At 42.2% G+C, this 288,358-nt stretch overlaps 1 protein-coding gene across 1 annotated transcript; it reads left to right on the top strand.

Annotated features, from left to right (window-relative positions):
• The first annotated feature begins 10,999 nt into the window (after nt 1-10,999).
• LOC110537733 (follistatin-related protein 4) lies at nt 11,000-236,016 on the top strand. Its single transcript, XM_021624080.3, has 16 exons — nt 11,000-11,408; nt 18,791-18,935; nt 45,799-45,832; nt 113,597-113,839; nt 175,859-176,049; nt 178,543-178,663; nt 208,243-208,409; nt 211,866-211,986; nt 213,133-213,294; nt 218,561-218,695; nt 220,072-220,098; nt 221,046-221,164; nt 222,938-223,087; nt 224,274-224,381; nt 233,150-233,259; nt 233,428-236,016. The coding sequence occupies exons 2-16, from the start codon at nt 18,792-18,794 to the stop codon at nt 234,134-234,136; spliced, it is 2,541 nt and encodes an 846-aa protein (XP_021479755.1). The 5' UTR covers nt 11,000-11,408; nt 18,791; the 3' UTR covers nt 234,137-236,016.
• The last annotated feature ends 52,342 nt before the right edge of the window (nt 236,017-288,358 follow it).

Genomic DNA, 288,358 nt, shown 5'->3' on the forward strand with positions numbered 1-288,358 from the left:
ATCCCCACAGTGAAGCATGGTGGTGGCAGCATCATGCTGTGGGGATGTTTTTCATCGGCAGGGACTGGGAAACTGGTCAGAACTGAAGGAATGCTGGATGGCGCTAAATACAGGGAAATTCTTGAGGTGTAACCTGTTTCAGTCTTCAAGAGATTTAAGACTGGAAAGGAGGTTCACCTTCCAGTAGGACAATGACCCTAAGCATACTGCTGAAGCAACACTCTAGTTGTTTAAGGGGAAACATTTAAATGTCTTGGAATGGCCTAAAAAAATATTTAGCATCTTGAAGGTGGTAGGCATGTTGTGTAAATCAAATGATAACCCCCCCCCCCCCCGAATATCAATTTTAATTCCAGGTTGTATGGCAACAAAATAGGAAAAATGCCAAGGGACTTTCCCAAGCCACTGCAGGAGCTGGCAGTGTGGTGCCAGGACCACAGCCTCTCTCTCAACGTCAGCAAGACAACGGAGTTGATCATGGAGTACAGGAAACGGAGGGCCGAGCACGCCCCCATTCATATCGACAGGGCTGTAGTAGAGAGGGTTGAGAGCCTCAAAGTCCTCCACATCACTAAGAACCTTTCATGGTAAAACACACCAACACAGTCATGAAGAGAGCACGGAAATTCCTCTTACCCCTCAGGAGGCTGAAAAGATTTGGCATGGGCCCTCAGGTCCTCACAAAGTTCGACAGCACTGGCTGCATCACCGATTGGTAGGGCAATTGTTTGGCATCCGACTGCACGGCGCTACAGAGGGTAGTGAGTACGGCCCAGTAAATCACTGGGGCCGAGCTCCCTGCCATCCAGGACCTCTATACCAGGTGGTGTTTGGAGGAAGGCCCTAAAAATTGTCAAAGACTCCAGCCACCCAAGTCATAGACTGTTCTCTCTGCTATCGCATGGCAAGAGATATCGACGTGCTAACTATGGACTCTACTCACTCACTCCAATACACATACACACTGCATACGCTCACAAACACAGAACACACACTCACACATGCATATTGACGCCGCACACACACACACAGACACACACACACGAACACACTCACACACACTTTCACATTCGTTCACACTCTTCGCATGCACTTCTGCTACTCAGTTTATTATTTATTATCCTGATTGCCCAGTCACATTTACCCCTACCTACATGTACATATTACCGCAACTGCAGTACATTGTACCCCTGCACATTCACTCGGTACTGGTGCTCCTTGTACAGTTTATGGTGTCGTTATTGTTATTTTAATGTGTTACTATGTTCTTTAAAAAACTAATTTGTCTTACTTTTGAACTCTACATTGTTGGGAAAGGACTCGTATGTAAGCGTTTCACGGTAAAGTCTACACCTGTTGTATTTGGCACTTGACAAATAAAATGAGATTTTAATGTAGTTGGTTCACAGTTGGTTTTATGTTTTAGCCTGCATGTCATGATCACCTTTTTTCTATGCTGAATTGAATGCCATTGAGAAAACAGAAAGGTGTCATAATGTATTTTTTTTGCAAACATCCTTTGTGAATTTATAATGCATTTTTCAAAATGATCAGTAATCTGATTAAAATATTTTAGTTGGGTAACGTCATCATAGTTACATTTTTTTTGTAATCAGATTACATGTAATCGGTTACTCCCCAACCATGAGGGTGACGTTTGGGCCATAAGGAAGAGCTGCAGCAGCATTACCGTGAGCATTGTGCCGCTGCTGTCATCTGTTAGCCCTATCTCATTGTCGTCATCTGGGGCCCTTGTGCCGCTGTCCGCCAACAAATTGGAGGCAGAGGCAGAAACATAGACCAATATCAAGGGGAGACTGCAGCTGTGAAACAAATCAATGCCCCGGTTTGTCCAGAAGACGTGTTGGCCGTGAGGTACAAAGGAGCGCCTCTGCACTTTGACTATACCACTCACGGGGAGGGGGTCATTTTACTGAAATATTGAAAAGGACACATGGGATGCGTCCCGAATGGCAACCTATTCCCATTTTTGGTCACTTATTTTTAACAGGGCCCATAGGTCTCTGGTCAAAAGTAGTGCACTATATAGGGATTTGGGTACCGTTTGGGACTCACACATGTTTTGCACAGCTCTTTTCAATAGACATAGGTGCGAGGGGGCAGAGCTAGAACCAGAGCAGGGTGCAGGTAGGTAAAGTAGTGGGGGAGGAGAAGGGGGGCATAAAGGAGAAATATGGTTCTATCCACTAGTGCTGCCTGCTAGATGCTTCTGTCGGTGGGAGTGTGTGAGGGACCTCTGTCAGCTATCCGTCTGAGTGCCACTAAGCCTTGAAGAAATACGTCTATATTACTTGCGTTCAAATGTAACCCGTACCAAACAAGCAATGAGGTGGGTGAAAAATAAATATGTTTGTAAAAAATAAGTGGGCCGCATCAAGTTGATATGCGAGAATACTGTCATCAACAGTCTGACCTGTATGGGCTGAGGTATTTACAGGCTCTGAGGATCGATTCCTATTTGTACCATTTAATTTGATCATTTCCCACTCACTCCAGAGTGCTGTTGGCCTTATGAGTAGATTCCATATGCGTTCGTCAATAGCTATGGATTAAATATGTGTGCATTGTAATAGCCAGGGACTGTTAAAGAGTGGCCTTAGAGGAATCGCTCTCTCTCTCTCTCTCTCTCTCTCTCTCTCTCTCTGAAAGTGCTATCAGTATAAAACACAGTAAAAGACAGATCCAATACAGAATGGATTTCTGCATTAGTTCTGAGGGCCAGTTCATAACGTGCCTGACTAAAATCTCTGTTCTAAATCTGCACCACTATCATTACTTATATAATCAAATATTATAATACTATATGAATATAAAGTGTTTCCCGCTGGTCTTACGAACCCTCTTTACTGTTAGATCAGTTGTGGTGCAGAAATATCCTATATGACATACATCACAAACCAAAATACACGATATCAGTGGCAACCAAATTGAACACTGATATCTTCTTCTGGAGGTAGTCAGTTCAGTTCGAACGCATTAGAATCTCTAGCACTACGTTTAGAGCTGACAGACCTGGGTTATCGGGGGGCAGCCGTTTAAACAGGCAAGGTCAAGATGGCAGGTCCAGCTGCAGAGTGTCAGAGGAGACAGCTGGAGCATGTAGAAAGGCTTCTGTCTCACTTGGAAACACTGTGTTAGACATGACTTTCATATCAAAGGCTTGAATCACTACTGCAGGAACAGCAGTTGACAAATAAAGCAGCCCCCCCCCCCCCCCCCGTCCTTTGGATAACAAGGCTTCTATTTTTTTTCGCTAGAAGGTAATCGCTCCTGACACCTCAGCTTTGTGAGGGTCGTCGGGGAAAAGGAGTCTATAGAGTGAGTGAAATGTGGATCTAATTGTTATGAGGCAATGCAAGTTGTGAATAACTACCAAGGTGTTTGGTGTACAGTGCCGGCCAAAAGGTTGGACACACCGACTCATTCAAGTGTTAAACAAATCAAAATACATTTTAGATTTTAGATTCCTCAAAGTAGCCACCCTTTGCCTTGATGACAGCTTTACACACTATTGGCATTCTCTCAACCAGCTTCCCTTGGATTGCTTTTCCAACAGTCTTGAAGGAGTTCCCACATATGCTGAGAACTTGTTGCTTGTTACTTGCTGCTTTTCCTTCACTCTGCGGTCCAATTCATCCCAAACCACCTCAGTTGGGTTGAGGTCGGAGGATTGTGGAGACCAGGTCATCTGATGCAGCACTCCATCACTCTCCTTCTTGGAAAAAAAGCCATTACACAGCCTGGAAGTGTGTTGGGTCATTGTCCTGTTGAAAAACAAATTATAGTCCCACTAAGCGCTAACCAGATGGGATGGCGTATTGCTGCAGAATGCTGTGGTAGCCATGCTGGTTAAGTGTGCCTTGAATTCTAAAGAAATCACCTACAGTGTCACCAGCAAAGCATCCCCACACCATCACACCTCCTCCATGCTTCATGGTGGGAACCACAGATCGGAGATCATCTGTTCACCTACTCTGTGTCTCACAAAGTGTGTGTCACTTATAAGAAGGCACACACCTGTTAATTCAAATGCATTTCAGGTTACTACCCCATGAAGCTGGTTTAGAGAATGTCAATAATGTGCAAAGCAGTCATCAAGGCAAAGGGTGGCTAGTTTGAGGAATCTCAAGTATAAAATATATAACACTTTTTTTGGTTTCTACATGATTCTGTATGTGTTATTTCATAGTTTTGATGTTTTCACTATTATTCTGCAATGTGGAAAAAAGTCAAAATAAAGAAAAACCTTGGAATGAGTAGGTGTGTGTCCAAACTTTTGACTAGTACTGAAGGTCTCTGGCCAAAACATCACACAATGTTTTTAACTCTGGATTTCTAATAAACATATTTATATAATGGAGAGTCTCGTGTCTCAACTTCTGATGCGTCATTATATAAGGTAGCATCTCCATTCCAGTTGATTGAGCTCTAAACCCCCTTTTCCCTACCAAGGGCTACAAATTATTTATATTCAATGCATCGTCAAATGATGCCGTGTAAATGAAGGATAGGTGTGATTTAATTCCACTGCCAAATGGTAGTCATCGAAATATGTCCTTTGGAACTTCCTAGATAAGAATATGGTCAACACAGACTCATTGATACTGTTTTTCCACCTTCTAGGGAAAACATTTATTCTATCATCATTGCCGTTGTACATCTGAAACAATACGTTTGTGCTTTACAGTAACTAAAAGTGTCGCTTTTGTTGAGTTGTTTCAGGCAATGGAAGGCTATAAGCACGGATTCTAATCATGAAATGCTGTCTGCAAATCCATATGAAAATCCCAAGCAAGGGGCGTTAACTCCTAGGTTGGCCTACACACAACTTGAAGATCTCATGACTTCAGAATCTGGAAAGGCTGTTTTGATGTTGTCGGCACGATGCGTCAATAATGAAGGGAGCTGTGCTTTTATTGGTTGGTTCTCCTCTGTGTGTTCCTCACTCACAGCTACATACAGCCTCCTTCCATTACAACTATTGGATTTTCAAATCCAAACAACGAGAGGTCTAAACCCCCAGGAATAAAACAACAACATTTGAGAGAACCAATCAATGTGTCAGCTCAGCGAATACTGCATTTACAACAGCCTCCTGTCCAGACCATGTGACACACTGGGCTGGACAAGAGGCTGTTGTAAATGCAGTACTCTCCCTGCGCTGTGAATCATGTCAGCCAGGCTAGCTAACTCCCCTCCAATCAGATATAACTGTGTACTGGTTCAAATATCTTCCCCGATTACCTATTTAGAAATGCAATACACTGTCCCTTTCTCTCTCCCTCCCTCCCTTTCACCAACTCTCGCCCTCCCTCCCTATCCTTTTCTCTTTCCCCCATCTCTTTTTCTCGTTCTCGCCCTCTCTCTCTCTCTCTCTCTGGATCTCTCTCCCTTGTCTCTCTGTTTCTCCCTCCCTTGTCCTTCTATTCGTCTCTGTGTCTCTCTCCTTACGGTGGCCCTCTCTTCTTATCCAGCCTGCAGCAGTCCATGGAATCAAAAGGCTTGCACTGCTAATAAAGTTCTTTCTTTTCTTGATAAATGTTACATTGAGCATAAATATTTCAGAGCTGTATGCAATTTTTATGGAGGCCCCATTCTGGTATCTTGTAAGGATAGGTAATTGCGTCATGCATTGTCTTTCCCCATTTTAAAGACAATGGTTAATTGAGGGAAAGTGAGAAGGAAAAAGAAAGTGAGTGGATAGAGATGGAGATTTAAAAAGAGATTAGCAAATGTGACGATGGTTAGCCTGAGATGGAAGTGGTCTGAGATTGCCCCTAACCACAGATCTAGGATCCGATCACCCAACCCAGGGCTGGACTGCCACTGTTGGGGCCCCGGAGTGCCTATTCCTGAGACCAAGGTCTCTTTTTCAGATGAGTCCAGTATAGCACCACATTACACAATAAAATACAATAAACACATTAAACTACAAATTAATTTACACGATAAAATACACATTATTATGCACAACAATACACAAAAAGCAACAAAAAAAAAGCATAAAAAAACAGATATTTTTTATAATAAAACATCTGAAATGCCCTAGAGGCACCAATTCCTCCTATTTGAAAGTGTATTGTAGATCATTCCACACGTAAGTTGCATGGAAATGAAAGGCTTAAATGAATGTTCTATCCTGGGCATCGATCTCATAGGCCCTTTTGAGAAGAGAACCGCGGCTGGCAACCAGTATGCCCTAAGCAAATAGGGAACAGAGATTGCTTCAATAGTCAAACTTCTTGATTTTAGACTTGTGGACAACATCATCACTGACTGTGTAGGGGAGTTTGCAAACAATGTACGTAGTCTTACTGTCACTGATGTCAAACATTGGTCATGAAAAGTCTAACACTTTCTAATCATAACCATGTATGTGCTATGTTGGTCACTTTTTCTATTTCAGCTCAGCGGATCCATATATAGTCACAAGGTTTGCCCAGCTAGAAGCAGAAACAGAGCTAGTAACTAAAATGGAGACGAAGGATGTGATTATGCAAATGCATTAGAAGTGTAGTAATTCATGTAATGTCTAACGCAAACATCTCCCCTCGTGCACCATGTATTAACACTTCCTTGACAACTTCCTTCACAAAGGTGCTGCGCTGCTTCGTGAATTGCAAGAAGTATGAACGCCCTGACTTCTGCAATCGGATTTCTGACCTGCTAAAGCTTCCCCGATCAACTGTAAGTGCTGTTATTGTGAAGTGGAAACATCTAAGAGAAACAACTGCTCAGCCGCGAAGTGTTATGCCACACAAGCTCACAGAATGGGACCACTGGGTGATGAAGTGCGTAGTACGTAAAAATCCTCTATCCTCGGTTGAAACACTCACTACCGAGTTCTAAATTGCCTCTGCACAAGAACTGTTCATCTGGAGCTTCATGAAATTGGTTTCCATGGCCGAGCAGCCTCACACAACCCTAAGATCACCATGCACAATGCCATCGACTGGAGTGTTGTAAAGCTTGCCGCCATTGGACCATGGAGCGAGCAGTGGAAACGTTCTCTGGAATGATAAATCACGATTCACCATCTGGGTTTGACGGATGCCAGGAGAACGCTACCTGCCTGAATGCGTAGTGCCAACTATAAAGTTTGGTGGAGAAGGAATACTGGTATGGGGCTGTTTTTCATGGTTCGGGCAGGGCCCCTTAGGTCCAGTGAAGGGAAATCTTAACGTTACAGCATACAATGTCATTCTAGATGATTCTGTGCTTCCAACGTTGTGGCAAAAGTTTGGTGAAGGCCCTTTCCTGTTTCAGCATGACAATGCTCCGTGCACAAAGCGAGGTCCATACAGCAATAGTTTGTTGAGATCGGTGTGGAAGAACTTGACTGGCCTGCACAGAGCCCTGACCTCAACCCCATCGAACACCTTTGGGATGAATTGGAACACCGACTGCGAGCCAGGCCTAATCGGCCAAAATCAGAGCTCGACCTCACTAATGCTCTTGTGACTGAATGGAAGCAAGTAATGTTCCAACATCCAGTAGAAAGCCTTCCCAGCAGAGTGGAGGCTGTTATAGCAGCAAAGGGGGGACCAACTCCATATTAATGCCCATGATTTTGGAATGAGATGTTCAATGAGCAGGTGTCCACATACTTTTGGTCATGTAGTGTACTTTAATGAATTAAGGTCACTAATTAGTAAGGAACTCCCCTCACCTGGTTGTCTATGTCTTAGTTGAAAGGAACAACTAAAACCTGCAGACACTAGGCCAGGGGTGTCAAACTCATTCCATGGACGGCCTAGTGTCTGCGGGTTTTTGTTTTTTCCCTTCAACTGAGACCTAGACAACCAGGTGAGGGGAGTTCCGTACTAATTAGTGAGCTTAATTCATCAAGTACAAGGGAGGAGCGAAAACCTGCAGACACTCGGCCCTTCATGGCATCAGTTTGACACCCCGGATTTAATGGAAATAATAACCTATATTTCAGCACCTTCTTCAGGGAGTGTTGAGGAAGCCACAAATGCTGAGTTTACACAGGCAGCCCAATTCTGATATTTGTTTTGCTAATTGGTATTTTGCCCAATTTATTGTTTATGCCAATAGTTCAGAATTGGCCTTCCTCATTATATTATCCAAATGGTTGGAAGTATACAGATATGTACAAGTTTAGTTTTTGTTGGTCAGCATCTCAATCATATCTACTGTCAAACACCTGTGTCAAACACCTGTGTCAAACACCTGCTTTAAGACAGCAGATCACTGAGATGTGACTTGTTTATGCAGGTTTTACATCTAATGCTTTTGGTCTGATATCTGCCAGGGGGAGGATGATAGTTGTCTTTTGGATAGCCTGTAATGTCTCTTCCCCTCATACCCTGAAATACTTGGACTGTCAATGTCTGTTATCAACCTACTAATTAAGCATATGGCCATAAATTACATCAAGGACTTTCTTTCTCCTTGGCAATATTTTGGCGACAAACTTGGAAGACACAGTCGAGTCTTCAGTTCCACATTATGACATTAGAGGCCAGTGAATTGACAAATGACAGCAAGAACAGATTATTTTTGAGAAATTGCAGTACCATGGGTGAGTTATATAAATCTTTGGTAGTGGTGTTGACTGTAGATTTGGCTTTACCACAAATTAGCATTGCATTTATTAGCAGTGTTGCCATTTACTTTCCACTCAAAGATTGCTTCAGCAGAGAGGCTACCACGGTACTGTTGGCTTTGGGTAATGTGAGAGATGGTGGGTAAGGTTATAAGCTAGCAAGTTGTGCTAGCTAGGTAGTGTACTCTATCATGTGACGCACATAATGGCAGATAACTAGCTCAATATATTTGGTAATCAAAAGTAAGTAGTGGAGATGTGAAACAGTTGTTTATACTCTGACTAAAACCTAGCTTTTATATTATTTTATTTAGTTATACAAACAAGCTAAAACTGCACAGCTCTGAGAACAAGCCATCTTGACCAACTGACAGCTAATTATGCTAGCTAGCTAAATCAAGAGCAAGGGAGGGTGTGAGAGACATTCACACGAGCTCAGACATTCACATGAAGAGATGTGCGTGCAATTATTGAAATGGGAACATTTTCACGCTCTGAGGAATTTTACAACATGACGTCACAATCACAACAAAATCAGAGCGATTGGGAGCTATTTCAGGCTGGGAAGATTTTTACATGACACCGGTACTCCTTGTATATAGCCTCATTATTGTTACAGTGCATTCTGAAAGTATTCAAACCCTTTGACTTTTTCCACATTTTGTTACGTTTACAACCTTACCCTAACATGGATTCAATTCCCCCCCTCATCATTCTACACACAAAACCCCATAATGACAAAGCAAAATTATGTTTTTAGAAATGTTTGCAAATTTTATACAAAATAAAAAGCTAAAATGTAACATCTACATAAGTATTCAGACCATTTACTCAGTACTTTATTGAAGCACCATTGGCAGCGATTACAGTCTTGAGTCTTCTTGGGTATGACGCTACAAGCTTGGCACACCTGTATTTTATGTGGTGTTTCTCCCATTCTTCTCTGCAGATCCTCTCAAGCTCTGTCAGGCTGGATGGGGACTGTCACTGTAGAGCCATTTGCAGGTCTCTTCAGAGATGTTCGATCAGGTTCAAGTCCGGAATATGGCTGGACCACTCAAGCACATTCAGAGAATTGTCCCAAAGCCACCTCAGCTATGTCTTGGCTCTGTGCTTAGGGTCGTTGTCCTGTTGGAAGGTGAACCTTCGCCCCAGTCTGAGGTCCTGAGCGCTCTGGAGCAGGTTTTCATCAAGGATCTCTCTGTACTTTGCTCCGTTCATCTTTCCCTCGATCCTGACTAGTCTCCCAGTCCCTGCCGCTGAAAAACATCCTCACAGCATGATGCTGCCACCACCATGCTTCACCGTAGGGATGGTGCCAGATTTCCTCCAGACTTGTCGCTTGGCATTCAGGCCAAAGGGTTCAATATTGGCTTCATCAGACCAGATAATCTGGTTTCTCATGGTCTGAATACTTCAGGTGCCTTTTGGCAAACTCCATGCGGGCTGTCATGTGCCTTTTACTGAGGGGGCTCCACCTGGACACTCTTCCATAAAGGCCTGATTGGTGGAGTGCTGCAGATATGGTTATCTCTCTTTCACAGAGGAACTCTGGAGCTCTGTCAGAGTGACCATTGGGTACTTGGTCACCTTCCTGACCAACGCCTTTCTCCCTCGATTTCTCAGTTTGGCCGGGTGGCCAGCTCTAGGAAGAGTCTTGGTCGTTCAAAACGTGTTCCATTTAAGAATGATGGAGGCCACTGTGGTTTTGGGGACCTTCAATGCTGCAGACATTTTTTGTTACCCTTCCCCAGATCTGTGCTCTGACTTGCACTGTCAGCTGTGGGACCTTATATAGACAGGTGTGTGTCTTTCCAAATCATGACCAATCAATTGTTGAAAAAACATCTCAAGGATGATCAATGGAAACAGGATGCAGCAGAGCTCAATTTTGAGTCTCATAGCAAAGGTTTTTTTTTTTCATACATTTGCAAACATTTATAAAAATACATTTTCCTTTGTCATCATGCGGTATTGTGTGTAGATTGATGAGGAAAAATGTATTTAATCAATTTTACAATAAGGCTGTAACATAACAAAATGTGGAAAAAGGGAAGGGATCTGAATACTTTATGAATGCACTGTATCTAATAGCTTTTCAAACTTAATACACTGATGTTGATTAGTCATTGATGCAGTAGTTCAGTAAGGATCTGTGTGTTGTGACAGATTTGGCACTGCTATGGCAAGGTGGAGGAAAAAGCATGACAGAGCATGTCTGCCAATTCAATGCCATGCCAGTACTGTTTGGCAAGCTAATAAAACAAGTTAATGTCGCCAGACTGCTGATATCGAGTAGATTAACATATTGGTAACTTTAACTTTATATATAGTTTCTTATGATGGCATCATAATTAATTGTAAGAGTTGGCATATCATCATCCCTTGGAGAATAATCCTGCCTGATTTAGGTAACAACCATGTTCAATTTCGGTGGCTACCTGCCTGGTCATGATTCACAGGTCAAACATGCCACGTAAACGTGGGCACAGGTGTCGCTCATGGCGCAGAATCTGCAGATATTTGTATGCAGCTAGTGACGTCAAAAGAAGTGTAGACTGAAGCAGTTGAAATAGGGCAAGCCAGTAGTGAGAGCCACTCAGAGCTTGGAGAATGGAGCGCCGCTGCTAGAAGTGGGAACATCCAACGCATGCTTATTCGCGAGCCTAATTCAATAAATCCCGTCGCACACGAGACGAATCTGCAACCCGGCGGAGGCTGGAACTAAGAAAGTGTTTGGACACCTAAACTGAATCATACACCTGTGGTGGTATATTTGCCGGCATATTTTTTTTTCATCACTAGTGGAATACGACTGGTAAGTAGGCAATTATGCTTGAAGGGAAGACATGGACAATACTTTTTAGGTGTTTAGTGATGCATTGTAGGTTGCATTTTATCTGGGCGTTTTGTAATATCTGCTGGTAATTGATTAAGCGTACTAATGAATGAAGACAAATGCGACTGGAAATTGAAATCAGTTTTCGGAATAATAAAAAAAAATGCATTCATTATGCAGTACAGGCTACTCCAAAATGTACTGTCGTAACATTAGGTTTAAACCATTTTAATTTAAATATCAACACATCGGTGTGATGTCAATTACAGTAATGGTAGCCTACTATACATTTATACAAGTTGAGGTGGACTATTGTTCCCTGACACCGCAGCTTTTAAGGTTAATAATACGTTAGTTTTACCGTTGACAAGGGTATATGTTACCAAGCTATATTCTTATAGTATGTCGGATATACACCTACTCCAGGGACTTTCTTAAGGATTTATTAGTTAATGTAGCCTATCGAGAAATATCTTATATACCTTGACATCTTATAACAGAAACGTATTCCGGGCGGGAAAGGTTACTAGCACCTTTTTCCTCTGTCACTGAATTCTGTTGGGATTCTCTGGATGTGCTCAGCATAGTACTAGTAAAATTATATCAGCCACATTTAGGCATTCTCGATCCCTATAGTGTGACTCCTTGGCAGGGCACGAGGGACTCTCCTGAAACAGTCTTCAGCCCTAATGTATTTGTGTTAAATGTGAGGTACCTCATGAAACATGTAGGCCTATTATAATAGTAAAATTATTGTACAGGGAAAACGTAACAAGGGACATTCGCACTTTTAAAGGTGTACCGAGGCAGCGTCAAATCCATGTGGCCATACATTCTGTACACTATCCAAAACCATAGTCATTTTACAGTTACCCAGTGTCTTGTGCGAGAAGTTGGGTAGTTGTGAGAACAGTGTGCACCAGCGTGTATGGTGTGTAGCAAGGACTTTTGCGCACTTTGTAGCGTTAACAATAGAGCTGTCCGTGGTGCTGAAATAAGTCCGTTCACGCCTATGGGCTTCTTTCAGTCAATGCATAAGCCGTGGGAAGAAAACGTGCAAGGGGGGTGATGGCTACGGTTTAGCATATATATTTTTTAACCATACTTTTATCTTTATTCTCATCATCCATAGTCTATAGAACAACTTTAACTGCACTACTAGGTGACTCGCTGACGTTTGTTTCAGCTGAAAATCTATCCCCGTCAATACCTTATTAACCCGAGAAACATTACTATTCCGTGTCCACAGATTATTGCCGTTGCAGTTCTAGGGAAAATATGATATGGTGACTCATGCACTGTCAAATTCCTCTCCTCCAACACTATGGTTGGAGTTGAAGCTAAGTTTGTTTTCAGGCATTTACTCCATAGAGATACTTTTATCTCCCTGATTTCCTCAATGGGCTTCTCCCAGTGGGGAATACGTGGGCCATTATATTTGTGTTAAAGTTCTGCAGAGGGAGTGGGGGCCTTTGATTAGAAATAGAAATAGCAATAGTAGGGTTGCTGCTCTCTCACTGACCATGGTTGGTAGCATGTTGAGAAGCTGAAATGGGGAGTGGATGTTACAGTTTAGAGTCTCAATGATTTTTAGCATTTGTTTTGACAAAGTCATTGTTTCTGTTCGCTGCTCCTGTAGTACCCTGTTTTTGCTAGCACTTTGACAGATTTACACAATTTTACACACAATTAGTGAGAGTACCTTTTGAATGCAAATGTAGCGGCACTTATCTTTGCTATTTGCAATTGCTATTCTGCTGGAGCTGAAACGGATTTACTTCACTTGATTGCCATTGTAATCAGCATGATAATATCAATATGCAATCAATGTCATTATCCAATATATTTAGGTTAATGCTACTGTCCTCAGTTGAAAAGTAAAATTATAGCAACAATAATTGACCTGAATAATTTAATTTACAAAGTGGAACACATTTAATTAAGGCTCAAGTGCTAAACATAAATATTTGCTTGATGTATAATTCAAGTCACTTTGATCCTGGCTAATGTGCAATAAATGTGTTTGTATTATGAATTCATATTACAAATATATTGACTCACGCACTGATATAGAAACCTGAGAGTAATAATGAGCATGACTCACGGGCCACCGCTGCACTAGCAGAACTACCATGACTTGTTTACTTAACTTATGAAATGCCATTATTAACAATTATTTAATACCTTAATGTCTTAGCTACTGTATGACATTGTATTGAAAGCTATAACATAATGAGACTGTAGTGTATTAACTCTTATTACTTTATGGATTTAATAAGTAAGACACTGAACAGAATAGAGACCAATATTACTCATATAGATCCCTAAGCGCACACGTCCAATGTATACTGAATGGCTGGTTATTCACTTGAAATCACTTTCGTTTAACTTTTGGAATGATATTTTATTGCTGTATCACATTTAGAGCCAATTGTTTGAGCTCAGTGCATCGCTTATACTGTTTAGAGCAAATAGAGCTCTGGCTGGCTAGTTGTCTGAATCACAGAATCAGCCTTATACTGAGGAGAGCCGAGTAAAGGAGTTGTGATGGGTTGCTTCAATATCTATGTATTAGAGAGAGGGGCATGCGTCTCCTATGCCAGTTTCGCTGGCATATCAGGATATCAGAAAGTCCTCCAACTCTCAGACGATCACTACTTGATCTGCAAGACAAGACCATCCTGTAGTATGCTATTGCTTTACTCCCGACATATATCCTTTCATCCACTTCTTTGTTTTTTCTTCTTCTCTGGCATTAACAAGTCACGGTGTGTGTCTCCCACTAGCTGACAAGGTTTATGTGAGCTTTAACACCCTTAGGCTACAGACCTGGTCACAGAATCTTGTCAAAAGGAAGGGCAATATCAGCAGAGAGGACAGGTGTCTTCTATGGTATTAAGCTCTGTCTTATTTACTGGGCCGTAGAGCTCTGAGACTCTTTTCTATAGAGATGGAGCGAGGAGAAGAGAAAGTATCAGACAATAATTATTGGTGAGGTCTCCCAGAAAGGCTATTTGCTAGATTCAGAGGATCTTAGTTCCTATTGAAACTCTCAAATTGTGTTGGAAAGCAAGTGTGCCGTTAGTCGTTATCTGTGTGCTGTTAGATGTGAAAATGGAGTTACTTGGAGAATTTTCAAACATATTCTCACCAGACTTTTAGTGTTGGGTAAGAGTTTTATCCATTCACAACTGTGATGAGTTTTTGTGTTGTTGTAAATGTTCTCTCTCAGTCAGCATATTGAGTAATAAAAGAATACAACCTTGAGAGCTGTTGTTTTAATCCTGTCGGCATACAGTCATAGGGGCTCTGGCAGAGAGAAATCTCCATTAGGGAGGCAGTCAGCCTAGCAGTAAGAGCATTGGGCCAGTAACTGAAAGGTCGCTGGTGTGAATCCCCGAGCCGACAAGGTGAAAAAATGTGTAGATGTGCCCTTGAGCGAGGAACTTAACTTTAATTGCTACAGGGCTATCGTTGATAATGGTTGACCCTGGACATAACCCCACTCTCCGAGGGTGTCTCAGGGGAAGTTGGGATATGCAAAAAACACATAGGACAAATATAAGCACCCACTAAATTATTAGTATGAACTAGGTGGTTCGAGCCCTGAATGCCTATTGGCTGACAGCCATGGTATATCAGACCGTATACCACGAGTATGACAAAATATTTAATTACGTTGGTAACTAGTTTATAATAGCAATAAGGCACCCCTGGGTTTGTGATATATGGCCAATATACCAGGCACAGCCCTTCATCTGGTTTTTGAATCTGGTTTTATTACTAGCTTGAGTTACCTGGGGTGGCAGATAGTTCCATGAAGTCATGGCTCTATTTAGCACTATGCATTTCCCAGCCTCTGTGGACTGTGAAGAGACCTCTGGTTGCATGTCTTGTGTCTTGTGTGGTACCGATGAGTGTTCGAACTATGTGCCAACTGCTTGAACAGTTCGGTACCTTCAACACCTCAACACCTTGCACAAAGAGCATTAGTGATGGGGTCAATTTCTCCTCAATTTAGAGCCCTCCGTGTGCATCTAAGCACAATATGTGCTGCTGTGTTCTGGACCAACTGCAATGTGCCTATGCCCTTACTTGTCTCACATGACCACACAACTAGGGCCTGTAGGAGATGTCAAGAAAGCAGAGCAACACCTTATGATGGACAGACCTCTTCTTATTTTAGCTCCCATTGAGTCGATATGTTTTGACCACAACAGATTGCTTTCTAGGGTTATACACAGCAGTTTAGTCTCATCAACTTGCTCAATTGCCACAGAAGTCAGTAATAGACCGAGATGAGGTTAAGTTTGAGATATTTAACACCGGCCTATTCCTAGTTCCACATTCTAAAACTGACTGGAGCTCTATGTTAAGGGTGTCAGTTCATTATTTTACTGTCATAGCCGACGTGTATACTGATGAGTTGACAGCGTAAATAGACACAGGCTTTATTTAAGGTCAGTGGAAGGTCATTCGTGAAAACAGAAAACAATAATGTCCCAAGCCGGCTGCTCTGTGGTACACCACACCCAACCGAATTTGCGTTAGAGAAGCTTCCATTAAAGAAAACCCTCTGTGTTCTATTAGATAACTCTCAATCCATGAAAAGGCAGAGGATGTATATCCATATCACCTACAAGTGATATCAAAAGCTTCTCTGAAGTCATACAAAAAAGCTCCCATAATATTCTTATTATGAATTTCTTTCAGCCAATTATCAATAATTTGTGTCAGTGCCGAGCATATTGAGCGCCCTTCCGTGTAAGCATGCTGAAAGTCCATTTCCAATTTGTTTTCTGTAAAATAACATTATATTTGTTTAAATAAAAAATGTTCAAAAGGTTTGCTAAGCACTGGTAACAGGCTGATTGGTCAGCTGTTTAAACCATTAAAGGGTGCTTTGCTATTCTTGCTTAGCGGAATGACCTTTGCCTCCCTCCAAGCCTGAGGACACACACCGTCTTCTCGGCTTAAATTTAAGATGTGGCAAACAGGAGTCGCAGTGTATTCCGCTACCAACCTCAGTAATTTACCATCCAGGTTGTCAGTATCAGGTGGCTGGTACTTATTTATAGATAGCAACATTTTTTATTTTTTATTCACCTCTTCCACACCAACTTTGCGTAACTCAAAACTACAGTGCTTGTCTGTCATTATTTGGTCCAATATGCATGACTATCAAAGCTCCGCGTTTGTTGTTTGCATGTCATGCCTAAGATTGCTAATCTTGTCAACAAAAGTTGGTTGACAATATCAATGGGTTTTGTTATGAACACAACAAACTCAGAGGCTAGTGGAGGCAGTTTGCTGTCAGTCTCTGTTTTAGGTGACTGGCATATTAAACCTTTACATTATTTTAAATAGCTCTCCATAACCTTACCTCCCTGGTGAACCACAGGTTGTATACATCCGCCTTAGATACACTTCAAAATGGTGGCGATTTATCACATTGCTTTGTCATATAAAATTCCTTTAAGAATTTATCCTGTGAAGCCGGTGTCAGTACAATAGTGGGTAAAACATTTTTTGTCCCCCCCCCCCCCGTGCCTCCTGTTGATGGGCAGTTTGATTCCCCTGCTCTCCCCATGTATCTGCTGCTGTGACCCACAGAAACACAAAGCAAATGTACAAGCCATCCGAGCATTGTAAAAACAACACAGGGAGGCAATCCCCTTGGTGGCCCTACTCTGTGCTATAAAGACATCTTTCATTAAAGGGGCTTTCTGTGGCTGCTGCACCGTCAGACTGAAAACATTTCTCCTCCGCTAGCCTCTTGGTTTATATTACAAACAAAAAGCCCTTCTCGTTTGCATTGGGGCAGCAGACATAAACTACATCTGTGACCGTAGTGGTGTTTCTCTTTGGACCTCCCCCTGTTTAAGTGCTTTGCAGGGTGGAAGGTGCTGGAAGAAGACAAACTGTTGCAACAGGCCTTTGCCATTTATAATTATGCCAGAGTGCTGCGGCACTGCTTAAGACTGCCTGATTGTCTGCATATGTTCTGTTGCTTGGTTGGTGGCTCTGACCACTGTAGCTGCACGTGAGCTAGTGAGGCGGCCGTCCGCGGGAAGAAATAGGAAGTGATGATGACAGGAGCCTATGAATGTAGCAGATGATCTGCCGCCTGTGGACAGGATCAGTTGGCATAGGAAGCCCTCTGGGGCTGCATGTCCGTACTGTTGTCAGGGGAGATATTCACCAGGACACATCAAAACAGAGCAGGCAGCAGCAGAGGTAGGTTAGTGGCTGTTTTGCATTGAGGAGGGACTCACCGACACTGAATGTACTGGAGGTACACCCTAAATACAATATGATGGCAATGCCTGTGCAAGGTTTACAGCCATGCTGCGTTTCTAACAATGAGAATTGTAGAGTAGGAAACTGGAGGTGTCAAGGACTTTGATTCTTGTTTGTATTTTACCCTAATCCAGGTCAAGCATACAAATACTTGTTGAAATGTTGTTTTGTCAAATATCAATTAAACATAAAAAAAAAAAAAAATCATTTTAAGCATTTTGAGGTATTCTTAACAATGCTGCTTGCTTAATTACTTTCACCCAAAGTTTGTTCTCGTGATGAATGACTTCTTCATTTTACAATCATCTCTGGGGGAGCTGACGTGAGTGCAGCAGCACATTAACAAACTGACAGGCAGATCTCTTTTGTTGACTCATTTCACAAGGGCAAGCTCTCCTCTCCTCTCCTCTCCCAGAACCCATCAGCACTGGAATCCGTCCACGCTCTACAGCCTCAATGTGTTTACATATTATAGGCCTATGGTTGCAGGAAACACTGTTTATACAGAAACTGCCCACACATCGAGTCACTCTACAATGCAACCCTGTATCGCACTGAATGAATACACTTTGCTCCGCAAAATCCTCAACCATCCAGCTACCACAGAGAAAAACACTCTCAAAACACTCAAAGCAACGAGATACTTTTTCACGGGAATATGACTGTTTAGAGAGTCACATTACCAGCCAATTAAGCAGAGGGCTCCTCTGAGCTCTGAGTTAGTGCCTTTTATCCAGATTAATGAGTTGATGTGATTCTAAGTTATCAGCCCGTGAAAGAGGGACCTGCTCTGCACTGTTGTACTGTGCTATACTGCTGTACTGCGCTATACTGCGCTATACTGCTGTACTGCGTTATACCGCTGTCCTGTGCTATACTGCTGTACTGTGCTATACTGCTGTACTGTGCTATGATGTACTGCACTGTACAGTGCTATACTGTCCCCTTTCTGTACTGTGCTGTGCTGTAAATTGCTGCACTGTTCTATGCTGTGTGTGAGGGGCAGTAGTCAGTCTGGTGCGGCGGTGTGACATTTGTTGTCCTGCTCTTTTTCCTGACAGGATGAAACTGATGGGTTGGCTGTGTGTTTGGGCACTTCCTGTCCTGCTTGGAACCTTTGCCTCTGTCTGCTGGCTGGCTGAAGGGAGCAGGAGCATGGACACAGCAAACACAGCCGAGAGCACCTCCCAGGGACCACAGGCAAGGGTAAACATACCGCATGCTTCTCTCTCTGTGTATCCCTGTCTCTTTCTGTCACTCTCTCTGTCACCCTCGTTCTCTGTCTGTCTCTTTCTAACCTCTCTGTCACCCTCAACCACGCTCTGTCTGCTTGTCCCTCTGAATCAATCTCTCTGCCTGTGTCTGTTACTCTTCTCTCTGCCTGTCTTTCGAAGCCCCTTTACCTTTGCATCTGTCGGACTCTCTTCCTCTTCCTTTCTCTTTCACCCCGGCTCCCCAGAAAGTATTGTATGCTTTGCATAATAAAGCGTATATCAATATATACAGGTAACTGCCTAAATATAGGAAATACCAACATCAAATGTCTTATTAGGGCGTTGGGCCACCACGAACTGCCAGAGCCGCCAGAACAGCTGCAACGCATCTTGGCATAGATTCTACAAGTGTCTGGAACTCTATTGGAGGGATGCAACGCCATTCTTCCACAATAAATTCCATGACTTGGAGTTGGGTAATGGTGGTGGAAGATGCTGTCTCAGGCACCGCTCCAGAATCTCCCATAAGTGTTCAATTGGGTTGAGATCTGGTGACTGAGACGGCCATGGCATATGATTTACATTGTTTTCATGCTAATCAAACCATTCAGTGACCACTCGAGCCCTGTGGATGGGGGCATTGTCATCCTATGTTGTGATGCATGTCATCCATAGCAATGGTAGCCAACATAATGGCCTTCCCAGCATTTTTATAAATTACGCCTAAGCATGATGGGAAGTGAATTGCTTAATTAACAGGATCCACATCTGTGTGGAAGATCCTGCTTTCAATATACTCTGTGTCCCTCATTTACTGAAGTGCTTCCATTATTTTGGCAGTTACCTGTACATAGCACAATTGTTGTGTAATTGAATTGAAATACTCTCCCTGCTCAATATGGGCATTTGAGTGTTTGTCTCCTTATGTGGTTCTGCAGGTGGTCTTGACAGAGGATTGCTTAGTTACCTTTCAATCACAGGCGTCATACATCTTACCTGTCTCTCTCTCTCCCCCGAGGAGAGGAGGCTCAGTTGGTTGCAGAGAGTGTGTTAATCAATTACCCCTGCACAAAAATTCACAAGGACTCTCTTTTGTCATGCTATCATTTGTCTCTTTCAAATTTTGTTCAGAATATTTTGCATGTACACACATTTGCCTGACAAGCCTTTCTCTGGTATGGGATTACATCATATCTATGAGCCAGCCCTAAAACCCATTAGCTTCCTCCCAGCAGTCTCCCCCAATTTTCATTTTTCATGCTGGTCTGGATTGAACCTTTAAAGGAGAAGTGACAATGTCTGGTTGTGATGCATGAACAGAGCTATTGGTAGAGATGTGTGAAGTTCTATTGGAGATTTGCACATTAATCACACAGGTGAAATCATTACAAGCCCTACCTCCCCCAAAACACAGAATCAATTGTCCCACAGAGCATCTAGGAAACATTGTGTTGTCCACCCCCACCACCCCCCGCGCCCCACCTGTCTCCCAATTCTTTGTGAAAATAAGCATTCTGCACCCTCTCCTAGTCTGTTCTTGCAGTTGGCCTGGCAGGCGTGTGGGGTGCCACCGTGCCAAGTTGGAAGCCAGCAGAGGAATGTCACCGCTCAGGCGGTTCTGTTCGGTCCTCTTATATCCCTCAATGCAAACAACACATTCCCTGGCATCCCCATCTATCCCAGGGAATGGGAACTCAAAAGCGGTCAATTGGCATAGGAGTTTAAAGTCATCCCTGGGGTGATGGTGGTGGTGGATTGGACTTCATCAATATGCAACAGAGCAGGAGCCTTCAGGAATGAAAAAGTGAATAAACTGAAGCCTCCCTGGCCAGTATACACCAGAAACGATGCTAAATGTAAGCAAACACATGACACTGAAACAACTCTGACTGGCAGTCCTGAAATGAAACGTAAAAGACTGAGATAGAGATAGATTTACAGTTTCCTTAGGGCCGTCTTTCAGGTAATTGTTGGGTAAATAATGAGCTGACAAATCCCAGGCAGAGCCTCCATTGTCCTGGTGCAGTTACAGCACCTGGGGCTACTGGAGAAAAGCCACCATGCTAGGTCATCAGGCCACCTGGCTCTGGTAAGGTCAGCCATAAGGCATCAGCTGCCCTCTCTCTCATGTGACCTCACATAACAGCCTCGCAGCTCACAAAGCTATATCTCAGAATCAAATTCAAATTTTACCTTTTGGATTATAATCATGATCCGCTCAGCAGAGAAGGGGATGAGAATAAGCAATAAGACTGAGGAGAGTATGGAAAAAGGAAATATGATTGAGATGGTATTTAGGGTACACGGGAAAGATTAGGATGGATAAGAGAGAGGGTGAATTTGGGAAACAGTTTTGTTTGAGATTAGCATGATACAGATATAGTCTACAGTGCAATTTGTTTTTAAACCCACTCAAGCTTATAGTCAAGACATCAAGCCATGAGACCTACAGGGAATTCACTAAGACACTATTTTGACATTCCCAGTGGTATCTGCATGGAGTACTTACAGATGATGATATGCACTTTGTTGCTTCTCAGACATACATACTATACAGAAGAGGCCAATATACGCTACATGACCAAAAGTATGTGGACACCAGCTCGTCGAACATCTCATTCCAAAATCATGGGGATTAATATGGAGTTGGTCACCCCTTTGCTGATATAACAGCCTCCAGGCTTTCCACTAGATGTTGGAACATTGCTGCGTAGATTTGCTTCCATTCAGCCATGAGAGCATTAGTGATGTTAAGCACTGATGTTGGGCGTTTAGGCCTGGCTCGCAGTCTGAGTTCCAATTCATCCCAAATGTGTTCGATGGGGTTGCGTCAGGGCTCTGTGCAGGTTAGTCAAGTTCATTCACACCGATCGACAAACCATTTCTATATGGACTTCATTTTGAGCACGGGGCATTGTCATGCTGAAACAGGAAAGGGCCTTCCCAAAACTGTGCCACAAAGTTGGAAGCCCAAAATTGTTTAGAATGTCATTGTATGCTGTAGCGTTAAGATTTCCCTTCACTGGAACTAAGAGGCCTAGCTCTAACCATGAAAAACATCACCAGACCATTATTCCTCCTGCACCAAACTGTACAGTTGGCACTATGGATTCTGGCAGGTAACATTCTCCTGACATCCGCCAAACCCAGATTTGTCTGTCGGACAGCCAGGTGGTGAAGCGTGATTCATCACTCCAGAGAATGCGTTTCCACTGCTCCAGAGTCCAATGGCGGCAAGTTTTACACCACTCCAGCCTACATTTGGCATTGCGCATGGTGATCTTAGGCTTGTGTGTGGCTGCTCGGCAATGAAAACCCATTTAATGAAGCTCCAGACAAACAGTTCTTGTGCTGACGTTGCTTCCAACGTCAGTTTGGAACTCAGTAGTGAGTGGTGCAACCGAGGACAGAGGATTTTTACATGCAACACACTTCAGCACTCCGTGGTCCCGTTCTGTGGGCTTGTGTGTCTTATTACTTCGCCACTGAGCCGTTGTTGCTCCTAGACGTTTCCACTTCACAATAACAGCACTTGCAGGTGACGGGGCAGCTCTAGCAGGGCAGAAATTTGACGAACTGGTAAGGTGTTATCCTATGATGGTGCTACGTTGAAAGTCACTGAGCTCTTTAGTAAGGCCCTTCTGCTGACAATGTTTGTCACAGCTGCGTGCTCGATTTTATACTCCTGTCAGTAGCTGTTGCAAGATAATCAAATTTTAATTTCTGTACCCTAAGCCGCCTCCAATGCTGTTTTATAGAATTTGGAAGTACGTCCAACCGGCCTCTCAACCGTAGACCACGTGTCACCACCCCAGTACAGGACCTCCACATCCGGCTTTTTTACCTACGGTATCGTTGAAGACCAACCAGCCAGACAGCTGATGAAACTGTGGGTTTGCACAAACAAAGAATTTCTGCGCAAACTGTCAGAAAGCGTCTCAGGGAAGCTCATCTGAGTGCTCATCGTCCTCACCAGGGTCTTGACCTGACAGCAGTTTAGCATTGTAACAGATTTCAGTGGGCAAAATCTCACCTTCGATGGGCACTGGCGTGCTGGAGAAGTGTGCTCTTCATGGATGAATCTCGGTTTCAACTGTACCTGGCAGATGGCGTTGTGTGGGCGAGCGCTTTGCAGATGTCACCGTTGTGAACAGTCTGCCCCATACTGGCGGTGGCATTATGGTATGGCTACAGACAATGAAAACAAGTGCATTTTATTGATGGCAAATTGAATTCACAGAGATACCAAGATGACATCCTGAGGCCCATTGTGGTGCCATTCATCCGCTACCATCACCTCATGTTTCAGCATGATAATGCACAGCCCCATGTTGCAAGGATCTGTAAATAATTACTGGAAGGTGAATTGGGCAAATTCTGGTCATACCAGACACTGACTGGTTTGACACACTGAAATCTGGCACACTGAACTCTATCTGAGAAGTAGTTGGTGAACCAGGTGAGGCAGTCCGTTGAAAAACCAAGGCTGTTGAGTCTGCCGATAAGAATACGGTGATTGACAGAGTCGAAAGCCTTGGCCAGGTCGATGAAGACGGCTGCACAGAAATGTCTTTTATCAATGGCGGTTATGATATCTTAGGACGGCCGGGGTGTTAAGCATATCCCAGTTTAGGTCACCGAAGAGTACAAACTCTGAAGATAAATGGGGGACAATCAGTTCACATATGGTGTCCAGGGCACAGCTGCGGGCTGAAGGGAGTCTATAACAAGTGGCAACAGTGAGAGACTTATTTCTGGAAAGGTGGATTTTGGGCACAGACCTGGATAGCATGACAGAACTCTGCAGACTATTTCTGCAGTAGATTGCAACTCCTCCCCCTTTGGCAGTTCTATCGTGGTGGAAAAGTTTGTAGATGGGGATGGAAATTTCAGAATTTTTGGTGGCCTTCCTAATCCAGGATTCAGATAGGACATCAGGGTTGGCGAAGTGTGCTGAATCAGTGAATAAATTAATAAACTAATTTAGAGAGGAGGCTTCTGATGTAACATGCATGAAACCAAGGGCACGAGCCGTGGATAACAAAGACTAGTAGCTAGTTAGCTGGCTAGCTCCTGATGGAGGTTCCAGTTAGGCAGGTTGCAGGAAAGTATATTTAGTTCGTAGATAGAAAGTGAGATTAAAATATATACGAAAAAACCTGGCTATTTACACGGGACAAGACACAGGATAAGACAAAGATAAACACACATCCGACTGCTACGCCATCTTGGATTCACATTTATATTTTTGTTAAGTGTAATAGCAAGAACAAATTGACTCAACAGATTACATACAGAACCTGAGCACTCTTGAAACGTGGTTCCATTTCTAATGCTCATTTCGAGGTGTCGCATATGGGATACACCTTAGGGTGGGTCACAAGCTCGAAGAATCCAAATCACACAGTTTCTGTTATAGACTCACAGCTCGAGTGGCGAATGAGGTGAGCCCCTCTCCTAAATAAAGGTAGCCACTCGCCCGCCAACTGGTCATTGTCGACTCTCTTCCTTGCGGAAGTAACTGCGCTCTCTAAAATCTCTCCTCAGCCTGACTAGATTCCTGTCTTCCTACTAAACGGTTCTTAGGCGAACTGTGAGGTTGACACTGCCAAACGTAGGACATCCGGTCCTGTCGATAGAGTTGAGTACTGATCTAAAGGCTTTAGCTAACTTAGCTAGATAGCTGCAAGGCTAGCTAACCACACAAAGGGCTATTTCTCACCGCAAGGCTTAGTCAACCAGTGTAACTTGCCACAAGCCTAGATACACCAAACAAACTTTTCTACACGCTAGCTTGCTTACACTTTGCTCGAGGAATACAATTTCTCTGAGCCATGGAGACTGCTACAGCTATACAGGGAGAACCTAGCACGTCTCCTGCCTCGGCACCAGCACTGACACACCCATGCCCATGCAGGGCGATGATAGGATATGTGTATTGCCTGCTTGGGTTTGAGCATTCTACGACATCACTCGCTAACTCCAAGTTCAGCCTGCATTGTAGGGCACCAACTCCCTTCATTGCAAGTGAGCAGAGCAACTCCCAAACAAGAATCATCGCCCTCATAGCCTTCTGGTGATGAGGCTAACTCACAACCCCTACCCTCCTGGGAGAAGGCTATGAAACATGGGGCCCTCAAATAGTTGTATAAAAATGAAAAAGTGGAGGAGGACGAGAAATTCGATATCGATAAGAAAGAAATATTCCAAATCGATTAAGGAAGGGGAGGAAGAGGAAACTCAAGCCCACAGCTCAAGGCCATTTTCCGCCCTCAGTGCAGCACCGGCACCCAACAAAAAAAATCTGATTTATTGATGTCTGGAATTGGGCAGAGACCAGACTTGGTATCGACTGGCCCGCACCAGTGGTCTCGCACCATCCCGGGGAAACAACTCCTCCCAGCGGTCCCAGCATGAGTGGCATAAGCCAAACATAACTGGGAACAAACCCCTGTCCAGCAAATCCCAAACCAGGCACTTTGTTGGCATGGAGGAGATGGGCCATGGCAAGCCGCCGGTGGTTGAGCCATCACTGGCTAGCCACCTCAACCCCAGTGCCTCGTCTATGACTGCCACTGCTCTCCCTGGGAACAAGGAGCGCTTCACTATATTTCGAAAGGTTTACGTGTCTGCGGCATGATCAGTACTGGCTTGAATGAAATGTCCCTACTGCTGGTGTGCCAGGCCAATTGAGCACTCTCTTAGTCAAAGGCACAGCCAGCCAATACCAATGGGACGAGATCTTCGTTATTACAGATCTTACCCTTCGAATCTCCAGAATTGCAATCCAAGGCTGTGGGTGCGCCATGAGCCTTGTGGTGGTGGGTAGAGGGCCCTGAGGCTCAACTTGTCCAGCCTCTCAGACAAGGAAAAGGCATATTTACTTAATGCTCCTGTCGTGTTGAAGGAACTGTTTGGGTAAAGTTGAGAACTTCTGAATCCACCCTTTTTAAACTGAGTTTTAGTTTCAACATGTCAGATGTAAAGTTGAAATGAGTTTGCATCCCAATACTACACTTTATATACATCACAGAAGACTGAACTATAACAAAACTGTTTGACATACACTACCGGTCAAAAGTTTTAAAACACCTACTCATTCAAGGGTTTTCTTGTTTTGTACTATATTCTTTACATTGTGGAATAATAGTGAAGACATCAAAACTATGAAATAACACATATGGAATCATGTAGTAACCAAAAGAGTGTTAAACAGATTCTTCAAATAGCCACCCTTTGCCTTGATGACAGCTTTGCACACTCTTGGCATTCTCTCAACCAGCTTCACCTGGAATGCTTTTCCAACTGTCTTGAAGGAGTTCACACACATGCTGAGCACTTGTTGGCTGCTTTTCCTTCACTCTGTGGTTCGATTCATCCCAAACCATCTCAATTTGGTTGAGGTAATTCAATTCTGAAAATATTAATAACAGTCCACACATGAGGCCAAAGAGGGTGCTTTTGGTCATTGACTGCAGAAAGGCTCTACGCAAAACCAAAAGCAGAGAGACATCAAGGCAACGGATCCTCAAAGTTTTCTGAGAACGTTCACGTTCCGAAGGTGTACACCCAACTTGCTGGCTCTAGTCGTCAAGGCATCAAGGCGACTGGTTCATCTACATTTATATTTTTCATGTCCTTGTTCAGCCACAACTCGGTGAATCATAGGATATTACAGTTCGTCAGGTCCCGTTGATAGGATAGTCTTGAACAGATCTCATCCAGTTTGTTTTCCAGTGATTGCACGTTCGCCAATAGAATGGAGGGTAATGGCAACTTATCCACTCCTATAGCACCATATTTGGCTCTTCTGAGTGATGGGGATTTGGGCCTAGTCTGGGAAAGGCATTATGTCCTTCGTCTCATTCAAATCGAGGTTAGTAATCGCTGTTTTGATGTCCAGAAAAAAGCTCTTTCCGATCATATGATCGGCCGAAACATGATGTCAAAAAAAATGTGGGATCAGCGCATAAAATAGCAAGAGCCTGTAACATGGTGGCCATCCCCTCCAGCTCCATTATACCATCAATCCACATTTCTAACACCTGCTCACCAGTAGAGCTAACTACACTGCTGAACCTGTAAGATAAAATCATGCAAATAGCCATTTTTGCTTGTTAATGCAAATAATTATTTGTAGGTCTTCCATTTAAACACAATGTGGACATACTTGCGAACATTAGAAAAAGTTTACTATTTAGTTTACAGAGTGGGTGAGGATCCAACTTTTTTCGTGATGCACTAAAGTCCACTGCACATCCTGAAGCTTATGCTCGTGTGCGGATCACGTTCTGCATGTGTATTCTCTATGTGCAGAGAACAGGCTACTCAGGCAAACAGTCATGGTGCTCATTTAATAAAGTTATATCAAAGCTGAATCAATGTCTGTGAGATCACATAATGATCACAGTATTCTACATAACAGAACAGAATATAATAGCCAAGTATAACGTTTTTGTAAGACACAAACACCACCACAGCATGCGCCACTAGAAAAATACACAGGTAGGCTATGCTACGGTATCCAGATTGTCATACTGTTCCTTCATACAGATCTTGTGCCATACTGGGATATTCTCTAATACCGGCACTGAACACAAGGGGTACTATTTTTAAACCCCACTGGGCCTCTGTAATCTGAAAGTTAGCAATGCTAGCAAATACATGTAAAATTCCTAAGAGAATGCTAACAAAAATGCTAATGAGCGGATTGCGAAAGTTTTATACGGTCTCTGATCTAAACTATTTGTAGGACAGACAAAGTTATACAAGTAAACAAAAAATTCTACTCACTGTTTGCTGCATGCACAAAACAAATATTAGACAGCATGGCTCTTGATCCAGGAGGGGATTCTCTGTTGTTTGTAAGTGAAGCTTGATTTTGGAAGAAGCTAACGCTTTAGGTAGCTAGATGGCTAACTAGCTGGATCATCTGGCGCGTGCTGCACAACAGTGAGTGACTCACAAGGCTCCGGTCTCTAATTGTTGTGTGCTTGTAAACAAACACCACGTGACGATGACTACTATTCATTTTTCATTCTGAAGCTTATATGACAGGTGAAATGAAGAACGCAATCTTTATCTCCCTAACGTATTGCACAAGTTGACTGCAAATATTTATTTAAAAAGTACCTACAAATATTCAAATGTGTAAAAACAAACCTTCAAAGAAATTGTTTCAACGATATTGACGGTATTGAAAAATTTCCCGTGGCTATTTCCAAATACCCTGGTATATGGCATACCGCCCAAGCCTAGTTGCCACCACTATTTCAATGTCATTTCCTGTCCTAGAAAGAAAATGCTCATTTAGGTTCCACCTCTGAAGAATGACGAAGGCTACTTATACATATGAATTGAGGGGAATTTGGGAATTGGGAATGTCCATGTGGAATTGATAAACATCAACAAATAGGACACTGACAGCTGTCAGTGTACCTAGTTAGTATGCTAACCTTATCTTAGCTAATGTTGTCTGTTATTGCTGGTTATTTTCTTTACTACACCGTATTCTAAATATTAACCAGCTTGCTGTTTTGCTGGTTCTGGATTTGTTATTAGCATTGATTTAGGGAAAACTAAGCCACAGATGGAAACCACTGGCCTATCTTTGACTTTGCCATCCATTGTTCTCTCCAAAGTTGTGTCATCTTCCATAAAGCTGCTGGCAGGCAGCAAAGTCAAATCAGCCTGTGCTCATGGTTCTCACAGGGGAAGTGAAATGATAGGCTACAATGACTTTGCTCATGATGCACGCCACAAATGACATGTCACTATATATTCCTTGAATTTTATATCACGGGTGCCTCTTCATTATCTGGATAGACACTTGTGGTTTCTTGCTAACGTTACACCAATCAAAGCGTGCAGTAAAGCAAAAATGTTGTGGTAAAAACCATTCATCCTGCAAAATGCTATCACATGGAGGCCAACATTGGTCCGAGGCATTCCTTTCCGCTGTATGGCGTCTGATAGAAAGGATCCTTCTTGGGTCCCTCTGTAGTTAGATCAGCTGATCTCCATTCCTATAGTCACTACATAGCCCCAGAGCATTCTTGTGTAGGTGGAGTAGTGCAGGGCTACACAGGGTCCTAACAGAGGCCATGGCCCCAGACCTGAAGGACACCACAATTCACTTCAGTATCTTAGATAAATCTGAAATCGCTACAACTATTTAAAAACACAATTTAACTTTAATATACACAGGGGTGGCCAACGTAATGTTTTGTACCATTCATAAAATGGTTAGATATTATTTTAATAGTGACTAGCTCAAGAATAAGTGAAAATGTATCAAATATCCAATGGATTATGATAATATAATTAAAAGTGGAGGTGCAAAAACAGAAGTTTGCACCCCCTATTTTGATTTTCTCCATGGCTCAGACAGTCAAGTGGACACAAGGCCACTTGGCTCATCTCAGTTACGAAGAGGAATAGCTTTGCAGCTGTTTCTCATTAATTAATAATGCCATGCTGGTGGGTGGTAACATTTGTTTTTAAAACAGCCCTGAAATGAAACGTAGGCTGAAAATAATTTGTATGTCATGTCATAGGAAAATATACTGTATTCACACTGGGCAGTTTGATTTGTCACTTCAAGCCTAAATATAACATACTTAAATCGTTGTGAAACATCTTGGGTAAGCTCTGGTCTTCGTCTTTCAGCTAAAGGAAGTGAATTTCTTCCGGTGTGGGTGTTTTAACACCATCTGCTTTAAAATTCATTCACTCCATAAATCAAAACAACACTGTAGGCTACTTCGAAACAATACTGTATGACTCAAGAAGATCTCAATACGTATCCCCATGAAACTAATTGAGTTTAAATGGTTACTATGCAGAATGATGCTGCATGGATGTCTCACCGGTAAAACTATCATGCACAATTGAATGCAGTGTTTTTAAAGTAATGTTGTACTATACTATTATAATTGGTTCGGTTATGTAGAATACTCTGATGTTGATGTAATCTTGCAGACACTGATTCATCTTTGACCTAACTTTATTAAACACCATTCGCCCGAGTAGGCTGTTGTCTGCGTGTAAAAGTAAAGAATATAATCATGTGCAGAAGCTTCGGGAAGCTCCGTATTTTTTAAGCTTCGGGAAGCTCCGTATTTTTTAAGCTTCGGGAAGCTCCGTATTTTTGAATGCTGCAGACTTAAGATCTAAAAAAAAAAAAAGAAAAAAGTGGTCGCCAAAGATTGTCTACCATGTCACATACAGTTGAAGTCGGAAGTTTACATACACCTTAGCCAAATATATTTAAACTCAGTTTTTCACAATTCCTGACATTTAATCACCACTATATTTTAAGAATGTGAAATGTCAGAATAATAGTAGAGAGAATTATTTATTTCAGCTTTGTGTAACGATTGTCGTCGGGAGAAGGAGAAGAGGGCCAAAGCGCAGCGTGATAAGTATTCATAATACTTTTAATAAATACGAATACTTGAACAAAAAACAACAACACGACAAACGAACAGTTCTGCAAGGTGCAATACACACAAAACGGAAAACAACTACCCACAACCCATAGTGGGAAAACAGGCTGCCTAAGTATGCTTCTTAATCAGAGACAACGATTGACAGCTGCCTCTGATTGGGAACCATACCAGGCCAAACACATAGAAATCTAACACAGAACAAAACATAGAATGCCCACCCCAACTCACGCCATGACCAAAATAAAATAGAGACATAAAAAAGGAACTATGGTCAGGACGTGACACTTTTATTTATTTTGTCACATTCCCAGTGGGTCAGAAGTGTACATACACTCAATTAGTATTTGGTAGCATTGCCTTTAAATGGTTTAACTTGGGTCAAACGTTTCAGGTAGCCTTCCACAAGATTCCCACAATAATTTGGGTGAAATTTGTCTCATTCCTCCTGACAGTGCTGGTGTAACTGAGTCAGGTTTGTAGGCCTCATTGTTCGCACACACTTTTTCAGTTCTGTTCTGCCCACAAATTTTCTATAGGATTGAGGTCAGGGCTTTGTGATGGCCACTCAAATACCTTGACTTTCTTGTCCTTTGCAACAACTTTGGAAGAATGCTTGGGGTCATTGTCCATTTGGAAGACCCATTTGCGATCAAGCTTTAACTTCCTGACTGATTACTTGAGATGTTGCTACAATATATCAACACAATTTTCCATCCTCATGATGCCATCTATTTTGTGAAGTGCACCAGTTTTCTCTGGCGGTTTGGAGCAGTGTCTTCTTCCTTGCTGAGCAGCCTTTCAGGTTATGTCGATAAAGGACACGTTTTACTTTGGATATAGATACTTTTGCAAGGTCCTTTTTCACAAGGTCCTTTGCTGTTGTTCTGGGATTGATTTGCACTTTTCACACCAAAGTACATTCATCTCCAGGAGACAGAACGCGTCTCCTTCCTGAGCTGTATGACAGCTGCGTGATCCTATGGTGTTTATACTTGCATACTATTGTTTGTACAGATGAATGTGGTACCTTCAGGCATTTGGAAATTGCTCCCAAAGATGAACCAGAATTGTTGAGGTCTACACATTTTTTTCTGATGTCTTGGCTGATTCTTTTGATTTTCCCATGATGTCAAGCAAAGAGGCACTGAGTTTGAAGGTAGGACTTGAAATACATCCACAGGTAGACCTCCAATTGACTCAAATTATGGCAATTAGCCTATCAGCAGCTTCTAAAGACATTACATACTTTTCTGGAATTCTTCAAGCTGTTTAAAGGCACAGTCAACATAGTGTATGTAAACTTCTGACCCACTGGAATTGTGATACAGTGAATTATAAGTGAAATAATCTGTCTGTAAACAATTGTTGGAAAAATTACTTGTGTCACGCACAAAGTAGATGTCCTAACCGACTTGCCAAACCTATAGTTTGTTAACAAGAAATTTGTGGAGTGGTTGAAAAACAAGTTTTAGTGACTCCAACCTAAGTGTATATTAACTTCCGACTTCAACTGTATGTTCCAATACATGCGCAACGTCATTGTTGTCTCTCTCTCTCTCTCTGCTGTGTGTGCATGTTGCTAGCTGTCTCTCAAATGGGGAGGGGCTGAAGCTCATTGGCTAGAACTTGAATCGTTAGGGGGCTGGTCCACGTGGGGGAATATTAAGGTAAAATTGCACAGCACAGCTTCCAGAAAAGTAACTTTCAAACTAGGGATGTCATTGCTAATTGAAGTAAGACAGTAATTCTGCTCATAGATTATGCATGTTTGAACTATACATTGACACATCCAGTCCAAAGTGGGAGGTTTAAAAAATGTTTAGTGGTCACCAAAGTTTCGGAGCATGTCATTAAGTTTAAGCATCAGCCAATAAAATATGTTGACATGGTTGCACGTGATCCAAGACTACATGTTAGCTATTCCAATGACCTAACCTGGCCCACTATGCTATCCTCACCAGGTGGCCGTGATTATGTCCGTTTCAAATTCCATATCAGCCAATTGAAATTGTTGACGTACTTAGACTGATAGAACACTTTTCCATAAGAGCGTCCTTAACATCAGTCAAACAGCACCATCTGCTAATCAAAGTTACTAAAGCACACATGAATGTTAAATTGGATGATTAACTCGCAGTATTGTGAGCCTGGCTCCTGGTGATTTTCGCCGTCTGCGGAAAGTTCAAATCCCAGCTGAGCTAAAAGAAAATATCTTTGAAATGTGGAGTTACATATATCGTTTAGAGAAGTGCAGCCAAAACCTTGTCAATGAAGATTAGGAATACATTTAATGAGGAGATTCTTGTTGGGAGTCCCTCTCGCAGACCGACACATAGACTATTGGCCGTGCTACATAAATAATTGTCGCTACTGTAGGCTACATTTCTACGTGAAGGGTACAATGTTTATATATGCATTATTATAATCATCCACTTTGTCACATGTGTCGACCGGCAGGTAACATTGTTTTCCTTCACAGAAATGCTTGAAGTGAAGGGGCCTCGAACCCACGGTTAATGAGCACATTTGTTTTTGAGTCAACCACTTTAGCAGTGTGTGCCACCAGGAAAGTAACGATGGTAAAAGTACATGACAGCTATTTCACAAGTCCACAAAATTCCTTGACTTTTTGTTATGTCGTTGGATGAACTTCAATGTTGTATAGATCTGCTTTACCTTTTGTCGGTAAAAGCACATGGATGTACAGTTCATGTCAAAGATTTGGACACACCTACTCATTCAAAGGTTTTTCTTTATTTTTGCTGTTTTTTACATTGTAGAATAATATTGAATACATCAAAACTATGAAATAACACATATGGAATCATGTAATAAACAACAAAGTGTTAAATCAAAATATATTTTAGATTTGAGATTCATCAAAGTAGCCAACCATTGCCTTGATGACAGCTTTGCACACTCTTGGCATTCTCTCAACCAGCTTCATGAGGTAGTCACCTGGAATGCATTTGAATTAACAGGTGTGCCTTGTTAAAGGTTCATTTGTGGAATTTCTTTCCTTCTTAATGCTTTTGAGCAAATCAGTTGTGTTGTGACAAGGTAGGGGTGGTATACAGACGATAGCCCTATTTGGTAAAAGATAAAGTCCATATTATGGCAAGAACAGCTCAAATAAGCAAAGAGAAACGACAGTGCATCATTACTTTAAGACATCCGGAACATTTCAAGAACTTTCAAAGGTTCTTCAAGTGCAGTCGCAAAAACCATCAAGCACTATGATGAACCTGGCTCTCATGAGGACCACCACAGGAAAGGAAGACCCAGAGTCAACTCTGCTGCAGAGGATAAGATCATTAGAGTTACCAGCCTCAGAAATTACATCCCAAATAAATCCTTCACAGAGTTCAAGTAACAGACACATTTCAACTGTTCAGAGGAGACTGCGTGAACCCGTCCTTCATGGTCGAATTGCTGCAAAGAAACCACTACTAAAGGACACCAATAATAAGAAGAGACTTGTTGGGGCCAAGAAACATAAGCAATGGACATTTGACCGGTGGAAATCTGTCCTTTGGTCTGATTAATATTTGGTTGCAACCGTAGTGTCTTTGTGAGATGCAGAGTAAGTGAACGGATGATCTCCGCATGTGTGGATCCCAACATGAAGCATGGAGGAGGTGGTGTGGAGGTGCTTTTTCTGGTGACCCTGTCTGTGATTTATTTAGAATTCAAAGCACACTTAACCAGCAAGGCTACCACAGCATTCTGCACTTATACTCCGTCCCATCTGGTTTGCGCTTAGTGGAACTATAATTTGTTTTCAACAGGACAATGACCCAAAACACACCTCCAGGCTGTGTAAGGGCTATTTTACCAAGATGAAGAAGTGATGGAGTGCTGCATCAGATGACCTGGTCTCCACAATCATCTGACCTCAACCCAATTGAGATAGTTTGGGATGATTTGGACCGCAGAGTGAAGGAAAAGCAGCCAACAAGTGCTCAGCATATGTGGGAACTCCTTCAAGACTGTTGGAAAAGCATTCCAGGTGAAGCTGGTTGAGAGAATTTCAAGATTGTGCAAAGCTGTCATCAATGCAAAGGGTGGCTACTTTGAATAATCTAAAATATTTTGATATCTTCACTATTATTCTATCGTACAAATAAAGAAAAACCCTTGAATGAGTAGGTATGTCCAAACTTTTGACTCGTACTGTATGTGATATGGATAAGCAAAAACGTGGGATTTAGTCATATATGCAAAAACAAACCTGATGAATTTTGTCTAGTGTAACGTTGGTAAGTAGCCTAGTTAAGGATGTGATATTGTCACTCTGCACTTGAGACAGACCAAGTGAAGGGGAACAAAATTAAACCTTGAAACAGGAGGTTTAAATATAATATATACCTCTGGTGGCCAAGTTGACCTATTTTAAGAAATTCCATTGGTTGGAAGATAAAACGTTTAAGATATTTGATGGGCTGGTGTGGAATTTGTTACAGGAAATAATTACGGCCACCTGGTTAGGTTAGCATAGGGCTGAATGTGCCAGGGTATCTAATGGGAGCAGCTAATATGTAGCTATTGATAACGTGCTACATTGTCAACGATTTTAATTGGCTGATGCTTAAACTTAAACTAAAACTTTAACTTATTCTAATGTTTGCAAGTATGGCCCCCAATGACTTTTTAAACCTATAGCCATATTGTACTCGAGTCAAGGACTTGTGACTCGATTTGGACTCAACCATTGGTGACTCGTATTCGCCTTCTCGTGACCAATGTTCCCTTTTTTAATCAATGAGGAAATTTCAGATCTGCTGAGCGCAAACTTGAACATAGTGAAAATTCAGTGGAACTTCCAGCGGGCATTTACTGTAAAATAAAATGCATAATTATTCCCATACCATTATTACAGAGAATCAGACAAATTATGCAGTGGTGGAAAAAGTACCCAACTGTCATACTTGAGTAAAGTAAAGATACCTTAATAGAAAATTACTCAATTAAAAGTCAAATCACAATTGAGTAAAAGTTTAAAAAAATGTGTTTAAAATATACTTAAGTATCAAAAGTAAATGTAACTGCTAAAATGTACTTAAGTATCAAAAGTAAAAGTAAAGGCATAAATCAAATCAAATTCCTTATATTAAGCAAACCAGACACCACCATTTTATTTTTTATTTTTTTATTTATGGGTTGCCAGGGGAACGCTCCAACATTCAGTCATCATTTACAAAGGAAGCATGTGTGTTTAGTGAGTCCGCCAGATCAGAGGCAGTAAAGATGACCAGGGATGTTTGGTTGACAAGTGCGTCAATTGGACTATTGTCCTAAGCACTCAAAATGTAACACGTTCCTTTGTCTGTCAAGGAAAATGTATGGAGTAAAAAGTACAATATTTTCGTAAGGAATGTAGTGAAGGAAAAGTAAAAGTTGTCAAAAATATAAATAGTAAAGTAAAGTAGCGGCACATTTTAAAATGCATTCATTAGTCCCTTTGCCCGTTGCCGTGCAAGTGTCAATTCGTCAGACGTCATGAAACGTAATCAGAAGTGTCCACTTAAATTGAGGGCTAAGGATGATCTCAAAACAAGCAAATCCACTCTTGACCGCTCGTATTGTAAAAAAAAATAAATAAAACATTTGCATGTAGGCCTACTGCAGCTCAGATTGGTTATGGCACACCGGTCTGTGTAGAGTACGGGCCTATTGTCAAAGAAATCGTGTCCTACCCTGATGCGTTCTGCCTACAACAAAATATCTTTCAGAGTTAATTTTGTTTCAGTATGTTGCACTGAAAGTGGCTAATATTGCGTTGCTTCGATCACAATTCCCACAGAAAATGGAAAACTCAATCTTGTGCTTCTCTGCTCATGCTTATATTTCATCTGCGGTAGTCCCGGGGAGCTGAGCGCAGTTTAGATGGAACATTGCTCGTGGTGTGTATTTTCATTTGGACTGGATAGGCTACTATGATAAACATAATATTATCAGCACTGGGTGCGCAGAGCAGCGAGGATTCTAGGCAGACAGGCAGGCTCTGCTCAGGTGTTGTGCCGAAAATCTCCCTCCTGCCCCCCTTCTACTTGCCGTAATTTTGTGGCTAGAGTCAAATACTTCTGTTGTATACATCAGGTTAGGCAACCGAAATTAATAACGAATGTATGTGTGTTATATTAAACATAGAGGATGGAGTAAAATGTTGGCAAGCAATAAACATTTCAGAACAGCTATGGCTGAATTATTATCCTTACACTTTCAAAAATATTAGTCAAAGAAGACATGGGAGAGATGACGATTTTTGGCAAAGAGATTTATTTATAGAGTAATACAAATCAGTAGTGGATTTAGGTACAGGTGACATGGGCAGCCGCCCCGGGCGGCATCTTGCCGGGGGTGGCACGGGGCGCCCCCGGGTGCGGGCGGGCGTGGGTGCTGAAGGGGGTGGTTCGCCCAGGGCGCCATACAAGCTAGAAACGCCACATACACTTGAAACAAATACGCAAACCAAAAAACTTTCTGCTACTAAGATCAGTGAAATGTAGGCTAAACTGACAATGGAGTGAAGAGCAGAAATCTCAACTGGCAAGCAAGTCGCAGCAATGAAGAACTCGAAGGGGGGGGGGGGGGGGGATTCTGGCAGGGGGAGATTTTCGGCTCAACACCGGCAAGCTGGCAGTAAGAGTGAAATAACTGCAGTAACAATATGTCTACAGAACCCTGAATCATAGTCTTGCTTTAAAATGTTTTTTTTTCAGCAGTGTGCAAAGAGTGTGGCCCAATGTCAAATATGTAATAGAAAAATAGAATAAAAGACCGGAACCACGTTGAACTTCAAAACTCAGATCCAGTGATTCAGACTCGTGACTCGAACATTGATGACTCGGACTTGACATGAACTTAGCCATAGGGACTCATGACTCAACTCTGACTCGAACATTGATGACTCGGACTTGACATGAACTTAGCAATAGGGACTCATGACTCAACTCTGACTCGAACATTGATGCCTCGGACTTGACATGAACTTAGCCATAGGGACTCATGACTCAACTCTGACTCGAACATTGATGACTCGGACTTGACATGAACTTAGCCATAGGGACTCATGACTCAACTCTGACTCGAGCACGGGGGACTTGTGACTAGACTCGGACTCAAGGTTTAGTGACTCGACTACAACACTGCCCAGAGCTAATATATTAAGTAGATCTCAAACTGGAGGTGTTTCCAGGTTACTACTAGGCAGGCAATGACATGGACGGGGCACGTCCGCGGCAGTCTGGGGGAAAGTTGTCCACTCCATGAGTGGAGTGGCCTGGGCACGTGGCTCCATATTAGCAGTGAGCTTGCATCCTCTCTTACCCTGACCTGTCTTGCCCTCCCATAGGAAAGCGATTAGCACTTTAATTAGGGAAATATCTGGGCATGTAAGAAGCTCTTAAAAACTCAGTGGAACTCTTTTGTCTCCCTCCATCTTCAGGAAGTATGGCACTGTAATTACAATTAATAGGAACACTTAGAGGACAAATCATGCCTGTAAATATCAGGGAAAGCATGCAGCAACGATGCCCAACTCTCCCACTAATGACACAAATGGAATGCAGGGGGAACTTAGAATTCAGGGGAAAGTAATTTGTCAGTTGAGATTTTCCAGAATTTTCTGCTGCCAGAAAGCTTGTTACTTTATTATTTGTCATAGTAAGGACTTCCTTACGGAAAGGGAAATGGCGATACCTAGTCAGTTGTACAACTGAATGCATTCAACTGAAAATTGTCTTCCGCATTTAACCCAACCCATCTGAATTAGAGAAGTGCGGAGGGCTGCCTTAATCGACATCCACGTCTTCAGCACCCGGGGAACAGTGGGTTAACTGCCTTGCTCAGTGGCAGAACAACAGATTTTTTTTATATGGCCAGCTCGGGGATTCGATCCAGCAACCTTTCGGTAACTGGCCCAATGCTCCTACTCTCCAGGCGACCAGATCAGGTCAGATTGGATGGTATATTTTTGCTTATTTCCTGTATCAACTGATGGGTACACAACACAATTAGATAGGTCTATGAATATAGAATATAGTGCTACTTGATTTTTACCATTTCTGAACAGCTTTCTCATTAACACACCAGACACATACAGTACTTGGCTTTGTGTGATAGCCTTGTGTGAATTTAATCTGATACAGTGCCTTCGGAAAGTATTCATACCCATTTTAATTGTTCCACATTTTGTTGTCTTACAGCCTGAATTCACAATTGCTTAAATATATATTTATCTCTCATTCATCTACACACAATACCCCGTAATGGCAAAGTGAAAACATGACTTTAGAAATGTTTGCACATTTATTGTAAATTAAATACAGACATCTAATTTGTATACAGTAGCAGTCAAAAGTTTGGACTCACCTATAGTGGTTCCTCCTTTAAAAGTTGCAAGCTTGTTTCGCGCCCTGGCTCTGTCAGGTTTGCGCCCAGGTTCTGTCGCAGCCGGCCGCGACCGGGAGGTCTGTGGGGCGACGCACAATTGGCCTAGCGTCGTCCGGGTTAGGGAGGGTTTGGCCGGTAGGGATATCCTTGTCTCATCGCGCACTAGTGACTCCTGTGGCGGGCCGGGCGCAGTGTACGCTAACCAGGTCGCCAGGTGCACAGTGTTTCCTCCGACACATTGGTGCGGCTGGCTTCCGGGTTGGATGCACGCTGTGTTAAGAAGCAGTGCGGCTTGGTTGGGTTGTGTTTTGGAGGACGCATGGCTTTTGACCTTCGTCTCTCTCGAGCCCGTACGGGAGTTGTAGCGATGAGACAAAATAGTAACTACTAACAATTGAATACCACGAAATTGGGGAGAAAAGGGGGTAAAATTAAAAAAAAATATATATATATTTTTTTAAGTTCCAAGCCTACGCTGCAGGACTTAGAGGTACCCAGCGTCACGGCTTCATTGCTCCAGACCACCACAAGGGGGAGATAGAGCACTCATTATGCATTTGGGTCCCAAGGTTTTTACATGACCAGTCATATCAAGTGGTTCCAATGACGAATTTGATGCGGGCCACCCGTCCCTGGTGACTTCAGCAAAGATGGCCGACAAAACATCACGGGGAAGCAAATGTATGTAGTTATAACGTCATAACGAGTCAAGCAATAAACGTACAATTGAGAGGAATATGTTAGTTAATGTAGAGACCAACGTGCATATTTTTTTGTCATAAAGTTAATTTACGAAAATTGTTATTTAGCTTGTTTTTTTTTTATCAGCCATATCCAATACCAGGTGTATCAAACTCATTCATTATAGCAAGCAGGGAGCAGGTTTCGAACCAACATTCTAGCCTAAAGTCCAGCACGCTATCGACTGTGCCCAAATGTATTAATTGGGGTTGGGGCCAATTGTGGCTAAAAACACGTATCAATTGGAATCTTTAACGTGGAAAGGGGAAAAACTATTATTATTAGTTTTTCACAGGCATAGCAGGGTGGGCTATTAGCTGAACAATAGACTATTCAACCTTTACAAAATAATTGTCCTCCCCATCTTGAGCTAGGTGTGAACCCCCCCCCAGCAGTGGCGATGCGCACAGGTTTCTCCTTTGCCTCCAACCCCTTTCGATGCGTGGAACGAATGTGGGTGTGGTCTATATAAGGGTGCTAATTAAAAAAACTCACAAAAGCTCTGACGAAGGCCGTGAGGCTGATACGTAAAGCTTATTAAAGATTATACGTGATACGATCAAGAGCAGTGTGCGGGTTCCTGCTTTTTCCTCATCTTATCCGGCTGTTGCCATGCACCTGCAAAAAAGATAGCTCAGATGTGCGATTGCCTTTTGAATATCCACAGTAAAATGAGTCCTATATTGACATAACCTCAAAAGCCACACAGCAAGGAAGAAGCCATTGCTCCAAGCCACCATAAAAAAGCCAGACTACGGTTTGTAACTGCACATTTGGACAACGTTCTTACATTTTGGAGAAATTTCCTCTGGTCTGATGAAACAAAAATAGAACTGTTTTGCCATAATGACCATCATTATGTTTGGAGGAAAAAGGGGGAGGGTTGCGAGCCGAAAAACACCATCCCAACCGTGAAGCACGGTGATGGCAGCATCATGTTGTGGGGGTGCTTGCTGCATGAGGGACTGGTGTGCTTCACAAAATGGCTGGCATCATGAGGCAGGAATATTATGTGGATATATTGAAGCAACATCTCAAGACATCAGTCAGGAAGTTAAAGCTTGGTCGCAAATGGGTCTTCCAAATGGACAATGACCCCAGCATACCATAAAGTTGTGGAAAAATGGCTTAAGGACAACAAAGTAAAGGTATTGGAGTGGCCATCACAAAGCCCTGACCTCAATCCAGTAGGACATTTGTGGGCAGAACTGAAAAAGCGTGTGCGAGCAAGGAGGCCTACAAACCTGACTCTGTTACACCAGCTCTGTCAGGAGGAATGGGCCAAAATTCACCCAACTTATTGTGGGAAGCTTGTGGAAGGCTACCCAAAACGTTTGACCTAAGTTAAACAATTTAAAGGCAATGCTACCAAATACTAATTGAGTGTATGTACTACTATTATTCTGACATTTCACATTCTTAAAATAAAGTGGTGATCCTAACTGACATAAACAGGGAATTTTTACTAGGATTACGTGTCAGGAATTGTGAAAAACTGAGTAAATGTATTTGGCTAAGGTGTATGTCAATTTCCGACTTCAACTGTATATTTATATATAACATTTCTTACCAAGCCGTGATGCCCGCAGATTACAGATTGCCTTTGCCGATCGCTCATCATCTTCATTCATCAGTTCGTCAATGGCTTGAATAGTCTTTGACTCACTCACACTTTGAAAAGGGCGAGGAACGAGATGGCGTCAGTCCATGCCAGGCACACCTGTGAGCTCTGGAACTCCACCTCCAACAGGCAGAGTCAACATATGTGGCGGGTTCGTCAGGTTTTCGGTTCCCCCTGACATTTCCGTTCCTCTTCTGACAACAGAACTTGACCAACTGCTCACCAGGCACAGCAAGGTCCGCCCGGACCATGATGTTCTGCTATTCCAAGGATGTGTAACCGAAGAGAGATACCACGAGTGGGCACAGAATACATAGCCTTCCCGCTGTGACCATCTATTTCAGCACCGTTTCACGCTTCTCTGAGACGAGCGTGGAGAAATGAAAATGTTCAAATATTCCATGATATTCTTAAGATATATGTGTTGACTGAATATAAGCAAGTGATGTCTGCTAAATAATCAAGGTTTCTCCAGAAATAAATAATTCTAAATTATTAACTGGCTTTATTTACAAATTAGTGAGAATGTCTCACCCCATGTTCAAGAATGGCCTTTTTCTCGCTCACTCTAGGTTAAATGGAAACGAAATCTCCAAACTATCATTACTTTTTAAACAAAGCAATTATTATTAATTAATTTAGAATTATATAAAAGCCCCTTAGATATTCTCACAGATCCTAACGAAAAATGCCCCTTAGATATTAATATAGAGTCCTCCAATCCTCTAAATGTGATTATTGGCGGAGAGTGACATCATTGAAAAAAATATTTTTTAGATATACTGTTAAAAATGATATACTGTTAATTATTCTACTATTTGTACATTGTAGAATAATAGTGAAGACTTCACAACTGTAGCAGGTGAAGACCATCATGCAAATGTTTTCTATTAGCAGGACAATAGACTTTTTATAACCCGGCTACTGTTGTGAAAATCCCTCAACTTGCCATGTATTCAGTGTTTAAGTACTCTAAAGTGTTACATTTCTAACTCAAAACAGCAGTACAGTATTTCGTCTTCATGCTTTCATTAATAAAATAAAATAATGAGAAAAAAGGGACATTCAAATACGGATGTAATTATTGACTTAATCTCCATTTGGGTATTGGTTAGACAAGACTTAGAAAATTAGGGTGCAGTAATGTTATGCTTTTCGTGTAACCTTTATCTGAAGTCAGTTATGAACTAATTCTTATTTACAAGGACAGCCTACTCCTTCCTCGTAACTAGACCAGTACTGTACTGTCGACCGCCATTTTCTGTTCCAGCAAGTACCAGTCAAAAGTTTGGACACACCTACTCATTCCAGGATTTTTCTATATTTTTACTATTTTACACATTGTAGAATAATAGTGAAGACATCACAAATTCCTATTTACAAGGACAGCCTACTCCTTCCTCCCCAACAGGGATTTGAAAACCGGTCTCCCACGTGCCCTGCATTCTGTTGTACAGACATGGCCTGCTCTCCCTTATGTAAGGAATTAGGCACTTTCCCATGTTTACTACAGTATGTATTGTAGATTGCACAGTAGTCTAATAAACAAGTAAACACATTTTGTTAATAAAATAATGATAAAAAATACTCTTTCAAAATGCAGATTTTGATTTAGTCATGGATCCATAACGAATTACTATGGGAATAAATATCAGTGATTTACAGAAATATTGGAACAAAGTTGTCCAATGAAAGCAAACAATTTATAATCCTCCAATCCTGTAGCCTACTCCCAACGGTCATGTTGTACATCGCCATATTTTCCATTCCATCCTAACATAACCCCTGAGGGTTTAGTTTTTAGTTTTTCTCTGAATAGAAACACCATAATATTAATACAATTAATTAAGCCAAATTTCTTAAAATCAATCCCATATACTATGTTAATTACAAAACAGGTTTTAAATTCTCTGGTAATGCCAGTACAGAATGACTGGTACATGCTTCGCAAAGATGCGAAAATGCGAAACTAGCAATAACTTGCAGTAACAGAAAAACCGGCTGAGAATGAAATAACGTGCCACAGAATGCTGCAGCAGCACGCAAGGTGTCCCGCAGTATGACACAACTTTTAAAGGAGGAACCACTTTAAGAGTGTGCAAAGCTGTCATCAATGCAACGGGTGGCTTCTTTGAAGAATCTCAAATATAAAATATATTTGGATTTGTTTAACACTTGGTTAGTACAAGTACGTTGGTTAGTACATGATTCCATATGTGTTATTTCATAGTTTTGATGTCTTCACTATTATTCTACAATGTAGAACATAGTAAAATAAAGAAAGCGCTATGTCTGGAGAAGACCAGGCACAGCTCATCGTCCGTCTAACACCATCCCTACCATGAAGCATGGTGGTGGCAGCATCATGTCATGGGTATGTTTTTCACAGGCAGGGACTGGGAGACTAGTAAAGGATGGATGGAGCCAAATACAGGCAAATCCTTGAAGAAAACCTGCTTCAGAGTGCAAATGACCTTAGACTGGGGGGAAATTACGTTCCAACAGGACAATGACCCCAAGCATACAACCAAAGCAACGCTGGAATGGCTTCAGATCAAGAATGTGAAAGTCCCTGAGTGGCCTAACCAAAGCCCAGACTTGAAGATTGCTGTTCACTGCAACTCCCCATCTAACTTAACAGCGCTTGAGAAAATATGCAAGGAAGAATGGGAGAAAATCCCCAAATCCAGGTGTGCAAAGCTGATACAGACATTCCCAAGATGACTCAAAGCTCTAATCGCCGCCAATAGGGTGTGAATACTTATGTAAATTATATATTTTTTGTATTTATTTTTTCAATAAATTTGCAAACTTTTCTAAATACATGTTTTCACTTTGTCATTATGGGGTTTTGAATTCAGGCTGTAACACAACAATAAGTCAAAAGGTATGAATACTTTCTGAAGGAAATGTATACCCTTGGCAATTGAAAGGTTATTTTCAATTTTATCTTCAGAAATTGCAGGTATTCAACTAAGGTTTATATTGTACAGTCTGCTCTTCCTTATCAGAGTCTAATTGTTGCCGGCCATCTGTCTGCTGTCGGGTGTGTGCTGTCTAGCGAGCTGATCTGGCACAGGTAGCTAAATCACACTGTTGGCTTAAATTAAAGAGAGTGGATAAGCATATGGACCTATGAATGAGATTGGCTGCACAGCACCCTTATAGGGGAGGAACAGAGGCATACGAGAGGCATATATTCTACCAGCATCCATGATGATACAGCTTGGGCTGAATTGCCCTGCTGTTACAATTGTGCCTCTCCCCAAAGAAATGTGTGCATGGGTGCTGTGTGATGTTCAATTACATCTAGCTAGGGAGTTTAAATGGAAGTTAAACTGCAGAAAATACACAGATATTGGCAAGCTGATTGAGTCTAGACCTAGAGCATATATTTGTGTCTCTCTAAGAGCGGACAGAGTTTCCTCAGTGGTTCTGAAACCAGTGACAGCCTCTAATCAACTGAATAAACAGGACCCTCTTGAAATTATGGAAAACCCTTGATCAGTGCAAACGCTTTACTCTGCGATGATGAGGATTCACGTCTGCAATTAAGACAGGCAGATGGCATGAGAGGAGGGTTTGACTTGGCCCAAGTCTCTAATCACACGGAAGCACATTCTGTTGAAAGGCAGCGGTGTCTCTTCACAGAGTCTCCAAGGACCAAGGGCTCTCTGCTTCCGCTGCCAAGAAGGCTATCAGACACATATGCTTTATCTGTCGAGCTCATTACTAGCCCGATTTAGAGTGAGGGACACATCACGTCAAATATGGTGGACAACAGCTGGCATGCAAAGATGTAAGAGGAGACATTGTTTTGGTTTTATGGGCTGCGTGTGGACATACAGTGAGTCCATGCTGTTTGCCTCCTTACTATACATAAGTTGCATATTGTATGACATGGTTTCCAAAAACAGAGGTCAAATGTATTGTGCACTGGCAACAGAGACCTGCTATTTCTACACCGATGCTAAAAACAGCATGACCATGTCAAACGCAGCAAGACGTCATTTATAAAACGCCGAAATAGTACTTGGCATTACAGTCCTATTACGCACTGATTACAGCATGCACAGGTTGTTGTGGCTTTTTGCAATGTCATCTACATAAAGCTACTGAATTGACGACGGTACAGTAGAAGATCCCAGTGTCATGCTTTACTTTCAGCTCTCTATTGTTTTAAACCCGCTCAGCCTGCAATGATTCATTTCGACTTCCTTACTGTGACCCTTCAGAGTGATTTCCATCTATTTAAATTCCCCGGCTCTTATTGTGTTTGGCACTTTAATTATGCAGATATCTTTGCCTGGCAGTGGGGGATGTACATAATCCCAACAGCTGCTCTGAGAAGCCCAAAGTGGTCTTTGTTACTTGCACTGCGGATAAATATGAACTTCACAGGCATGTTGCTTCTTGAGCTCTACATCATCCTGACAGATATCCAGGCAAACTGGGATGACACCTGTCATCTCGCAGGAGGATGAATGGATTTACCTCAGAAACAGTGTGAAATCTTTCTCAATTCGACTGGTCTTTTCTCAGAGGGGAAAACACACATTACATGTGGCACAATATTTTGCTGAGAAGCACACCAGGGTCTTGTCTGAGGCCCATAGTAACACTTTGTGTTGTGCTCTCTCTCTTTGCAGAAGAGTGGAGAAGCTGACGGAGTTGCCGATCCATGTAAGTATCCTGTAATCAACCAAACTGCACCACTTAAATACAGTATGTTTATCGATGGCATAAACCTTTTATGTTGGCGCAGGTTATGTGAAAAGCATTGATAGTACATTCTATAGAAGCCCTCTTTGGTGAAAGCACTCAAGGTTTTACATAGTATCAAACCTACTTCTACACCACTGACACATCTCTTGTGTTAAAGATGATAATTTAAAATCACATTTGGGCGATTCCACACCAGCGTGGGCCGGAAATATTTTTGGTATCGCAGATTGTTCTGGCAATTTACATAACTTCATTGGGAGGAAGAATGTTTAACATGCTTTTTACATTTGCATCACCATTTCTGGGTGGGGGGAATCCTAATGAAAGTGGCCATTCAGGTGTTTTTTGGCCCTATACAGTACATGCCTCCTGCAAGACCCAATGATCTGTGAACCGTACATGGTACAGACAACATCTGTCATTGTAGTCCTTATGGTGTGCTCTAAAATATATAGTGTGTCTATACTCTGAAGAAAGAAAATTCACATGAATGTATTCCAACATTAAAAATATAAATTATTCCTTTCTCAAAAGTACCTTTTGTGATTAGATTTTTTTGTTGTTGATATACTCTTCAAACACATGACATTTTCAGAGTAGGCTCTCTGCTAAAAGAAATTATACATTTACACATACAAATAGACATTATAGGTCATTAACCAATCACAGCCCTCCTGTAGGATTGCACATTCAGTAAATCACCAGCAGAGGGAGTTCCCTTTGAAATTATTTTCCCATTCACAATGTATCATAACTTTAAAAGTAGCAGAGAGCCCACTCTGGAAATGTGATGTATATTGTTTAAAACAATATGTCAAAAAAGGGTACTTTTATATATTAATATTGATCATTTTAATGTTGAATAAATTCATGTGTAAAATTGTATTTCAGAACCTGGCGATACTCCGTATTTTAGAGCACACTATTAGGAGTATAACGACACAAAGTTGTTACCTGTATATTGTCTGGATCACTGGGTCTTACAGGGGGGATGCATAGGTCAACAACAACAAAAAGGCCTAAATGGGCCGCTTTCATCATGATTTATACGGTATCCTGCTATAATCACATCGTTGCTGAGATGTGGTCGGTACTGCAGGGCTCTACGCCGGCGGTGGTATTCTATTACTGACTGGTAGATTCCAAGCTGTGGAATAAGGAAGATGCAGTGCTAGGTCTCCGTATTGTCATGCTCTCAATACACTAAACAAAAATATAAATGCAACATGTCAAGTGTTGGTCCCATGTTTCATGAGCTGAAATAAAGGATCACAGACATTTTCCGTACGCCCGAAAAGCTTATTTGTCTCAAATGTTGTGCACACATTTGTTTACGTCTCTGTTAGTGAGCGTTTCTCCTATGCCAAGATAATCCATTCACCTGAAAGGTGTGGCATATCAAGAAGCTGATTAAACAGCGTCATCATTACATAGGTGCACCTTGTGCCGTGGACAATAAAGGGCCACTCTAAAATGTGCAGTTTTGTCACACAACACAATGCCACAGATGTCTCAAGTTTTGAGGGAGCGCGCAATTGGCATGCTGACTGCAGGAATGTCCACCAGAGCTGTCGCCAGAGAATTTAATGTTAATTTCTCTACCATAAGCCACCTCCAATGTCATTTTAGAGAATTTGGCAGTACGTCCAACAGGCCTCACAACCGCAGACCACGTGTGTGGCGTTGTGTGGGCGAGCAGTTTGCTGATGTCAGCGTTGTGAACAGAGTGCCCCGTGGTGGTGGGGTTATGGTATGGGCAGCATAAGCTACGGACAACGAACACAATTGCATTTTAACTATGGCAATTTGAATGCACAGAGATACCGTGACAAGATTCTGAGGCCCATTGTAGTGCTATTCATCCGCTCCCATCAACTCATGTTTCAGCATGATAATGCACGCCCAGTGGTGGAAAAAAATACCCAATTGTCATACTTGAGTAAAAGCAAGGATACTTACATAGAAAATGACTCGAGGAAAAGGGACCCAGTAAAATACTACTTGAGTAAAAGTCTAAAAGTATTTGGTTTTAAATGTATCAGAAGTAAATGCATTGCTAAAATATACAAAGTAAAAGTATAAATAATTTAAAATTCCTTATATTAAGCAAACCAGGTGGCCAGATTTTCTTTTTTTAGTGTACGGATAGCCAGGGGCATGCTCCAACACTCAGACATGATTTACAAACGAAGCATTTGTGTTTTGTGAGTCCGCCAGATAAGAGGCAGCAGGGATGTTCTCTTGATTAGTGTTCGAATTGAACCACTTTCCTGTCCTGCTAAGCATTCAAAATATAACACCATACCCAAACCGGCCGGGCGTGTGCATCATCATGTGCAAATTGATTTTGTCCCCCCACACCAAACGCGATCATGACACGCAGGTTGAAATATCAAAACAAACTCTGAACCAATTATATTAATTTGGAGACAGGTCGAAAAGCTTTAAACATTTATGGCAATTTAGCTAGCTAGCTTGCAGTTGCTGGCTAATTTGTCCTATTTAGCTAGCTTGCTGTTGCTAGCTAATATGTCCTGCGATACAAACGTTGAGTTGTTTTTTTAAAACTTGAAATGCACAAGGTCCTCTACTCCCGACAGTTAATCCACACATACAACGGTCAACCGAATCGTTTCTAGTCATCTCTCCTCCTTCCAGGCTTTTTCTTCTTTGGACTTTATATGGCGATTGGCATCTAACTTTCATAGTTACCACAACGACCAACCGAACTCAGTTCATCTTTCAATCATTGATTGGGTGGGCTATTTACAGATGGACTATTCCAAGATCGCATAGCAGTTCAGACGTCTTTTGTCCTCGTCTTGTCGTGTCCTGTATATATATATATTTACAACTTTTTTCACATACATTTTATTTTTATTTTCCATCAACTCATCTTCTAAACACTCTCCTGCAACCAGCCTCACCAATTTATATTTATAAAAAAGTATTATTTACCTCAGATCTGCAATCCTTCAGGAAGCTAGCCGGAGACTCCAGGAGGCTGGCCGGAGACTAGCCAGAAGCTAGCCAGGAGCTAGCCCAGAGGCTAATCAGAAGCTAACCACGGTTTGTGGTCATCGGCTGTCCTTTGGTTCGAAAATCTATCGAAAATCTATCGCCAGTTTTGTACGGCGCAGCGCGGCTCGGAACGGAACATACCGGACCAGTTTTTCTCTCCATGTCCCTGGATTTCAACTGCTCTCTGGACATTCATACCCGGATCTCACAGCTAGCTAGCTGCTATCCGTGTGACAGTCGGCTTTCGTCGATTCCGGAGCAAACATCGGTTGTTCCGGTGCTAGCCAGCTCCGTCAATCACGCCTGAGTTCCATCATTCACTCCTGGGCTGCAGTCACCTATCCGGACCCGTTTCGCTGCCTACGCGGAGCCCCACCGGGCCTTCACAGCCGGACTGCCGACGTTATCTACCTGAGGGAGATCCGGCTGGCTCCTCTGTCGCGACGTTACCGGAACGCCCATCTGCGGCCCGCTAACCGTTAGCTGTCTTTCCGGCTGCTATTCTGAATGGACAATCGGACAATTTATTTATTTGAATTATTATGTTTTCTTCTCGGGCCTCTATAACTATATCTATTGTTCTTATTTTTGTTGTTGTGTGATTTGGATTAATCCCCTCTACCACACGGAGCCCCACTAATCTACTGGCCGAACGCAAGAGGTGGCTAACAACAGACTCCATCCTATGCTAGCTTGCTACCGGTTGGCTTGGCTAGCTGTCTAAATCGCCGTGACCCTAAACCAACCTCTCCACTCACTGGACCCTTTTGATCACTCGACTAAGCATGCCTCTCCTTAATGTCAATATGTCTTGTCCATTGCTGTTCTGGTTAGTGTTTATTGGCTTATTTCACTGTAGAGCCTCTAGTCCTGCTCACTATACCTTATCCAACCTATTAGTTCCACCACCCACACATGCAATGACATCTCCTGGTTTCAATGATGTTTCTAGAGACAATATCTCTCTCTTCATCACTCAATACCTAGGTTTACCTCCACTGTATTCACATCCTACCTTACCTTTGTCTGTACATTATACCTTGATGCTATTTTATCGCCCCCAGAAACCTCCTTTTACTCTCTGTTCCAGACGTTCTAGACGACCAATTCTTATTGCTTTTAGTCGCACCCTTATTCTACTCCTCCTATGTTCCTCTGGCGATGTAGAGGTGAATCCAGGCCCTGCAGTGCCTAGCTCCACTCCTATTCCCCAGGCGCTCTCTTTTGACGACTTCTGTAACCGTAATAGCCTTGGTTTCATGCATGTTAACATTAGAAGCCTCCTCCCTAAGTTTGTTCTATTCACTGCTTTCGCACACTCTGCCAACCCGGATGTTCTAGCTGTGTCTGAATCCTGGCTTAGGAAGACCACCAAAAATTCAGACATTTTAATTCCAAACTACAACATTTTCAGACAAGATAGAACTGCCAAAGGGGGCGGTGTTGCAATTTACTGCAAAGATAGCCTGCAGAGTTCTGTCCTACTATCCAGGTCTGTACCCAAACAATTTGAACTTCTACTTTTAAAAATCCACCTTTCTAAAAACAAGTCTCTCACCGTTGCCGCCTGCTATAAACCACCCTCTGCCCCCAGCTGTGCTCTGGACACCATATGTGAACTGATTGCCCCCCATCTATCTTCAGAGCTCGTGCTGCTAGGCGACCTAAACTGGAACATGCTTAACACCCCAGCCATCCTACAATCTAAACTTGATGCCCTCAATCTCACACAAATTATCAATGAACCTACCAGGTACCTCCCCAAAGCCTTAAACACGGGCACCCTCATAGATATCATCCTAACCAACTTCCCCTCTAAATACACCTCTGCTGTCTTCAACCAAGATCTCAGCGATCACTGCCTCATTGCCTGCATCCGTAATGGGTCAGCGGTCAAACGACCTCCTCTCATCACTGTAAAACGCTCCCTGAAACACTTCAGCGAGCAGGCCTTTCTAATCGACCTGGCCGGGGTATCCTGGAAGGATATTGACCTCATCCCGTCAGTAGAGGATGCCTGGATATTTTTTAAAAATGCCTTCCTAACCATCTTAAATAAACATGCCCCATTCAAGAAATTTAGAACCAGGAACAGATATAGCCCTTGGTTCTCCCCAGACCTGACTGCCCTTAATCAACACAAAAACGTCCTATGGCGTTCTGCATTAGCATCGAACAGCCCCCGTGATATGCAGCTGTTCAGGGAAGCTAGAAACCATTATACACAGGCAGTTAGAAAAGCCAAGGCTAGCTTTTTCAAGCAGAAATTTGCTTCTTGCAACACTAACTCAAAAAAGTTCTGGGACACTGTAAAGTCCATGGAGAATAAGAACACCTCCTCCCAGCTGCCCACTGCACTGAAGATAGGAAACACTGTCACCACTGATAAATCCACCATAATTGAAAATTTCAATAAGCATTTTTCTACTGCTGGCCATGCTTTCCACCTGGCTACTCCTACCCCTGTCAACAGCACTGCACCCCCAACAGCAACTCGCCCAAGCCTTCCCCATTTCTCCTTCTCCCAAATCCATTCAGCTGATGTTCTGAAAGAGCTACAAAATCTGGACCCCTACAAATCAGCCGGGCTAGACAATCTGGACCCTTTCTTTCTAAAATTATCTGCCGAAATTGTTGCCACCCCTATTACTAGCCTGTTCAACCTCTCTTTCGTGTCGTCTGAGATTCCCAAAGATTGGAAAGCAGCTGCGGTCATCCCCCTCTTCAAAGGGGGGGACACTCTTGACCCAAACTGCTACAGACCTATATCTATCCTACCATGCCTTTCTAAGGTCTTCGAAAGCCAAGTCAACAAACAGATTACCGACCATTTTGAATCTCACCATACCTTCTCTGCTATGCAATCTGGTTTCAGAGCTGGTCATGGGTGCACCTCAGCCACGCTCAAGGTCCTAAACGATATCTTAACCGCCATCGATAAGAAACATTACTGTGCAGCCGTATTCATTGATCTGGCCAAGGCTTTCGACTCTGTCAATCACCACATCCTCATCGGCAGACTCAACAGCCTTGGTTTCTCAAATGATTGCCTCGCCTGGTTCACCAACTACTTCTCTGATAGAGTTCAGTGTGTCAAATCTGAGGGTCTGTTGTCCGGACCTCTGGCAGTCTCTATGGGGGTGCCACAGGGTTCAATTCTTGGACCGACTCTCTTCTCTGTATACATCAATGAGGTCGCTCTTGCTGCTGGTGAGTCTCTGATCCACCTCTACGCAGACGACACCATTCTGTATACTTCCGGCCCTTCTTTGGACACTGTGTTAACAACCCTCCAGGCAAGCTTCAATGCCATACAACTCTCCTTCCGTGGCCTCCAACTGCTCTTAAATACAAGTAAAACTAAATGCATGCTCTTCAACCGATCACTACCTGCACCTACCCGCCTGTCCAACATCACTACTCTGGACGGCTCTGACTTAGAATACGTGGACAACTACAAATACTTAGGTGTCTGGTTAGACTGTAAACTCTCCTTCCAGACCCATATCAAACATCTCCAATCCAAAGTTAAATCTAGAATTGGCTTCCTATTTCGCAACAAAGCATCCTTCACTCATGCTGCCAAACATACCCTTGTAAAACTGACCATCCTACCAATCCTCGACTTTGGCGATGTAATTTACAAAATAGCCTCCAATACCCTACTCAACAAACTGGATGCAGTCTATCACAGTGCAATCCGTTTTGTCACCAAAGCCCCATACACTACCCACCATTGCGACCTGTACGCTCTCGTTGGCTGGCCCTCGCTTCATACTCGTCGCCAAACCCACTGGCTCCATGTCATCTACAAGACCCTGCTAGGTAAAGTCCCCCCTTATCTCAGCTCGCTGGTCACCATAGCATCTCCCACCTGTAGCACACGCTCCAGCAGGTATATCTCTCTAGTCACCCCCAAAACCAATTCTTTCTTTGGCCGCCTCTCTTTCCAGTTCTCTGCTGCCAATGACTGGAACGAACTACAAAAATCTCTGAAACTGGAAACACTTATCTCCCTCACTAGCTTTAAGCACCAACTGTCTGAGCAGCTCACAGATTACTGCACCTGTACATAGCCCACATATAATTTAGCCCTATCAACTACCTCTTTCCCAACTGTATTTAATTTATTTATTTATTTTGCTCCTTTGCACCCCATTATTTTTATTTCTACTTTGCACATTCTTCCATTGCAAAACTACCATTCCAGTGTTTTACTTGCTATATTGTATTTACCTTGCCACCAAGGCCTTTTTTTGCCTTTACCTCCCTTCTCACCTCATTTGCTCACATTGTATATAGACTTGTTTATACTTTATTATTGACTGTATGTTTGTTTTACTCCATGTGTAACTCTGTGTTGTTGTATCTGTCGAACTGCTTTGCTTTATCTTGGCCAGGTCGCAATTGTAAATGAGAACTTGTTCTCAACTTGCCTACCTGGTTAAATAAAGGTAAAATAAATAAAAAATAAATAAAAATCACCCACGTGGGTATAACCAATGAGGAGATGGCATATGTGTATCTGCTTCTATAAACCAATGAGGAGATGGGAGAGGCAGGACTTGCACCGCGTTCAGCATCATAAATAGAACTGACTTCTATTTTATAGCTTGGCAATGCAGACGCTCGTTGGCGCGCACGAGCAGTGTGAATGCAATAATTGAATAACATGTACTGTATGTTTAAATTTATTTTGCGACGGGAGCAGTGTGGTCAGCATGCAAGGAGTACTTTTGGGTGTCAGGGAAAATGTATGGAGTAAAAAGTTGTCAAAAATATAAATAGTAAAGTACAGATACCCGAAAAAAACAACTTAAGTAGTACTTTAAAGTATTTTTACTTAAGTACTTTACACCACTGTCCACGCCCCTACTTTTTTTTAAAGGTATCTGTGACCAACATATGCATATCTGTATTCCCTGTCATGTGAAATCCATCAATTAGGGTAAAATTAATTTATTTTAATTGGCTGGTTTCCTTGTATAAACTGTAAAACGTTTGAAATTGTTACATGTTGTTTTTATTTTTGTTCAGTATAGTTTCAAGATCATAGCCAATCTTAGTGTGCATTGGAATGTTATATTCAAAGTGTGTTTTCCTGTACAGTCGATGTATAGTTTTTTTGCCCTCACAGCAACCCTTTTGTGTATTATAGCACATAGGCTGTGTTTCTGACCTTAGAGAGAGTAGAACAAATGGCAAATGGCTTAAGTTAAGGAAACAACACCTCCCGGGTGACAACATTCTTCATTGCCATTTAAGGACATACCAACAGTGTTAGAATGTGTTGGAATTATTCACATGGTGTGGTGATCCATCCGTCTCCTGGGACTAATTATTCACTATCTATTTGTATGCTAAACTTCCCCGCCTTCAAAAAAGCATGTCTTGTCCTTTATTCCTTGTAAGGGAATAACTGCAGATCTCTCTCTCTCTCACCCTTTGGCTAACTGCTGCCTTGGTCTCTCCTCTCATTCTCTCTCTCTCTCTCTCTCTGCATGGCGAGGTTTTTATTGTCGTGTCTGTGCTACTCACTTGGAGATGACGGCATTAATCAAATTGCCCCGGGTTTTGCTTGAGAGACGACAACATTACCTGGGAAAATTGTGGTGGTGCAAACATGGCGTGGTGGTCTTCTGTCGGCTCAGACAGGAGTCATAAATAAATGACATTTCACTGGCTAGCAGCACACAACAAGCAACGGAAAAGGTCAGGCTGTGCAGAGAACAGAAGCAGAATGAAATGTAACGTGATCCCCAGACGTTTTATCTCTATTGTTTAGGTCATATGCTACATTTATATTGTCCATTTAGCTTATGAATAGGTGGTGATTCATTTGGCCTTGAGTGCTTAATTTATGAACCTTTTACTGAGGATTAATCAGGGTTCGTTACCATCACAAATTAAACAATGGGAAGAGGCAAACCAAGTTAAGCAGCCCTGTGGTTCATTTAGACGGTAATTGGGTGGGAATTAGATAGGGCAAGGGAGACAGAGGGACTCTCTAACAAGCTGGAAATGACTGGAAAGGTAGGGGCAGGAGGAGAGGAGAGTAGAGGGGAGGAGGCTATCCTCACAGGTACCAAGGTGTGAGTGTTTTGTCATTAAACCACCGAGCCAGATAACCCATCTCTGTTTCAGTTCCACAGATATTCTCCTTCGAGGTCTTAACACATTAAACTAATTCAAATTCAAAAGGAATGTGAAGTGTTATTGCTCCAAAACAGTCCTGCTGTTACAGCCCTCTTTTTACTCATGTATAGGAGTTCTCAGTGAACATTGGAAATCGGCTACATTGCCTGCAAATAACACACGTTCTCTGTGTGGCCTTCAATTAAACTCTACAAGATTTGGGAGCGATCCAGATAGACAGACTTTCAGGTTCTACTTCAGAGAGTCATCTCTAATGATTAAAACTGCTGCTATGGATCATTTCACTACTGACGGTTATGTCACTATCAGATAGTCACGTCATAAATCTCAAGAAATATGATTTCATTATGTTGAAGAACAATAAAGATTACTTAGCATAGAGTTCATAAAATACCGCACAGAAATCACACCATCAGAAACGTAATCAAAATAGTTAAATAGAATAGCCTTTTGTGAAATGCCTCCACCTTATAGATTTGGTAAATACACTTAGAAGCCAACTGAATGGCTTCTGAGTTGTGATTTTCCCCTTAAAGTTCTGATTTCCAAGTCCATTCTGATCAAGCCCAGGAATTACAAGCTTTCCCCCAGCATCCCTATACTCAAATTGAGTAGGTACAGTAACACTACTTTGATTCGACTTAAAGTATGAAAGTTAAAGACAAAGGGAGTTGTACCAAAAGCGTAAGCTCTGTACTTAGCAATGCCCTGAGATCCAGTTGAAGGGCTTATGGAGGGCACATCATACTCTCTGGGGATTTGGAGAGCCTTACATTGGCAGTGAAACTCTGAATAGCACTTTCCTCTGACTGGGGAGAACTGGAAGGAACGCTGCAGTGCCTGTTTGGGCTGGAGATATTAACACAGAACACGCTAAGATCGCAGAAAGGAACAGTGGGAAAAATGACATAAAGATGGCTGTTATTTTAAGGGGGCTAAAAACAACCTTGCAACTTGGCTTTGATCTCTAAGCAGCTTGTGAATTACAATTCTGTTCTGCTTTACAAGGCTAAAGAGACCTAACGCTGCCATTATTTGCATACTTAACATAAGGATAAGACGACAATATCTCATTCAACAGGTTAGGTTTGCAAGTAATAGTCATCATCCCGTGACATATTTTGAAATCATAACACCATCATTATGCATGTCAGTGGCGGTTGGTGCCATTTAAGATGATGGAGGATTCTTTTTTTATTTTTTATGAACATGGCCTTATTTTTATTGCAGCATATTGGATGACTGTCATTCATATTCCATTCACCCAGCTCAGTTTAACATCGTAACAACATGTAACAACATGATACTCTAATTTTCCCTGTACCCATCAAGAAGTTGCTACAACCTACCCTATGAAGGAAAGTGTGCAGTGTAGGTGCACGCGAGAGAATTTTGAGTAATCAAGGTGGCCGACAGTGACATATTCGATACCGCCTTGCACACTCCTGCCTGCATCTAGCTGTTCTAGGGTGTAATCATTAGTCCAACATTTGCAAACAGTAGTTTCTATTGGACAAATTCAGGTATGTTTATCCCCGTTTTGTTCCATTTGCTTCCGTTTAAGAAGCGTTTTCCAACAGAATTGGCGCAATGAATACACCCCTTTCACTTTCCTTCTCGCATCTATCTACGCTCTCTCCTGCTCTCACCTTTTCTCTTTGCTTGTGGACTTCAGTGCAAAAAACATCAACTGCCTTTGACCAGGAGAAGAAACCTTTCCAAGGCCAACCGTCATATCATGACCGCTAACCGCTACACAAAGCCTACATCATTGTCATGTCATAGTCATCATAGCTACTAGAACTAATGCATTAATAAACCCGCTACAATCATGCAGTATAGTCTACAGTCAACAGTAAGCAGTTACACCGGTAGGCAATAAATTAATCAAACCAAAAGCTTACCTTGACTTGGAAGAGTTAGTGTTGGATAGCCACAGTCAGCTAGCTAACATAGCATCCCTTTTTGTTTGAGGCAGGTGTTTGAGTAGGCAAACTAGCTAAGTGCATTCAATGCTAGCTAAGTAAAAAAAGATATACTACAAATTATAGCTAGCTCTCTCTCTCTCTTTCACTCCCTCTCTTTTGTTTCTCAGAACCATGAACCTCCCAAGTTTTGTTTTGTATTGAAGTCAATGTACCACAGGATGACAGGAGCTAGTTGTCCTCCGGCTACACCATGGTGCTGCTGAGGCTACTGTAGACCTACTGTATTTATTATCATATGTATCTACAAAGGATCATTTTTTATGTTTCACTATTATTTTTTAAATGAAATTCACTGAGGTGGATGGTCCCCCCCTTCCTTCTCTGAGGAGCCTCCACTGCTGTATATGTGATCTGTGATCATATGAAGTAGGTAATTGAATTAATGTGGAAGTGAATATAAACACAATAGCCTGTGTGACTTGAGCCATCTGTGAGGTGTTCACAGATGAGACAGGTTGTGATTAGATTTGCATTGACTCACACTGCCTTGTCTCCGGAGGGACAGCAACACAGTGTTTTCAGCCTGAGCAGTTAGGTGGCATTACCCCGAAGGTACACTTTTTACCTTTATCTTGAACTGTATTGCCTGGCATCAACACACACCCTGCTTTATGAGGTGGGAAAATAAATGATTGCCTTGAATTCCTACAGTGTGTGCTCTTATCTTCCCTGCTTCTCTGCCTGACGGAGTTCTGAGAATAAGTTATTGAGATGGGGATCTCATCCGGGCAGCAAGGTCCTTAGAAGCACTTTGTCACTCTGCAAAGGACAAAGCATATTTGCATACCTCAGGGGAAGTGGAAATATTAATAAGATACTGTCAAGTCGGGTTATATGACTCAGTAAACACATTCTCTGCACAATGCTTGCATATGCATTTGGTGTCAGAGACACAGTGCTATTGAAACAGTCGGAGGGAGTTTTTTTCTTTGTCAGATGTCTTCATTCACGTTTTGACTGAGACTGATGCTGCTGCTGTTTCCTAGGAAAATATATCTCAAATGGTCTTTCTGGGAAAGTTTCATAGTTCAACTAGAGCGTAAATTCCATATGTGACCAAACCTTCTACAACCCCCAGCTGTAGATTGCAGGTCGAGTCAGAGAAGATAGGCGGATAAACGGTGTTGACGAAGACGTTGTCTATGTTGCACTTTGAAGAGTGTTCAGGATTTTTTCTTTTCTTTTAAGTCATTGCACTTTGCAAAGACAAAGAGAGTGACTTTGCCGAGCACTCCCACTCAGAGATATCCACACAGAGTGCATTCTTTTGTTCACAGGGGGACAGACAGACGTGCCTCAGGCTGATGGCTTAAGGCTTAGTGATTGAAAATCACAAACTCAAAACCACTGAATTGTGCTTATGTGAGGTGAAAATGAGTTAAACGAGGCAAATAATAGAATTTGAACGGTTTTAATACAGTGTTTGTATTATCTACATCATTTTCTAAATATGACAAGCAATTACCAGTGTCTTCATTTTGGCAGTCTGGGAGGATATGAGCTTGCCAAGATGCACGCTTTGAATGTGTGCTTTTCAAATTCAATACGCAATTTGTGCGTCTCTGAAGCTCTTTAGCTACGTCCTCTCCTTTTGTGTTCTTGGCAAGTCATAGCATAAAAGCACCCTGGTGCTTCTGACAGACAGTCTGATCTTAGCAAGCGATGCAAATATTCTACTGAGATTCGTCCTAAAATAACACCATAACATAAAACAATACCGTCTGTGTTGGATCCTTGCTATGGTACTGCATTTGTATAGTGTCCATATTTACTGTTCGTAGAACCTTCGGGATGTGAATCCTGGTATGGAATAATAACCAGCTATAGAGCTATACCAGTGGATGGGTAGCTCCTTTTGAGAATATCTGTGAGTGTCTTTGGAATTAAAACACTGAATTATTTATAACTCAACAAAAGTGAAACTGGCTCAGGTAGGTAGCAGGGAGAGAGAACACCCACAGCACTAGCGACAATAACGAATAAAAAAGACTGTTTCCCTGGTTACATCCCAAATAGCAAGCTATTCCCTATATAGTGCACTACTTTTGAAAGTAGAGCACTATATAGGAAACAGGGTGCCGTTTGGGAAGCATGCCCTGTTTGTTTTGAAAACTGTGTGGGCTAACAGAGAGCATACAGAGAGTATGAATTCTGCCTGTGTTTTAGAAGAGAATTATAGAAGCATGCTGAATGAACGTAAGGAAATTCTCATTAGCCGATGATGCACTTGGAATCTCTCAGCTCATTTCCCCCCTCCTAAAACACACAGCAGTGTTCAGAGTGGTAATGCCATATTGGTGGCATATCAATGCCTTTTGCCCTCTACACTGAGTCCACAAAACATTATGAACACCTGCTCTTTCCATGGCATAGACTGACTAGGTGAATCCAAGTGAAAGCTATGATCCCTTATTGATGTCACCTGTTAAATCCACTTCAATCAGTGTAGATAAAGGGGAGGAGACAGGTTAAAGAAGGATTTTTAAGCCTTGAAACAATTGAGACATGGATTGTGTATGTGTGCCATTCAGAGGGTGACAAGACAAACGAGTTAAGTGCCTTTGAACGGGGTATGCCAGGGGCACCGGTTTGAGTGTGTCAAGAACTGCAACGCTGCTGGATTTTCACGCTCAACAGTTTTCCGTTGTATCAAGAATGGTCCACCATCCAAAGGACATCCAGCTAATTTGACACAACTGTGGGAAGTATTGAAGTCATCATGGGCCAGCATCCCTGTGGAACGCTTTCGACACCTTTTAGAGTCCACGCCCCAACGAATTGTGCCTGTTCTGAGGGCAAAAGGGGGTACTCAATATTAGGAAGGTGTTCTTAATGTTTTTTACACACAGTGTATGATATAAAATGATATAAAACATGATCTCATGTTACATGGTCCCATTATGTCATTTTGACACTGGTCCAGGTGATTTGGGGGATGACTCTCTCACACTCTCGTACTTTCGTAAACTGCAGTTGTGAATATGGATTTAGCATTTAACAATATAGGACGAGGGAAGTCATGCATGTAAATGCTTGCTACAGTATCAAATTCCCTCTATGGGAGAGCATTGAGGCTCTGAGATCCAGTGGCCTGCATGGTAAGAGTGTGACAGAATGCCAAATGTCTTAGTCTCCCTCTCTCGCTCTGACTGATTGACATGGAAGTCCTCTGTGTGAGTTATGCGTTCACATAATATTATTATAGTCTCGGAGAATGGTGTTTGGAACCAAAAATAGTCAGGAAAAGGCACATTATCAATCCGATTCTTGTCTTGGTCAGTCCGAGTGTTAGTGGCTGTAAGTGAGAGAATGCCAGTCAGCACAATCAGTGTCAAACTCTCCCTCCCATCCTCCCGCCCACACAGACTTAAGTTTCAGGGCTGGTTGTTACCATGCTCAATCCTCACTGTGGCAACACTCTAGCTACACAGCCATGCTAGCAAGGAATGCCTTTTTCTTCTGAGTCTCCTAATTGTCATTTGACAATTCTGTCTTTTGATATTTTTATACAGTCTTGTGATTATCTTTAAGCACTGAGTTTCGTATAGTGTTTTAGAGTTATTTGCGCTTTAAATAATTATTTTTGAGGACTAAATATCTTCTCAGAGGAGGGATCATATTGTCGGGGATGATGAAGAAATATGTCTGTATGATGACTTCAAATATTTCCCCTGAGGTTCTCTTCCCATCTCGACTAACTCCATATACCTACCTCTACCTACCCATCGCTCCTTTACCATTAGACCATAGTCGTAAAATAATATTGCTGGTAAGATCAGCTTTAGTGCCTTACGTGACAACCCAAGGCATTTAAAGAAAATGGGGAAACATGTATTGTCATTTCGGTGGAGTGGAGATGTTACAAAGCATCCCTTGCCAGTGGTTTGTGTCAATGTGGTCTGGTGTTTCAAATGGCACCCTTTGTTCCTTTATAGTGATGAAATGTTAATTGATTATATGTTGACTTAGCTCACAAGGTGTATGTTTGTGTCATCAATCTGGTCTTCGTTGACATTTCATTTCATTTTAGTCATTTAGCAGATACTCTTATCCAGAACAATTTACAGTTTGTGCATTCATCTCAAGATAGCTAGGTGGGACAACACCATATCACAGTCATGGTAAGTTCATTTTTCAGCAAAGTCAGAGCTAGTAAGGGGGGGGGGGGGGGAGTCAAGTGTGAGTGTTAGTTTACAAAAGGCAGGAGAGGGTGCTGTGGGATTAGTGTTTCAGATGTTTTTGGAATATGGGCAGGGACTCTGCTGCCCTAGCTTCATGTGGAAGCTGGTTCCACCATGGGGGTGCCAGGACAGAGATGAGCTTGGACTGAGCTGAGCGGGAGGGCCAAGGGAACAGAGGTGGCAGAACGGAGTGCTCGGGTTGTGGTGGAGGGTTTGAGCATAGCCTAAAGGTGGGGTGGGGCAGTTCCTCTTGCTGCTCGATAGGCAAGCTCCATGATCTTTTAGTGAATGCGAGCTTCGACTGGAAACCAGTGGACTGTGCGAAGGAGCAGGGTGACATAGGATAACTGGGGAAGGTTGAACACTAGGCTGGCTGCAATGTTCTGGATAAGTTGCAGGGGTTTGTTGGCACAAGCAGGGAGCCCAGCTAACATCAAGTTGCAGTAGTCCAGACGGGAGATAACAAGTGCCTGGATTAGGACCTGTGCTGCTTCCTGTGTAAGGTATGGTCATGCTCTATGGATGTCGTAGAGCATGAACCTGCAGGAGCAAGTTACTGCTTTGATGTTTGCAGAGAACGACAGGGTGTTCAGGGAGGGGAACACACTGTGGAGTTCTCAACCGTGATGGAGAGGTCTTGGAGCAGGCAGGCCTTGCCCGGGAGGAAGCGCAGCTCAGTCTTGTTCAGGTTGAGCTTGAAGTATCTTCCAGGCACGCAGAGATGCGTTTTGCCACCTGGGTGTCAGAAGGGGAGAATGGAGAAAAGTAGTTGAGACCATGTGAGGATACGAGGGAGCTGAGTGACTTGGTGTATAGAGAGAAGTGGCGAGGGCCTAGAACCGAGCCCTGGCAGACACCATTAGTGAGAGCACGTGGTGCAGACACAGATCCTCTCCGCGTTACCTAGTAGGAGCAGCCTGCCAGGTAGGATGCAATCCAAGAGTGTGCAGAGCCTGAGACGCCCAGCCCTGAGAGGGTGGAGGAGGATCTGATGGTTCACGGTGTTGAAGGCAGTGGATACATCTAGGAGGATAGATCTGTTACATTCCCCAGCAAGAAAAACACTTGCCCAAGAAGAGGCGAATAAAATAAAAACCCTGAAGATCAGATAAAGGATTGTTTTTCTAAAAATCAAATAGGGAAAGCCAACTAAAGGTGCCAACCTTCTACACCTCTAAAGACAACTGGAGCACTGGGCCAGCCACTCTTAAATATCACTTGTGCCAGCACAGGTGAAACACCTTCCGACTAACGAGATGGTGTCACACATACTGACTAACCAGGTGACACCAATCGGTGCGCCCCACATACTAACGTCCAACCTAGAAATATCAATGGAATAAACTAATTGGCCTTACCACGAACATGTGGATTTCAAGGAAAAAATCCTGCAATATGAGACTCCAGCAAATGAGACAGTGTTTGGTGGAGCTCAATTTCTGCAGGATATGGGTAAACGAGAGGGTTATGATCGGTATAGACAACATAGGGGTAAAGGCCGATACATAAACCTTGATGTGTTGAAGAGCCAGTACCAAATTGAGCATCTCCTTCTCGATAGTCAAAGAGTGTTTTTGATTTCAGACCAATTTCTTTAAAAAAATACCCCACAGGGTGCTCAACATTGTTATCGTCTTTCTGTAGGAGCACAGCCTCTGCTCCTACATCTCTGGCATCGGTGTACAAAGCATATGGTACGACGGAAAATCTGGAGCAGCTGGCACCGGTGCAGAGACCAAAACGGTCTTTGTATTTCTCTATTCTGTAGGAGGCTAACCCGGACGGAAGACAAAAGGTAGGAGAATAAACCATCAGGAGTGACAATAGCATACGAGTCTTTGGAACACTTAGCAGCGCCAACACGGTCCACACAATCGTCGACCCCAGGGGCAAAGGGTTTGGGTCCGACTTAGTAACGACATTGAGTTTCCGAAAATCAGAACAAAACCGCAGAGACCCATCTGAGATGCTAATATACAGTGCGAACTCCACGGACTGTTCCCATGTTGTGTAATCCCGAGCTCAAGCATTCACTCCACCTCACTGCGGAGATTCCCTTCCTTTTCAGGATTCACTCAATAGGCATATTGTTTGATTGGGGCAGAGTCCCCAATGTCAATGTCATGCTCTAGTAGATTTGCCTGAGTTGGTACATCTGAGAATAAAGCCTGATATTCTAAAAGCAGTGCAACAATGTCACCCTTTTCCTCCGGAGACAAGTATGCTAAAACAAGTTATTTTGAGTATGCTCTTGTGAGGACAGGAGTGTGGAGCACGCATAAAATATTACACTTGAGAAGCACTCGCACTCCCCCTACCTTATTACCTCATGCTGCACCCCCATTCGCTGAACCTACTTCCAGCCAGGACAATGCCAATTAGAGACTAAACAAGATATACACAAATTAAACGTTTTACTTCATAAATATCACCTATCTACATGTGAATTATAATAATCTGCCTAGCCAGCAAGTTTTACATTTAAAATATAGTCTAAAACAAATGTTGTTATCCAAGGTAGAAGGCCAATGTCAGGTATTAATTATTTGTGGGTAGCTAATGCTAGCTAGCTTTGAGTTCCTCGTCAGTTAGCCTTCGTTGGTTAGCTTTAGCTAAGTGCAGATTCATGCATTGCGCATGTTAGTATTGGTTGGGATTATGGTTAATTGTTCATGTCTAAACAAATCACTCCACTATGAAAGTAAACTTTTCACTGCACCATTTACACCTTCTGTATCCTGTGCATGTGACAATAGATTTTTATTTTATATAGTGTGTGTTTAGCTGAGACAGTAATGTGAAAAACAACATGACCTGCACGAAAGTCAGATTAGGATATGGGCCAAGGACTAGATAGTGTATTTTTACTACTACTTTTTGCTACTACTTTCAATTTTTTTTGTCTTGAAATGTTTGGTTGTTTTCTCCACTAACTTACTCACTTTGTTTAGCACATGGCCTCACATGTGAGCCCTTAAAGAGATTGGTGGAGCTAAGGATTAAGAGGGTGTCAACAATGCTGAATGGGTGTAGACAAAGAAGAGCTCTCCAGTAGGTGCACCAAAACATTCACAGGCCATTTTCTCAAAAGTGGGGTTACAAATTTATCAACTTTCAAAGCAGAATTACCTTCCCATTGTTCCTCAACTGCAGTGTATGATATACCATTTGCTAGCGCTGAGTATCTACTTTTATGCAATGTAAAAAAACACTTTCAAATTTTGCTACGTGCAACCGAATCGAGGTGGTGGGTCACATATTGTAGTCAGGCAACATACTATGAGATGTGAATGGACTACATTTCAATCCAAAGTATGAGTTCACTTTCTCTTGCTTCAGCACTGAACCAGCCGCCATTGTTTTCAATACTTTTTGTGCCGTTACTTGGTTGCGTCACATTACGCCAACAATCCTGGGAATTTCAGTTGAAGCCTGCATCGATGCATGTTTCAGAATGTATGCATCTGTATCTGAAAACTTCCCTCCATGCTCCGTTTTGCATACTTTGATTTGGACTCATACTCAGACTGTTCCGTACTCCAATTTGTGTGCCCGGAGCACGGTAGAATGCATATTGAGAAACACCCAATATGGTATTTAATCCTCAAAACAAACGCTACATAATCATTTACGGATCACATCGTATGACTCGAAAAAGTGCTTAAGATATACAGTAGCAATCGAGATTGCATTTTTTTTTCACACAATTACATGCATTATAGCCTTCCTACCCATCCAGCTAAAAATGCAGTGAAGAATAATGCCACTCCCATCTCAACCCTCTCAGAGGAGAGCCTTCATTCCTTTTGGCAAATGTATTTCATATTCAAACACAAATGGAGCAATTTGTGCAAATAGCATGCGTAACAGTGGACAGGATGCATCCCAGGTGTGAAACCGTCAGTTAAGAATCCCATCCGCAGAAATAGGCCAGAGAATGAATTAGGCGTGTCATTGGGTAAGGGCATCTGTAAGGGAAAGGAAAAAATGACATTTCTGCAGGCATGCATGCATAGGATAAGGATAGTGTGAAATCAGATATAGCACTGACAATTATATGCCACATACACAGATGTAGGATCACTCTTTCTGTTCCTAAGAATTGCAGATGAGCTTCGTGATTTACATAAATTCACTGAAAACCTGCACTAACACACTGATATATTGTAGTACTTTTCATGCAGCCTACTTTTGTCCAGCTACTGGCCTAACCACTACTAGCAGTGACATAATGGACGAAACGTGAAAATCCTGTTGCTGCAGGATTATTTCGCTACGACAATAATGGTCAAATTAAGATCCTACATGTATGTTGACTTTCACATCAACTGTCATAGTGTAAATGGCAATTGCAATAAGCTAAAGTCATTTAGCTTATCTATAGGAGCATATGCCGCAGATAAACGAATCAACTATAATGCCTTCTAAAGCCCTCCTATACTGTCTAGTATGTCACTGGGTTAGTAAACAGCACAGAGGTCAAGCTGTGCAGTTTACTATTGCTTTTCTAGCACACTATTTCATATACAATGTATCCTCATATTATATTCATTGGATTACGGTTTTATATCATAAACACAGGCATTACCATGACTTCTCTGCAACTATGCCTGTTTGTAATCATTACTGTCACTTCAGTAATTGGGATATATAGTTATACAGTACATTCCTGGTTATTGTGTGTGAGGTGTGTTTAGTGGGTAGCTGTAGAGACAGAGGTCAGGTCTCTCTCTTTCTCTCCGTGTTTGTGAGTGTGTGTGCGCGCCAGTTAAAGACCGGCCATTTCCCTCTACAGATCTGAGATCTGCCCTCATTACTCTGGCTTTATTAATCTGAGTGCACGTGGCAGGGCCTCTGTCTAATTGCAATTTACCAACATGACATTGATGACAGCATATGCATTCATAATAGTATAGAAGCAATTTCTCTCTCTCCCTCTCTCTTTCCCGCTCGCTCTTACACGTACACACACAATCCACACACAATCTCTCGCTCCCTCTTTCTCTCTTTTCCATCTCTCCCCCTTTTCTTTTCGGCTGCTGAGAGAATCTGATTTATGTACTGCTTAGCTTGCTAACAATAAAGCAGATTTAGTAGAAAATTAAATATTAATAATGCTGTCTGTGAATATTTTAACGCTGGAGTTAGCTCTGTTGCAGTCCTCTCCTCTTTCCCTTGCTCTGTGTGGGATGTTTAATTGTGGGCCATGTCATTATCCTGTGCTATATGTGTAGGAGAGGGGGGTTTAGTTGATGAAAAATACACAAGTCTCTGAAGTTGTCGCTGAAGTGTTTAAAGCAATATCAGGGATGATGTTAGCAGTCAGGTCTGTCAAGTAAAAGAGAGAGGGGGAAAAAAACCTGTGACCAAAGACATGCCTTTTGCATGTTTTAGTGTTCCTTGGTTCCTTTGTCCTTGATGTTCATTGGCCGTGTTCTGAGAATGTCAGTGACCAGGGGATGACTGAAACGTTTAGGATTGTAGTTTTTACAGGGGGAAACAAACTTGTCCATATTTACAACGAGAGGACTTGTAGCAACCTTGTTTAAAGGGGAGAAACAAACACTTTCGGGAAACTGCAAAATATGTGAATATGAATTTAGCATTTATCTGTATAGGACGAATTAAGTCATGTAAACGCTTGCTACTGTGTCTAATTCCCTCCATTGGAGAGTAGTGAGGCTCTGAGATCCAATGGCCTGCATGCTAACTGAGTGTGACAGAAAGTTAAATGTCTTAATAAAGACTATCTCTCTATCGCTCCCTCGCTTTCAGCAGAATGACACATAAAAATGACTCTGACCTCTATTAAAAAGGGAGAAAGCATTTGAAGCAATTTATTAACATGAGACTAAATTGATAGGAATTTAACTTTTCGCAATAATACGGCATAGCGAAGATCGACATGCTGCTCACATACTAATAAAAAGTCTGTTGAGTCCCACTATCCCATCACTTTGTCTTATTAGAGGGAATAATGTACAATGCGTAATTACATTCATATATAATTGATATCAAATCTCAATATTATTTAGTCAGCCAGGGACAGAGAATCGTGGATTTATATTGGGCTGTCAGACAGATAAATCACACATCATTCCAAACGCATCATTTTTCAATAAAGTTTTAAATATTTAAAATATTTGACTACAGAAAGATGGCAAGTTAATGAGGAAGAGCAGATAATTTCACACTATTTTTTCATTGTTATTTGCATTAAAGGGGAAGTGACTCAGCCTTAGCTTGGCTTGAGGAATAGGTCCATGTTGAAATAGCAACTTGATGGGATGGAAATGCTTAGTATACACATAAGGACTGTTAAGTCTATGACCCTTTCATGGATTCACCAATCATTGTCACCTCTACCTTTTATAGTTCGGCATGGAATAGGCTATCTCCCAAATGTCATCCTATTCTCGATATGGTGCACTACATTTGACCAAGGCTAATAGAGCTATACAGGGAATAGGGTGCAATTTGGGATGCACTCACAGGGGCGCAACTTTGGTTTTAGAAGAGGAGAGGACAGAACATGGCATGGGGTCTAGAGGTCGATTTCTGCATTTCTACACAATCTCATATGACCCATGGCCGTCTCTATTTAGAACAACACAAAGTAAGGGAAAATGCCCCCAGTCATCAAGCTAGGGAAGAGATCATTATTAAATATATGTTTAAGTGATTGATAAGACTGAACTAGATCAAAGATAATTCAATAATCAACATTGTGTTGCACCTTTAACCAATAACCTAAGAAATGAACAACTCTTTAATAAAAAATGAGCTTAACTTTTGATTGTCTCTATGAAGATATCCTCTATATCAAATTTCAGCCAGACCGCCCAGCAAGCCCGAGTCGCCTGCACCCCCGACCACCACCATTCAATTACTCAACTCTCTCTCCGACACAACTTCCTTCCCACCTTAAAAAAAAGAAACATTCCACAAGGGGAAGGTTTAGAAACACCTACACATATAAACAGAAACAGCACATCCTCCATATCAGTGGTTCCCAAACTTTTTATAGTCCCGTACCCCTTCAAACATTCAACCTCCAGCTGCGTACCCCCTCTAGCACCAGGGTCAGCGCACACTCAAATGTTGTTTTTTTGCCCTCATTGTAAGCCTGCCACACACACTATACAATACATTTATTAAACATAATAATTAATGTGAGTTTTTGTCACAACCCGGCTCGTGGGAAGTGACAAAGAGCTCTTATAGGACCAGGGCACAAATAATAATATAATAAAAATCAATAATTTTGCTCTTTATTTAACCATCTTACATATGAAACCATATTTGTTCATCGAAAATGGTGAATAACTCACCACAGGTTAATGAGAAGGATTCACATAACTCTGCAATGTTGGGTTGTGTTGGAGAGAGTCTCATTCTTAAATCATTTTCCACGCACAATCTGTGCCTGTATTTAGTTTTCATGCTAGTGAGGGCCAAGAATCCACTCTCACATAGGAATGTGGTTGCAAAGGGCATCAGTGTCTTAACAGCGCAATTTGCCAAGGCAGGATACTCTGAGTGCAGCCCAATCCAGAAATCTGGCAGTGGCTTCTGATTAAATTACTTTTTCACAGAACCGCTTGTTACAATTTCGATTAGACTCTCTTGTTCAGATACCCGGTAAGTGGACTGAAGGCAGGACATGAAAGGGATAACAAATCCAGTTGTTTGTGTCATCCGTTTCGGGAAAGTACATGCGTAATTGTGCACCCAACTCACTTAGGTGCTTCGCTATATCGCATTTGACAGTGTCCGTAAGCTTGAGTTCATTTTCACACAAAAAAATCATACACTGATGGAAAGACCTGTGTGTTGTCTTTGTTAATAATGCAGACAGAGAAGAGCTCCAACTTCTTAATCACAGGCTCAATTTTGTCCCGCACATTGATAATAGTTGCGGAGAGTCCCTGTAAATCCTAGATTCAGAATATTCAGGCGAGAAAAAACATCACCCAGATAGGCCAGTCGTGTGAGAAACTCGTCATCATGCAAGCAGTCAGACAAGTGAAAATGATGGTCAGTAAAGGAAACTTTAAGCTCGTCTCTCAATTTAGAAAAAATGTGTCAATACTTTGCCTCTTGATAACCAGCGCACTTCTGTATATTGTAAAAGCGTTACATGCCCATATCATTGCATAGTGCAGAAAATACAGGGGTCTTGTTCAGGGGTCTTGCTTTAACAAAGTTAACAAGTTTCACTGTAGTGTCCAAAACATCTTTCAAGCTGTCAGCCATTCCCTTGGCAGCATGAGCCCCTTGGTGGATGCTGCAGTATACCCAAGTGGCATCTGGAGCAACTGCTTGCACGCGCGTTACCAGTCCACTATGTCTCCCTGTCATGGCTTTTGCGCTATCAGTACAGATACCAACATGAGCAGCAGCTACGTTTGTCTACATACAGACCGTTAGTGGAATTCCCGTGAGAGAGTAATGGTTAATGTGATTGGATGTTAATTATTTGACTAGCCTACCTGTATTTGACATTGTGTTGTTATTTCGCTTTTTTTGGCAGTGAAACGAGGCTACTCAGGCGAGAAAAAAACCTCACCCAAATGTATAGCCCCGTTGGAAAATATAAATGAACTGTTTGAAAATGTGAAGAAAAAATGTGACACACATTTTTATTTGGCGAACCCTTGACGGCATTACATGTACCCCAGTTTGGGATTACCTGCTCCACATAATTAATGTTATATGGCCAAATAGTACTGTCAAGCTTTTTTTAAATAGCTGGGTAGCCCTGTCCTGCCACTAGGGGTCCACCGCCTTGCAGCACCCCAACTCAAAACACCCAACTCAGCTTTAGGATCTTAGTGAAACATTAATTATTTTTTTTAAGGTGTGTTAGGCCAAGGCCAGAGTGACAACCCACAGGATGGCCTGGCCAGGACCCAGTAGCTATTAAACACGTGACTTGGGAATGTTTTCAATGCAGACTCATTTAGTTGTACTGTATTCCATATAAGGCATTCAGACCTTATGAAGTTGCCACGTTTACCCTTAATCTAGTAATAATTCAAATCTAGTGATATATAAATTGAAATTTCTGCCATCCATTGTGACATTGTGGGAGGATAACCAACCATCCAATTAATGGCAATGCATTTCTTATCCGCTATAAATACTACGTTACACAGTTTCTTCTAATAAGTCTCCAGTATCAATATTTCCAAGCAAACAAAAACAGGGAGAAGGGAGAATCTGTAGACATGCTGAGATTAAACAACATACTCTTTGCCAGATTTCAGCCAGCCTTCACACGACCATAACTATCAGACATGTCCGTGGTACAGACAACTTAGTTGCTGATTGGCTTTCAAGGTTGGGCAGTCAATAGGCTTTGTGTTTTGCATTTAGCCAGTGTGTAGCCCTGGCTCACAATTTATTTTGACTGCGCACTTTGTAGTTTTGGATTAATTTTATTTTGGTTGGGCTCGTTCCAAGGGGATGGGAGTTATAGAAAAGTATGTGATTTAACCCATTTCTCAAAACTTCAGCTTTAGGCAGTTATAGAAAGAAAATAACAAAAAGTATGCCAATAGTGTTCAAAGATGTCATCAAGGCAAAGAGAGGCTACTTTGAAGAATCTAAAATATAAAATATATGTTGATTTGTTTAACACTTTTTTGGTTACTACATGATTCCATGTGTGTTATTTCATAGTTTTGATGTCTTCACTATTATTCTACAATGTAGAAAATAGTAAAATAAAGAAAAACTCTTGTATGAGTAGGTGTGTCCAAACTTTTGACTGGTACTGTATATTTACAAAAAATGGTGGATGTTCAGTCTCTCCCTATTTGATTTCTGGACAGGCTATCCTTAATCTGATCATCCCTGTTTTTGTTTTGCTACTTTTTTTTGGTTTGCTTCCTGTCTTTAAGTTTGGTGTGGGTATTTATTTTGTTTGCCTTTTCTTGGGTACATTTAGTGGGTGCTCATGGTGGGTGTCTTTAAGGTTCCAGTTCTTGCTAGTCAACTTTCAGTGGACACCCCTCCTAAAACCCAACTTGTTTCATTTTTGTTGTTGTCAGTTACTTTTTTAGTTCCCCTTTCTGTTTTGGTGACAGTTTTTGTTTTTCTTGATGGGGAGTGTAACATGTTTTACACCTCTAGCAGACTAATAACATTTCTGAGTGCATGTTACTTGGTTTTACTGGCGTATAGTACGCTCTATAGGTGGTCTTAAACTGAAGACATTTATCTATGAGACCATATGAACATGACTGGGCATTCAAACGTATTCATTCATCACATTTTAGTTTGACGTGTTTTGTGTCATCGTGAAAAGCCTCTATCAACCCTTGAATCAACTTTAGAGGTTTGTCAGACTGCTTTAAAATAGTCTGTCTTCCCTGTCTGCTTGATGCTGCTGAGACCCCTGTCACCATCTGATCTTGTTAAGATGAGGCATGACAAAGAATGACCTTGGTGTACATTTATACATTATATTATCCAATAATAAAATCAATGGTTAAATAATTGAAATGACGGTTATTCCCAGATTCCAGACTGTAGTTTTAAATGTAACCCCCTGTGATGTAGCATCTATAGGCCTACCCATCAACTCAAGATGGAACTTTGAATACAGTCACTGATTTTGTTATAATATAGGCCTACTGAAAAATTCACCTGAGCTCCGTAGACAGGTCTTCCCTGGCTGTCTGACCCTGCTGGGACAGGGTCACCATCTGATCCCGCTAAGACATGAGCATAGTGTTGTGCATTGACTGTGCACCATGACTGTGATGCCTGTAGAGATTTTTAAATAAAATAAAATGTTATTAGTCACATGTGCCGAATACAACAGGTGTAGTAGACCTTACAGTGAAATGCTTGCTTACGAGCCCCTAACCAACAATGCAGTTTAAAAAAATATCTAAATAAAAGGACTACACATAGATGATAGCAACAGAGAGTAGCATCGGTGTAAAAGAGGAGGGGGGTAATGCAAATAGTCTGGGTAGCCATTTGACTAGATGTTCTGGAGTCTTATGGCTTAGGGGTAGAAGCTGTTTAGAAGCCTCTTGGACCTAGACTTGGCGCTCCGGTACCGCTTGCCGTGCGGTAGCAGAGAGAACAGTCAATGACTAGGGTGACTGGAGCCTTTGACAATTTTTAGGGCCTTCCTCTGACACGCCTGGTATAGAGGTCCTGGATGGCAGGCCCCGGCAATGTACTGGGCAGTACGCACTACCCTCTGTAGTGCCTTGCGGTCAGAGGCCGAGCAGTTGGATGCTCTCGATGGTGCAGTTGTAGAACCTTTTGAGGATCTGAGCACCCATGCCAAGTCTCCTGAGGGGGAATAGGTTTTGTCGTGCCCTCTTCACGACTTGGTGTGCTTGGACCATGTTAGTTTGTTGGTGATGTGGACACCAAGGAACTTGAAGCTCTCAACCTGCTCCACTACTGTGTTTGTGTGAAAAGTAGGGAATTAGCTAGGGAAACTGACTATACATTGCTCTACTGACTATAATATCTTACATTGTGCAAAATTAAAACATCAGAATATCGGTCTTCAATCGCTTTGCTGCTAGTTTCATTGTTTGATTCAGGTTTAATGTAAGTGTAGTTGAGACAAAATAATAGCTAAAGTTAGACAACTTTTGGCTAGCTCTCTCTCTAACCAAGTTAATTTACCTCTGTTGAAACGGGACAAAACAAAGGCTACAAAACATTTCCATACAACATCTGTTAGATAGTGCTATAATATAGCCACTTCGCAACACTAGAGGCTAGAGCTGAACTGGTTGTGGTAGCTACTATTAGCTAGCTAATTCAATCCCCTCAGTCAAGAGGGGATAAAACCTTAGCTAACATGTCAGTTACACTTTCTAGCTCAGCACTGGGAATAAACACTTATTTTTTTCTGTTAAGTCAAATAGCAGTTACCTTGCTAGCTACATCAGTCAACTAAAGAGTAGCCAGTTTATGCTCTGCTTGCTTTTACAACTCAGAGAAAGAAGAAACGCAACACATACACACTGACAGCACCTGCCTCTGTTCAACTCTCCCATACCGGTCCTAAGACAGCATTTCAGAAGTTTTGCCTTCACACAGCTTGTCGGCATGGTCCTAAATCCAGCCGGCTGACACCACCAAACAGCTTACCCGACCACTCTGAGGCATCTTCATCGTCCTAAAGCACACTGATACTGCTTTTTGTATCACAGTGCAATGACATAACAGGGGGAGACAAAAATGTAATTTCAGAATGTGGGGCAGGGCATGGCACCCCTGTTCCAAGTGAAAGTTGCGCCCCTGTGCACACATACAGTACACCGAAAACATTGTTTACATGGACCACCAACATTATGACCATAAATAGTAAATGCTTCTATTTGGCATTTGACCCTATGGAATAACAATGCACAACTGGCCTCTATAGCTGTTCCCTGTTTGTTACTCCATCCCTTTGCAGCTTCCCAGCTCCAACTCTCACATCTACTTTAGTGCTAAGGTGGAGATATTGATCTTTATTGGATTAGGTCGGTGCACAGTAGCTAAACTTAGAGGTTAACCCCAAAGGCACCTTAAGTCTCTCTGACGTTTCTAGTGACTTCACCAGCGTATGGAAATGAATGAGCTGATGCTGGCGCCCAAAGGCAACTTCAGCACAGCTCCAGTAAGGGACTGTGCGTTATTTATGATGAGGGATACCAGGAGAAAATTGGACCTCTCTGAAATTAAAATTTCCCTGAACTCCTCAAAAAAACAAGTGAGCCCCCCCTTTACCCAGAATAATAATTAAAACATAGAAGTGGATAGCAGAGAACATGCCTACCGTTTACTCTCACTCCTAGGACAGAGCAGAGCCTTAGATATGCAGTTTTGGAAACATTTTTTTGTTTTGTAAGCATTACATGGCAAAGTAGCCAGAAGGTTGTGGATTCACAGACCAGGGTAGTGGTGAAAAGATATTCATTATGATAAAAACACTGAATGAATCTCTGATCTTATTTGCGATCTGCAAAAACATTGCCTTTTTATAAATGCATTTCATGCAATTCTATGTCATTTTACATGACTGGAGACAAGCAGAATATTTTTTAATACCACAACAGAGCATGACAACGAATGAGCGCATGCTGCAGCCCCGGAGACGTTTTGATTTCTATACAGGATATTGTTCAAAAAGAGGACAGTCTAAGTTTGGAACAATGTTAAAGTTGTCTATCAACTGTAAAAATGTTGTGCAACAGAACCGGTTACAACCGAAGTATCTGATCATCAACGAATTCAAGAAAAAGCCCTTCGTTGTTTTAACACAGCAGCCGCATACCATCAGGTAGGTCTGTATGCACCTTTTTTCATTTGGGGAAACTATCATTTTGTCATTTATTCTATTTTAATCCATGAGGATGTTGTTGTTACAAAATATATCTGTGTTGGCCGTGATTAGGGCACGGGAAAATCATTTAGCCTAGCGGATGCTCTTAACAAACTAGGAATGCATAGCTCACCACATGATCCTCAAACCAAAGACTGGCCATGTTTCTAAAAGTGAATTCAAAGGCATTGTAGAACGACCGTATAGCCCAATGAGGCATTTTGTTTGTGTAATTATTGTTTTACATTTCAATTTATACAGCCTAAATACAAAATGTATAGGTATTTTTGAAGTGCTGTTGTTGATGTGCTCTAGCCAGCCTGTAGTGTGTAACAAATGCTTCACAATTGATTTCTTAAATGGCAGGCTATACCCTTGAATAATAATAATACACCGTAAATAATACATTTTCTTTCCTTCTTGGGCGACCTGGCTTGCACCTGACTGATTAGAGTTAGTACGTTGTTTAATAGCCTGTTGAAATGTCAAACATCAATTGACAGTGACAGAATCACACATTACTTCCCAAGCAAAGTAAATGTTTTGTCTACTCGGCTATAGAAGGCTTCTGAATGTCATGGAGACAAACCAAAGATATCTGATATGCATCGGAGTCACGTTTCCTCCCCGGCATTTTACAGCTTGTTTCTAGCATAAAGCATTGCGGAGTACAGCGCCATTATAGATCACTTTATATAATCAGGTACATTTAAAAAAAACGGGCTAGGCCTAAGCTTTCAGCCATTTTCTTTAACAAAAGCCATCATACCCTCACATACCCTCTCAATTCGAGCCCGTGTTTTAACTTAAAACCTCTTAAGGATTGGACCCTTTTTCAATTTTCGCCTAAAATGACATACCCAAATCTACCTGCCTGTGGCTCAGGCCCTGAAGCAAGGATATGCATTTTCTTGGTGCAATTTCAAAGGAAACACTTTGAAGATTGTGGAAAGGAATGAGGGAGAATTGTAAAGGGCACAAGGCGAGACCCAGATGCAGACACAGCAGGCAGATGATTAGAGTCCAAGATGTTTATTAACAATCCAAAAGGGGTAGACAAGGGAATGGTCGTGGACAGGCAAAAGATCAAAACCAGTTCAGAGTTCCAGAGGTACCGAATGGCAGGCAGGCTTGAGGTCAGGGCAGGCAGAATGGTCAGGCAGGCGGGAATGGAGACAAGAAAAACAGGCAAAGGTCAAAACCAGGAGGACTAGTAAAACAGAATAGAAAAGCAGGATCACGGGAAAAAACTTGCTGGCTGACTTGAACATACAAGACGAACTGGCACAGAGAGACAGGAAACACAGGGATAAATACACTAGGGAAAATAAGTGACACCTGGAGGGGGTGGAGACATTCAGGATAGGTGAAACAGATCAGGGCGTGACAAGAATATAGCACATTCGATCTGGTAAAATATAATACAAAGAAAAACACATATTTTTTGTGTATTTTTTTACCATCATCTTTGAAATGCAAGAGAAAGGCCATAATGTATTATTCCAGCCCAGGTACAATTTAGATTTTGGCCACTAGATGGCAAGAGTGTATGTGATACAATGTAGACTGATACAATGAACCATTGCATTTCTGTTCAAAATGTTGTATCAAGACTGCCCAAATGTGCCTAAATAGTTTGTTAATAACTTTTCATGTTCAAAACGGTGCACTCTCCTCGAACAATAGAATGGTATTCTTTCATTGTCATAGCTACTCTAAACTGGACAGTGCAGTTAGATTAACAAGAATTGAAGCTTTCTGACAATATCAGATGTGTCTATGTCCTGGGAAATGTTCTTGTTACTTACAACCGCGTGCTGATCGCATTATCCTACGTTAGCTCAACCGTCTCGCAGGGGACCCACCGACCCTGAAGAAGTTAACACACCAAGCTCTTCACTGACACAGAGATATTTATGGAGCGTATGGTGACTGAAGGAATTGGCTGACAAGATCTATTGATAATAGACCATAATTGCGTCTGTCAAACAGGTAGGTCTGCTTCTTATTTCTTGAACAGGACGAAATAGGCTTGAACACAAAGCCTTCTTGTTGTTAGTAGCCTAAAGTCAAATTAAATTAGTTAGGCCTTCTTGAATTAGCCTACTCTCAGTACCCATGCATTGTCCATCTCCGGGTTGCCGCTTCATAGTAATGTAAATTATGTAAATGTCGCGAATTTGGTAAATTCGTCGAATCTGATAAATAGCTTCATTATGGGCAATGAAACATATTGTTTTTATTCAAATCTATTATATTAGTAGCAAGCTTTCCTCCGGTCCTTCGTCTCATTTTCGCGCCCTCCCTCTCAAACTAAACAGGACATGAGTAGGTCTAGTCCACGCACAAAGATATTGCATTTGGACTAATAAAACATTATTTTTGGAAGAAGCATTTAAAACTCGCCTTCTGAAGTGCAACTGTACACAGCACAGCCATTGGTTAGGCAGCACAAAAGGTTTTACATCAGCAAGAGCAGGGCAGGCCGGAGCTCATGATTGTGAAAGCCTATACATTATAGTTTGTAGTGCAGTATAACCTAGTTTTATATACGCCATCCCAGCAGTGCAAAAACTTTAGAAGGAAATGTATTTTCTTCTAAATATAACTTGGGCCTGTGCTTCTCCGAGCATGCTCGTCATATAGCCTAGGCCTATAGTATAGGCTATGGATCATTTGATTGAGACCACACTAGGCACACTTGATATTGTGCACCCAGCAGAGAGTCAGGGATGAGGGGCAGAATCTGGCACACATCAAGATACTATAATAAGTAACTCATTCTCAAACCATGAGCAATATTACATTTAATTGGTTACAAATGTCATGACACTCTCCTGGACTAAATAAAAAAATACTAAACCCTCCCTCTGACTGAAATTGAAAAAGCATGATACTCCGGGTAACAGTTGTGTAAATTTCGACCGCTCCCTAAGTAGGTATCATTTTTCAGTCCTCCTTAAAATGCTCTGTGGTGTATGAACCTGGAGAAGAAGAACAGTGTAGTAATTGGTTTTATTGGTTGGGCGGTGGACAATGAGTTCAGCCCAATTGGCACCCTATTCCCTATACTGTGCACTACTTTGGCCAGAGCCATATGACCTTAGTCTAGCATACTAGCATACTGTGCCATTGTCTCAACATAATGCACTGCAATGACTCTATGCTCCTCCACAGGTCTCTATCCACTCAGACACACACAACTACACTGAAACACACACACAACTACACTGAAACACACACACAACTACACTGAAACACACACACAACTATACTGAAACACACACACAACTATACTGAAACACACACACAACTATTCTGAAACACACACACACACACACACACACACACACACACACACACACACACACACACACACACACACACACACACACACACACACACACACACAACTATACTGAAACACACACACAACTATACTGAAACACACACACAACTATACTGAAACACACACACAACTATTCTGAAACACACACACACACACACACACACACACACACACACACACACACACACAACTATACTGAAACACACACACAACTATACTGAAACACACACACAACTATTCTGAAACACACACACAACTATTCTGAAACACACACACACACACACACACACACACACACACACACACACACCCAGTCACCACATACAGTACGCTGCTGCTATAGTGAGTATATTGATCACGATTTCCATGATGCTGCTGCTATGTTGATTTATTATATTTACATATCTACCATATCCATCAATTCCCTCACCGCTGCACATCAACTCGGTACTGGTACCCCATGTATATAGCCAAGCTATCATTGCTCATTGTGTATTATATTCCTCATGTAAACCTTTTTTTTCCTATTATTATTATTTAATTTGTTTGTGTTTCACTGTCAGTGTACACCTGTTGTTTCCGAAGCATGTGACAATTCAAATGGTGTTTGATTGATTTCTTATTACCATTAGTATATATCCTGTTACCAGTCACTTTTTCCCCTCTTTACATGTGCGTTACCTACCTCAATCACTCCAGTAGCCCTGCACATTGTAATAATGGTACTGGTGTAACCGGTGTGAAATGGCAAGATAGATAGCGGTGTGCTCTAGTAGCGTTTCAATCAGTGAGGCCTTTGAAGTAGTTGTTTCCCTTGTAAGGGCCGCAGGCTTTTCTGGAGCGATGGGTAACGATGCTTCGAGGGTGACGGTCGTCAATGTGTTCAGAGGGTCCCTGGTTCGAGCCCAGGTTGGGGCAAGCAGAGGAACAGAAGCAGGACTGTTTCACTGGCACTGACCTGTATGTCGCTTGCGTTTGTTTTCAGTTTTTTTCTTCTCTCATATTTCTCGCATTTTTCTTATCAATATTATTGCTTTTATTAGTGCATTGTTGGGCAAGAGCTCGCCAAGTAATAATTTCACTGTGCTGTTTTACACTTACTGTATCCTGTGCACTTAACAAATCAACGTTGAAACTTGAAACTGATTGCACTAAAGGCTGATCATTTGGCACACTGAGCATTCCTCAGATTTCGCAATGCATTCGGAAATATTTTTGTAGGGGTTGATACATTTCTCGTAAGGGACAATCAATTCTGAAATGTCAGAAGCTTTTTTAAGACCGCAAATTACACCACAAGCGTTAAATGTCCCGCATTGCAGGAAAGTTCTTCTCTGCAACAGGGTGATCAAATGAATATCCTACAACTGTGGTGGGGTGCTGGATGGAGCTGCTTTGTAGTCGACCACAATACCCGGTGCCATGTGATTAGCATATCATTAGCATTGTGTGTTCATACCAAGGTACAGTATCTGTTCAGCAAAATACAGAATATAGGACTCAACTGGGGCTGAGCAACTTCGCAGTATCTACTGCAGTCCCATGCTGTTCTCATTTCAATCACCTTCTACAAGACTGGCAGTGTTGTGTTGTACAATATATTTCCAAATTCAGAATATATTATATTTATGTGTTTATAAACTGGGCTACATAGTCTTTGATATGACAGTATAATTTAAAATGGAATAAATAGTGTACTTCCGAATTCATATCTCACCGGGACGCATTGATACATCTGAGGCTCATGATTCAGTACATTCTGGGAAAGGCCACAGCCTGCAAGCAGAGGAACATTTATTTTGTATCTTAAAGCTGCAATCCGCAGTTGAAACAATAACAAAGCAAGTCCCCGCACCTGTTTCGGTTAAAAGCCGCGGGCTGAGGCTGGAGTAATGTAATCACTCTCAAATTCATATACAGAGCTGTAGATACAAAGACTGACCATCCATGATATCAAAATGATCGTTTTAACCATGTTTTGAGGTATACAGTGTTTGCTTACAATTGAATTGTTTAAAGAATCAAGAAAGCTTATATTTTGGGTTCTGATGGGACACCGCAGTTGAACTACGCTCATGAGGCAATAATAAGATATATATTCTTCAAGAATCAATTGGTACATTAATTTAAAAGTCCAAAAATGGATGTAGCAACTGCAGACTGCCCCTTTAAAAAGTGTATATGCATGCTCATAAATGTTCTGTAGCTATCTTTTGGCAGTATGTGAACATTGTCACCATGCAATCATCAGTCGCAATCACAAATCCAGATGAGCCTTTCTCTTTCTTGTCTCATACTTTAGATTTCTCTCCGTGTGTGTTTGAGGCACAGTGGGTTGCGGCTTCCACAAAGACACAGGAAGACTCCAGCTGAGAACTAAACACATTCTATCTTTTTTTTTTCTCAGTGTGTCTTCGTCTTTTATGGTGGATGATAGTAAAGGGAGAAAGTTGGTAGGGGGCCATCAGAACGCTTCTTTCAAAAAAGTTTTCCCCCCCTACCAAAATCTGTCATTAATAGCACAGGACCCTAGACTTCCTACCCATTATTTTGACTAAGGGATGGGAGAGATCGCAGGGTGCCATCAAGCCACAGAGGAGTGCCAGGCATATTCTATGAGGTGAGCTGTAAAGACTGGGGGTTCAGAGGAGAAAACGGCCGAGGGAGCTGCTGCAACATTTTCAATCTTCACCCCCCCCCCCCCCGTTGTGTAGGGACCGACGCCGGATTTACAGGAGGGTTTACATGACTCGGTATTGTGAGATTTCCCTTACGGGCCTAGTGGCAATGTCAGGCCTGCCGTGTGGGGTGTATGGGGAGTGTGCAGCGAGTCTTTTTTGGAAGTGGAAACTGGAGATTTGGGAGTCCAGGGTATCTATTTTCTCCCACCTCGCTCCCTATCTCCCCCATCTCCCACGTCTTCCTCAGCACAGTGAGGAGCAGGCAGAATCAGAGAGGAGGCAGGGCAGTCACACAGCAGCACACAAGACCAGCCTGATAGCTATGCATTGGCAGAGGCAAATTGTGGATGAATATGAAAGTTAGTGAGAGTTGATGGATGCCATTTGTCTGGGCAAGCAATCATACCTGTGCCTGTATTTTCAGTCCCTGCTTTCCACCCAGAGAACAGTCAGTTAGCTTGATAAGTGATATTTATAGCTGTGACAGCATCTGGGGATCTCACATGCATACACATGCAGGCAGGCAGGCAGGCTCTGTTATCAGGAGAGAGAGAGAGAGCCAGTGAATTACAGTCCTGGGAGGATTGGGGGTTTTGTTTTCATTAATTGCCACCTTCCCTCCTTTCCTTATGCCTGGCCTGAAGGACAAATTATGCATGGTGGTTTGACGCTACACACACTTTAATCTGCCATATCCAGTCTGTGCTCTTCCTCTATGGTGGTGTCTTCTCCAGGAGGTAAGAGGGAGAGTTTTTAGGGGTCACAGGGGACTATGGGTCCCTGATTTCAGAGTGCAGTCGATTGGCCGGATTTTTGTACAAATCAACAGCAATCGGAGGGGATTGAAGATCAAAGAGAGCTTATGTGCAGAAGGTCAACTAATGGTATGACTTGGATTCCTATGGCAAGGGGGTAGTTTATCATGCCTTAGTACTGCTAGAGCCAGTCTTGACCATAGCATTAAACTGACCACTGTTAGAATGAAGCTATACTACAACATCATGTCATAACAAAAGACAATTGATGGTGATCATAAGGTTAATATATTAGTAATAGATGGTTTGGTTAAAACGTTAAGTTATCATGCCACAATGGAGTGTGCATCCTTACCAGACTATCCTCTAGGTATGTACTTGTGACTAGATGGATGTGTGGATTCGTAACATCTGATCTATAATTCAGCTCAATAATGTTGCTGCATGTTTAGCTCCAGTGGTGCTTGAGAACAGACCATTTTCCTTGGAAATCAATTTGAACTCTGATCATATTTGTTTTTCTCCCTCGCTGTGTGCTTACACAGCATTTCACATGGCAGCGGCTTTAATATCAGGTGTGTGACTAACCGTGTCTGGGAAGAAGAAGGAGCCAGGAGAATCCAAACATTTGGAACCAGTGCTCCGGGTACTGTGTATTATGAATCCCATCAATGAATGCCTGCAGAATTATGGAGGGAGGAAAGGAGGGAGGATAGAGAGAGAGAAGAAGAGGGGGAGAGGGAGAGATTCTCTTATCTGTCCTATGATACAGCTTTGCTTCCCACGTGGCTCAGAATTCAGAGATTTCTATATCCCTGCCATTGATCCTGGCCTGACATCACACATTGAAATGAGAGGTTTGACTGATATCGTTAGAAGCTAAGGAGGCAGATGCAGCTCAGACAATGGACAGCTGCTCACCGAGGTGACTCAAATTAGACGTGTTGACCCCGACTAGTGATGCCAGGGCTATTTCAGCAACCAACACACATCATATCGCTCAATAGCAGTAGAAGGAAAGGAAAGCTGGGCCCATAGCACTCTGGTCAAATGTAGTGCACAATATAGGTAATATTTTGCCATTTGGGACTCATCCCAGTCAAACTGGGCAGACTGGAGAGCCGAGCAGGAGGAAGAGCCTAGTGAAGGGTCCTCCCCTGTGACAGGGACTGGGTAAGGGCTGGGTGATGGTGATAACATCTGCTTTTATCACCAGTTGCATGGTTGACTGCAGTCAGCAGAGCATTGTTCAGGGCCAGGCAGCCCCATCTGTCTCCATTGGCTTTTATAGGTTACGATATGGATCACAGACAAGACCATCGGGACAAAAATGTCATGGTGATTTGCTTGGTGATTAGCTTTTGAAGAGCGTCGCTGTTATTATTTTACTTATCGCACAGGAAGTTTGTTTTTAATGTGACGACGTCCTGTCTGGGGAGCGGAAAATTAAAGCAACAGGAAGGAGGATTAAAGAGAATGACCTTTTTAGAATACTAGCCATGGCAGGTGTATTCAACTTTGATCGACATGAGATTTAATGCATTTTACACACATGACTAAGGGATACATCGATGCTCTCAGTGGGGTCCAAAATGGTTGACCCCCTGATAAAGACGAGCAAAAAAACAACTAGATACAATAAGTACAAATAGTGAATAAAAGTGATCACACAATTGCTCAGAGAAAGATATTTTGTTAAGCAAGTAATAATAAAAAATCTAAAATATAAGTAGGTAGATAGGGGTCAAAATGATAGGATCCCCTGTTTTCAGTACTCCAGCACCCTCCCCTTGTGAGGATAATGAGACTGAGCCTTCTTCTAAAATGTTTTATGTGATTGGAGAAGACATTGGGAAGGATCTTAGACCATTCCTCCATACAGAATTTTTCCTGCACTTATCGACTGCCCTTGTCAATTCAAAGGTTTTCAACGGGGTTCAAGTCCAGAGACTTAGATGGCTATTGCAAAATTTGGATTTTGTTGTCAATTAACCATTTCTTTGTGGATTTTGATGTGTTCTTAGGGTTGTTGTCTTGCTGGAAGACCCACTTGCAGCCAAGTTTTAGCCTCCTGGCAGAGACAACCAGGTCTTTGGCAGAAATGGGCCAGTGGAAGCAAAATTGCCCCATTACATCAAAGATCCACCACTATATTTTACAGTAGGAATGAGATTTTCTGCATATGAATTGTTCTTTCAAAGGCCAAATCCATCATTGCTGTACGTGCCAAAGAGCTGTATTTTCATGTCACCTGGCCAGAGCACCACCTGGAGTTTTATAAATGGCATTGGCACACGGATTGGAACCGGTGCCATGGTCGTATGACAATGGAGGTCTTTGGCCACGCACACCAGTGGTGGGTTTGACCTTCGTAATTACAAAATAACAACTCGGTAGTTGATTCAAGAATGCAGTGTTTGGGATATTTAGTTTCCTTAAACACTTCAAATACATATTTTGATACTGTTAGCAGTCCCAGTAACACTTAACATCGAACTGTTCTTGTGCCTGTGTAATAACACTGTTATTACCTTTGGAGCGTCAATTTATTAGCATTAATTAGGTAATTGCCACTTAATTGCATAGCAACACATTGAGAGTTTTTGTAACTACTCTACACGAGAGGAATAGTGACTGATCCTTATTCCACTTATGTAATCACTCCATTATTATGTGATTATAAAACAATCTCTAAATTCCTATGTAGCAACAATGTTGCTATTGTATCAAAGTTACTTCGTATGGATAAGAACTTGATGTCAGGTGGTACTGCATGACTCTTTTCACTCATTATGAAAAGGTATTTCTCAGTCATTTTGAAACTGCAGAAGCGTTCTACTCTAATGTTGAGATATGTCCATGTGCCTGAAAGTGACAGTTTACTCAAAGATCAGGAGGTTTTCAGGTCCTAAAAATGTGTCTTGTCATAAGTTCATGTCCCAAGCAGGTTGTGTACATCCAGCTATATGCCTCAATGCAAAATGGCAAGATAAGTGCAAAATAATTACTTACTTTCATTCTGTGCTTAACTTTTCCATTTCATTTCAAATTAAATGTACAACAATAAAGCAAAATATGTTTCGCTTACATTTCTATTGTTTTCCAGTATTTAGATTGATAAATGTTAAACGCTTGGCATGTTTTATTTTTTCAATCATTAAGTATTTAATTGTAGGCTATGATTTAAGATTCATATCTGAAAGCACTCCAAACCATGTGCTAATGATCATATCAGCTCAGCAAAAAAAGAAACGTGCCTTTTTCGGGACCCTGTCTTTCAAAGATAACTCCAAATAACTCCACAGATCTTCATTGTAAAGGGTTTAAACACTGTTTCCCATGCTTGTTCAATGAACCATAAACAATTCACGAACATGCACCTGTGGAATGGTCGTTAAGACCCTAAGAGCTTACAGACGGTAGGCAATTAAGGTCATAGTTATGAAAACTTAGGACACAAAAGAGGCCTTTCTACTGACTCTGAAAAACACCAAAAGAAAGATGCCTAGGGTCCCTGCTAATCTGCGTGAATGTGCTTTAGGCATGCTGCAAGTAGGCCTGAGGACTGCCGATGTGGCCAGGCAATAAATTGCAATGTCCGTACTGTGAGACGCCTAAGACAGCGCTACAGGGAGACAGGACAGGCAGCTGATCGTCCTCGCAGTGGCAGACCACGTGTAACAACCCCTGCACAGGATTGGTACAGCCGAACATCACACCCACGGGACAGGTACAGGATGGCAACAACAACTGCCCGAGTTACACCAGGAACGCACAATCCCTCCATCAGTGGTCAGACTGTCCGCAATAGGCTGAGAGAGGCTGGACTGAGGGTTTGTAGGCCTGTTGTAAGGCAGGTCCTCACCAGACATCACCGGCAACAACGTCGCCTATGGGCAGAAAACCACCGTCACTGGACCAGAGGACTGGCAAAAAGTGCTCTTCACTGACAAGTCGCGTTTTTTTCTCACCAGGGGTGATGGTCGGATTCACGTTTTTACTTTAGAGTGGTATCAATTTGGAGGTGGAGGGTCCGTCATGGTCTGGGGCGGTGTGTCACTGCATCATCGGACTGAGCTTGTTGTCATTGCAGGCAATCTTAACGCTGTGTGTTACAGGGAAGACATCCTCCTCCCTCATGTAGTACCCTTCCTGCAGGCTCATCCTGACATGACCCTCCAGCATGTCAATACCTCCAGTCATACTGCTCGTTCTGTGCTTGATTTCCTGCAAGACAGGAATGTCAGTGTTCTGCCATGGCCAGCGAAGAGCCCGGATCTCAATCCCATTAAGCACTTCTGGGACCTGTTGGATTGAAGGGTGAGGTCTAGGGTTGTTCCCCCCAGATATGTCCGGGAACTTGCAGGTGCCTTGGTGGAAGAGTGGGGTAACATCACACAGCAATAACTGTCAAATCTGGTGCAGTCCATGAGGAGGAGATGCACTGCAGTAATTAATGCAGCTGGTGGCCACACCAGATACTGACTGTTACTTTTGATTTTGACCCCCCCCCCCCTCAGGGACACATTATTCCATTCCTGTTAGTCACATGTCTGTGGAACTTGTTCAGTTTATGTCTCCGTTGTTGAGTCTTGTTATGTTCATACAAATATTTACACATGTTAAGTTTGCTGAAAATAAAGTTGACATTTTATTTTTTTGCTGAGTTTATTAGTTTTTTTTCTGAGACCTGTATTTGATTATCAAAAGGAAATAATTGATTTTAAAGTTTTAGTTGATTTTCTATTTTTGACTACTTCGAGTTTTTGAAATGTTGGTATTTGTAAATAAATGACAAAATACAACTTTTTTTTGCCCAGGTCTGACCAAAACAAAGCACATACTCACAGCTATAAACATGCAGTCAGGATAAATGTTTTCTTTGAGAAGAAATGTTGTTTTTGCTCCCCAGGTTGAAATCAACCTTGAGTTTTTAATGTGCCTATGATGATGGCAACCCACTACATGAAAGCAATTTCATCCGCCACTGAGATCCTTCACTGGCAAGAAATCGCACGGCATCTATTAAAGATGCCTGGGCCTCTGCACATGCATGGAGGCACCTTTGCATAAATCAAAGACCAGCAAAGTTTTAATAGGAAACAGAACAGCATAATAAATAACACAAGTCAAGCGTTTACTGTTACTAATGATCTTTAGATTAGCCATTATGAGGAGTAAAAGTGCTGCGAGTCACTTCATTATTCCTTGGCGTCGGCCATTGAAGAAAAGCAAGAGGGAAAGAGAAATCACAATGGCATGATAAGTTATGGTCTGGATCTGTCACGGGGACGGAGTCCTGGGGCTAAAACATGTCTGTCTAACTGCCCTTTTGACGAATGCGGCAATAAGGAAAGGACTTAAAACAGATTTAAGGTTATTCCTGTTATAGAATGGATCTTCTGTTCATTTGTGCTTTTGGAGACGAATGGCCGGCGCTATTTGGGGGTCCATCTGTTTGCAGTTCTGATATTTGAAAGCAGCTGTGTCATAAGATGTACTGCCCACAGCACGGTGGTTGACAGTTGGTTTACTCCGTTTCTCCTCAGCATTAGTGTTGAGTGAGAGAACGATCTCAGGATATAACAAGGCTAAACTGAGGCTTTACTACAGTATTCTGAAATCAGACTCAATTTGGTCATACCCTGATTGCAGGGTCCAAACACAGGATCCAAATGTCATATTGTATAAACATACAGTACACTCCCCACCATATGAAAGCACAGCGAATGTACCCACCGGCTCTTACTATCTTTGTACCTTCTCCTTGTCAATCGACACATCTTTTCACAATTCATGCCGCGTTCATCAAAAGGGCGGTTTAGACAGACGCCATCACCAATTAGCAGCTCTTAGATATGATGTACACAAATCTCATAATATAAATACACAAGTCCTTTGTTTGCATACAGCAGTAACTCTATGAGAGCCAAAGCCTGAGTGTTCTGGGGTCATTTATTTGGCCTGTTGGTGCTCTATTTCCCCTCTCTGATCAGTTCATTTTCTCCTTGACTGCGTGCCTTGTTTTCCTGCTGGCTTCTTCACCGGCCGGGTGAAGCAATGAGATTGCGAGCAGACGGACACGTCCCAAGAACGAAACGTTCCAGGAATTTCTTTACCCCTAAATCCCTGACGCCCCAGAGACATTGGAGAGTCATTGCAACACGTGCACCTTATTATATGTGCCGTGTGGTTGTATAATTGTCTCCCCTCATCCTCATACCCTGGTCACCCGGGGAGGCCTGCCTGCCAGGGGGGTCTGTCAGAGAGAAGGGAGGGAGAGCGAAAGAGAGAGAAGACGATGTGTGTGTGTGTGTGTGTGTGAGTGTGCATGTGCGGCAATGCGTGTTTATGTGCGTTTAGAAAAGTGGAATGTGTTTACCCCTCTGACTCGCCTGTGCCAAGTAAAGCGTTTTGGTCTCTCCTTCGAGAACCAGCCCTCACACTTACCCAGCACAATGGTTTCACCCCCTCGCTCAACACCCAAACTCCATATTGATTTATTCAAGCGTTTATTTACCCTTTCATCCATTATGCTGCATCTTTCCCAGCATAAGCAAGTTGTCTACATTGTGTCATCAATCAATATTTCAGCGTATTTTCTTGCACACAGGGGAGTATAAAATATATTAAAGGGATTTGCGGAGGATACAAGCCACTTAAAAAATATCTGACAGCATTTACAAAATGCAAATACTCTGGAGTCTTCCGATATACGGTACTGAATCATTTGCATAGTTAGACAGGCATTCCTTTGAAAGCTTTCCCCCAAAATATAATGGATCCATAACAATGACAGGGGGGTATTACATTTGAAACATGGAAGGAATTTGAGCGAGAAAGTTGAACTAGACTCCGCACTGTCAGTTTTCGAGCTATGTTAACATCAGAGTTATGTTAGTGAATATTATTCAAGGTGATCAGGAAGAATATGTCAGCAATGGAAAATATGAACTGATGCAGGTGTCTTTCAGCTAGCGAGCAGGCATTATCTAAAAACTGTTCTGCATGGATGTGTTGATGGCTTCATTTTCAAAGTGACCAATTGTCTAGTAGTATAACATCAATATAATATTTTACTCATGTAAACACATTCTCATTTTCGCTCTGCACAGGATTGTGTGTGTACATCTAAAGTAGTGAGCACTATTCACTCATCCAACCTCAACAACAAATGAAAACATTGGGTATGGCTTTAAAGCAACAACAACAACAACAACGTGGTAGAAACATGTGATACAAGCCCCCCCCCCCCCCCCGAGATGTATGGGGGGGTTAACCTTTAGAATTATGTTTGTTGAGTACTACTCTTACAAGGTGAGACTTCGTATTGAAATGAGTTAAAGGGAAAATAACTCCATAAAAATGCAAATATAGCAAATATAGCATGTGTGATCTGCACTGCCAAACCTTTAACTGTAACCTGTTTGTTTTTATTTCTGCCCAATGTCAGATACAGTACATCATGTTTGTTTACTCAAAAAAAAGACTAACTGCCTAAGTTTTGGCCCTTTTTATGTTATACCTGTTCAAAGACAAGACCTTTGGACTCTATGTGTCAAACGCACGATAGTTTGCAATTGTGTCGTGTAAAAACTGGCGCACTGGCACCAGGTCCGGCAATTTATCTGTCGAACATCAGTTCACTTGTGCTGGCGTAGGATGGGTGTAAATGTTTGAGGTGTGTCCTTAAAAACAAGTGCGAAAGTGACAATTTCATTCAGCGCTAATGGAAAGTTTTAAGACCCACAAAAAGCAGGTCATAAAAGTAAAGCGGGTCCTAACGGTAATACAATTTGAAAGAGGAAGCACAGCCTATCCAGCCATGACAAACAGTCAGTGCTCATGAAAGGAGAGATGTGCCTGTTCTTGTCCCGGTGAATCTCGTATTTAGAAACACTAAAACAAGTTTGGTTTTCTCCCATTTTGTTTAATTTTGATTAAAAACCAAGCGCCAACCCTCCCCTTAATCTTATTCACAATTCACATACTGTACCTGCATACTTAATTCCGCTTCTTCAAGTAGGCTACCCCCATTTTCAAAGAGCTCCCCTCGTTCGATTACCAAAGACACGCTCCTCCAAACTACTCGGTCCTATAATGAGGAGCCTAGTATTTTGTATAGATGTGCACATTTTAATGTGGAAAGACATTTAGGCCCATGTGTGCATACAGTGCCATGGAACGAGAGAAGCGATTTATGATATCATGCTTCTGACCCCATCCCATTTAGAAATATTGTTGTTGTTTTAAAAAAAACGGATTGCTTGTTTTCTGTTTCATATGATTAAAAACTAAGCACTCCATAGGCTACTATAATGAAGGCTGGTTCAACAGCAATTCATGCTTTGTGTCTTTTTGATCCTGGCCTTGCAAAGTAGCCCATTCATAAAAGGTTTTTAAATGGTCTATTCGTCAGAGTGCCTTGAATTGAAAATATATTGCACACATTTACAGTTGAAGTCGGAAGTTTACAAACACATCAGCCAAATAGATTTAAACTGAGTTTTTCACAATTCCTGAAATTTAATCAGAGTAAAAATGCCCTGTCTTAGGTCAGTTAGCATCACCATTTTATTTTAAGAATGTGAAATGTCAGAATAATAGTAGAGAGAATGATTTATTTCAGCTTTTATTTCTTTCATCACATTCTCAGTGGGTCAGAAGTGTACATACACTCAATTAGTATTTGGTAGCATTGCCTTTAAATTATTTAACTTGGGTCAAACGTTTCGGGTAGCCTTCCACAAGCTTCCTACAATAAATTGGGTGAATTTTGTCCCATTCCTCCTGACAGAGCTGGTGTAACTGAGTCAGGTTTGTAGGCCTCATTGTTCGCACACACTTTTTCAGTTCTGCCCACAAATTTCCTATAGGATTGAGGTCAGGGCTTTATGATGGCCACTCCAATACCTTGACTGTTTTGTCCTTAAGCCAACTTTGGAAGAATGCTTGGGGTCATTGTCCATTTGGAAGACCCATTTGCGACCAAGCTTTAACTTCCTGACTGATTACTTGAGATGTTGCTTCAATATATCAACACAATTTTCCTCATGATGCCATCTATTTTGTGAAGTGCACCAGTTTTCTCTGGCGGTTTTGGAGCAGTGTCTTCTTCCTTGCTGAGCAGCCTTTCAGGTTATGTCGATAAAGGACTCGTTTTACTGTGGATATAGATACTTTTGCAAGGTCCTTTTTCACAAGGTCCTTTGCTGTTGTTCTGGGATTGATTTGCACTTTTCGCACCAAAGTACGTTCATCTCTAAGAGACAGAATGCGTCTCCTTCCTGAGCGGTATGACGGCTGCGTGGTCCCATGGTGTTTATACTTGCGTACTAGCGTACTATTGTTTGTACAGAAGGACGTGGTACCTTCAGGCGTTTGGAAATTGCTCCCAAGAATAAACCAGACTTGTGAAGGTCTACATTTTTTTTTCTGAGGTCTTGGCGGATTTCTTTTGATTTTCCCATGTCAAGCAAAGAGGCACTGAGTTTAAAGGTAGGCCTCCAATTGACTCAAATTATGTCAATTAGCCTATCAGAAGCTTCTAAAGCCATGACATATTTTTCTGGAATTTTCCAAACTGTTTAAAGGCACAGTCAACTTAATATCTGTAAACTTCTGACCCACTGGAATTGTGATACAGTGAATTACAAGTGAAATAATCTGCTAGAATTTTTAGAAAAAGGACTTGTGTCATGCACAAAGTAGATGTCCTAACCTATTTGCCAAAACTATAGTTTGTTAACAAGAAATTTGTGGAGTGGTTGAAAAACAAGTTTTCTTGACTCCAACCTAATTGTATGTAAACGTCCGACCTCAACTGTATGTCTGCCTGCATACTTCATTTAGCTTGATCATGTGTCCATCCCCGTCTCCAAAAAACACCTCTCATCCTGTTACCAAAGACGCACTCCTCCTAACGTCTTGAAATGTTTCGGTCCTATATTGCCGTATCAACGGTAGGCCTAGGCTATATCTGGTTAATTGAGAACCTGTCTCACACATACAGTTCAATGCAATTTACCGGAGCCTTCTATTGAGATGCGTCAAGACAGGTAGGCTATGCTAGGTTTGTTGAAGCCAATTGCAACAATGTTGACTGCCAACGCAGCAAATACTTTTTTTTTTAAAATACTTTTGCTATTACTCGTCACTGTAGCTTATGCTATTTAATAAACTGTAGCATCAATCCACAATGGACCAGGACTAGAACATACCGAATTGGAGTTGAAGACAATGCAAAGGCCGTCAATAACCTACAGAACTTGATACAAACACAGGCGTTGATTGGCCAGCGATTGGCCAAGACCGCATCACACCTACAACTTGTTCATTCATCAAAACCCAGCCCTGCCGTGCCACCGACAGCTATTGTACTCATAATTCCGGCCGTGACCTATAGCGCTAACGCCAGCGCTTATATTGACTGTTGTGTCTCCTGCAACATCAAAATGCATTGTTGAAAACAACATGTTTGATTCTCTCTGGAAATGTGCTTATTTCCTGTCAGTGCAGATGAAGGAAAGGTTCAAGGAAAGGGTACGAGGAAGCTAACCACTGTAGAGTTTTCAGATGCTGTGGACTTCAATCTTCATCAAGATGAATGCGTGATGTGGTGGTGGTGGTATAATATGGTGGCTGTGGTCTACTGTATGATTCTGGATGTAGACCATCATGGCCATGACGGGCCTCTATTCCCACCACGGCGGCTAGCAGGACAGCCAGCTCCAGTTGAACCCAGTCAGTTAGCCAGCCAGGGCGGCATCCAAATGGAGGATGACTTGCAGCGTAATGGATCTAATGTTGAAACACGTGGACAGCTACAGGAGCTGGGTGGAGTAGGGCTGCGCCTTATTCAAAGTTTATGATGTTGGAGACCAGCGTCTCCCGGCCCGTGTATAAATTATGTGTTGCTCGAGGGTGCACTCATTTTAACCCTGATTTCCTGTGAATTATTAATGATCAACAGGGTCAGGACTTGCTTTTAGTATTCCCATGTGGTGCGCTGTGGAGCTAAGCGCTGCATCTGCACTTATAATATCATCACTTGAAGAGAATAGACTCTCTCGGCTAACTCGACAAACAACTTTCACACAAGTAATGCATTTGAGTGGCTGTGTGTGTATGTGGTTGAATGCATGTACGTTAGACAGCATGAATGTGTGTTTAAGTGTGAGGGAGAGAGTACATTTGAAAAGTCTATTTCCAAAACGCTAGGTGTGTACGATATTACTGTTCTCAGGTTTTTAATTGATAGATTTTAGATGTGTTTTTTTGCTAAACACTACACACCCGTTGTTTAACTGGAATGGTATGTTTGTATCCTGTATATTTTACTGTGATATGTGGTTGTCTCACCTAGCTAATTTAAGATGAATGCACTTTCTGTATGTCGCTCTGGGTAAGAGCATCTGCTAAATACCATTTCAAATGTAAATGTTTTGCATACAGATCTCATGTATTGATTTTGAAATGTTGATGTCATAAATGTATAATTTGTACATGTATAAATAATATAGATATTTGTTACACTACATGACCAACCCCATGCCCTGATTAGATGAAAAAACACACTAATATCTTTCATTTCTTCAAACAATTAAAAGCTAAATGACCAATTTCTGGAAACATATATAACGCTTTTGAATGAAACTCATTTATTCTGCATGTGAGCATCTTTAGAATGTTCTACGTTGCTTTGTTTTGAGATGTTTTTAGAAAGAATCCTTGGCTTCAGGTCATAGTTTCAGATCAGCTCAGATATTTCTCCAGTCTACTTCCTCCCATGGCTGTTCTGTCCTGTAATTTGAAGACAGGGGATGCATCCGAAATGGAATAGGGTGTCATTTGGAATGAAGACAGAGAGGAGAGAAGGGACATTTTAGTGTTTGATGACAGGTATTACACCACCGTGAAGTTCAGCTAATCGGCACATTTTTTATAGAATTGGTCTGCTGTTGAATATGCTCTGAGCTGACCAAGAATTGCCGCCCTGCCTCCTCACACGTAAACAATTAATGAGAAGCTGAAACTGTACTCCAACCGCTCTGAGAAAATGGCTTGATTAAAAGACAGCTGTGCCTAATTGGCAGCGGCGAGGATTGTTTGGGTAATAGCCAGGAAGTATTACCCTGCGACTCCTCAAGATGGTTCCCCACAGTACAGTACAGTACAGTAGACATTTGCAGGCCAAGGGAAAGCAAATAGCCCTGATGGTCTGTAGGCTATGACCCAGACACTGTTGGCAGAGGTCAAATACAGCTGTCGACATTTCCCATGCAGTACATAACGCAACCAAGATGAATTGCAATTCGGGCAAATTAACTACTCAACGACTGCGTTTCGAGACTTTATGCCAGGAATACAGTATGTCTGTATTGCATGGTTCCTTGTGTGGACAGCTGGTTTAAATAATTAAAGCAACGTGCTGTATATTTACACATGCATGCTAATTGCTTTAATGTCTAATCTATTTCAACTCTGAAACACACAAAGCGGGGCCGTACAACACACCATACTTTTTCCACATTTTGTTACGTTACAGCCTTATGCTAAAAGTGATTACATTGTTTCCCCCCCTCATCAATCTACATACAAGACCCCATAGTGAAAAGCAAAAACTCACTTTGACATTTTTGCAAATTTATAAAAAAAACTAAAAACTGAAATATCACATTTAAATATTCAGACCCTTTACTCAGTACTTTGTTAAAGCACCTTTGGCAGCGATTACAGCCTTGAGTCTTCTTGGGTATGACCCTACAAGCTTGGCACACCTGTATTTTGGGAGTTTCTCCCATTCCTCTCTGCAAATCCTCTCAAGCTCTGTCAGGTTGGATGGGGAGCGTTGCTACACAGCTATTTTCAGGTCCAGGCTCTGGCTGGGCCACTCAAAGACATTCAGAGACCTGTCTCGAAGCCACTCCTGCATTGTTTTGGCTTTGTGCTTAGGGTTGTTGTTCTGTTTGAAGTGCTGCAGAGATGGTTGTCCTTCCAGAAGGTTCTCCCATCTCCACAGAGGAACTCTAGAGGTCTGTTAGAGTGACCATTTGGTTCTTGTTCAACTCCCTGACCTTTCTCCCCTGATTGCTCAGTTTGGTCGGGCGGCCAGCTCTAGGAAGAGTCTTAGTGGTTCAAAACGTCTTCCATTTAAGAATAATGAAGGCCACTGTGTTCTTGGGGACCTTCAATGTTGCAGAAATTTTTTGGTACCATTCCCCAGATCTGTACCTCGACACAATCCTGTCTCGGAGCTCTACAGACAATTCCTTCGACCTCATGGAATGGTTTTTACTCTGACATGCACTGTCAACTGTGGGATCATATATAGACAGGTGTGTGCCTTTCCAAACCATGTCCAATCAATTGAATATACCACAGTTGGACTCCAATCAAGTTGTAGAAACATCTCAAGGATGATCAATGGAAACAGGATGCACCCGAGCTCAATTTTGAGTCTCATAGCATAGGGTCTGAATACTTATGTAAATGAGGTATTTCTGTTTATATTTTTAATACATTTGCAAAAATGTCTAAAAGCCTGTTTTTGCTTTGTAATTATGGGGTATTGTTTGTAGATTGACGAGGAAAATGTTTTATTTAGTCCATTTTAGAGTAAGGCTACAACGTAACATAACGTGGAAAAAGTCAAGATGTCTGAATACAAAGGCACTGTTTAAGTGACGATGATGCTAGTTCATATGAAATATCTCCACTTCTGCACCATATACCTTTCTGTTTCAGTTTATTGTGTTGGAAGGCTGGCCTATGTTTTGGTGCTTGGTAAAGAGCTTGTGGCTTTTTTCCTGTGTCCCTAAGCAGCAAGTAATTTTCTCATAGCTGTCCTTCATCACTTATTCACAGGGGCTATCTATTATGTATTGTGATCTGATTGAGAGTGAGTGTTCTCCGTTCTGGCCCCTTCATGAACCCTCCTTTTGAGCACTAGCTTAAAAAAACACTGATCCAGACTGACCTCAAATTCAAAATTCACCCGTAACACAATTTTAAGAGAGGTATTTGACTTAAAAGTGATATCCGAGTGATTAAATGCATGTGCGTGAGAGAGGAAAGTAGATAACGTAGCTTTGATGATTTGAATGTTTGAAAAGGTATATCAATGCATAGCCAAAGACAACCTCAAGACATTCGGTATATGTTATTCTGACAAAGTTTAGCGGAGTCAAACATTTTAAACAGCATTTTAAACAATGCCCTCAAAGTTCCTAGCTAGGTTCACGGTGTGTTTATGCCTCATTCATAACCCATTTCACTGTAACTAAAATACATATTGTACACTCACAGTACAGTAGCTTACATACATACGCAGAGAGGAGGCATATTTTTAGCCAACTATCAGAAACAGACAGCCTCCCTACCTGCAAGCCAGAGTCCCTAATCCCCAGCAATAGCTTCACCTTGTCCACCTCCTCCTCTTACAGTAGACACATCCAGCGATGAACTCTCTGTGGTGGTCCCACTGATGCTTGGCCTCCACACAGCCAGCCAGCCCCCCGTCTCCCACAACCGCCTGAGCAATGACAGGCTGCTGTCAACACAATCCAGCCTGAACCGCCCACCCACCGAACAGACCTGACTGGGCCTGACGGGAGCTCTAGATGAATGCCGGTTCCAGCTGGACAATGTAGTGCATTGTCTGCTTTGGAAAGAGCGGTCAAAGCTATTTCGTACAGTTTTTTTTGTTTCACCCCCCGGTTGTGTTTGGTGATGAGCTTCTGTCTGTCACTCTGTCATTCCTGGCCATCTTGAATTTCCCATGATGCCTTGAGGCAAATCATAATTTCAACATTATGGGGCGGCAGGGTAGCCTAGTGGTTAGAGTGTTCGACTAGTAACCGGAAGGTTGCAAGTTCAAACCCCCGAGCTGACAAGGTACAAATCTGTCGTTCTGCCACTGAACAGGCAGTTAACCCACTGTTCCTAGGCCGTCATTGAAAATAAGAATTTGTTCTTAACTGACTTGCCTGGTTAAATAAAGGTTAAACATTTTTTTACTTTAAAAAAAAAAAAAAACATTAGATCTGACAGCTCAGAAGAAAGAAATGTTGATGTTTTATTCAATATTTCTAATTCTGGCTCCTGAAAAGGGTTGATGTTCGACCTTTTACCAGACCATTATTCATTCCCCACCAAACTTTACAGTTGCCACTATGCATTGGGGCAGGTAGCAAGCACTCTCCTGGCATTCGCCGAACCCAGATTTGTATTTTGGACTGCCAGATGGTGAAACATGATTGATCACTCCAGAGAACTCGTTTCCACTACTCCAGAGTCCAATGGCGGCGAGCTTTACACCACTCCATTCGACGCTTGGCATTGCGCATAGTGATCTGCTCGATCTGCTTGTGTGTGACTGCTCGTCCATGGAAACCCATTTCGTGAAGCTCCCGACAAACAGTTATTGTGCTGACTTTGCTTCCAAACCGCCTCTACTTACTTACTGGCTTTATTGTCCTCATGGGGAAATTTTGTTTAAATGTGTACATGACACTGAAACAAAATTTCCACATGGGGATAATAAAGTCAGTAAGTAAGTAGAGGCGGTTTGGAACACGGTAGTGAGTGTTGCAACCGAGGACACGATTTTTATGTGCTATGCGCTTCAGTACTCGGCGGTCCCATTCGGTGCACTTTTGTGGCCGACCACTTTGCTGCTGAGCCGTTGTTACTCCTAGACATTTCCACTTCACAATAACAGCTCTTACAGTTGACCCGGGGAATTTCTAGCAGAGCAGAAATTTGACAAACTGACTTGTTTGAAAGGTGGCATCCTACGACGGTGCCACGTTGAAAGTCACTGCGCTCTTCAGGAAGGGCATTCTACTGCTAATGTTTGTCTATGGAGATTGCATGGCGGTGTGCTCGATTTTATACTCCTGTCATTAACAGGTGAGGCAGAAAGTGGTGTCCACATACTTTTTATATATATACAGTGCCTTGCGAAAGTATTCGGCCCCCTTGAACTTTGCGACCTTTTGCCACATTTCAGGCTTCAAACATAAAGATATAAAACTGTATTTTTTTGTGAAGAATCAACAACAAGTGGGACACAGTCATGAAGTGGAACGACATTTATTGGATATTTCAAACTTTTTTAACAAATCAAAAACTGAAAAATTGTGCGTGCAAAATTATTCAGCCCCTTTACTTTCAGTGCAGCAAACTCTCTCCAGAAGTTCAGTGAGGATCTCTGAATGATCCAATGTTGACCTAAAAGACTAATGATGATAAATACAATCCACCTGTGTGTAATCAAGTCTCCGTATAAATGCACCTGCACTGTGATAGTCTCAGAGGTCCGTTAAAAGCGCAGAGAGCATCATGAAGAACAAGGAACACACCAGGCAGGTCCGAGATACTGTTGTGAAGAAGTTTAAAGCCGGATTTGGATACAAAAAGATTTCCCAAGCTTTAAACATCCCAAGGAGCACTGTGCAAGCGATAATATTGAAATGGAAGGAGTATCAGACCACTGCAAATCTACCAAGACCTGGCTGTCCCTCTAAACTTTCAGCTCATACAAGGAGAAGACTGATCAGAGATGCAGCCAAGAGGCCCATGATCACTCTGGATGAACTGCAGAGATCTACAGCTGAGGTGGGAGACTCTGTCCATAGGACAACAATCAGTCGTATATTGCACAAATCTGGCCTTTATGGAAGAGTGGCAAGAAGAAAGCCATTTCTTAAAGATATCCATAAAAAGTGTTGTTTAAAGTTTGCCACAAGCCACCTGGGAGACACACCAAACATGTGGAAGAAGGTGCTCTGGTCAGATGAAACCAAAATTGAACTTTTTGGCAACAGTGCAAAACGTTATGTTTGGCGTAAAAGCAACACAGCTCATCACCCTGAACACACCATCCCCACTGTCAAACATGGTGGTGGCAGCATCATGGTTTGGGCCTGCTTTTCTTCAGCAGGGACAGGGAAGATGGTTAAAATTGATGGGAAGATGGATGGAGCCAAATACAGGACCATTCTGGAAGAAAACCTGATGGAGTCTGCAAAAGACCTGAGACTGGGACGGAGATTTGTCTTCCAACAAGACAATGATCCAAAACATAAAGCAAAATCTACAATGGAATGGTTCAAAAGTAAACATATCCAGGTGTTAGAATGGCCAAGTCAAAGTCCAGACCTGAATCCAATCGAGAATCTGTGGAAAGAACTGAAAACTGCTGTTCACAAATGCTCTCCATCCAACCTCACTGAGCTCGAGCTGTTTTGCAAGGAGGAATGGGAAAAAATGTCAGTCTCTCGATGTGCAAAACTGATAGAGACATACCCCAAGCGACTTACAGCTGTAATCGCAGCAAAAGGTGGCGCTACAAAGTATTAACTTAAGGGGGCTGAATAATTTTGCACGCCCAATTTTTCAGTTTTTGATTTGTTAAAAAAGTTTGAAATATCCCATAAATGTCGTTCCACTTCATGAATGTGTCCCACTTGTTGTTGATTCTTCACAAAAAAATACAGTTTTATATCTTTATGTTTGAAGCCTGAAATGTGGCAAAAGATTGCAAAGTTCAAGGGGGCCGAATACTTTCGCAAGGCACTGTATATATTGTGTAATTTAAAAGTACAGTATGCTTATTAACCTGCCATAAATAATATGACTCAGGAGGTCTAAGCTTGAGAGAGAGAGAGAGAGAGAGAGAGAGAGGTAGAGACGTGGCCAATATCTGAACTGTATCTGAACTGAAATAGACCCAGAGGACTTACTCAAAGTTCAAGGAATGCCCCAAAAAGAGACCCATGCATTACAGCTGTTACAGTTGTGAAATGGTGGCATGATTTTTTGTTATTCTAACTGCAGGAAAGACTAAACAAGACTAATACATTTCTGCAGACCAAATCTCCGGACTAGGGGAAGCAAATTAGCTTAAACCCAGGTCGGGATTGGCTGTGTGAAAGGCGAGGTACCCTTGACCCTGTCTCTCTCTACCCTCACTGTGATGTTAGAGCGAGGGCGATGCCATCAAGTGCGGCCGGCAATCTCCCAAAGCTCTGGGATGAGCAAGAGTTGTGTCAGCACAGAGCCGGGATCAATAAGATTAAGACGTATTGCATTATAGACATGCATGTACACAGAGGTATACACGCGTACTGTACACACGCTGAGACACACACAGAGTAAATGTTTCTGATATGTACCATACTGTCAAAACTAGTTAACACTTCGCCTTTGAATATGAGAATGCACAAAACACATGTTACATATAACACATTAACATGTTTTTCACACAGATAGTATAACTAGAACCCACACAGACACACCTACAGTAAATATACAATTCATAATATTTTGGCAATACAAGGAAATGTTTAATTTAAGTCTACTAAATATGGGGCTAATTTATTTCTGAGATGCTGTAGCTGTATGGGACAGATGAGGGACATTTATTAGCTTTCACAACACCATCTATTTGTGTAATATGCACCCCTGAGATGGAACTGGACTTGTGCTTTTTCATGATACACCATATTTGATCACCTCTGCTGTTGGTGAGGATTGTGCAGAAAATGCATTGTGTGGCTTATTCAGTGTTGGCCTACTGTGTCCGGTGGCAATTAATAGGGAGAAATGAGAGTGGAGCCTGGTGTGAACTGATGCTCAACGCCTCGTGATTCTGGGATGGCAGTAAATAGCATTACAGGACTGGACCAACATCTCTGAACCTGCAGATCCATCATCAGCGTTGCTAGCTACTATACTTTAACACACGTGAGTATACACACACACACACACACACACACACACACACACACACACACACTTGGAATATAACAGATGAGAATCTGAAAATAGTACAGATGATCTGATGGTCAATTTCCAACCCAAGGTAAATGGCCTTTCTTCAGGACGAATAAATTAAAGTTGTTCTATCTGCAGAGACGGCGGCAGAGGAGCAGCAGCTCATAAACAGAGCAGGCAGTCAGCTAACAGTCTCACTTAATGACCTTTTCCATATCCAACCTTTATAATCATGCTGGGAGAGGAAGTTAATTCCCTTTAATAACATGCAGGATATTGAGACAGGCCTTGTATAATTTGTCGACTATGTCCTGTTCTTATAAGTCATCTGCACTGGAGTTGTCTCGTTAGTTGTACTACAAAAGTCTACCAAAGTTGTGGGACTTTTGAACTTGTTATACTTTTTAAAGTCATACTGTGTTTTGAATACACACTGTCTAGCTTGTTTTATATCTATTTCCATCTCCCGTGGAGAAGCGCAGGATGTTGAATAACATATTATAACGATGAACGTCACGCAGTTTATGGGCAATTGGACAAATGTTTTTTAGTTCCAATTCATACTGAACATAATCATCCTTTTAGAGTTACTCTACAATGCTCTCAAACCACTGGCAATGTATGCTCAGTATTCTATCCTTTGAGGGTCTGTAAAAAAAACAGAGCGTTAAATGGAATTATTCATTTTATACAACTGTTTTCAGGATATTATATTGGGCAATTCTCACCCAACCAGTGTCAAGACAGATACCACAAAGTCAAGTAAACTTCATTGAGTTAATTCCAAATCCTCACGCCTGGGAGGTCGTAGAGGCTTACAAGTTGGGCTGTTTTCACCCCCCCCCCCCCCCCCTCTCATTTCTTAGCTCTGTTTGAATTGATATGATCATAGGGGTCGATAGACACAATGTCACAGTCATGAAAACTAATCTTATACACTACAGTCTCTCACCCAAGTTCTGGCCTCTTGTCCATTGATATTAAAAAACAGTGTGTCCGTCAGAATCATTTTGCCTGACTGTGTCATACAGAGGGGGAAGATGTTTGACACCGTGTCTCTGAATGTGATTATGTTCATCTGATTTAAACCAAATAGAATGATATGGGAGATCAGTCGTCGCGAGGCACTGAATCCAAAAGCCACGTTGGAAACCACAATGTCCATACTGTAGCCACGAAATTGCAATATCCTAAGCCTAAGGACATGTGACTAGCAGTACGGAAGCGATGGAGGCTCTGTGGATTGGGGCTCAGTTATTACTCTGTTACTGTGGACAGACAGGAAGTCCCACACCACCAGAGCAGTGGCACTTCCTCTCTAATTAGAACAGTTTGGCAGGCCAGGCAGTGTCCCACTCTCCAAGTGTCACTCAATGATTCAGCCCTACCTATTCTTCTGTGGTTTGGGATGGGTGGATGGAAAGTTTGTTTTGATTGATGTTTAAATGTTGACGGGCTTTAATCAGACTCAGGTACAAATAAAGAGAGGTATTTTCTTGACTGAATACAGAGCGTGTCCTTAAGTGGTCTGCCTCTTGAGTATACTGACGCACTGTGTTTGTAGATAGATGGTGAAGATACCCCTTCGTTACAGTGGCATGATGCATCTGAAGGGAGCAAAATGACAAGATTGTTATTTCATAAAAGGATTAATAAAGCAAATGTCAATCTGTCAAGAGTTTGATGGATGCTTGCCTGAAGTCTTGTTTCCGTTTATTAGTTCTATTTTCTACATTGTATAATAATAGTGAAGACACCAAAACTACGAAATAACACATATAGTAGTAACCAAAAAACTGTTAAACAAATCCAAATATATTTTATATTTGAGATTCTTCTAAGTAGCCACCCTTTGCCTTGATGACAGCTTTGCACATTCTTGCCATTCTCTCAACCAGCTTCATGTAGTAGTCACCTGGAATGCATTTCAATTAACAGGTGTGCCTTGTTAAAAGTTAATTGGTGGAATTGAATTCCTTCTTAATGCATTTGAGCCAATCAGTTGTGTTATGACAAGGTAGGGGTGGTATACAGAAGATTATGAGACATGAAGGTAAGACCCAGATGCAGACCACGTCAGATAACCAATAGTTTAATAATCCCAGTAGTCCAGAGAAGTGGGGGAAAGGTACAGGACGGCAGGCAAACTCAGGGTCGGGTCAGGCAGAGGTCGGTAATCCCGAGGTAGGGCAAAGGTACAGGACGGCAGGCAAACTCAGGGTCAGGTCAGGCAGAGGTCGGTAATCCCGAGGTAGGGCAAAGGTACAGGACGGCAGGCATACTCAGGGTCGTGTCAGGCAGAGGTCGGTAATTCGCGAGGTAGGGCAAAGGTACAGGACGCAGGCAAACTCAGGGTCAGGTCAGGCAGTGGTCGGTAATCCCGAGGTAGGGCAAAGGTACAGGACGGCAGGCAGAGTGGTCAGGCAGGCGGGCTCAGAGACAGTACAGGCACGGTCAAAACCAGGAGGGTGCGAAAAAGCAGGAGCTGAGACAAACCGCTGGTTGGCTTGAACAAACAAGATGAACTGGCATAGACAGACAGAAAACACAGGTATAAATAAATACACAAGGGTTAATGGGGAAGATGGGTGACACCTGGAGGGGGATGGAGATAATCACAAAGACAGGTGAAACAGATCAGGGTGTGACAGAAGATTGCCCATATTATGGCAAGAACAGCTCAAATAAGCAAAGAGAAACGACAGTCCATTACTTTAAGACATGAAGGTCAGTCAAAAAAGTTTCTTCAGGTGCAGTTGCAAAAACCATCAAGCGCTATGATGAAACAGATAAGTCCATTAGACATACCAACCTCGGAAATTGCAGCCCAAATAAATGCTTTACAGACTTCAAGTAACAGACACATCTCAACATCAATTGTTCAGAGGAGACTGCATGAATCAGGCCTTTATGGTTGAATTGCTGCAAAGAAACCACTACTGAAGGACACCAACTATTTTGGTTACTACATGATTCCATATGTGTTATTTCATAGTTTTGATGTCTTCACTATTATTCTACAATGTAGAAAATAGTTTTAAAAAATATAGAAAAATCATTGAATGAGTAGGTGTCAACTTTTGACTGGTACTGTATATTTCTCTCACCCATCTAAACGCAATACCCCATAATGTCAAAGTGAAAACATGTTTTTAGAAACTCTTGGCAATTTTGTTGAATATTAAATACAGAAATATCTCATTCACATAAGTATTCACACCCCTTTGCTATGACGCTCCAAATTGAGATCAGGCACATCCAGAAATATACAGTACCAATTTCCGTTGATCATCCTTGATGTCACTACAACTTGATTGGAGTCCACCTGTGGCCAATTCAATTATTTGGACTCAAAACTATTTAAAACAAAAAACACACGTCCATATAAGATCCTACAGTTGACAGTGCATGTCAGAGCAGAAACCAAACCATGAAGTCCAAGGAACTATCCACAGATCTCTGAGATAGAACGTTGATGAGTGATACAGTAGCAAGTACCTGGATTTCTTCGGAATTACCTGCATTTCTGCATAAATTGGTCATCAAATCTGATCTGATCTTCATCTACGTCACAACAATAGACCAACACAGTGTGCTTAAACTAATAACACACACATTATTGTATTTTTCTTGTCTATATTGAATACACCATTTAAACATTCACAGTGTAGGTTGGAAAAAGTATGTGAACCCCTAGGCTAATGACTTCTCCAAAAGCTGATTGAAGTCAGGAGTCAGCTAACCTGGAGTCCAATCAATGAGATGAGATTGGAGATGTTGGTTAGAGCTGCCTTGCCCTATAAAAACACTCACAAAATTTGAGTTTGCTATTCACAAGAAGCATTGCCTGATCTGAACTATGCCTCAAATAAAAGAGATCTCAGAAGACCTAAAATTAAGTGTTGTCACGCCCTGACCATAGAAAGCTGTTTATTCTCTATGTTGGTTGGGGCGTGATAGTGTCTAGGGTGGGTCATCTAGGTGAATTTTATTTCTATGGTGGCCTGATATGGTTCCCAATTAGAGGCAGCTGTTTATCGTTGTCTCTGATTGGGGATCATATTTAGGTAGCCATTTTCCCCATTGTTATTTGTGGGATCTTGTCTACAGTAAGTTGCCTTTGTGCACACCAGTAGCGTCACGTTTCGGTCGTACTTGTTTGTTTTGTTTGGTGAATTTCGTTTAATTAAAGATATGTGGAACTCTACGCACGCTGTGCCTTGGTCCAATCATTACGACGAACGTGACAAGTGTTGACTTGCATCTAGCTGGAAAGGGTTACACAAGGATCTCTTAAAGCCTTGATGCTGATCAGTCCACGGTAAGACAAACTATAAATGGAGAAATTTCAGCTCTGTTGCTACTCTCCCTAGGAGTGGCCGTCCTGAAAAGATGACTACAAGAGCACTGCGCATAATTCTCAGTGAGGTTGAAAATAATCCTTGAGTGTCAGCTAAAGACTTATAGCAATCTCTGGAACATGTTTACATCTCTGACGAGTCTACAATACCTAAATCACTAAACAAGAATGGTGTTAATGGGAGGACACCACGGAAGAAGCCACTGCGGTCCAAAAAAAACATTGCTGCCCGTCTGAAGTTTGCAAAAGTGCACCTGGATTTCCCACAGCGCTACTGGCAAAATATTCTGTGGTCAGAAGAAACTACAGTTGAGTTGTTTGGAAGGGACACACAACTCTATGTGTGGAGAGAAAAGGCACAGCACACCAACATCAAAACCTCATCCCAACTGTAAAGTATGGTGGAAAGAGCATCATGGTTTTGGGCTGCTTTGCTGCCTAGGGCCTGGACAGCGTGTTATCATCGACGGAAAAATGAATTCACAAGTTTATCAAGACCATTTGCAGAAGAATGTTAGGCTATATGTCCAGAAAATGAGTTTCAGCAGAAGTTGAGTGATGCAACAGGACAAGGACCCAAAACACAGAAGTAAATCAACAACAGAATGGCTTCAACAGAAGAAAATATGCCTTCTGGAGTGGCCCAGTCAGAGTCCTGACCTTAACCCAATTGAAATTCTGTGGCATGACCTCAAGCGAGCAGTTCACACCAGACATCTCAAGAATGTTGCTGAACTGAAACAATTTTGTAAAGAGGAATGTTCCAAAATTCCTCCTGACTGTCTGATCCGCAACTACAGAAAGCGTTTGGTTGAGGTTATTGCTGCCAAAGGAGGGTAAACCAGCTATTAAATCCAAGGGTTCACATACTTTTCCCACCCTGCACTGTGAATGTTTACACAGTGTGTTCAAAAAAGACATGGAAACGTATAATTGTTTGTGTTATTCGTTAAAGCAGACTGTTTCTGTCTATTGTTGTGACCTAGACGAAGATCAGATCAAATTTTATGACCAATTTATACACAAACCCACGTACTTTTCCTTGCCACTGTATCTGGGAAAGGGTATAAAAGAATAGTGTTAAGTGTTTCCAAGAGCACAGTGGTCTCCATCTTTGGAAAATGGAAAATAATCTGAAACTACCAAGACTGCCTCAAGTTTGCAGTCTGACCAAATTGGGCAGAAAGGATCTTAGTCAGGGAGGTGACCAATGACCACTCTGACAGATCTAAATAGTTCATTGGCTAAGATGACAGAACCTGCCAGAAGGACAGTCTGTACAGCACTTCACCAATCTGGGCTTTAAGGGAGAGTGGCCAGATGGATTCAACTCTTGAGAAAAAGGCACATGACAGCATGCCTGGAGTTTGCAAAAAGGCACATGAAAGACTGAGAGCATAAGGCAAAAGATTCTGTGGTCTGATGATACAAAATTGTATCTCATTGGCCTGAATGCAAAGTGCTATTTCTAGAGAAAAACAGGTACAGCTCATCACCCGTCTAACACCATCCCTCCCGTGAAGCATGGTGGTAGCAGCATCATGTTATGGGGATATTTTTCAGTGGCAGGAACTGGAAGGAACTTGTAAGGACAGAGGAAACAATGAATGGAACACAATACACACAAATCCTTTATAAAAACCTGCTTCAGAGTGCAAACAACCTAAGACTGGGGGCGAAGATTTTAAGTTCCAACAGTACAATGAACACAAGCATACAGCCAAAACAGCGCTGGAATGGCTTCAGAACAAGAATGTGAAGGTCCTTGAGTGGCCCAGCCAAAACCCGCACTTGAATCCCATTGAAAATACATGGAAAGAATTGAAGAATGCCGTTCACTGCTGCTTCCCATCTAACATAACAAATCTGAAAGGAAGAATGGGAGAAATCCCCAAATCCAAATGTGCAAAGCTGACATACCCAAGATGACTCAAAGCTGTAATCACAGCCAAAGGTGCTTCTACAAAGTAATGACTTAGGGGTGTGAATACTTATGTAAATATAATTTTTTGGTATTTTTTTATACATTTGCAAATAAAACATGTTAATTCTTCATTATTAATTCTCGACGTCTATGATTATGATGAGGGACAATGTCTAGATTCTGCCTAAGCCCATTAGAGCTTAGCTAGGGGGGACTAATAGATTAGATTGAAAAAGGGAATGACCATAGGGGGAAATTTAATGCAGGGACTAAAGATGTGAGGCCATGCCGCTGCTGGTCAGTCAGCCTGTACTGACTGCCATTGGCACAGAGGCTTGGTTGAACTTGTAGAACCATTGTGCTGCAGCTTAACAGAGAGGATTATCAAATGACACTTTAGCTTCTCAAGCTAGTCACAACTGAAGGCTACATGGCCCATGGGAGTAGAGAAGAAAGGCTTACTGTACGGATCAGCGTGCCCGCAAGACTTTAAACACCAGAACCCCAGAACTTTTCTCGTTTTTATTGTGGCCTATTCTGCAAAGATAATCAGAGACAGTGAGGGAGAGAGTGGGGAAAGGACAGGGGGAGGTGGAGAAGAAAAACAACCAGTGGCGCCGGACGGTGCTGAGCCTTTAATCTTTGCTGCTTGGAGAATACAAACGATCCAGTAATCGTCTCTGACCTTGACACTGACAACAAGGTCACTAGGGAGCCGGGGTGTTTGCATTCCCACAGATGATTTGCCGAGACATGCAGAACAATTAGTGAACTGGATACAAGGCCATCATGTTGTCCCCCCCGCCCCGCCCCTCGGGTCCTGTACCTGTTCCCTTCCTGGCTGGCACCTCACACTTCATTATGATAGATCACACATCAATACGGCAAAGCCAGGTCAGCCTCAGGTCTCTTTTTCTCTCTCTGTGTGTGTGTGTGTGTGTGTGTGTGTGTGTGTGTGTGTGTGTGTGTGTGTGTGTGTGTGTTGGGGGGTGGGCGAGTCTCCTTTATGTGATTAAAGGACTTTTACCCTCCAACTGTGGAGCCTTACCTTTGTTATTCAATATTTCATAGAGTTTAGATAGAATTATACTAAAGGCAGATTCAATTTGTGTTTTCAACTCTTTGATTATAATAGTAGGAACTGTGGTCATGAGCTAGAGCAGTTTCATAACAGGGAATTAATACATGACCCTCTATGTTTAGATCAACACAATGAACAGCAAACAATGACATATTATGCTGAATAATTCTGAATGAACTGTTATGCTGAGTGATGCCAATCAGATACCCAACATAATCAATTCCCGACAATAATTCCCCACCTCTCTCCGAAAATGAATCTCTGAGGTTAAGAGGTTAAGAGTCAGTGCTGCTCCTTCCAGAAAAGTAGTCATGCAACTACCAGCACAGCACTCCTTTCCTCCCGCCAGCCATGCTACAGCCATGCCCCCCCCCCCCCCCCCCCCCACAGCCTGGACTCAGGGAAAGGAAATGGAAAGGGGGATACCTAGTCAGATGTACAACTGAATGCATTCAACAGAAATGTGTCTTCCGCATTTAACCCAACCCGGTCGACGTAACATAGTACATGTAAATCCGGGACACTCCAATTAGTATGATGTGATATTATGTTTCATATGGTATGTATTCATTTGTGGATGTCCATCTATTTTGTACAATATGTCTAAAATATATGAAAATCGTATGATACGTTACGAATTCCAATTTGTTGTGGCTAACGTTAGCTAGGTGGCAAGGTGGCTAACGTTAGCTAGGTGGCAAGGTGGCTAACGTTAGCTAGGCTAGGGGTTAGCGGTGAGGAGCGGGAAAGAAGGGGAGAGGCGAGGGTGGAGGCGTTGGGAGGACGGGGAGCGATACTGGGCAGCGTCTTAGACCTGGGGGTGGGGGGTGTCTTCAGTTGGCATGGCATCAAGCATGATCTATTCCTATAACCTCCCTAAACAAGCATGATCTTGCAAGCTCACATTCTGTGCAACCAGCGTGAGCACAGTGGTCAATCTGGTTTGACAAGGGTATTCTATTCTGTTCAACATCAGCATGGAGTATAATCTTTAATTTTTGCATCATGTATTTGGACATACGGAACCATCTGCTCGTGAGATTCCCTCCTTAGGATATTAGTCTGTTAGACAGCCATACCTCTCCCACGAACCCAGCTCCTCTGTCAGCTCAGTGTAGACAAACACCAGGTTCACCCTGCACAGGAGGAACAATAGTTTATAATCTTTCAATGCCAGGGCTGTGTTCAAAATTCCCTAGACGGGTGTCAGTGTAGGCATCTTTGATAGGCACCAGTAAAAGTAACTGTGTCCGAAATGATTCACACTACCTGGAGTGCCACAACGTAAAACAATTTCGGCCCCTTACGATGCATAACCGCTTGCCCTCACATTCAGGTGCTACGCAAACATTATCGCATCCTATTCTCCTTTCCATCTTTCCTGTAACAAAGCCAATGGTTTCTAGAGTAGTCCTCCAGTATATTGAAGTTTGACTCTTTCTGTTAGTGTGGTCATTAATAATGTTTACATATCTTGCATTACCCGTCTCATATGTGCAGTATATACTGTATTCTATCATTTTCTACTGTATCTTAGTTTATGCCATTTTGACAGTGCTCGTCCATATATTTATATATTCTTAATTCCATTCCTTACTTAGATTTGTGTGTATTGGGTATATGCTGTGTATTGTTCGAAATTACTTGTTAGATATTGCTGCACTGTCCGAACTAGAAACACAAGCATTTCGCTGCTCCCGCATTAACATTTGCTAAACACATGTATGTGACCAATAAAATTGGATTTGATTTGGACTTCCATCAGATTGTGCCAAATAGCCAACTCCTATGTGTAGCCAACTTCCATGGCATGACAACAACTATACAATAGGATGAACAGATCTGTGAGCAGGCTGGCCGAATGTCGATTCCCTGCCAGGCAATGTTCACCTGCCTGTCCCGTGTGTGTGTGTGTGTGTGTGTGTGTGTGTGTGTGTGTGTGTGTGTCCTGTCACTCTTGTTTATCGTATTGTGCTCAACCGGACTGTGAGGGTGGGATTGTCCCTCATAAAAACATTGACTTACTAAAGGATTGTGGACTAACCAGAATGACATCATCTGATTTATAGCAAACACTATCACAATTTGCTTGTGTCTAGATGAATGCGTGGTGGATGAAGGACAGTGATAGTGGAACCAAACACAAGATATGCTATCCTATCTAGCTAAATTAGGATTTAGTAGTTTTAGTAATCTAGCTAGCCATCTACCTTAGTACAGTAATAGTACAATAGTTGAAACGGACACTGTATCTGCCAGGCAGGAAAACCATGTCAGAAAATCTGAAAGACTGAAGTTGGAGCATAGCTAGCCATCTTTTACATGGTAGCAATATTCAGAGAGGGTTTTTCTACAATCTTCACACAATTATAATCTTTATGGAATTAAAAACTAATTTCATCAATTACATGTGGAGAAACCTATTTTAGTGAACATTAGCAAGCTACCAGCAGATGAAACAGAAAGTAAATTGTTTCTTCCCCTTCCCTTTCCCTGGTTTTAGCTTGCATCTATCACTGTCTAGCAGGCTAGGTTTAGGATATTTACTAGCCCATACCAGTGGCAAATGTAGTTATGTTATCGACATTTGGCAGTACACAAAGAAACTGATGCTCACTTGTTTTGCCAGCTCGAAAGAAACAAATTCATTCAGAAATGGAGGGAGAGGATAGATAGCTAGAGCAATAGCTAATAACGCAAGCTGCTGCTTCTTCAAGCAGCATTGTAACCAACATTATTCAGCGCTGCAAATACAGACTTTTTAACTAAATGATTTGTCATTAAAGTGACATTATTGATGAAACATTGTCATAATTTAAAAATGTTCTTACCTCAACTGATCCACCTGGTTCCCACTTTGAAGCTGTCAAAATAGAACTTGAGATCCACTCTCCTTTCAGTCATCTACCAGGGCACTGAGGCAAATGCTGGATTTGCTCAGAGATTTTTCATTGAAGTAAAAATAAAAGTTCCCGCACATAAAGTCCTAAACCAATTATATTTATTTTTAGCTCATGTTGTCATGTGTAAATGGCATTTTTCAGAAATAAAGTTGGTGATTGGACGGCAGTGTTGTTAAGGCATTTTCACTGCCTTGCCAAAGAATTTATTATCAACTATTTTGTTGCATTACAACCTGTAATTTGAATGGATTTTTATTTGGATTTCATTGAATGGACATACACAAAATAGTCCATATTGGTGAAGTGAAATTAAAAAATAACTTTTTTCAATAAATAGCTAAAGAAAAAAAATGGAAAAGTGGTGCGTGCATATGTATTCACCCCCTTTGCTATGAAGCCCCTAAATAAGATCTGGTGCAATTACCTTCAGAAGTCACATAATTATTTAAATAAAGTCCACCTGTGTGCAATCTAAGTGTCACATGATCTGTCACATGATCTCAGTATATATACACGTGTTCTGAAAGGCCCCAGAGTCTGCAACACCACTAAGCAAGGGACACCACCAAGCAAGCTGAACCATGAAGATCAAGGCTCTCTCCAAACAGGTCAGGGACAAAGTTGTGGAGAAGTACAGATCAGGCTTGGGTTATAAAATAAATATCAGAAACTTTGAACATCCCACGGAGCACCATTAACCATTATTAAAAATGGAAAGGAAATGGCACCACAACAAACCTGCCAAGTGAGGGCCACCCACCAAAACTCACAGACCAGGCAAGGAGGGCATTCATCAGAGATGCAGCAAAGAGACCAAAGATAACCCTGAAGGAGCTACAAAGCTCCACAGAGGAGATTTGAGTATCTGTCCCTAGGACCACTTTAAGCTGTACACCCCACAGAGCTGGACTTTACAAAAAAAACATTGCTTCAAGAAAAAAATAAGCAAACACGTTTGGTGTTTGCCAAAAGGCATGTGGGAGACTGCCCAAACATATGGAAGAAGGTACTCTGGTCAGATGAAACAAAAATGTTGCTTTTTGGCATTCAAGGAAAATGCTATGTCTAGCGCAAACACAACACCTCTCATCACCCTGAGAACACCATCCACACAGTGAAGCATGGTGGTGGCAGCATTATGCTGTGGATATGTTTTTCATCAGCAGGGACTGGGAAACTGGTCAGAATTGAAGGAATGATGGATGGCGCTAAACACAGGGAAATTCTTGAGGGAAACCTGTTTCAGTCTTCAAGAGTTTTGAGACTGGGACGGAGGTTCACCGTTCAGCAGGACAATGACCCTAAGCATACTGCTAAAGCAACACTTGAGTGGTTTAAGGGGAAACATTTAAATGTCTTGGAATGGCCTAGTCAAAGCCCAGACCTCAATCCAATTGAGAATCTGTGGTATGACTTAAAGATTGCTGTACACCAGCGGAACCCATCCAACTTGAAGGAGCTGGAGCAGTTTTGCCTTGAAGAATGGACAAAAATCCCAGTGGCTAGATGTGCCAAGCTTATGGAGACATACCCCAAGAGACTTGCAGCTGTAATTGCTGCAAAAGGTGGCTCTACAAACTATTGACTTTGCTTTGCGGGGGTGAATAGTTATGCACAATCAAGTTTTCTGTTTTTTTTTTGTCTTATTTCTTGCTTGTTTCACAATAGAAAATATTTTGCATCTCCGAATATCCATTTTCATTCCAGGTTGTAAGGCATCAAAATTGGGAAAAATGCCAAGGGGGTGAATACCTTCGCAAGCCACTGTACCCATCATCACTATTAATCCAAAATTAGAATGCTCAGGCTGGAAAGGGGAAGGGTTAGCTATCATGATAAGTAGTTGCAAGGCTGCTAATTAGCTATTAGATTGAGATGATGAGATTTGAAAGCGCAACCTTTGGGTTTCTAGACGTTCATGTTCTATGCCTACCCATCCACGCCAACCAACCACCCCACTTACCTTCTGTCTTATGTAAGCATACCAAACATAACATATTATACTCATTTGAGTGTACCTGATTTACATTTACTATGTTACGTCTAGTCTATGACTATGCTCCCCAGCCTATAGCTGCTAACCCAGACCAGCTACCCTCTCTCTCCCAGCAATGCTGCTATCTCCAGCACAGCCCCCCTCTCTCCCCCCAGCCATGCTGCTAAAACCAATCCAGTTCCCCTCTCTCCCCCAGCCTAGCTCCTAACCTCAATCTAGCGGCCACCTATACTCCAAACCCAGGCCCCATAAATCCCAGCTCAGATCTCTCCAGGAGTGGTCCCTTCTAGGGCCTGGGGCCTAGCAAGATCAATCCAAGGTGGTGTGGCTGCAAGTCTCAGCAGCTTTTTCCCTGCTTTAAATGCAAATAGATTGAATCAGAAGGGAGTCGGAGGATCTCCACGGTGAGGGGTTCAGGAGTGACAGGTGCTAGGAAGGACGTGTGAGGAAGGGCAAGTTACAATCTCTGTTGATCTCACAAAGTTTAAGTGTGTTTGTGTGGAATATTGGGTCACACTTTATTTGGATAGTCTAGATATAAAAAAATGTGATTTTCCATCCAGGTGGACTCGTGCTCTAAAGACTATCAGTAACATCTGTAGCATCTACAGATGGTCATATTATCTGTTGATAAGCAACTGCTTGCTAAGGTTACGGTTAGCGTTAGAATAAGGGTTAGGGTTATGGCTAGGGTTAAGGTTAGTAGATAGTTGAAATGTTACTGATAGTCTTTAGAGCATGAGTCCACCTGGATGGAAAATCACTTTTTTTAAATAAAAACAATATGCCTTCACAAAATCTTAATAAAAACAATATTTCATTTCAGAGTTTCCTTTAGGAAAAATTGGCACCTGACAACATGACAGGGAAGATTTTAATTTACCTGACATTTGAGAAATGTAATGGACATCCATATACACTCAGAGCCAACCTTGCGCAACCAGCGCCTTCAATAAACAATGTTTTTTTTTCACTTTCCTTTTAGAAAGCAGACATCAGGTGTTCGAAGTGATTAATATTCTGTCCAACACAACCTATCCAACCATCCTTCCTATCTTTTCTTACTGGATTGTCTTAGTATGATAGTCTACTGGCATTTTACCAACCTTGGGTTTCTTTTTGAATGTTTTTTTCCCAGGTTGTCTCTGTTTATTCCAACCTAAACTCTGGTTTCTCTCTCTCTGTGTTTCTTCCAGTCCACTCTGGGTCAAATGGAGGGCCATGCAAGAGGACAAACTGCGGGAGGGGCCGCCAGTGTGTGCTGCTGGAGTCGACGGGCCGGGCAGAGTGTGTGTGCCAGGAGAAGTGTCGACCCACCTTTGTGCCGGTGTGCGGCTCCGATGGAAGGTTCTACGAGAACCACTGTGAGGTGTACCGCACCGCCTGCCTGCAGAAGAGACGGATCTACGTGGTGCACAGCAAGGACTGCTTCTTCAAAGGTAGAACCACATCTCCACACTGTGCTGATGTTGTCATTGAAAATCTTGTTCTGATATCAAACAAGTCAAATTGCAAAGATACCTTTTTGCTTAATGAATCAAAGGAAGTCTAAAAACCCAAAGCTGGGAGACAATCATATCCACAAACTGAGACTGCGAGTCACAAACTAGAACATTCTCTAGAAGTTGTGCTAATTATGTCAGTTGAGGACACATAATTCCTCCCTGAAATACAAACTAGAATTTATGACTGGAATATTCCGTTCAATAGAGACAGAGTCAAACACATGGGGCATTAAAGAAATGAAAGAGGGGAAATCATTTGTGCGACATTCATAATGTTGTCTGTGTCCTGGCACTATGGCACAGGGTCAAGGTTGTCATGGGAACCGTATCATTTCACTGACAGGTGGGCTCTCGTGTTATGGGAGCAGTCTCTGAGGTTATTTTCAGCTTCTGCATGCTTTTTTTATTTATGCATTGAGAACATTTCTAAAACTGAATAAAGCCCACCGAATCATTAACAACGGTAGAGTGATGTAAGCCAAATGGCAGACTTGTACATTTTAGAAATGTTCTTGAAGTCAATGTTAAGCTGTCATATGTAATTTAAAGTATTGCATAAGCGTCCCAGTAACATCTGACATCAACCCATTTTCGGTCAAACCTAAACAGTAGTATCTGCAACTTCAGTTTGCTAACAGCTTCAATTCATAACAAACGACCATGGGTTACAAATACTGCATCAAAAGTCATTGGACTCCCTCCTGAACGAATCTGCAATTCAACCAAAACGCCTACTTTATCAACAAAGCCGACCACCCACTCCATCACTGCTTCGACCCCCTGCCATCAGGTCCTAGCAACAGGTCGGTCAAAGGGCCACTCTACTGCCTGTTAATACTCTTCACTGCTTTCCATACAAAGCAAAGTATATATGGAATGATGAAGGCTGTGTCTTGCTGTTTACAACTTCTTGTGGTGAAAGGAATTTCCTCTTGAATACCAATACGTAGCATTCATTCAGTCCTTACCAGATACAAAAATGTGTTCATGACTCTGGCTGAGGGAGCGACATCCCTCTTTACTCTTAAGTTAATTTACAATGTTGACTGGGACAGTTATATGCAGAAATTATTGGCCCTATGCTGATATAAATAGAAGTGAGTACAGTACATCGTTTACGGTGGTGTCATTTGATGCTGGGACCGGGCTAGTTAAGAGAGGTGCTTATGCATGAGCAGTGAATGTGTAGAAATGCTCTGTCATCTCACATTAGAGCGCCAGAGATCCCAGGCAGACACTGCCATGCATGCTTAATCCAAATTAGGCAGGTGTTCAATCGCCACATTATACTTGATCACCATTTCACCGCAAGCCAGCGGGAACGGAAGACGCTCACATAAATAGTCATGCTCAAATGTCAGTGAAGACGTATTTGTTTAAGTCTTCCGTTGTGGTGTGGAATATTGTGGTGTGGTGTGCGGGGGAATATTATAGAGTCTGCTGAATTAGGTCATGTATTTTAATACAGCATTATTACCTCAAATGGTCATTATCAAACTTTGACTACTGTTATCAAATTACCAGTAGTTAAACACACAGAAATAGACTCAGGCTTTTATTTGTTGAATTACCACAAAATAGTCAGCATGGGGTTGAAGGGTTCAGTTGCAGACAGAAAACAGGGCAAAAATGTATTCCCCTATCAAATGATGACTGGAAACCAGCTGTCCTCCATTAACCTTTTTTAAATGGTTGAGTATTATGCCCTTCGCGGCATTGATATTTGCAGGCAAAAAATATAAACAATATTTTGTCACAAATTTGCTGACAAGGGGGAAAAAAGGTGTAAATAATAAAATCAAATCTAATTGTATTGGTCACGTGTTTAGCAGATGTTATTTAGAGTGTAGCGAAATGCTTGTGCGTCTAGCACCGACAGTGCAGAAATAACTAACAAGTAATATCTAATAATTTCACAACAATACCTAATACACACAATCCAGGTAAAGGAATAAAATAAGAATATATAAATATGTGGATGACCAAAGCGGCATCGACTAAGATGCAATAGATAGTATAGAATACAGTATGTACATAAGAGATGAGTAATGCAAGATATGTAGACATTATTAAGGTGACTAGTGTTCCATTTATTAAAGTGGCCAATGATTTCAAGTCTGTATGCAGGCAACAGCCTCTCTGTGCTAGTGATGGCTGTTTAACAGTCTGATGGCCTTGATATAGAAGCTGTTTTTCCGCCTCTCGGTCCCATCTTTGATGCACCTGTACTGACCTCACCCTCTGGATGATAGCGGGGTGAACAGGCAGTGGCTCGGGTGGTTGTTGTCCTTGATGATCTTTTTGGCGTTCCTGTGACATCGGGTGCTGTAAGTGTCCTGGAGAGCAGGTAGTTTGCCCCCGGTGATGCGTTGTGTTGACCGCACCACCCTCTGGAGAGCTCTGCGGCTGCGGGGGGTGCAGTTGCCGTACCAGGCTGTGATACAGCAGGATGCTGAGAGGATGCTCTCAATTGTGCATCTGTAAAAGTGTGTGAGAGCTTTAGGCGACAAGCTACAATTCTTCAGCCTCCTGAGCTTGAAGAGGCACTGTTGAGCCTTCTTACCACACTGTCAGAGTGGACCATTTCAGATTTCAGTGATATGTACGCTGAGGAACTTAAAACTTTCCACCTTCTCCACTGCTGTCCGGTCGATGTGGATAGGGGGTGATGTGGGGTGATTAAATGTGGGGTGATTGGTTGAAATTAAAAGCCCTTTTTTTGTGCTGCGGTGATCGGTCAGTTTAGTGGCAGAATCACAAAATCCTGGATGGACTGATTATGGACAAGATCAGTTAGGGAGAAGGGGATTGGAATGACAGTCCCTTGTCTATAGAAAACTATACCAAACCCACGTGTAGCTTTACCATAGCTTTCCTTATGGATGGAGAAAAGGTGGAGAAGGAGGTATAGGAAAGAGCTTAAGGGCTTCCCCCCCTTACCACCTCATTCTGCTGTTCCCCCCCACACAGAAATACTCTTTCAACCCATTTTCAACCCACTTTTGATGTCAATAGGAAGAGATTGCAGCCTGCAATCCACTCAATAGTATTGATGTAAGCCTTTGGTTGTTGGTTCATGGCCTGCGACAAGCTGGAGATACGATTGTGGAGGGCTCTAGAAATGCCTATGGAATCCTGGCTAAGACTTTTGTTCAATTCCGTTGTGACTTTACTTGAGTACATCAACGAATACTGTAGCTGATGGGAATACAATAAAACATCAGCAATCTCCTTTCCCTCCAAACACGTCCAGGCACACTAAACACATGTACACCTGTGAGTAGACCCACAAGCAGATTACCCACAGAGCCATTACACAATTAAAAAACTGGTCGGCAAACTACCCGATAGCACAACCCCTTTGCTTGTTTTGAAATTGATACAAACAAGATAACAACTTTGTTTTCCCTTGTCCTCACTTCTGATTAACATCGAACAACATCCCGGGTCAGGCTCATTTCCTGATCTATCCTTTGATTAAAACAACACTCGCTAAAACACTCCAAACAGAACTAATATAACTAACATGGCTGATTATTCTAGAACACTCCAAACATAACTAACATGGCTAATTATTTGAATAGCTTTCATCCCCTGACTGACTGCAAAGTGGCAAGCACAACAAAGCACAGCATGTTCTCCTGCAGCCCAGTGGGAGGTCTCTGAAGCTGCTAGGCTGACCGACATAGTGCTTGTTCACATTCAGCCAGCCCAATCCGATGCTCGCAGGACTTCCAACCCAGACGAAGTGACGTTACAACTAACCCACAGGGTGCGACCCAAAAATGCACCATCCTCCCTACATTGATATGGGCCCTGGTCAAAAGTAGTGCACTACATAGGGAATAGGGTACTATTTTGGTCCCCAGATATAAACTGTAGATTGCATTTAAAAATGACTGGCCCAGGGTCAGGCAGAATTGAGGGGCCATCGCCGCTCCTCGCGATTCCTGATAATGATCAATCGGACACGTCACACATCAGACAAATTAGGGCAGCCGGCGTTGGATGGAAGTTAAACTTCTCCTCCTCTTTTCATCTTCTCTCAGTCCCGGAGCTTTCAGTATCTGAATGCTCTTATCGTTCCGCTTGGTTTGATGTCTGGCTGTGGTTATTGCATTAGCCATCAAAGCTGCTTTTTTCACTGTACACTGTGCCCAGAGTGTGGACACTCTTTCCTTCAGTGTCTGTCGTATTGACCGCTGATCTTTGGCCCCTTGTGTCTGAGGCCATTAGCTCAGTTACAGAAACACTTGGCTTTGGAGGAGGAGATAGGTTTCAGGCACTGTTCACGCCCAGTAAACCTCAGCCAGCCACTTGCAGGGCCACCCAGGTCCACAGCGGGAAGTAGAGGTCTAAAATACTCTTTACACTGTACACAGCCATTAATGTACATGATGCTGAAGTACTTTGAAGTATATGGCTCAAATGCACTATACTCAGTGGTGACCCGTCCTTCAGGGCAGAGCCCCACCTGTTTTAAGCCCCACATTTTTTGCCAAAAAATAAATTAAATTAAATGTGTATATATATATATATATATATATATATATATATATATATGAACGTTTTTTTGGTGGGGGGCTTTCCTGTTTTGCATGTTATTTTGGCATTAATACGTGTCACATATCAGTTTGCAAACATTGTAAATATATATATATATATATATATATATATACAGTGCCTTGCGAAAGTATTCGGCCCCCTTGAACTTTGCGACCTTTTGCCACATTTCAGGCTTCAAACATAAAGATATAAAACTGTATTTTTTTGTGAAGAATCAACAACAAGTGGGACACAATCATGAAGTGGAACGACATTTATTGGATATTTCAAACTTTTTTAACAAATCAAAAACTGAAAAATTGGGCGTGCAAAATTATTCAGCCCCTTTACTTTCAGTGCAGCAAACTCTCTCCAGAAGTTCAGTGAGGATCTCTGAATGATCCAATGTTGACCTAAATGACTAATGATGATAAATACAATCCACCTGTGTGTAATCAAGTCTCCGTATAAATGCACCTGCACTATGATAGTCTCAGAGGTCCGTTAAAAGCGCAGAGAGCATCATGAAGAACAAGGAACACGCCAGGCAGGTCCGAGATACTGTTGTGAAGAAGTTTAAAGCCGGATTTGGATACAAAAAGATTTCCCAAGCTTTAAACATCCCAAGGAGCACTGTGCAAGCGATAATATTGAAATGGAAGGAGTATCAGACCACTGCAAATCTACCAAGACCTGGCCGTCCCTCTAAACTTTCAGCTCATACAAGGAGAAGACTGATCAGAGATGCAGCCAAGAGGCCCATGATCACTCTGGATGAACTGCAGAGATCTACAGCTGAGGTGGGAGACTCTGTCCATAGGAAAACAATCAGTCGTATATTGCACAAATCTGGCCTTTATGGAAGAGTGGCAAGAAGAAAGCCATTTCTTAAAGATATCCATAAAGTGTCGTTTAAAGTTTGCCACAAGCCACCTGGGAGACACACCAAACATGTGGAAGAAGGTGCTCTGGTCAGATGAAACCAAAATTAAACTTTTTTTGGCAACAATGCAAAACGTTATGTTTGGCGTAAAAGCAACACAGCTGAACACACCATCCCCACTGTCAAACATGGTGGTGGCAGCATCATGGTTTGGGCCTGCTTTTCTTCAGCAGGGACAGGGAAGATGGTTAAAATTGATGGGAAGATGGATGGAGCCAAATACAGGACCATTCTGGAAGAACCTGATGGAGTCTGCAAAAGACCTGAGACTGGGACGGAGATTTGTCTTCCAACAAGACAATGATCCAAAACATAAAGCAAAATCTACAATGGAATGGTTCAAAAATAAACATATCCAGGTGTTAGAATGGCCAAGTCAAAGTCCAGACCTGAATCCAATCGAGAATCTGTGGAAAGAACTGAAAACTGCTGTTCACAAATGCTCTCCATCCAACCTCACTGAGCTCGAGCTGTTTTGCAAGGAGGAATGGGAAAAAATGTCAGTCTCTCGATGTGCAAAACTGATAGAGACATACCCCAAGCGACTTACAGCTGTAATCGCAGCGAAAGGTGGCGCTACAAAGTATTAACTTAAGGGGGCTGAATAATTTTGCACGCCCAATTTTTCAGTTTTTGATTTGTTAAAAAAGTTTGAAATATCCAATAAATGTCGTTCCACTTCATGATTGTGTCCCACTTGTTGTTGATTCTTCACAAAAAAATACAGTTTTATATCTTTATGTTTGAAGCCTGAAATGTGGCAAAAGGTCGCAAAGTTCAAGGGGGCCGAATACTTTCGCAAGGCACTGTATATCATTGAGTTAATAAAGCTGCATACAAACAGGCAGCTCCAAAATGGAAGTGTTTCAACCTAGCTCAATGCTTTCTGTGGTGGTGGGGCAGGCCAGCAGAAAATAGGAGCATTGCACCATGATTGGCCTCAGCATTGCACTGTGATTGGCTCAGTGTTCTGTCATTAATGGGGACACTATGTCACCCGACTTTCGTAAGGGTAAACATCAAGAATGTGAGCCCTTTGGGTGCTGCCATAGAGTTACATTAGAAGTGCCCTTCAAAGAAGGTTCAAGGTCATTGGACACAAATAAAATTATGTTAAATCACGTTATATCTACAGTAGCTTTAATTGGACTGATCATGTCAACATCTTACTTTCAAAATATTAGCTAGCGGTCATCATCATAAATCAAGTAGACAATCTACTGGCAAATCCTTTTTAATCCTTGTCATATGAAGATACATTATAGATAAAACGTATCGGTGCACATCAACCATTGGACATAAACATCACACAACAAGTTGGAAATCACAAATTCAACAATGAGTTGTTTGGAAGGAATCGGTGACAGTGGCTAACCGCAGGCATTGCAGCTGGGAAGTCAGACTGGGGAAATACGTTTTGAACGGTCACCCAACCCGGAATTGTAAATCTTTTTCTTTGATGACAAAATTTGACAATGAAGGCACAACAAGTTGAGCCCAAAAACGTCTTATATGCTGCTGCATAAATGATGTAATATGCCAGGGATATATGGCTAGCCATATCAGCTGTATTTAAAAAAAAAAAAAATGTTAAAGCAGTAAATGAGGCTGAATTATCTGTTTCGCTGCCAGACAAGGCTCTGCTGGCAGCCAGGTGTAGCGGTGGTAAGGATTCACTCCATTGTGTTGGAAAGAAAGCTCTGCTGTTGGGACAGCTTAATGTAGGCCCTAACAGTTTGTGGGCACCGCTTGTCGCCGTTATAGTGCAACTCATGTATTGTTTAGTGATGTGTTGTGTAGTGGCTTTGCTGGCATGCATCTAAAAATATATATTTTCTTTAGTTTTACCCACCAAGATTTACTTGCTAAAATCACCACTGACTATACTTCACATAATGTCATTTTATACCTACATCATCTTGGTTCATCTTGGTTTATACACGCAAACCTGACATTTTATGTATTGTATTTGTCTGTAGTTTTTTTTACTTTCAAGCTTGTAACTGTGTTTTAATGTCATATTGAACCATTTTGAATATAACCAACACTATGACCCCCTACATTAATGGTGCCCCATATGAGGACAATCCCATCTGCGTCACAAATGGCACACCTATTCCCTATGTAGTGCAATACTTTTGACAGAAATGTTATTGACCTATGGGCCCCTCATCAAATGTAGTGCACTACATAGGGAGCAGAGTGCCATTTGGGACGTAAAACAATGTCATGTGACTTATAAATATTAAGCCAACCATGCCACTGCCGCTGTAAAGTTGTGCAGGGCACGTCCAACAGCCTGAGAAAGTTCCATCCCTACTTATTCTTAATCAGGGCCGGACTGTTAAGTGTTTTGCTAGCCAGGTGTGATGTGGCCATGCCCCAGGCCTCCCTTGACAGCACTTTATTTGTTACAGTTTTGTTATTAACGAGCCTTCTAACAATTCCCATCCTTCTCAGTTCTCCTCTGAACACCTCCAGTCCCCCACGGACACGTGCCCACCTCCTCTGAAAACCTCGTCACGAACACATGCCCACCTCATTAAGTTGATTCCTCCCCACAGATTCATTATATGAAAGTAGTATTTTCTGTGTGAAAATGGTTGCCCTGTCCCAGATAGAAATGTCCCCAGCTCCTCCATTAGTGGAGTGCCTCATAAACATCACTCTCCCCTATGAAAATAGAAAGGTCTTTTGACTGCAGTACATGCTGGTGAAAATTCACGTATACTGTGACTAGAGAGCCACTACAGCCCATTGCTCCCTGCCTGCTCCGTTCCCAGCCCAGATATCTTACTCGCTCTTCTGCGTATGCTGCCGTAGATGGAGAACGGAATGCGCTTACAGTCACCATTTAGACAAAATGGCTGTGCTGTGGTATTGTAGTGTTATGGGTCAACAGGGACGTCTTGGGACAGCTTTGCAGTGCATGGTGCTTTTAAGGCTATAAGAGCCTGCTTTTATGGGACATTGTGTTTGTAACATCAATGGTTTTTCAATACCGTCAAAACTAGTTTTTCAATAAATTTGGATATATGTAGTTACTTTTTAAGTTAATACCTGCAATACATTAAGAGATAAAGCATATTGCAATCTTCATTTCACCTGTCATTATTTTACATTATGAAGGTTAATTCTCCAGAATGATTGAGCCTATCATATGTTTGTTTTGTAAATAGCACAACAGGAGAAAAAGCAGGAGCTTTTATATCTATTGCGTTCTATTGGCAAGCCTCTGTTGTCCTGCACACATGAGGTGATGAAGTTATACTTGTTTGACATCAGACATCTTATAATGGCATCCTGCCAGATGTCAAAGAGCTATGGGTGAGTTATCTGTACAGCTGCCATTTTTTTCTTTGTGCTTCCTACTAGTTTTTTTCTCCTTCGTTCTTCTCCCATCTGCTCCTTGTTCAAATGCTGCTCTTCCTTCAGAAAAGCATGCATCACAACTTTGATCAGTTGCACAATTTATCTTGTTCACTTTCGCGTGTAAATGTCCAAACTCACCAAAAATGATATTTGGTATCTACTAGCTATGCTTGTATAACTTTATGAGCTGGATTTGCCTGTCTTTGCAATTAGTTCATCATCGTTTTCGCTCGTAAGCATTTAGCTTACAGCGTCTATGTGCTTTCGCTATTAGTTTGTACTCATTTTGTTAACATTCTGGGAGTAGAGTTTTTAGCGCCCCCTTGTTTGCTTTGCCATTAATACCGTAAATCCCGGGATGAGAGAAGGACAGTATGATGATATTACATTTGGATATTGCCCAAGCCTAATGTTAAAACCCCTCTCAGTGACTATGAGGCAGTCAGCCCACATACTGTTCACACCAGACCCAGTATTGTGTCCCAAATGGCATCATGTTCCCTTTATAGTGCACTACTTTTGAACCGAACCATGTGGGCTAGTAATGCATTATACAGGCAATAGGGTGCCATTTGGGACGCATCCCTGGTGTTTTCCCCTGGCGTCTCCCCGAAACAGGCTGCCACTGGTTCCCTTCATGCCAAGACCCTGGAGCTCTGTAGCCATCCTCCTTGCCCTCTCCCCCTCAAAGATCTGTTAATCCTTGTCTGTCACTCCATACACATGCCCTCGTGATCACTGGGAAAAACAAAATAATCCTTTTTGAAAATCGAGTGTGCTGTGTGTTCATGGTTAAGATACTGGTATCGCTCGTCTGCTTTGCTTTTTCATTCAACTCTCCTTTCCAGCACAATAGAGCTAGCCGTGTTTTGCTTTCAATTGCCTGTTGGCCTTCATATACACCGCTGTAATTGGAATTCGAGATATGTATGGTAAACTGAAAAACAGTAATGTTGCTCTGAATTCAATCTCTTTCAGTGTGAGTGTAATAATGCCTTCCTATTTCTGCCAGCACAGAAGAGGCTTCTAATGTGTCAGAGATCAGGCGTGTTTAATTGAAACTAATGTGCTCTTGCAATGTCAAAGTACCCCAAGTTTTAACCCCATAGGCAGTGTGTACATTGCAGTGTGCACTCCCCATAGGCAGTCTCTCTCTCGCTCTCTCTCTCTCACTAAGTCATAGTGACTATCTATTCCTCTCACCTTTTCATAATGCACTTCTTTACAACTTCTTGGCAAACACCTCAGAACAAGCTAGAAGTGACAAATTCATTAATTTGGCCCATCCCCTTCATTTCGCTCATCAGTTTAATGGCAGAATAGAAACAAATGGCAGGGCACAACTTTTAAAACTTTGCTTAATAACCCCTTAGAGTGGAGAGACTCTCGCGAACGTAATGGTGAGACTCTCACGAATACAATGGTGCTCTCCGTTTTGCTCTACAACCCCCACAATAATATTGGGACTAATCTGAAGTCGGTACAGCAGATCTGCCAACTTCTGTCTGTAGCGAGCAAACAGTTTGGGCTACACACTAACAATACTCTCATGAACACATACTGTACATGTTAGATGTTTTTCACTAGGCCTCACAAGACTCGTCTGAAGGTCCCCAGGTACCAGTTTAAAAAAATTAATGGAAATGCAGTACCAAAAAAGTGTTAAACAAATAGCCACCATTTGCCTTGATTACAGCTTTGCATACTCTTGGCATTCTCTCAACCAGCTTCGCCTGGAATGCTTTTCCAACAGTATTGAAGGAGTTCCCACATATGCTGAGCACTTTTTGGCTGCTTTTCATTCACTCTGCGTTCCAACTCATCCAAAACGATCTCAATTGGGTTGAGGTCAGGGGATTGTGGAGGCCAGGTCATCTGATGCAGCACTCCATCACTCTCCTCATTGGTAAAATAGCCCTTACAGAGCCTGATGGTGTGTTGTATCATTGTCCTGTTGAAAAATGAGCCCAAACCAGATGGGATGGTGTATCACTGCAGAATGCTGTGGTAGCCATGCTGGTTAAGTGTGCCTTGAATTCTAAATAAATCATCACAGAGTCACCAGCAAAGCATCCCCACAACATCACACCTCCTTCTCCATGCTTGGAACCACACATGCGGAGATCATCCATCTCACATCTCACAAAGACACGACGGTTGGAACCAAACATCTCAAATTTGACTTCAGACCAAAGGACGTATTTCCACCGGTGTAATGTCCTTTGCACGTGTTTCTTGGCCAAATCAAGTCTCTTATTTTTATTTGTGTCCTTTAGTAGTGGTTTCTTTGCAGCAATTCAAACATGAAGTCCTGATTTACGCTGTCTCCTCTGAACAGTTGATGTTGAGATGTGTCTGCAATTTTCCAGATTAACTGATCTTCATGTCTTAAAGTAATGATAGACTGTCATTTCTCTTTGCTTTTTTGAGCCGTTCTTGCCATAATACAGTATGGACTTGGTCTTTTACCTTCTGTATACCAACCCTACTTTTTTACAACACAACTGATTGAGAAGGAAGAAAATTCCACAAATGAACTTTTAACAAGGCACACCTGTTAATTGAAATTCATTCCAGGTGACTACTTCATGATGCAGGTTGAGAGAATGCCAAGAGTGTGCGAAGCTTGTGCGAAGCTCTTTGAAGAATCTCAAATATAAAATATATTTAGATTTGTTTAATAACACTTTATTGGTTACTACATGATTCCATATGTGTTATTTCATAGTGTTGATGTCTTCACTATTATTCTGCAATGTAGAAAATAGTGAAAATAAAGAAAAACCCTTGAATGAGTAGGTGTGTCCAAACATTTGACTGGTACTGTATATATTGACAGTGTTTAGTGCCAACAATACAGGGTTAAATATATGTTAAAACAAGTACAAATGTTTCCTGATTTTATATCTCTCAGGTATAGGACAGACACTTCAGAACAAAGTTATTTTAGATATTTTGGGGGGACTATCTGCTGTTCCATGTAGTGAATGTGTTATTCAATGTTTTTGTATATATGCAGTATGCAGTAAGTATATATGCAGTAAGGCCAAATAAACTTTTTCATAAACAATATTTTGTAAATAATATATTGTTTTGATACTTCAAGTGGTCTTAAAATTCAAAATAAAATAGCAAAATGATATTTGATATAACCCTTTTTAAACATATAGCTTACTGGAATATGACATTCCTGTCAGACCCTCCATTCAATTATGAACAGAGGGTAAACAAATGATTAATGTCTCACAACTCCGTTGTGTTGTAGACTGCAATCTGGTAATGCAGTCACTGTGTGCCAGCATCCCTTATATTAGTGAGTAACTTATTTTATCAGCAGCGGAAATACCTCTCCCTTCTCCTCTCTCTCTCTCTCTCTCTCTCTCTCTCTCTCTCTCTTTCTCTCTCTCATCTCTCTTACTCTCCGAATGATGTGTAGACAGGCATTTTAGCAACTCTGTCAAGCTTCCCTCGACATCTCCTGGTCTGTGTGAAATTGTTTCAGAGCTTAGCTAAAATGAGAACATGGGGAAAAAAAGAAACATTAGCTACAGGCCAAGTGACCTGAGGTAGATTTGTGTATATACCTTCAGAAAGTATTCACACCCCTTGACTTTTTCCACATTTTGTGTTACAGCCTGAATTTGAAATGGATTAAATGTCGATGTTTTTATCACTGGCCTGCACACAATAACCCATCCTGTCGAAGTGGAATTATGTTTTTCAAAATTATTACAAATTAATACAAAAATAAAAGCTGAAATGTCTTGAGTCAAGTATTCAACCCCTTTATTATGGCAAGCCTAAATAAGTTAAGGAGTAACAATTTGCTTAACAAGTCACATAATAAGTTGCATGGGCTAACTCTGTGTGCAATAATATTGTTTAAAATAATTTTTGAATGACTACCTCATCTCTGTAACCCATCCACACAATTACATGTAAGGTCCCTCAGCCGAGCAGTGAATTTCAAACACATATTCAACCACAAAAACCAGGGAGGTTGTCCAATGCCTCATAATGAAGGGCACCTATGACACTGAACATCCCTTTGAGGATGGTGAAGTAATTAATTGTGTTTTTGATGTTACATCCAATCACTACAAAGATACAGGCGTCCTTCCTAACTCAGTTGCCGGAGAGGAAGGAAAAGGCTCAGGGATTTCACCATGAGGCCAATGGTAACATTAAAAAGTTTAATGACTGTAAAATGAGAACTGAAGAAGGATAAACAACATTGTAGTTACTCCACAACACTAACCTAAGTGACAGAGTGAAAACAAGAAAGTATTTATAGAATAAAAATATTCAAAAACATAAATCCTGTTTGCAATAAGGCACTAAAGTAATACTGCAAAACCTGTGCAAAACAATGACCTTTTTCCCTGAATAGAAAGTGTTATGTTTGTGGCAAATCCAATACAACACATTACTGAGTAACACTCTCTATAGCTTATTGAGAGTTATATTGTTATATATATTTTATTTTAAGGATATTGGTGGTGGCATCATGTTATGGGCATGCTTGTAACCATTAAGGATTGGGGAGTTTTTCAGGATAAAAAAATTAACTAAATGGAGCTAAGCACAAGCAAAATCCTAATGGATTTCAGTCTGCTTTCCTCTGGCAGATGAATTCACCTTTCAGCAGGACAATAGCCTAAACCACAAGGCCAAATCTTCACCGGAGTTGCTTACCAGGAAGACAGGGAATATTCCTGAGTGAGGGGGGGGGGGGGGTCAGCTAGGTAGCAGTGTGATGCCGGGACAACAACCTCTTCCCTCAATCTCAGTAAGACCAAGGAGCTGATCGTGGACTACAGGAAACGAGCGGCCAGCACGGTCTCAACCACATCGACAAGGCTGCAGTGGAGCATGTTCGATAGCTTCAAGTTCCTCAGGGGTCCAAATCACTAAGGTGCACAGTCGTGAAAAAGGAGCAACAACACCTCGTCCCACTCAGGAGGATGGCATAGGCCCTCAAATCCTCGAAAAGTTTTACAGCTGCACCAATGAGATCATCTTGACTGGCTGCATCTCTGCTTGGAATGGCAACAGTAATGCCCTCGATGGCGCTACAGAGCAGTGGCAGTCAGTGACGTTTATAATGAGGGGGGACACATTTTTTTTCATGAGCATGGCCTTATTTCTATTACAGCATGTTGAATGAGGTCATTCATATTCCATTCACCCAGTTCAATGTAACAGTGATAGGTTTAGGCTACTAAACCCTGTCTTTCAAAGATAATTCATAAAAATCCAAATAACTCCACAGATCTTCATTGTAAAGGGTTTAAACACTGTTTCCCATGCTTGTTCAATGAAACATAAACAATTAATGAACATGCACCTGTGGAATGGTCGTTAAGACACTAACAGCTTACAGACGGTAGCCAATTAAGGTCACAATTATGAAAACTTAGGACACTAAAGAGGCCTTTCTACTGACTCTGAAAAACACCAAAAGAAAGATGCCCAGGGTCCCTGCTCATCTGCATGAACGTGCCTTAGGCATGCTGCAAGGAGGCATGAGGAATGCAGATGTGACCAGGGCAATAAATTGCAATGTACGTACTGTGAGATGCCTAAGACAGCGCTACAGGGAGACAGGACAGGCAGCTGAACGTCCTCGCAGTGGCAGACCACGTGTAACAACCCCTGCACAGGATTGGTACATCCGAATATCACACCCACGGGACAGGTACAGAATGGCAACAACAACTCCCAGAGTATCACCAGGAACGCACAATCCCTCCATCAGTGGTCAGACTGTCCACAATAGGCTAAGAGAGGCTGGACTGAGGGCTTGTAGGCCTGTTGTCTGGTGAGGACCTGCCTTACATCACCGGCAACAACGTCGCCTATGGGCAGAAATCCACCATCGCTGGACCAGAGGACTGGCAAAAAGTGCTCTTCACTGACGAGTCGCGGTTTTGTCTCACCAGGGGTGATGGTCGGATTCGCGTTTATCGTCGAAGGAATGAGCGTTACCCGAGGCCTGTACTCTAGAGTGGTATTAATTTGGAGGTGGAGGGTCCGTCATGGTCTGGGGCGGTGTGTCACAGCATCATCTTGTTGTCATTGCAGGCAATCTCAATGCTGTGTGTGGTACCCTTCCTGCAGGCTCATCCTGACATGACCCTCCAGCATGACATTGCCACCAGCCATACTGTAACGGTTCTCTTCGGGTGAAGTAGAGGCAGACCAAAAAGCAGCGTGATTATGTTGATTCATGTTTAATGACAAAAAGGAAAAACACGAACACTACAAAAACAAGAAACGTGAAAATCCAAAACAGTCCTATCTGGTGCAAACACAGAGACAGGAACAATCACCCACCAACACACAGTGAAACCCAGGCTACCTAAGTATGATTCTCAATCAGAGACAACTAATGTCACCTGATGACACCATAGAAATACCCAAATCATAGAAAAACAAACATAGACTGCCCACCCAACTCACGCCCTGACCATACTAAATAAATACAAAACAAAGGAAATAAAGGTCAGAACGTGACAGTACCCCCCCCCCCAAAGGTGCGGACTCCGGCCGCAAAACCTTGACCTCTAGGGGAGGGTCTGGGTGGGCGTCTGTCCGCGGTGGCGGCTCTGGCGCCTGAGGCGGACCCCACTTCAACATTGTCTTAGTCCTCCTCATTGTCCGCCTCCGTGGCTCTCTAACCATGGCAACCCCTCTCAATGACCCCACTGGACAGAGGGGCAGCTGCTCGGGACAGAGGGGCAGCTGCTCGGGACAGAGGTGCAGCTGCTCGGGACAGAGGGGCGGCTGCTCGGGACAGAGGGGCGGCTGCTCGGGACAGAGGGGCGGCTGCTCGGGACAGAGGGGCGGCTGCTCGGGACAAAGGGGCGGCTGCTCGGGACAGAGGGGCGGCTGCTCGGGACAGAGGGGCTCTGGCGGCTGCTCGGGACAGAGGGGCTCTGGCGCCTCTGGGCTGAGGGGCTCTGGCGCCTCTGGGCTGAGGGGCTCTGGCGCCTCTGGGCTGAGGGGCTCTGGCGCCTCTGGGCTGACTGGCGGCACTGGCGGACCCTGGCTGACTGGCGGCACTGGCGGCCCCTGGCTGACTGGCGGCACTGGCGGCCCCTGGCTGACTGGCGGCACTGGCGGCCCCTGGCTGACTGGCAGCACTGGCGGCCCCTGGCGGCACTGGCGGCCCCTGGCTGACTGGCGGCCCCTGGCTGACTGGCGGCACTGGCGGACCCTGGCTGACTGGCGGCACTGGCGGCTCCTGGCAGACTGGCGGCACTGGCGGCTCCTGGCTGACCTGCGGCACTGGCGGCTCCTGGCAGACTGGCGGCACTGGCGGCTCCTGGCAGACTGGCGGCACTGGCGGCTCCTGGCTGACTGGCGGCACTGGCGGCTCCTGGCAGACTGGCGGCACTGGCGGCGCTGGGCAGACTGGCGGCAATGGCGGCGCAGGGCAGACGGGCGGCTCAGGTGGCGCTGAGCAGACGGGTGGCTCAGGCGGCGCTGGGCAGACGGGTGGCTCAGGCGGCGCTGGGCAGACGGGTGGCTCAGGCGGCGCTAGGCAGATGGGTGGCTCAGGCGGCGCTGGGCAGACGGGTGGCTCAGGCGACGCTGGGCAGACGGGTGGCTCAGGCGGCGCTGGGCAGACGGGTGACTCAGGCGGCACTGGGCAGACGGGTGGCTCTGGCAGCGCTGGACTAAGGAGCTCTGGCGCCTCTGGAATGAGGGGCTCTTGCGCCTCTGGACTGAGGGGCGGGAGCTCTGGCAGCGCCGAACAGGCGGGAGACTCCGGCTGCGCTGGAGAGGAGGAAGGCTCTAGCAGCGCCGGAGAGGCGGGAGACTCCGGCAGCGCTGGAGAGGAGGAAGGCTCCGGCAGCGCTGGACAGGCGGGACGCACTGTAGGCCTGATGCGTGGTGCTGGCACTGGTGGTACTGGGCCGAGGACACACACAGGAAGCCTGGTGCGGGGAGCTGCCACCGGAGGGCTGGTGTGTGGTGGCACAGGATGGACTGGACCGTGAAGGCGTACTGGAGATCTTGAGAGCAGGGCTGGCACCAACCGCCCTGGCTGGATCTTCAGTCTAGCCCGGCAGATGTGAGGAGCTGAGATGTAGCGTACCGGGCTAAGCACGCGTACTGGGGACACCGTGCGTTCCACCGCATAGCACGGTGCCTGACCAGTACCACACCCGCCACGGTTAGCACTGCTAGGCGCACTGTAGCGCGAGCTGGCACAGGACGTGCAAGGCTAGGGAGGTGCACAGGAGGCCTGGTGCGTGAGGCTGGCACCATCTTCACCAGCCGACTAGCACGCACCTCAGGACGAGTATGGAGAGCTGACCCAGGTGTCATCAAATCCTCGACATGCTCCGTCGGGCGAATTCCGTGTCTCATGCACCAACACAGCAACTCCCTCATATCTCTCTCCTCCAATCTCCCCATTAACTCCTTCACCGTCTCTGCTTCGCTCACCTCCAACACCGGCTCTGGTTCTGGTCTCCTCCTTGGCTCCTTACGATAAACAGGGGGAGTTGGCTCAGGTCTGACTCCTGACTCTGCCACACTCTCCCTGTGCCGCCCTCCCAATACATTTTTGGGGCTGACTCCGGGCTTCCGTCCGCGCCGCCGTGCTTGTCTCGCCAACCTCATTCTCCTGTAACCTTCCGCGCACTGCTCCATCGAATCCCAGGCAGGCTCCGGCACTCTCCCTGGGTCGACCGCCCACCTGTCTATCTCCTCCCAAGTTGTGTAGTCCAGATTCTGCTCCCATGTCCCGAAATCCTGACATCGCTGTTGCTGTTCCTGCTGCTGCTGCCTCTGTTCCTTCTCCTGCTGCTGCTTTTGTCGTTGCCCGTTACCACGCTGCTTGGTCCTGTTGTGGTGGGTGATTCTGTAACCTTTATGAAAAGGTTTTCAACAGAATCAACAGAATGAATACACCCATTATGATGGATAAATACAGTTCACTTTCATAGCAGCCACATTGTATTCCTTCTCGCCTCTATGCACTCTCATACTCTTACCTTTTCCCTTTCTATATCGACTTCAATGAACAACACATCAGCTGTATGTGACCAGGCGAAAAAACATTTCCAAGCCAAATCAAGTCATAGCAGTTATTTATTACGCTTTGGATGCAACATCTAGTCACTACAAAGATACAGGAGTCCTTCCTATCTCAGTTGCCGGAGAGGAAGGAAACCATTTAGGGATTTCACCATGAGGTGATTGGTAACTTTAAAACCGTTGCAGAGTTTAATGGCTGTGATAGGAGAAAACTGAGGATGGATCAACAACATTGTAGTTGCTCCACAATAATGAATACAAAGTGTTATGTTTGAGGCAAATCTACAACAACACATCACTGAGTACCAATCTTAACATTTTCAAGCATGGTGGTGGCTGCATTATGTTATGGATATGCTCGTCATCAGCATGGACTAGGCAGTAAAAAAACAGGCAAAATCCTAGAGGAATACCTGGGTCAGTCTGCTTTCCAACAGACACTGGAAGACACATTCAACTTTCAGCAGGACAACAACCTAAGACCCAAGGACAAATTTACACTGGAGTTGCTTACCAAGACAACATTGAATGTCCCTGAGTGGTCTCGTTAGCTTTTCAAGCCGCTTTAAGTCAAAACTCTATGGTAAGACGTGAAAATGGTTGTCTATCAATGACATTCAACTTGACAGAGCTTGAAGAGTTTAAAGAAGAATAATGGTCAATTATTGTACAATCCAGGTGTGCAAAGCTCTTAGACACAGTTGTAATTGTTGCTAAAGTTGATTCTAACATATATTGACTATGGGGATTGAATACTCATCTAATCAAGATATATTACGTTTTTTTTTAAAGTGTTCAAATTTTTCTTCCACTTTGATATAATATTTTTTATGTAGATTGTTGAAAAAATGTGTAACAACAAAATGTGGAAAAAGTGAAGGGGTGTGAATACTTTCTGAAGGCACGGTATATGCCTCATCACAATTCTATCTCAGAGATCTACGGACAGTTCCTTAGATGCTGCTCTGTCATGCACTGTCAACTGTGGTACCAGGTGTGTTTCTTTCTAAATCATGTCCAAACAATTGAGTTGGCCACAGGTGGACTCCAATCAAGTTGTAGTGACGGCTCAAGGATGATCAAAGGAAATGGGATGCACCTGAGCTCGATTCGGAGCGTCATAGCAAAAGGGTGTGAATACTTACGTAAATGATATATTTCTGTATTTAATTTTCAATACATTTGCAAACATTTCCAGAAACATGTTTTCACTTTGTCATTATGGGGTATTGTGTGTAGATCGGTGAGAAAAAAAATATATTCATAGATTTTGAATTTAGGCTGTAACACAACAAAATGTGGATAAGTCAAGAGTTATGAATACTTTCTGAAGGCACTGTAACCTTTTTGAATGGTGCCACACGTTCATTGTGTACGTTTTGTAATCAGAACTTCTTAAGGACAACGCTAGACTGCACAAAGCCTTTTCCACTCTATCACTCTGCCTCAACCTCCTTTATCCCATTGTTATCATTGACACATCTGGGCTTTTTACAACAATCCTATAAGGCTCTTTACAAAATTGTCTTAGCTAAAAAAAAAAAAAAAGAACAAATGTTATGCCATTGTGCCCCCACGCGCATTATCTCTATGGGTGTCAAGTTTAATTACACTTGATCATCCTCAGAGTTTAGAGTAAAATTGGGAACATACAGGGCCGTTTAACGACCCAGTTCTCCGCTATCCCTCTGCCTTTCCCTGACCTTGCAGGCTTGGATAAATACACACATGGCCATCCTGTGAAATGTGATCTGTCAGATTAAATATTTCCACTCTGCCTGCACTGAGATGTGTGACCACGGGGCAGAGCTTTAGATTGGCAACTGAACCAATACAATCACTGGATTTCTCAGAGGTAACCCTGTATTGCCCCAGGTGTCTGCAGCCTGCATCCCCAAAGTCCAGTTCCTTAACTCATATGTTGAGGGTTATCAGCAACAGCAGAACGAATCCCTAATCCCTAAAACTGAGCTCTGATAAAATCTTTAAACTTTAAGCATCTAACTTTTTGAATACAACAAATACTGGTGCTCTACTATCTGGTGATGGTCCGATATCTATGCTATACGTTATATTGTCCATGTGTCATAAAACAAGCTTCCCGTTTCACAAGATGTTTTTATTCAACTTGAATGGAGGCATCACAAAGACAAATTAACGATTGTATGGCTAATGATGTTCACTGTTGAGGATACTAAAAACTGCTGTGTGAAATGACTGCCTAGTAAACAGTGTTCATTATATTTTTGTTTTGTTATAAGTATAGTAGTAAACTTTTAATAAAGCCTAGAACAAAGGTATGTGGACACTTGCTTGTCAAATATCTCGCTGCAAAATTAGGGGCATTAATATGGAGTTGGTCCCAACTTTGCTGCTATAACATCCTCTACTCTTCTGGGAAGGCTTTCCACTAGATGTTGGAACATTGCTGCAGGGGAATTGCTTCATCTACAGAATCGTCTAGAATGTACATTTATACTATAGCATTAAGATTTCCCTTCACTGGAACCAAGGGGCCTAGCCCGAACCATGAAAAACATCCCCAGACCATTATTTCTCCTTCACCAAACTTTACAGTTGGCACTATGCATTGGGCAGGTAGCGTTCTCCTAGCATCCTCCAAACCAACATTCATCTGTCGGACTGCCAGAGGGATGATTCAGAGCATGATTCATCACTCTAGAGAATGCGTTTCCACTGCTCTAGAGTCCAATAAAGGCGAGCTTTACACCACTCCAGCCGACGCTTGGCATTGCACATGGTGATCTTAGGCTTGTGTGCGGCTGCTAGGCCATGGAAACCCATTTCATGATGCTCCTGATGACCAGTTATTGTGCTGACATTGCTTCCAGAGGCAGTTTGGAACTTGGTAGTGAGTGTTGCAACTGAGGACAGACAATTTTTTACGCGCAACCCGCTTCAGCACTCAGCGGTCCCGTTCTGAGAGCTTGTGTGGCCGACCACTTCGCAGCTGAGCCATTGTTGCACCTAGACTTTTCCACTTCACAATAACAGCACTTACAGATGACCAGGGCAGCCCCAGCCGGGCAGAAATTTGACTTATTGGAGAGGTAGGACTTGAGAGAAGGTAAGAGCGGTGTCTTTGCCCTCTGTCTAAGTCTCAAAGTTGAAGAGACCCACGAGATCCATCCTGTCATCATCCTCGTCATCCCCTAGCGGCCTTCCCCGGACACTACGTCCTTAGACAGTGAGGGGAGGTAATAGAGGCTATCCATAACCTCACCCCAGCTGGGCTCAGTTGTGGGGGACTGAGCCTCAACCTCGTCGGTGACTAAGAGGTGACCGAGGGGGTAGAGATAGAGGAGTGTTTTATTCTCCTACTCAAACCCGCTATGAAAATCGAATAAAAATGTTATTCACGTGCTTTGTACACAACAGGTGTAGATTAACAGTAAGATGCTTACTTACGGGTCAATTCCCAGAGTTAAAGAACATTAAAATATACATGTATATAAATGTAAATAATACAAATAATTCTATAAATGCGGAAAGTCAAGGGGTCGGAATAGTTTCCGAATGCACTGTTTAGATATATGCTACCGGTCAAAAGTTTTAGAGCAATAGTGAAGACATCAAAACTAAGAAATAACACAAATGGAATAATGTAGGAACCAAAAAAAGTGTTAAACAAATCTAAATATATTTCATATTTGAGATTCTTCAAAGTAGCCACCATTTGCCTTGATGACAGCTTTGCACACTCTTGGCATTCTCTCAACCAGCTTCACCTGGAATGCTTTTCCAACAGTCTTGAAGGAGTACCCACATATGCTGAGCACTTGTTGGCTGCTTTTCCTTCACTCTGTGGTCCGACTCATCCAAAACCATCTCAGTTGGGTTGAGATCGGGGGATTGTGGAGGCCAGGTCAACTGATGCAGCGCTCCATCACTCTACCTCTTGGTAAGATAGCCCTTACACAGCCTGGAAGTGTGTTGGGTCATTGTCCTGTTATGTTGGGTCATTGTCCGACTAAGCCCAAACCAGATGGGATGGTGTATCGCTTCAGAATGCTGTGGTAGCCATGCTGGTTAAGTGTGCCTTGAATTCTAAATAAATCATCACAGTGTCACCAGCAAAGCACCCCCACACCCTCACACCTCCTCCTCCATGCTTTATGGTGGGAAATACACATGCAGAGATCATCCGTTCACCCACACCGTGTCTCACAAAAACAGGGCGGTTGGAACCAAAAATCTCCAATTTGGACTCCAGACCAAAGGACAAATTTCCACCGGTTTAATGTCCATTGTTCATGTTTCTTGGCCCAAACAAGTATTTTCTTCTTATTGGTGTCCTTTAGAAATGGTTTCATTGCAGCAATTCAATGAAGGCCTGATTCACACAGTCTCATTTGAACAGTTGATGTTATGTGTCTGAAATTTCCAGATTGACTGATCTTCATGTCTTAAAGTAATGATAGACTGTCATTTCTCTTTGCTTTTTTGAGCCGTTCTTGCCATAATACAGTACGGACTTGGTCTTTTCACAAATAGAGCTACCTTCTGTCGTGTTGTCCGCAAACTTAATGATGGTGTTGGAGTCGTGAACAGCCATGCAGTGCTATACAGTTGTGGGTGAACAGGAAGTACAGGAGGGGACTAAGCACGCACCCAAGGGGCCCCCGTGTTGAGGGTCAGCGTGGCGGATGTTTTATTACCTCCTATCACCAACTGGGGATGGCCTGTCAGGAAGTCCAGGATCCAGTTGCAGATGGAGGTGTTTAGTCCCAGGGTCCTTAGCTTAGTGATGAGCTTAGAGGGCACTATGATGTTGAACGCTGAGCTTTAGTCAATAAACATAGGTATAGAGTACTCTATATGTATATACTGTACTCCATACCATCTACTGCATCTTGCCTATGCCGTTCAGCAATCGCTCATCCATATATTTATATGTACATATTCTTATTCATTCCTTTACACTTGTGTGTAAAAGGTAGTTGTTGTGAAATTGTTAGATTACTTGTTAGATATTGCTGCATGGTCGGAACTGAAATTTTGTCAGCCGCTTGTTGCCATGCAAAAGACTGCCGGTCTCACGGTAATTGACCGTTAATTAACATAAACACATTTAGAATCTCCAGGCCTCCATGCATACAAGCTGCTGATGCACACCTTTGTAATATCTACAATTTAAAAATTATAATAAATCAATTGAATATACTCCATTATTTATTTTAGGCAGATCTAAATAAACACTTTGATATGAAGAAAATGTATTTCAGAAGAACAGAATATAAGTTGGCCTACTGTATGTTGTGTCGCTATGCCCAATGCCAATGCCTCCAACCCTGTTCCTGCATTTACCCAGTCCTTAATTTAGGAAACCTAGTGAAATCTGTTCGAGAACATTAATAGTAACATGTTTTCACAACAAAACATATTTAATTAAACCGTTGACAGGCCCTCCTCCGTCTGTGCGCTAGAGAAAATAATTAAGGAGAGAGAAGAGGAGAATGTTTCTGTTAATTATTAAAATATAAAAATGCCCGGTTACCAGGCTATTCAAAATAAAATATAAATTCACTATAATTGTAAGCTTAGCCACCTGCACAATCAATGAACCAACAGCATCGCCTAGGCCTATACGTTCTCTCCCAGACTCGAGAGTAGAACATTTGGAATGTAGCATAACTTAACCACTCCATCCAGTACGCATAACAATACAATCCACACTTACTAGAATTTGTTTAATCTTTTGGGTGTTTTTCTGCCATGTGTAATATGCGGTAGAAAAATGTATTGTATAAGGGCACAATCATTATTTTAATTCAGGTTTTTTGTCTGGCTCGGGCTCACATAGGCCTATGTGCATGCATGATATCTAATATGCATATGGGTGTTTTGAAATATTCATCACCTTAGAATGCGCTGTCCATTTAGTTGTTTTAGGCTTTGAAACAACATCCACAACGACCATGTTTTACACTCAGTTTCAACCTGTCATTGAACTTCTTTCTTCATGTTGATCAATCACAGTGAGGTTAGTTTTAAAAGCACATACTGTTTATTGATGTGTTTGATAGGGTTTTTGATTGCATTTGCGTTAATTTCAGTGTGGTTACAAGGACAATAGAGCACTGAGTACTAGGCCATTAGCATCCTGATGGTCTTTAGAGAGTTTGGGCACTACCAATGCATGTCCAGGTGCATAAGAGGAGATTACCGTGACTCAATGGTCACGTGGAATTTTACTGGGGTCATAACTGCTGATGTGGAGATAATATGGTCACTGCAACAGCCCTAGTGAAGACACTTGCCAGCTGGTCAGCGCATGCTCTGAGTACGTGTCCTGGTAATCTGTATTGTGAATGTTAACCTGTTTAAAGGTCTTACTCACATCAGCGACTAGACAGCAATTTACAATCCTTATAGGACTCGGGGTTGTCGAGTGCTTCCTGAGCATGTTCCCTTCTCGGGCAATTGATGCATAGAAGGTCAAATTTCTACTATACAATCATGGAACTACAAGTGCAAGAACGTGGGAGTTTGAATGCTTTGCTCGGCTCAGAAGCAGTAGCCCATTGTATAGAACAGAGCTAGCTGATGGTGAGACGCCGGTTGTAAAAACAATGTTTAAGCCCTGGGCTTTCGATAGGCATAAACTAGCTAGTAGAAGTCTTGCAGCTAATGTGCACAGCGTGAACGCTACAGCCGCGAGGCTAGTAATAGGTTAGCTAGCTAGCAGCTACCTCGTGGCTCAGGCACGCTGTAGCTACCCCAGTGTTAGCCGAAAATAACCTTGCGAGGGCAGTTAGACTTCAGGTAAGTATTCTACCACGACTGTAGAGACGTGACGCTAACCAATCGTTCTAGTTGACACAATCAAGTAAACGAACTAGACAAGAGAAGGGAGCTAGCAATATAACTGTGTTGCAGGTGGTTAGCTTTCCTTTCCCGTTCGGTCAGTCCTCAACACTATTGATAGAAGCCGAGGTCCTACATTTAGCAGTGTTAACCTCGTGGTTCGCCTGAGAACAGTTCAGTAGGAAGGCAGGGATATCGTTGTGCTGAGGAGAGCTTCAGTGAGCATAGTCTCTTCCACAAGGAAGAGGCGAGAGTGACCAGTATGCCAGTAGTGCCTTATAATGAGGAAAGGGGCTAACCTCATTCGCCACTCGACCTACAGTATCTGTCTTCAACATACGATGTGTGATTGGTTCTTCGAGCCCAGTGATGCACCGAGCGAATCCCAATGTGAGACATTGAAATTAGTGTTTGAAATAGAACTGATTACAGTTAGTTGTTTTGTAATCAGACAACGTGTAATCAGTTTCTCTCCAACCCTGTCCCTGGACCCAAGACTAGCTTTTCAGTCTTGCAAGGTAACTTTAGAGTGCAGAACACAATGAGCGGGGTTTAAAAATAAATAGTTATACATTTGCCTGACAATGTTTTGTCATAGAAAAGATTTTAGACAATTGGGTTAACTTCCTGGATTGACTCAATTGAAAATGATTTGCTGCTCCTCTGTCTCTGTCGAGTCCCACAGTTCTTCTGGAGTGTCAGGCCTTGGGAGACGGTATTCTAATATCCTCCTCTGGGAGGAGTGACATTTTCCTGTTTGTTTCCATCCCTGCAAAATTATCAAGAAAGCAAAATAAGCACTAATATGGAGTGACTCTGTGGGCTTTGCTCTCATTAGGGAGGGCGAGCCAGCAGCGTGTTTTATAGCGGCAGAGACTTTCCATTATGTCAGCGAAGTATATCACTGAGTTTCGAGACAGGTTGAGACCTAATCCAGAGGCACAAAGGGAGTTGGGACTAGCCTTGGGGAGTTATCAGCGCACGTCATTGTTTTCATGCTCCCACATACTTTCCACAGAGATGTACCTAAGAGGTGGAACATTGCTGACCTTTTTGTTAATCACTCTCCATGCATGGTGTATTGATGTGCAGTAACACTCTGTTTACCGAGCCATAGGACACTGTATGAAAACACGTGGCTTGACTTGGCACACAGCGCAGCCTCTTAGTAATCAGATACATTGTGGTGTTACCAAATGCATTAGCCTCCACTGTTCTCTTCTAGTAGGAGGTAAGTTAAGGTGGCTGGTATTACTAAGGTTGCAAAGCTACCGGTAATTTACCAAAGTTATCAGAATATTTTGGTAATTATGGTAATTAACAGTACATCTATGGCAATCTATTGTAACTTTGGTAATTTATACTTGAATACATTTTTAAAATGTATTCATATATGCAGTGGTTCCCAAACTTTTTATAATTCCATACCCCTTCAAACATTTAACCTCCAACTGCATACCCCCTCTAGCACCAGGGTCAGCGCACTCTCAAATGTTGTTTTTTTGCCATCATTGTAAGCCTACAACAACATTTATTCAACATACGTAAGTATGAGTGTGACTTTTTGTCACAACCTGGCTCGTGGGAAGTGACAAAGAGCTCTTATAGGACCAGGGCACAAATAAATAATATAATCAATAATGTTGCTCTTTATTTAACCATCTCACATATGAAACCTTATTTGTTAATCGAAAATTGTGAATAACTCATGAGATGGGCCGAGAATCCACTCTCACATAGGTACGTGGTTGCAAAGGTCATCAGTGTCTTAACAATGCGATTTGCCAAGGCAAGATACTCTGAGCGCAGCCCAATCCAGAAATCTGGCGGGTGGCTTCTGATTAAATACATTTTCCCAGAGCGGCTTGTTGCAATTTAGATGAGGAGTTCCATGAGAGAGTTCCAATGATGAGAGTTCCAACTTCTTAATCATAGCCTCAATTTTGTCCCGCACATTGAAAATAGTTGAGGAGAGTCCCTGTAGTCCTAGATTCAGATAATTCAGGTGAGAAAAAACATCACTCAGTTAGGCCAGTCGTGTGAGAAACTTGTCATCCTGCAAGAGGTCAGACAAGTGAAAATGATGGTCAGTAAAGAAACCTTTAAGCTCGGTCTCTCAATTTTAAAAAACGTGTCAATACTTTGCCCCTTGATAAACAGCGTATGTTGTAAACGTGTCACATGGTTGCTGCCCATATCATTGTATAGTACAAGAGTTTAATGGTTTAAAATGGTTTAACAAAGTTAACCATTTTCACTGTAGTGTCCAAAACGTTTTTCAAGCTGTCAGGCATTCCCTTGGCAGCAAGAGCCTCTCGGTGGATGCTGCAGTGTACCCAAGTGGCTTCGGGAGCAACTGCTTGCACGTGCGTTACCACTCCACTACTGTATGTCTCCCTGTGATGGCTTTTGCGCCATCAGTACAGATACCAACATGAGTAGCAGCTACTTTTGGCTACATACGACCGTTAGTGGAATTCCCACGAGAGAGTAACGGTTAATGTGATTAGATGTTAATTATTTGACTAGGCTACCTAAATTTGACATTGTGTTGTTATTTCGCTGAACACCAGATGGTTTAATTATTTTTTTTGCAGTAAAACAAGGCTACTCAGGCAAGAAAAAAACCGTACTCAAATGTATAGCCACGTTGGAAAATAATAATGGACTGTTTGAATATGTGGAGAAAAAAAAAAGAAAAAATATATATATATATATATTGGTACACTTAATGCCGTCGGGATAACAATGTGATTCAGATTTTTATTTTATTTTAAATATATGTATATTTTAAATCTGAATCACATCGTTATCCTGACGGCATTGCGTATAACCCTGGGGGTACGCACAATGAATTCATTTTTTATATCTGTGTCCATGTTGTCGATGAGTTTCCAGTAGATAGACCATATAGCTCAAGAGAACATAATGAAAAAATAATCTAATCAGCAATGGCATTATATTTACTCTTCCAACTATTCACTTTTTTCACAACTGCCACCAGATTGATGCCAAAAAATGTATCATAAATACATATTGGTATATACACTACATGGACAAAAGTATATGGACACATGCTCATTGAACATCTTATTCCAAAATAATGGGCATTAAAATGGAGTTGGTCCCACCTTTGCTGCTATAACAGCCTCCACTGTTCTGGAAAGGCTTTCCACTAGATATTGGAACATTGCTGTGGGGACTTGCTCACATTCAGCCATAAGAGCATCAGTGAGGTTGGGCGATTAGGCTTGGCTCGAAATCAGCGTTCCAGTTCATCCCAAAGGCATTCGATGGGGATGAGTTCAAGGCTCTGTGCAGGCCAGTCAAGTTCCTCCACACCGATCTCAACAAACAATTTCTGTATGGATCTCGCTTTGTTGAAGGGGGCATTGTCATGCTGAAACAGGAAATGGCCTTACCCAAACTGCTGCCACTAAGTTAGAAGCACAGAATTGTCTAGAATGTCATTGTATGCTGTAGCGTTAAGACTTCCTTTCACTGAGACTTCCCGTGACATAAACAGCCCCAGACCATTGTTCCTCCTCCACCAAACCTTACAGTTGGCACTATGCATTCGGGCAGAGATTGTTCTCCGTTGGACTGCCAGATTGTGAAGCATGATTCATCACTCCAGAGAATGCGTTTCCACTGTTCCAGAGTCCAATGGCGGCAAGCTTTACACCACTCCAGCTGACGCTTGGCATTGCGCATGGTGTTCTTAGGCTTGTGTGCAGCTGTTTGGCCTTGGAAACCCATGTCCTGAAGCTCCCGACGAACAGTTATTGTGGTTGCTTCCCGAGACAGTTTGGAACTCAGTGTAGTGAGTGTTGCAACCGAGGACCGGGGCAGCTCTGACAGTGCAGAAATATCACTATGGAGATGCGTGTGTGCTTATTTTTATACACCTGTCAGCAATGGGTGTGTCTTAAATAGCTAAATCCACAAATTTGAAGGGGTGTCCACATATGTTTGTACAGTGCCTTCGTAATGTATTCAGACCCTTTGACTTTTTCCACATTTTTTTACATTTCAGCCTTATTCGAAAATTTATAAAATAGTTGTTTCCCCCTTGTCAATCTACACACAATACCCCATAATGATGAAGCAAAAACAGGTTTAGAAATTTTGCTGATTTATATAAATAAATACTAACTGAAATATCACATTTATAGAAGTATTTAGACCCTCTACTCAGTACTTTGTTGAAGCCCCTTTGGCAGTGATTACAGCATTGAGTCTTCTTGGGTATGACGCTACAAGCTTGTCACACCTCTATTTGGGGAGTTTCTCCCATTCTTCTCTGCAGATCCTCTCAAGCGCTGTCAGGTTGAATGGAGAACGTCGCTGCACAGCTATTTTCAGGTCTCTCCAGAGATGTTCTGTCAGGTTCAAGTCCGGGCTCTGGCTGTGCAACTCAAAGATATTCAGAGACTTGTCCCAAAGCCACTCCTGCATTGTCTTGGCTGTGTGCTTAGGGCCGTTGGAAGGTGAACCTTCGCCCCAGTCTGAGATCCTGAGCGCTCTGGAGCAGGTTTTCATCAAGGATCTCGCTGTACTTTGCCCTGTTCATCTTTGCCTTGATCCTGACTAGTCTTGTAGTCCCTGCCACTGAGAAACAACCTCAATGCATGATGCTGCCACCACCATGCTTCACCGTATGGATGCTGCCAGGTTTCCTCCAAACGTGACGCTTGGCATTCAGACCAAAGAGTTCAATGTTTGTTTCATCAGACCAGATAATCTTGTTTGTTCCTTATGGTCTGAGAGTCTTTAGGTGCCTTTTGGTAAACTCCAAGCTGGCTGTCATGTGCCTTTTACTGAGTATTGGCTTCCATCTGGCCACTGTACCATAAAGGCCTGATGAAAAGATGGTTGTCCTTTTGGAAGTTTCTCCCATCTCCACAGAGGAACTCTGGAGCTCTGTCAGAATGACCATCGGGTTCTTGGTTATCTCCCTCACAAAGGCCCTTCTCCCCTGATTGCTCATTTGGGCCTGGTGGTCAACTATAGGAAGTGTCTTGGTAGTTTCAAATGTCTTCCATTTAAGAATGATGGTGGCCACTGTGTTCTTTGGGACCTTAAATGTTGCAGACATTGTTTGGTACCCTTCCCCAGATCTGGGCTGACACAATCCTGTCTCGGATCTCTACGAACAATTCCTTTGACCTCATGGCTTGGTTTTTGCTCTGACATGCACTGTCAACTGTGGGACCTTATATAGACAGGTGTGTGCCTTTCCAAATGTCCAATTAATTGAATTTACCACAGGTGGACTTCAGTGAAGTTGTAGAAACATCTCAAGGATGATCATTGGAAACTGAATGCATCTGAGCTCAATTTCGAGTCTCATAGCAAAGGGTCTAAATAATTAGAGTAATTAAGTAATTTTTTAATTTCTGTTTTCTAAAAAGCTGTTTTTGCTTTGTCCTTATGGGGTAATGTGTGTAGATGGCTGAGGGTTTTATTTTATCAATTTTAGAATAAGGGTGTAACGTAACAAAATGTGGAAAAAGTCAAGAGGTCTGAATATTTTCCGAAGGCACTGTATATGGTGTCCATGTTCATAAAGGATATTTCATGCAGAAACCCTCATATTGAACACCATTGGTATTAGCTAAGTCAATGGTTTCTATTTAGAATAATATTTATCAGCTTTGTCATTCTATTTGTTTTGATAAGGCATCACAGAGGGCCAGTGATAAATACAGATGTCTGTGATAATCTGAATTATCCAAAAGGGCCACTTGATGTCTTGTGATAGATTACATGTCAATCAGTCAAATGTATTTATAAAGTCCTTTTTACATCAGCAGATGTCACATAGTGCTATACAGAAACTCAGCCTAAAATCCCAAACAGCAAGCAATGCAGATGTAGAAAAACGGTGGCTAGGAAAAATTCCCTTGAAAGGCAGGAACCTAGAAATAAACCTAGAGAGGGACCAGGCTCTGAGTGGTGCCAGTCCTCTTCTGGCTGTGCCAGGTGGAGATTATAAGAGTACATGGCAATTTAAGACCAGATTGTTCTTCAAGATGTTCAAACGTTCATAGATGACCAGCAGGGTCAAATAATAATCACAATGGTTGTAGTGGGTGCAACAGTTCAGTACCTCAGGAGTAAATGTAATTTGTCTTTTCATAGCCAAGCATTCAGAGGTCGAGACAGCAGGTGCGGTAGAGAGAGATATCGAAAACAGCAGGTCCGGGACAAGGTAGCGTGTCCTGTGAACAGGTCAGGGTTCCCTAGCCACAGGCAGAACAGTTGAAACTGGAGCAGCAGCACGGCAAGGTGGACTAGGGACAGCCAGGAGTCATCAGGCCAAGTAGTCCTGAGGCATGATCCTAGGGCTCAGGTCCTCTGGGAGGGGAGGGAGCATACTTAAATTCACACAGGACACCAGATAAGACAGGAGAATTACACCAGATGTAACAGACTGACCCTAGCCCCCCGGTACATAGACTATTGCAGCATAGATACTGGAGACTGAGACAGGGGTGGGTCGGGGGGACACTGTGGCCCCGTCCAACGATACCCCCAGACAGGGCCAACCAGGCAGGATATAACCCAAAAACATTTTGCCAAAGAACAGTCCCCACACCACTAGAGAGATATCAACAGACCATGAACATAAAATCTTTGAAAGACACCAAAATGCTGGTAGTTCACTGGTAAACTTCTAAAGTTTCCAGTAATATAACCTACCTTAGCAACCCTATGTAATACTCACGCTATTGAAGCAATAATGTATAGCAGTGGTATGTTGATAAAGGCTATATTCAGAGAAGTGGACTTGCAGGACTGCAACTCAGTTTCTTGATGGGAGTTCTAATATAACATAGGTACTACATTCCTACCAGAAATACAATAATACAATAAAACATGAGTACTTACTTTAAAGAAATATATTTTTTAAATTGCACAGCCAACCCAATGACCTTTTGTTAAACATATTACTGTGATTAACAATCTAACGGTTTCTTTCCCCTGCGTGTCTTTTTATTCAGCTATAATAATCCCCTCTCACGATAGAGTGCTGATTGTGAAGTTGATTATTATCTTGACCGCTTTACTTCATCTGCAATTCTTATTAGTGGAAAGAGTGTTGAGTTCATTTGGAAGTAAATTGCACAACTTTCCCATTTGCATGATTGAGTGGAATAACAGATACCTTCCTCCCCCTCTCCACCTCCCTCTTCCTTGTTCATTATTACCTGTGGTAAGGATAGCAATAGCAGCACGTGACAGTGATTCTACACAAACATTTGTATTGTTTTAATGATTCTCTTATCTATACGCAGATGTGGTTGTACCTGTGGGGGCTGAGGCTGGTGCTGCTGCTGCCTGGACTGGCCTTATCAGCGGTTGACTTATGAGGTGTACCTCATCCTCTCGCTCTCTCTCTGTATTCATTTTTTTGCCACACTCTAAACCTGTGCAATGAGCATTATAAATGAAACCATTAATAGCCATGGGTCACTTTCACAAAATACTCATAGCATTAGTAGAAATTGCTTTTGAAAATAGGGTCAAGAACACACACAATAACAACAGCATTCTTTTGCCCAGTGAGTCATTTGCTACGGAACACTGCACTGGTCATTAGAGAGGAGGTACAATGAGAGGAGGTACAATGAGAGGAGGTACACCCCCCCCCCCCCCCTCCCCGCATTAGACATGAGATGACAGAGGTGACTCCCGTCTCTGTGCTCCTTTTATAGCATACATCGAGCAATGGACCAGAGATCCCTGCGGCAAAACCGTCTGAGCCACTTCCCTCCTTGGTCCCTGGAGCCCCAGCTAGCTCTCTCCACTCTCCTACCCTCCTCCAGGCCTCAGGGCCCAGGCCTCTTGATGCACAGAGTGTACCCTGACACCATGTACCAACCTGAAATACTATCCCACGGGTACACCCCAATCTTCCCTTCAATGAGCCTGCAATAATCTGTATAATACAGTGAGTCATTTTCCATCCCTGGTGAGTCCGTAGAAGCAGGCCACTGCATGACTTTGCCCACTCCTGCAAAGAATGGAAAAACGATCAACATGATTCCAAAATCACTCATACAATAGGTTCTCTGATGTTCTTCAAAGAGAAATGAGAAAGGTGTCTGAGAATATGGCACGATAATAGAACATAGTCTTGTGCTTGATGGAATTCAACGCTTGTTTGAGAGCGAGCTTTCTTTTTTTTTTTTGCGGCTGAAATAAGCTACAATACTATATCATGAGCAGAGTAAATAAGATCTCCTGTTCCTGGTTGTAGTCCGTGGAATAATTGTGTATGTCACTGCACATTGTCTGAGTGCTTAATTCGTCTAACAGGTGCATCGCACTGAGCCAAGTTTGACGCTTTAAGAGTTCACAGTAAATTGAGGGCCATTATCAGTAACGGCACCAAGTCGTCCCTTAGATCTCCGTGATTGAATTTAGCAACACACAAGGATCAACAATGTTAATTACAAATTTACAAGCAGGTAAGGGCATCAGAAGTAAATGTCAACAGCTGACAAGCTTAATAAATTATCCATTCTGAATCACTCCGTAGGACATTTTGTCATTATGGCAGTGGTTGAGGTATAAATGACCGCCGTAAAGCAATTCATAACACATTACGGGCTAATATATTTTATGAGCCTCTTGAGAAATCGCAGGAGATAGACATGACTTGGGAAATGGATGTAAAGACGTGAGCCAGGGTTTTCACATTGATGGAGTGTTGCATGTAGCCAACTAGTTGCTACACGCTGCCATGTGTTCTTGTGGACTGACACATACATACATACACACATGCACACAAAACACAAACACGCAAAATACCAGGGTTTCTGTTAGCCCGTAATAAAAGAAAGTAAAAATGTTGCCGTCCAATTTGACCAGGAGAAAAAACAATCCCCTTTGCAAAATAATGCTATTTATTAATTGATGGAAATATCAGTCAATGGAAAAACATTTTTACCGTCATGCTTATCCGTCTGTGGGTTAATTCAATTGGAGGGGGTATACTTGTCAGACAGGCTACAGCCTATTTTGAGTGGAGTATCTCGTCAGACAATGCTAGAGCTGCTGCTGCTGAAGCTCCTCAGCTCTTTGCTGCTGGAGTCAAACGTGCTTTTATAAGCCCTGCCGTTGCGCAACAATCCTGAATACAATCGCGTGTTAAAATCAGCTACTATTTTTATTTCTCAACGGGTAATCGAAGCGCGCCTCCCATTCGCCATTCAAGTGCATAGCCAACGGCAGGCAGGCTATGCACTTGAATGTCACCCGCCACCTTGCAATGTGAGCCGGTGGCAGTATGCATTTTGAAAATGTATACTTAACTGTTCGAAACGTGAATGTTTTACTTCATATTGTAACCACTCTGCTTACCTTATTGCACAATGAACGCTAATCAAACAACTGTAATTTCAAAGGGTTTGCCCCTCTTCACCTTTCACATTTCACATTTCTCACCGGTGAATTAAGACTACTGGGTTTAGGGAGGATACATGGTCTGCCTCTCAAATGGCATCGTATTCCCTGTAAGATGCACTACTTTTAACCAGAGCCCTATGTACCTTGGTCAAAAGTAGTGCACTATACAGGGAATATGGTGCCATTTGAGATACAGGCATACTGTAGCAGTGCCATATCCCCACCTCACAGCAGTCTAGTGCCCTACCCACCATGGCTCACACTCAAGCACATAGCACAGGAGTGAAGCCCCTTGTGTCTGATCGGCTCGCCTAAAGAGCAACCCATTACTCCCATCTAATGTATGCTTGATTCGACAGTTAGACAGTGTATTTCCTCGACTAATGCGCGTTCAAGTATTATTATATATATTTTTTACCTTACGTGTTATATGACACAGTATTTGCATTTCTATTATACAGCGAGACAGAAGATAATAGCAACCTGTTCAAACAGGTTGTCGTTTTCAACCTTTACACTTTTACTACAACAGCTTAGTTTCCTTGGGAACAGATGTTAATTACTATAAAGTGTTTCACTGAGAACTATTCACACATTCCACCCCATATGGTACAGCTAGAGCAGAAAGGAAAGACACTTGGCATGAGTCTTGACGAGAGTGTTATTTTGGGCTGCTGTTCACAAATATTGTGCCAGTCGGGGGTGAGACAGACATCAGCCGTTTTCTGATTGTTTCACGCATGAATAGAGACAATTTCATCAGCATTTGTGGACAATGTGGTAAAATGTTGTCAGAGATGAAATTGCATTTGAAAGAGAGCTTGTACCAGCTGATATAGTTCTGGGAGCATTCCTTGGAGACTCTGAGTTGTATTTGTGAATCGGTTAACCACAGAGTAGGGCTTGGGGAATGCCAAGGAGCAAGTAAGGACAACGTCATGGAAGTTATTACACACAATGAGCATTTTTGGGGATGAGTCTTGGATTGCCAGGAAGTTGTGTGAGATTGTAAAGCATATTGTGCATAGTAGTATTATAGTTCTACGCATTTGCTAGGTGACACCTCAATTATAGATGGTAGGCTAGGTTTCTTTGTACACTTCATACCACCAGTTTAGCATGCTACATTGAAATAAGTGTAGTTCCATGGGAAATAAAGGACATTGGCAGAGTTTATTGATCACACCAGGTAGTGTTATGTCAACATAATCTTTCTGATATTTCACAGTTATTTATCAATCTATGTGGAGTAAACGCAGAGTAAAGCTCAAGTAACGACACAAATCACTGTAATATAAATCAGTTGCCTCCCAAGGCCTCAACATACTATAAATCAATGGCAGACCTTATTGCTTTTCGGGCTTTGTAATAGAGAGAAGAATAGCTACGGGTTTGAAAATATATTGTCTACTGGTCATGTGATGAAAGTGATTGCGATTTCAGCACTTTGTTTAGATTACACAATACGACTGCTTTAGAGGTGTTTGTTTCACCAGCGCTTACATTTCCCTTTTCATGATACTTAACTCAAAATGAACAGCTACAGACTCACTTTTTAAATAAACAATGTGTCCGCTTTTCCCTAATGCTGTAATGCACAACTTTAATATCCAGAATTTTTTTTCTCCATATGCCTGATTTTGAGAAAACGCTCTTCTCAAAGCCTCTATTACTGCTCAAGTCCAACCTTGTCATTCATTACTTTACGAATGATCATTTCTGAATCTGGAAATTATTGTATGAAAGATTGCATTTTAAAGGCTGATTTATTAAGACCACCAGAGGACTGGGAGCCAGGCAACCGCTTGAAAGACATGCAAACGCCTTGCGCTAATAACGGTAGATCAAATAGACTATATTTAGCACTGCATTTAGCAGTGCAAGTGAAGGCATTCCTAACTGCCCATGAAACCTGGAAAGTGAGAGAAATCAAGAAATTGTATATGTCGTATGCTTCTTAAACAACAGGTGTAGACTAACAGTGACATGCTTACTTACGGCCCTTCCCAACAATGCGAAAAAATATCAATAGTAGAAAAATAGTAAATACATAAATAAATAAAATAAATACACAATGAGTAATGATAACTTGACTATGTACACAGGATCCCATTACCAGGTCGATGTGCAGGGGTACGTGGTAATTTAGGTAGATACAGTTGAAGTCTGAAGTTTACATACACCTTAGCCAAATACATTTAAACTCAGTTTTTCACAATTCCTGACATTTAATCCTAGTAGAAATTCCCTGTCTTAGGTCAGTTAAGATCACCACTCTATTTTAAGAATGTGAATTTATTATTTTTTTTTACCTTTATTTAACTAGGCAAGTCAGTTAAGAACAAATTCTTATTTTCAATGACGGCCTAGGAACAGTGGGTTAACTGCCTGTTCAAGGGCAGAACAACAGCTCAGGGGGTTTGAACTTGCAACCTTTCGGTTACTAGTCCAACGCTCTAACCACTAGGCTACCCTGCCGCCCCAAATGTCAGAATAATAGTAGAGAGAATGATTTATGTCAGCTTTTATTTATTTCATCACATTCCCAGTGGGACAGAAGTTTACATACACTCAATTAGTATTTGGTAGCATTGCCTTTAAATTGTTTCACTTGGGTAAAACGTTTCGGGTAGCCTTCCCACAATAAGTTGGGTGAATTTTGGCCCATTCCTCCTGACAGAGCTGGTGTAACTGAGTCAGGTTTGTAGGCCTCCTTGCTCGCACATGCTTTTTCAGTTCTGCCCACAGATTCTCTATAGGATTGAGGTCAGGGCTTTGTGATGGCCACTCCAATACCTTGACTTTGTTGTCCTTAAGCCATTTTGCCACAACTTTGGAAGTATGCTTGAGGTCCATTTGGAAGTCCCATTTCTGACTAAGCTTTAACTTCCTGACTGATGTCTTGACATGTTGCTTCAATATATCAACGTAATTTTCCTTCCTCATGAGCCAAATATTTTGTGAAGTGCACCAGTCACTCTTGCAGCAAAGCACCCCCACAACATGATGCTGCCAGCCCTGTGCTTCATGGTTGGGATGGTGTCCTTCGGCTGCAAGCCTCCTCCTTTTTCCTCAAAACATAACGATGGTCATTATGGCCAAACAGTTCTATTTTTGTTTCATCAGACCAGAGGACATTTCTCCAAAAAGTACGATCTTTGTCCCCATGTGCAGTTGCAAACTGTAGTCTGGCTTCTTTATGGCGGTTTTGGAGCAGTGGCTTATTCCTTGCTGAGAGGCATTTCAGGTTATGTCGATATAGGACTCGTGTTACTGTGGATATAGATACTTTTGTACCTGTTTCCTCCAGCATCTTCACAAGGTCCTTTGCTGTTGTTCTGGGATAGATTTGCACTTCTCGCATCTAAGCGCGTTCATCTCTAGGAGACAGAACACGTCTCCTTCCTGAGCGGTATGATGGCTGCGTGGTCCCATGGTGTTTATACTTGCGTACTATTATTGGTACAGATGAATGTTGTACCTTCAGGCATTTGGAAATTGCTCCCAAGGATGAATCAGACTTGTGGAGGTCTACAATTAAAACTGATTTCTTTGGATTTTCTCATGATGTCAAGCAAAGAGGCACTGAGTTTGAAGGTAGGCCATGAAATACATCCACAGGTAGACCTCCAATTGACTCAAATTACGTCAATTAGCTTATCAGAAGCTTCTAAAGCTATGATATCATTTTCAAGCTGTTTAAAGGCACAGTCAACATATTGTATGTAAACTTCTGACCCACTGGAATTGTGATACAGAGAATGATAAGTGAAATAATCTGTCTGTAATCAATTGTTGGAAAAATGACTCATCCACAAATTAGATGTCAAACTATAGTTTGTTAACAAGAAATTTGTGGAGTGGTTGAAAAATGAGTTTTAATGACACCAACCTAAGTATATGTAAACTTCTGACATCAACTGTATGTACATAGAGCTAGGGATAAAGTAACTAAGCAACAGGATAGATAATTAACAGTAGCAGCATCATATGTGATTAGCAAAAATAGAAAAAAGGTAAATGCTGATAATCCGGGGAAGGTATTGGATAACAGCAGATAATAGCAGTCTTGTTCAGGGTCCTGTTGGTTCCGGACTTGGTGCATTGGTACCGCTTGCACTGTGATAGCAAAGTATACAGTCTATGACTTGGTTGGCTGAAGTCTTTGACAATTTTTAGGGCCTTCCTTTGATATCGCTTGGTATGGTGGTCCTTGATGGCAGGGAGCTAGACACCAGTGATGTACTGGGTCATACGTATTACCCTCTGTAGCGCCTTGCGGTCGGATGCCAAACAGTTACCATACCATGTGGTGATGCAGCCAGTCAAGATGCTCTCAATGGTGCAGCTGTAGAACTTTTGGAGGGTCCATACTGAATCTTTTCAAGCCCCTGATGAGGAAGAGGTGTTGTCGTGCCTTCTTCACGACTGTGTTGCTATGTGTGGACCACAATAATTCCCTAGTGATGTGGACACAGAGGAACTTGAAGCTCTCGGCCCTCTCCACTACAGCCCTGTCAATGTGGATGGGTGCGTACTCAGCCCTCCGTTTCCTATAGTCCATGAATCTCATTTGTCTTGCTGACGTTGAGTGAGATGTTGTTGTCCTGGCACCACTCTGCCAGGTCTCTGACCTCCTCCTTATAGGCTGTCTCATCGTCGTCAGTGACCAGGCCAACCACTGTCGTATCATCAGTAAACTTAACCTCTAGCGACGAGCAATCCTGTATCCGGGAGCGTAATCATAGCCTCAAGTGCATTACCATAACGCAACGTTTCCTATTCATGAAAATCGCAAATGAAATGAAATAAATATATTGAAACACAAGCTTAGCCTTTTGTTAACAACACTGTCATCTCAGATTTTCAAAATATGCTTTTCAACCAAAGCTACACAAGCATTTGTGTAAGAGTATTGATAGCCTAGCATAGCATTAAGCCTAGTATTCAGCAGGCAACATTTTCACAAAAACAAGAAAAGCATTCAAATAAAATAATTTACCTTTGAAGAACTTCGGATGATTTCAATGACGAGACTCTCAGTTAGATAGCAAATGTTCATTTTTTCCCAAAATATTATTTGTGTTGGCGAAATAGCTCCGTTTGTTCATCACGTTTGGCTAAGAAAAAGACCGGAAAATGCAGTCACTACAACGCCGAACTTTTTTCCAAATTAGCTCCATAATATCGACAGAAACATGGCAAACGTTGTTTAGAATCAATCCTCAAGGTGTTTTTCACATATCTATTCGATAATATATCAGTCCTGACAGTTGGTTTCTCATCAGAAGCGAATGGAAAAATACTGCAGCTGGAGATTACGCAATAATTGCAACGGAGGACACCAAGCGACCACCTGGTAGATGTAGTCTCTTATGGTCAGTCTTCCAATGATATGCCTACAAATACGTCACAATGCTGTCGACACCTTGGGGAAGCGACAGAAAGCCTAAACTCATTCGTGGCCCATTCACAGCCATATAAGGAGTCATTGGCATGAGGCGGTTTCAAAAAATGCGGCACTTCCTGATTTTTATCTGGGTTTCGCCTGTAACATCAGTTCTGTGGCACTCACAGACAATATCTTTGCAGTTTTGGAAACGTCAGAGTGTTTTCTTTCCAAAGCTGTCAATTATATGCATAGTCGAGCATCTTTTCCTGACAAAATATCTTGTTTAAAACGGGAACGTTTTTCATCCAAACATTTAAATAGCGCCCCCTATATCCAAGAATTTAATGATGGTGTTGGAGTCGTGCATTGCCATGCAGTAGGAGACAAAGCATCCACCCCTGAGCGGCCCCCGTGTTGAGGGTCAGAGTAGCGGATTAGTTGTTGCCTTCCCTCACCACCTGGGGGTGGCCCATCAGGATCCAGTTGCAGAGGGAGGTGTTCAGTCCCAGGGTCCTGAGCTTAGTGATGAGCATGGAGGGCACTATGTTGATAAACGCTGAGCTGTAGTTAATGAACAGCATTCTCACGTAGGTGTTCCTCTTGTCCAAGTGGGAAAGCACTGTATGGAGTGCAATAGAGATCGCATCATCTGTGGATCTGTTAGGGCTTTTTTTTAGGCTGGATCATGTTGTTATATTGTACTGCTGTATGTTTTAATTCTGTATGTATTGATTGTTGCTGCCTTCTTGGCCAGGTCTCCCTTGAGAAAAATACTCTGGGTCTCAATGGGCTTTTCCTGGTTAGATAAAGGTTAAATAAAAAAAATAAATGGAGGTGTGTGAATTGGAGTGGGTCCAGGGTGTCCATGATCGTGTTGATGTGAGCCCTGACCAGCCTTTCCAAAGCATTGTATGGCAACAGATGTGAGTGCTACAGAGTGATAGTCATTTAAACATATTACCTTTTTGTTATTGGACACAGGGACTATGGTGGTCTGTTTGAAACATGTACAGTAAGTATTACAGACTAGGCCTGGGAGAGGTTGAAAATGTCAGTGAAGACACTTGCCAGCTGGTCAGCGCATACTCTGATTACGTGTCCTGATAATCCTTCTGGCACCGAGGCCTTGTGAATGTTAACCTTTTTCAAGGTCTTACTCAAATCGGCTAGTCGCAAGTCATCCGGAACTGCTGGTGTTCTCGTGCATGGTTGTGGTGTTGCTTGCCTCGAAGCGAGCATAGAATACATTTACAGTGCCTTGCAAAATTATTCAGACCTCCTGGATTTCTTCACATTTTATTGTGTTACAAAGTATGATTAAAATGGTCATTTATTTTGGATGAAAAATGTGAGGGTTAATAAATAAACTATAGTTGTTGCATAAGTATGCTGCGCCTTTGTTTAGGCAAGCCTAAATTAGTTCAGGTGTTCCTAATGCTTTGTACACTCAGTGTACACTGTGTGTATGTGTGTGTATGTATATATGTATACGGATGCCATTGTTTCCCTTCATTTGAAGATGAAATGCGGACGCAGGTGTTTTATACAACAGCCTTTTGTGTGTTCCCTTTTCGTCTCTCTCCACATATTTGCAATCAAACGCCAGAATTTCCTACATCTCCTTAAATATCATACTCTGCTTCCAGCGGGCTTCCCTCTGATTTCAAAAGTCAGTCCTCCAGAAAGTGGAGAACATGAGCAACACTTGTGCAGTTCTTAGTGATATCTTTCAAAATAGCGGCGTTAGAAACGATTACCTACACATACTGAGCAGCTCATGTTATAGACAGACTAATCCAAACTAATCTCTCGACATGTCCAGCCCATCCATTATCTTGGCTAAAACAACTAGGCTCGTAATTTACAAATGTTAAACGTATTTAGAGATGGCATACACTTTTGTTATTAAGGCACATGAAAGTTCACATGTTCCAGAAGGCATTTCTGCCAAACAATAAATTAATGTTTACTGTACGTTCAAATGTCTCTCCTGTGAAGTAGTGATGGGCGACACATGCCTAGTTTCCTGAAACAAGTCACATATATGAATAAATAATTCTCATGCTACCTGGCTTGCTCCTGACTTATTTAGAGTTAGTTTGGTGTTTAAAAATAGCCTGTTGAAATGTTGAAAGTTAATTCATAGTGACAGAATTGCACATTCTCCTTGGCTATAGAAAGTTGTAGCGCAGCCTCTGAATGTCATAGAGCCAAACCAAAGATATCCCATATACATAGAGTCTGTCACGGATCCCTCCGGAACTTTCATTATGCACACCTGTCCCCTATTCCCACTGATTAGTATTTGTATGTATGTGTCCTTTTTGTTTCCATTGGGCGGTCGATTATTGTTACTATGTCCGTTGGTGCGTGTGAGTACCTGTGCTGTGTGATTTTGGCTCTCGTGCCATTGTGGATTGCGTAGATGATTACAGGACTCGTCCCATGTGTTAATCATTGTGCGCTTGTGTTACTTATTCGAGGTACTCCTCGCTCTTTTATTTTTGGTTTCAACCCTGTGTTTTGTATACAGTTTGTTTGGTCTTCGTCCCCGTGCCTTTACTCAGCACGCCATAATTTGGGTGCAATAAAATTCATACTAACGTGACAGAATAATCGACCATTAAGAGAGACAGTGGGGATGGCCCGTCCGACGACACCTCGACTGGTCCATCAGGCGCCGCCACAATGGGTCCGTCCAACGCCACTGCAACTGGTCCATCCGACGCCGCCGCAACTGTGGCAGTGGCAACTGGCCCATCCGACAATGATGCAACTTCGGCAGCTGCATCAGATCCTGATCAACCCCACTGCGTTCCTGTGATCGCCCTCGAGGCCGGTGTCGTTGCGCTGCTAAGCGTCAGGGGGGATCCCTCCAGAACTTTCATTACACACACCTGTCCCCTATTCCCACGGATTAGTATTTGTATATATGTGCCCTTTGGTTTCCATTGGGCGGTCGATTGTTGTTACTCTGTCCGTTAGTGCGTGTGAGTACCTGTGCTGTGTGTTTTTGGCTTTCGTGCCATTGTTGATTGCACAGATGATTACAGGTCTCATCCCGTGTGTTAATGTTTGTGCGCATGTGTTATTTATTCAATGTACTTCTCACTCTTTTGTTTGGGGTTCAACTCTGTGTTTTGTTACGTGTTTGTTTGGTCTTCGTCCCCGTGCCTTTACACGGCACGTCGTAATTTGGGTGCGATAAAAACCTTGTTACACATTCCTGCGCCTGTCTCCCGAATCATTTATGCCAACGTGACGTGAGTCACGTGTTTTCCCGGCATTTTACAGCTTGTTTTCTATCATAAATCATTCAGGAATAAAACGTTGTTATAGATCACTTTAAATAATTGGGTCTATTACCTTTCTTTGCGAAATCTTAAGCTAACAAGTGGTAGGCCTATGCTTTTAGCCATTTTCTTGAGCGTAAAACACAATACCCTCACATACCCTTGCATATCCCCTCAATTCGAGCCCTGGATAGTAGACTATAATTTAGTCTGTCAACAGGTGAACCTACCTCTTATTTCTTGAATAGGAAGAAATAGGCAAAGCCCTATTGTTGTTAGTAGCCTGAAGTAAAATTAAAATGACGACTGTTTAAATAAATTAAGCCTTCTCGATTTAGCCTACTTTCAGCACCCATGCACTGTCTATCTCCATCGCTGCCTCTTCATAGTAATGTACGTTATGTAAATTACTCAAATATGGCTTTTTGGGGCGGCAGGTAGCCTTGTAGTTAGAGTATTGGGCCAGTAAATGAAAGGTTTCTGGATCGAATCCCCGAGCTGACAAGGTGAAAACCTGTCGTTCTGCCCCTGAACAAGGCAGTTAACCCACTTTTCCCCAGTAGGTCGTCATTGTAAACAAGAATTTGTTCTTAACTGACTTGCCTAGTTAAATACAAGTTCAATAAAATTAAAACAGGTCAATTACTCTGAGAAATAGCTTCAACATGGTCAATGAAACATTGTTTTTTATTCAAATCAATTATAGCACTAGCAAGTAGTCGTCCTTATCATCTTCACGCTCTCCCTCTCAAACTGAACACCAGTAGTCCTAGTCTGCACGCAGAGATATTGATTGTGTTTTTTGACCAATAAAACAAATATTTTCGGAAGAAGTCTTTGACTCGCCTCCTGAAGTGTCACCGTACATTGGTTAGGCAGCACAAAAGGGTTTACATCAGCAAGAGCAGGGCAGGCCGGGGCTCATGATTGGGATAGGCTATCCATTGCAGTGTGTAATGTTTTACATACACCATCCCAGCAGTGCAAAAACTCAAGGAGGTACATTTTCTTTGAAATATAACTGTGCCCTGTGCTTCTCCGAGCATGCTCGTCGTATAAGCCTAGGCCTGTAGCCTATAGTATAGGCTATGGATCATTTGATTGAGACCACATTAGGCGCACTTGATATTGCACGCCCAGCAGAGAGTCAGGGATGAGGGGCAGCATCGGGCACACCGAGATAAAATAAGCAACTAATTATCAAACTTTGAGCAATATGACATTCAAATCGATTACAATTACAGGATCCTCCCCTGGACTAAATGAAACATGTAATTAAAAAACATGACTCTCCCCCATTTTCCCTGGGTACCAATTGCGTCATTTCAACTGCTCCCTTAAGTCAAAGCTTTATTAGTCACTTAACTTGCCAATGTATCATGACCTATTCCACGAAACTGTGCAGGAAACATTCTGTATAGGAACTTCTTTCCCTACTTGCTGTTAAGGGTCCCTAATTATTTAGTTACAATATACATTTTGTATCCATTTTGTTGCGGTGCCACCATGTCCCGCGAAGGAGTGTATAGCCTATTGTAGCTGACTGGGTTCAGATGGCATCATCTAAGCATCATTTAAGGATGAGCTGCTGTCTCCATTACCCTGGTCTGGGTATGTGTGGAGGGACAGTGTTTGCATCCCAAATGGCACTGTATTCCCTTTTATAGAGCACTACTTTTGACCAGGACTAGGAATGTGGTCAAAAGCAGTGCTCTATAAAGGGAATAGAGTGCAATTTGGGATGCAGCCTGGGTGTGTTCTGGGGAGGGACAGTGCTGTGAGCTCATTAAGGGCGCTGATGAATAGGATTCCACTTGAGTGGAGGTGCCCGAGGACAATATGGTAGAGATTGCATGATGATCCCTCCAAAGAGCAAGACAGGCTCCAGGACAGAGCTGTGTAAAAGAGCAACGGCATTCCAGGTAGCAAAATATTGCCCTATGCAAACACAGTTCATCATATCAGGGCCGCTGGCAGCAGCACACCCAGTGTGTACTATGGAAATGTTTGCCAAGCGATATTCTTGTTCTGCTATGGTAGCGGTATCAGGCGATTGTAAAAATGTGTAGTTAACCATTGCATGTGATACTACATAATCAGTTGAAATGGTTTCTCATCAGTGTTATATGGTCTTTACGCTCAACATTGCCCTACAATACCAGTCATAATTATTAGAACACGCCTGTAATTTCATTTAATGAGTAGCCTGATGAGTTTTGACTTTCAGTCATTTCAACATGGGGTTGGCCTACCATGGAGAAGGCTACAGCACACAATACAGCACACACACCAACAAAGGGATCTAAAGAGTGTCGTCGTTGATTCATCAACTCTCTCCCCCAGGAAGATACAGTCATTTACTCCATCACCAACTATATGTGAACTTCTGACATGGTTGTTTTGAGAGTAGCTGCCGGGATGGCTTTGATGTCAGTATCCTTTCTGTGTGTAGCACTGTGAGTGTATTATTGAGCGCGTCCCAAATGCCACCCTCTTCCCTACATAGTGCACTACTTTTGACCAGGGATCCCTGTGGGATATTAGGGTTCCTTGTAGTTCTCCTGCCGCCCGTCATCAGTCAGGCCAGCCATGTTTTCTCTCGTAGCCCAGGCAGCAGCGTCTGACGTGTGGTCAGCTTGTCAGTCACTCACGTGCCTCTTGCTCAGCAGAGCATCTGTACAACATCAAAAGCACCTGTGGTGTCAGACACGCTGCCGTCATCTGGTTCGTCCTGGATCAGGTGGTAGTGAGTGGAGAGTTTGGGTGCATACCAAATGGCAACCTAGTCCCTATACAATGCACTACTTTTGAGTAGAGCTCTAGTTAAAGTAGGGCCGCTGGGCTCTGGTCAAAACAGTGCACGATATAAGGAATAGGGTGCCATTTGTGATGCAACTTGTGTCTACGGTGGGTGTCCCTGGGACCCAGGTTGGTTGAGTCTTCTGGGTGGAGTTGGGAGCTGTCTCACTGAGATGTGAGCTGCTGCTGTGTTTTTCATTTAGACTGACTACATGAGACTAATACATTAGATTAGGAGGAGAGAGTGTTCAACTTCACCCATCTCGGAAATGATTAAAAACCTCACCTTTATCACTATGATCCTCAAAATGGAAGGAAGGTATCCCAATTTCTGCAATAGCTGACAAATAAGGGCCCAAATGTGTACAAGTGTGTATGGAAATTAGCTTCAAAAGCACTGTTTAATGACACTTTCTATTATTGTGTCTGGCTATGCATCTGATTCAAGATAGATCAATCTGCATATTTTCAGCACACTTTTATGATAATTCCAGACACATCTGGGAACCTTCATGAACATCATTAATCAATCAAGATGCCACATTTGAAATTTAGATGTGACATATAAGAACATGTGATGGCCATGGCATAGAGGAGCTATAGCTAGCTAGTAACATAAGGCTAGTTTACCCTATCAACACTGGCCCTCTTCCTGTGTCCCTCAATGTTTTCACTACAAGGCTATTAGTCAAAATGGCACGAGCCCCTGAAGTAACAGGGAACAATTAAACAAAGATTGATTTCACACACGGCCAAAATAAAGTGGAATTGAAACCTGTTTACTTCAACAGTAAATTGAAGCGAGCAAGCATGACAACTGGCAGCATTTAAATTCTATTACCAGGTGCCCAGACATCTGGTTTATTCCCCCGGCAGGTTCGAACCAGGGCTTTGTGAGATGTGCATTATTTACAGGCCAGGTTAAGACTGCCATCCTACTTTACTCACTACACACATCGATGACGGGCAGGAGCGGGGGTGGGGGGCGAAGGAGGCGGAGGGGTGCTTTGAGAAACAATGGCAAAGTCAAAGTGTCTTTTGACTTATTAAATCATGAAGTGACTGATCCCTGGCATGTACCGAGTCACGGCCGAGAGCTGCAGCTGTTGGAGCAGAAGGGAATGAGCTTCGTCGTGGTACTGAAAGGAGAGCAGGGGAACAGGGGCGCTCAGATCACAGTGTCTACGTCCCAAATGGTACCCTATTCCTTATGTGGTACACTACTTTTGACCAGGGAATAGGGTGCCATTTGGGACACACCCAAAGTTACAGTATCCCTTCCTTCCCTCCTTCCCTCCTGGTCAACGCGCCATGATGTTTTCACTTCACGTCTCTGACTCTGCTGCATGGTGGTGATATTAATATGACTATTATTATTGCTATTATTATTATTATTATGTTTATTAATAATAAGGTGATACTCTGCCACCAATGCCATAATAAGTCATTTCTTCCGTACTGCATAACATTGCAGCTATACATAATCTGTCCTAGCCGGTGTCTACCGTATTAACAAAACATATGTTTACGCTCGCCTCTTTATGTGAATTCATGTGGATGTGTGTGAACGGTGTGAATTCCTCATGGTAATGTCTTATTCTCTTCAAAATCAAAACTAATCTGAAATGCTAGCTTTGAGTGTGCACATCTGTGTTCACCTGTGATACTGTAGGAAGAAGAGCAGGTGTGCTAACCAAATTGCACCCTATTCCCGATTTAGTGCACTAATTTTGACCAAAGCCCCCATAGGGTTCTTGTCAAAAAGTAGTGCACTATACAGGGAATAGGGTGCCATTTGGGACACATACCCGTTGTCCCTACCTGACCTCCCCTACCTAGAAACACCTGTTCGTTGGCAGGGACAATATGAAGTGTCTTTGATCTGTGGCCAAAGTATGTCATATCTAATACGGTCATGCCATGCTACAACCTCAATTATCTTTACTGTTCTTTAATTTAAGCCCCTAATGTTGCACATCGCTTCACTTAGCAGATGAGAGTATCACCAATGGGACCTCACAGCAAAATTACACATCTGACATTACATTTCATGTAAAATATGGCTCTGGTACAGCCAATTACAATTTGACTGCATCAGCAAGATTTGTAGCAGTCTTAAGCAGTAATCTTTTCTCACTTAGTTGAACTTGACAACTTTTCTCCTTTTTCTCTCTCCTGCTCCTTTTTCTCTTCGGCCAGCATCTAAACAGGCAGAGATGTGCCTCAGGACAGCAAACTCTCATCATGCAAACAGTCTGGAGTTATAAACAGCAATCGTCTAGCAGTAATGAAGGTTATTTTGAAGGAGGTTATCTTGAAGGAGTTCCCACATTGGCTGCTTTTCCTTCCCTCTGCCGTCCAACTAATCCCGAACCAACTCAATAGGGTTATGGTTGGGTGATTGTGGAGGCCAGGTCATCTGATGCAGCACTCCATCACTCTCCTTCTTGGTCAAATAGCCCTTACACAGCCTGGAGGTGTGTTGGGTCATTTTCCTGTTGAAAAACAAATGATAGTACCACTAAGCGCAAACCAGATGGGATGGCGTATTGCTGCAGAATGCTGTGGTAGCCATGCTGGTTAAGTGTACCTTGAATTCTAAATAAATCACGACAGTGCAACCAGCTAAGCACCCCACACCATCACACCTCCTCCTCCATGCTTCACGGTGGGAACCACAGATGCGGAGATCATCCGTTCACCTAGTCTGCATCTCACAAAGACACTGCGGTTGGAACCAAAAATCTCATATTTGGACTCATCAGACAAAGGACAGATTTCCACCGGTCTAATGTCCATTTCTCGTGTTTCTTTGCCCAAGCAAGTCTCTTCTTATTATTGGTATCCTCTAGTAGTGGTTTCTTTGCAGCAATTCAACCATGAAGGCCTGATTTACACAGTCACCTCTGAAGAGTTGATGTTAAGATGTGTCTGTTACTTGAACTCTATGAGGTGCAATCTGAGGTGCAGTTGTTTGCAGATATCTGAGGCTAATGAACTTATCCTCTGCAGCAAAGGTAACTATGGGTCTTCCTTTCCTGTGGCAGTCCTCATGAGAGCAAGTTTTATCATAGTGCTTCATGGTTTTCCCGACTGCACTTGAAGAAACTTTCAAAGTTCTTGACATTTTCTGGATTAATTTACCTTCATGTCTTAAACTAATGATGGTCTGTCATTTCTCTTTGCTTATTTGAGCTATTCTTGCCACAAAATGGACTTGGTCTTTTACAAAATAGGGCTGTCTTCTGTATACCAACCCTACCTTGTCACAACACAACTGATTGTCTCAAATGCATTAAGAAGGAAAGAAATTCCACAAATGAACTTTTAACAAGGCACACCTGTTAATTGAAATTCATTCCAGGTGACTACCTCATTATGCTGGTTGAGAGAATGCCAAGAGTGTGCAAAGCTCTCATCAAGGCACAGGGTGGCTTCTTTGAAGAATCTCAAATATAAAATATATTTTGATTTGTTTAACACTTTGTTGGTTACTACATGATTCCATATGTGTTATTTCATAGTTTTGATGTCTTCACTATCATTCTACAATGTAGAAAATAGTAAAAAATAAAGAAAAACCCTTGAATGAGTAGGTGTGTCCAAACGTTTGACTGGTGCTGTACATATACATAAGGAATGAATGATGCATGTCATGCTAACAAAGATAAATGTGTTGGCTTGTCGTCAACAATAGAACACTATCTGATAACACTTTCTCTAATGGTATCTTGAACACTCTTGAGAACATGAGTGCAGTCCACTGTTGGATTAATACAATCTATTAGAGTCTATCTACAAAGGAGACAGACTAGATTTAATCAGAGAATTGGGCTGGCAGGCTTAATACGATTATCTCTCCTTAATTAAAATATCATCAAGATGGCTGACATTAAATAGAAAGTCCTTACAGACATAAAACATTTGCATTTGTAACCATTGAGCCATTACAGGTTGGATGTACACGTTGTTTCAGTATTTTACAGAAACCGATAAGGATTTCCAAATGGTAGCACATTTTTGTTCAACAACAAATTAATAAATGTGTTGAGTGTAATTTTATGTTTTTACCAAAGCAGCAAAGCGATTTATTCAATCTGACATAATTTTACAGCGTAAGGTATTACAGAACGTCAAACAAGACTACTACTACGGTTTCTTTTTTAATCAAAGTACCTCTTGTGGCCAGGGACTCTGTGTATTATTCTGCTTGGCTTTAATTAATTATTAATCTGACAACTAGTAATTTGTACCACCTCCCTGTACCCCAGAGAGGCTGAGTGATACTGTAGCCTTAATCCTATGTTTGGGCTGGTAATTGGTTTTGTTTTTTAAACGTGTTCGTTTCCCTAATGATTCATTATTTTAAAATATCAAAAGGCTCAAGAGAGACAACATAGCTCAAGTGCTGGAAGGGGATAAGGTTTCTTGCTCAGAATGATGACAAGTTGGTCAAACAAAGACTGGACACAGTAGTATGGGTTTTTATGATGAGGATGCTAATGGTTTTTAATGAGAATTCTCATAAGCTTTCTTAGAATTCTATGTCCCATTTAACCCGTCACAAACACATTTTGAAAAGACCCAAAACATCAAAATAGTTTATTGTGGGTAGCCTAGACAGATCTGGGTTCAAATCCATGCATATTTACGTTTTTTTTTTAATTTAAATATGTATGAATTTGAGTATTTCCACATAATGAGGCCAAATCAGCTACTTCTTTTTGAATTTTATGAAACTATTTTCAAATACTTATTTACAAATACAGTATTTCAAATACCCCTAGGACCAAACAGACCTGGGAGTATTTAAATATTTGTATTTGAAAATACATGCCAATACTTTCCTAGTGTATTTTGAAATGCATTACAATATTCAACCACTGGTATTTTTAAAGAAAAATATCCAAAAACATAATTAAAAATGTTTGTGAAAATAATTGACATCTCCTAAATAGTATTTGAACACAGGTCTGGGCCTTTTAACCGTCTCTTAAGGACAGGAATCGGCCAACGCATTTCAGCATTGAAGGGAACATTGAATAGAAGGCCAATTCTTGTTTTTCTGCTGAGTATGAGGCCTTTCCACACTGCAACAATCTCTAATAATATCAGACTGCATTCTGCTCTGCTGTTTCCCCAAGGAGTGTGTCTGTTTGTTTTCATTACAGACACAGTCTTTAATCTAGATATATTACGGGTGCAGAGGACCTACACACTTTTGTCAGGTTTTTTAATTAGGGTATCTGTCGTTGGACTCCTCTTGCTCCATGTTCTCAAATTAGTCACTTGGATGATCAGGGGGGCTGTGGGATGGAGAGGCTGTAGCTCCGGGGGAAACAGTGCTTCTGCTGCCATTGTGTGTTGCATATTATCATCCTGACCCACATTCCTCCCTGTCTGAGTCTCCTGTTCATTTAGCCTGCGTTGTCAAGCCCGGGCCTAATGACGAAGCCCCTGAAAAGGTGGGGGAAAGGGAAAAAAATAAGAGAATGAATCGTGTTACTTCCATTTAGAAGTCAATTCCATGGACCTCTGAGATTACCCCCTCTTAAATGTGTTGGTGTGAGTGACAGGCTTGTGGGATAGAGGCTCGACTGGTGATCTTGAGGGGAGAGGGAGCCAATGGGTATTTTAATAGCTTCAGACCCCTGCTTTGAAACATGCCATTCTATCTGACAACCTCATGCTAAAAGAGTGACTCTCACAGTTATGAGATTATAATGTTGGAAATCCATCCAGCAGCGGGAATCCATATTCTGGTATAGATTCACAACATGGGGGTGAAAGAGAATTTCACATAGCCACTAAAAAGTCACAGAGTTTTAGAGGCAATTCTCTGAAGGGACGGACTGTGGTTGAAGTGGTGCATGCTTAACTGGCCAGGCCAATGATACATTTGCCTGTTCAACATTCACACATTTCTATATATAGATGAGGTGGTGTGGTCTGAATCACTCACTGTGTTCAACCAGGTCAGCTCATTATTAATAGTCAATGAGACATCGGCAAAAATGTGTTTCTTGCATTTCTTCCCCATTGCAGACATTTCTGACCCAGATAGTATAACGAACCTGCAGCCAGGTAGGAGCCAGGCAGGGTAAACCATGCTGTATTTCTTTGTTGTTTTGTTAATTTATCCCTTCATTAGTTCTGTTCCCTGGTTAATGACTTTCCCTCACACTATTTCTACCTGCTGGCAGAGAGAGGGAGGAGGTTGAGGAGCTCCGAGTGTAAACCACTAATGACTCGACATCAATCCACGGCGTACCAATGCAACGCACCTCCAGGCAACCAATAGGAGTTGGGGGTGGTGGTGGTGTCTTTCCTCGTCAAAGAAATAGAGACAATCTATGACAAGGGAAATATTGCTTATTAATGTAGTGCCAGAAGGAGATGTGATTGCAATTTTTTTTCTAAATTCGGGCATTTTTGTTCCATTTAAAACAAGGATTCTTGCATATCAGCCAGCAGTGTGAATGCAGTAACCTGTGTAGGCCTACTGTGCTTGAGGAAAGATTGCACCTCCTCCTCAGCGGTGTTTGTGCAGTCAACTTATATATCCTGTCATACAAACAGCTTATTCTAAAATTGCCCCTGAAGGTTGCATCAGAGAGTAATGGTTTCATGGGTCAATAGCAGTCCATGGCATTAGTGAGAGTTGGTGCTCACTGGCAGATGTTTTAGTCTAATGGAAGCTCTGGTGGTCACTGAAAACTCGCATAGCACTTGGCCCTGCGTCTGAGTTTGGTAAGTACTGTATGGTTATTTCAGAAAGTGAAGAGTAGACATATTAGCACACAATTTAACTGGGTTGATCTGTTTTTGATAAAACAAAGTTGCCATGCTTTTTCATTATCTTTTCCAACATTGACTTTGTTGTTAAAAATAGATATGCCATCATTGGGTATTTCAGTATCCTTCATTCACTGAAGTAGATAACTGAGAACAAATTGTATTTATTAAATACTGACATGGTAGGTTAAGAAGTATCAAAAGTAGAATGAGAATTATACAATGTATTTTTTGTTAAAGTCGCTACCAAACATTGCAGTTATTCTGTAGCAAACGTTATCACACTGTAATTGTTCGTCTGTACATTGGAACAACAATGATTGCATGGATCTGCAATAGAGGAACAGGTACAGCTTTTCATAAAGCACAAATTGAAATGAGCTTCCAATAATTACTTAATGTGGTAAAAGTGAACATGATTGTGTAGATATGGGGATTGAAACATGGAAATCAAACAGCAAACTACTTTGCCTTCTTTGGAAAATAGAATCAAAGAAACAAACCTAGAGCTGAAACATAATATACATACATAATAAACAACTGGCTTGAACTATACTGCAGATCAAGCATTGATCTTGGCCCTTACATAATTGAATTGAATGAAGCTCAAATGTGTTTTAAACAAAGCATATCTATCTATACAAAGTTATTCACAAAAGTAAAACCAATGGATGCTATGACAATTGCCTATCACCTAATCCCCATACCCTCCTTTCCCGAAAATATATGGAAATGTGATTATTCTCTTTTCAAGTGTTAAATCAAGTTATCTAAGCATCTGTAAAAAAAAGTTTTCCAGATTTTTTCTCTCACACCTTTAAAAAAGAGCCCTGTCTTAAATCAATGTCATATGACTGAAGTATATTAATGATTTTGCATTTAAGTGTCATCATTGCACATTCCGGGCAGGTGGATATGCATGGGGGTAGTTACTTAGCTGTTGAAGCTGCCACAATCACATGAGAAAAATGTCCTCTCAGTGCAGCAGTGAGGGAGAAAGAAGATGAAAACTCCTCTTTAAGGGAAACAGTCAAAGATAAAAATTTAGTTGAAAGACAAAACTCGGAGATGAAAGGGAGACATACCATCTCCATTTCTCTTTCTGACTATGGAAGTCGTGAGAGAATGAAAGGGCTGTTCCCTTATGTTTTCTTTGCCATCTCACTTTCTTTTCTTCATTTTGTCTTCTTCCTGCTTTGCTATTCCACTGTATTGTAAATGAACATAATGCTTTTCCAGAGTCAGGTACCTGCTCATGCTGTAGCAAAGAGAGAGGAACCCATTGTCCTCGTTATTTTACCTCCTGGTCAACAGCTGAAGAGTAGTTTTGTTAGCCTATACTGTCATTTTTTTTAATCACTCATTTATTGAAAGTCAAAAAATATTTTCTGCTGTCCAAAGTTAAACTGTATCATCCAAGTACTGTAAATGTCTCTTATTCAATGGATCCTCTTAATCTGACAGTCCCAAAAACCATAGCAAAATATTGTAGAATGGCTGTCAGCTCAACTGGTTATTAACTTTCTCGCTCTCCCTGCCATACACTGAGCAAGTCTAAGCAATCAGGCACAAGTTGATGAGCACCTCTGCAGTTAATTCTGTATCTTTCATCTTGTTGCTAGGTTTCCATATTAATTTCAAACATGTGATTTACACTCATTGATTGTTTACATACAGCTTAAAGTAGCAACAGTGCACACAGTACAGTTTCTGTACCTTTCCCCAAGTCATTTTACCATCTCCCTTTCAAGCCTCTGAAGGTCACCAGTGTGACGGAGCAGGCTAATGATGGCTGTTTGTGCTCGGTCTCAGTGTGGATGGGTCTCGCTGAGGCTGCGGTCCTAAGCAGCTAGCCAGGCATTTTAAACCCTCTTTCCCCCTGAGATGGCAGTCTGCAGCCCCAGCTCAGCTAACAGACAGGACAAGCCAGGAGATTACTGTAGTTTACACTGAAGGTATGGTGGGGGGGAAAAAAAAGTATGCTAAAAATGTAATATACGCCCTACACTTGTACTCCTAATCTAAAAGCGGAGTGATGGCAGGGGCAAGTGCAACTCTTTTTAAGGACTGTCAGGTGGGGTTTATTTCTGGGTTTGATTGTGTTGGTGATTTAACTGGTTGAGAAACATATTGGTAAAGTGTAAGGTCGTGTAGAAGGAGTAATGACTGTGAAAGTTACCAGACTGTACATTACACCTGCAGTGCGTCATAAACACTCACAAAGGGGGGCGCGATGGACCATGATTGAACTTGACTGTGAAGTAGAAAAAAGGTGTTTAATAGTTTGTGATTACTGTACTTTTCTGCCCTGTGGGAAAGTAGTAATGTAATGTGTATATCGGGATGGCTACTTTCCTGTTCTGATTTCTACAACAAGTTCAAGAATTCAATGTCATTACAGAAGAAGGATTTGTTTAGGTTGGAATCAGTGCAGTTATGACGCTAGTGAAGCGATCCTTTTTGAATTGCTTCTCTACCTCTGTACCTGCAGACACAATCTAATGCCCATATTTTTCATTTTTCACAAGATGTTTTCTTCTCCTTCCTCTCATGTGGGCCATCCTGCATAACAGAGTACATTTGATTACTTTTGAATGCTATTAACTGTAAGGTGTTTGTTTACACATTCCATTTTAGATCAGCCCAATTCAGGATTACCAAGTATTTTAAATTTTTTAATTTAATTTTATTTAAAAAAAATGTTAAGGATTGCCAAGTGTTGGTGTTCAGCCATTTGGAAATTGAGACATATTCCTGTCTTATATCACTAAAGCCTTGTTTTGTACTTTGAAGTTGAACTGCGCTATTACTTGGATAACTATTTGATCCAGATATTTTATACTTGGGATTTAAAACTGGGAGAATGTAGAGACGGAGAGGGAGGTGCAGCTAGCATATGTGACCAACTGGCTCGATTCGGTCCTATGTAGCAAAATTTCAAATTGTGTTTTTTACATTGCACAAAAGTAAAGACTCAGCTAGAAAATGGTACATCATATATTATAGTTGAGGAACAATGGGAAAGTAATTCTGGTTTCAAAGTTGATAAACTTACCCCACTTTTGAGAAAATGGCCCTGGAATGTTTTGGTACACCTTCTGGAGAGCTCTTCTTTGTCTACACCTATTCAGCATTGTTCACACCATCTTAAGTCTTAGCCCCACCCATCTCTTTAAGGATTCACATGTGAGGTCATGTGCTAAACAATGAGTACAGTAGTGTACCAAACAACCAAAGATTGCAAGACTAAAAGCTACTTCGATCGACATGTCTGTACGCAATTGTCGCAGGGACATCATAAACATTATATTGTCATCCGACATCAAACTTGTCATTGTCGTTATGAAAAATGTAAACACAAAAGTGACAGGCTGCATGACATCAGCAGCCTGGTGGTCCAAAATAACACAACTAGGGTATTTTAAGACCAATAAACCCATCCAAGTACATGTAAATCAAGCAAACCAGGCAACTAAAAGCAACTTTCTAAACAATGTTTTGGTTTGTTTCCAACTTGCTAGCTAGCCAGTTCAAGTAATGATGATATCATATAGCTGACAATCTCTTAAGTTTATATCTAGTTTTTAAAATTAATTAACAATTAAACTCACAACAAGATCATTATTTACAAATTAATGGCAAGCTAATTACAGAAAATAGCTTGCGGTTGTGAGTGTGACAAAATAAAATAGAGCATTCTACCAGACAATTTTAGAACTTGGACACTGTCTCGTTGACCTAATGTTATATCCTAATTTGACTTTGGTGCAGGTCATGTTGTTCCTCACATTACCATCTCTGGTAAACACACACTATATCAAATGAAATCTAAGTTTATTTGTCACATGCACAGGATACAGAAGGTGTAAATGGTGCAGTGAAATAGTTGCTTTTATAGTGTAGCTAGCTAAACCATGAACCATAATCAGGTAGCAAACCAACTAGGTTCAATGTTAGCTAGCTAATATTATGCTATAACAAGCAATACAAATTGCTCTGAGATACAAATAATATTACTACACAGATCATACACATAATGTGAGCTAGTGAGCCAGCCAACCAGCTAACATTAGCTAGCCATCTTCAGTATGCTTTAACTTGCAATGAAAATGACTTTTGACAAAATTATAAATGTATAATATCTGAAAATGTAGCTAGCTAGACTCTATTACCTGTATACATGGATAAATGCTTCTCCCTCCCTGTCACGGATGCCATGGTTGCCCTTAGTTTTAAGATGTAATCCAGAGACAGGTTTTTTATACAACAGACCTTCTGTGTTCTCTTTTGGACTCCCTCCGCTTTTGCAATCAAACACTTCAATAGTCTATCTCTTAGTTATTGTACTCTGCTTCCACCGGGCAGTCCACTGAATTCAAAACTCAGTCTTCCAGAAAATGGAGAGCATAAGCAACACTTTTGTGTTAGAAAGGAGTACCTACACATACTCAGCTGTTCATGTTATAGACAGAAGTGTGCTTCGTGGCAGACCAATCCAAACTCATCTCTCGGCATGTCCAGTTCTTCCATTATCTCAGCCAATCATGGCAATCGGGACGGTTCCTGTCTTTTACCGTGGCTGAACCAACTGGGCTCGCAATTTAACAATTTTATTTGTATTTACAGATGGCATACAAATTTGTTATTAAGACACATGTAAGATCACATGTTCCAGAAGGCATTTTGATTTTAGAAAATGTTTACGTTCAAATGCCTCTCCTGTGAAGTAGTGATGCGTGACATATGCCTAGTTTCCTGAAACGAGTCACATATAGTACCGATGCACGGTTTGAGCACTTTAGGTTTCCACAGCAGTCAGTCCTCTATAGTATTTCTCCTTCACTGCTCTGCCAATAACTCTCATGTTGCAATGAGTTCTCATTTAGCCTGTCCCAAGGTGCAGTGAGTCAGATAAGGTTTGCCAAGCACACACACATCCTGACGGCAGAACATATGGGGGAAGACTGGATGTCTTTACTCAGCTAATCTAATGGCATCATTTGGAAATGTAAGACATGACTAAAATGTTGGGAGAGCAATTGAGATTTACTTCAGATTACTCAATGGCTGTCAAACTACTGTCCTCCGAATCAATGGCATTGATCTGAAAATATTATAATATGATTTAACCCAGCTAGCACATTTGGTTCCTTGGAAGTTGTGGGTACCTAGGTTTTTGGTTTCACATTGGTTGTGGAAACGAAGCCATACGTTTCCTGACCGGTAAAACAGATAAAAAATGTTAAAGTTCTGAGAACAGAAGTTAACATTTAGAGCGTTTTGTTCATTCTTATAATCAAATGTATATGTTTTTAAATAGCATTCTTAGAACATTCTCTGAATGTTCTGAAAATGTTATTGTGTTTTTTTTATGGACATTTTCTTTCGTTCTGAGAACAAATGTGTGTTTTTAAATACAATTCTTAGAATATTCTCTGAACGTTATTAATGTTTTCTTGTGTTTTTATATGGAAGTTTTCTTAATGTTCTCTGAACAATTTGAGAACATGACTTTAAATAGAATCATGAGAAAACCTGTAGGAAACGTTATGCTGAAGTACTGAAATTCCCACTATTTTTTTTGTTTCTTTACATTCTCTGAACTATTTGAGAACATTTCCAATGTCAAACCAGAACAAATTCCTAGAACATTACCAACATTGAAATTAAATGTAACTGTGTTTGAACTTTCTGATAAAGCAGGGCTGCCCAACCCTCTTCCTGGAGCTCTACCGTCCTGTGAGTTTTCAATCCCATCCTAATTTTACACACCTATTCTACTTATAGCTGCTCAACAAGACCTTAACTAGCTGAATCAGATATGCTAAATTAGGGTTGGGCTGAACACCTACAGGACAGTAGATCTCCAGGAATAGGGTTGGGCAGCCCTGTGTTAAAGTAATGAATATTATTTTTCAATGTGCTGAGAATGTTCCAAAGCCAAGCAACTATCCTACACCATTTCCAGAAAGTTGTGGAAAGGTTGTATGCAAAATAACCATAGGACAAGCACGCTCTCACCAAGCTTTAAGAAACATATGGTTCTCAGAATGTTATGTGCTAGCTGGGAATACACTTTCCTGAGCTCTGTCAATAGCTCAAACTGTCCCAATTGAGAGTTTCTGGGCAACTTGCTACGCAACATGGCATTGCTATTGGGAGATTATAGATTTTTCAGAGAATGGATTAATCAAACAAATGCCAATAGAAGTAAACATATATAATTAAGTATTGCTATTCTGCAAATAGCAATACTTAAGGCATGACACCATGGCACCACCACTTAAATAATGTGAACATTGGGATCTCAAAACGTGTTTGGAACATTGATTGCTTCTCTTATGTAGCTTGCCTTTCCTTTTGGCTCCCTCTTCTGATAAACACCCATTGTCTTTTTTTGTCACTCAGAACAATTTTCACAAAACAAATGTTATAGTGTTCCCTTGGCAAAGCTCTTACGACAAACATTCCAGTTTCACTACAGTCAAATTCTTGCAGCTTTGTAACAGCATAGATTTACGATTTGCTGAGTTGGGCTGAAAAGAGAGATGAGATTTTGAAATGGCCTCTCTGTTGTTGATTGTCTTTTGTCTGCGTACACTTTATTTACCCAGCCAGATTGAGAACAGAAGTAGAGTTCTCTCATGCAGTATGTGGCTCCCGTTATTTGCTGCATCGCAGGCTACTTTAGTTAGCTCTGGGCCATAGTTATAGGCTGTCACTGTGAAGACCTATGTCTAAATTAAACAGGCAAGTATTTAATGTGCTCATGTCTCAATGAGGGTAATGTCCATGCAAAAGATAACCCTCAAAGGACCCCTGGTCCATGCTTTGATTCACAGTTACTTTCGACCTGATGTCCCTCACGTATGAGGAAAGGATCTATCATCTCCGTAATTACCTAAGAGGCAAGTCAATCTTTTTCCATTAGCAGGACACAGATGGCATGGCTTAAATAACCCAATCATCTCAGCCCATGGAGGTCAAGCCATCATAAATCAAACAGGAGCACTGCTCACACCCTTGAGGGATTGTAGTAAGGTTTCAACACTTGATGTATTAGATCAAGCTTTTACTCTCTTGGATCTGATGCTAAGAACCGCTCATGACAGGCTTTCAGACACCGACTCTTTCAATTAAATTGGATTATTTTTAGTTGTTTTTTTAATAGTTAGTCCATTCTTTAGTCTGGGTTATGTCTTTGTACATTTATTGTGTTTTATCTGACTTACCTAGTTAAATAAAGGTTGGAGAAAAAATATAAAAAATTCACTAGTTCCCTAAAATATATCTGTATGCAGTTAAGTTATGTTGATATTACTAAAGTTGTCCCGCATGGGTAAAATTGTTACTTATAATGCCGGAAATACTAAATGTATGCCATTTTGTCATTCTCATAGAAGTATTTCAGATGGCTTACACCTTTATGCATTGGATTATTCTTTAATCAGGTAGGTTCCCGCCTATATTTTTATGGGCTTTTGTTTTAACAATAATTTGATGTTTAAAAAACATAAGCTCGAGATTTAAAGTAGGCTTCTTGTATAGAAATAGATCACGCCTCTCCCTAAACAGCAGAAAGCAGATTGTACAGTCAACTTTCCTGCCAGGTCTTGACTATGGTGACACCATTTATCTGAATGCAGCAGCCCCTACTCTTAAACCTTTGGATGCCGTAGCGCTCTTCGCTTGATCACAGGTGACAGTTTTAATACGCATCACTGCATCCTGTATCAAAAGGTTGCCTGGTAGATCATTCATTACTCCCTTTTGAAAGTGAGCACCACTTTCAAAACTACAAAAACTCTGGAGTGCATCTTTAAGCAGCTCACATTTCAAACAGGGAGTACTGTGAATTTCAGCCGCTCAGCTGCTGTCTTCAGCAGAATAAGAAAGACTTACTGGTGGTAGGACATCATTGAGGGAAAATAAGGACATTCATTTCAACAAGTGGCACACTCCAGTCACCCCAGAAGGAATAACATTGCCTCGGACTGATGCGGATGGTGGGGTGTGTCTGTGAAAGGTCATAAGATCTTTACCCCGAAAAAAGCGAGGATCTTGGATTAATAGCGTGTCATAAGAACTTAACCCATATCACCGTCGACCTTTCTCCTCACAAAGTCGCCTTGATAGATGTACTTCATTACCCGATTTGAAAAGTCGAAAATTGAATCCCTCCCCTTCTTCGTGGCAGGTTGATCAATGATTGATCAGCCACTGAATGTAGTCAGAGAGAAAGGGCTGGAGCATTGAAATGACCCCTTGTCATGCTAATGGGTGGCACATAGAGCAGTGCCAGCGGCAGGTCTTTGCAACGACACAAGTTTCGCGCATACAGACAATGCAGCGGGTAGGCAAAATAGAGCTGGTAAAAGTATTTTAAAGTTTGGTTTGTTTGATTCGGGCGTGTGTTGCAAAGAGAGGTGCTAACAATTCAAGTAGCATGTCAGTTAACCCTCCTGTCACTGAAGAGAAAGGAACCCAATTTAGTCATCAGGCAGCCCGCATGCTTCACCAAAAAGCAACGAAACGTGACGTAATGTAGGAGACATTTCTCCCTTTTAGAGGCTTAACAGAACTCTTGTTGAGTTTAGGAGTGACATGAGGGTGAATGGATAGGACATTGAGGCATCAGTGCTACAGTGGGGTGGGGGAACCAGGGGGGATGCAGGTTGGATGCTTTGGATGCCTGCATCTTGTACAACGTTGTCTTTCTGTGTTATTTATTAGCTGTAATTGATGTTGATGTCTATTCTGAATTAGGCATTGCAATCAGGCCCCGGTCCTCGCAGGAGGGGGTATGGCTCTTCGCAGCGATCGGGAGACATTTTCTAATGACTTATTCATATCAATGAGCTTTTAATATTTGGTGCGCTCATCACTTGGCGGAGATACACAGGCACCCCTCCCACCTCCTGTCAACTCTCACAGGCAGCTGGTGGAAGGAAGGGGGAGGAAGGGGGGAGTGGAGCAATGCTCTCCATTCACATCAAGTCCTAAAGATGCCCACAGCGGGTGGCCTGTGTTTGCACAATTTTATTTCAAGTAAGGAATAAACACACTCTCAGCTGCACTTGATTAATCATGGCTCCTCCATTCCTCTGCACATATTTATCAGCGGGCTGGGAGACAGAGTGCTGAGCAGTCAGGTAGGATGTGATGCTGTGTTTGAAACATGGGGTGTTAATCCCTCAGCAAGTGAAAGAGGACAAAACTGTCTAAAGCATCTCAATGAGGTTGTTTACCTTTTTGTTTTCATGTGGATTGGAGGATTATACATAATTAATTGGACCCCCTGCGCGAAAACACATTATGCAAGCACACACATACGCACACTGCCACACGCACTCAAGCAAGCAAGAACCCATGCACGCACACACGCAAACAAAAACACACACATTTAATACACTCACTCTTACACACTTAACCATCCTCCAAAATCATTTAGTCCTGCAGCGGTAAGGTCATTATAACCTAATTGAGGTTAATTTAAAGTCTGTATTGTGTTGTTATAGGAGACACGTGCACCATGGCAGATTACAACAAGCTGAAGAGTATGCTGCTGGATATGCAGCCTAAAGGCCTGAATGGCGGGGACAGGAACATTAAGAGAGACATGGACCAGAAGAGAGCCCTGGTGGACACCATGTTTAAGTACCTGGACATGGACGGGGATGGCCGTCTGTGCAGCGACGAGCTGGAACAGGTGGGTACTTCTCTGGGGCGAGAATTGGATTAAGGTGGGCATCAGAGCCACACTAACTGGTGTTAATTGGATGCATCTCCATCCATGGGTGATCTACTTCTACTAGCCCTATGCCAGAAGGGGCTCGGGGTTGGGGTGTAGGGTTCAGTGGCGGTCAGTGCCGTTTAAGATGAGGGGGGGACAACAAAAATAATTGTTCATGAGCCATGGCCTTATTTCTATTGCAGCGTTTTGGATGACTCTTTCATATTCCATTCACCCAGATCAATGTAACATTGATAGGTTTAGGCTACTACATGATACTCTAATTTTCCCTTAACCCATCATGAGGTTGCTACAACCTAGCCTATGAATGAAAGTTTACAACGTAGGTGCACACAGGTCGAGATGCAAATTTGAGGTCACAGACAGTGACACATGGACTGACAGTGACATTCAATACCGCCTTGCACACTCTTGCCTACATCTAGCTGATATAGGGTATAATCATTAGTCCAACAATAGTTTCTATTGGACAAATTCAGGTATGTTTATCCCTGTTTTGTTCCATTTGCTTCCATTTAAGAAACCTTTTTCAACAGAATTCCTTGTTGCATCTATGCTCTCTCCTCCTCTCAGCTCTTCCCTTCACTTGTGGACTTCAACGTGCAACACATCAGCTGTATGTGACCAGGCGAGAAAAAAAACTTTCCAAGCCAAACCGCTACACACAGCCTACATCATGGGCACCATAGATAACATAGCTAATATAACTAACGTGTTAGTAAACCCGCTATAATCATGCAGTAAAGTTACAGTGTACAGTCAGTAAGCAGTTACAACAGCGGGCCCCGGTGACAATACATTTGTAATACCAAAATATTACCTTGACTTGGAAGAGTTCCAGTGTTGTGTTGGATAGTCATAGCCAGCTAGCTAACATAGCATCCCTCTGTTTGAGCAGGGTGTTTCAGTAGGCTAAACTAGCTAGTTGAATTTGCTAGCTAAGTGAAACTGAAAGTGAAAAAAAATGACAATCTTTGTTCAACAATTTTCTTTCTCTCTCTTTGAGTCTACTAATCACCATATTTTATACACTGCAGTTCTAGCTAGCTGTAGCTTATGCTTTCAGTACTAGATCATTCTCTGATCCTTTGATTGGGTGGACAACATGTCAGTTCATGCTGAAAAAGCTCTAATAGTCTGGAGGACGTCCTCCAGAAGTTGTCATAATTACTGTGTAAGTCTATGGAAGGGGTGAGAACCATGAGCCTCCTCGGTTTTGTATTGAAGTCAATGTACCCAGAGGAGGGCGGAAGCTAGTTGTCCTCCGGCTACACCGTTGTGCTTCCCTATAGAGTGCTGTTGAGGCTACTGTAGACCTTCTTAGCAATATAGTGTGTTTTAATCATTTATTTGGTGACGTGATTATATTTAGGAAAACGTTTAAAATGTTTTACAATTAAAATGTTTATGAAATTTACTGAGGATGGTCCTCCTCTTCTTCCTCTTAGGAGCCTCCACTGGCAGGGCTTGAGCATAGTCTGAAGGTAGAGAGGCACAGTTCCTCATGTTGCTCCTTAGGCAAGCACCACGGTGTTGTTGTGGATGCAAGCTCAGAATGGAAGCCAGGGGAGTGTGCGGAGGAGTGGGGTGACATGCGAGAACTTGGGAATGTGTTGTTTCTGCATTAAAGCACTGTTTAGGTTTGTGATCTTTTTTTAGAAGGTAGATACTTCCAATTATTTATTTGCAGTGTTGTGACAAATAGCTGTCGTGTTTTATTAGCTTACAGAACAGGTTGCTAAATGACATAACTCTTTGTCTCATGAAACTAAAATAAAATACTTTGCCTACATCCAAATGGCACCCTATTCGCTATACACTACTTTTGAATCTATATATGGAATAGAGTGTCATTTGGGACGGACAATTTGCATCTTTCTACTTTGAGGAGACAGGACCGATGTGAAATACATTATGAACTATTTCTCACATCTCAGCAGTTTAGAAGATTTGATTGAAGATCTGATCAAATCATGGTTGGCAATTATTAATGTTGACACGTAGCCAAGAAATCTTTAAAGAGACATTTACATTTTTCTAAGGGAGAAAAATCGATCCAAGATCAGAGAAATCAAAGAAATAGAAATAAGATGTCACTAAATGTCATATAGATATATATATATATATATATATATATATATATATATATGAATGTATGTTAATTTTGGTTCTCCTTCCCTCTATAGAGGTACAGAATGGGGCCAGTCTCACCAGAAGCATAGTTTGCACCTGTACTTTTTCCAAAGGGAATTAAATATAGGATAGAACAAGGCTAAAATAAGGGTTAAGAGAAGATGTAAGACAGTTAAGTGAATGAAGGAAGACAGTTGTTATGCTGTACTTTATCTGACTTAGTCCTATGGTTTATATCCATAGAACTAGAATGTGAATCATAGAATGTAATACAGTCATTGTAATACAGTCTATGGTTTCCATCCTCTTGTCCAGATCTCTATGAAGGAGCACCTAGAAGACAGTCTGCTGGAGTGCACCATGCAGGACCTGCTCCGCTACGATGATTACAACAACGACGGACACCTCACTCTGCACGAGTTCTACACCGCTTTTCGTAAGTCCAGCTTGAAAATCCCCACCTCCCTCTCAGTCTCTCTCTCTCTCCGTCTCTCCCTCCCTCCCTCTCTCAGCCCATCCCATCAGGATAAGACCGGATCAGACCAGATCAACCTGACTCAGGCTGCGCTGCAATCCAGTAATCCTGCAATCCTCTGCCCTGTTTGCCAGGCCAGGCATCATTATGGGCCTCTGAGCTGTGAGCCGTGGTTGAGAGCACCTGGTCATCAGGCCTAATAAAGAATAATCGCACAGCCAATATGGCAGACTGGATTTGGGCTGGAACGGAAGATGACAGAGCAACCCCTATCACTGAGGTTGCTTTACCTTTGAGAGGATATCTATACACCATCCATTTCAGCCATTGTGATTAGAAACACAATATGCGACCTGAGCACCAAAATGCACAGCCCAGACCTATATTGCCAGTCCATCCAATTGGACAAAGCCGATAAATCAGGCCATTACCAGTAGGCGGCATGGCACCATTTTGAAGGCTTTCACAATCGGGGCAAAAACACAGGTCCATTAAGCCTCAACAGTCATTAACCATAGTAATGACTGGGTTTTAGTGGAATCATTGTTGTCATTATACAGTTACTTTCCTTTTAGCATCCAGATGGGCTGTGAGAATGGCTGGCGGTGGGTCTGTTTTGAGGAAGGTGTAAGGGGTTTAACAGGGAGGTGAAGGAGAGGGTTGGGACTAATAAAACATGTGATTGATCAGACATTGTTCAAGGTTAACTGTTGTGCTGCATAAGACTAAAACAAGGAGGGGGAATGTTTTATTAAGAGGAGGTTTATGGCTTATGTGCTATGGATGGATGTTCCTGAGATGAGTTGTTCTCCCTTGAGGGAAATGGAAGTTGAGATGCCAGGAAGCTCAGGTGTTTCTACACAACCTCCCCCTGTAGATGCCGTGCTTGGTAGATACACTGGGCAGCAATACTCAATGTTAAGCCCCGTTCTGCAGATGCTGTTGCGTAGAGAGAGTGTTCTGTTCCATAGCAGGCAGACAAATTCCATTCCGAAGCTGGGAGTTCAGTTTGGCTCTAGACACCCCCCTTCAGGAAGTGATAGTATTTGCAGTGATCTACTTAGGTGTCTGACAGTGGCAGTTCAGCACAGCGTTGTTGTTTCCTTTCTCTCTCTCTCGCTCTCTCTCCAACATCTTCTTGCTTGATCCTTTGCCCTGGTCTGTCAGGATGGCTTTGCTGTACAGGAGGGCTTAACTGTACAGCTGTAATCACAGTCCGAAAAAAAGATCTACTTGAATCTTTGCCTAATGAGTATTTAACGAAATGTTGGAAAGTAGTATTCGTGACTAATGATGAAAAGTTTGGAGAGCTCAACTCAGTCAAAGGAAGAAGAGACCGCTCATTCTTCACAAAGGAGAATAAGTGATGGCCGTTGAATAACGCACATCCCTGCCGCAGTGCCTACGGAGGTGCTGAGATAAAGGTACAATGACTCTAAGATGTGTTCTGTGTGTGCCCTACCCACTGGGCACAGATGTCAATTCAACGTCTATTCCACGTTGTTTCAACGTAATTTTGTCGAGAAGACATGGAAACAACAGTGACTCAACCGGTGTGTTCCCAGTCGGTAGAGTGTAGTATTTATCTATTCCAGAGTGGTCAGGGGGAAGAAGGGAAAGGAAGAAAGAGGGAAAGAAAGGGAGACAAGTGTAATTGGCTAGGAAAAGGGGTCCGTGTGTGTGCGTGCGTGTGTGCGTGTGGTGGAATTTACTGAGGGGCATGAATGACTGTGTTCAATAAAAAATACAAAAAAATACCCAATGTGAAGGTAGATCGTGCTAGAGAATGGCTGGTACACATGTGCTGTTATTAGAGGGAACTGATACATTAACCTCATGGACCACATGTGTTTTAGCCATTGAAGCAGGTGCTTGTCCAGACTTGCAGATACGTACATACTGTGGTAGTACTCCCTTTAACACTGTAAACCTTTTCTACTGCAGGAGGGATGCATTGTACTGCCCCGGGGGAGTGGAAAAGAGGCATCCATATGGGACGGAATGAAGAGGATAAGGGAAGGGAGAGGAGAGGGGGAATGCTGGAGTTGGGGGCATTGTGCCCAGAGCTCCCTTCGCTGGGAGTCTATTTGTATTTCATGGCTGCCGTTAATAGTGGAATTATAAGGACATGGTGAGCTGAGCTGGCAGGCACAGTCAGCAGATCTGCTTAATTAATCAAGTGGCTGAAACAGAGTGTGGTGGCATAGAGGGGGGAGAGAGTGGTCAGGGGGGAAGGAGGGAAGGAAGAAAGAGGGAAAGAAAGGGAAATGTAATTGGCTAGGAAAAGGGGTCGGTGTGTGCGTGTGCGTGTGTGCTTGTGGTGGAATGTACTGAGGGGCAGGCTTTGCGGTGGAGGGGCATGAATGACCGTGTTGGGTGTAGGTCAGGAAGAGAGGCACGCGCCAGTCCCCTGTCTGCCTGTGATGCTTATCCTCCACAGGTGGAGATTACACAGGCCATCAGAAGGGTATGCTTATCACAAGGAGATCACCGCTTTTCAAGGGATGCAAATTACTACATTAGCAACGGCATAGTCAATTAATCCCACTCATTGAAAGACAAAGCTTCTGTCCGTCACCGTAAAGCTGTCGCAGCACATTTTTCATGGTTTTCTGACTTTCCCAGTAAGTGAAAAACAGCCTAAATTTAGATCATAAGCTGACACTGTGGACAACCTCGATCATATCTGCATGTCATTGTCCAACAAGTAACCATGAAGTTATAGCCTGTAGTGAGTGGTGAAATATCCGTAGTTAAGCACATAGTAGAGAGTGACTTAAGATAACTGTACTTGAGGTCTATTCCACCTGCCTCCCTCTCAGGTTGGCTCCTCTCTTCCAGCACCTCTCTGTTCCACGTTGGTGTTTTTTTTTTGAAGGCTCATTAGACGACGCCATGGCTTTCACGGCTAATTGCCAATACTGTATTTGTATGGTTTCCGGCACATTCATTGTGTCAGCTGTGTGCTGGGGTAATTACATTCTGTCAGCTTGCTGTGTTAGCCCTTAATAACCGTCTCTGTCCCTGAGTGTGACAGAAACAGAGGATGTCCTGTCATCACATCTCTTCCTCCACACATCCACCGTTTTACAGTTTCCCTCGGCAGCCCCTTAAATATGGCCAACGGTAAGACAGCGAACGGCAAGAAGCCAGAGGATTCCTCTGTTCTGCATAACGCAGTGAGACAAGCAAAGTGAGTCTCCATGGCAACTGTAGGTACCTCTGATCTTGGAATAATCTATTTTGTGAGACATTTAACAATGCCGCCATCTCCCTATAGAGAGGCGAGAAGAGAAGAGGAGGACAGTACAGAAAGAATGTGTCTACGCTCATTAAGTTGCCTGATACACTGAGCCTAAAATGCACAGGTACAATGTGTGTCTGGAAGACAAAGCAAAATATCTCCGTACCCAGAGACTTCAATAAGTATCAAATTTCAAATAAGAAATATGAGCCAACATCTTCAACATTGTGAAATACCACAGGGTTTTTTCTTTGTACAGTAGAAACATCCAAGCATATGTCAAATGATATTGCAGAGCAGTATAATGCTAATAAAATCAATATCCCCGTTAGGCTGACAGAATCTTTATCCACTTGTTTACATAGACAGTGATATAAATCTATAAATGGGATGAAAAAGTAGCGCATTAGTGTTACAGCAGTTGCCTGTCAGCCTGTAACCAATTAAAGGCAAATGTTGGAAACTCATTGTTTGCCAGCCAAAAGAATTGTGAAATACAACGACTTCCGCAGAGTTCACAGAAAGGATGTTTGTCTTTCTTTTCGTATACGTGAGAACTTACTATTTAATTGAAAGTCTTAATATTCTCCAATCCTTGAGTTTGAATAGAAGACTCTCTTAACCGGGGGAAATGTAATACAAGATGTGATAAAAGAACACTTGTAACTTAATGTAAAACTCTAATATTTCCCATCTCCATAATCATCAGTGAGTTGATCATTTAAAAGGTGAACATTCGCTGGAGAGCCGTTGTGCTACCAGTCATCTAATATCAATTTTAATTTGACCCCTTTAATAGTTATTCTCTAATTTATCGGAGTCGTGTCCCAGGAATAGCACGGCCTGACCTCTAACCCCTGAACACCCAGACTCCACTACTCCTCCATCCTCCTCTCCAACAACGCCTCGTTGTTTTTCCACCATCACATTTTTGCTAGCAGTCCTCAGGCTCCGGCACACCGTTTTTCACACACTGAGGCCCCCCGGCTGTTAGCAGCACAGCACGGGGTCTTCTTTTATCTCTCCCTCCAACTCTCGCTACAGCAAGGAAATAATTCATTATCATGCCTCCATTGATTGATTCATTTTGTGAGCCTCATTGCTCCCTCTGCAACTTTAAAACAAGTGTGTGTGTCCCCCAGCCCCCCCCCCCCCCCCCCCCCCTCCCCTGGAGAAGAGAGTCTGTCCCAGAAAGAGTGTTCCTCTGATCAGCCCAAACTGTTGTGGAGAGCTGGGCCTCAAAGACACATAAAAACAGCTTAGAAAAAAACACCTTTTGAAAGAGTATGATAACAAAGACTACAACAAAGATGCAATGTGTTCATCGTACTTGTACTGCTTCACTGGGTTCGCTGTAAGGGCCCAATTCCGAACTGAGTTAAGCGGGTAATTGGATTGTAATTCCCTTTTTATGCACTTTTTTCCTCTAGGTGTATTCTACACTTGAATTTTTAAGGATGAGAATAGCATGCTATTCGTTTTAGGTGGAGATCAAATAAATGAAGGTGTGGCGGAGGTGTGTCTACAGAAACGTCGTATTCTGACCTTGACTTACTTCCCTAATTATTCCACCACCTTTATACGTGAGGGAACAATGTATAAGACCTAGCGAACCTACCGATTCCAAGTGGAAAAAAACATCTACTTAATTTTTTCTGATAGAAATAACACCATTCTTCATGCACTGTACTTTACAACTTCATAAGAGCTATTGATAAGAGCTAGGTAAATGAGTAATCCATTTGGAAGAGGGAATTATAAATATAAATTACACTTGTTTTACATACAGTTGAAGTTTTTCAACCACTCCACAAATGTATTGTGAACAAACTATAGTTTTGTCAGTTAGGACATCTAGTAATTTTTCACTTATAATTCACTGTATCACAATTCCAGTGACTGTGCCTTTAAACAGCTTGGAAAATTCCCGAAAATTATGTCATGGCTTTAGAAGCTTCTGATAGGCTAACTGACATCATTTGAGTCAATTGGAGGTGTACCTGTGGATGTATTTCAAGGCCTACCTTCAAACTCAGTGCCTCTTTGCTTGACATCAAGGGAACATCAAAAAGAAATCAGCCAATACCTCAGAAAAAGAATTGTGGACCTCCACAAGTCAGGTTCATCCTTGGGAGAAATTTCCAAACGCCTGAAGGTTCCACGTTCATCTGTACCAACAATAGTACCAAGTATAAACACCATGGGACCACGCAGCTGTCATACCGCTCAGGAAGGAGAAATGAAAGTACTTTGGTGCGAAAATTGCAAATCAATCCCAGAACAACAGCAAAGGACTTGTGAAGATGCTGGAGGAAACAGCTACAAAAGTATCTATATCCACAGTAAAATTAGTCCTATATCGACATAACCTGAAAGGCTGCTCAGCAAGGAGAAGCCACTGCTCCAAAATCGCCATAAAAAAAGCCAGCCTATGGTTTGCAACTGCACATGGGGACAAATATGGTATTTTTTTGAGAAATGTCCTCTGGTCTGATGAAACAAAAATAGAACTCTTTAGCCAGAATGACCATCGTTATGTTTGGAGGGAAAAGGGGGAGGCTTGAGAGCCGAAGAACACCATCCCAACCATGAAGCACGGGGGTGGCAGCGTCATGTTCTGGGGGTGCTTTGCTGCTGGAGGGACTGTGGGCAGAGCTGAAAAAGCGTGTGCGAGCAAATAGGCCTACAAACCTGACTCAGTTACACCAGCTCTGTCAGGAGGAATGGGCCAAAATTCACCAAATTTATTGTGGGAAGCTTGTGGAAGGTATCCCAAAACGTTTGACCCAAGTTAAACAATTTAAAGGCAATGCTACCAAATGCTAATTGAGTATATGTAAACTTATGTCCCACTGGGAATGTGATGAAAGAAATAAAAGCTGAAATAAATCATTCCCTCTACTATTATTCTGACATTGCACATTCATAAAATAAAGTGGTGATCCTAACTGACTTAATTCAGGGAATCTTTACGAGGATTAAATGTCAGGAATTGTGAAAAACTGAGTTTAAATGTAGTTGGCTAAGGTATATGTAAACTTTCGACTTCAACTGTATATTGCTGGAGACAAATGTGAAACCAATCATATGGCAGCCAACTTAAGCATATCAGCATATCAACTTTCCCACATCAAAGTTTATCAAATGCTGTGCCATTATGCCAAATATGAATTGTACAGCCCTTTAACTTGCAGGGATGGGCACTCTCGAATATCTTACTTATAGGCTACTTTCTCTGTTTCATATTTCTATCATGTTAAATATTATCCACTATCAGTATTGGCCGTCAGTAGGCCTAATGACCTCACATACAGTGCCTTAGGAAAATATTAATTTTTCCAAAACATTTTACGTTACAGCCTTATTTTGAAATGGATAAAAATAAAAAAACTCAGCAATCTACAAACAATACCCCATAACAACAAAGCAAAAAACAGGTTTATAGAAATGTTTGCAAAAAACATTTTTCAATCATATTTTTTGGTTTACATAAGTATTCAGACTCGAAATTGAGCTCAGGTGCATCCTGTTTCCATTAATCATCCTTGAGATGTTTCTACAACTTGTTTGGAGTCCACCTGTGGTCAATTCAATTGATTGGACATGATTTGGAAAGGCACACACTATATATAAGGTCCCATTCATTGCAAAAACCAAGCCATGAGGTGACCAAGAACCCAATGGTCACTCTGACAGGGTTCTGGAGTTCCTCTGTGGAAATGGGAGAACCTTCAAGAAGGACAACCATCGCTGTAGCAATCCACCAATCAGGCCTTTATGGTAGATTGACCAGACGGAAGCCACTCCTCAGTAAGACAGCCCACACAAAATTCTCTGGTCTGATGAAACCAAGATAGAACTCTTTGGCCTGAATGTCAAGCATCACGTCTGGAGGAAACCTGGCACCATCCCTACGGTGAAGCATGGTGGTGGCAGCATCATGCTGTGGGGATGTTTTCAGGGACTGGGAGACTAGTCTGGGTGTCAGGATCAAGGGAAAGATGAACGGGGCAAAGTACAGTGAGATCATTGATCAAAACCTGCTCCAGAGCACTCAGGACCTCAGACTGGGTCAAAGGTTCACCTTCCAACAGGACATTAAGCACACGGCCAAGACAACGCAGGAGTAGCTTGTAGCATCATACCTAAGAATACTCACAACTGTAATCAGTGCCAAAGGTGCTTCAACAAAGTACGAAGTAAAGTAATGGCCATGTTGAAAGGAAACACTTTGAAGTTTGAGGAAATGTGAAATGAATGTAGGACAATATAACACAGTAGATCTGGTAAAAGATCATTTAAAAAAAACATCATTTTTTTGTATTTCTTTTGTACCATCATCTTTGAAATGCAAGAGAAAGGCCATAATGTATTATTCCAGGAAGCCCAGGATCCTATAGAGGTTAAGACAAACGGAATTTCCTAAATTGGAATCGGAATAGTTTTTGATGGCAAAAACACAGGCCTGGTATTTGATACTGCAATGAAGACTTGTTTTCATTAGGGAAAATCTCTTATGATAGAAAACCAATTCCACTGAGTGATTACACTTTTCTTATTCATACTAATACTCATCCATTCACAAGTCACATCCAGTTACATTTTTATTTATTAGGATCCCCATCAGCCAACGCCAATGGTGACAGCTAGTTTTACAGGGGTCCGACACGTAACAAGAAATACATTCAAAATAAAATACTTTACAATTTACATACATGTAAAAACATTAACAGATAGTGTGTTAGTTACACATACATGGCAGTGCGTACACACAAAAAGTACACACAAAAAGTAGGTCACATGGCAGAGAGGCGTTGTGCCGTGAGGTGTTGCTTTATTTGTTTTTTGAAACAAGGTTTTCTGTTCACTTTCACTATATAAGATGGAAGGAGTTCCATGCACTCATGGCTCTGTATAATACTGTACGTTTCCTTGAATTTGTTCTGGACCTGGAGACTGTGAAAATACCCCTGGTGGCATGTCTGGTGGGGTAAGTGTGTATGTCAGTGCTGTGTGTAAGTTGACTATGCAAACAATTTGGAATTTCCAACACATTAATGTTTCTCATAAAAACATGTGTCGGAAGAGAGACTGGATAGTATTAATATTAGCCCTCTATTTACAATGAAGAGCAAGACATGCTGCTCTGTTCTGGGCCAGCTGCAGGTTAAGATAAAAATAGAGCCTGCAGGACTTTCTTTGTGGAATGTGGTATAGGTGTTTTTCATTTCTTTAGCGTGTCAATTCTTTTTTTTTTTTTTTTTGTCTGTTTTCAGCGTAATCTTCTGCAATTTATCCCAAACTATACAAAGAAATTAGAGTTTGGATTAGCATTTTTATCCACACCATCTTACAAGCGAATGTCGCGGTTAGGCCCCTGTGGCTGGGACCTCTCCAACCTGACCCAAGCTTGGATCCTACTGGCTAGAAGGCTAGCAGTGTTTTTATTTATGGCTGGGCCCAAATGCGATAGGTGCAAGATTTGTGGATGTCCATCATTCATTTCGTATGATATGTTACAAATTACAATTCATATGAAATGTTTTGAATTACAATGCACATTAGATTTTATAAATTGCAATTCATACAATAAGTTACAAATTTGCAATACGCATTATATGTTATGAATTCCAATTTGTAATGTTAGCAAGGTGGCTATCTGGCTAATGCTAATGTTAGCTAGGTGGCTAACGTTAGCTAGGCTAGGGTTTAGGGGTTACGGTTAGATTTAGCTAACATGCTAAGTAGTTGTAAAGTAGTAAGTAGTTGCAAAGTTGCTAATTAGCTAACATTGTCCATGATTAGATTTGAACACACAACCTTTGGGTTACTAGACATTTACATTTTCCTTGCGTAACTTTCTGTCTTTATGTAACTATACCATATGATATATTTTACGAATTGCAATTTGTTGTGGCTAACGTTAACTAGATGGCTAACTTTAGCTAGGCTAGGGGATAGGGTTAGGGGTTAATGTTAGGGTTAAGGTTAGGGTTAGCTGACATGTTAAGTAGTTGTAAAGTAGCTAAAAAGTAGTAGTTGCTAAAATGCTAACGTTGTCTGTGATGAGACTCAAACATGTAAGGGGAGGGAGACTGGTTAAAAAAAATAGATTTTTAAGCCCGGAGACAATTGAGACATGGATTGTGTATGTGTGCCATTCAGAGGCTGAATGTGCAAGACAAAATATGTAAATGCCTTTGAACAAGGTATGTGATTATTATCATTTGACCTTGCTGGTCATCTATGAACGTTTGAACATCTTGGCCATGTACTGTTATAATCTCCACCCGGCACAGCCAGAAAAGGACTGGCCACCCCTCAGAGCCAGGTTCCTCTCTAGGTTTCTTCCTAGGTTCCTGCCTTTCTAGGGAGTTTTCCCTAGCCACCGTGCTTCTACATCTGCATTGCTTGCTGTTTGGGGTTTTAGGCTGGGTTTCTGTATAGCACTATGTTGCTGATGTAAAAAGGGCTTTATAAATACATTTGATTGATTGATTGAAACCTTTGGGTTGCTAGAAGTTTTTGTTATACACCTACCCATCCACCCCGACCAGCCTCCTTCCTTTCATTTTTGCCTTACTTAACCTTCCGTCTTAAATAACCATACGAAACATAACATATCATACTAATTTGAGTGTCGCAGATTTTTGCATATTATGTTACGTCTAGTCTATGAGCCCAGGCTGCACAATCTAGCAGCCTCGGGAAGAGATTCTCTGGTGGTTAGCTCAGCTGCAGCAGAAGCAGGACCTGCTATCAAACTTCACCAACCTATCTGCATCCCAGGCGAATCACATCTCGTTCTCGATGAGTCGGGCGGCATTGATCTGTTCCTCCACTGGACAGATGATAAGCTTAACATCGCTGCCTTTGGGAGACTGGTCACTAGCCGTCTGGCAGTCTGGCAGGCCTCCATCTATCCCGGAAGATCCGATCCAGCTATCAAACAATGGCTGTCTGTTACAACTCTGCAGAGAAACCTCACTGCCTGGTGTCCTTGGCTGAGCATGAGGAGCTGAACAGACAAACGCATTACACCTGGCTCATATCGATAGATAGATAGATAGATAGATAGATAGATAGATAGATAGATAGATAGATAGATAGATAGATAGATAGATAGATAGATAGATAGATAGATAGATAGATATTTGCTGCTGGTAGCAATTTAACAGGATGGAGGTAATGGAACAAAAGATGGTTTCTGCTGCCATTAGCCAGCAGCCTACACAGCTTGTCCTATCCACATGTACATAGGCCTACTGTAGCTCTCTCTCTCCCAGCTGCATGTTGTTGAGTTTCCCAGGTCTACAGAGCTAAACAGTGTATCGATCAGCCTCAGACCTGCACAACGCACCGGTAATCTGCTGGAAACAACACTGATCTGTCAATGTCTGCGTCCCAAATGGCATCTTGTTCCCTTTATTGTGCAGTACTTTTGACTAGAGCCCTATGGGCCCTGGTCAATAGTAGTACATTATATATAGGAAATAGGGTGCCATTTGGGCCTCAGCCTCCGTTCTGGAGGGAACCATAATGAAAAGAGAGCAGAATGTTAACCTGATGTTGCTTCCTGTTTACAGACTGTAGACTCTTTGTAGCGCATTGGTTCTCGCTCTGCGTATAAGATGCAGGTGGAAAAAGAGAAAGAAAATGTCTGGGTGGATTCTCCAGAGAATTGGCTGTTTCTCTAACTCAGCTGAAATCCTCAGGCCTCCAGAGACAATGTCAGTATATCCCTGCTTGGCTAAGAGACTACCAGCAACATAGTTTTGCCTTGAGGAAATCATGCATTTAGCTTGCTCAATGGTAGAGCTCAAAGAGACAAGCTTTCCAATGCTGTGTGGTTCATCAAGGCAGTCCTGCAGAACTCCCAATGTTTAAACATAGCCCATGCTGTAATGTTGTCCTTACCTCTATGTGAACTGTGGAAACAGCAAGGCAGTGTACTGATTTTTATTTGAGATAAAGTGGTAATGTTGGTATCTCTATACGGTACAATCAGGTATTACAGATTTTATTTTTTTATTTTTTAAAATTAATTCCACATTTTCAAGTCAAAATAATATAATTTTTCAAATAAGAGGAATATTAAGAATGTTTAAGTCAGATAATTAGCATACACCAGCAGACAGAACCAATGTAATAACGTGGCAGGCTTGTGACTTCTAGACCTTTTCTCCTGTGATTTCCTTCTGTGGGAGCCAAGACTCCAAGGAGAGATCCCAAAGCAATTAATCAACTTAATCAACTCATCAGTATCTTTCTAGAAACCTTTGACTATCTTTCTTTCCCATCGTGACAGAATGTTGCTCTTTGCTCTCATGGCTTGGTTAATTACTAAAGCTATTATTTCATGTCACACAGTTGCAGTACGTGACAATTGTTCTCTAATTGAGCTTCTTTGCACTGTACCACAATGCTCTGAAAAGGAGAACCATCCCACTAGGCACAAACTGGTTGAATCAACTTTTTTTAACATAATTTGTCAATGTAGTGTGACGTGGAATCTACGTGGAAAATACATTGGATTTGAAAATAGTCTGCATATAAACTATTGTTTTGAGGATGAAATTTCAACCACAGGATGATGTCATCATGGTAATCAAATTTCAACATAGACAACGTTGTATAAAATAGAGTTGAATTTGTTCATTTAAAACAATGTCAGATCTTCAATGTTATATCAACTATCAGAAAAAGTAACAATAGCCTGGGCAGCACCTCCTACTGGAGAATTGATTCATGTACAGATACACTTTGGTCTCCCATTCAGGGTTTTAATCAAGCCCCGTGTAATTAACAGCTATTGTTTCAATTCAATCCAGAATTACACTAAAAATAGACAATACAATAGTCCAAGCTCTGGTTGATTTCAAATGTAATAATAATTAGTGATATTGAATTGTGTTTGGTTGTCCACACAACCAAATATCAAAATTTAAAAGAGACTTGTACACTGAGTGTACAAAACACTTGGAAAATCTTCCTAATATTGATTGCTCCCCCTTTTGCCTTCAGAATAGCCTCAATTCGTGGACATGGACTCTACAAGGTGTAGAGGTGTAAAGCATTCCACAGGGATGCTGGCCCATGTTGACTCCAATGCTTCCCACAGTTGTGTCAAGTTGGCTGGATGTCCTTTGGGTGGTGGACCAAAGGACATCCACACGGGAAACTGTTGATTGTGAAAAAAACAGCAGCTTTGCAGTTCTTGACACACTCAAACTGGTGCGCCTGGCACCTCCTACCATACCACTTTCAAATACACTTGCCCACCAATACAGAGAGAAAACATGAGAAGAGAAAGAGATGTATCGCATCACTTTATATGACAAAATAAATACAAATACATGTTACCGAAATACAAACAACGTTTCGGTAACACTTCATCTTAAGGGGTCCTACATGTGTAATTACACTATAACAAGTCACTTGGAAATTGCAGTCTGTAGCAAAAATGATTGTTTCCATGCTTGTTACAAGTAGGCAAGTTTCCACAAAATTCACAAAATGTAGTGTTTTGTTTCTTCTCAGCTGCATCCAATTCAGTAATAACTACCACAAGGTTGTAATCTCTTGTAGACAGATGTGCTGGAGGTCCCAGATTACAATGGTTGGATGCTTAATAGGCTCTAATTAGCTACCCTCAATTACCTCCATTCAATGTTGTTGCTAGCACTTGTCCCCTAAAAAGTGTACCATCTGGGTTAACTTGGTTGAGTTTACAAAAACAGATCAGGTCAACAGATATAGGTCAACCTCACTGACTGGGGTCAATCATACAGATGACATCCCAGTTTATAATATAATATATGATATATAAACAAAATACTTGCCCACTTACCCATTATGACAACCTGAACCTCTTTGCCATCCAAGTGAGAGGATAAACCCACTGAAAAAGTGTGTGCGAGCAAGGAGGCCTACAAACCTGACTCAGTTACACCAGCTCTGTCAGGAGGAATGGGCCAAAATTGACCCAACCTATTGTGGGAAGCTTGTGGAAGGCTACCCGAAACGTTTGACCCAAGTAAAACATTTTAAAGGCAATGCTACCAAATACTAATTGAGTGCATGTAAACTTCTGACCCACTGGGAATGTGATGGAATAAATAAAAGCTGAAATAAATCACTCTCTACTATTATTCTGACATTTCACATTCTTAAAATAAAGTGGTGATCCTAACTGACTGGGAATTTTTACTATGCTTAAATGTCAGAAATTGTGGAAAAACTGAGTTTAAATGTATTTGGCTAAGGTGTATGTAAACTTCCGACTTCAACCTTAAGTGGTGACTCAAACCTGTAGCCTAAAGTATGGTTAATAGCCTAGATAGCTAATTGAGATGGACTTTTTTTCCACTTTAAGCAATGGAAATTGACAACTGTCTCTGTCTGCATCTGTTTCTTTCTTGTAAGCATTTCCCATCCTGGTGTCGGTGACCTTGTGAGAATCTCTGGTAGAAAAGAAGAATGTATGAAAATGTAGCATAGACACTGTAAATTACCCTAGCTAGCTAGCTAGCTAACGTTAACATGCTGGGTGTGTCTCACGTAATACCCTTGAGTACGGATACCCTGAGAAGGTTAAGAGAACATACAACCATTGAGCCCAGCTAATGTTAGCTAGCTATTTAGCTAGTGAATAGCTAGCTAGATACCTATGCTAAATCATCCAGCAGAATTAATGTATCCAAAAATGCAAATAAATTGCATGGAAAACATACTTATGCTCTCCAGTGTTGATGTTTTTGACCTACAACACTGTTTTTTCGTAGCAATCTTTCATGTTTGGACTTGCACACTGACCTTCCTCATGTGAAAGCGTTCTTTGCACGCTTTCACATTATATCGATGTCAACATCTGGGCACGTTTGCGGTCACCATTATTTCTAGGTTTTTGCGCAGATGGGCAGAGCTTGACATGAGGCCTTAATTTCCTGCGATAAATAAATAATTGCACCAATGCAGCCCAGCCAAACGTGAGAATGTTCCTCAACGGTGAAACACTTGCAAGGTTACATGATGGAATAAGAGTTTGTCTTATGACCATTTTAAGTGCATTTATAAACCATTATTCAACCAAGCTTAATAATAGGCTTACAACTTGGCAATCACAAATGACTATCATAATTTTAAACGTAGTTGTTTATTAATGTGTTTACAAATGTTTAATTGATGATTAAAATAAGTGAAATGGTTTAACATTTTAAAGTATTTTTTGATGTAAACTGTTTGTGAACCCGTTTTTGTTACTGGTCCTGGGCATCATACTCCAGAGCTATTTATTGCAGAAGTGATCGGTTTTCAATTGGCTAACACTTATCACGTGGTTTGTGCAGGCCGAAATATGGCGTGTTGGGATGTTATCGGAAACTTTAACATTTGTAACAAGCATGGTAACTAGCGTTCGTTGTTAACACCACTGTAATTACAGACTGCAATTACCCCCAGTTATTACAGTGTAACTATGAATTATTACAATTAATTACAATGATTGTTAGTGTAATTGCATATGTAATTAAAGTGTAATAACATATGTAATTACACTGTAATAAGGATGTTACCAACATTTTTCGCTTGAAAAAACACTTCAGACAAGGTCAAACTGCACTTTGCGATTATTGCTTGAGAGGAAATGGAATGTTCTTTTCCTTCCATTCTGTCCTCCAACAGAGGAAACAGCTAGGGACAGGATGCAGGCTTCCTGTCATATCAGTAGGATGACTGATTATTAATTGTCACGTAAATCCAACCTGACTCCCCATCAGTGTGTCACACAGACCATGGCAGTGACATGCGTTACAGAAATGTCCATTGGTGAGGAAAGTCATAGTCACATGGACTGGGACAGCTGAGCATTGTCAGCCCGCATTTACTGTCTCCAATCAGAGTCCCTATGACTGTGTATTCACCCACCGTCTGCCCCCTTGCCCTGCCATCTACGATAAGTGTCGCCATGGAGCGGTGAGGGTGACAATTGCCCAAGGCCAGTGACATGTGACCGCAGCCTCTCTCCAAGTCTCACTGGGATCTGACATCCTACTACATGACAAGAACTCGGGCCTGACACCTATGTTGGTTACTGACTTACACTAATGGTTGAGGCTATTGCAAGCAGTGACACACATGTTGTGCTATTGAATGGAATGTTCTCACACATGCTAAGTAATGTTTACACTTGCTAGCTAATGTGCTAGCGTAGCAACAGCTCATTTGAAACACCACCTGTTACAGGAATATCAGTGTCACATGTTTATTATTTTTCTGTACCTATAGCAAAACTGCTTAAACTCCCTCAGTATTTCGTTTAAAAAAAAAAAGTTAAGCTGCCTGAGCCTAAAGCAAGATAAGTGCTCTCACTTTGTCACAGTGTGATACTGCATTCACTAGCTCCCATAGAAGTATATTATTGTATCTGTGTACAGATCTATGGGCTGGCCATGCACAGCATGTATTACACCTGAATGCAACAGACCTTAAAAACGAGTAACATTAAAGCATGAATGCCTTTTATTTACTGCCTCCTCTTTTATGTTGATCGGAGATCGATGTCTGGTGATTATGGTAGTGCGTTCTTATTAGGCTTTTACCACAGTCTGTTACAGTGGACCACAGATTTGAACCAGTATTCCCAGTACTATAACACACTATAACGTCCTCATCAATACCATTCATTGTCAGTTAAAAGCCAAGACAGAACAACAGTACTTCAAGTCTCATGGTGACATTACTGCACAACGCTTACTTAGCCATTTCCCTGCACATACAGTACTTCGCCTTCACCATCCTCCTTTCTAGGCCTAGATTCAATCAGATCAGGTGTTAACCGGTGATAGCAGACACCCGCATTGCTGATGTTTTGGCTGTGTCGGAGGTGGAATTGCGTTGGAGCTGTCAAGCGATCTTTGTCACGAAGCCAGACCCGTCCCACTCGCGTTAGAAGTTCTGAACCAGAAAGTGTAGGCTATATAGAAATAATGACGTTCAAATTAAATTCATTAAATTAAATAATGAGAATTTCAATCATCCTAAACAAGGTGTAGATTACATCTCACATTTCAGTGTTTGAACGTGTTAACAAGGCTGCATGGGATTTCTCTTATTGTGTCTTTGTGCAGCCAAAAGCTTTAGGTATGATACTGTGAGTCGATTGTGGATTTGACAGCTCTAATGCAGTTCCACCTCCGACACATCAAATCATCAGCTATGAAGATGTCGGCTAAAGCGGATCTGACTGAATCGGGCCCCTAGCTTTATGAATAATATGCAGAATGAAATTCAATTCAAAAGTTGCAAATCATGTCCAAACCCAAACACTGTCTAGCGCAAGGTGATACCTACACTCTGAGAAGAACCAAGGCCTAACATTGACGCTTTGGAAGACATTTCAAACACACCCCATTTAATGAGCTGCAGAAGACATGGTGTGTGCGTGTGTGTGTGCGTGCGTGCGTGCGTGTGCCAATAACATCTCTAGGTCAGGTCAGTCAGTGGCACCCATAAAAAAAGATTTATGCTGCAGGCAATTAATCCCTCTTACCTCCTCCTTAAGGCTTTAAAACAAGAAAAGCTATTTACCCCTGTCAAAGGCTTTAGCATTGTTTAATAAGAAAATGCCTCTGGCTGGCTGTTTTTAAAAGATTTAGGCTCTATTCAATCCGTTATCGTGGAAATACAGCATTACATCGTGATTGAAATTTAAAGGCAATGTCATGTGTTGGTGAAGACTGCATTCACAGTAAATGCTGCATGTCGGCTCAATCGTAAGTTACCTTTACATTTCCATCACAGAATCAGCAATGCGTCTGCTTTACAGATTAAAGAATATCCAGATTGCATGTTGGCCTTTAATGTATCAGACTTGATCTAGCCAAATTAAGTTGGAGATTAGTTTCAGAGAATGTGTCGCTCCTCACTAAAGGCTTGGAGGTCAGTATTAAGTGAAGGTTGTCTATCTTTTTGTTGTTGCTTTGGGGAGAGTTCTGTGGTTTTATTTGGCATAGGGGAGGGTAGAGTTTTTTTCTCCAGGGTTTACTTTAGCCTTTTTGCAGGTTTTACTTTTCCATTACTTCCATCCTAGCCAAATTTCCTCTTCTGCTTGCATGCACCTTCCCTATATCGAGGTGTTTTGGTACTTCCCCTATGCACTAAGTTTTTCCACACACTAACTATACCACACAGGTCAATATAGTCTACCAGTCTATCCTGCTCTCTATCCATCATTCATAGTGACAATAGTGGTAGGTGGATCGTTTGTCCAGTAGCGATCATACCACACATAAAATCATTCAAAGCTGCACCAATTTTCATTATAAGTGGAGAGGACATGGTGCATCATTGTGCATGAAAGAACAGTGAAGACATGAGACAGGCAGCTCAAAAAGTTGCCCTATTGAACTTGTTTAGGGACACTACAATGATCCTACCTAGACTAGCCTCCAACACCCCATTGCAATGAATAATTGCATTGTTTTCTACGTTCTACTCTAGGCCGTAAACTTCAGCGAAAATGTCATTTGAATCACAGCGCAAACGTGATTTGAATGTTTCATTCCATTCTACTCTTAACAATTTATTCGTTATAGAAAGTAGCATGCCAGTCTGACTGTATTTTAAATTCTGATGCTGAGATGCGCTGTCTGTTGTCGCTCACCAAGTCATCCTATAATAATGTGGCCACATATGCTTCCAGCAAGCCCAGTTATTCAGGATGATGAGCTCTGCCTTCTCTCCAATCCGAGTGGCTATTCCTCGCGCACCTAGAATTCATAACGCTTCAATATCCTATAGCCTAAACTTTTGTCATTTCACTTTTACAATGTATTATCTTTTATTTGTGGCATTAACACAACTAGTCATAAAGTTTTCATCTGATTATAGGCTACTTCAAACGTATCCTGTAGGCCACCTGCGCACATTCGTCCAAAATATAATTCCAGCAGCCAAACTGTGCAGATTGTAGCGTTGAAAACGCAAACCGTGTTGAAGCGCCCAAAGTCTGTATGCTTTGTTGATTGGTTATGGTGCATTGGCACAGAAACCTGTTGGTGGAACATTTGTTGCATATATTTTAGATAATTATAAATATTGCATAAACATGTTGAAAATCAGATTTTCACCTAGTTGATCATTGTCTACAGATGGCTCTGATCGTAGAGTAGGTCTAACGAAACTGTCAGGGAGAGTTAGCTCATCCGTGGTGCTCGGCGAACCCTCAACTTTCTGTCGCGTAGTCCTGCGTGGCATCGACTGTGCCCCAAAAGCATGCTGAAGTGGCAAATTCAATATCCACGCTTATAAACACAGGGTCGCTACAGTTCGTTATTTGTGGTCATTTTTTGTTAAGTATATGAGGGTGTGCACATTTATTTATTTTTTTGTACCTTACAAGGAGAAGGTCTCGTGAAAATATTTCTAACTTGAGAAGGACGCCTTGAGATGGTCCAGCCCCCTAAAAAAGACCTAAAATGTAATTTCAGATTCCATTTTAGGAAACAAGCCTATCCTCAACTATTGTAAGATGAAGACATTGTGTCCAAGGTTAAACGTATCCTTCACACTACAAGCAAATACCAATGGTACAAAACTGTACTGTTTATTAAGTGGATGAATTTGCCAACTGTTCAGTGCATTATCTGAACCTATTTTTTTCTAGACCGCTGAATATTTGCCATCACATACTTTATTTTACCTTTATTTAACCAGGCAAGTCAGTTAAGAACAAATTCATATTTTCAATGACGGCCTAGGAACAGTGTACCTTGTCAGCTCGGGGGTTTGAACTTGCAACCTTTCGGTTACTATAACTTAATAGAGTAAGTTTTACATTAACTATAGATTGTGACATGACATGACATGAGAAAGACACCCTTTCGCAGTCAAACGTTCAGTCCATTCACCAATATGTGACTGGAAACTATTGTTTTTTTTATGGTTCAGGAAATTGAGTTCCATAAGGATTTATGGATTTCTTTAGCAAATAATGGCAATTGGCTGTGACATAGCATTTCTCCTCAGTTATCCTCAGTAACTTATACTGTTCCCTAAATTACAAAGCTTTTCTTATCTCCGTTTCACAAGCAGCATAATGGACTGAAAAATGTAAATGTCAAATTGCATGTGCCTGAACATTCTGTATCATATTTTTCCATGAAATCTAGTGAGAGCATTCGAAGTGAGAGATTAGTACCTAGTAACATCATGCTAATCATACCGATTTACAAGTAAATGTACATTTATATTTTTGTTAATAAACCACTCAGCAGACTAGCAGCGATGTAGTAGGTTATTGACCTTACATTGCAGATTCTCCTGTGCCTATATTACAGAGCTCACTTAGAGATATAGGTCCTGCCCAATCAATGAAATCTTTTCTTATTTCTAAACTTTTAAATGTAGTTTAACGATGTGATTGTTCTCATCATCCAGACCTTTCCTATTCTTAGTGATTATAAAAAGCTTCATTCTCCTTGTAGTTCAGGGCTGCCAGGGAGCCGCAGTCAGTCTCTCCACCTTGGCTTTGTTAGAGCCACTGGGGCTCATTTAAAGAGAAAGTGACCGAGACAGAGATAGAGGTAGAGAGAGAGAGAGAGAAAGAGAGGGAGAGACAGGAGGAGAGGTAAAGAGAGAGGCAAAGAGAGAAGTGGCGAGAGAAAGATAGAAAAATACAAAAGAGAGAGAGACAGAAGTAGAATAAAAGTGAGACAGGAGAAGTAGAGCGAGAGGCAATGGAGGGATTCATCTTTACCTGTGGAGGAGATTCAGGGTCTGGATTGTGTGTGATTAATGAGTGGGCTGCTGATTGCTCATCTTCTCTTTCCCTCCATGAATTACCAGCACACTCGCAAATTGACACATTCAGATCCCTCAAATTGAAGAGAGAGAGAGAAAGAGAGAAAGGAATTAAAGAGATGAGAATAAAAGAGAGAGAGAACTAAAGAAAGAGAGAAAGATAAAATGAGAGAGAGAGAACTAAAGAAAGAGAGAGAGAGAGAATGAAAGAGAGAGGGGAATAAGAGATGAGAATGAAAGAGAGAGAACTCAAGAACGAGAGAGAGAAAGAGAATGAAAGAAAAAGAGAGAATGAATGAAAGAGAGGGAGAGCACTAAAGAAAAACCGAGAGAGACAGAAGTGAATGTTTTATTCCAATGGTAATAACTTCAGGTTGTTGTGCTGGAAACATTTTTATTCACATACCATACCAGAACATGTGGAGACCTCTTTCTACTGGGTCCCATTGGGTTTCAAGCAGGCCCCCAATGTCCGGTCTGGAGCGTGTAGTCACAAGCTTTGCTGGTCAGCTACCATGTAGCAACCTAGCAGTGCCCTAGAGAGCCTATGTAAATTATTATTATGACATTTGTTCGTCACACAGGACCACGTGCTGACATAGACCAATCACAGGCCCGGCAGGCTACGAGGAGGTTCCATAGACATTAAGGTTGACTCTCTCAGGCAGGATGAAAACGACTACATCGACCACAATTATTTTCTAGTTACGAACACTTTCACCATGATCCTTAGCAATTTTTTGGGGGTGCCATTCAGCCCCATTCAGCAATATGGCACACTTCAAATTCTAATACTTCTGGCTTCACGAGTCAAGTTTTCCATAGGAACACGTGGATGACGTCGGCACTATCACTATCTACTGGTTTTAATGTCTATGGTTTTAAGATAAATTAATGTTCCATAGAACGTTTTAGAACTTGTTGGAGTTAACAATTTGTTAGACTGTTCCTGGGATGCTTCGGTGTGCAACACTCTCAGAATAAGAGGTAATGTTGCTGGACCCCAGGTCTGAGTAGCAGCTGCCATGGGAGCAGCTAATGGGGATTCTTAATAAATACAAATTCTACCTAACCCAACCGTTCCTGGAACCAAAAATGTATTAGCTGGTGTATTTATGTATTTTATCACTTTGCCTTGGTGTGAAATTACAAGACCTTATAAGTCCTTGCAAGTCCTTTTACTGGACGTGGCAAATATGGTCTGTTTTTAATTGATAATAGAACAACCATATGTATCAGTTCCCACCTGCACAGCCCAGGCTTATATGTACAGCAACACATCAGGGATTGTTTGTAGTCACCGAGGGATCTCAGGGGAGGCATATCTGCATAGAGCCTCTCCCCGCTTTGAAAAGACACATTAAAGTGTGTGTGTGCACGTGCTTGTGTGTGTGCATGCATGTTTGTACTTTAGGTCCAATGTGGCTGCTTTTCTTCAGATGTTATATTGCAGTAGTGGCACATTGCTATCAGTTAGGGATTGGACTGAGGGAACCATGCAGTCACAAGAATGTGGCCCAGCAAGAGGAAACAGAGCACCAATTAAGAGCTGTTTTAAACCTAATTGCTTTAAAGCCCATTGCTAAGCAGCTTTGGCAACATTGGAGAATATGTAGCAAGTATCAAGAATGGCAAAATAAACAAATTCCTTTTCAGATGTTGATATCCTGAATCTATTAATTAATCTATCTACCTAACCTGAAATGATCTATCCTGACTCTATATAACCTGAAATGATCTATCCTGACTCTATATAACCTGAAATGATCTAGCCTGACTCTGTATAACTTGAAATGATCTAGCTTGACACTGTATAACCTGAAATGATCTATCCTGACTCTATACAACTTGAACTGATCTAGCTTGACTCTGTATAACCTGAAATGATCTATCCTGACTCTCTATAAATATTGTGGGGCTCCCGAGTGGTGCAGCGGTCTAAGGGACAGCATCTCAGTGCTAGAGGCGTCACTACAGACCCTGGCCGTGATTGGGAGTCCCATAGGGTGGCGCACAAAAAGCCCAGCGTTGTCTGGGTTAGGGTTTGGCCGGGGTAGGCAGTCATTGTAAATAATAATTTGTTCCTAACTGACTTGCCTAGTTAAATAAAGGTTAAAAAAAAAGATATACACGTTCAATAGTTTGGGGTAACCTTAAAGAAAAGCACATATTTTGTGCATTAAAATGACATCAAATTGATCAGAAATACAGTGTAGACATTGTTCATGTTGTAAATGACTATTGTAACTGGAAACAGCTCATTATTAATGGAATATCTACATACTGTAGGCTTACAGAGGCCCATTATCAGCAACCATCACTCCTGAGTTCCAATGGCACATTGTGTTAGCTAATCCAAGTTTATCAATTTAAAAGGCTAATTGATCATTAGAAAACCCTTTTACAATTATGTTAGCACAGCTGAAAACTGTTATACTGATTAAAGAAGCAACACAACTGGCCTTCTTTAGACTAGTTGACTATCTGGAGCATCAGCATTTCTGGGGTCGATTACAGGCTCACCCCCATGCTTCACAGTAGGTATGATGTTCTTTGGATGCAACTCAGCATTCTTTGTCCTCCAAACACAACGAGTTGCGTTCTTACCAAAAAGTTATATTTTGGTTTCATCTGACCATATGACATTCTCCCAATCTTCTTCTGGATCATCCAAATGCTCTCTAGCAAACTTCAGACGGGCCTGGGCATGTACTGGCTTAAGCAAGGGGACACGTCTGGCGCTGCAGGATTTGAGTCCCTCGCAGCGTAGTGTGTTACTGATGGTAGGCTTTGTTACTTTGGTCCTCTCTGCAGGTCATTCACTAGGTCCCTCTGTGTGGTTCTGGGATTTTTGCTCACCGTTCTTGTGATTATCAGTGGTCTTGTATGTCTTCCATTTCCTAATAATTGCTCCCACAGTTGATTTCTTCAAACCAAGCTGCTTACCTATTGCAGATTCAGTCTTCCCAGCCTGGTGCAGGTCTACAATTTTGGTTCTGGTGTCCTTTGACAGCTCCTTGGTCTAGGCCCTAGTGGAGTTTGAACTGTAACTGTTTGAGGTTGTGGACAGGTGTCTTTTATACTGATAACAAGTTCAAACAGGTGCCATTAATACAGGTAACGAGTGGAGGACAGAGAAGCCTCTTAAAGAAGAAGTTACAGGTCTGTGAAGTTTGAAGTGTACCTATGCTGAAAATTACAGGCCTCTCTCATCTTTTTATGTGGGAGGACTTGCACAATTGGTGACTGATTAAATACTTTTTTGCCCCACTGTAAATTGTAATAAAACAGGCATGGAGCAGGTCTCGAACCCTCGACCTTCTAGCCCGAAGTCCAGCTCGCTATCTACTGTGCTGCAAAAGCATGCTCGAGCGGCAGAGTCGATATCCGCGCTTATAAACCCAGTGTCGTTACACTACTCCCTCCTTTCAAAGAGCACGTCCTCACAACTCAATGTCTTATAGGAACGCGCTCACCGGCCAAGCACACGCACTGTCGTGGATGCAGGGTCCGATCACTTCTGACACCAATGTAAGGAAACAGCAGGGAGCAGGTCTCGAACCCTCAACCTTCTAGCCCGAAGTCTAGCGCGCTATCAACTGTGCCGCAAAAGCATGCTCGAGCGTCAGAGTCAATATCCACGCTTATAAACCCAGGGTCGTTACAATATACACTGCTCAAAAAATTAAAGGGAACACTAAAATAACACATCCTAGATCTGAATGAATTAAATATTCTTATTAAATATTTTTTTCTTTACATAGTTGAATGTGCTGACAACAAAATCACACAAAAATGATCAATGGAAATCAAATTTATCAACCCATGGAGGTCTGGATTTGGAGTCACACTCATAATTAAAGTGGAAAACCAGATCCAACTTTGATGTAATGTCCTTAAAACAAGTCAAAATGAGGCTCAGTAGTGTGTGTGGCCTCCACGTGCCTGTATGACCTCCCTACAATGCCTGGGCATGCTCCTGATGAGGTGGCGGATGGTCTCCTGAGGGATCTCCTCCCAGACCTGGACTAAAGCATCCGCCAACTCCTGGACAGTCTGTGGTGCAACGTGGCGTTGGTGGATGGAGCGAGACATGATGTCCCAGATGTGCTCAATTGGATTCAGGTCTGGGGAACGGGCGGGCCAGTCCATAGCATCAATGCCTTCCTCTTGCAGGAACTGCTGACACACTCCAGCCACATGAGGTCTAGCATTGTCTTGCATTAGGAGGAACCCGGGCCAACCGCACCAGCATACGGTTTCACAGGGGGTCTGAGGATCTCTTCTCGGTACCTAATGGTAGTCAGGCTACCTCTGGAGAGCACATGGAGGGCTGTGCGGCCACCCAAAGAAATGCCACCCCACACTATGACTGACCCACCGCTAAACCGGTCATGCTGGAGGATGTTGCAGGTAGCAGAACGTTCTCCACGGCGTCTCTATCACGTCTGTCACATGTGTTCAGTGTCAACCGGCTTTCATCTGTGAAGAGCACAGGGCGCCATTGGCGAATTTGCCAATCTTGGTGTTCTCTGGCAAATGCCAAACGTCCTGCACGGTGTTGGGCTGTAAGCACAACCCCCACCTGTGGACGTCGGGCCCTCATACCACCCTCATGTAGTCTGTTTCTGACCGTTTGAGCAGACACATGCACATTTGTGGCCTGCTGGAGGTCATTTTGCAGGGCTCTGGCAGTGATCCTCCTGCTCCTCCTTGCACAAAGGCGGAGGTAGCGGTCCTGCTGCTGGGTTGTTGCCCTCCTACGGCCTCCTCCACGTCTCCTGATGTACTGGCCTGTCTCCTGGTAGCGCCTCCATGCTCTGGACACTACGCTGACAGACACAGCAAACTTTCTTGCCACAGCTCAATCGCATTGATGTGCCATTCTGGATGAGCTGCACTACCTGAGCCACTTGTGTGGGTTGTAGACTCCATCTCATGCTACCACTAGAGTGAAAGCACCGCCAGCATTCAAAAGTGACCAAAACATTAGCCAGGAAGCATAGGAACTGAGAAGTGGTCTGTGGTCCCCACCTGCAGAACCACTCCTTTATCGGAGGTGTCTTGCTAATTGCCTATAATTTCCACCTGTTGTCTATTCCATTTGCACAACAGCATGTGGCATTTATTGTCAATCAGTGTTGCTTCCTAAGTGGACAGTTTGATTTCACAGTAGTGTGATTGACTTGGAGTTACATTGTGTTGTTTAAGTGTTCCCTTTATTGTTTTGAGCAGTGTATATACAGTTGAAGTCGCAAGTTTACATACACTTAGTTTGGAGTCATTAAAACTCGTTTTTCAGCCACTCCACAAATTTCTTGTTAGCAAACTATAGTGTTGGCAAGTTGGTTAGAACATCTACTTTGTGCATGACACAAGTAATTTTCCAACAATTGTTTACAGACAGATTATTTCACTTATGATTCACTGTATCACAATTCCAGTGGGTCAGAAGTTTACATACACTAAATTGACTGTGCCTTTAAACATCTTGGAAAATTCCAGAAAATGATGTCATGGCTTTAGAAGCTTCTGATAGGCTAATTGACATAATTTGAGTCAATTGAAGGTGTACCTGTGGATGTATTTCAAGGCCTACCTTCAAACTCAGTGCCTCTTTGCTTGACATCATGGGAAAATCAAAAGAAATCAGCCAATACCTCAGATAAAATTGTAGACCTCCACAAGTCTGGTTCATCCTTTGGAGCAATTTCCAAATGCCTGAAGGTACCACGTTCATCTGTACAAACAATAGTACGCAAGTATAAAGACCACAGGACCACCCAGCCATCATACCGATCAGGAAGGAGATGCATTCTGTCTCCTAGAGATTAACATATTTTGGTGCGAAAAGTGCAAATCAATCCCAGAACAACAGCAAAGGACCCTGTGAAGATGCTGGAGGAAACAGGTCCAAAAGTATCTATATCCACAGTAAAACAAGTCCTATATCGACATAACTTGAAAGGCTGCTCAGCAAGGATGAAGCCACTGCTCCATAAACGCCATAAAAAGCCAGACAACAGTTTGCATCTGCACATGGGGACAAAGATCATACCTTCTGGAGAAATGTCCTATGGTCTGATGAAACAAGAATAGAACTGTTTGGCCATAATGACCATTGTTATGTTTGGAGGAATAGGGGGAGGCTTGCAAGCCAAAGAACACCATCCCAACCGTGAAGCACGGGGGTAGCAGCATCATGTTGTGGGGGTGCTTTGCTGCAGGAGGGACTGGTGCACTTCACAAAATAGATGGCACATGAGGAAGGAAGATTATGTGGATATATTGAAGCAACAGCTCAAGACATCAGTCAGTAAGTTATTAAAGCTTGGTCACAAATTGCCTTAGCCACAACACTGACAACTTCATCAGAATGCCATAGGCATCAGAGAGCTTGGGAGGTGGAGCTATGGAGACCAATCAAACATTTAGGCCGAATTCTTACCGAGTCTAATGCTCCTTCCTCGACTCTCATTCCTGTGTACCCCCACCTCGCAGACAGCCAAGCTCTCTTCTCCCTGTTTAGTTTCCAGGGATGTCTTATTAAAGCTCATGAGGCCTCAGGTAATATAGGAGAAAGGGGACAAGATTTCTGGGCTGCATTCAGAGGCCCACATTAGTTATTCCCAGGGAGAGCTCATTCCTACTTTGCATTTACATTTCTGCGTGTGTTTTTTGGAGCAGAGGCCAGAAACGAGCATCCTCCATGATGGCTATACCGCATATGGCAGGCGCTAGCAGTTACCACTGATGGATCAATAGTTTGTGAATTGCAGGAAAGTTACTCGTACACATGCAATTTTTGGATGGGTTAAAAGCCTAGGAATCATTAAGGAGATAATGTCATGTCAACCCTATCCAGCAGGGAGAACCGTGCAGGCATGGCCAGTGGATATGTAATTTGTCTGCCTTTGTCACACACGCTCTGCTCTTCAGAAGACGAGGCTTTTGCCTGTGTAGTCGGCTGGTAAAAAATTGGACGGAGAGAGGCTTCTCCTCATTGAACAACAATCTCCAAAGCTGGAGTCAAAATCTCCATTTGGCATCAGGATTTATTTCACATCGAATTGCTCAGAGCCAACAAAAGATGAAACCACCACCGTTCTAACATGGACATTTTTTGTGTGGGTGTTTTTGTATTGCTTTTGTGCCAGACAAAACAGTGTAGGCTGAATTTCTATACGGAGTGTGTTTGAAAAGTTGCCAGGTTGACTCTGCAATAACCTCCATCTTAGTGCACTCTGAATTTTACATTTGATTCAGCTCATATGTGTCAAAGTGTATACATTATGGAAGTTAGAAGGCCGAAATCTATTATTTATTTTACTATAAATTCAGTGTTTCACTAATCCTATAAGTAACCCTTGGTTATTTTACTATAAATTCAGTGTTTCACTAATCCTATAAGTAACCCTTGGTTATTTTACTATAAATTCAGTGTTTCACTAATCCTATAAGTAACCCTTGGTTATTTTACTATAAATTCAGTGTTTCACTAATCCTATAAGTAACCCTTGGTTATTTTACTATAAATTCAGTGTTTCACTAATCCTATAAGTAACCCTTGGTTATTTTACTATAAATTCAGTGTTTCACTAATCCTATAAGTAACCCTTGGTTATTTTACTATAAATTCAGTGTTTCACTAATCCTATAAGTAACCCTTGGTTATTTTACTATAAATTCAGTGTTTCACTAATCCTATAAGTAACCCTTGGTTATTTTACTATAAATTCAGTGTTTCACTAATCCTATAAGTAACCCTTGGTTATTTTACTATAAATTCAGTGTTTCACTAATCCTATAAGTAACCCTTGGTTACTTTACTATAAATTCAGTGTTTCGCCTCTTTTGGTATGTTTTGTAACTGAACGAAGGAACAGCAAGCAGTGTAGCAATCTAAGTAGTTCTTGACTTAATGATATCATTAGACGGCAACAGTAAATGTTTCCCTCTCAAGCAGTTTGTGTTCGGTGCTCCGCTAGCTCTCTGCTTTCAGAGCCTGATGAATTGGGTTTAGCCTTTATAAGAGGTGGATCAGAACATCGTGAATTGCTTCTGCGAGAAAAGCAGGGGAGATTTGTCACAAGCATGTACTAGCCTAGCAGAGCAGCTCTTCGCCAAGCTCCTTCGAAATGCAAGGTATTCTAGTCTGAACATGAACCAGGGCAAGTCGACTAGAGGAAGCAATATTGTGTGTCTCAAACCTGTCAAACCTATTTTATTTGTATCACCTGGATTTGCTCACCATTGGATTCCCCTACATATCCAGTAGTGTTTGTTACAGTCATGTACTGTAGCAATACCGACTGTAAGGAAAGTATAGACCAGCAGTAGAGGATGGCACATTGTAATTTCATATAGGTCACACGGGGGAAGAGAGCCAACTGTTTCCATCCAATCCATTTCAGAGTGGCAAGGGAACAGCTCAGGAGTTCATGCATGGTCGGCTCGGTTTAGATATCTAACAGGTGTCTGGGAATCTTTGTTTTATTGAATGACTTATACTCTTCCTAAAGACCCCAACCAATTTTGACCCAGGGTCATTCAGACATACACTGAGTGTACAAAACATTAGGAACACTTTCCTAATATTGAGTTGCAACCCCTTTTGCCCTCAGAACAGGCTCAATTTGTCTGGGTATGGACTCTGCAAGGTGTCGAAAGCGTTCCACAGGGATGCTGGCCCATGTTGACTCCAATGCTTCCCACAGTTGTGTAAAGTCGGCTGGATGTCCTTTGGGTGGCGGACCATTTTTGATACACACGAGAAACTGTTGAGTGTGAAAAACCCAGCCGCATGGCAGTTTTTGACACACTCAAACCGGTGCACCTGGCACCTACTACCATATCCCGTTCAAATGCACTTAAACCTTTTGTCTGCCCATTCACCCTCTGAATGGCACACATACATAATCCATGTCTCAATTGTCTCAAGGCTTAAAAATTATTCTTTAACCTGTCTCCTCCCCTTCATCTACACTGATTGAAGTGGATTTAACAAGTGACATCAATAAGGGATCATAGTTTTCACCTGGAATCACCTGGTCAGTCAGTCTATGTCATGGAAAGAGAAGGTGTTCCTAATGTTTTGAACACTCAGTGTATTTATTACATTCTTACCTGTCATCCCTCATTCTTCCATCCCTCTCTCATCCCTCTCTCTTCCTTCCTGTATATGGGCCCCGGGGACACTCTGGAACAGTGCTTCTTGATTTTCCTTAAAGGTGAAACAAATTGGACTTGCTAGTCAGCTGAATGTAAATCTTCCTTAATGAGAGAAATTATATTTCCACAATGTCCTGCTCTCGTCCTCAGATCAGACACCGTTCCCTCTCACACAGCTGTGTTTGTATCCCCTACTGTGTGTTCTGTGATGAATAAAGTCTGTCTTTGGTTCAGTTCCACCAGCTCATCTCTTTTATTGTCTTTCTTTCTTTCTTTCTTTCTTTCTTTCTTTATCTCTCTCTCTCTCGCCGCACCCCGACTACAGAGGTTGTTCAGCTGAGCCTGGCTGAGGACCAGAGAGTGAGTGTCTCCACGGTAACAGTGGGCCTCAGCACCGTGCTGTCTTGTGCCATCCAGGGAACGCTGCGGCCGCCAATCATCTGGAAGAGGAACGGAATCATACTCAACTTCCTGGACCTGGAGGACATCAATGTGAGTGTCGGCTGAGTCAGAGGGTTTCAGTTGTCCTGGTTGGAGGATTCCCAGAATAAGAAGGGAATAAGCAGGAAATCCAGTCGTCTCCAGCCAGGATTTCTGGAAACCAGGGAATTTATGGGAAGTTATAGGACCCTGTAAAAATCATGTTTCGACATGAAGTAAGTCATGCTAGTATGAGCCAGAGTCTAAGGGAACAGGGTTGAAACAGGTTAGTCCTACAGCCCAAAACTGAAAACTCCAAGACTGTCGATGTGAGTAAGAGTGTCTTTAAACATTATGGGCCTTTCAAGGTGAAACACTGAACCAGTGTCCAACATTGTAAACTTTGATGTGGTGTGTTTTTAGGAAAAAAATATATAATTGGAACGTTGGTTAATATTTTATTATCCTCAAAATGTCTCTCAGCAGGGGCTCTTCACATTGAAAGAAATCAAGGAATAATAACTTTAGATAAAGGTTCACGGAAAATAAATGAGAAATGCTAATTCCCATTAACACCATTAATTCATTTTATTTTCCCAGCTTGTTTTTTAAATTTCCAATTAAAAACAGGTCTGTGTTTTTCCTCACTTTTTAGCTAACATTTATTCGAATTAGAAATGATGTAATGATTTGGGTCTCATTGGCACTCTGCCAGGCGTCGTGCTGATCTGAAAGAGCACAAACCATGTTCAAAATAAATATTAGCAAATCCCAACATAGCATAGCATGGGAATTGGCTACATGCGGTTAATGAACTATGGAGTGGCGGCGCCGGCGAGTTGTTTAGCTCACAGCTGACAGTGTGGGACTCTGTTAATCCACCAGCTGATTAGTATTCTCTACTTGCATGTTAACGAATTGGCCTTGTTATATGCTGCCATGGAGATACAATAGACAATGGCATGCAGGTCAACTGCCATGTGTATAAGCGGGGTCATGGGGAGGACAAGGAAGTGAGAGAAAAAAAGGTCCTCTGTGCAACATGCTACATGCTACTGCTACTGTTGCCATGGAGTATTCAGTGGTAAATAGTGTGTGACGATAATTACAGTTGTCAGTTACCACTTTGAGGTTATTTTTCATGCCTTCATGTTCACAAAGTAATGTCTGATGCGCAAGAACATGCAGGTGTGCACAATAAGCAATGTGCCACTCCGCATCATGTGTTCCCATGTAATTCTTAGGTGGCTTTATGCTCTTACAATGCACACAGTCCGCAAGGGAAAGAGTTACCTCCTATTGGGCACTACCGCCGCATTTCAATTCAGAACAAAGGAAATTATTCATACTGATTGAAGGCCTTTGGTCTCCGCGTGTGCCCCTCTAGCGGCGTTGGCAGAGAGCGGATGTTGCCGGTTCTCAGGGATCCAGTATTTTCAACCCAACTCCGTTCAGGCGTCTTTCTACGCCTGCTACGTTGGGTTGCCGTGTGACTTGTCGCTTCGGGTCAGCGTAAAGTAGATTCATTTACAGGCCAACTTGAGTTGTTCGTGTTGTACTATGAAAATGATCTCATTTTGCAATCAATAAACAAATATTACATTTAGCTGTGATTGAAATTCCAACCCAAAAGGCACTCTGACATATGAAACGTTTCACTGGCTGAGTGGCAATTTGCCCATGCTGGAGTCAGACCCATTTGTCTGCACTCTGCTACAGCAGTATTATTCTCTCTCTCTGTCTCTCTGTCTCTCTGTCTCTCTGTCTCTCTGTCTCTGTCTCGCGCTCTCTCTCGCTCTCTCTCGCTCTCTCTCTCCACCCCCCCACCCCCCCACTAGTAAATGGGACATTTTACATATTGAATGGCTACTTTTCTCCAAAGTAATTGAGTTGTGTTTTGGGAAAGATAAAATCTGTTCCCCTCTGCTTTGATTGCCTTCAAGGAGAGGGTGGCACTATGCGGCTGCATTTACACAGGCTGCGCAGTTCTGGTCCTGTGGCCCATTATTGGCAAAAGAGCTGATCTGATTGGTCAAATAATTTGTGGAAAAGGATCAGAATTGGACTGCCTGTGTCAAAGCAGCCTATGTACTGCGGAGAAAGAAAACAATTTGTTTCACTCATCACCTCCAGTAGTTCCAGACAGACCAACCTTTACTGAAACACAAGGGGATAATTCGGCAATGAAATTAAGTAGTGCGCTTTCTCTATTCAAACAATGATGCTATATCATATGTTAATTAGCATGTCAAACTCACCCGTTTGGGAATGCTGTGAAAAATCCACAAACGCTATTATGGCTACAATAGACAAATATTAGTGTATTAAAAAGGGGGAGGGGAGATAGACGGAAGCATCGGGGTTGGTTTAGCATTTCAAAGACAAAGCAAAAGGAAACATTTATCAGACAATATTTAGCTTCTTTATAAAATAAGGCAGGACTAATTAATTATGTGTAAGTGTAAAGCAATTCCGCTCACTGTATTAAATCTTTAAAAAAATGTATTATAAGACATTTCCCTCTACAAGGTCCATCATTTGAGACGCAGAGGATTGTATTGCATTTATAGTCTCAGGTCCACCCACATACTGTACACACATGTCTAGGTAATTAAAAGCATCTCAGATAAGCCTGTACTGGTTTAAGTATATAGGGCTACATACTATAGAAAAAAATGTCTACTGTTTAATATCTACCTCACAGGGGGAGGCTGCTGAGGGGAGGACGGCTCGTAAGAATGACGGAGCAAATGGAATGGCGTCAAACACATGGAAACCAGGGGTTCGATGTATTTGATACCATTCCACTCACTCCACTCCAGCTTTTTACATGAGTATGCCCTCCCCAATAAAGGTGCCACCAACCTCCTGTGATCTACAGGTACTGTACTGTACAGTAATTTATTTCTAAAGCAGTTTCTACTGTTTTGCTAAGTCTGTCCTAAGTATTTCCTCTGCCTTTCCTCACCTAAAAGCATCGCTAGAGATGATATGTCCTCATCCACTCCCACCTCGTTAGCTAAGAGAGAAGCAATATTTTCCATCTAAAATCACGTAGTGGGACAGTAGCTTGTGGCAAGAAACTCCAAGGCTTTAGTCTGTGTCCAGAGAGAGATTTGTTTCCAGGTAGGTAGCTTTGCACACAGTCTGTCCGCCACATACGGGACACCACTATTTAGTTTCTTAATCCTCCCTAAGCCCCTGCTAAAACCCCAGGTGAGTTGTGCATCCGGAAAAACAACAACTGGCTCCATTAATCACACTAATGTTCTTTGTATTTTTAACCCTTCCTATTTATCAGACTGAGTGAGCGTGACGACGGGGCTCAAATCCCCACGCCCATCCCAACACCCAGGGACCACGTTGATTCATTGTCTAATATGCTTCCCATCACTCCATGCTCCCCTGTTGTGTGCCCTCCCTCCTCCTCCCTCCATTCGTCCCCAACCCCCCCCCCCCTCACTTCACTCCCCTCCCTTATTCCCTTCCTCACCATCCTCCACTGCCACCTTCCTCTTCTCCGAATAGGACTTTGGTGATGACGGCTCCCTCTACATCACCAAGGTGACAACCATTCATATGGGGAACTACAGCTGTCATGCGTATGGATATGAAGAGCTCTACCAGACCCATGTACTGCAGGTGAATGGTTAGTAATGGCACATACTTGACATTTCACTGTCCTTTCAGGGTCAGATTTGAGTTTCGGCACGTGGTCACCAGAATGTTGACCTGACTAAACGTGTAGTAGTTGCAGTTTACGATCATTGCTGCGTTCAACGTTACGTTTCCGTTTTTCTGTTGTTGTTTTGTTGTTGAATCGACAACAAACATTTTGATAAAGTTAGATGCTTTTGTGGAGGAGGGACCTTCAGAGTTGCCTTCCGGGGTCAGGAGTGGTAACCCCTGCCTCAGACTCCAATGACAGCAACAGCGTTCACATCGCCAAAAAAATGGCATTGATCCCAACATGTCCAACGTTCTGTCATCGAAAGCCAATGAGGCCTGTAACCATGGCGTTCTATTCACCATACTCAGTTGATTCCACCCTGAGCATTTAAACCGTGTGTAGCTACAGTACTAGCCAGCAGCAAGCAGCGCAGATGCTGCAGGCATTTATCAAAGCACACTGCTCGACAAACTCGTTTGCATAAGTATATTTTTGCTCTCTCTCGCTGAGATGACGTGTGATTACCGGGCCTGCCTCTTCATTGAGGACCTTGGGAGAGGCGTCTGTGCCGTATCAAATCAAAGATCATAATCGCCGTTCTCGGAGCTTTGATTCATTGCATGCGCAGATATGAATAGAGGAAAAATAGCCTGAAATGATTTTCAATTAACAGGGACAATAGGCGTGATTGTGTTGTGTTGTACGGCAGGATTTAGGCTAATTGAAAAACGATACAGCTGCATCTAAGACCTGGCTTCAGCTGAGAAAAGCTGAAAAAGTTTTCTTCCTGGAAAGGCAGGATATCTTGGAAGACAATTACCTTGTATTTCAATTGTGATCTTATTTGGTCTTATAAACATGCCTCTTATAAACATGTCTCTCGCTGGACTCTGTTGTGATGCAGTGCATGTAGCTATGCGTGTGGTACTGGTGTAAAACTAAATCCTTTCTGCCTGGTGTGCCCGATGTGCCTGGTGTGTGTGTGTTTCTATACCATCCTGCCACTCCCATCAATGTTTCTTTGTAAGTATACCTCCCTAACTCCTCTCTCTTGTGGCTGTGTGCGTGTGTCTCTCTCTTTTCACGTGTGTGTCTGTGCATGTGTGCGTGTTTCTGTGTATCTAGTTCCCCCAGTGATCCTGGTCTACCCAGAGACGCAGGCACAGGAGCCTGGTGTGTCTGCCAGCCTGCACTGCCACGCCGACGGCATCCCAGACCCTAAGATCATGTGGCTGAAGAACGGCATGGACCTGCAGCCTAGACCCTCCAAGCAGCTCTCCCTCATCGGTAAGGCACCAGGCTGCCTTCCTGCCCACACTGGCAAGACGGAGTGCATCCCAAATGACACCCTATTGCCTATATAGAGAACTACTTTTGACTAGGGCCCATAGGTAACGTATAAGGGTCAGGGTGCCACTTGAGACGCACCCTGTTATTACCGTCATAGCAGCTGCTGTTTACCAGACACACCACTATGCAGGGAACCATGGAGGTGTTGCTATACTAGGTGCCAATCTGTGTCACACCTTCCTGTGTTGTCAAATTTAAGATTATGGTGACCATTTTGACTATTGTTAGTTTGTCGGTTGATTGCTTAGGCCACTGATTTCAGAAGAGTAAATATCCATTCCTAGAAGATGAAAGAAATAGATGGAACAACAGTGTGTGAAAATGAAATCCGACAGCAGCCAGCCATGTGGGGGGGGGGGGGGGGGGGGGGAGTTAAACGGAAGTTTCAATTTCCGAGGGGACAAAAGTGATCGTCTTTTACGGAGTCGTCCTCGTTAGATGGCAGTTTATAGGCTGTGTGTGGGTCATTACCTGTGATAATAGCCTGTTTTCAGGCTTCAGCTACAGCTTAAACAGGGGAGGTTCTGAAAGCTTCACACATACGTTAACGTCCTGCAACCCAGCTTCACGGATCGGCCAACTCTCACAGCTCAGTCTAGACCTGGGTTCTAGACCTGGGTTCTAGACCTGGGTTCTAGAGCTGGGTTCTAGGGTGTCCATTTAATTGTTATCAGATCTGGTGGTAGTCTTATACCTAGTAAAGGTTTAACAGAGTGCTCAAAAGTCTGCAGAGCACGGTGGTTTTAGAGAGTGATACTCTACACGTGATCTTTTTTCAACATTGCATCAGTAAATTGATTTCCAACTCGGAGGCTAATGTTAGAGCTCGCAATCTTTCTTGCCAATGTAAAGGTGAGGCTACAGTGCTCACTAGCTACGTTCCCATTAAGTTGTCCAGTGATTTTCTTTTCTTGACATTTAGAAGGTTTGCAAAGAAAATAGATGCGGCAATTGACTGCTGCGGTGCGTTTGTGTCGATAAAAACAGCTGGAGCTAATGACATCCCAAAAATCTAGAATGTCAAATCAAAATGAAGTCGTTGAAGTGTTTCCTTCATTAGTTTAGGTAAATTCCGCATGAATAAATTGTCGATAGACTGTATGCCCTCCCACCTATCTGTGTTATGCATCAGGTAGCCTGCAAAAGGCAAATATGGATAGAATGCAAGAGTTGCAAAGAAACGTTTATTTTTAATTTTTTTATAGTTGAACAGTAGATTTAACGAGCAGTATGCATTTAGAAACAAATGTGGAGTGGAGGTTCACGTGCCCCGCGTCCCTTCAAAATGATTCGGCAATCATCATTTATTCGACAAGCACTGTTTATCGCAATAAAGAAAGTTAGACAAAATAAAAGTTAGACAAAAGAAAAATCCACCCCTTACTGAACTGATAAAAATGCTGTCGATCTTTACAAAACATTTCTCCTATAGCTGCAGTGTCCATTACACGACACAAAATACAATTGTGTGTATTTTTTTTTTTTTACCTAGCTTTTGTCGGTTAACTGCCTAACTATGCTGCCAGGATCCCCTCCATTTACAATGGGAGTGTTCAAGAGGCTCAGCTGTTAGGAATAGGTGCTCTCCAAGGTTCATGACTGCTTAGTGCTACTGATGGTGCTGAATGGACAGCTGCATGGGGGTTGTTTAGGAAGGCATAACACTGCTGAAATCAGATAGAAATGCATTATGTAGAACCAACATCATCTTCTGTCATTTGGAATATTGATACATATATATACAGTGCCTTGCGAAAGTATTCGGCCCCCTTGAACTTTGCGACCTTTTGCCACATTTCAGGCTTCAAACATAAAGATATAAAACTGTTTTTTGTGAAGAATCAACAACAAGTGGGACACAATCATGAAGTTGAACGACATTTATTGGATATTTCAAACTTTTTTAACAAATCAAAAACTGAAAAATTGGGCGTGCAAAATTATTCAGCCCCTTTACTTTCAGTGCAGCAAACTCTCTCCAGAAGTTCAGTGAGGATCTCTGAATGATCCAATGTTGACCTAAATGACTAATGATGATAAATACAATCCACCTGTGTGTAATCAAGTCTCCGTATAAATGCACCTGCACTGTAATAGTCTCAGAGGTCCGTTAAAAGCGCAGAGAGCATCATGAAGAACAAGAAACACACCAGGCAGGTCCGAGATACTGTTGTGAAGAAGTTTAAAGCCGGATTTGGATACAGAAAGAATTCCCAAGCTTTAAACATCCCAAGGAGCACTGTGCAAGCGATAATATTGAAATGGAAGGAGTATCAGACCTCTGCAAATCTACCAAGACCTGGCCGTCCCTCTAAACTTTCAGCTCATACAAGGAGAAGACTGATCAGAGATGCAGCCAAGAGGCCCATGATCACTCTGGATGAACTGCAGAGATCTACAGGTGGGAGACTCTGTCCATAGGACAACAATCAGTCGTATATTGCACAAATCTGGCCTTTATGGAAGAGTGGCAAGAAGAAAGCCATTTCTTAAAGATATCCATAAAAAGTGTTGTTTAAAGTTTGCCACAAGCCACCTGGGAGACACACCAAACATGTGGAAGAAGGTGCTCTGGTCAGATGAAACCAAAATTGAACTTTTTGGCAACAATGCAAAACGTTATGTTTGGCGTAAAAGCAACACAGCTCATCACCCTGAAGACACCATCCCCACTGTCAAACATGGTGGTGGCAGCATCATGGTTTGGGCCTGCTTTTCTTCAGCAGGGACAGGGAAGATGGTTAAAATTGATGGGAAGATGGATGGAGCCAAATACAGGACCATTCTGGAAGAAAACCTGATGGAGTCTGCAAAAGTCCTGAGACTGGGACGGAGATTTGTCTTCCAACAAGACAATGATCCAAAACATAAAGCAAAATCTACAATGGAATGGTTCAAAAATAAACATATCCAGGTGTTAGAATGGCCAAGTCAAAGTCCAGACCTGAATCCAATCGAGAATCTGTGGAAAGAACTGAAAACTGCTGTTCACAAATGCTCTCCATCCAACCTCACTGAGCTCGAGCTGTTTTGCAAGGAGGAATGGGAAAAAATGTCAGTCTCTCGATGTGCAAAACTGATAGAGACATACCCCAAGCGACTTACAGCTGTAATCGCAGCAAAAGGTGGCGCTACAAAGTACTAACTTAAGGGGGCTGAATAATTTTGCACGCCCAATTTTTCAGTTTTTGATTTGTTAAAAAAGTTTGAAATATCCAATAAATGTCGTTCCAATTCATGATTGTGTCCCACTTGTTGTTGATTCTTCACAAAAAAATATAGTTTTATATCTTTATGTTTGAAGCCTGAAATGTGGCAAAAGGTCGCAAAGTTCAAGGTGGCCGAATACTTTCGCAAGGCACTGTATATATATATACACATATCATCTCTGTATATTTGATTTCTATCTGACACATTCTCAACATCTCAACTCACTAAAACCTTCCATTTACCCCCTGGCGCCACACAGTTCTACAAGTCTGAAATCACAGTATAATATCTCTGTTCCCTTGTTATTAATTCAACACAAAAACAACATTTTAAGTGAGAAATCAATGTCTAACTATAGGCAAATGATTAATTGAGTGGTTATGCATTAAAATTGATCAAAGCATAATTATGGATAACAGGCAATTACGACACTGTCTGGTGTTTAATGTCGGGAGGCCCACACTTTACATCATTACGTTTCTCCTCCCTAAAGAGTAGATAGAAAAGTGAATTTGAACACTAACTACTGTAAAAACATAATCCATTTAACTGTGCATTTCAATAATGTGAGGTATAGTGTAACAAAAATGACTGTTTATAAGGTGGTATAACTTCTGTTATCTACGTTGCTCTAAATGGGGCGCCATGTAGTCTAGTGGTTAGAGCGTTGGACTAGAAACCGAAAGGTTGATTCCCCCGAGCTGACAAGGTAAAAATATGTCGTTCTGAACAAGACAGTCAACCCACTATTCCTAGGCCACCATTGAAAATAAGAATGCGTTTTTAACTGAGTTGCCTAGTTAAATACATGTATATTGCATTATCTGTGCATTGGGTCCTGTGGAAGTTGTTTGTTTATATTAGTCCAGGGTTTTAGTCTCAGGCCATGGCTCAGTCAGGTCTTTTGTAGCACTGAGAAGTTCTCCACTGCCTCTGCACTGCCACTCCACATTTAGGAGACACATGGAGAGAGCTCAAGAGAGGGTGATCAAAGAGGACAGCAAGAGGGAGGCAGAGAGGGAGGGGAGGAAGGTGGAAGAGAGACTGGCACACGATCTTTGACACGGCGTGTCGAAAGCAGCTGTCTGACACAGGCGTCCTTCACTCCTTCTGCGGCGTTGTGAAGATTGCCTTGTGATCAAGGCAACAATGCAGCAACAGCAGCAGCGTGAGGATGAGGAGGGAGGGAGGGATGTGAGTGTGAGAGCATGCCGTAGATCCAAAAAAGGCTGAGTACTAGTGTCAGAGAGCTAGGAATCCCTCTGCTGCCTCTCATGATAGCACTGTGCCCTGGGATACATCACGTTTACCTGATACATCTAACACACACACACACACTATTGATACCGTCAGAGAGGGATGGCTCTGATGATAGCACCTACTGTGTCCTGGGATACATCACCTTTACCTGATACATCTAACACACACACACACACACACTAGTGATACCGTCAGAGAGGGATGGCTCTGATGATAGCACTCACTGTGTCCTGGGATACATCACCTTTACCTGATACATCTAACACACACACACACACACTAGTGATACCGTCAGAGAGGGATGGCTCTGATGATAGCACTCACTGTGTCCTGGGATACATCACCGTTACCTGATACATCTAACACACACACACTAGTGATACCGTCAGAGAGGGATGGCTCTGATGATAGCACTCACTGTGTCCTGGGATACATCCCTTTTCTCCTGACACTCTAGATCTCTGTGAACAGAACAGAGACGATTCAGTCAAAGTATATTTTGATAAAGTGTTGTTGTGATGTCGTCAAAAGGGTTCTGGCGTCAATGGCTTCTGTTAGGGAGAAGTAGGTGCGCAGGTAGGTGGCTACTTTTATTATCTTTGGTTATTCATTTTCGAAAAGGACAGAGTGTGCATTTTTAGGTGGGAGGATGAAACAGCCATGGAAAATGTGTATCAGTGTAGAAACGTGGGGCTGAGCTAACACTTGCCTTTTCTGCTCATCTCTTACACAGCGAATGGGAGCGAGCTCCACATTGGCAGTGTACGCTATGAGGACACAGGCGCCTACACCTGCATTGCTAAGAACGAGGTGGGGGTGGACGAGGACATATCGTCTCTGTTTGTGGAGGACTCAGCCAGAAAGACACGTAAGTGGCTAAGAGTAGAACATGGAAAAATGTCTCTGGGATTTTCAAAAGCCAATTTTGGCAATGAAAATGTAGACAGTAATTAACAATTGCAATTACAATACAATTAACAAAAATAGTAGGCTGTAGAAAGCAGAGGTGGGACCAAGTCATTGTTTCACAAGTCAAAAGTAAGTCTCAAGTCTTATCACTCAAGTCCCAAGTCAAGACAGGCAACTCTGTTGTTTTTGCCGCACTGCTTTGCTTTATCTTGGCCAGGTCGCAGTTGTAAATGAGAACTTGTTCTTAACTGGCCTACCTGGCTAAATAAAGGTGAAATATATATCTATATTTTTTTTTTAAGTCCGAGTCAAGACTCAAGTCCAGACCAATAAATCTCAAGTCCTAAACTTTGAGTTTCGAGTCCTAAACAAGTCATAATGTGCTCTTCAATGTAATACCATTTCATATTTTTAACAATAATAATACTTAGTATATTACATTTACACAAATCATGAAGGCATTTAAAAAGTATATATATTTTTTTATTTTCCAAATAAACTTTATGTTTCCATGGAAATACATGGGTAGCCATGAGAAAGTCCCCCCCCCCCCGCATATCATTCGACTATGGGCCGCTATGGCCGCAATCTATAATTTTCTTCCCACATGTTTTGCAAGTTGCAATCCGTTTTTTGTTGTTGGCTACATCGTAGTCTTTATATCCGAAAATAATAATTTTGGGTATCATCTTTCCAAGGGCTCTGTCTGAATTCACCCACCGACGTTCCTCTGCATAGCCACGCGCAACTTTTTATCACCTGGCACAATTTGATTGGCTGCTGTCCGATTCAAACTGTAATCCGTTAAATGAAGAGTTGATGCGCTGCACATTTTTATATATTTGGGCTTGGGGAGGGTATCAAGTCAGTTTGAGTCAAAAGGCTCAAGTCCAAGTTAAGTCACGAGTCATTGGTGTTAAAGTCAAAGTCGAGTTGCAAGTCATCATATTTGTGACCGACTTGATTCTGACTCGAGTCCAGGTCATGTGACTCGAGTCCACACCTCTGGTAGAAAGTGTCAGAAACAGAAGTTATAACAAATAAATGATAATGCTTTGTATCTGATTTATTGTATGATATCTGTATGTACAGTATATCTATATATAACATTTGTACAGCCTTTGGGATTTAGATAGACCTCAAATGCAATTTAAAAAATCTAGAACACATTTATGTTGTGATAATACAGAATCTCTGCCTCTGTAAAGAAACACTCTTGCTAAATGTGTTTCTGTCCCACTTTTTCTGAAATGACTTGATATGACATGGTCTCTCTCTCTCTCTCTCTCTCTCTCTCTCTCTCTCTGTCGCTCTTCTGTCATGCTGATGCTGCAGTTGCAAACATACTGTGGCGGGAGGAAGGTACTAAAATCTACTGTTGTATAACACTTGTCACCATGTCTTATTTTCTGTTCTTTTAAATGAACTTCTATAATTGACCAACAGTCTTCTGAATGCCCATGTCTTGTAGGGTGAATAGGTTCATTATATGCTAGTATATGTCAAATCAAATTGTGTTTGTCACATACATATGTTTAGCAGATGTTACTGTGGGTGTAGCGAAATGCTTGTGTAGAATACAAATCCACAAGGGTAACACATAATTTGTAAAACACCACGTAACGCTACTAATTAGCAGCTTTACCGCTAATTTCCATCATTTTACGATATCTTCCTGAATGATGATTGGTGTGTGTGTGTTCTTGCTGAAAACATTATTTCACAAAGACTTAACCATGAAAATATACACACAATTAAAACAGTTTTGTTACAGGCCTGCCTCAACACTTCAGCACACGTAACTCTTCCTCAGAACAGTATAATCTAGTTGTGACACCAAAACGTGTGTATGAGAATAACTATTTTGGCTGATTAGAGAGTATGAGAGAGGCCCACCCGTTTGAATCCTGATGCAGACTGCACCACTGGCCTGCACGTCACAACATGACTGTCAGCAGCACTCACGGTGTTGATTTCACCTCGTCATTCAATATGATGTAACCTGCCATCCATCCCCACTCAATGTGCTTTTCCAAAGCATGAATAGCAGTTGTCTAGTTAACAGCTGTTGTTTAGGGTCAGGTAACTGGCCCGCAAAATGTTATTGCGCTCATAGCGGCTATCAAGTTTGAGAAGACAGTCTCACAATTCACTCGCTAGACATGCTGTTTACAGAGACTGACTGTGCTGTCAAAATGCCTGACAACACCACCAGTCATTCAACAGCTCAGGCGTTGCTAACAGGGTCTGTAGGCTCTGGTAGGCTCTTGAATGTTAGCTGAACCAATTTTTACGTCCCATCTCCCCAGGGTTGAGCGTAGGGAACATGTTCTATGTGTTTTCTGATGAGGGCATCACGGTGCTGCAGCCCAGCAAGTGTGAGATACGCAGACACATCAAGTGCACCGAGAGGATCATGGCCAGCTATGTGAGTACATACTGTACATGTTTTAGAGGATAATGATTTTTTGGACTTTGTATTTGTGGACTTTTTATGACTTGAGATGATATTAAATATATACTAATCCAGAGGGAATAAGCCTCACTCTTACAGATATACGGTTCATTCAGAAAGTATTCAGACCTCTTGACTTTTTCCACATTTTGTTACGTTACAGCCTTATTCTAAAATGTATTCAATAAATAGAAATCCTCCGCAATCTACACACAACACCCCATAATGACAAAGCAAAAACAGGTTTAAAAAAAAAATAGAATAATGAAATATCACATTTACATAGGTAGTCAGACCCTTTACTCAGTACTTTGTTGAAGCACCTTTGGCAGCGAACACAGCCTGGAGTCTTCTTGGGTATGACGCTACAAACTTGGCACACCTGTATTTGGGGAGTTTCACCCATTCTTCTCCGCAGATCCTCTCAGGTTGGATGGGGAGCGTTGATGCACAGCTATTTTCAGGTCAGATGTTCAATCGGGTTCAAGTCCAGGCTCTGGCTGGGCACTCAAGGACATTCAAAGATTTGTCCCGAAGCCACTCCTGCATTGTCTTGGCTGTGTGCTTAGGGTCGTTGTACTGCTGGAAGGTGAACCTTCATCCCAGTCTGAGGTCCTGAGCACTCTGGAGGTGCTTTTTATCAATGATCTCTCTGTACTTTGCTACGTTCATCTTTCCCTCCATCCTGACTAGTCTCCCAGTCCCTGCCGCTGAAAAACATCCCCACAGCATAATGCTGCCACCACCATGCTTCACCATAGGGATGGTGCCAGGTTTCCTCCAGAATTGATGTTTAGCATTCAAGCAAAGAGCGGCCAGCTCTCGGAAGAGTGTTGGTGGTTCCACACTTCTTCCATTTAAGAATGTTGGAGGCCACTGTGTTCTTGGGGACCTTCAGGGACTTATATAGACAGGTGTGCCTTTCCAAATCATGTCCAAGTAATTTAATTTACCACAGGTGGACTCCAATCAAGTTGTAGAAACATCTCAAGGATGATCAATGGAAACAGGATGCACCTGAGCTCAATTTCGAGTCTCATAGCAAAGGGTCTGAATGCTTATGTAAATAAGGTTTTTCTGTTTTTTACTTTAATACATAGACAAAACTTTCTGGAAAACGTGTTTTCGCATTGACATTATGGGGTATTGTGTGTAGATTGAGGGGGAAAGGAATTTAACACGTTTAAAGGATGTAACGTAACAAAATGTGGAAAAGGGGAAGGTGTCTGAATACTTCCCGAATGCACTGTACAGATGTACCCCCCCACACACACACACACACACACACTCCACTACAGCCCATTGCCAGTATCTGTGCCCTCCGTTCACTAAATGTTATGGGATTACGAATGTCCATTAGTCAAAGACCCCAAGTCAATAGCTCACAGTAACCCTGCACGTCTGTAATATACTGTACTAGAGAACATTGCTCTTCCAAAGTAATGGTAGTTAGAGAGAGAGTTGCTTGTTTTTCTGAGGGATTTAAGTTGTACAGATTGCGGTAATTGTATTACAGATCAATACAAACGTAATAAGGCATGTGTTAGTCCATTGCTGCTGTAAACAGCATTTTCTCTGCTGCATGATGGCCCTATCTCGTGTGTGGAAGCAATGTGATTAACCGTGGATTCGCCGCTCTCCCTTCCATTCTGCTTCTTCTTCGTCATCGTCTTCTTCTGCTTCCTCCCTTCTTCCCGTCTTTCATTCCTCCATTCGATCTCTTCTTCCATCCCGTTCTTTCTCCAGGAGGAGATGTGCCCGAAAGGTGAAGGTGTGTCTCCGGAACACTGTGTGTGGTCCTCAGCGGTCAGTGTGAGGGATAAATACATCTACGTCACCCAGCCCCTTCAGAAACGCCTGCTGGTCATCGACACCCAGGCCCAGAATGTGGTGCAGGTTGGTTGGTATTATTACTCTTCTCTATGAGCTGTTTAGAGAACGCCCCCCGAGGCTTTTACACAGGTCACCAATAGGTAGAGGTAGAGAGAGAGAGGTAGAGAGAGAGAGGTAGAGAGAGAGAGGTAGAGAGAGAGAGGTAGAGAGAGAGAGAGGTAGAGAGAGAGAGGTAGAGAGAGAGAGGTAGAGAGAGAGAGAGGTAGAGAGAGAGAGAGGTAGAGAGAGAGAGAGGTAGAGAGAGAGAGAGGTAGAGAGAGAGAGAGAGAGAGAAAAAAGAAGAGGGCTGAAAACAGACAAGCTAGTGCTTTCCCAATCGCCAAGCTCTTGTCACACTTCGCCATACCCTCACGGGTGTGTGTGAGGGCAGGGGGTTAATGCATCATCCCTTTCCTCTCTCCCTCCATCTCTCTCTGCCTACTGTACCTCACCCTCTATCTCAGCCGTCTCCACTCCTAACGGAGACGTTTCTGGGAGTCTTTTGAAAGAGACAGAAAGAGCACCCTTCTTGTGCTCATATGTTGACTCGACAACAGCAACAACAGCAAAGTCATTTTCGTTTACTGTCACGCTGCATGATATTAGATACTGAACATTATAAAAAAAAATGTAATATAACTCTTTAGCTGGATAAATGCTGTAAAATAAAATGGCTGTAAAAGAACAGTGAGCTGATAGTGAGTGAGATGTGTCTGTAACAAACTAGGAGTATACGGGGGGATGTGGCGAGCGGTCAGTTGCCTGTATGTCTCATTGTTTGGTGCACTCTGCCCCCCCCCCCCCCCCCCCCCCCATTCCCCTTCTCTGACATGTGAGTGGCAGCGTCAGCGTCCCCCTCCTCCTCTGAGGGGTCTCGGAGTGGGAGTGCTGTTGACACATAGCTGACCAGTGGAAAATAAATAGGCTGGCTTCCCATTACTGAACACATGCCTCTGTCGCGCTTCACTGGGGGTGGCGATGGGGAAGGGCGGGGGGTCGGGAGGACTAGTCGAAGAGAATAGAAAAGCAGGAGCACGGGATAAAACACGCTGGTTGACTTCAACATACGAGACGAACTGACACAAAGAGACGGGAAACACGGGCATAAATGCACAAGGGAAAATCAGCGACACCTGGAGGGGTTAGAAACAATCACAAGGACAGGTGAAACAGATCACGCTTCTGTGTGTCTCTCTCTCTCTCTCTCAAGACGGTAGAGACAGATCCTTTCCCAGTGAAGCTGCTCTATGACAAGTCACATGACCAGGTCTGGGTGCTAAGCTGGGGCAGCATGCAGAAGTCCCACCCAACCTTAAAGGTAAGGAGTTATTGGTGTGCACTTGTGTATTTTTGTCCATTCGTGTGTGTGTGTGTGTGCATGTGTGTATGAGCAAGTATCTTATTTGTGTGAGTATTTAATCTATGTATGTTTCGCAATGTTCGCAAACTACAATTTACAGCTGTGGCACTGTAGACAGTGCCTTCAGGGATGATTACAGGGGTAGTATTTATAGGGCTGAGGTAACCGAGGACAGCAGCACAGCTTACTTCAACTGCTGAGGGACTACATTGTCATTTTGCAAAGTTTATTGTTATTTTCCTCTTCCTTTGGAATTCTATTAAAATCTTGTGAGGTGGTCTGTCTGTCAGTAGCCAATACTCTCCCTTGCTAACAGCCTTATTAGCAAGGGAGAGTATGTCAGCACTTGTCAGTTTGAGCTCATTGTGAAATCCTAATATGTTCTCACTACCAACCGAGACGCAATGGGTCTCAAATAAAGAGGAGGCGAGGCAGTTTTGAAAGGCACTTTTCTATCTCAAACAAAGTGATTTTCCGTTCATTCCTCAAAGTGTTGTAAATTCTCAAACGGCTCTGCATAAGCATTCGGGTGAATTGTCAGAACTACTCAAACACGCCTGGCGTTCTGTTGTCGCTCAATAGTAATGAATAATTACAAAATGAGGCTTGAATCATTCGGTCCAAAATTCAATTTCAGGCAATCTGCATAACTGACTGTGGGGCATATGGATCACACGGCAGATAAATGGCTTGATAATGTCATTATTACTCGGAATGCAAGTAATTGACCTGAGCACCGGCAGTACTCCGTTCTCCAATTCAACATTTAAACACCTCTTTTTTTTTACTAGCTCAATATCTCTAAGCAAACGTCCAAGTGAGATTGTCAATTTATTAGATAAAAACAAATGAAGGCGCAGGGATTTTGAAAAGGGAGGGAAAGCCTTTCCAACTGTCTGATGGGTCTCACTGTCGACGTATGCATGTGCCAATGCTGGCTATTCAGAGACAGCGATTGAGGCAGAGGTAATATAATAATGCATTAGCAGAGGCTTTTATCCAAAGCGGCTTACAGTCCTGCGTGCCTACGTCTTCCGTATGGGTGGTCCAAGGAATCAAACCCACTGTCCTGGCATCACAAGCACCACGGTCCACCAACTAAAGCTACAGAGGACCACAGAGAGAGAAATGTGCGGTATCAAGCAGATGCACCGATAGAGGTCTAAGAGTGGCTGAGCACCTGCTCTTTCTTCCCCCCATCCTATGAGAAAAGTCCCCTTTCAGATTGGTGGCCTTGTTTCGTTGTTACATTTTTATTTCACTTTAAGTCTATTTTCTCTTGTTTTTTAAAAAAAAAACGGAGTTGCCCATCAAACTAGCTCATTTCAAAACAACTTTATCTTGGAAAATGGCCCCATGCGAGCACATATTGCACTCATTCCTGCTGGCAGAAGCTACCTGTGCTAAACGTTTAGTGTAGTAGCTAGTTGTATGTGTCATCTCACTGTCAGGAACAGGAAAGGCTTCAATTTGAGTGTTTGTTCGTAGGCCTAAGAGGTAGATTTCAGCAGCAGAACAAACCAAGTATGGGTAGCTGAGGCCCAATATGGACAGATTTGTTGCCAATCAAGACTGTTTTGCGTGGCTGATTGGGATGCGCGACAAGTCGATAAGCCAGTGCGAATGACTAGTGCATCAGTGTTGTATCGATGTGCATGCCGAACAGAGTTGCTTCCCACTGGGCAGCTAACACGGTCATTTTTCTCCTCCCATGATTTTATTTCAATTAGGATAACAGCCTACACAAGAAATAACTCATATTGATAACCATCTAGGTGTCACCTTGATACACACATACAGTCTACTACTCAATTGGCAGGGCATGAATGGCAACAACACCGTTTGCCAAGCAACGGCATGGGTGGCAGTCACAGTAAGCACGGGCATACAAACAATGGTACATCCATCATCAGTACTTTTAATTAAAAACAAAATGGTCTGTTTTATATCTGAAAATGTACAATTATTTGTGTAAAACTAACAGTGAAATACGACTCAGACTCATCCTCTGGCTTCAAACCAGAAGTCCAAACTCTCGTGGTACGGGGAAGCTCAATGTACAGTAATTGCGCAGTAAGAAAAAAAAACACAGCTCAGTCAAAACCGTCTAACCTGTAGCTTTTGACACACCCACTCATTTCCAAACGCCCACTACTTTCCTTTTGACACACCCACTAATTTCCACACACCCACTACTTTCCTTTTGACACACCCACTTTTTCCACACACCCACTACTTTCCTTTTGACACACCCACTCATTTCCACACACCCACTACTTTCGATTTGACACACCCACTCCTTTCCACACGTCCACTACTTTCGATTTGACACACCCACTCCTTTCCACACGTCCACTACTTTCGATTTGACACACCCACTCCTTTCCACACGTCCACTACTTTCGATTTGACACACCCACTCCTTTCCACACGTCCACTACTTTCCTTTTGACACACCCACTCGCCCGTACTTCGGTCGCCATTTTGGTCTGCAGCTGCACCCTCCTCGAACAAACTCCAACCACAGATTAATACTAGTTAGATTGTTTCAACAGCATAGCTAACTAGCTGATTTACATCATCTACATTCGCTATGATCAGCTGATCAGCCCACCCCTCTTTGCCTTCTCTTTCAGCAGTAGGCTATAAGCTTGCTTACAGTGGGATGAGTGTGATTTTGCAGGAAATAAAGGCCTAAGCTACAATATATACTGAACAAAAATATAAACGCAACATGTTTCATGAGCTGAAATAAAAGATCCCAGAATTTTTCCATATGCACAAAAAGCTTATTTCTCTCAAATGTTGTGCACAAATTTGTTTACATCCTTGTTAGTAAACCTTTCTCCTTTGCCAAGATAATCCATCCACCTGACAGGTGTGGCATCTCAAGAAGCTGATTAAATAGCATGATCATTACACAGGTGCACCTTGTACTGGGGGACAATAAAAGGCCACTCTAAAATGTGCAGTTTTGCCACTCAACACAATGCCACAGATGTCTCAAGTTGAAGGAATGTCCACCTGAGCTGTTGACAGAGAATGTAATGTTAATTTCTCTACCATAAGCCTCCTCCAACCTCGTTTTAGAGAATTTGGCAGTATGTCCAACCGGCCTCACAACCACAGACCATGTGTAACCACGCCAGCCCTGGACCTCCACATCCGGCTTCTTCACCTGTGGGATTACCTGAGACCAGCTACCTGGACAGCTGATGAAAATTAAGAGTATTTCTGACTGTAATAAAGACCTTTTGTTGAGAAAAACTCGATGTGCCCCTGCCCAGTCATGTGAAATCAATAGATTAGGGACTAATTCATTTATTTCAATTGACTGATTTCCTTATATGAACTGTAACTCAGTAAAATCGTTGAAATTGTTGTATTTTGCATTTATATTTTTGTTCAGTATATATGTTGAAATTTGGCTACAGGATCATTAGATAATTACCTATGAAACTAGGGTTTAGAAACATGAAACATGATATGAGCTTACAACATAACAGTGGCAAGACGCTGGAATATGTTGAAACCTCAGCATGATCAAAAGATGCAACTGTAATAGATACTTGGATAATGGAATTGGCCAGTAGAGGCCTGCTAGTTGGATATTAGTAAGTAGGTTTGCACGAGCCTTGGCTTGTGTGAGCCGGAACGGCTCATAGAAGTACGATCCTATCTCCTGTTTCTGAAGCTTGATGTACAAGTACACCACCTAGAGAGGACACAGGTCTATCTCAGGAGTTGGCTATTAGTATAAACTTGGATTTATAGTACAATTTCACATTACTTTACCCTCATAATATAGTGTAAGAACAGTGTAATATTATTGTAAAGTGGGGACCTACAGTATAGAATATATAAAGCATTTCTTAATAACATTGAGATCCACCAGTCTGCCTTGAAGGAAGTACAATTCAATTTAAGGTACTCAGTCAGTACAAACCAATTTCCCTTCAGTGTTAAACCTACACAATAGGTGTAATACAGGAGAGAAAATAATAGCCGAGGTAAAATCCAGTAACATGGTGCATATGACCAATATGTGCCAGGGTGGTGGTGTGAAGTTTACAGCATCCTGAGCCTGTGAGAGCATTACTTCCCAATTAGACATGACTTCTATTATGTGAGCCTGTGAGATCATAACTTCCTAATTAGACATGACTTCTATGATGTGAGCGCATTACTTCTTAATTAGACATGACTTCTATGATGTGAGCCTGTGAGATCATAACTTCCTAATTAGACATGACTTCTATGATGTGAGCGTATTACTTCTTAATTAGACATGACTTCTATGATGTGAGCCTGTGAGTGCATAACTTCCTAATTAGACATGACTTCTATGATGTGAGCCTGTGAGAGCATAACTTCCTAATTAGACATGACTTCTATGATGTGAGCCTGTGAGAGCATAACTTCCTAATTAGACATGACTTCTATGATGTGAGCCTGTGAGAGCATAACTTCCTAATTAGACATGACTTCTATGATGTGAGCCTGTGAGAGCATAACTTCCTAATTAGACATGACTTCTATGATGTGAGCCTGTGAGAGCATAACTTCCTAATTAGACATGACTTCTATGATGTGAGCCTGTGAGAGCATAACTTCCTAATTAGACATGACTTCTATGATGTGAGCCTGTGAGAGCATAACTTCCTAATTAGACATGACTTATATGATGTGAGCCTGTGAGAGCATAACTTCCTAATTAGACATGACTTCTATGATGTGAGCCTGTGAGAGCATAACTTCTTAATTAGACACGACTTCTATGATGTGAGCCTGTGAGAGCATAACTTCCTAATTAGACATGACTTATATGACGTGTGATCTCATTAACTCTTCACCATTGTAACAATGTGACATTTCTAATGACCTTCGTTATTAACAAGGTTTCTCCCTCTAAAAAAAACATGTTTTGTTACATCCGGGGCTCTGTAGCTCTGTTGACTGCAATGGCAAAGGGCGCTGCATTAAAACGTTTTTTTAATTTGTCAGTATAGTTCGCTCATAGGAAGACTGCAAAATACAAAATCAGGTCCCCCACTGACAATGTGATGGCTTTAGAGCTTTAGTAGGGATGGCACAGACTTCAGATCAGTGTCTTTAGTAGTTTTCTATTTTATTCAAATAGCTTCTACATGAAATATTTACTGGGGTTCCTTAAACAAGCCAAGCTATGCAGTGGTCACATAAACAGCCCACTAGTCCTTGACAGTGACCTGATTAATGTAGGGTACCTGATGAAGCATTTGTCATGTACATACTGGGTGGGGCCAATAAAGTGGATGGATAGATCGTCCAATGAGAAATGGATGAGTCAGACGACTACCTTTGACTTGTGACTTGTATCTTCTCAAGCAACCATTAGCCAATACATTCGTCTATCATGTCTTGAGGTGAGGCCATATATCATCAGTTTAACTATACTTCCCAATGCACACTGACACATTTGTTTTTGTTTTGGCTCTGTACTCCAGTACTTTGGATTTGAAATGATACAATGAGGATAAAGTGGAGACTGTAAGCTATTGCGGAGCGATTACTGCTTTTTGAAGTCAGTTTGGTTTCGGTTCGATAAATTATGGTTTTCAATTTTGCTTTAGATTTTTTACTTTAAATTTATGATGAAATAATCGATACAATACATTATTTACCATTCATTTCTATTGGGCAAACAGCAAATGCATCCAACAAGTTTGCAGAGTCACAAACCTGATGTAATCATTGCGTGTTAGGCATATGGGACCAAATACTGAACTTTTGACTACTTTAATACAGATACAGTACCAGTTAAATGTTTGGACACACCTACTCATTCAAGGGTTTTTCATTATTTTTACTAATTTTCTACATTGTAGAATAATAGTGAAGACATCAACACTATGAAATAATACATATGGAATCATGTAATAACCAAAAAAGTGTTAAACAAATCCAAATATATTTTAGATTTCAGATTCTTCTAAGTAGCCACCCTTTGCCTTGATTACAGCTTTGCACACTCTTGGCATTCTCTCAACCAGCTTCTTGAGGAATGATTTTCCAATAGCCTTGAAGGAGTTCCCACATATTCTGAGCACTTGTTCACTGCTTTTCCTTCCCTTTGCCGTCTAACTCATCCGAAACCATTTCAATTGGATTGAGGTTGGGTGATTTTGGAGGCCAGGTATCTGATGCCGCACTCCATAACTCTCCTTCTTGGTCAAAAAGCCCTTACACAGCCTTGAGGTGTGTTTTGGGTCATTGTCCTGTTAAAAACAAAATGATAGTACCACTAAGTGCAAACCAGATGGGATGGCGTATCGCTGCAGAATGCTGTGGTAGCCATGCTGGTTAAGTGTGCCTTAAATTCTAAATAAATCACAGAGAGCGTCACCAGCAAAGCATCATCACACCTCCTCCTCCATGCTTCACGGTGGGAACCACACATGCTGAGATCATCCGTTCACCTACTCTGTGTCTCACACAGACACAACGGTTGAAACCAAATATCTCAAATTTGGACTCATCAGAGCAAAGGACGGTCTAATGTCCATTGCTCCTGTTTCTTGTCCCAAACAAGTCTCTTCTTATTATTGGTGTCCTTGAGTAGTGGTTTCTTTGCAGCAATTCGACCATGAAGGCCTGATTCATGAAGTCTCCTCTGAACAGTTGATGTTGAGATGTGTGTTACTGGAATTCTGAAAAGCATTTATTTGGGCTGCAATCTGAGGTGCAGTTAACTCTAATGTACTTATACTCTGCAGCAGAGGTAACTCTGGGTCTTCCTTTCCTGTGGCGTTCCTCACGAGTGCCAGTTTTGTGGTAGCGCATGATGGTTTTTGTGACTGCACGTGAAGAAACTTTCAAAGATCTTGAAATGTTCCGCATTGACTGACCTTCATGTCTTAAAGTAATGATGTACTGTAATTTCTCTTTGCTTATTTGAGCTGTTCTGGCCATAATATTGACTTGGTCTTTTACCAAATAGGGCTATTGTCTGTATACCACCCCTACCTTCTCACAACACAACTGATTGGCTGAAACGCATTAAGGAAAGAAATTCCAGAAATGTACTTTTAACAAAGCATACCTGTTAATTGAAATGCATTCCTGGTGACTACCTCATGAAGCTGATTGAGAGAATGCTAATAGTGTGCAAAGCTGTCATCAAGGCAAAGAAAGGGTGGCTACTTTGAAGAATCTCAAATATAAAATATATTTTCATTTGTTTAACATTTTTTGGGATACTACATGATTCCATACAGTTGAAGTCAGAAGTTTACATACATTTAGGTCGGAGTCATTAAAACTCATTTTTCAACCACTCCACAAATGTCCTGTTAACAAACTATAGTTTTGGCAAGTCAGTTAGGACATCTACTTTGTGCATGACACAAGCCATTTTTCCAACAATTGTTTACAGACAGATTTTTTCACTTATAATTCACTGTATCACAATTCCAGTGGGTCAGAAGTTTACATACAGTAAGTTGACTGTGCCATCAAACAGCTTATTATGTCATGGCTTTAGAAGCTTCTGATAGGCTAATTGACATCATTTGAGTCAATTGGAGGTGTACCTGTGGATGTATTTCAAGGCCTACCTTCAATGCCTCTTTGCTTGACATCATGGGAAAATCAAAAGAAATCAGCCGATACCGCAGAAAATAAAATGTAGACCCCCACAAGTCTGGTTCATCCTTGGGAGCAATTTTCTAACGCCTGCAGGTACCACATCCTTCTGTACCAACAATAGTACGCAAGTATAAACACCATGGGACCACGCAGCCGTCATACCGCTCAGGAAAGTGAGACGCATTCTGTCTCCTAGAGATGAATGTACTTTGGCTTAAAGACAACAAAGTTAAGGTATTGGAGTGGCCATCACAAAGCCCTGACCTCAATCCTATAGAAAATGTGTGGGCAGAACTGAAGAAGTGTGTGCGAGCAAGGTGCCTTACAAACCTGACTCAGTTACACCAGCTCTGTCAGGAGGAATGGGCCAAAATTCACCCAACTTATTGTGGGAAGCTTGTGGAAGGCTACCCGAAACGTTTGACCAAAGTAAAACAATTTAAAGGCAATGCTACCAAATACTAAATGAATGTATGTTTACTTCTGACCCACTGGGAATGTGATGGAAGAAATAAAAGCTGAAATAAATCATTCTCTGTACCATTATTCTGACATTTCACATTCTTAACATACAGTGGTGATCCAAACTGACCTAAAACAGGGAATTTGTACTAGGATTAAATGTCAGGAATTGTGAAAAACTGAGTTTAAATGTATTTGGCTAAGGTGTATGTAAACTTCCGACTTCAACTGTATGTGTAATTTCATATTGTTGATGTCTTCACTATTATTCAAAAATGTAGAAAATAGTCAAAAATAAATAACAGCCCTGGAAGGAGTAGGTGTGTCTAAACTTTTGACTGGCACTGTATAAGTGAATCTGTCCCAATATCTTTGGTCCCCTAAAATGTACAAAAAGTACTGTCATTTCTAAATAGTTCACCTGATATGGATGAAAATACCTTCAAATTAAAGCTGACAGTCTGTCACTTTCCCAGTACTTTTGGAGTTCAGAGTATATGGCAACATTGCCTTCGAAGTGTTTCGCTGCTATGTTTAAGTAAACGCTCCAACCCATGCTCTCTTTTTATGTTCTCTTGCCAGATAAGTGACATTTGTATTTGTCTAATTCCTGTTCTCCTTTGACTGCTCTGTTCTAGGTGATTCCCCAGGCCAGTGTTGGAGAGGTGCACCACACCATCCGCACCCCCTTCCAGAGGGTTGATGACTTCTTCATCCCCCCAACCAACCTCATTATCACACACGTCAGGTACAGAAGGCCCGTTAACCTTTAACACTGGTGACCTCACCACCTCATCTTCACGATCTCTCTCAAATGGAGGAGAAAAGAGCAAATTATAATTTAATGAGAATCCTAACCACACCGTAATCACCCAAAAAAGGCCATTAACCTTTCCCTTGAACTTTGTCGTCTTAGGTTTGGCTTCGTCTTCCTCAAATCTGAACCTGCGGTGCATAAGATTGACTTAGAGACCTTCCACAGAGTCAAAACCATCAGCCTGAAGAACTACAGCTGTGTGCCCGTCAGCATGGCCTACACACACCTGAGTGGCTTTTACTTCATTCAGTGCCAGTCTCAGAGCAGGGACCCCTCGTCAGCCCAGCCACAGCTCCTCATCGACAGTGTCACCGACACTGTCATTGGTCCCAACCTCAACATCACGGGCCAGCCCTATGTGTCCCCGGATGGCCGCTACATCATCACCCCTGACCAGCAGCGCGGCAAGGTCAGAGTTCAAACAGTGTCCTTCCAGGGGGTGCTGGGTTTGAGCCGGGAGCTGGACACCTCTCTCGTTGTGTCCGACCTGATCTTCCAGCCCTCATTCACTAAGTCCAACCAGTACACTGTGGTAGCTGCCTCTGGCTCAGGCACAGACCTGCTCTTCTCTGACCTGGCAACAGGGCACATTGAGGTCCTCAGAAGCCTCAAGGAGCCCCTGTCACACCACACCTGGCCCTGGGGGGGGCCCAACAGGGTGGTGGTGTCCAGCGGACTGTTTGGCCAGTACTTGGTCACTCCCTCAGCGGAATCTCTCTTTGTGTTGAACGGCAAACTGAACACACCCCACTGTGAGGTGTCAGACATCAAGAGAGGGAACACAGTGGTGTGGGTGGGAGAGGTATGAGAGAGTGGGAAGAAGGGGAGAGGGAGAGAAAGAGAGGGAGAGATCAGGCCAAAACACTTAATTAAGATATATATGGACATAAGTGGACTCAACCATGGGACTGAGTGCGAGGAACACACGCCTGGGTTATTGTAACAAAAGTACACAAAAAATAATAATTGAAAAAAATATTTAGAAAAGCATATTATGGTATTTTTACGGGGAGAAGGTGGGTGGTGAGTTCCTTTAGTGCAACTGTGATCTATGTGTACTTAACTAAAGAGGAGTTGTACATTGCACTTCCTTGTAACACTGCAGATAACAGGAGGGATATAATGATGACATTTTGAAAATTTAACTATGCACAACGCTCACTTTTTTTTAGACTAACGCTTTTTGGTTTCGAGATGTTTGTCGTTCACCAGTACTGCAAATAGTCCCAACAAGATGTCTGCCTGCCTCTAGTGTATACATGTGTTAGCGGTCCTTTTCAAAACCACAGCACCCTGTTACTCGCCTTTGTCCTCGTCCATGTTATTGTACGCTTTCTGTAAAAGCTCTCATGCTGACCAACTACATACAGGTTGGCTTGAAACATGTTGTACCGTATTAGTCAAGACCTGTTACTTTCCAAAGAGAATACTTTCCCATCGATTAGCTAAGAACAGTATCTAATAGCATACAGTAGAAAACCCATCAGTGGATAACATGTTATTGTACAAAGAATATATATGGTATAGTATGTCCCCCACCCTCTCTCACACAGTAAGCCTACTTCCAGTTTTGATCCAGTGACCTCCTAGTCCTCTGTCCACTAAGTCTAGCATTGTAAGGGTCTTGTTCATCAGCATGGAGGTATTGTAAGTCCTGTGTATCCAGTTTCCCTATAGCTTAGTTTCCATTCTTCAACTGCTCCACAACTGAAATACCACTTCCCCTCATAAGGAGTAGCTGTGCCTGTTACCCTAATGTTGGCTAGTACTGTATGTGACGAGCAAGTAATAGCAAAACACGCCTGTTATTAAAAAAAAGACACAAACCAAGATGAACAGATGTGTTGCTCATGTTTGCGATTTAGATATGTGTTGCTACGGTAACTGCCTTGGCTCAATCTGACACAGAAGCAAAGGCTTGATGACATTTCTTAGAACACTGTTGTATCGAGAGAGAAATATGTGTGTGTTCCAGGAGTGAGGCAGAGATGTGTAATATATATTCAAAAAGCCCAATTTGAAGCCCAATTATTTTGCGGTCACGGAAAAAAAAAAACGTTTCCGTAATTGCCATCAAAAAGCATCAGGCACTCAGACCAAAGTACTTATTTTGCCACCATTACAGAGTAACTTCAGAATAATTCATGTGAGTCACCACCAAAGGCATCATCAGAACTGAGTGTTCCATATGCATGCACTGAGAGTTGAGGCTCATCTCACTAATATTGTTTAAGAGCATTTCGGCTGGGATTCAATCAAAGGCGCGTTTATCAACAAGGTCATTTCTGCTTGTCGACAAGGTAATTTCTGCAGCATTTACAGTGAATGCAACATCCACAATCGTCAGGAAAATTGCCTTTAAAAGGCACATTGCCACTAGTGCAATGTGCTTATCATCAATGTGCCTCTGATTGAATCCCGGCCTTCAAGTACACAGGATCACAAACAGTACAGTTGCTGGTGAAAATGTCACATATATTACATACCTGGTCTCTAACCCAGACCATGGCTGCAAACCTGGACCTCTTGGTATGATATTGACATTAGAGACACTGTTGTAGATATAAATTGTTCTTGTTTAGAACACATTCAAACGAGTCCAGTTTTCTTTATGCATTTGGTGTGTTCTTGTTTATGAGGGAAATGGTTTGTAAAATAATATCTAATAAAATGACAACAACAAAAAAACGTGCAGCTGTGTCACATTATAAATGACTTTGAACATAAAATATGTGAATATTCAGGGACAAATTTCACCAAACACATATGTTTGGTGCCAACGTGAGGACAAACTATGGTATATCACCCCAAACTGATGCTGTATATGTATTTCAACGTTCATTACATCAAGTTGTTAGAGCTACAGTTACATCAAATTGTTACTAGTTTGTTGATATCTGGGCCTCTGGATTTGGCTCTTTTGTGCAGCAGTTTCTCATACAGTACGTCATCCTGACATCTGGACAGCACAGGTCTGAAAACGTTGCAGACGTCCCTTTGTCACATCTGACTCTCTTTACAATACTCTTCTTCCATCCAAAGCCCAATCGATCCAGTGTAGCTTTCTGTCTGAAACCAGGCAAGAGTAGTTTCTAAAGGAGGAGTACCATTTGTAATGCTCAGAAGAGTGGCCCAGACCCGCCAATGGCGAACACAGCATCACTTTGTTTTTTTTCTGTTGGGTTGAGTCAGGATGTGTCCAGTGGTAATGGGTTTTGGGTTGCCCCAGGACAACATACTAGCTCTTCTTCAGCAGTTACGACAATGACCAGTCTCAACGGGGGACTTCTTGCTAACTAGAGCGACAGTATTATGACTGAGAAAAGAACCCATTCAGTCAGCAGACATTCTTTACTATTAGGACGAAACTATGACTTTGACTAAACACTAACACTATATTAGCATTGTGCTGATACGTGGCTGAAACGTACATTTTTATCACTGTTTATACTTTGCTCTAACATGCATCCTTCGTTCTGATCGTGTCCTGATCTTGTCCTGATCTTGTCCTTATCTTGTCTGTTTACATTTATAAGATCTGATAACAATCAGATCACAAAGCATCTTTTAATCGTCTACTGCTGCCTAAAATTGTGGGCTCAATCAGAATGTGATCAGGACAAAGGATGCATGTTAGCACCAGGTATAAATGGGGCTTGTGTTAACCATCCCTCAGTAACTGGCTAAGAAACGGCAAGATACGCCTGCCTCTAAATCTCACATTGTTAACAGAGCTACACAGTTCTTTAAGCACTAAAAACCACGTAGTTATCAGATATGAATTCATATAGGCTCAATTAAGAGTATTCAAATCAGCAGATATGTCAAATGTTATATAAATATCAACAACACAAGAGGCCTAAATTAGAGGATAAATGTGTGCTGTTCTAAGATCTTTGGCCACCTAAAAGGCTTGTAGCTGTATCCATGCTGGTTTATCTCTATGCAACACATTCTCATTGTTAAGGCAATAACTGTTGTATGATGTATGTGTTTTGTGAGTAGATTTTTCCTAAGATGTTACAACAGTCTGGGTGTATAAATGTATTACTTCTCCTCCAATTGTTAAAGGGAAACTTCACACAAAAACTATATTTTAGTCTTTTTTTCCCATTTGTCCACTTGATGATGCGTTTCAAAACATCATGATGATGTGGCACGTGACACTTTTCTTCTTGAAAATCCTTTATCTTGAAAACTTGACTGATGGCATGCAAAACATTTTGGGACCGTATCGACAGTGGATTAATGAACAAAAACACCAAAATATAATTTTTGAGTGGAGTCTCCCTTTAATGACTCCTATGCTTTTTCCCCCCCACCTAACAATTGCCTCTGTACAATAATATATTAAAATATTCTGAGATTTTTTAAATATATTTTTGAGTTGCTTCATCTGAACTGAAATGTATGGAACTAGTGTCTATACCTCATATTATCTACCCACAGACAAGACCCAGCTCACCAGTGATGTATTTGAATTAGCATTGACTGTAAGGATATGACATACTGTACTGTATACTGTATTGTGTTGCCTGGGATGTAATTTTTCTTTCCCCCCAGTTTTTCAATAAAATATAAAATTGACTATTTACTAAGAAGCGTATTTTCTTCTAACCATTCCATTTTTTTAGGAACATGCTACAGAATTGGCAAATAATGAGAATGGAACCAAATTCTCATTAGATGCTATTTATTTCATCACCCAATCTATGGATGCCAAAACAGAGGACAAAAGAGAACACGCAAAGATTGTTTTGGTTGTGAAGATGCATTGCCTCTTAAGTAAAAATTTGAATATGAAACATGGTTGACCAAAGGTAACCTGATTCCACAATCTCACATCACTTTGCCTTTAAATTGCATGGACGACAAGGAGTCTGTGCAAGGTGTGAATTGCGGGGGAGTCAGGGGGGCTCAGCTCCCCTAAATGCAACAAAACTCAAACTTTAGGTGGTCACTAAATGCTCATTTAACCATTCTTCTATGTCTTTAAAATGCAGTGGCAGATATGTTTTACAGTGGTAAATATTAAAATAAAAGCTTCGAAATTAAACTAACACCCCCACCTCTGTCCAACCAGTAACCATCTCAGAGCATTTTGTATTATTCTGTATGTAAATCTGGGACACTCCATTTAGGATGATATGTTACGTTTAGTATGGTTATATAAGACAGATGGTTACTTAAGGCAGAAACGAAAGGTGGTTGCTCTAAGTGGATGGGTGGGTGTAAAACGCAAACGTCTAGAAACCCAAAGGTTGCCCATCGACACCGCCATTGGACTCTGGAGCAGAGGAAACACATTCTCTGCAGCAATGAATCACGATTTACCATCTGGCAGTCCGACGGACTAATCTAGGTTTGGCGGATGCCAGGAGAACACTACCTGCCCCAATGCAAAGTGCCAACTGTAAAGTCTGGTGGAGGAGGAATACTGGTCTGGGCTGTTTTTCATGGTTCGGGCTAGGCCCCTTAATTCCAGTGAAGGGACATCTTAACACTAAAGCATACAATAACAGTCTAGACGATTCTCTGCTTCCAACTTTGTGCCAACAGTTTGGGGAAGGCCCTTTCTTGTTTCAGCATGATAATGCCCCCATGCACAAAGCGAGGTCCATACAGAAATGGTTTGTTGAGATAGGTGAGGAAAACTTGACTGACCTGCACAGTGCGCTGACCTCAACCCCATCGAGCAGCTTTGGGATGAATTGGAATGCCAACTGCGAGCCAGGCCTAAACGCCCAACCTCACTAATGCTTTTGTGGCTGAATGGAAGCAAGTCCCTGCAGCAATGTTCTAACCTCTAGTGGAAATCCTTACTGTCCTTGGCTGTTATAGCAGCAAATGGGGGACCAACTCCATATTAATGCCCATGATTTTGGAATGAGCTGTTCAACGAGCAAGTGTCAACATATTTTGTAGCTAGCTTAGAAATGTCATTCATAACATATCGTACAAAATGGGTAATGGACATCCACAAATGAATACATACCATATAAAACCTAACATATCATACTGATGGAGTATCTCGGATTTACATACAGAATAGTATGAAATGCTCTGAGAACAGGTTGCTCTATCATGATGTAAACCATGTATTTCTATGTGGCTGAGCAGTCCACTCAGTAGTGCAACATTTTGGCCTAAGCTGAGCTCCTTTACTCATCGATTTCCCTTTGTACTTCCTAATTTTCGCCAGTTGTTTGCCATGAGCCCTTGATAGAAATAGCCTATGCCTTTATTCCAATGCCTTATGTTTATCCGTTGATTCGTCATTGTTTTCTTTTGTCAGTCAGCTGATTAGAGCACTCAGTGCTTTGTTTTTCAGGTGCGCTGGTGTTCTCCGTTTCGTCTGTGGCGCGAAGTAGTAGACCATTTATTTAGCTTTATGATTTTCTATCAATGCCTGTTTTCTTTCCTGGATCAGCTGATGATGGTCGACAATATCACCAGACAACTAGCCTACAGCTAGACACCAATGCACATCCAATCCATCCCACAAGTACGTTGACAGTAGGCCTATTGTTGACCCTTTCGATTAGAAGCATTCGATTTCGCAATGTAATATGCCTACGTTATTTGGATTTGTGTGCCCATGAGAACTGTTTTCACGGCAAAACATAGTGAAATGTTACGTAGGTATAGTTACAATGACAGTGAATTTTCAGAGATCTCCAAGATCCATGATTCGTACAGGGTTAAGTTCAATGTGTTATTTGTCATTATTACTGTAAGCATTCAACAATTGAATTACACAAATGTTAAATGCTTAATAATTACAAATAACACTGTCATAAATATCATTAACGTAAGGAAAGATAGTGTTTTATGTCACACAATCTGTGAAGACTCCAAGCATTAACTCATGAATTATGGATAACTCGTGTTAAACATGTTTCGATTCAACTCATGCATTATACTGAAGGTAAGCTACCTGTTCTGGGTTTACCCACCTTTTTCTGAAAAAGGTATTGAAAGTTTAATGAGCGTTACTTTTTCACCGTGACCGGCAATCAGAGTATACCCACCTATATGTTTTCCACTACATCACTGGCTACCGGCAAAGAACCTGACTATCAACAATGACAAGCCACAGGGGTCAGACAACTTGGATGGAAAATTACTGCGGATAATAGCGGACAATATTGCCACTCCTATTTGCCACATCTTCAATTTACGCCTACTAGAAACTGTGTGCCCTCAGGATTGGAGGGAAGCAAAAGTCTTTCTGCTAAGAATAGTAAAGCCCCCTTCACTGGCTCATATAGCCAACCAATCAGCCTGTTAACAACCATTAGTAAACTTATGGAAAAAATTGCGTTTGACCAGATTCAATGCTATTTTACAGTAAACAAATGGACAACAAACATTCAGCATGCTTATAGAGAAAGACATTCAACAAGCACAGCACTTACACAAATGACTGATGATTGGCTGAGAAAAATTTATGATAAAAAGATTGTGAAGGCTGTTTTGTTAGACTTCAGTGCGACCTTTGACATTATCGATCATAGTCTGTTGCTGGCAAAACGTATGTGTTATGGCTTTTCACCCCATGCTATATTGTGGACAAAGAGTTACCTGTCTAAGAGAACACAGGTGTTCTATAATGGAAGCCTCTCCAATATAATCCAGGTAGAATCAGGAATTCCCCAAGGCAGCTGTCTAGGCCCATTACCTTTTTCAATCTTTTCTAATGAATTGCCACTGGCTTTGAGGAAAGCCAGAGTGTCTATGTATGCGGATGACTCACCGCCATACATGTCAGCTACTACAGCGACTGAAATGACTGCAACACTTAACAAAGAGTTGCAATTAGTTTCAGAGTGGGGGGCAAGGAATATGTTAGTCCTAAATATTTCTAAAACTAAAAGCATTGTACTTGGGACAAAAATCATTCACTAAACCCTAAACCTCAACTAAATATTGTAATAAATAATGTGGAAATTGAGCAAGTTGAGGTGACTAAACTGCTTGGCGTTACCCTGGATTGTAAACCGTCAAGGTCAAAGGCAAGGCACGGCTGGCCCTTGGTTGTACACAGAGAGCAAACATAAATAATATGCATGTCAATCTCTCCTGGCTCAAAGTGGAGGAAAGATTGACTTCATCACAGCTTGTATTTATGAGAGGTATTGACATGTTGAATGCACCGAGCTGTCTATTTGAACTACTGGCGCACAGCTCGAACACCCATGCATACCCCACAAGACATGCCACAAGAGGTCTCTTTACAGTCCCCAAGTCCAGAACAGACTATGGAAAGCGCACAATTCTAAATAGAGCCATGACTACATGGAACTCTATTCCATATCAAGTAACTCACGCAAGCAGTAAAATCTGATTTAAAAACAGATTTTAAAAAACGGAACAGCGGGGACTGTGAAGCAACACAAACATCGGCGCATACACACACACAAAATAGCATACGCACTATACACACAAGTACATATGGATTTTGTACTGTATATATGTGTTAGTGGTGGAGTAGAGGCCTTAGGGCAGACAGTCTGAATGTATTGTAATGTTTTTACAATTGTATAAACTGCCTTAACCCTTCTGCTGTGTTCCGGCCGAATTGGACCGATTTACAAGTCTTCTGTCTGAAAAATGTAGTTAATTTAATCTGATTGTCATAAGGTTCCATGATTTTGTCCACACACGGCATCTGAACGCACAAAATACATTTGGATGATTTTCATTATATTTTGGGTGTTTTATTTAACTTTTGTACACCTGTTTGATTGGATGAGACTACAATTAGTGTCTAAAATTGAGTTCAGGCACATTGCCCATTCACCAGATGGACAGACTTCCTCTCCAGACCCCCACATGCATGTGTGTTTGAGTACACACACGCACACACAACTCACTCCCCTTCTTGGCTTCCATGGCAACCCCCATGGGAACCTTTTTCCAATAGATTCTTTCCCCATATATAAAGTTTTTTGAGGCCTTGCTCACAATTCATTCTATGGCAGCACAATGACCAAACGATATACTGTATGTGAGCCTCTTGATCACACAGTTGAAGTCGGAAGTTTACATACACTTAGGTTGGAGTCATTAAAACTTGTTTTTCAACCACTCCACAAATTTCTTGTTAACAAACTATAGATTTGGCAAGTCAGTTAGGAAATCTAATTTGTGCATGACACAAGTAAATGTTCCAACAATTGTTCACAGACAGATTATTTCACTTATAATTCACTGTATCATAATTTCAGTGTGTCAGAAGTGTACATATACTAAGTTGACTGTGCCTTTAAACAACTTGGAAAATTCCCGAAAATGATGTCATGGCTTTAGAAGCTTCTGATAGGCTAATTGAGAACATTTGAATCAATTGGAGGTGTTCCTGTGGATGTTTTTCAAAGCCCACCTTCAAACCCAGTGTCTCTTTGCTTGACATCATGGGACAATCAAAAGGAATCAGTCAAGACCCCAGAAAATGAATTGTAGACCTCCACAAGTCTGGTTCATCCTTGGGAGCAATTTCCAAATGTCTGAAGGTACCACGTTCATCTGTATAAACAATAGTACGCAAGTATAAACATCATGGGACCATGCAGCCATCATACAGCTTAGGAAGGAGACCCGTTCTGTCTCCTAGAGATGCGAAAAGTGCAAATCAATCCCAGAACAACAGCAGGACCTTGCGAAGATGCTGGAGGAAACAGGTACAAGTATCTATATGCACAGTAAAACAAATCCTATATCGACATAACCTGAAAGGCCCACTCAGCAAGGAAGAAGCCACTGCTCCAAAACCGCCATAAAAAGCCAGACTACGGTTTGCACCTGCACATGGGGACAAAGATCATACTTTTTGGAGAATGTCCTCTGGTCTGATGAAACAAAAATATAACTGTTTGGCCATAATGACCATTGTTGTGTTTGGAGGAAAAAGGGGGATGCTTGCAAGCCAAAGTATACCATCCCAACCGTGAAGCACGGGGGTGGCAGCATCATGTTGTGGGGGTTCTTTGCTGCAGGAGGGAATGGTTTATTTAACCAAATAGATGGCGTCATGAGGATGGAACATTATGTGGATATGTTGAAGTAACATCTCAAGACATCAGTCAGGAAGTTAAAGCTTGGTGGCAAATGAGTCTTCCAAATGGACAATGACCCCAATTATACTTCCAAAGTTGTGGCAAAATGGCTTAAGGACAACAAAGTCAAGGTATTGGAGTGGCCATCACAAACCTACAGAAAATGTGTGGGCAGAACTGAAAAAGCGTGTGCGAGCAAGGAGGCCAACAAACCTGACTCAGTTACACCAGCCATGTCAGGAGGAATGGGCCAAAATTCACCCAACTTGAAGTGGGAAGTGTGTGTGGAAGGCTACCCAAAATGTTTGACCCAAGTTAAACAATTTAAAGACAATGCTACCAAATATTAATTGAGTGTATGTAAACTTCTGACCCACTGGGAATGTGATGAAAGAAGTAAAAGCTGAAGAAAAGCATTCTCTCTACTATTATTTTGACATTTCACATTCTTAATATAAAGTGGTGATCCTAACTGACCTAAAACAGGGAATTTTTACTTGGATTAAATTTCAGGAAATGTGAAAAACTGAGTTTAAATGTATTTGGCTAAGGTGTATGTAAACTTCCGACTTCAACTGTATCTTTGATTATGACACTGGTGAGGAGGAGAGATTCCGTGTTAAACTATGACACAAAGTAAGTCTGTGTTAAATATCACAATATGTTTCATCTTAGTATTTGTTATAGTCAAAATAATCCAAACCTTATACTTTTTTTACTCAAAAATGAGTTGTATGAGCCCAAGTCAATAAATATAAAATAGAAGTAAAAACTTGTAATGTTCACAATAACTTTATTTGGTAAAAATATCTAACACAACATTAGGTGATAATATATGGATTATTATGGATTTATAGTCCGCTATAATGGGGGTGATCATTTTGGACCGGGAACACAGAATTAATTAACATGAAACGAACACAACAGGAGGCTTCATTTTGGTGGACCCCAGGAACAGTAGCTGGGGATCCGAGTAATGGGGATCTGTAATAAATACAAATACCGGTTGGCCTATTTGAAGATAATTGAAATACACATTGTGGCCTAGTCTAGTAACTTGACTGTGTGTGTTAGGGTGACCATCCCGTTTTTCCTGGGACAGTTTCAGCCCCATTTCAGGTGTCCCAACTTTTTAGGGTACAAAAATGGTACATTTGTCAGCAAGATACATCAATTAATAGAGGCCTAATCAATGGCAATCACTGAATGTTATTAGGCACACCTTCTGGTATTTTGTAGCAGATGTCTATTCCCATTAATCAAGTGACGCGAGTATATATACAGTTTGTAGGCTGGAATTACTTGGAGTGGACGAACATGCACAGGTAGCCAGCCGACTTTTGATGTGATTTGTTTGACAATCATATGGAAATATTATTACTGGTTGTGTTCATGCTATGTTAAAGGTAATACATTTTTACCTTTTAAAACTTCTTATGGCTGGGGGCAGTATTGAGTAGCTTGGATGAATAAGGTGCCCAGAGGTGCCAAGAGTAAACTGCCTGCTACTCAGTCCCTGAGAAAAAAATCCAACCAGGAAGTGGGAAATCTGAGGTTGGTCGATTTTCAACTCAGCCCCTATCGACGATACAGTGGGATATTGGTCATGTTGCACTTCCTAAGGATTCCACTGGATGTCAACAGTCTTTAGAACCTTGTTTGATGCTTCTACTGTGAAGTGGGGGCGAATGAGAGGGGAATGAGTCAGAGGTCTGCCAGAATGCCATTAGCTCGTGACGCTCGTTCACGTGAGAGGGGGGCTCTGTTCCATTGCATTTCTAAAGACAAAGGTTGGAACATTATTGAAGATTTATGTTAAAAACATCCTAAAGATTGATTCTATACTTCGTTTGACATGTTTCTACGGACTTTAACGTAACTTTTTCACTTTTCGTCTGCTCCTAGTGAACGCGCATCATGAATTTTGATTTGTGAACTGAACGTGCTAACAAAAGGAGGTATTTGGACATAAATTATGGACATTATTGAACAAAACAAACATTTATTGTGGAACTGGGATTCCTGGGAGTGCATTCTGATGAAGATCATCAAAGGTAAGTGAATATTTATAATGTTATTTCTGACTTCTGTTGACTGCACAATATGGCGGATATCTGTTTGGCTGTTTTGGTCTCTGAGCGCTTTTTCCGTAAAGCTTTTTTGAAATCTGACACAGCGGTTGCATTAAGGAGAAGTGTATCTAATGTTTCATGTATAACACTTGAATTTTCATCAACATTTATGAGTATTTCTATAAATTGATGTGGCTCTCTGCAAAATCACCAGATGTTTTTGGAACTACTGAACATAACGCGCCAATGTATACAGAGATTTTTTTATATAAATATTAACTTTATTCAACAAAACATACATGTATTGTGTAACATTAAGTCCTATGAGTGTCATCTGATGAAGATCATCAAAGGTTAGTGATTAATTCTATCTCTATTTCTGATTTGTGTGACTCCTCTCTTTGGCTGTAAAAATGGTTGTGTTTTTCTGTGACTTGGCTCTGACCTAACATAATCGTTTGTGGTGCTTTTGCCGTAAAGCCTATTTGAAATCGGACACTGTGGTGGGATTAACAAGACGTGTATCTTTAAAATGGTGTGAAATACTTGTATGTTTGAGGAATTTTAATTATGGGATTTCTGGTGTTTTGAATTTGGCGCCCTGCACTTTCACTGGCTCTTGTCATATCGATCCCGTTAGCGGGATCTCAGCCATAAGAAGTTAAATTAGGTCTTTAAAAGAATTTGCATGAACACATTCACTCAATAGAGACCACCCGAATGTAATGGTCTAACTCACACTCTGAGTCTGTGACAATCTTGATGAATCACAGGCCACTAGTCAATTACCTGATGACCCCTTCTGCAGAAGCTCCGTCCCTGTCCCTCTCTAGGCCATTGTCATTCATAGTTTCAGACCACTGCTGAGGTGGCTGGCTGGCAGATGGCCTTCACTCCTGTGGAAGTTCACATTATATATAGGCTTCAGTGCTCAACATGGTCTCCGATCCATGTCCATTACTCATACCAATGTGCTTGTGAGGGACGCTGTCAATATCCTCTCCGTCAGCATCAGGTTTCCCAGGACACTCATTCCCTTCCCAGGCAGAGCCGACCGGATCAGTGTGTCGGCTCAAACCACAGAGCATGTGAATCTGATCACACGGCCAATTGCCACCCTATTCACATCCCTAGCGTCCCAAATAGCACCCTACTCCCAATATAGTGCAGTACATTTGACAAGGGCAGGGTCGAAGTCGTGCACTATATAGGAAATAGGGTTCCATTTGGGGCGCATCCCGCCACCATCTCCCAGGATTCCAAACATCACCAGGATAGAACTCTTCGATCCATCATGCAGTCTTCCAGGCTCTCCTGGGAAAAGTTGGCAATGAGATTGTGATGGTCCCAGGGAAAAATAAGTAAATGTTTCATCACAATAAGAAATATGTGGAAATACTGGATTTGTAGTGGATGATTGGCAAAGCTCCAATTATGTGTGAGTGGTAGGTAGGGATAGTTATGCAGAACATTTTCAATATGTTTTTGTCTGCATGGCATTTTGTACAGTAGTTTCATATTAATATACGTAATATACTTCATTATAATGAGTTGTTTGAGAACATGAGGCTATGGTGTGATGTAATTCTGACAATGTACAAAGACACACTGTACAGTACATAGAATTCTTTCCAAATGAGAGGTATGCACCTCATTTCAAGTCTCTTCACTTATGATTGAAATGCAATTTCACTCACCCTCATATCTTCACATACAGTTTTGATTGGGTAGATCATTATGTTGCCTCTCTAAACCACAGTATCCATCACTCCTACACATCATCACTCCTATACATTTGTAGCCTGGTCACCATATCTATAGCATTTGTGACTATATGGACTGACAACAAACAATATATTTGTTTTCTAAAGCAAAAACAGACAGGGCGCCCAGGCTATTTGAAGTTCCCTTTCAGTCGTTCCTACTCTTGGTAGGGGAGAGTGGGGTAAGTTGAGCCAAAGGGTTAGTTGAGTCACCCCTTGTTTTGAGGAAACCATACACAAAATTCATAATTTGACCAAATATTTAGGAAGAGGTCATCATTTCTGTGAAGGAAGAAACCACATGGAAAAAGTGGTAAGCATCTTAGATCCAAAAAACTGTTTTTCACCAAGTCATATTCTCTGATCTGTTTCACCTGTCTTGTGCTTGTCTCCACCCCCCTCCAGGTGTCATCCATTTTCCCCATTATCCCATGTGCATTTATACCTGTGTTTTCTGTTTGTCTGTTGCTAGTTCGAGTTGTCTCGTAAAGCCTACCAGTGTGTTTTTCCCGTACTGTTTCGCTCTAGCGCTTGTTTTCTAGTTTTCCAGTGTTTTTCCAGCCGTTCTGTACCTGTCTGACACTGCCCTAGATTACGGACCTTTGCCTGCTCTGACCCTGAGCCTGACTGCCGTTCTGTACCTTACTGACTCTGCCCTGGATTACGGACCTCTGACTGCCCTTGACCTGTCTTTTGTCCGCCCCGCCGTTTGGACAATAAACATCTGTAATTCGAACTGTCTGCATCTGGGTCTTATCATGAGTCGTGATAGTACGAACTAGCCATAAGTACCAAGCAGACTCAGACCAGCTCCGCAACGCAGTCTCCTCCCAAGTAGCCACCATTGAGAGACACAGCGAGTTACTTTGAGGTCTTATGGAAGGATTCCAGACCTTGACGGAATGCCACGACTGTGCTTTAAATACATTGCTGGAGCAAGTCCGCGGATTGTCTATTAGACAGCCAGCCACTATCGTAACCTCCCAGCCTCTCAGTAACCCCACTGTCAGCAGCGTATCCCCACCACCCACCCCTGCTTCCCGAGAACCCTGCTTACCTCCTCCGGAATACTTTGCTAGAGATTCAGGGACCTGTCGGGCATTTTTCGACCAGTGCTCCCTCATCTTTGAGCTACAGTTCTCTTCTTTTCCCTCGGACTGCTCTAAGGTAGCGTAACTTATGACACTGATGTCCAGGAGGGCTCTTGCCTGGGCTATGGCGGTGTGGCAGCAACAAGCCACCATGTGTTTCAGTCTAGAGGAGTTTATGGCGGTGGTGAAGAAAGTGCTTAATTATCTGTTGTCAGAGAGAGAGGCTGCTCGGAAGCCACTCCGGCTACGCCAAGACTCCCGTAGTGTGGAAGACTATGCGGTCGATTTCCTCACGTTGGCCGCCGAGAGTGCCTGAAACCCGGAAGCCCTGCTCGACACATTCCTTCACGGGTTATCGGAGGAGGTGAAAGACGAGCTCGCAGCTCAGGAGCTGTCCTTCGATCTCGACTCTCTCATCGCCTTGACAATTTGGATCGATGGGCGACTACAGGAACATAGGAGAGAGAAGAGGTCTGTTCCCACTCGCCCTCGCTCGTCCATGGATCCCAAATCACCTTCCGAGGAATCCCGGAAGTCCTCGGTGTCTATATTGCCGAGAGAATCCAAGGTTACCCGAGTTCCCCCGGGAATCACAGAGGTCTGCTGACTCACCACCTCCGGAGCCTATGCAACTTGGCAGAACTAGATTGCCTCCTGTCGAACAGTTACACAGACTGAACACCAACAGCTGTGTGTATTGTGGGACTACAAGTCATTACATTTCTACCTGTCCTGTAAAAAGACCTGGTTCATCAGGAGCTGCGAGTACGCTGATGGGCATTACAGAGAATGTACCCGTACCCCTCTCCACGTCATCCTGCTGTGGGGTGACTGGTCCAAATCTCTCCGGGTGCTCATTGACTCTGGGGCCGACAAGAGTTTTATGGACGCTACCCTGTGGCTGAGCTGGGAATCCCCACTCAACCCCTCTCCATTCCCATGGACATCAGAGTGCTGGATGGGCGATCATTTGGCAGAGTCTACAACACGGTTCGTATCAACCTGCGAGTGTCAGACAACCACAGCGAGTCGATCCAGTTTCTACTTATCGAATCCCCTCAGTTACACGTGGTGTTTTCATGTCTCCAGACACACAATCCCCTTATTGACTGGACTGTGAGTTTCAAGGCCTGGAGCACGTTCTACCACGCTCATTGCCTGAAGTCGGCACAGCCTGCCCGGGACGTCTTCCTGCGGGCTTGGGAAAAGCCTCTCCACCGTCCCCGCAAAATACTAGGACCTCTGTGAGGTTGTCAGCAAGGTCTGTGTCACCTCGCTTCCTCTGCATCGGTCCTATGACTGCGCCATCGACCTTCTCCCGGGAACTACACTACCGCGGGGGTGGCTTTATTCCCTGTCGGGTCCGGAGACCAAGACGATGGAGACTCCCTGACTGCATTTGGGTATCTATCCTTCTATCTGGGAGAAGGACAAAACCCTGTGCCCGTGTGTCAACTACCGGGGCCTGAATGACATCACGGTTAAAAACCGTTACCCGCTTCCACTCATCACCTCGGCTTTTGAGCCTCTCCAGTGGGCTACCATCTTCTCCAAGTTGGACTTCTGGAACGCCTACCATCTTGTACAGATACGGGAAGGGGACAAGTGGAAGACCGCCATTGACACGGCTAGACGGAACTACGAATACTTGCTGATGCCATTCAGACTGAAAATCCTGGTGTGTTCCAGGCCCTGGTTAAAGACATTCTCTGTGACATGTTGAACCGGTTCGTGTTCGTCTACCTCGATGACATCCTCGCTCAAGAACATGTCCGACATGTCCGACAAGTCCTCCAGCTTCTTCTGGAGAACCAGCTGTTCGTCAAAGCAGAGAAATACGAATTCCATCGCTCCACCATCTCCTTCCTATTATATATCATAGCTGCAGGCAACATACAGATGGATCCTGGAGCCAACTCCCACTGCGCTGGGATCTGTTGTCCCAGGCATGGTTTGGCACCCTCGGCCAGAGATTTGGGATCAGTGGGCTTAGCCCTGGAAGGTCCAATCTGATGGCTCGAGGGGATTGCTACTACTCAGTCCACAAGGGCATATAAGTGGCAGGCATGCAAGTTTTGGTGCCAAAATAGGTTCTCTGGGAGACATTTTCATGTTCCTACAGGAGCTTTTCGAGCAGGGACATTCATTCTCCACTTTGAAAGTGTACATGGCGGCTATTTCAGAGGGGGAATTTAAGGCACCACTCCAGGGCCTCATGCCCTGGTGGTGCGGTTCATAAAAGGTGTGAGCCAGTTTCTAACTCTATTGCTCCCTCTTGCGATTTAGCTTTGGTTTTGGATGTTCTGTGTGAGGCCCCCTTTGAAACACTGGAGGCTGTGGATCTGAAGATCCTCTCCTACAAGACATCCCTGCTCGTGGCTTTGGCCATGGCTAAACATGTTGGGGACCTCCACTCGTTATTCGTAACACCCTTCCTCCACTCAGTTCACCCCTGGAGACCCATAGTTGACATTGCGTCTTATGGCAACCATATGCCCCAAAAGTCCTGGCTATGTCCATCAGATCATTAGCTTTTATTTGGATTTCAACAGAAATGAAAATGTGGCACTGACTTGCCCAAGGATTGATGTTTTCACCTCAATGAAGAGTTCGCCCTGTTCAACTAGCCACGTGTGACATGCATGAGCGGTTACAAGCCTGCTAGAGTTAGCGGCAGGCGGACAAGTAACAGGAGACTGTCATTAGGCATCACGCAGTTTGCGCAATACCAATGCTACCCCTTTTTTGCGGGTTGGAGGTCTGGGCAGTCTGCCATGGACCATTTCATTTGGTATCTGTTGGGGTCGGCTTTGGGCCAAGAGTGATGTGTTTAACCGAGAGTACCGACTGAAAGGGAACATACTGGTATGAGTATAACTACAGTTCCCTGAAAGAGGAAAACGAGGTACAACACCTGTTTGGACCCGCGCTGCTCGGTTCTGGGCTTGGTGAAGAGCGGTACTGAATTTAAGGAATGAATCCAATCCTCAGGGTTATGACCTTGAAAGGCAAGGCTTCCACCGAGGTACGTTTTTCAGGGAACGGTATAATCATAACGGTACGTTATGTTCCATGACAGAACATGGTTTGATTCCAGCAACCTCTCTGCTCTCGTGTGGCTGAAAACAAATTATGCTTATTAGAGGAGAAACCTAGAGCTGCACCTAGTTCGGATCTGATCATTACTGCGGCCGTTGTTGTGTCTCTCTCTGGCTTTCGGGTCATGGTGAGGGATAAGATTAGACGGCCATGTTTTCTGAGAATACAGCCAGAATTAAATAGGTCTCCCTTTCTGTCTGTCTCTCTGTCTTTCTCTGTCTCTCTCTGTCTTTGTCTTTGTCTGTCTCTATCTTTCTCTGCCTCTCTGTTTATCTCTCTCGGTCTCTCTCTCTTAATTTATTTTTATTGTTCATTTTTATTTTACCTTTATTTAACCAGGTAGGCTAGTTGAGAACAATTTCTCATTTACAACTGCGACCTGGCCAAGATACATCAAAGCAGTGTGACAGACAACACAGAGTTACACCTGGAGTAAACAATAAACAAGCCAATAACACAATAAACAAGTCAGTGACACAGTGAACTGAGATAAGGCAGAGCTTTACCTAGCATAGACTTATAGATGACCTGGAACCAGTGGGTCTGGTGACGAATATGTAGCGAGGGCCAGCCGACTAAAGCATAAAGGTGCAAGTGGTGGGTGGTATAAGGTGCTTTGGTAACAAAACGGATGGCACTGTGATAGACTGCATCCAGTTTGCTGAATAGAGTATTGGAAGCTATTTTGTAGATGAGATAGCCAAAGTCGAGGATCGGTAGGATAGTCCGTTTTACGAGGGTAAGTTTGGCGGCGTGAGTGAAAGAGGCTTTGTTGCGAAATAGAAAGCCGATTCTAGATTTGATTTTGGATTGGAGATGTTTAATATGAGTCTGGAAGGAGAGTTTAGGAGAGTCTTTATTTAACTAGGCAAGTCAGTTAAGAACAAATTCTTATTTTCAATGACGGCCTACAGTCTAACCAGACACCTAGGTATTTGTAGTTGTCCACATATTCTAGGAACTGTCCAGGGTGATGATGCTAGTCCGGCGGGCGGGTGCGGACAGCGAACGGTTGAAAAGCATGCATTTGGTTTTACTAGCGTTTAAGAGCAGTTGGAGGCCACGGAAGGAGCGTTGTATGGCATTGAATATCGTTTGGAGGTTAGTTAGCACAGTGTCCAAGGAAGGGCCAGAAGTATACAGAATGGTGTCGTCAATGTAGAGGTGGATCAGGGAATCGCTCACAGCAAGAGCGACATCATTGATATATACAGAGAAAAGAGTCGGCCCGAGAATTGAACCCTGTGGTACCCCCATAGAGACTGCCAGAGGTCCGGACAACATGCCCTCCGATGACATACTGAACTCTGTCTGCAAAGTAGTTGGTGAACCAGGTGAGGCAGTCATTAGAAAAACCAAGGCTATTGAGTCTGCCGATAAGAATACGGTGATTGACAGAGTCAAAAGCCTTGGCCAGGTCGATGAAGACGGCTGCACAGTACTGTCTTTTATCGATGGCGGTTATGATATCATTCAGTACCTTGAGCGTGGATGAGGTGCACCGTGACCGGCTCGGAAACCGGATTGCACAGCGGAGAAGGTCCGGTGGGATTGAAAATGGTCAGTGATCTGTTTATTAACTTGGCTTTCGAAGACTTTAGATAGGCAGGGCAGAAAGGATATAGGTCTGTAACAGTTTGGGTCTAGGGTGTCGCCCCCTTTGCAGATGGGGATGACTGCGGCAGCTTTCCAATCTTTAGGGATCTCGGGCGATACAAAAGAGAGTTTGAACAGGCTGGTAATAGGGGTTGCAACAATGGCGCTGGATAGTTTTAGAAAGAGAGGGTCCAGATTGTCTAGCCCAGCTGGTTTGTACAGGTCCAGGTTTTGCAGCTGTTTCAGAACATCTGCTGTCTGGATTTGGGTGAAGGAGAAGCTGGGGAGGCTTGGGCGAGTAGCTGCAGGGGGCCAGCCGTTGAGAAATGATTATTGAAATTTTCGATTATCATGGATTTATCAGTGGTGACCGTGTTAGCTAGCCTCAGTGCAGTGGGAAGCTGGAAGGAGGTGCTCTTGTTCTCCATGGACTTTACAGTGTCCCAAAACTTTTTGGAGTTATAGCTACAGGATGCGAATTTCTACTTGAAAAAGCTAGCCTTTGCTTTCCTGACTGACTGTGTGTATTGGTTCCTGACTTCCCTGAACAGTTGCATATCGCGGGGACTATTCGATGCTATTGCAGTCCGCCACAGGATGTTTTTGTGCTGCTGATCAATGGCAGTCAGATATGGAGTGAACCAAGGGCTGTTCTTAGTTCTGCATTTTTTGAAAGGGGCATGCTTATCTAAGATGGTGAGGAAATTACTTTTAAAGATTGACCAGGCATCCTCGACTGACGGGATGAGGTCAATATCCTTCCAGGATACCCGGGCCAGGTCGATTAGAAAGGCCTGCTCACAGAAGTGTTTTAGGGAGCGTTTGACAAGGATGAGGGGTGGTCGTTTGACCGCGGACCCATAGCGGATACAGGTAATGAGGCAGTGATCGCTGAGATCTTGATTGAAAACAGTGGAGGTGTATTTGGAGGGCAAGTTGGTCAGGATCAGGTCTATGAGGGTGCCCATGTTTACGGATTTAGGGTTGTACCTGGTGGGATCCTTGATGATTTGTGTGAGATTGAGGGCATCTAGATTAGATTGTAGGACTGCCGGGGTGTTAGCATATCCCAGTTTAGGTCACCTAACAGAACGAATTCTGAAGCTAGATGGGGGGCGATCAATTCACAAATGGTGTCCAGGGCACAGCTGGGAGCGGAGGGGGGGTCGATAGCAGGCAGCAACAGTGGTCTCTCTCTCTGTCTGTCTATGTCTCTCTCTCTCTGTCCCTCTCGGTCTCTCTCTGTCTTTCGCTGTCTGTGTCTGTCTTTGTCTCACTCTCTGTCTCTCTCTGTCTATGTCTTTCTCTCTGTCCCTCTCGGTCTCACTCTCTGTATTTCGGTGTCTCTCTGTATCTCGCTCTCTTTCTTTCTGTCTGTCTCTCTGTCTCTCTCTGTCTTTCTCTGTCGCTGTCTTTCTCTGTCTCTCTCTCTGTGTCTCTTTCTGACAATAAGCAGACAGCAATCACAAACAAGTCAGAATGAGAATGATGCTGCCTCTCCATTATATTCAGGACAAGCAAGGTCCTCTTTAATGTGTATGTTGTATATGTCATATACTTCTGAGTTTAGAAACACCCAGCTGGGCAGCGTTAGAACAGTGTGCCTGTATTCCTCTCCAAGTCTGCTGAAGGACTCTTGATCTGGCTTTTGAAGACACCAACCATACTTCATTCTAAGGTAACTATTTCATGCTGAGGTCAAGTGAATTGGATGAAGACTAAACCTGTGACGTTGACATGGAGTATTGCTCAAAACATCAGAGCAAACGCATCCTCAAGATTTTTTTTCTTCTCCACTGAGTCCACTGGTTTTATTTGTTTGGAATCATGCTCTGTTTCTGAAGGACAATGGACGCATTTTCCTGGAAATATCAGAGAACTAAGGAACGAGTGCTAGCTGTAGGCTTCCGAGCAGCAGTAAAGCAGCATGCTAATGACATATTATATCTTCATTAGGACCATAGAAGAGTATATGGATGTCCCCATTTCCATAGACAACCAGGACTAACATCAACATAAGCTCAAGCCCTCTAAGTAGTTCTGCAGACAGCATTACTCTTATGTTATTCTTAAAAGGAAATAGAGGAGGACCAATCGATGTATTAACACTAATGCCATTATACGTGGTAAATGACTGTGATAACAAAACAAGTCACCTTATCTCTTAGAGCAAGCAACAAAATCAGATTGCAATGTGCTACGCTACTGTAGCTGTCAATAAGTTGGCCACAAAAAGGCTCAATGTTAATCAACAAGCAATGTTCGATCTCAACTCTGGACCTCAAAGCCCATTCTACTGCCTTTTGTCATGGTTCCCCACTAACCAGGGCTGATTTAGACCTGTTACACCAGGTATGTGCAATTTATTATCAGGTAGAACAGAAAACCAGCAGGTTCCGGACCTCGTAGGGTAAGAATTGAATACCCCTGTGGTGTAGACCATAAAAATAACATAAGGTCATATTTTAACCAATACTGTAAATATCAGTTCAAACCAGTAAAAGAGCAGCCATATTAAAACAGACAGTATAGCAGCCCCAGCGATGTCCTTAGCTGTGGCTCTGATACAGAATCATTGTGAGTTGCTGAGCGGTTTGGCTTCTTCCCCTTCAACAGGCTTCTTCCCCTTCAACATCATCCAGGGACTAGCCATTACAAACCAGCACCGCTCTGCATGTGGGATTAGAGGAGCTAAAATGGTCTAATTGCAAATGCTTAGACATTAGATTGTATTCAGCCAGAGTATTAGGTATACAGGGCCTTCAGAATGTATTCATAACCCTTGACTGTTTCCATTTTTTTTGTAATACAGCCTGAATTTAACATTTACTAAATTGAGATGTTTGGTCACTGGCCTACACACAATACCCCATAATGTCAAAATGGAATTATGTTTTTTGACATTTTTACAAATTACTTCTTTTTTTAAAGCTACACATGTTACACAAAAAATATATATACAGTATGCTGAGCAAAAAGATAAACACACCATGTAAAGTGCTGGTCCCATGTTACATGAGCTGAAATAAAAGATCTGAGAAATGTTACAATTTGTGCACAAATTTGTTTACCTCCTTGTTAGTTCACGTTTCTCCTTTGCAAAGATCATCAATCCACCTGACAGGAGTAGCATATTAAGAAGCTGAGATCAGCCACCCGGACAGGTGTCTGTAATATTGCCCTTTTGTGGGGAAAAACTAATTCTGATTGGCTGGGCCTGGCTCCACAGTGGGTGGGTCTTTGTTGCCCAGTCATGTGAAATCCATAGATGGGGGTCTATTTAATTTACTTCGACTGACTGATTTCCTTATATGAACTGTAACTCAGTAATATTGTTGAAATTGTTGCATGTTGCACTTATATTTTTGTTTAGTATATATATATATTCCTAAAAGTTTCTTATGACTGTCTTTTTGCCATTTATGAATGTGTTATTCAATGCGTTTCTCTGGGCTATAGCACGGCTAGAGGCCAAAAGGGGTACTAACCCCCCCTCCCCCCCGTCCCCGTCCCCGTCAATGTACCCCACATAAAACATGCAATTCTAGATATTATGACGTTTTAATCCATGGTCTTGCTGCTACTGTCATCATCAAGAACTATATTATGACTTTATTTTTTAACAGATGGCTTAAATGTTTAATGAACAGATTCATGTTCTTTTTTCTACTCAATTATATCTTTGAGTTATAGAATTTAATAAGTATTACAGCCCCCGTTGCATATTGCTATTCAAATCGGTTTGTGTAAATGAGTTCTAAAGTGACTAAGTTCGAGAAGACTTCATTCTTCAGTGGAGTGAGGCTGAGCCGAGAATGAACACTGTAATATCAACAAACTTAATTTCCGTTGTTGTTTTCCCCTGCATATGTTTTATTGATGCAAGTGTCAGATATGGCTGCCATGGGGTAAGTGATCAATGAGCAGAGAAGGATTCTCTCCTGGCCCCTCCTTCACCGGCTGTCATACGCTAATCAAGTCAGAGCTCATTATCTGACACTCCCCAATAAACACCACGTTAATCCTTATGAAGGAGAGACGGAACGGAAATTAGCATTGAGAGAAATTTGTAAATCAAATTTTAACAAGGCCGGCTGTGGTAATATAATGGGGCCTAATGAAAATAATGTTTTGCCGCAGCGCTGACAGCATGGCATTTACCCAGCTGTGCCTGGCCTGGTGAATAAAGGGAAGGGGAGGGGTGTTGAGCGAGCAGGAGGGTAGAGGCACTAATAGGAGGGGGGGTTCATTGATGGATTTAGTGAACAGAATCCCATTTTGGAGCTGCTGAGGTGTTGCATTGAGTCATCCCGAAGGGGGCAGCCAAAGATTGAAAACCTTGACCCTTGATTCCACTCTGCCAGTGCCGAGTCACAGTGCATTGACTTGATGCATGAATGCCGCCAAAAGAGAAAATGAAAGGGAAGTTTAAGCTAAAGTGGATGGACTTTGAACTGACAGCCACTTATTGTCATCACCAATTCATTTGGGTATTGGGGGAGGAAGAAAGGGAGCAAATGAGGACACAATAAAGCTGGAGGTAAGTGAGTACAGTGTAATAGAGGTGTAATAGATATGTAATTGCATGTTAATTACCAGTGGGTGAAATAAATGTACGTAATGAAGTCATTGTTCCCTATTTCCTTTCTTTCCTAATCTAATTGACCTGGTACAATTGTGTGAAAGAGTAAACTCTGGAAAATGTGGTTATCTTTGTTCTGGATATCAGACTTTTCTGGATTAGTGCATTCCAGGTCAGGAGTTAATTGTATTCTCACAATTTGAAATAAATCCATTGAATCACAAATCCTTTGAAGGACTGACATATTATCCTTTTCACACTGTGGTTAATCATAATACAGTCAAAAGTACAACTATGTGAGTAATTCCTCAAAGGAGTTGGAAAAAAAACCCAAGAAGCTACTGTACTCTGAAGCTAAAAATCCTCACCGAAATATTTTCTGAGAAGCTGTAGATAATTGATGAGGACTCTTGTTTTCTGACAGGGTAGCTCTCGTGCAGCTGGAACAACCTGCTCTAAAACGGGGATAAAGAGGTGTTAAAGTGCCGCAGAGTTTGTCAGATGTGTTCCTACAAAAGCACCTGCCAAATCGTTGAAAACTTAATTCCATCTCTCCGCTGCGGCGATGCGGCTGCGGCAGCTGCTTTTGTGCGTCCGGATCGGCTCGCGGTTCAACCGTGTATTTCAGCTCGACAGACAATGCTGCATGAGCAGGTGTCATCTTCAAAGAAAATCCTCCCCCAATTACCCCTCAGAGCTGGCAGCCAGTCTTCTTTGGAATGCCGGGTAGGACTTGAAAGTAACGGGAAAGGGGAAACAGAGACAACCACAAAGTTCATCAGCTAACTATGTTTCCTTGAAAGTATCAAAGAGGCAGGAACTCTCTGCTCGACTCTAAAAATGGTCACGACAGGGTAGCTAGGATGGCATGGAGCAGAGCATTTTGAACGGTGCTGGGTCTTCCGTGTGGGGAAAGTGCGGAGCCGAAGGGATTCGAGGATCTGTCCCTGCAGATCTTAAAACGAAGACACGTAGGCCTAGATTCAATCGGGACCACGGATGATCGGCGTCGTAGCTCAATCAACATTTCAAGGGAAGGTTCCCACATTCGCGGAGACCGCGTTCATTGCGAATGCTGCATATATCGGCTTAATCAGAAAATATCTTTAAATGTATATTGCGCTCTAATGCAGATCTTCCACGGTCCAGATTAAATGTAGCCGTCAGAAATACAGCAAACGTGAGCATTTATATGAAAACAGTGTTATGAGATCAATTGTACTTAATTGTTATTCTAAACCCATTTAGACCTACAAGTAACTGCCAAAACAAAGGAAGCACCAACATAACGGGTCTTAATAGGGCGTTGGGCCACCACGAGCTGCCAGAACATTTTCAATGCACCTTCCATAGATTCTACAAGTGTCTGGATCTCTTTTGGAATGATGCGACACCATTCTTCCACGAGAAATTCCACCATTTGGTGTTTTGTTGATGGGGATGGAAACACGGTCTCAGGTGCCACTCCAGAATCAACTGGGTTGAGATCTGGTGACTGAGACACACAGACACACCCTATAGCCAAAATAATGGGCAACTGGGCATTTTTATTCATGACCCTAAGCATGATGGGATGTTTTAATTGCTTAATTAACTCAGGAACCACACCTGTGTGGAAACACCTGCATTCAATATACTTTGTGTCCCTCAAGTGTTTCCTTTATTTTGGCAGTTACCCGCTTTCCAAATGATGTCAACGTATCTCATATGGAGACACATTAACACCTGAGTACCCTATACAAGGTGTTAACACGGGTGCTTTCACAGGTCGCATTTAGAAAGCCAAATGTAATCGGGCATGTTAAGTCGAAGGTGCTAATAGGTGCAGGATACAGCCTTGTTGACAGCAGGCAGGCAGAATGGATCGTGTCTCAGTGAATATGTTATGAAAAGGCTCCTCAGCCTGTTCATTATCAGGGCAGTCAGACAGGCAGGTATTTGTTTGCTCATTGACAGAAACAACTTGTCCCTCACACTTAAGATACTCTTGTGTTCTGTTAGGAAATCGCAGAAAGTGTTCTGTGATGCAAGCTCGTGATTTCTTGTCTCTGACTTTCCTCCATTTATCATCTAGGCTATCTATTTGCTTGCCAGACACGTTCACGTAGGTTGTTCAACCACTCTGACCAGAGTGATGAAATTTCGCGTCCTTACGCTATAAAATACATTTAAGATTTCAGAGAGATACTCTTGTTTTTTCAAATGAATATAAAAGCATATTCTAAAATATGGAAATACTACATGTATTCTCTCATGGCTCATCACGTATTCCTTGTCTGGACAAAAACATAATATGCTTAATCCTTTAAATTCTCTCACATGACGACGTCACTAGTTTGACAAGGTACATGCACCATATTCAGTCCAAGGCTGAGTGGAAAAAAAATGAGAAACGACTCTCCGATATCGGTTTGTCAATGCTAGGACAAATAGTCAGGGAGAGAAGGTGAAAGGATTGGAAAACAAGACAATACACCCTGAGAACTTGAGTGCACAGATAATATTGAGTGATGGCACCCACATAGGAAACCTGTCTAGGATGCCTTTTCACCCCTTTTTTTCCCTGTGGAAATGAATTAAAGCTGAGACAATATGGCTGTGCATTTTACTTTTCAATTAGAGACGGCGCTGAGACTTGGAGTTTCCAGACTAAACGTTGTAGCACTTTTTAGGCCATTCACCACCGAGGCTGTGATCAATAAGTCATCAGCTACAGCAGCGCACAAAAACAAAGAGGCAATCATCTGTGAATGAAGCAGTACAGCGCAGCGCTACATTTTCTGCAAGAACTCTACTGCCACAACAATCTCATCCAGTGCGCACTCTCACCACCGCGTGTGAAAACGCCGAGAAACATCTGTTGGCTATATGAAAGCTATCCAGTAAAAGGCGATCTAGTAAAATACAAACATTCTAAGATGTATTTTTGTTTTGGTGAAATGGCTGCTGGCTTTATTATGATAATGTATTTTCGTTTTATCAACAAAAACAGACCACTTGACTTTTTCCACGTGTTGTTACATTACACCCTTGTTCTTAAATGGATTAAATAAAAACATTTCCTCATCAATCTACATAATGAAAAAGTGAAAACAGGTTTTTAGAAGTATTCAGACCCTTGATTGGAGTCCACCTGTGGTAAATTCAATTGATTGGACATGACTTGGAAAGACTCACCACTGTCTATATAAGGTCCCAAAGTTGACAGTGCATATCAGAGCGAAAACCAAGCCATGAGGTCGAAGGAATTGTCCGTAGAGCTCTGAGACAGGATTGTGTCGAGCATTCCATAATTAAATGGAAGAAGTTTGGAACCACCAAGACTCCTCCAAGAGCTGGCCGCCCATACAACTGAGCAATAGGGGAAGAAGGGCCTTGGTCAGGAGGTGACAAAGAACCCGATGGTCACTATGACAGAGCTCCTCTGTGGAGATGGTTTTCTTTCTGGAAGGTTCTCACATCTCTGCAGCACTCGCCCAATCAGGCCTTTATGGTATAGTGGCCAGATGGAAGCCACTCCTCAGTAAAAGGCCAGCTTGGAGTTTGCCAAAAGGCACCTAAAGGACTCAGACCATGAGAAACAAGATTCTCTGGTCTGATGAAATCAAGATTGAACTTTCTGGCCTGAATACCAAGTTCCATGTTGGGAGGAAACCTGGCACCATCCCTACGGTGAAGCATGGTGGTGACAGCATCATGCTGTGGGGATGTTTTTCAGCGGCAGGGACTTGGAGACTAGTTTGTAGCAAGGAAAAAAAGAACAGAGCATAGTTCAGAGAGATCCTTGATGAAAACCTGCTCCAGAGTGCTCAGGACCTTAGACTGGGGTGAAGGTTCACCTTCCAACAGGACAACAACCCTAAGCACACAGCCAAGACAACGCAGGAGTTTCTGAATGTCTTTGAATGGCCCAGCCAGAGCCCAGACTTGAACCCGATCTAACATCTCTGGAGGGAACTGAAAGTAGCTGTGCAGCGACGCTCCCCATCCTACCTGACAGAGCTTGAGAGGATCTGCAGAGAAGAACAGGAGATACTCCCGAAGTAGGTGTGCCAAGCTTGTAGCGTCACACCCAAGAATACTCGAGGCTGTAATCGCTACCAAAGGTGCTTCAACAAAGTACTGAGCAAAGGTTCTGAATACTTTTGTAAATGTGATATTTCAGTTGTTTTATTCATTTTAGAATAATGATCTAATGTGGAAAAAGTCAAGGGGTCTGAATACTTTTCGAACGCACTGTATGTAAAGGCCATATCTACTTTCAAAAAATAGAAGTGAATGTTCTGTAAGCTTAATTCTAAATAATCATCAGAACACAATAAGAAGCCCATCGGCAGGGGTGTAAGTACTTAAAAATACTTGGAAGTACAACTTCAATAGTTTGTTGGATTATTTGTACTTTACTTTACTAATTATATTTTTGACTACATTTACTTTTACTCCACTACATTCCTAAAGAAAATAATGTACTTTCTACACCATACATTTCCCCTGACACCCAAAAGTGCTGATTACTTTTTGAATGCTTAGCAGGACAGGAAAAATGTTCACAGACTTAAAGAGAAAATCCTAGGTCATCTCTACTGCATCTAAACTGGCGGACTCACTAGACACAGAGGCTTTTTTTGTAAATGATGTCTGAGTGTTGGAGTGTGCCCCTGGCTATCCATATATATATTTTTTTAAAGAACATTGTGCTGTCTGGCTGGCTTAATATAAGGATTAAGGGGGGAGGGGGTACAGCAGCCCAAACGGTTGAAAACCCTGGGCCTGCTACATCTAGGACCTGAAGGGTGAAAAGAGTGTCATGTAGAAAACGAGAGCAAAAACCAGGGGACTGCACAAATATGCACTCAATGGAAGAACCAACTTCGGCACACTGTTCGGGCCCTGTGAGACAGTGGCCAAGACCCTACAGAGCACCAAGGCGAGTGCCCACGGCGCCCTCGAATGTGCCAATGTGCTTAGGGAACGGGTCAGGGCATTGAGAGATGACCACGTTGTGGAGGAGATAATGGCCAAAGTTTGTAATAAAATACAATTTAATTAAATGAATGACACACATACACCACACAAGGTTAAAAAACGTTCAAGACAAACACTACCGTTCAAAAGTTTGGGGTCACTTAGAAATGTCTTTGTTTTCGAAAGAAAAGCTCATTTTTTTGTTCATTAAAATAACATCAAATTGATCATAAATACAGTGTAGACATTGTTAATGTTGTAAAAACTATTGTAGCTGGAAATGGCAGATTGTTTATGGACTATCTACATAGGTGTACAGAGGCCCATTATCAGCAACCATCCCTCCTGTGTTCCAATGGCCCGTTGTGTTAGCTAATCCAGGTTTATAATTTTCAAAGGCTAAATGATCATTGGAAACCCCTTTTGCAATTACAGCTGAAGTCAGAAGTTAACATACACTTAGGTTGGAGTCATTAAAACTCGTTTTTCAACCACTCCAAAAATGTATTGTTGACAAACTATAGTTTTGGCAAGTCGGTTAGGACATCTATTTTGTGCGTGACACAAGTAATTTTTTCCAGCAATTGTTTACAGACAGATTATTTCACTTCTAATTCACTGTATCACAATTCCAGTGGGTCAGAAGTTTACATACACTAAGTTGACTGTGCCTTTTAACAGCTTGAAAATTCCCGAAAATGATGTCATGGCTTTAGAAGCTTCTGATAGGCTAATTGACATAATTTGAGTCAATTGGAGGTGTACCTGTTGATGTATTTCAAGGGCTACCTTCAAACTCAGTACCTCTTTGCTTGACATCATGGGAAACTCAAAAGAAATCAACCAAGAACTCAGAAAAAAATTGCGGTCCTCCACAAGTCTGGTTCATCCTTATGGGCAAATGCCTGAAGGTACCACGTTCATCTGTACAAACAATAGTAAGCAAGTATAAACACCATGGGACCACCAGCCGTTATAGCGCTCAGGAAGGAGATGCATTCTATCTCATAGAGATAGTGCGAAAAGTGCAAATCAATCCCAGAACAACAGCAAAGGACCTCGTGAAGATGTTGGAGGAAACAGGTACAAAATTATCTATATCCACAAGTCCTATATCGACATAACCTGAAAGGCCGCTCAGCAAGGAAGAAGCCACTGCTCCAAAACCACCATAAAAAAAGCCAGACAACGGTTTGCACCTGCACATGGGGACAAAGATCATACTTTTGGGAGAAATGTCCTCTGGTCTGATGAAACAAAATAGAACTGTTTGGCCATAATGACCATCGTTATGTTCGGAGGAAAAAGGGGGAGGCTTGCAAGCCAAAGGACACCATCCCAACCGTGAAGCACGGGGGTGGCTGCATCATGTTGTGGGGGTGCTTTGCTGCAGGAGGGACTGGTGCACTTCACAAAATAGATGACATCATGAGGATGGAAAACTATGTGGATATATTGAAGCAACATCTCAAAACATCAGTTAAAGCTTGGTCGCAAATGGGTCTTCAAAATGGACAATGACTTCAGGCAAACTTCCAAAGTTGAGGCAAAATTGCTTAAGGACAACAAAGTCGAGGTATTGGAGTGGCCATCACAAAGCACTAACCTCAATCCCATAGAAAATGTGTTGGCAGAACTGAAAAAGCTTGTGCGAGCAAGGAGGCCTGCAAATCTGACTCAGTTACACCATCTCTGTCAGGAGAAATGGGCCAAAATTCACCCAACTTATTGTGGGAAGCTTATGGAAGGCACCCGAAACATTTGACCCAAGTTAAACATTTTAAGGGCAATGCTACCAAATACTAATTGACTGTATGTAAACTTCTGACCCACTGGGAATGTGATGAAAGAAATAAAAGCTGAAATTAATCATTCTCTACTATTATTCTGACATTTCACATTCTTAAAATAAAGTGGTGATCCAAACTGACCTAATTCAGGGAATATTTACTAGGATTAAATGTCAGGACTTGTGACAAACTGAGTTGAATGTATAGTTAGTTTTATGTATTTGGCTAAGGTGTACATAAACTTCTGACTTCAACTGTATTTAAGCTCAGCTGAAAACCGTGATCCTGATTAAAGAAGCAATAAAATGCCCTTCTTTGGACTAGTTGAGTATCTGGAGCATCAGCATTTGTGGGTTAGATTACATACACAAAATGGCCAGAAACAATTAACTTTCTTCTGAAACTCATCAGTTTATTATTTTTCTGAGAAATGAAGGCTATTCCATGCGAGAAATTGCCAAGAAACTGAAGATCTCGTACAACGCTGTGTACTACTTCCTTCACAGAACAGCGCAAACTGGCTCTAACCAGAATAGTACATTAGAGTGTCTAGTTTGAGAAACAGACGCCTCACCATTCCTCAACTGCCAGCTTCATTAAATTGTACTCGCAAAACACCTGTCTCAATGTCAACAATGAAGGGCGACTCTAGGATGCTGGCCTTCTAGGCAGAGTTCCTCTCTCCTATGTCTTTGCTATTTTGCCTATCTTAATCAATTATTTTTATTGACCAGTCTGAGATATGGCTTTTTGCAACTCTGCCAAGAAGGCCAGCATCCCGGAGTCGCCTCTTCACTGTTGACGTTGAGACTGGTGTTTTGCGGGTACTATTTATTGAAGCTGCCAGTGCAATTAGAAGTGGAGAGACGATTTGAGGATATCAGCAAGATGCAGCAAAAGGAAGCACATTTCAACTGGATGCACAGTCCCTTGACTTCCTCCACCTCCCCATGATGCTAGACACAAGCCGCCTGCTGCGCCAACTCCACATGTTGGGAGACATCACAAAAAAATACCCCATGCAGCTGACCCAGAGGTTACTTCAACTCTGGCCAAAGTTCACCCACAAATGAGAGGTCTCTTCAGAGAAGGAGAAACCCTAATCAAACTGTGCCTCTGTCTTCCGATCTCTGTCATGTCCTAGGAGAGGACTTTTGCAACCCTAAATACGTGGATACACAGCACAATGAGTCAGAAAAGGCTGAAACACCTGACCCTTATCCAAGTTCACTGAGAAATTCTGGACACATACATGCCCTGATGAGGTCCTTCATCAGTGGCATCCTGGATCACAAGGCCACTTTTATTGTTTTATGACTGCCGGTGCACCTGGCCCTGCAGCATGCGGTAAGACCAATGGTTTAATAAGATTTATTTCATATTCTTTATTCAATGCATTTTGGGGATGTATTAATCGTTTTTTTCTGTGTTACAAAATGTCATATTAATGCATTGTTAATGTATTGGATGATGGTTGAACTCCGGTTCGGTCAAGCCATACTAGCCAGATGAAGCTAGCTGGGGGCAACAGGGATAGGTCACAATTTTGTATATATATTTTTTAATCTTAATCTTTAACTATGCATTGTTAAAAGAATTTCCCTCTTAGTCTACACCTTTAGTTTACGAAGCATGCGACAAATAAAATGAGATTTGATTTTGAGGTAGCTGGCTAGCTTGTTTAGTTCGCTATCTAGCTACCTACCTATGTAGGTAGCTAGTTATTTTCACGAACTGAAGTTCCATTTCAATAGGAGAACAACAGGTGTCTGCCTAGATCATACTCAGTCACATGGATTCCTAAATTAGTGCAAAGAATATTGATAATGATTGCAGTTTCTGGTCATGGTTTTCAGGCTGGTTGCATTGGTGCTAGGCTAGCTACTGTAGGTACCAAGCTAAACCTAGCTAGATACCCCAGAAGCTGCTAATATCATCTGTAACAAAGCTGTCATTCTGCAAACCAAAGTCAACTTAATATGGGGAGACAGTTTACCTCCAGATTCCAAGCTGTCATGGATGTTGACAAAATTCTTGATTATTATTCTGTGTTTTTACTAGCTAGAATGAATCAGGTGTAATTGCCTGGGATGTGGCTGGCTGGCAGAAGCAACAGGATCACCATTCAGTCAAACAAATGACGGTTTATTAACAACGCAGAACTGTAAACACATTATGGCCATTGTTTGTAGACTTTTTTTTAGGGCTTTGACAATGCTACTGAACATAGTGGTGGCGCTTGGCTTGCACATGCAAATTCAGAGCACCTCAACATATTGTGGAATACTCATATAAACAATAGCCTGTAGGTACATTTTTTCTGGGGGGCAATGGGGAGATTTGGGATGGAGATGCAGGTGGGAAAACGGTGTAGTCTTTTTACTTCATGCTATCTTGGCTGAGCTCCTATGTCAAGCACCGGGAAACAGACTCCATAATCTCAGGGAGGTAAGGTCTTGTCTTTTCGTTTAGCCAGTTGCTTGTAACTAGACGGCTGTAGAGATCAGCCCTAAATCACTATGAGTGGTGCGGTGCAGACCAATTTATTGGATTTATTCTCACACTCTCTCTCTCACACTCTCTCACGTACACTCTCTCACGTACACTCTCTCTCTCACACTCTCTCTCTCACACTCTCTCTCACACTCTCTCTCACACACCCTTTGTAATATGCAGTAGGCTACAAAGAAATGTGCACGCTGTGTATTAAGACCTTTTTTGCAAACAGCCATGAGTTAAATGAAATTAGGCTGCAGTAATACTGTTACCGGATCGTGTCCTATGCTTAGGATACTTATCACATTAGGAATTGTATTGTTAGTCTGCATAGAGGCATGAAATGCTTTATTATAAAGGTAATTTTTTTTCGGTCAGTACATCTTACTAAAACCAACTTCCCATGCATGTGGTTCTTATAGTAATTATTCAGTTGGTGGCCAGCTGTTTAGTCAGGCCTACATATAGTTATATTGTCATCAGCTGATTCAGTAAATCATTTTCTGGATGACAGTCAAGTGATTAAAAGTGCCATTGTCTGCTTTATGTATAGAAGGATCTTGTGAGAAAAATTCTAAGTAATGAGTTAACATCCACTGTGCGCAATTGTGTATGGGCTATCGCACAACACCCAACAATATTTTCTAATATTCATTCAGGACATTTAGAATGCCATTTCATGAAAAAGAAACATTCAATTATAGCCCTAGGTATATGTTGTTAGACCCAATGTGTCTCTCCTCACTGATGTAAATGGGGAAAATGGTAGGCGATCGAATTGTGCATGTGACTTGATTGAATTAGAATTATGTGAATAGCCTAATGATGATGATGATGATGAGGATGTGAGCCCAGTAACAAATTGACTGCAGCCCCTTTAATGATAGGCTATTGTTACTTTGTGTCTCTAAAATCACAATGCCTCCATTTACATAGTCGTCTGACAAATAGTCACATTCTTATAGAAAAAATGTCAGCCTTTTACCAGATAAGAATATTTTCACATGAACTGTATGTTTCCTTAACTGATCAAATTTCTGCAGGCTATTGGCCTATATCTAAGCATAATATTCTGCAAAAATGAACACATTCTTTTTCCTATCCCATAGCCTAAGAAACAGCATGATTTAATGAAAAGCACCAAACAGACATAACATTGTTTCACATCACATTCTTTAACAACAGACTCAAACACAAACACGCAATAGGCTACAGCTCCTTCACAGCTGTTTCCCACCCAAATACAGGGAAATTCAAAGTACTATACAACGCATGCACTGAGTGCGCAGAGGGGTCTGTACGCAGTGCTGCACCTTCGTTTTACTCAACAAAAAGATACTTACGCATCTGTAACCACGGAAACCAGAAACTTACCTCAGACCGCCAGGTGTGTCTCAGACTTTAGGATTAGCTGGCCACAGTGGCTAGTGACATTGGCAGCCGTGGGGCAATCCTGGAAGATGTTGTTCAAATGGGACCTGCAGAGTAAAGAAGCATAATAGTTATCTTACAGTTAACATAACAGACCCAATGTATCGGGCATTGTACACATAACTATGTACATACTCTATAATATGATCCCACTGACAAAAATAAAGATTTCGGACGGACGGACGGACGGACGGACGGACGGACGGACGGACGGACGGACGGACGGACGGACGGACGGACGGACGGACGGACGGACGGACGGACGGACGGACGGACGGACGGACGGACGGACGGACGGACGGACGGACGGACGGACGGACGGACGGACGGACGGACGGACGGACGGACGGACGGACGGACGGACGGACGGACGGACGGACAGACAGACAGACAGACAGACAGACAGACAGACAGACAGACAGACAGACAGACAGACAGACAGACAGACAGACAGACAGACAGACAGACAGACAGACAGACAGACAGACAGACAGACAGACAGACAGACAGACAGACAGACAGACAGACAGACAGACAGACAGACAGACAGACAGACAGACAGACAGACAGACAGACAGACAGACAGACAGACAGACAGACAGACAGACAGACAGACAGACAGACAGACAGACAGACAGACAGACAGACAGACAGACAGACAGACAGACAGACAGACAGACAGACAGACAGACAGACAGACAGACAGACAGACAGACAGACAGACAGACAGACAGACAGACAGACAGACAGACAGACAGACAGACAGACAGACAGACAGACAGACAGACAGACAGACAGACAGACAGATAGATAGATAGATAGATAGATAGATAGATAGATAGATAGATAGATAGATAGATAGATAGATAGAAATACATGTAAAAAGTATTCAGAAATAGACTTACAGGAACTGTCCTCAGAAGAACTCTTAATTTATACATTGCTATAAATTAAGCTGCTTCATCAGTCACCTTCCAAAATGTCTGACTTTATCACATCGCCACATTATGTTAATTTCTCATTTTCCTCGTTGATTTTCCAATTACCAGTCTGGCTGTGCAACCACAGGACTGAGAACTTCTCTGATCGCTCAATACACACAAAGTGCATTCGGCAAGTACTCAGACCCCTTCACCTTTTCCACATTTTTTTTACTTTACAGCATTATACTAAAATGGATGAAATAGTTTTTCACCCTCAATCTACACACAATACCCCATAATGGTGATGCAAAAAACTGTTTTTTTTATTTTAGCAAATGTATATACAAAAAAAAAATGAAATATCACATTTACATAAGTATTCAGACCCCTTACTCAGTACTTTGTTGAAGTACCTTTGGCAGGGATTACAGCCTCCAGTCTTCTTGGGTATGGCGCTACAAGCTTGGCACACCTGTATTTGAGGAGTTTCTCCCATTCTTCTCTTCAGATCCTCTCAAGCTCTGTCAGTTTGGATTGGGAGCATTGCTGTACAACTATTTTCAGGTCTCTCCAGAGATGTTCAATCGGGTTCAAGTCCGGGCTCTGGCTGGGCCACTCAAGGACATTCAGAGACTTGTCCCGAAGTCACTTGTCTTGGTTGTGTGTTTAGGGTTGTCCCCACAGCATGATGCTGCCACCACCATGCTTCACCGTAGAGATGGTGCCAGGTTTCTTCCAAACGTGACGTGTAGCATTCAGGCCAAAGTGCTCAATCTTGGTTTCATCAGACCAGAGAATCTTGTTTCTCATGGTCTGAAAGTCGTTTAGGTGCCTTTTGGCAAACTTCAAGCGGGCTGTCATGTGCCTTTACTGAGGAGTGGCTTCCGTCTGGCCACTCTACCATAAATACCTCTTCCATTTAAGAATGATGGAGACCACTTTGTTCTTTGGACCTTCAATGCTGCAGAAATGTTTTGGTACCATTCCCCAGATCTGCGCCTCGACACAATCCTGTCTCGGAGCTCTACGGACAATTCCTTCGACCTCATGGCTTGGTTGTTGCTCTGACATCCAATGTCAACTGTGGGACATTATATAGACAGGTGTGTGCCTTTCCAAATCATGTCCAATCAATTGAATTTACCACTGGTGGAGTCCAATCAAGTTGTAGAAACATCTCAAGGATGATCAATGGAAACAGGATGCACCAGAGCTCAATTTTGAGTCTCATATCAAATGGTCTGAATACTTATGTAAATAAGGTATTTCTGTTTTTAATTTTTTATATGTTTGCAAAAATGTAAATGACATGGAGTCATGTTGATCATTGTCTGACTCACAGAATTCTGTTATATAACTTAGACTGTCTTGCTTTGAAATCCTCATAGCCCACAGTCAGTACAGGAAGCACTCAGGCTAGTGCAGAGAGTAGAGAGGGACTACTCTTTCATCTGTATTTGAGGCCTTACCCTTAAGCCTCTCACATCCTGCTCTTAAGAGAAACCAAACACACACCGGAGTAGGAGAGAATCACAGGTGTCTGAGTGAAGTACAAACAGAATCAGTGTGCTAGTACTGCTTACTTCATGTGACAAAAAACTTTGCATTGAAATAATCGCTAACATTTGAAAGTGCTTGCTTCCTTTGCAGTGTTTGAAGATGAGGCACTTGTTTGCATTTACCTGTATATAAAAATATGGCGAAAATAAGTCTTCCTAACGCACATTTTCATCAACAATTTATTTTGTCTTTGTTGAAGAAATGTGTTTGAGCCCATGAATTATAAGTAGCAAGAGCTAATCCACTACCAAGGATGAATATGGGTGTCATCTGGCTTGCCTGGGGGAACATGATATACAGACCTTTCTGCCTGTTATCTGATTTCATTTCGGTGATGGCTTCTTTGGGCTTTAATATTGCTTCTGAATGATGTATGCCAAGGCTGCTTCTCAGCAATCTCTGTATTCTTAAAATGTTGCGAAGACAACGAACTGGACACAGACGTCGATTTAACATCTATTCTACGTTGGTTCAGGGGGATTTCATTGAAATTATGTGGAAACAATGTTGATTCAACCAGTGTGTGTGTCCCAAGCGGGAAGCTAATGGGTCATCCACAAAATGAGTCCTTTTTGTGTCCCTTTGATATTTTAAGTAGAAATTGTGCACCAATATGGAATTTTAAAAGACTGTTATATTAAAAAAAAAGTGTCCTTTAATAAAGATCACATGTAAAATTCAATCAGCCTTTTTAATATGAATAAGGATTTGCTAAAGTGCGAAAATTAAGCATTCTCTGTGACTTATAGGAGGATTTTAACCCACTTAACCCCAAACAGTTTTCACCATCATTGTAAAGCCTTGGATATTTTGTTCCTTCGACAAAGTAATTTCCTAGAGATTATTATTTATTTCATGTGATTAGTGATTCATTTTAAGGTAATAAAAAACCTGTCCCTCATTTTATTAAGGTCAACCCTGTTACATGAACAGAACTCTCATTTTAATATGGTGAAACTATAATTGCTTTGTACATTTTTTCAAAAGGAACGTTGAACATCTAACAGCAAAATCATGGGGTAAAAGCAGGAGAGAGAGAGAGAGAGAGAGAGAGAGAGAGAGAGAGAGAGAACACACACTCTCACCTTCCCTCCCAACTTGTCTGTGTAGCTTGACACATCTCTCTGGATCTGACATATCTGTTGAAGCATGAGCAGTCAGCTGTAGATCCTGCTCTACTACCTCCCACTAATGAAACAGTCACACTTCCCTCAACTCAAGAGGAAATGGAACAGGTTGTATTGTCTTTCCACCGTTCAGGGGCACAATGGTGACTACAACAATAGCGAGTACATTGAACAGCGTCACTGATAGCACCCATCTGTCGATTTTCTAGTTTTAGACTGTAAGAAAAACCTTGCTTGGATTAATGAGCAGGATCATAAACTACAATACTCTGAAGAGAGCGAGGGAAACATCTGTAAAGATTTAGCCAGAAGGCATCTTCCGTTTGTTTTGCTACTCTGAGGTTTCAATGAGAGGATGTCATCCTTGATCTTCTGCACTGTATGATCTCTGTCGTGTCAGTTAGCTTCCTGATCCTTATTGCTTGACGTCTGTTCAGTTAGCATCTTATGCCAATTAAGAACTTGCTATCTTTCTTCTGGTACTCAGTGTCTACATAAGGGCACAGGTTGTGAACACTCACAAAAGCTCTGACGAAGGCCTTGAGGCCGACACGTAAAAGCTTAAAAATGAGCAGTGATACTCGCAAGAGCAGTGTGCGGGTTTCTTCTTTCTTTCTCATCTCATTCAACTGTTACCATGCACCTGCAACAAAGAGAGCTCAGATGTGCGAGTGCCTTTTTGAATTTTTACTCTTTCACTATCCCAAAGCCACAGGCACAGAGTGATACTCAAAGGGGCAATCAGCAGTTGCTACAACCTTGTAGAGTCCATGCCCTAACGAATTGAGGCTGTTCTGACAAACACTGTATAGCCTCAAGACATGGTTAAAACTATCATTTTGAGATCGTGGATGCTCAGACCTTGCATCGATAGCTCTGTTTATGGATTTGAGATGGATCAGATTTATCCAGCCCCATCCCTCAACTTTTGACCGAAACAGCGGCGGGGAATTGCTTGGTTATTGTTTCTACTGCTGTGCTAAAGTATATGGTGATTTTCTCCTCAGGTATAGAGAACAAGCATATGAGAAGTGCATGGATAAAAATGAGACCTTTTTCTAGGTCAGTCTGTTCAGTCAGTGTTCCCGAAAACAACAACGAGTGGCAACGGGATTGAGCGATCTGACGCAAAAGCCAGATCATGTGCAGTGTGTGCAGCACTCGCATCCCTCCAAATGCGACTCGTCGCCAAACTGAGTCAGGCACCCACTCTGTGTAAGATGTCATCGCTCTGTGGCCAATTGTCCCGCCTCCAGGAGATTAGTGGTGAAGGATGGAGAAGCTGATCTAAACCCACAGGCAGGCAGGCCGCAGCCATGCCCTCTGCTTTGTGCCAGTCTCCCAGCCAGGCAACTAAGGTCCAGACTGACAGAGACAGAGGGATAGGGAGACACGAGGCCCCGGCTAGCATTGTCCTGGGCCGTCCCCCAAATGGCACCCTATTCCCTATATTGTGCTCTACTTTTGACCAAAGTATTGCACTACATAGGGAATAGGGTGCCATTTGGGACACTGCCCTGGTCTCCCTCTGCCCAGGTCCGCCTGGGTATCTCTGGACATTAGTCTCTGACTGAGGGAAGACAGTGAAGACCAGGCCAGAGCACAGAGCAGATGCACTTTCATCCCAGAGAATGGGATTGGTCTCAGATGAAATTGTATTGACACAGATTTTAGGTTGGGGGATAAATAACACTCATGGGATATTGAGATGATATTCCCCACACATATTGAGTTGTGAGCTTCATTCAAACTAAACAGAAGGTCAAAAGTATAGAAAATGTAAACAAACTTGCTAACCCTCAGGAGCCCTATTATTTCTTGGATCCCTATTCTATCTTGGATCCCTATTCTATCTTGGATCCCAATTCTATCTTGGATCCCTATTGAATATTGGATTCTATCTTGGATCCCAATTCTATCTTGGATCCCAATTCTATCTTGAATCCCTATTGAATATTGGATCCCTATTCTATCTTGAATCCCAATTGTATTTCGCAACGATTTGTTTTTGAGAATGTTTTTTTCCCCCACTTCTTTCTCAAAGGACCATGAAAAAGAGTGTAAATGAATCATTTCCTCTGCAGTTTATGTGAATCAATATAAGACCTGGTCATCTCAGATAATCTGCGGACACTAATAAATCATTTTTTGGAGTACACTAAAACCAAAACACAGAGTGGAAAACAGAGCGACCCTATAGAAGTCTCATTTTACGATTGATTGAAATACCATCAATTGTGGAATCTTCCCACACCCAGTGTCAACCAACAGACGTTCCATCTATGGCCTTTTGGAGGGAAATGTCAGATCAACAGAGGGAGGGCGGGAGGGAGGGAGGGAGGGAGGGAGGGAGGGAAGGAAGGAAGGAAGGAAGGAAGGAAGGAAGGAAGGAAGGAAGGAAGGAAGGAAGGATCCGACGAGCAGAGCAGTCGATGGGCAATTCAGCATACTGACAAACAATTACCAGTTCTTCTTTCCTATGAAGTGGCGAGGCAGAACACCGCTTACATACAAGTCAAGTACCATCTACTATACTGTCTAAACACAGATTCAGACATAACTCAATTATGAGAGCCAGATGTGAGGAGCATTGTGACTGCAGTATATTTAAAAAATACAGTACATACTGTTACTCTATTGTGCATTTTGATGATCAGGAAACAGTGGTGCACAGAGATTAAACCGATTCGTGGTTTGATTCACAAATTACGGATATAAAGAACTGTTGCTATGGCAGCAGGCTGTCAAACAAATTCGATGTAGCTTTTACATGCCAGGTCCGTGTGCAGATAAGACAGTTAATTACCAACATAAACATTAGAAAATGAAATGGAATGACAACCTATAACTTTAATGTGTGAGCTATCATCACTCCAAGAGTGGCTACATAGCCTACCTCTCACATAACAAATATTTTCTCAATTATTGCACATGGGTTGGACTGCAAGGTATTAAATACTGATTCCTTACTTTGTCCTAATTTTGTTGTGTTCCAACCTGAATTTAAAATGTATTCAATTTAGATGCTTTGTCACTGGCTAAAACACAACACCCTATAATGTCAAAGTGGAATTATGTTTTGTTTTTTTAAAATGTTTACAAATTAATACAAAATTGAAAGATGAAATACCTTGAATCAATAAGTATTCAACCCCTTTGTTATGGCAAGCCTAAATAAGCTCAGGAGTGAAAATATACTTAACAAGTCACATAATACTGAATATCCCTTTGAGCACGGTGAAGTTATTAATTTCACATTGGATGGTGTATCAATACACTCATTCACTACAAAGATGCAAGCATCCTTCCTAACCTCTGTCCGGAAACAGAAAGGAAACCGCTTAGGAATTTCACTATGAGGCCAATAGTGACTTTAAAACAATTAAAGTTGAATAGCTGTGATAGGAGAAAACTGAAGATGGATCAACAACATTGTAGTTACTCCACAATACTAACCTAATTGACAGAGTGAAAAGAAGGACATCTGTACAGAATACAAATATTCCCAAAACATGCCTCCTGTTTGCAACAATGAACTAAAGTAATACTGCAAAGAAAATTGGCAAAGCAATTAACTTTTGTCCTGAATACAACGTGCAAATCCAATACAACACATTGCTGAGTACCACTCTCCATATTTTCAAATAGCGTTGGCTGCATCATGTTATGGGTATACGTGTAATCATTTGGACTGGGGAGTTTTTCAAGATAAAAAAAAAGAAGAAGAAATGGAATTGAGCTAAGCACACACAAAACCCTAGAGGAAAACCTGGTTCGTTCTGCTTTGCACCAGACACTGGGAGATGAATTCACTTTTCAGCAGGACAATAACCTAAAACACAAGGCCAAATCTACGCTGGAGTTGCTTACCAAATCATATCAAAGTTTATTTGTCACGTGCGCCGAATACAACAGGTGACAGTGAATGTTCCTGAGTGGGTATTCATACTTTCTGAAGGCACTGTATATTCCCATATTGACCTGAATCGCTCCCTCTACTTCAATATGAAAGAAGAAACAAGCAATAGCATTTGAAAGTCGTTTATCACGGGTGCCTTTGGAGAAAGACATATATTAAAAAGAGAGTCAACAACTACCTACATCTAATTAAACAAAATTCAATCAAAACTTTTCATTTTCAGCTGGTGGTAAGTGGCATTTTCAGCTAGTGGCAAAAGGGTAAGTTTTAGAACTCGTCCCATTTTATTTTTTAAATAAATAAATAAATGTTGTGATGGCCAACAGCCAGGAGTTGTAGAGCTTTCTCCTGAATTATGCCATTTGTTTTCCAATTCTAAAAGCCTCCAAGGGCTGCTTTCAACATATTTCAGAAGCTCTGCAAAGTGAGAGGGAGGAGGAGCGGGAGAAGAAAAGAGGAGAGGATAGGGTGGGGGAAGAGGGAGAGGAGAGAGAGAGAGAGAGAAGATGAGGGAGAGAGAGAGAGAGAGAGAGAGAGAAAAGGCGGTAGAGGGAGCAGAGGGGTTGTGGGGCATCATGTATTCCTAATAGAGCTGGCTTCAGAGGGTATTGCATCCTCCTGTGGAAAGAGAGAGAGAGCAGAAGACTGAGTGTGTTGCCCATACAGCCTTCCTCTCTCCTCTCCCCTCTCCTCTGCCGTCCTCTCTCCTTTCTCCCCTTCTTCCCTCCTCAACACAGAGCCCAGACAGACACACATTTCATGGTTTGATGGCTTCTCTGTGTGATGCCACCGCCTGATAGCTTATCTGCAGGGTTCTTCTTTGGTTGGAGTTCAGTCCAGTAATCAGAGGGGCGGGGGGGGGACAGACAAAGGCCCGCCGATGAGGAGATCAGATCAGGTGATAGAGTTCACGGGCACAAACATGGGAGGGACAGGCTGGGATGGCAGGGGCCGGGAGGATGGCCCGGCATTAGAAAAGAGCTGGGCGTTCATGGTAAACGTGATCTAAATGTGCCATAATTGAGCGTTACCTGTCCCAGTAGCCCGTTGTATGAGTCACATTGTGAGCCTTATCTCTCTCAACACATGGCTGCGCTCGGGAATCAAATCTGCAGCCAATCACTCCCCTCAAAATAAAGAGAAACACGGCATCAGGGAAGCAGGCAGCCTATAAGCCTTGAGTCAACCGCTCCAGCATCCAGCAGCTCGCCTTCAGCCGGCTTCGCCTCTCTCACACAGCTATCGCCCTCCTCTCCTCATGGTGCAATAAGTCCCTGTGCCAGTGTGGAGCTTCTCTGGATGGCATTGTTGAAAGATGCGGAGGCAGACTGAGCCTTTCCTCTGATTAAGTCATTACAGGCCAGGGGAAGAATGAGCAGAGCAGGCCCTGGGTGGAGGAAGAAAGCCCTGATAGGGATTATGACTGCACCCTAGTGGCAACAGATAGATTTAAAGAGGCCCGGGCCTGTAGGGATTTGTTTCACGTCTCCTATCATGCTCTCAAGTTTTATTGTCTGTGACTTTGAGATTGGAATTTTCTATTGACTTTGAGTCGCTTAAGAAGGCTTGACATATACCCAACATTCCCCCCAATGCGAGACACAATCACACACACACACACGAAACAAAGCAATACAAGCAAAACAACAAATTCTGAGACCTTGACTAATGAAGGCAATTGTGTTGATGTATGTAGCTCTGGGGGCTAAGAGAATGTACAGCACAGTGTGTTTTACCTTGTATAGTCCATTGTTCCATTTGAAATGGAGTTAGGAGAAAGAGCCATTTTCGTCCGGCGCACAACAGCCCACGTTTTTTTTATGAATGTTAATGCCTTCCCAGAGCACACAAAGTAGTCTGGGGGCATCCAGGGAGGGAAGGCTGGTGCCTGGTCGAAAATAAGGCCCAAGAAGAAAACCGTGTAATCCAGCTTTTCTATAAAATCCTTTTTTCCTAAATGTCACGTTGAATCCGGACAAAGCCTTTACATGGCAACATGTAACAACGTAGCATTGTTTTCCAGTTAAGATGTCAAGGGAGTGATTTAGTTGTTGGCAAAGTGGATTTGGAGCATGATTCACACACCCTTTCTGTCAGAGTGGAATGAACAGCATGTTTACAAGGCAGGTATCGACCCAGTCCACTGGGATGAGCTTGTTTGATGCTTGTCTGGTCTGGAGCATTTGACTCAGATTACTGTTCATTTGATTGATATGGGTAGAGAATTCCATGTAATGTCCTGAGGAAAGAGAAATAGAATTATATAAGGTAAGACAAAATAGATCACAGGATTTAGAGTCACTGCTCCAGTCTCCGCAATCAATTTACTTGCACGTGATAGAACGCTACATTATAGCTGGTCTCATCAGATAACCTGGCACATTAGACTTAACCTCACCAATTGACAACACATTTTGCCTCAGCCTATCAAAGAGTCTTTATATCCACCAAACAATGGCATTTCTTAAAGGTGCAATATGCAGAAATCGTTCCGCCATTTCCTGGTTGCTAAAAGAAGAAAAAAAATGAAACTTAAGAATGGGAAGCACAGAAATAGCGCACATAGAACATATCTGCCACTTCTTAGACTTGCTTTCAATGAAAATTACAGATCTACAACTCACATTACTATGTGAATTTGGTCAGGTCACACACAAAATTACATACAGCAGATTTAAAATAGGTCAACCCTGGCCGCAAGAGGGATATTTTAAACAAAGGTTTACTTTTGTTCCGTGGGTCTATAACAAAACATTGTGTGCCAATATTGCATTGATACATCCTTGACTAAGCTACGAGCTACTAGTACTAACATTAGACAAAATGTTCACGTTTTCGCATATATAACAAAATCCCACGTTTTTGCTCATCTGTTTCACCCACATCCATGTGCTTTTCCGTTAAAAAAAATATAAATGAGGTCATTACAAGATGTACGTTTATTATAAAGATCAAGAGCCTTATGGACTTGTCATAACCATTGCTTCAAGGTGGCACACACTGCTAAAGTGGTTGACTTGGGTTTGAGCCCCCTTGCATCAAGCGTTCACTGCTGGTACTTGATGCTCGATTCAAAACGCATATGTGACAAAGTGGATGATTATAATAACGCATGCTAAGAGTTGCACATCTACACTGAGTTTTCAAAACATCAAGAACACCTGCTCTTTCCATGACATAGACTGACCAGGTGAATTCAGGTGAAAGCTATTGATCCCTTATTGATGTCATTTGTTAAATCCACTTCAATCAGTGTAGATGAAGGGGAGGAGACAGGTTGAAGGGGGATTTCTAAGCCTTGAAACAATTGAGACAGACTGTGTATGTGTGCCATTTAGAAAGTGGAATGTGCAAGAAAAAATTGGAAGCGCCTTTGAATAGAGTATGGTAGTAGGTGCCAGGCGTACTGGTTTGTGCCAAGAACAGCAACGTTGCTGGGTTGTTCATGCTCAACCATTTCCTGTGTGTATCAAGAATGGTCCGCCATCAGCCACCAGCCACCAGCCAAAAATGGACATCCAGCCATTCAGCGTTGCTTGATACATCCAGCCAACTTGATACAACTGTGGGAAGCATTGTAGACGACCTGGGCCAGCATCCCTGTGGAACGCTTTCGACACCTTGTAGAGTCCATGCCCTGACGAATTGCGACTGTTTTGAGGGCAAGCGAGAGGGTGGGGTGCAACTCAGTAGTAGGAAGGTGTTCCTAATGTTTGGTGTACTCAGTGTAAGTTTAGCCCACATGAGAAATGAAGCAGGGTTTTTCGTCTAACCGTGTTGTTAGCATAGGGTTAAGTTTACCAGGTTATCTGATGGGAAAAGCGAACAAGTGGCGTTTTATCACGGGAACTACACCAACGATTTGAATTGGCTGATGAGGATTTTGAGGCTGAGAAACAGTAAACTGTTTCTAATGCCCCCAGTATATTTTGACAGCAATTTTATGCACCATAAACTAAACCATATCATCCAAGCACCTCACATTAACATAATCTCCCATTTTATATGACTGGTTTTACCTCAGCAGCCAGCGTAACAGTCATGTGTTTGACGCCCAAGGTTATTGCCTGTATGAGATGTGCAGTATGAAACCAGGGAAAGCTCTGTCAATCATCACTGTGTTAGCCACATATTGTACATTGAGACTTTATTCAGCCAAGCATAGTCTTACAAGGGGGTGGTGGTCGATCTCTGTCGGACTAGTCCTCTGGGTCTTTCAACTGTAACATACTTTTCTCCTCCCGTGCTCCCGAGACCATGGGAGAGAGTGAAATTAACATTTCATTATACGCGTATTGATTTGTAGCTTTTCATGTTGCCAATGTACATTTTCTCAAGGTGATGGAGATGATCACATGAAGACGACTTCTGGTGAGAAAAAAAAAATAGATTTTCAAATCAAGGAGGTGTTGAATGGCGAGAGGTGAACAAACACCCACGCATCAGGTCAGAGAGAAAACAGAGGAAAGAGAGTCCCAGGGGAAAAGACAGAAAAACATACAGTATACTCAGTTCCTGTCTTCATTTTATATCAGTATTTCACATACTCAGGTCAGTAAAGTGTAGAAGTGGTCATTATGAACCCCATGCTGTCTATTTTTCATCCCTAAAACGCTGGTTGTCACTGGTTTGTAAGGTATGTGTCAAGAACAGATAGCATGGCTTCATGTTGCTGCGGCAGAGACTGCCAATCAAACACACAAGCAGAATGACCATGAGATCCCAAGTGGATGGAGTGGCTACTTGAAAGGCTGCAATGGAAGATGAGGAAAAACAAAGACTCCTTCTGTCCAGCCTTCTCTCTCTCTCTCTCTCTCTCTCTCTCTCGTGGTTTCACAAAAGGCCTCTGTTTTTGTCCTCAGGCATTGCCTACATATTACATCGAGAGGAATACAAATTAACAGTCTTTCATAAATGGGCTTCCCTGTAAAAGGTTTCATGACGACGACCATTCTGACTATGGATGATGAGAGTGAGGGACATGGTTGTCTTTTGCATCCTCCAAAACTCTAATCCTGCCGTTCATTCAAAGTAATACAGCCTCTCTTTAGGGATCACAAGTTAGAGCAGGACAGAGAGAAACTTTGAAACTTCAATTGTCACTACCACATCGCCCCAAATAATGCATTGAGTCCTTTCCTAGACAGATAATCGGTTACAATTTGTTCAAGCCCCTCTTGACAAACTGCTCCATTTCTCCTGTTTGGAGCAGTGTGAGGTGTTGTAGTCGAGCCTGGCACTCCTCAGCGACTGTCATTGTTTTCCATTTGTGACGACAGCACCACCTCCTCCACTCAGGCAGCACACTCCGGGGAGACGAGGCTTCGAGATCTGCTGCCGATCTGCCGCACTGCTCCAGCGGCCTGGGAGTGGAGTCAATCTGCCTCCCGAACTCCATCTCCATATGCAGCAGGAGGAGGGAGCGACAGACACCATTGCGGAACTATTCGAGACAGAGCGCCTAGTGTGAAACTGCTGTAGCGTGCCACGCTACCGGTGCTTACAGGAGTGGCCCTGCTGTGCATAGAATTCAATTTATTTTCTTTTTTACATTCAGGGGAAGTCTACTTTACGCTCGCACATACTCTGTTCCACTAGTAGACCTTGATTTTGCCAGGAAACCTCTCTGATAGTGTAAGAAAGTGTGTACGGTGTGATCAACTGTGAAATCCTAGCACTAGTTTGATCTTAAATGTGTCTCTTTTCAAACAACTGCCTCGTAGTTTTGGTATGAAAGATAGAGATGATGGACCATCACACACATACACACATAGGAGAACTCAATTATAAAAGCCTTTAATGGGTCATATGTCCTATGATGGAGTCTATATGATGTATTGGGCAATCTCTGTACTGCACTGCCCCGAGCCCTCAATCCTCCCCCTTTCCAAAACATTCACATGATCTAATTCCACCTGCAGCGCTGGGAAGAGAGTGTGTGATGCATGCCTGTGCCAGCCTAATGTTGTTGCAGAGGGCTCAATAACCCTGTACCAGACTCCCTGGATGACACAAGACCCCAAAACTGCAGGCTTTACAGCCTCATGCTCTCCAGTAGGCTCTGGCCATCAGTCATCTTATTGAGGTTTGATTCCCAGGTAATGGTCTTATTTGGGTGTGTGCCTCAGCAGTCACACTTAGCTTTCAGTAGGGATCTGTGATGATGCCGGGTACCTCTGATCTCTCTCCAGCTCAAAAATAACAGAAGGGACACTGCAGGCGACTGTGTAGGGTGGAGACAGGAAAGAGGTTGAGCTATAACAAAGATTATTTACTTCTATTTACCAAGTCTAGTGAACGCTAATCATGTTGAAATACAATAACTATCAGTTCAAAGTGACTTGTAACCTGGACATCAATCATCATAAATGGAACATACAGTGTAGAATGGAAGGTAAGAATGTAGAATGTTTGTTCTGTAATTCATACCTCCGGTGTAGAATGTGTGTACTGTAATTCATACCTCGGGTGTAGAATGTGTGTACTGTAATTCATACCTCCGGTGTAGAATGTGTGTACTGTAATTCATACCTCCAGTGTAGAATGGAAGGTTAGATTGTAGAATGTTTGTACCGTAATTCATACCTCCGGTGTAGAATGTGTGTACTGCAATTCATACCTCCGGTGTATAAAGGAAGGTTAGAATGTAGAATGTGTGTACTGTAATTCATACCTCCGGTGTAGAATGGAAGGTTAGAATGTAGAATGTGTGTACTGTAGTTCATACCTCCGGTGTAGAATGGAAGGTTAGAATGTAGAATGTGTGTACTGTAGTTCATACCTCCGGTGTATAATGGAAGGTTAGAATGTAGAATGTGTGTACTGTAATTCATACCTCCGGTGTAGAATGGAAGGTTAGAATGTAGAATGTGTGTACTGTAATTCATACCTCCAGTGTAGAATGGAAGTTACAGCATGAAGTTGTTCTCGCCAACAGCCAGACACTTTCACAGTTCCAGTATCATGGGCACCTTGCAGGGTTGTGCAGCATATTACCTCATATCCCACCTCGTCTATACTTTTAAACAAACTAGGACGTGGTTAATCACTTGTTGATCAGGAAGTGATAACATGCGTATTCTGAATATGCACATTTTCATAGCGTACTTAGCATGCGGTAGCTTTAAAGCAAACACATAGAGATAGAAATAGACATTTGCGCTGAGCTCAGTCCGACATAAGGTTTTACCCTGACAGATTGACTACACATGCACTCAGTGGGCCATTAGTGCTAGGTCAGCACAAGAAGCCTCAGCGTATCACCAGATAAAGACTCGACTAGTAACTTCCCCAGTAAGAAACACAGTGGATGCGTCCCAAATGGTCCCCTATTCCCTATATAGAGCACTACTGTTGACCAGGGCCCATATACTGTAGGGTGACATTTGGGACAAGTACTCAGTGAATGGTGGAGGGATTATACAACAGCAAGCATCCACCGCATGTTGGGCTTTTAAACCATACATATATAAATAGAAATGATTCCATGTGTAATGATCTAAACCTAACCCAGCCGGTGACTAAGCCTACTATCCTTCAAAGTCAACTCTGATTGATTGATCTTATTTTAACGAATACACCAGAGAAATATTATTCTACCAGTGTCTTCGGCCCCTGAGATATTAGTTACCATTGCCCAGTTCTTTGTGTTAGAGATGTAAGAATACAAAAATCTAAGTCTAGTGTCGTCACAAGGAGGAACTTTAAAAACTTCAGTGAACAGGCTTTTTTACATGATCTTTATTTTAGTGACCTTGATTATATTTCAGCTGTCCCTGAACCTGATGTAGCGTTCAGCCTTTTTACAGATGTCTTCAATACTATTGTGGACAATCATGCTCCCTTCAAAAAATTAAGGGTTAAAGATTGGTTGAAAGCCTTGGTGCACTCCAAAATGATCAGATGTCATTCATAAAAGAGATCATGCTTGGGTTAAGGCCAGGAACACCGGCTTAGGCCCGGACTGGTAAGCTTTTAAGCAACTGAGGAATCATCGTGTAAAACAAATCAGAAAGGCTGAATCTGATTATTATGTAACTGCTCTTTCGGATTGTATTGGGTATATGGCTACATTCTGGAAAACTGTCAAATGCCTGAAGGGTTCTACTTCCTCCTCTCTGCCACAACAAATTAATTCAGACATTGGCCTCATTACAGAAAAAAAGATGTCATTGAAACAACTTCTAAACCTATTCACAATGATATTGGGCTTGATGCTGATATGGGAAACTTGCTGAACAATCAGATAAATGAGAGTTGAAGCCTTTCTTTAGTAGATAGTAGTGGTCAAAATAATTACCGCCTCAAGATTCTTGAGTCCTTGGTAAATGTACAACTTTGATATTTTTTATCTGAGAAATGTATTTTGAATGTAAACCAGTCAGAGTTTAGGCCTGGGCATAGCACTATCACAGCAACCACTTGTTGCTAATTGTTAATGATTGCTAGTTGTTAATGATCTTGTCAATTCCTTAGACACTAAAATGAAATGTGCTGCTTTGTTTGAGAACCTGTCAAAAGCTTTTGATACTGTTGATCATGCTATTTTATTGAATAAGTTGTCCTCGATAGGCCTGAGCTCTGACACCTGTTCATGATTATCTTAGTGACAGAACTCAAGCCATCGTGATTGATGGGTTTTTAGTCTGAATTTCTTGACGTACATAAAGGTGTACCAAAGGAGTCGTTTTTTTTAGTTCACTATTTATATAAACGCCATTGGTCAATCTGTTTAATATTGTAAAGTGAACCTATATGCGGATGATACGATTATGTACGCACTACAGATGGCTATATCTATATTGGTGCGCTAATACAGGACCAGTAAAGTCCCAGGGCACTGCGAACAAAACAAACCCAAAAATATTCCGATTTTTCAGGGGGTGCTGCAGTACCCTCAGCACCTCTACTTTCCACGGCCATGTACGCAGGAATCCCTGACGGATTTTAAACTGATCTGATAATACCAGCAAAACGAAATACATGTTTTTAAACGCTTGTAAGAATGTTTCCGGTGCACTACATGTTCAATCATTAGATGGTTCTCCAATCGAATGTGTTCCCGCATATAAATACTGAGGCATTTGGATTGATACGGATTTGAAGTTTTATAGATGAGCTGGTTAAGTGCCTTTCAGATAAATTAGCAGTAGAAAGGAAGCAGATTATTCAATCAACCTATTTATCTGTTCTTGATTATGGTGACATTATTTATCAAAGCGAAGCTGCTACTAATTTCAAACCTTTGGATGCCATTTACCATAGTGCCCTTCGTTTTGTTACAGGTGAAAATTTTGATACTCATCACTGCATCCTGTACCAAAAGTTTGGCTGGACTTCACTAATGACCCTTAGATCACTACATTACTCCCTTTCTGTTTACATGGCCCTGCTTCATAAATGTACACCTTATCCAAATTTGTTGTCCATCCAGTGGATAGCCTTCTCAGAAGATTGGAGGCTGTTACAGAGGCGAAGAGGGGACAAACTCCAAATGAATGCACAACATTTTGGAATGAGATATTCGACGAGCATGTGTCCACACACGTTTGGTCATCTGGTGTATGGATGTTTTATTTAATACATCTTTGAATAAGGCTGTAACATAACAACATGTGGAAAAGGGGAAGGAGTCTGAATACTTTCCGAATGCACTGTATGTACAGTTGAAGTCAGAGGTTTACATACACCTTAGCCAAATACATTTACACTCAGTATTTCACAATTCTTGACATTTATTCCAAGTAAAAATTCCCTGTCTTAGGTCAGTTAGGATCACCACTTTATTTTAAGATGGTGAAATGTCAGAATAATAGTAGATAGAATGATTAATTTCAGCTTTTATTTCTTTCATCACATTCCCATTGGGTCAGAAGTTGATATACAATCAATTAGTATTTGGTAGCATTGCCTTTAAATTGTTTAACTTGGGTCATACATTTTGGGTAACCTTCCACAAGATCCCCACAATATGTTTTGGCCGATTCCTCCTGACAGAGCTGGTGTAACTGAGTCAGGTATAAAGGCCTCCTTGCTCACACACGCTTTCTTCAGTTCTGCCCACAAATGTTCTATAGGATTCAAATCAAATCAAATGTATTTATATAGCCCTTCTTACATCAGCTGATATCTCAAAGTGCTGTACAGAAATCCAGCCTAAAACCCCAAACAGCAAGCAATGCAGGTGTAGAAGCACGGTGGCTAGGAAAAACACCCTAGAAAGGCCAAAACCTAGGAAGAAACCTAGAGAGGAACCAGGCTATGGGGGGTGGCCAGTTCTCTTCTGGCTGTTCCAGGTGGAGATTATAACAGAACATGGCCAAGATGTTCAAATGTTCATAAATGACCAGCATGGTCAAAAAATAATAATCACAGTAGTTGTCGAGGGTGCAGTAAGTCAGCACCTCAGGAGTAAATGTCAAATGTCATTAAGAGTATCTCTACCGCTCCTGCTGTCTCTAGAGAGTTGAAAACAGCAGGTCTGAGACAACTAGCACGTCCGGTGAACAGGTCAGGGTTCCATAGCCACAGGCAGAACAGTTGAAACTGGAGCAGCAGCACGGCCAGGTGGACTGGGGACAGCAAGGAGTCATCACGCCAGGTAGTCCCTGAGGCATGGTCCTAACTCAACCCACTCAAGTGACGCACCCATCCTAAGGACGGCATGGAAGAGCACCAGTAAGTCAGTGACTGTAATAGGGTTAGAGGCAGAGAATCCCAGTGGAGAGAGGGGAACTGGCCAGGCAGAGACAACAAGGGCGGTTCATTGCTCCAGAGCATTTCCGTTCACCTTCACACCCCTGGGCCAGACTACACTCAATCATATGACCTACTGTAGAGATGAGTCTTCAGTAAAGACTTAAAGGTTGAGACCGAGTCTGCGTCTCTCACATGGGTAGGCAGACCATTCCATAAAAATGGAGCTCTATAGAAGAAAGCCCTGCCTCCAGCTGTTTGCTTAGAAATTCTAGGGACAATTAGGAGGCCTGCGTCTTGTGACCATAGCATATGTGTAGGTATGTACGGCAGGACCAAATTGGAAAGATCGGTAGGAGCAAGCCCATGTAATGCTTTGTAGGGTAGCAGTAAAACCTTGAAACCAGCCCTTGCCTTAACAGGAAGCCAGTGTAGGGATGCTAGCACTGGAGTAATATGATCACATTTTTTGGTTCTAGTCAGGATTCTAAATCAAATCAAATCAAATTTTATTTGTCACATACACATGGTTAGCAGATGTTAATGCGAGTGTAGCGAAATGCTTGTGCTTCTAGTTCCGACAATGCAGTAATAACAAGTAATCTAACTAACAATTCCAAAACTACTGTCTTGTACACAGTGTAAGGGGATAAAGAATATGTACATAAGGATATATGAATGAGTGATGGTACAGAGCAGCATAGGCAAGATACAGTAGATGGTATCGAGTACAGTATATACAGTGCCTTGCGAAAGTATTCGGCCTCCTTGAACTTTGCGACCTTTTGCCACATTTCAGGCTTCAAACATAAAGATATAAAACTGTATTTTTTTGTGAAGAATCAACAACAAGTGGGACACAATCATGAAGTGGAACGACATTTATTGGATATTTCTAACTTTTTTAACAAATCAAAAACTGAAAAATTGGGCGTGCAAAATGATTCAGCCCCCTTAAGTTAATACTTTGTAGCGCCACTTTTTGCTGCGATTACAGCTGTAAGTTGCTTGGGGTATGTCTCTATCAGTTTTGCACATCGAGAGACTGAATTTTTTTCCCATTCCTCCTTGCAAAACAGCTCGAGCTCAGTGAGGTTGGATAGAGAGCATTTGTGAACAGCAGTTTTCAGTTCTTTCCACAGATTCTCGATTGGATTCAGGTCTGGACTTTGACTTGGCCATTCTAACACCTGGATATGTTTATTTTTTAACCATTCCATTGTAGATTGTGTCCCACTTGTTGTTGATTCTTCACAAAAAAATACAGTTTTATATCTTTATGTTTGAAGCCTGAAATGTGGCAAAAGGTCGCAAAGTTCAAGGGGGCCGAATACTTTCTTTCGCAAGGCACTGTACATATGAGATGAGTATGTAAACAAAGTGGCATAGTTAAAGTGCCTATTGATACATGTATTACATAAGGATACAGTCGATGATATAGAGTACAGTATATACGTATGCATATGAGATGAATAATGTAGGGTAAGTAACATTATATAAGTTAGCATTGTTTAAAGTGGCTAGTGATATATTTACATCATTTCCCATCAATTCCCATTATTAAAGTGGCTGGAGTTGAGTCAGTGTCAGTGTGTTGGCAGCAGCCACTCAATGTTAGTGGTGGCTGTTTAACAGTCTGATGGCCTTGAGATAGAAGCTGTTTTTCAGTCTCTTGGTCCCAGCTTTGATGCACCTGTACTGACCTCGCCTTCTGGATGATAGCGGGGTGAACAGGCAGTGGCTCGGGTGGTTGATGTCCTTGATGATCTTTATGGCCTTCCTGTGACATCGGGTGGTGTAGGTGTCCTGGAGGGCAGGTAGTTTGCCCCCGGTGATGCGTTGTGCAGACCTCACTACCCTCTG

Source organism: Oncorhynchus mykiss, chromosome 12, assembly GCF_057628025.1.
Source record: "Oncorhynchus mykiss isolate SJ-2025 chromosome 12, ASM5762802v1, whole genome shotgun sequence".
Classification (NCBI taxonomy): Eukaryota; Metazoa; Chordata; class Actinopteri; order Salmoniformes; family Salmonidae; genus Oncorhynchus; species Oncorhynchus mykiss.

Coding starts and splice junctions, on each gene's coding strand:
- LOC110537733 (XM_021624080.3), top strand. CDS start 18,792: ATGAAACTGATGGGTTGGCTGTGTGTTTGGGCACTTCCTGTCCTGCTT. Junction 208,410..211,865: donor TGGACCTGGAGGACATCAAT/GTGAGTGTCGGC, acceptor TTCTCCGAATAG/GACTTTGGTGATGACGGCTC. Junction 211,987..213,132: donor CCATGTACTGCAGGTGAATG/GTTAGTAATGGC, acceptor CTGTGTATCTAG/TTCCCCCAGTGATCCTGGTC.